This window comes from Ornithorhynchus anatinus, chromosome 4, assembly GCF_004115215.2.
Source record: "Ornithorhynchus anatinus isolate Pmale09 chromosome 4, mOrnAna1.pri.v4, whole genome shotgun sequence".
NCBI classification, from domain to species: domain Eukaryota; kingdom Metazoa; phylum Chordata; class Mammalia; order Monotremata; family Ornithorhynchidae; genus Ornithorhynchus; species Ornithorhynchus anatinus.
The window spans coordinates 81,154,009-81,442,366 of NC_041731.1; the positions used below are offsets into that span (position 1 = coordinate 81,154,009).

General features: G+C 43.4%; 1 protein-coding gene, 1 long non-coding RNA gene, 5 other non-coding genes and 1 pseudogene across 8 annotated transcripts; 5 read left to right on the forward strand and 3 right to left on the reverse strand.

Annotated features, from left to right (window-relative positions):
• Window positions 1-19,580: 19,580 nt before the first annotated feature.
• Window positions 19,581-19,718, reverse strand: LOC114811872. The gene has a single exon (XR_003759568.1). It is a non-coding gene; the product is annotated as a small nucleolar RNA SNORA7 (small nucleolar RNA).
• A 17,496-nt stretch (window positions 19,719-37,214) lies between these two features.
• Window positions 37,215-200,292, forward strand: NR5A2 (nuclear receptor subfamily 5 group A member 2). 2 transcript variants are annotated; one of them, XM_007663920.4, is made up of 8 exons: window positions 37,215-37,469; window positions 50,391-50,528; window positions 54,690-54,808; window positions 56,299-56,440; window positions 59,894-60,540; window positions 112,414-112,533; window positions 126,579-126,726; window positions 197,019-200,292. In XM_007663920.4, exons 1-8 carry the CDS (start codon window positions 37,406-37,408, stop codon window positions 197,264-197,266), a joined length of 1,626 nt encoding a protein of 541 aa, XP_007662110.2. In that variant the 5' UTR covers window positions 37,215-37,405; the 3' UTR covers window positions 197,267-200,292. The 2 variants fall into 2 exon arrangements, with proteins under 2 accessions (XP_007662110.2, XP_028919452.1); XM_029063619.1 differs by lacking the exon at window positions 37,215-37,469 and adding an exon at window positions 49,794-49,867.
• On the forward strand, window positions 136,356-136,493 carry LOC114811500. Its single transcript, XR_003759198.1, has one exon. It is a non-coding gene; the product is annotated as a small nucleolar RNA SNORA7 (small nucleolar RNA).
• Window positions 157,522-157,659, forward strand: LOC114811797. The gene has a single exon (XR_003759493.1). It is a non-coding gene; the product is annotated as a small nucleolar RNA SNORA7 (small nucleolar RNA).
• Window positions 196,141-213,610, reverse strand: LOC120638344. The gene is made up of 4 exons (XR_005659958.1): window positions 213,504-213,610; window positions 209,333-209,449; window positions 199,357-199,426; window positions 196,141-198,143 (listed from the first exon to the last, which is right to left on the reverse strand). It is a non-coding gene; the product is annotated as an uncharacterized LOC120638344 (long non-coding RNA).
• Window positions 213,611-251,673: 38,063 nt separating this feature from the next.
• LOC114811365 lies at window positions 251,674-251,786 on the reverse strand (annotated as a pseudogene).
• Window positions 251,787-254,513: 2,727 nt separating this feature from the next.
• On the forward strand, window positions 254,514-254,651 carry LOC114811412. Its single transcript, XR_003759116.1, has one exon. It is a non-coding gene; the product is annotated as a small nucleolar RNA SNORA7 (small nucleolar RNA).
• Window positions 254,652-287,790: 33,139 nt separating this feature from the next.
• Window positions 287,791-287,928, forward strand: LOC114811614. The gene has a single exon (XR_003759310.1). It is a non-coding gene; the product is annotated as a small nucleolar RNA SNORA7 (small nucleolar RNA).
• Window positions 287,929-288,358: the final 430 nt, after the last annotated feature.

Below are 288,358 nucleotides of genomic sequence, written 5' to 3' on the forward strand. Positions count from 1 at the left end.
TCTTGTATCCATCCCAGTGCTCAGTACAGTGCTTGGCTCACAGTAAGTGCTAAACAAATACCACCATTATTATTATCATTAATGATAATAATAATGGTGGTATTTGTTTAGCACTTACTAGGTGCCAAGCACTGTTCTAAGCACAGGGGGAGATACAGGGTAATCAGGTTATCCCATGTGGGGCTCACACACTTTTAATCCCCATTTTACAGATGAGGGAACTGAGGCACAGAGAAGTTAAGTGACTTGCCCACAGTCAGCTGACAAGTGGCAGAGCTGGGAATCAAACTCATGACCTCTGACTCCGAAGCCCAGGCTCTTTCCACTGAGCCAGGCTGCTTCTCGTAGAAGCACATCATCACATCTCCTCCAAGAGGCCTTCCCCGATTAACAACTCATTTCCCTACCTCCTTCTCCCTTCTGCATCATCTATATACTTGGACCTGTACCCTTTGGGCACTTTATAGTCACCTCACCCACATCCACCCAGCTCTTCCATATATATCTGTAAATTATTTATTTACAGTAACATCTGTCTCCTTCTCCAGAAGGTAAACTCTTTATAGGCAAGGACCGTAAATACCAACTCTGTTCTATTGCACTCTCCCAAGCACTGGGTTCTGTGCTCTGCACACAGTAAGCACTCAATAAATGCCATTGATTGATGGATTGATTTGTCTTTTTCTCACTCTTCAGTGCTTAATCATCATCTCTCTGCCTTTACACTCTGCTCTAGGTGGCTTTGTCTTCTCTCTCCCTTCTGAGTCTCTCTCTCCCATCTGTGTCTCTCTTTCCTTCCCTAGGAAGCTCACCACAGAGCCCCACCTCCCTCTCCCAATTCCCACCCCAAGTTCACATTCGAAGGGGAAAACTGTTTCCCACGCTTAAGCGAAGGGTACATTTGGGCCATCAGCAAAACAGAACCCAGAGTAGTTGCAAAAACATTCCATCTGGGGTCCATCTACTCCATGCTAGTTCTCATGAGGAGCACATGGCCTAGTGGAGAGATCACGGGCTAGGGAATAAGAGCATGTGGGTTCTAATCCCAGCTCTGCCACATGTCTGCTGTATGACCTTGTGCAAGTCACTTAACTTTTCTGTACCACAGTTACCGCATCTGTAAAATAGGGATTAAAACTATGAGTCCCATAATGGGATAGGGACTGTGTCCAACCTGATTACCTTGTATTTACTCCAGCACTACGAACGGTGCTTGGCACAGCGTAAGCATTTAACAATAAATATCACAACTATCATCATCATTATTATTATTATTATTTGCCAGTTTTCCTCACAAAGGAGGCTGAACACAAGCTCTGTTTGACCAGCACTGCATCACTTGAATAAGTGGAAAGTCCAGCAACCAATGGGAAAGGGAACTGGAAGAATGTAATTTCCCAGAGTGTCAATCTGTGGCGAAGATGCCCCTCTGATGTTCATTTCCTAAGCCTCTCTTTTCTGTGAGCAGAAATGTGCCCATTCAGCATCCTGCAAAATACAGTCCTACCTCCAAGATAGTGGGAAAGTGGAAATGTCCTCTGCACCAGTGCCAATGCAGCTGCTGGAACAAAAGTCAGATTTCGGGGTGAGGTCAGGCATCCTGGTCCCGTTCGACTCATATTTGCTCGGGGAGCTAAAAGGCAAGTCTGCCACAGGAAGAGGAGGTGAGGCAGGATCTGAAAATTTTTCTGTTTGAAACAGCAAACAGGATGAGGGAGGTAGGACGATGAGGGTAACAAAATAACAAGACAATGAATTCATTAATTAAATGCTTTATTATAATGAAAATAATTATAATGATAATAATAATGATGACGATAATGATGATATTTGTAAAGCGCTATGTGCCAGGTACTGGTCTAAGAGCTGGGTTGGAGACAAAGTAATAAGGTTGGACACGGTCCCTGTCCCACATGGAGCTCACAGTCTTAATCCTCATTTTACAAAATGAGGTAACTGAGGCACAGAAAAGTTAAATGACTTTTCCACAGCAGACAAGTGGCAGAGCCAGGATTAGAGCCTAGGTCCTTCTGCCTCCCAGGCCCATGTTCTATCCACTTTTTCTCACCGGTGTTAATTAGGATCATTTTAATCACTGGTGAACATGAACAGAACTACTGTTTTGTTTTTAGGTCTTAATTATGCAGAAAGGATGGGATGGAGATAAGGGCAGGCACAGGAAACCATGGCTCAGGAGTCATAAGTGTGGCTCAGTGGAAAGAGCACGGGCTTTGGAGTCAGGGCTCAGGAGTTCGAATCCCAGCTCTGCCACTTGTCGGCTGTGTGACTGTGGGCAAGTCACTTAACTTCTCTGGGCCTCAGTTCCCTCATCTGTAAAATGGGGATTAAGATTGTGAGCCCCACGTGGGACAACCTGATTCCCCTATGTCTACCCCAGCGCTTAGAACAGTGCTCGGCACATAGTAAGCGCTTAACAAATACCAACATTATTATTATTATTATTATTATAGCTGGTCTTCGTGGAACCAAATGTGACTCTCATATTGGCAGGGGAAGCCAGAGGGGAGGGAAGAGAGTCCTCAACATCAACACCTAGTGCCTCGAGCAGGGGTGGGTCCCAGGGGGAACACCTCGCAAAACATAGTGCTAAAAATAATGGTACCTGTTAAGGTCGCAATCTAAACTGGGGAGATTTACAGATTTTACAGATTCCCCACTTTACAGATGAGGAAACTGAGGTGTAGAGAAGTAAAAATGACTTGCCCAACGTCACACAGCATTCACACAGCCAGAGCCAGGATTAGAACTGTGTTTAGCCTTTAGGCCTTGGCGTGGGACTGCCACTACAACATACCCACTAGCCCCGGCAGGTGATGTGGAGTCACTGGCCTCCATCGGGTCCATCTCTGTCAGAGGCAGAACAATAATAATAATATTGTTGGTATTTGTTAAGCACTTACTAGGTGGAGAGCACTTTTCTAAGCACTGGGGTAGATACAGGGTAATCAGATCGTTCCACGTGAGGCTCATAGTCTTAATCCCCATTTTACAGATGAGGGAACTGAAGCACAGGGAGGTTAAGTGACTTGCCCACAGCCACACGGCTGACAGGTGGCAGAGGCGGGATTCGAACCCATGATCTCTGACTCCCAAGCCCGTGCTCTTTCCACTGAGCCACACTGCTTCCCTAAGGGAGAGAAAGAGAGAAGAGAGGCTGTAGGATACTGTGGCCTTCCGCTGAACAGGGATGGCCCTCAGAAGGCCCAGCCCTAATCCCCCATTTTAGGGTGCATGGAGGGCTAGCAGAGATCTGTCACCCGTCGCCGGGGACAGGTTCTTTCGGAATCGGCTGGGGAGAGAGAGAGAGAGAGAGGCTGGAAATGGAAAACCTGAGTTTTGTATAGAATTTATTCCGCGGGGCGGATTGAATTAATTATTTAGACGCGACAGTCGGCCTTCCCTTTTGGGGGAAATATGGTGTTAAAGCTTCCCCTTTGGGAGGAATTTGGTGTTAAAGCTTCCCTGATGGGAGGATTACACTAGTGTGTTACTCGAGTGTGGGCGGACACCAGGGCCCGCCCAGGAAGAGCTCATTAATGGTTTACTCACAACGTGGTGAGGCGGCTAGTTCCCACCATGTGCGCACCCACTTGGGAGGAATCCACTTAAACGTTCAATCTATTTATGCGCCGACCCCATTTAGGCCTTAGATTTACTTATGCGTTACACACTCGTGCGTTAAACTCACTTGCGCGTTACACTCGCTTGTACGCTTCCCACTTACGCACTAAACTCACATGTGCATTATACTCACTTACACATTGCCCGCTTATACACTAAGCTCACATATGCGTTACACTCATACATTACCCACTTAGGTATTTAACCCAGTTATGTGTTACACTCACCCGTCCCGCGACCCCGTCTCTGTGCGTTGTTCCTGGTGGCAGAATGGCGTCCGGTGCTCGGGACAGGGAGAGACACGTGGGTGGCCGTTGCTACCGCTGTGATCTTCCCAGAGAGACCCGAGCACCAGAGGCAACAGGTATTTATTACCTTTGGTTTGGGTGGTCCCCCTTCCTTCCTGTTCAATCTCCACCCCCTTCCCTTCCATACCTTATTGGGTGGGCACGGAGGTGAGGGACACCTATCTTCCTGTCCTGCCTCCTCTGGCCAGAGAGGTTACATCACTGATGGCATTTTGACCTTTGGGTAGCCAGTGCCCAGGTCCACCTTGGCACAAGATCCCGGGGCAGAATTGGACCCACCTCTCAGATCGCCCACCCTTTGCCATTCACACGAGGGTTTCCTCATGCCAGGCTGCCTGGGGAAGGAGCGCCGACCCTTCTCGGCGGAGACGAGGAGCCCTCCCCACCCTGGAGGGCTTGACAGTGCTTCAGAGCGGGGAGGGAAGAGGAAAACGGGGGACTGGGGATAGGAACTGGACCAGGTCTTGGACAACCATTATGGAGCCCAGAAACCACCCACCCCATCACCACAACTGAGCAGCATTGTCAGAACTTGCCATTGGCCATGGGGCAGGACGGGATGCAGTCCCGCCCCAGGCTGGGAAGAAGGAGAATACCAACCCCTGAGATCTCGCTATAGCCCCTCAAGCAATTAATTGCATTTATTGAGTGCTTACAGTGAGCAAAGCATCATGCTAAGCACTAGGGAGCGGACAATATAACAGTCAGTAGACATGTTCCATGTGCCACCTTAAATCTCCCCTCACCTTCTGAGTTGACTCTGCTGTCTTCCCATTCCTCTTAACGGGACCCCAACAGCTAAGATGTTGTATTGTACTTTCCCAAGAGCTTAGTACAGTGCTATGCACCCTTCCCCTCCCCTCAGCATTGTGCTCATTTGATTATGTTTTTATTACCCTATTTATTTTGTTAAAGAGGTGTACATCCCCTTGATTCTATTTATCATAATTAAGTAATCTTGTTTTTGTCCATCTCCCCCGATTAGACTGTAAGCCCATCAGTGGGCAGTGATTTTCTCTATCTGATGCCGAATTGTACATTCCAAGAGTTTAGTATAGTGCTCTGCACATAGTAAGCGCTCAATAAATACTATTGAATGAATGAATGAGTATGCACTCAATAAATACGATTAGAATGCAAGAAAGAGTGGAGCACTGGGAACTTGGGCACCCAGCTTCCCCTGCCCACAGCTCTCCAGCAGGCCAGGATGTAACCTGTTAGAGAAGCAGCGTGGCGCAGTGGAAAGAGCACGGGCTTTGGAGTCAGGGCTCATGAGTTTGAATCCCAGATCTGCCACCTGTCAGCTGTGTGACTGTGGGCAAGTCACTTAACTTCTCTGGGCCTCAGTTCCCTCATCTGTAAAATGGGGATTAAGACTGTGAGCCCCACGTGGGACAACCTGCTTCCCCTGTGTCTACCCCAGCGCTTAGAACAGTGCTCGGCACATAGTAAGCGCTTAACAAATACCAACATTATTATTATTATTATGTAACCATGCCACTCCTAGAGAAGCAGCGTGGCTCAGTGGAAAGAGCGTGGGCTTTGGAGTCAGGGCTCATGAGTTCGAATCCCAGCTCTGCCACTTGTCGGCTGTGTGACTGTGGGCAAGTCACTTAACTTCTCTGTGCCTCAGTTCCCTCATCTGTAAAATGGGGATGAAGACTGTGAGCCCCACGTGGGACAACCTGATTCCCCTATGTCTACCCCAGCGCTTAGAACAGTGCTCGGCACATAGTAAGCGCTTAACAAATACCAACATTATTATTAACCAGGAGCAACATGGCAAGGTGGATAAAGCACAGACCTCGGAGTCAGAAGGTCGTAGGTTCTAATCCTGGCTATGCCACCTGTCTGCTATGTGGCCTCGGGCCAGTCACTTCACTTCTCTGTGCTCCAGTTATCTCATCTGTGAAATGGGGATTGAGACTGTGACCCCCAAGTGGGACAGGGATTGTGTCCAACCCAATTCGCTTGGATCCCCTCCCAGCACCCAGTACAGTGTAAGCACATAGTAAGCACTTTACAAATACCACAGTTATTATTATTATTATACTCAATTCATTCAGTTGTATTTATTGAGTGCTTACTGTATGCAGAGCACTGTTCTAAGTGCTTGGGAAGTACAACTCAGCAACAAATAAAGACAATCCCTGCCCACAATGGGCTCACAGTCTAGAAGGGGGGGAGACAGATATCAGAACAACAGGCATCAGTAGCATCATTATAAATAAAAATAATTATAGATATATACACATCATTAATAAAAATAAATAGAATTACAATTATAAATATGTGCATTTATTCACAAGTGCTGTGAGGCGGGGAGGGAGGGTAGAGCAAAGGGAGTGAGTAGGGGCGATGGGGAGGAGAGGGGGAGCAGAGGAAAAGGGGGGCTTAATCTGGGAAGGCCTCCTGGAGGAGGTGAACTTTCAGTAGGGCTTTGAAGGAGGGAAATGTGCTAGTTTGGTGGATTTGAGGAGGGAGGGCATTCCAGGCCAGCGGTGGGCCAGGAGTCAATGGTGGGACAGGTGAGAACGAGGTACAGTGAGAAGATTAGCACCAGAGGAGCAGAGTGTGAGGGCTGGGCTGTAGAAGGAGAGAAGGGAGGTGAGGTAAAAAGGGGCAAGATGATGTAGAGCTTTGAAGCCAACAGTGAGGAGCTTTTGCTTGATAAGGAGGTTGACAGACAACCACTGGAGATTTTGAAGTGGGGGGTGACATGCCCAGAATGTTTCTGTACAAAGATAATCTGGGCAGCAGAGTGAAGTATAGACTGAAGCAGGGAGAGACAAGAGGTTGGAAGATCAGAAAGGTGCTGCTGTCTTGAATCTCTGGGGCAAGCAGAAGGGCAGTAAGAGGCGGGGAACAGAGGGAAGAAAGGAGTGTGGAGGGAAGAGACTAACTTCTTCCAGGGCCAGTCTTATCATGCTTGCCCCTCTGTTCCCCTCCCTTTCCTTCCTTCCACTCCATTTTCCTCCTCTCCCATTCTATTCTCTTCCTTCTGCTCCTCTTTCTTCCTGCCTCTTCCCTTCCCTCCCCTCCTTAGCTGACAGCAAGCAGTAACCGTTGCTATGAAGCATCTGCGTGGCTCAGTGACTTCATCACATTACACTGTGCAGAACACGATATAATGTCTTATTGGGGCCCCATAAAACTGAGAATCCCTGGATTCTTGGGATTGGCAGTTAATCTGGCCGAGCCACTGAAGAGCAGGTGTTAGACTCCCAGTTAAGAATTGAGAAGCAGCATAGCCTAGTGGGTAGAGTAAGAGACAGCCCCTGCCGTTTGACGGGCTTACAGTCTAATCGGGGGAGACAGACAAGAACAATGGCAATAAATAGCATCAAGGGGATGTACATCTCATTAACTGACTGTACAAGGTACAAATCCAAGTGAAAGAGCAATGCCAAAGGGAGTGGTAGAGGAGGAAATGAGGGCTTAGTTGGGGAAGGCCTCTTGGAGGAGATCTGATTTTAATAAGGCTTTAAAGATGGCAAGGCTATGAAGGGGACGTATTTATATACCACCACTAATATGTACTATACTATGCATACATATCCCGACTCTGCCCCTTGTCAGCTGTGTGACTGTGGGCAAGTCACTTCACTTCTCTGTGCCTCAGTTCCCTCATCTGTAAAATGGGGGTGAAGATTGTGAGCCTCACGTGGGACAACCCCATTCCCCTGTATCTCCCCCAGCGCTTAGAACAGTGCTCTGCACGTAGTAAGCGCTTAACAGATACCAACAGTATTATTATTATTATATACTACTTCCACTGCATGTATATGTATGCACTCTATGTAAAAATTCAAAGACATCACTGTAATAATAATAATGTTGGTATTTGTTAAGCGCTTACTATGTGCCGAGCACTGTTCTAAGCGCTGGGGTAGACACAAGGGAATCAGGTTGTCCCACGTGGGGCTCACAGTCTTAATCCCCATTTTACAGATGAGGGAACTGAGGCCCAGAGAAGTTAAGTGACTTGCCCAAAGTCACACAGCTGGCAAGTGGCAGAGCGGGGGTTCGAACCCATGACGTCTCACTCCAAAGCCCGTGCTCTTTCCAGTGAGCCACGCACTGTCTATGAAGTTCACCTATGCCTGCATGTACAGCTAACAAAATCACTGTGGTATACATAGTCCCAGCCTCAGTGTGCCCACTCAGAGCTGGTGTTGTGCTGATACTGTTTTCTCCTTTGCTTCCTTGTTTCTCTTTCCACAAGAAGCTTTTGGTCAAGGATAGCTGAATACTCCCTTTTTTATGATCCTGAGCCATGGAGGTCTGTCCTCAGCAACTGACTCCCAGTTTTCAACTGGGATCGATCAATCAGTCGATCAATCAGTGGTGTTTATTGAACAGTTGCTGTGTGCAGAGTAAAAATAATAATAATGAAACTTGTACAGTGCTTACTATGTGTGAAGCACTGTTCTAAACGCTGGGGTAGATACAAGTTAATCAGGTTGGACATAGTCCCTGTCCCACAGTGTTCATCCCCATTTTACAGATGAGGTAACTGAGGCCCAGAGAAGTGAATTGACTTGCCCCAGGAGACAACTGTCACAGAGCAGACAAGTGGTGGAGCCGGAATTAAAATCCAGGTTCTTTCTGACTCGAAGCCCGGCCTCTATATACTAAGCAACAGTACTGTGCTAAGCACTAGGGAGACTATATCAGAATTCGTAGATGATTTCCCTGACCACAGTGAGTTTACAGTCTAGAGGGGTAGACGGACAGAATTAAATTACAGGTATGTATCTAAATGCTATGGGGCTGAGGGTGGTGTGAAAAACAAGTGCTTAAAAGGTACGATTAAAAATGCATTGGTGACACAGAAGGGAGAGGGAGTAGAGGAAATGAATAGAATTCTAATCCTGGCTCTGTCACTTGTCTGCTGTGTGACCCTGGTCAAGTCACTTCACTTCTCTACCTCAGTGACCTCATCTGCAAAATGGGGATTAAGACCATGTGCTCTATTTGGTACAGGGACTGTGTCCAACTCAATTACCTTGTGTCTACCCCAGTGCTTAGAACAGTGCCTGGCACATACTAAGCACTCAAAAAATTCCACAACTATTATTATTAATATTATTAGAGGAAGATCTCCTGGAGGAAGTGTGATTTTAACAAAGCTTTGAAGATGGGGAGAGTGGTCAGTGGACAGTAGAAGTGCATTTGCCATTTTAAATAAAAATGCAATCCCATTTGGGCAGATTAGGCCTGGAATAGACCTCCTGGGTCACCCTACCTGACTAGATAAGTGAGAACCCATCCTATTTTAGAAGGTCTCCATGGAAGGGGACTGGCTCATCTTGGTAGTGATTCATCCATTTAAAAAATGTTCTTTTTTAAAGAAAGAGACTGTCCTGCCTCTGCTCTCCCCATACAAAGAATACAGGGTGAAGGAATTTTTCTATGTATTTAGGCAAATGAACAAGCTCAGGTGTTCAGATATTCCTCCACACACTTATATGTAGGAAAGGACTAATTGAGACCTGGAAAATTATTGGATTCTTGGCTCCCCCCTTTTGTGATGTACCTATTTGTACATTCCAAGCGCTTAGTACAGTGCTCTGCACATAGTAAGTGCTCAATAAATACTATTGAATGAGTGAATAAATGAATGAATGAATGATCATTTGTTATATAGAAAGGGGAGGGAGTTCCAAGCCAGAGGGAGGACATGGGCAAAGCATCAGCAGAAAAATAAACGAGATTGAGATAAGGGGATGCAGCATTCCTATCATAATTCATTCATTCATTGGAAAGTACAATTCTATCAACAGATAAAGACGATCCCTCCCCGACAACGGGCTCACAGTCTAGAAAGGGGAGACGGGCAACTTCTGGCTCCAATTGTAAGCTCATCCTTCCGTCCTCCAGTTTCATGGGACATCATGATGGGGCCACATGGCCTGGAGATGAAGTTCTCTCCTAGGAGGGCTGCCCCTGCCTCACCTGCCTCCTGGTCTGTGTGTTCCTGCCCATTCATTCAATTCCCTGGGGAAGGCTGATAATATCCTGGTACCTGGAGTTCACACTGAGTCTCAGGCACACTGAAGGTATCCAACAATTGGATTATTCATTCATTCATTCAATCGTATTTATTGAGTGCTTACTGTGTGCAGAGCACTGTACAGAATAGAAAGCTATGGCTCACTCTCTCAATCATCTTAATAATAGTTAACAAGTATAACAATACTTAACAAGTGCCTAACAAATACTCTTGGTTGATTGAATTTGCTCATCTCTAGACTGTAAACTTCTTGTACGCAGAGAATGTGTCTGTTTATTGTTACACTGTACCTTCCCAAGTGCTTGGTACAGTGATCTGCACACAGTAAGAGCTCAGTAAATGGGATTGACTGACTGACATTCTCAAATACTTCTCAAAACGGTCTCCAGGTTGGTAGGACTTGCTATGCCTCCCTCCCTTCACAGGAGCGAAGATTTCTCTCATATTCATAGGACAGTTCTGGATCCAAAGAAGCAGAGTGGCTTAGTGGATAGACCATGGGCCTGGGAGTCAGAAGGACCTGGGTTCTAATCCTGACTCAGCCACGTATCTGTTGTGTGACCTTGGGCAAGTCATATCCCTTCTCTGGGCCTCAATCACCTCATCTGTAAAATAGAGATTAATACTGTGAGCCCCATGTGGGACAGGGAATGTGTTCAGCTTGATTAACTTGTATCTACCCCAGGGTTTAGAACAGTGCTTGGCACATAGTAAGTGCTTAAGTACTATTATTATTATTAAACCTCAGCTTCCGACCTCTTTACTAGAGCTGCCCTGCTTGGCCCCTGTGATTGGTATTTTGTATATTTTTAAATTGTACTTATTAAGCTGGGTGACTCAAAGAAGGTGTTCTAACCTAAAAGAAAGTCTGTATGTTGCTCTTAGAACTGAGAACAGTGAACATCAATTAAAGCTTGCTCTTGGGATGAATGTGTTAAGGGTAAACTGGGAAGCAAAATCATTTAGGGCCAGGTCGGGAGGGGGGTTGGAGCTTTGGGAAGGTCTATGGGGGTGCAGCAGAGAATAACAGGGGATCAATGAGTGATAAAGGTAACACTCATTGCTTTTTGAGGCTTAAATGCCCTATAGTTTTGTTTTTGTGTGCTGTTTTGAAGAGATGATTTTGGTATTTGGTTTTAAAACTCCACTTAAAATCACTTCAGAGAAGATACCAGAGGTGAGAAGCAGAGGCCAGAGAAAGCTTCCTACAGATCTAGTGGGTTTAACTGGACCCATTGGAGAAACAGGGCTTCTCTCACACACTGCTCCACCAAACTGTTAGGTCCTTGAGAGCAGGGATAGTTCTTTCCCAGCGATTTAGTGCAGTGCTCTCCCAAGAGGTTTAGCACTCAATAAAAGCCATTGATTGATTGACTAACTGACTGAAACCAAAGGGAGGTCAGGAAGAGGAACTGGACCTTTACTATAATAATGGAATGCCCTCCCTCCTCACATCCACCAAACTCTCTTCCTTTCTTCAAAGCCCTACTGAAAGCTCACCTCCTCCAGGAGGCCTTCCCAGACTGAGCCCTCCTTTTCCCTCTGCTCCTCCTCCCATCCCCATTGCCCTTACTCCCTCCCTCTGCTCTCCCCCCTTCCCCTCCCCACAGCACTTGTGCCTGTTTGTATATATTATTTTTACTCTATTTTGTTAATGATGTGTGTATATCTATGATTCTATTTATCCTGATGGTATTGACGCCTTCTTGTTTTGTTTTGTTGTCTGTCTCCCCCGTTTAGACTGTGAGCCAGTTGTTGGGCAGGGATTGTCTCTATCTGTTGCCGAATTGTACATTGCAAGTGCTTAGTACAGTGCTCTGCACAGAGTAAGCATTCAATAAATACGATAGAATGAATGAATGAATGAACATCTCTCTCATCTGTTTTATTTTTTTAGATCTTGAACAAATAAATTAAAAAAAACAAAAAACACACTCACAGAACTCTTCGCCTTGATAATCTGTTGAGATTAAACCAGAATAGAGGGTTATGCAAATCATCACTAAACTTTAAATTTTACTTGAAAGTTTGATATATGGCACGAACTAACTCACTCTGCAAAGGCTACAAGAAGCACTCCCCTAAGAAAATAAATTGTCTTTAGTCAGTGATGCAGTTGAGTTGCTTAAACCCCTTAATGAAGCTTTTTAATATTAATATGGCACTTCCCATATAAATGTTTTTCAAAGAGCAAAAGGATCTTGTCAAAGCTAAGGAGAAGGTCTGTGTCTGCTGCCTTTCTCCAGTTAAAAGTTGGCTCTTGTTTTGAAAGAGAAGAATACAACAAAGTCCTTCCGTTTCAGTCCCTGGTAAAATTGAGCCTAATCAATTTCAAGCTGCAGTGCTTTCAACATCATGTCCGGGCTGGGGAATTTTAACTCCCTTGAGCCGAGGTGTCCGTGCATTCACAGAAGGCTTCCACACTTGTGCAGAGGGAGAGAGGGAGCCTCAAGGTAGCTTTTAGGCAGTGAAAGGGTAAAATTTCCCTTTTTGGCATATGATGATGGTGTATGGACTTTGGGCAATTAGCAGGTGTTTGTTTTTAACTCTGATAAAAATTGAAATCTAAAACTTTCGAGAACTGTTGGTTTCATGTTAGCCTTTCTGTTTATGACTCCCTCGATTACATTTTTTATGGTATTTGTTAAGCGCTCGCTATGTGCCAGGGACTGTATTAAGTGCTGATAGACACTAATCAGGATGGACACAGTCCCAGTCCCACGTGGAGCTCACAGTGGTAATCCTCATTTTACAGATGAGGGTACTGAGGCACAGAGAAGTTAAATGACTGGCCCAATGTCGCACGACCTCAGCAGACAAGTGGTGGAGCTGAGATTACATCTCCGAAATAAACGTTTCTTTGGCGGTGTTATTCCCGTACCCTATTTGCGAATAACTCAAGGGGTTAAACAGACTTTGGACACCCCTGCTCTCTGCTGGCACATATAGGGAGACTCGTGTGGGCCAAGTGTTGGATTCCAGCATCAATCAAAAACCACCAGTAGCCAAACATCAGTGCTGCGGGTGAAGGCTCTCAGCTGGAGTGAAAAGAATGATGAAAGTCACCCGAGAGATTGACCCCAAGTGCCATTTCCCCAAGGAAACTCCAGACTCTTCATAGAGAGGAAAATCCCCCTCCAATATTTGGGAGTTATGTAAAAAACCCTGACCCACTCAGATATCCCATTCTAAATCCATGTTGATTCAACTGACAGTGGATTCCATTTTTAAGGTTTCTTTTTCCTGATGCATCTATCACCAGCCCCGTCCACTTCCAGATTATAAGAAGCTTGTAGGCCAGAGACTATGTCTTATTATCAACTCAGGTATTTTTCCCTAGTGCCTAACATAATGCTTTGTGAACAGTAGAGGTATAGTAATAATAATGATATATCTAAATTAAATATTCAGTAAACACTTTGAATTAAATAACCAAAGCACAACTTCTTTTAATTTTCATTTTGGGGTCTTGGAAATTTAACCTTAATTTTTTAAAAAAACTACTTTGGGGAAGAATTTGGATTAAATCACACAGAACCCTAAAATATCAAGCTCTATGTCTTGTCAAAATTCAGACCTGCCACTGATTTTTCCTGTGATTTTTAGCCATATAATTATTGAGCACCTCTGTTTTCCCACCCTAAAGTGGAAATGCCAATGCTGCATTATTACAGTACTATTTTATCTCAAAGAGATGAGATTGATTGGAACTAGTAAATCTTAGAAATACCAAACTGTAGCACTGTAGCACATATTTATTTAAATTTGACTGGAAGATTCCTTATTCCTGTATGGCACCCTAGCAAAATGCTTGATTGAACAGTCTGGGAAGATTGTGGAACAAAATGTTTTACTACAATCTTTCATCTGGGAAAAAAAAAACAACTGTGTGAGTATTTCCTAGACAGACCAACCCAAAGAAGTGAGAATGTTTCCCATTTTTGAGGCCCTCCAGAGAATGGGATTCCACGCTTTTTTTTTTCCTCTTGAATATATCAACTTCTCAGAAAACAACTTAAATCAAGTAAAGGCAGCATGGTCTAGTGACAAATCAATTAAAAGTGATGCACCCTAATGGATAGAGCATGGGCCTGGGAGTCAGAAGGAACTTTCTAATCCCAGCTCTGCCACTTTACTGCTGTGTGACCTTGGTCAAATCACTTAACTTCTCTGTGCCTCACTTATCTCATCTGTAAAGTGGGGATTGACTGTGAGCCCCATGTGGGATACGGACCATATCCAACCTGATTAACTTGTACCTACCCCAGTGCCTGGAACATAGTAAACACTTAACAAATACCATATTAAAAAAGAGGGTACAGGACTGGATTTTAATACCAGCTCTACCTCTGGCCTGCTGTGTAACCTTCAGCAAGTCACTTAAACCTCTCTGAACCTCAGTTTCCTTATCTGTAAATGGGCTCCCTCTCAGGGTTGCGAACAGAGTTTCCATAGTAACTCTACTAGTTACCAGTACTCTCCTAGTCTCGACTATGGGAGGGAGAGTCAATAATAATAATAATGATAATATTGGTATTTGTTAAGCGCTTACTACGTGCAGAGCACTGTTCTAAGCGCTGGGATAGACACAGGGGAATCAGGTTGTCCCACGTGGGGCTCACAGTCTTAATCCCCATTTTACAGATGAGGGAAATGAGGCACAGAGAAGTTAAGTGACTCGCCCACAGTCACACAGCTGACAAGTGGCAGAGCTGGAATTCGAACTCATGACCCCTGACTCCAAAGCCCGTGCTCTTTCCACTGAGCCAAGCTGGGGGTTACGCAGAGTCCATTCCTAGCTTGGGCAGTGGCTAGCAAGTGGAAGGCAACCTGCCACAAGTCAAAACTCACTTGTCCTGGGCAGCAGCGGTATGGGAGGGAGCCAAGGGTGGAGACTCATGTTTACACCTCAGTAGGAGGCAATGCTAAACCATCTCTGTATTTTTACCAAGAAAACTATGGATACACTACCAGAACGATTGCAGATGGAGGTGGGGTGTTTTGGGAGAGATGTGTCCATGGCATCGCTATGGGTTGGAGACAACTCAACCTCACAAGATAAGACCTTTTCCCTTCACCTCCCCTCAGCCAAGCCCCCTTTTCCCCACCTTTCCCTCTGCTCCTCCCCCTCTCCCTTCCCCTCCCCTCAGCATTATGCTCGACCGCTCATTTGAATATATTTTTATTACCCTATTCATTTTGTTAATGAGATGTACATCCCCTTGATTCTATTTATTGCTATTGTTTTTGTCTGTCTCCCCTGATTAGACTATAAGCCCGTCAGTGGGCAGGGACTGACTCTATCTGTTGCCGATTTGTACATTCCAAGCGCTTAGTACAGTGCTCTGCGCATAGTAAGCACTCAATAAATACGATCGAATGAACTTCATTTCCCTATCTTTCAAAGTGTGAGCCCTGTATAGAACAGGGTATTGTCCCTAATCTGAGTATCCTGTACCTACCCTCAACACTTAGCTCAGTGCTTTAGAAAATAATAGGAACTTAAAAATACCATGTTCATTATTATATTATCAATCACTGAGCACTTACTGTGCACAGAACACTGTACTAAGTACTTGAGATAGTGCAGTATTCCAAAACTGATAGACAAGTTCCCTGTCCACAAGGAACTTACAGTAAAGAGGAGGAGACAGATATTAAAATAAATTACAGATATGTACATTTGTGCTGTAGGGCTGAGGATGGGGTGAATATTAGGACTCTCTCTAAAGGAAAAATATCTACATAAGTACTGTGGGGTTGGGAGTGGGGCAAATATCAAGCGATTATCGGTATAGATCTAAGTAATAGATCTAAGATAATAATAGATCTAAGTAATGCAGAGGGAGGCAAATATGGGAAATGGGAAAAGAAGCGGCAGAGCCTAATGGAAAGAACAAGGGCCTGGTAGTCAGAGGACCTGGGTTTTAATCCCAGCTCTACTATATACCTGCTGTGTGACTTGGGCAAGTCACTTTACTGTGCCTCAGTTTCCTCATCCACAAAATGTGGATTCAATAGCTGTCCTCAATCAATAGTATTTATTGGGTGCTTGCCATGTGCAGAGCACTGTACTAAATGCTTAGTGTCTGGAGATGCATTTGGAGGTGGGCAGGAGAATCAAGAATCATCCCGGTATGGATTCTGCTAACAGCACAGGTCATTCGGCTCTCCCCACACTCTCTTTCCAGATTCCCTCAATTTCACCCAAAAGGGTCACTCAAGGAGAAGGAGGAGAGGGTAGGTAGCACGCCCCAAAGCCAACGGATAACAGAGGGTCACTTGGACCTGAAGGAGGAGATCCATTCTTTCGTGCTGAAAATTAAATGCTCAAGAGATTTTCCTTCATCTCCCTTGCTGGATCTAAAATAGAAAAGACAAGATAGGGTAAAAAGTAAGATGTGGCTATCTTCTCTATGTGGTTAAAGTCAAACACTCTAAGATTATGATTACAGCTTGGATTTAGAGTGCCTTTCTTCGCCCAAACTCAACGTGCTTTCTCATCGTGAGCTATGAGGCAGGGAGGGGCAGGTATCTTATCCCCGTTTGAATGAATAAGAATTGGAGTACAGAGAGTTTAAGAGCTTTACCCACTTGGTCACACAGTAATAAGTAGCCAGTCCTAACCAGAAGCTGGGTTTCCTGACTCTTGCTCAGAGCTCCCGAAACAACCAAGCTGATAAGCTCTCATTCCCCAACTCTTCTTCAGACCAGTGTACAATTTTTAAGGTTTTTTTCATTTGAGAAAAGGGAAGTTCTCATTAGGAATTCTGTGACAGAAGTTAGACTGTCAAGGGAGAGAGAGATCTCAACCTAGAAGGTTAAAAAAATTACAGACATAAGCAACAGGATGTTTGAGTTATAGTCCATGTCTGATGCTGATTCACTGGAAAACCTTTCAGGGTCATAATGGTCTGAATCCTAGGTATCTACCATGGGTGAAAGAGCAGTAGAAGTTATTCATGTGCATGGCCAGACAGTTGTATTAAAGTTGATTCCTGAGTATAGATAATAAGCCTGGAAAGAAGGGCATTGCATATTACTGTCTTGATGGTTTTGAAATTATTATTTATCACTGTCTGCCTTTAGTCCAGCATGGCCTACTGGAAAGAAATCACAATGGGAGTCAGAAGACCAAAATTCTAGTCCTAATTCAGCTATTGGTCAACTGTATGACTTTGGACAACTCACTTTACCACTCTGGGCCTCAGTTTCTTCATTTCTAAACTGGAGTTAATACCCTGTCAGCAGGGTCTAGTTGAAAGAGCATGGGCCTGGGAGGCAGAGAACTAGGATTCTAACCCCAGTTCTGCCATCTACATGCTGTGTGACCTTGAACAAGTCTCTTCTCTATTCCTTAGTTTCCTCAGCTGTAAAATGCAATGCTTGTTTATCCTCATACTTAGGCTGTGAATCCCATGTGGGACAGAGACTGTGTCTGACCTGATCAATCAAGCAATCAATCAGTCAATGCATTTATCGAGCACTTTCTGTGTGCACAACATGTATGAAGCGCTTGAAAGAATACAATATAACTTGCTTACAGTCTAGAGGGATTATCTTGGATCTACCCCCAAGATTTAGAACAGTGCTTGTCACACAGTCATCTTATAATAAATACTACAGTCATTATCGTTATTATTATTACTATTGTTATTGTTACTGTTATTATCAGGGACTGTGTGCAGCCTGATAATCTCACATCTACCTTAATGCTAAGCATACACAAAATAAGTAATATACTTGAAAATGTACTTTAAAAAATATTTTGAAAATAATTAAATGAGAAGCAACAATGCCTAGTAGAAAGGAGCACCAGACTCTGAGTTCCAATCCCGGCTCTGCCGAGTGCTTGCTAGGTGACCCTGGGCAAGTCACTTCACTTCTCTGTACCTCCCTTTCCCTTTTTCCCTTCTACTTAGACTGTGAGTGCCATGTGGGACAGGGACCGTGTCCAACCTGATTAACTTCTATCTACCCCCATGCTTGCACATAGTAAGCATCTAAGTACCATAATTATCATTATTATTACTTAATCAATCCCACTATGCTCAGGGAACCTGTGAAGTAGATTGGTAGTCCAATCCCCATTTTACAGATGTAAAATCAAGGATCAGAATGGCTGTCCCTGGCTCTCTAGGTTACACATCACATAGAAGGCTCTGAATCGGAATGCACCATCTCCAAGTGCATATCTGTTCTTGGCTGTTCTCTCCCTTCATGCCTGCAACCTCTGAAAGAGAGATTTCAGCCTAACTATACTTGCTGCAAAGTTGAGAAGCCTTTATCATCTAAATATGATGGCGAAGTATCTCCAGACGTGAACTCTATGATGGATTTTCTATAGTTGAGGGTGATCAGAAGCAGCTGATGACACATTTGGAAAGTTGTTACTTCCGATCAGTTTCCCTCACGGCAGGCAGAAGCTGTTAGCACAATCGGCATTTGTACTTTAGGACTTTTTAATGACTTTAGGACTGACTCAGATCATTACGGTGATTTCCAATGCTTCAAACAGATCTCAAAACAATGACATTAGAGCATGTGGCTTAACGGGCAGTTCAAAGTACCCTGGGCCCCCAAGACCAGCCAGTGCTCAACATTGTTGTGAGTGAAGTCAAATAAGATAAAACCAGGGGCATCCGATTTATTACCCAGTTGCTCAGGACCCCATTCTTTGAGTTTAGGGGTTAAAAATCTTCCCAGGCTGTCCAGTTTCTCCTGCAGGCCTCTGCTTCACACCCTCCCCTCCTGAAACTCACCCGAGCACTCACAAGAGCACTCACAAGTCAGCATTAGTTGGCTTGGGGCCTTCAGGACTCGTGAGGATTCTCTCCCTCTCATGAATCCATCACCTTCAGAGTACAGCTAACCCAGGCCCCAAATGGACAGCCCTAGCCAAATGATTCTAGTCACTGACCAATTGAATCAAATGTGATCTGGATGCCCTGGCGACCAGTCCAGATGCCCAAGTATGCCAAACAATTTTAGAGCTGGCCTGGAAAGCCCTACCTCCTCATTTCAGACAGAATATTGCTCTCCCCCAATTCAAAACCTTATTGAAGATATATCTCCTCCAAGAAGTCTTCCCTGACTAAGCCTTCCTCTCCTCTTCTCCCACTCCCTTATGCGCCACTCTCACTTGCTCCTTCATTCATCCTCCCTCCCAACCACAGAGCGCATATATATATATCTGTATTTTATTTATTGATTCATCTATTTATTTATTTTAATATCTTTCTCCCCCTCAAGACTGTATGCTTGTTGTGGGCAGGAATGTATCTGTTTGTTGTTATATTGTCCTCCCTCAAGCATTTAGTACAGTGATTTGCACAAAGTGCTCAATAAATACTATTATACTATACTATAAATACTATGAAGGGGTCTTGTCTTAAGCTGTCGAATCATCTCCTACCCATAGCGGCACCTTGGACACATCTCTCCCAGAATGCCCCACCTCCATCTGCAATCATTCTGGTAGTGTATCCGTAGAGATTTCTTGGTAAAAATACGGAATTGGTTTGCCATTGCCTCCTTCTGTGCAATAAAGCTGAGTCTCGGCCCTCGACTCTCTCCCATTCCTATCTCTAGCGGCCCAGCACAGGGACATCTTGACTTGTAGCAGATTGCCTTCCCCTCGCTAGCCATTGGCCAAGCTAGGAATGGAATGGGTAAGCCCCTGCTTGACTCTCTCTCTCGAAGTCGAGACTGGTAGAGTACTGGAAACTCTCCAGGTGCAGCACTGAGAGGGTGAAATGCTTGGGTGGATACAAGCAAGTTGGGTTGGACAAGACTCTAAGGAGGAAATTAATGACTTATTTTTTCCTCTGAACATATAGGTTGGAAGTGTACATGGAGCTGCTAATGCCAATTTTATAACTTCTTAGAGTAAATCTCCAAGTCATGAGACTACAAACATTCTATGGAGAATTAGGGAGGAGTGTCTTAAAGTAAATAGAATCCTTTTTGCCCACTCCTCTTTCTAGCTATATTAGGAAGGTCACTGCTAATCTAGGTTTCTTGGTGAATTAAATTTATTAAATCACTATTCCAATAAATAAACAGAAGTAATTGTCCTTACTCCAAGACCTCAAAGCGCTTACTGCCTAGGAGCAAGGTGTAGTGGATTCAGCACAGGCCTGAGAGTCAGAAGGTCATGGGTTCTGATCCCTACCCCACCACATGTCTGCTGTGTGACTTTAGGTAAATCACTTCACTTCTCTGTGCCCCAGTTATCTCATCTGTAAAACTGGAATTGAGACTGGGACTATGTCCAACCCAATTTTCTTGTATCCATCCCAGAATTTAGTACAGTGCCTGGCACATAGTAAGCACTTAACAAATACCATTATTATTATTATTGGTCTTTGAGTTGGCCAAATTCAGGGAAGCAGATGTTGATTGTATTCAAAACTGACAGGGAAACAGGCTGACAGCCCCAACTACCTGTGGCTTTTGCCAGTCACCTGACTCCCCTCAAGGGCCTCTCAGCATTGGTATAATGACATTGACTAAAATTGCACTGAATGTTTGGATTTGTCTTATGCCATCGAGTCGTCTCTGACCCATAGCAACACCATGACACATCTCTCCCAGGACGCCCACCTCCATCTGCAGTTGTTCTGGTAGAGTAGCCATAGAGTTTTCTTGGTAAAAATATGGAAGTGGCTTATCATTGCCTCCTTCTGCACAGTAAACTTGAGTCTCCACCCAAACTTCAATTCTCTCCCCTTCCTCTGCTGCCCAGCACAGAGATGTCTTGACTTGTAGCAGATTGTCTTCCACTCGCTAGCCACTGGCCAAGCAAGGAATGGAATGGGTAGAGAAGCAGTGTGGCTCAGTGGCAAGGGCCCGGGTTTGGGAGTCAGAGGTCATGGGTTCAAATCCCGGTTCAGCCGCTTTCCAGCTGTGTGACTTTGGGCAAGTTACTTCACTTCTCTGTGCCTCAGTTACCTCATCTGTAAAATGGGGATGAAGACTAAGCCCGCCGTGGGACAACCTGATTACCTTGTATCCCCCCCAGAGCTTAGAACAGTGCTTTGCACATAGTAAGTGCTTAACAAATGCCATAATTATCATTATTATGCCTCTGCTGGACTCTCCCTCCCATAGTCGAGACAAGTAGAGTACTGGAAACGCTCCAGGTGTGACCCTGAGGTACAATGAAAAGAAAAAAACTAGTTCCCTGCAAGCAAGGAACTTAAACTCAATGCAGGATGATGGCATAAAAAGCTTTACAAATAATCAGAAAAAATAATTGAATGTATAGGTGAATGTATATGGTCAAAGGCTGAGGATGAGACTACCTAAGTCTATAAGTAGTAGAGGTGTCTGATAATACTGTACAGCTCAAAGGATTGGAAATTAACCAGGGAAAGCTCTTTGGAGGGATTTTATGAAGACTGTGAAGGAGGGGAGAGCTGTGTTCTGTTGGATTTGTGTGAGAGGGACTTCTAGCCCTGAGGAACAGAAAATTGGGGAACTTGGGAGCAAAGTACAATTAGAAGATTTGGTAGGCCTATGCCTCCCAGGCCTAGGAGGTTTTTTTGTTTGCTTTTTTAATGGTATTTGTTAAGGACTTACTATATGCAGGGCACTCTGCTAAGTGCTGGGGTAGATATAAGCTAATCAGGTTTGGCACAGCCCATATTCTACATGGACTTTACAGTTTTAATCCCCATTTTACAAATGAGGTAAATGAGGCACAGACAACTAAAGTGACTTGCCCACACTTGTGGGCAGACATGCAGCTGAACCAATATTAGAACCCTCTGACTCCCAGGCCTGTGCTCTTTCCAGTAGATCCAGTAGATCACGCTGCTCAATGTTGAGAAGGAGCATTCCTATCTCTAGCCAGAGATGAGTTTGAGGCTAGAACTTTAGTAATGCCTACTAGATTATAAGCTCATTTTGGGCAGGGAACATATCCGCTAACTCTGTTGTAGTTTACTCTCCCAAGCACTTTGTACAGTGTACTGCACATAGTAATTACTCAATAAATAATAATAATAATAATAATAATAGAAGTATTTAAGCCTTAGTGTGTGCCAGATACTGTTCTAAGCACTGGGACAGATATTAGCAAACTGTGTTGAACACAGTCCCTGTCCCATGTGGGGCTCACGGTCTCAATTCCCATTTTTCAGATGAGATAACTGAACCACAGAGAAGTGAAGTGAGTTGCCCAAGGTCACATAACAGACAAGTGGCAGAGCTAGGATTAGAACTCATCACCTCCTGACTCCCAGGCCGGGGCACTATCCACTGCACCTTGCTGCTTCTATCATTGATTGATTGATTGTGGAAAGAGCCTGGGCTGAGTCAAAGGGCCTGAGTTCAAATCCCAGCTCCACCTTTGTATACTGCGTGACTTTGGGCAAGTCACTTAACTTTTCTATGCTTCAATTTCCTCATCTCTAAGATGAGGATTCAATATCTGTTTCCCTCCTATGGAGACTGTGAGCCCAGTGTGAGACAGGGAGTGTATCAGACCTGATTAACTTGAATCTATACCAGTGCTTAGTTCAATGCTTGGCACACAGTAACCATTCAAAACACACTGTTTTTGTTATCATTATTATTCTCCATTGATTTCAATGCCATGAACCACCAAACAATACCATTTTAGGTGCTTAACAATGGCAATTTGGGAGAGAGAGAGAGAGGCAGACCTCTTTCCCCTCAGCACCAGAGACTCTCACTCCCAATCCTAGGCTGGGGTCCAGTGCAGCTAAAATCGCCAACACGGGCCAACCCCAGGATCTCAACCCCACCCAAGGCTATATCAAATCCTGACTCCTCCCAAACCAACTCCCAGTTACCCACTGATATAGGTCTGCTCTCCCCAGGTGCGGAACTGAAAGCCAAAAGGAGAGAAGGTCTTAGAAGGGAAGCTGGAGGAACCAGTCTCCAACCATCAGTCAGTCGTATTTATAATAATGTTGGTATTTGTTAAGCACTGGTTAACACTATGTGCAGAGCACTGTTCTAAGCATTGGGTAGATACAGGGTAATCAGGTTGTCCCACGTGAGGCTTACAGTTAATCCCCATTTTACAGAGGTCACTGAGGCACAGAGGAGTGAAGTGACTTGCCCACAGTCACACAGCTGACAAGTGGCAGGGCCAGGATTCGAATCCATGACCTCTGACTCCCGAGCCTGGGCTCTTTCCACTGAGCCATGCTGCTCCTCTAATTTATTGAGCACTTACTGTGTGCAGCTCCCTCCCCACCCTCTCAGGGTTGCACCTGGAGTTTCCAGTACTCTACTAGTCTCACCTATGGGAGGGAGAGTCGAGCAGAGCCATACCCATACCATTCCTAGCTTGGGCGGTGGCTAGAAAGTGGAAGGCAATCTGCTACAAGTCAAAACTCACCTGTGCTGGGCAGCAGCAGCAAGGGAGCGTGTCGAGGGCGGAGGCTCGAGTTTACTGTGTGGAAGAAGGCAATGGTAAAGCACTTCCGTATTTTGACCTAGAAAACTCTATGGATACGCTACCAGAACGATTGCAGATGGAGGTGGGACATTGTGGGAGATATATGTCCATGAGGTCACTATAGGTCGGAGGCAACTCAACAGCATAGACAGAACTGTATGCAAAGCACTATACTATGCGCTTGGGAGAGTACGATGGAAAAATATAACAGACACATTCCCTGCCCACAGTGAGCTTACAGTCTAGAAGGGGAGACAGATATTAATATAAATAAATAAAATTACAGATATGTATATAAGTGCTGTAGGGCTCGGGGGAATGAATAAAGGGAGCGAGTCAGGGTGACAGAGAAGGGAGTGGGAGAAGAGGAAAGGAGAGCTTAGGAAAGGAGGACCCTCTTGGAGAAGATGTGCCTTCAATAAAGCTTTGAAGAGGGGGAGAGTAATTGGCTATCAGATATGAGGAGGGAGGGCATTCCAGGTCAGAGGCAGGACGTGGGCTAGATGCCAGCAGTGAGATAGAGGAAACTGGGGTACAGTGAAAATGTTAGCATCAGAGGAGTGAAGTGTGTGGGTTGGGTTGCAGTAGGATAGTAGCAAGATGAGGTAGGAAGGGGCAAAGTGATTGACCCTGCTTCCTTGGTCATCTCGTTCTTTCAACCAGAGAGGGAGAGAGAGAGAGAGAGAGGGGCCCACACACTCATGAACACACAGACATCCCCATTCCATCCACTGTCTCTGAGGGGTGTGTGGCACTGCCAGAGAGGAGATCTCTAAGTTGCCCCATCTCTAGACTGTAAACTCGTTACCCCTCTAGACTGTAAGCTCATTGTAGGCAAGGAATGTGTATACCAAGCATTTTACGCTGTACTTTCCCAAGCCCTTAGTACTGTGCTCTGCCCAAGGTGAGCAGTCAATATATACAATTGATTGATTGATTAACTAGCTGTTCAGTCATGGGAGAGCAATGGAGAACAGTGAGGAGGGTGTCAGAAAGGGGACAATGGATTAAAAAGAGAATTGGGATTACTACCCATCAGGTACCTCCCCTCCCCAGTGAATTCCTGTTTGCAGATAGGCCAGAAACCCAGAAGAAAATGGACCCAAGAACAGGAAATCAAATGTTCTGCTGGTTGTACAACTTCGGTTTACAGCTGAAGCGGTCTCATAAATAGTGCAGTGGCAGGTGTAGTTACTCCAATTTATAGCTGGAGATGCTGACTGACTTATCCAGGGCCAGTTGTTGGCTGGAAAAACTTGCTGTGGGCAGGGAGCGTCACTGTTTATTGTTGTGTTGTACTTTCCCAAATGCTTAGTACAGTGCTCTGCATAAAGTAATAATAATCATAATAATTATTCTTATGGTATTTAAGCACTTACTATGTGCTGAGCACTGTTCTAAGCACTGGGGTATCTGTGGGGCTCACATTTTTTAATCCCCATTTTTCAGATGAAGTAACTGAGGCACAGAGAAGTTAAGTGACTTGCCCAAGGTCACACAGCAGATAAGTGGTGGGGTTGGGTTTAGAACCCACATCCTCTGGCTCCCAAGCCCGGAATCTTTCTACTTAGCCACGCTGTAAGCACTCAATAAATACAACTGAATGAATGAAAAGATTTGCAATACTGTAGGAGTACTCTCCACAGTTCTACAACAGATTAGGTCATTTCGCATTAATCAGGCGAAATCCTTCAATATGATACGATGAACAAGCAGTTTATAGCAGTTCCCGATGGTCTTCATAGTTTTAATTAGTAGGTCGCCCAGTCTTCCGACCTGGGGGAAGCACCAGGGAAGAGGGAGGCAGGACTTTCTGCGAAGCTGTGCAGAAGGAAGGGACTCAGGCTGACCGTGGACACACAGATCATGGAAGATGTGTGTTCAGGGGAGTGGACTGTTCACTAGGGATAAGCAATGAAATGAAATGAAAACGGTTTGTCCGGGTCCTTGGGAGGGACTGTACCCAGCCGGGCTGTTTCACTCATTCATTCAGTCATTCAATCATATTTATTAGGTGCTTGGAGTAGAGGCAAAAAAATTGAGAATGAGGATCAATGAGGAGGCTTGCTTGCTAACCTCCTCATTGATCCTCATTCTCAATTTTTTTACCTCTACCCCAATTTTCATGCATTTTTCATTCCTGAAATGCCCCCCACCATATCACAAGCTGCGCTGCATCTCTCTCCTCTTCAAAGATTTTCTTAAAAAGGCACCACCTCCAAGAGTCCTTTCCTGATTAAAACAATACGATTGAATGAATGAAGCTTCTCATCTTCCTCATCATGCCATCCCTCCAGCCATTTCAGCATCATATCCATTTTTCATTTACCTGCTCATTTGTGCCTGTCATTTATATCAGTCAATAGTATTTAATGAGTGCTTACTCTGTGCAGAATACTACACTAAGCGCTTGGGAGATTACCACTGAGTTAGTAGACATGATCCTTGCCCTTATAATCTAGTGATTAGACAGACAGACAGATAGACACTAAATTTCAGGTAGGGGGAAGTAACAGAGTTTAATGATATGTACATAAGTGGTGAGTACATAAGTGCTTAGGTGACATGGGAATTTCTGGAGTAACAGTATAGGAGGAAAGAGGGTGAGAGGTGAGAGAGAAATTAGGGAAACTCTCTTGGAAGAGATGTGATTTCAAGAGGTCTTTGAAAATGGGGGGAACTGGGATCTGCCAGAAGTGAAGGGGGAAGGAAGGAGGGAAAGCATGAGCAAAGCTGGCCATGGAAGAGAAGAGAATGAGGCAGGACAGATTTCATCAACAAAGGAAAATTCACCATTTTTTATAGTATTTGCTAAGCACTTATTATGTGCCAGGCACTGTACTAAGGAGTGGGGTAGATGCAAGGTAAGGAGCTTGGACACAGTCCCTGTCCCACATAGGGCTCAGTCTTATTCCTCATTTAACAGATGAGGTAACATAGGCACAGAGAAGTTAAGTGACTTGTCCAAGGCCACGCAGCAAACAAGTGGAGGGACCAGGACTAGAACCCAGGTCTCTCAGCCCCAGACCTGTGTTCTTTCCACTAAGCCATGCTGCTTCTCAAGCTCCTCAAAGGCAGGGATCACTCCAGTACCTTTACTCACAATGAGCCTCTCCATCTTTCATTGCTACATACTTCCCAAAAGTCCACAGATACAGTGATTTGTCTCAGGTGTGTTTCACCGTGTCTTCATCATTTGTCTTCCGCTAGGCCAACTGCAAGTCACATCAAGTCAGTTCAAGGTACAACAGCACCATGCAGCAGATAATTGTGACGTTTCCCTGATAATCGTGACGTTTCCCAGTTCTTATCCTGTCCTGCAGTAAAAATCACTTCTGTGCCAATAGACCGGCTGGGTTCCAGGACTCTATTAGTGTTAACCCTGTCTTACCATTTGACACTGAGTAAAGTTTGAGGAAGGGACTGAGAAAATTAGGCACGAAAACAGTCACAACTGGGCCAGATCCAGATTTCCCAGCCACAGAGAAGACTGCCTTTCTTCATCTCTTATCCTCCCGTTTCCCCAAAAATCCCAACATGTCAAAGGGCTCAAGCAGCATGACACAGATAAGCTGCATGGTGCAGTGGATAGATCATGGGCCTGGAAATCAGAAAGTTCCAATTCTGGCTCTGCCACTTGTCTACTGTGTGACCTTGAGCATGTTGCTTCACTTCTCTGGGCCTCAGTTATCACATCTGTAAAATGGGGATTGAGACTGTGATCCCCATGCGGGACAGGGACCGTGTCCAACCCGATTTGCTTGTATACAGCCCAGCGCTTAGTACAGTGCCTGGAACATTGCAAGTTCTTAACAAATACCACAGGAAGCCACCTGAAGACCCTACTGTTGGAGAGGTTGTGCCCCCTCCCCCCATCTTCTGGGCAGGAGTTCAAACCACTGGAAAGTTGGGGGGAAATTCTCACCAAGATGATTTTCTGGGAGCAGTGAGATAGCCAAAAATTGTTATGATCGGTTATCTTTTGCTTGTTAATAAACTTCAGTTGTTGAATTTACCTGTGTTTTCTTGCTCTGATTCGTGTTGTTTCCCTGGATGCCTTTCCTACCCCCACACTCTTCTTTTAGACTGTGAATTCCCCGTGAGCCGGGTGCCAGGCAAGAATTACTGTCCATAAACCTCTCCCCTGAGCTCAGTACAGTGCTACGCAAACTGTAAACACAGAATCCAGAATATTGACTTTTGCTTCTATAGGTGTAGTTTTGATTTTTCTACATTTTGCCTAACAGCTCATAGCAGACTGCTGCAGTCTGATATGTAGCTTTGATCTTCCCCAAGTTAACCATAGTCTATAGTGCTAGATGGATCCTCAAAGCATTATAGATTGATATTCTGGAGGAAGAGATATTTCAATCCGTTTGACTATAATTATAGGTTTCCGTACCACTGATGTGTCATCTGGGTTTTAACCATCTCATTTTCCCCATGGCGGTCGGTTCTTTCTAGACATAGGCTGTGCCTAGCTAAACTCCGAAAACCCATCGAAACCCAGCTAAACTCTGGAGATAGTTAAGGATTCACTGGTGATAGTGAGTGGAGGTCTAGAAGGTCTTAGAAGCATGAAATCTAGAAAATGCTTGATTTCCTGGATAAGCAGAAAATAATTCAAAATATAAATTTAGCAATCAAAAGAGAGGATACAAACTACTTAAGTATGAATTAAGAATTATAGATTAAGAATCATTTCAATATAATTCAGATTTTTTATTAACTGAAAAACCTGTCTTAAGAAAGCAAATGTTTCTTTCGAGAACTCAAATATCCATCTAGAACTTTGAGGATGGTAAGGCTGACTGACTTACGTCTTCTCCCAAAGATGAAATTCTGCTGGCTGACATGTGTCACTTGCCTTACATTTGTGGGGGAAAACATTTTATTTTTCCATTAGATGCCCCAAAGTCATCAAAATGTCTAAATGGGAATTCATGTGACCAATCTGATATTATTCCTTCATTAATACACCCAGGATTTTTCTGCGACGTTCATATGAGGAGAAGATCAATATTAATTGTTCAATCATTAGCCTCCATTGACTAACACGCCATATCTTTGACACAGTAATGAGTTGGGGACAATACTAATCATGACTAGTTGTCTTCATATGACATTCATTTTAAGAGCTACAGAATGTAAAACACACAGAAAAGATTTGAAAATGAACTCACTAATGAAAAAATTAAATTCTTCAGTCTCTTTCCCAGATTCAGGGCCTGCCCTTCCAAGAGACCAAACACTCACTATTACCAGAATGGGAGACTTTCCAAAAACTACCAAGTACTGCAAGGTTCTGATAAGTCTCTAAAAATAGTGTCTCTCATTCAGAATTCAGAATGAAGAACTGCAAATTCAGGTCCAGCAAGAGCACAAAGTTATCAAAACCACCTGAAACAATTTACTGTCAGGATGGACTTGCCCCATGACATTTGCCTTGAGCTGAAATCAGAAAGTTAGGGTGGCCTGAAACTCCAAACTCATTTTATGTTCCTTTAAATTTTTCAACTCTGCCTCTCCTAAATGCCTGACTCTCTTCTCTAGTTCCTGCCTTGGTTTGGATGTTTTTTTATTGTTATCAGTGCTTTAAAATCCATATTTTCTAGACACTATTCTCAATCCTTATACAATACCTGTAATTAGTCTATGGTTCCTCCTCTAGACTATAAGCTCTTTGTGAGCAGGGAACGTTTCTACAACTCTGTTAGTAGAGTTGGTGCTTAGTACAGTGCTCTGCAGACTGTAAGCACTCAATAAATACAACTGATTGTTTTTAAAATAGTTCTGTGGGATGTTGGGTCCCTCTCCCCTTTATCTGTTCTATTTGCCACTGCCTGGAAATTGAAAAAGCTCTATTCCAACTTCTAAATCTACTGTCCTACTGTCTCTTCAGCTTTCTGCTCAATGGCAAGTCAATTCAAAAAAAAACAAACAACCCTAAGCCTCAATTTGAAAGAATATCTGTTATCCCAGTAGAGTTCTAGAAGATGGCGGAGAAGTAGGAGCGGGAAGACTGTTCAGATGTAGCCTTCTGATCTGTGAGAACCATGTATTCTGAATCAGGTAACTGTTCTAGTTTTCAATTCTTCAGGCAAAGATGGATTTCTGTCTCTGAAAAACATTTCTGCAGCTGTACTGATAATTTCTTAAAATAATTCTCAAATGTTTGGCTGGCTTGTTTGCTCAACTGACCTTGTGTTTGCAGGTGGAAGTTGCCTTATTGATTTATAAGGCTTTCAGAAGGAGCAAAGGCATGTATTGTATATTCAAGCTCATTTACAGTAAGAGATGAAATACGTTACTTGTGTAACCGTGATTACCTATCATGACAAATTTAAGGAATTCAACACAATCCAAATGAAAGTACAACCTCAAAGTTATGAGTGGCAAAAGATAGATAGATGGAGGAACTGTTTAATATTGGTGTCATAAAAACATTAATATTTACCAGGCTATGATAGTGTTTTGAAAAAGTCATTTATCTTTCCAGCCAGGTGCTTTATTTCTCACAGTTATTAAAAAAAGAATGACCAGGACTCTCAACTCCAAAACTTCTCTCAGAAACCTGTCACATCATTGTTATTTTAACACAGAAGAAAAGTCACCTGAAAAATAAGAACTCTGCCTAACCAAAACAAAATGCTTCCCCAGAATGATCTGACAAAGCATAGAAGCCTTCCTTAAGTTTTCCAATCTCTAATGAAGTCTAGTGGTTTGTAAATGTGAGAGTAAATGTGTACCTTGCCCTCCAGATGAATGGCTTGGTACACGTCTTGATCATATACTTTCTTCAAATGATAAATTTTACAATATTCATTCTGGTTTATCTGGTTTGTTAGAGGCTGAAATATGTTTTCTGAATCTGCCAGGAAATAGCTAGTGAAGACCAACCAAAAAATCATATCCATAGGATATCGCTAACTAATGTTGGACAACAAAAGTTTATTGAACAGCTGAATTCAGAAAGCTTTTCAGCAACTGTAGCTCTTTTACCGAACTTTAACATTAATAGGGTACATACACATCTGTTGCACGTGTTTGAGATGTTAGCAAAGGACATTAGTCTGCTTCCAAGCAATTACATATTTCTTAGGAATAAGTAAGAAAATCATATTTTATCTTTACAAAACTATATTCTTTGGCCTCCACCTCCTCCAGTTCTCTCCTCAACCCCCTCCGATTGGTTTCCACCTCCTTTACATCATGGAAACTGCTCTCTCTAAGACCACCAGTGACCTCCTTCTTACCAAATCCAACAGCCTCTCCACCACCCTAAGTCTCTTCAACCTCTCAGCCACCTTTAACACTGTGGACCATACCCTATCCCTTGAAACATTATCCAACCTCGGCTTCACTGAGTCTGTCCTCTTCTCAGCTCTCCTCTCTCTCCTGTCACTCCTTCTCAGTGTTCTTTGCTGACTTTCATTCATTCAGTAATATTTATTGAGTATTTACTGGGTGCAGAGCACTGTACTAAAGCACTTGGGAGAGTACAACATAACAAAAAACAGACACATTTCCTGCCCACAATGAGCTTGCAGTCTAGAGGACGAGCTCACATCTCCTCTTCCTCCTACCTTCTGACTGTGAGAGTCCCTCAAGGCTCAGTTCAGGGTCTCCTTCTATTCTCCATCTACATGGAAATCTACTCCATTCCCTTGGAGAATTCATCTACTCTTATGACTTCAACTACTATCACTACATAGATTATTCCCAAATTTATCACTCCAACCCTGACGTCTCTAGTCCTCTGCAGTCTTGGATTTCCTCCTTCCTTCAGGACATCTCTACCTGGATGTCTCACCAACTCTTCAAACTAAACAGAACACCTCATCTTCACCCATAAGCCCTGTCCTCCTCCTGTCTTTCCCATCACTGTAAACAACACCACTATCCTTCCTATCTTACCAGCCTGGAACCTTGGCACTGCCCTAGACTCATCTCCCTCATTCAACCCACATATTCAAATTTGCCACCGAGTCCTGTCATGACATCGCTGAAGTTGCTAAAATACACCCTTTGCTCTCCATCTAAACTGCTACTATGCTGATCCTGTAAGACCATCAATGGGCAGGGATTGTCTCTATCTGTTGCCGAATTGTACATTCCAAGTGCTTAGTACAGTGCTCTGCCCATAGTAAGTGCTCAATAAATACTATTGAATGAATGAATCCAAGCATTTGTCATGGTCCCAACTTGACCACTGCATGAGAAGAAGTGTGGCCTAGGAGCTGTGTGACTATGGGCAAGTCACTTAACTTCTCTGTGCCTCAGTTTCCTCATCTGAAAAATGGGGATGAAGACTGTGAGCCTCACATGGAACAACCTGATTACCCTGTATCTACCCCAGCGCTTAGAACAGTGCTCTGCACGTAGTAAGCGCTTAACAAATACCAACATTATTAACACACGCCTGGGAGTCAGAAAGACCTGGGTTCTAACCCCAGCTCCTCCAATTGCTTGCTCTGTGACCTGGGGCAAGTCACTTTCTCTGTGCCTCAGTTTCCTCCTCTATAAAATGGGGATAGCTGTTCTCCCTCTTACTTAGACTGTGAGCCCCATGCAGAACAGGTATTGTGTCCAACCTAATTAACTTGTACCTACCTCAGCGCTTAGAACCGCATTTAGCACATAGTAAGTAATTAACAAATGCCATTAAAAAATCACCTTCTATCACTCTGTGCCCAAATCACATTTCTAAAAAATGTTCAGTCTACAACTCCCCAGTCATGAAGAAACTTGAGTTGTTGCCCGTCCACCTCCACATCAAATAGAAACTCATTACCAGAAAGTACACAGTCGCAGCCTCTTTCCTTACCTCACTGATTTCCTACTACAGCGCAGCCCTCACCCTTTGCTACTCCAACACCAACATATTCACTGTACCTCGATATCATATATGTCACCAATAACCCCTTCCTCATGCTCCCTCTCTGATCTGGAGCTCCCTCTCCCTCCAAATCCAACAGACCATGACTCTCCCCACGTTCAAAACCTTATTAAATTCACATGTCCTCCAAAAAGCTTTCCCTGATTAAGCCCTCTTTTCCCCTACTCTCTCCTTTCTGGGTTGCCTAAGCACTTAGATCTGTACCCCTTAAACGCTTGATATTCACCTCATTCTCTGCCCCACAACACATATGTACAGATCCATAAGGTATTTATATTAATGTCTGTCTCTCACTCTAGCCTATAAACTCCTTGTGGGCGGGGAATGTGTCTACCACCTCTATTGATTTGTACTCTCCCAAGCTCCTTGTACAGCGTTCTGCACACAGTAAATGCTCAATAAATACTACTGATGGATTTATTTAAAATGACATATTTTACAAGGGGATATGTGTTGGATTGGATTCTAGAAACGATACTGCTATAGTGGAAATTCTTTTTTCTGGATCGATTTCATGAATTTCCACTATAGCAGTATAGTGGAAATTCATGAAATCGATCCAGAAAAAATGGTCAAGGTGTTGGTGACTTGTTCAAGAAAACAAATATGAAGCCTAGAGCTTTTAATGTGATATTTTATTTTGCTCTGGTAGAGACAGTAATTGCTCAACAGCACTGTGGAGGTTTTCAGAGCACCTGTTACTTGTATCACATGTGAAAGTTATTCTCTTCCCTTCACAAAAATCTGCTGTTTTCTCACAAAGACAAATGTTAAGTGCTTATTTCTACTAAACTAGTCTGACAGATAAGGTTCAAAAAAGTGGAGTAACTCATTAATAAAATGGTTTTTTTTCTCTCCCAACAGTAACTTGTCAAGAGAGTTACTAATAAGTATTATCCAGAATAGTGATGTTGCTTTTCTCCAGCTTTGATATTTTAAATATAATCAGGAGCAGATGACAGCATAAAATACAATATTTATTGTATGATTTCTAAACTCTGTATTAAAAGGAAGAGAATATAAGCAATTCTCTTTATAATGTTATTAAATTATATGACCTCTTTTTCAGGAACTCTATAGATCAGAGCACCGTACTAGGCACTTGGGTAGTACGGAATAAAGTGAAACATTCCATTTCCAAAAGGAGCTTGCACTCTGACATGGGAGACAGGTATAAAAATGTTTGCAATTAAAGTAGTCAAAATAAATCACTGAATGGATAACCAAATAAACATTTCACAACAGTGCCGAGGATGGGTACAAATACATGTACTGGAGATAGAGGACGGAGTGATTTGAACCATTTACTGCATAAATAAAATGAGCATCCTCATTTGAAACAAAAAATCTTGGAATTTTATCAACTAACCGATTTCCCTAGCACAAGAAATCTTTCCATAAACATTTTGCAGGAGGCAGCACAGAGTCAGGGCCTTGAATATGGTGAGATGAGGAAAAGTTCCTGCCAACAGAATAAAAAGGCAAATAAACTCCTATATTTGTCTTGTTCCTGTGTCACATAGGTCTGGCACAGAAATGGATACTGCTTCAGAGAAGAAGAAAGTGTTAATTATCAAGAGAATTTTAAAGTTCTTACTAATATTCAAATATAACTAACAAAATCACCCTTTTCCTTCAAATTTCCTCTCTTTATTTTGGTAAATTTTGCTCCTCCCATCTTATTCTCATTTTTATCAGTATCAGTCTGGCTCAACATTTTTTTTTTGTTCTTGTAGATTTTAAATTGGTCAAGAAATAATTTATAGTCTTTCTCTTGCACAGTTACTCAAGAGTTTAAAAATTATATTTAAACCAAACCTCAAAGGCCAGATGGTGTTAACTTGCAGTGATAGAACCAGGAAAAGAGGAGATGGAAAGATAAAGAGGGAAATGATTATAGATGAATCCCTTAATCAATCAATCTATGCTATTGATTTAGTGTTCACTGTGTGCAGAGCACTGTACTGTGTACTTGAAAGAGTACCATACAGTGATAATAATATTGATGGTGTTTGATAAGTGCTTACTATGTGCCAAGCACTGTTCTGAGCAGATATGAGGTTATCAGTTTGGATGCAGTCCCTGTCCCATGAGGGGCTCAGAGTCTTAATCCCCATTTTACAGATGAGGTAACTGAAGCACAGAGAAGTTAAGTGATTTGCCCAAGGTCACACAACAGACAAGGAGTGGAGTCAGGATTAAAACCCAGTTCCTTCTGACTCCCAGGCCTGTGCTGTACCACTTAATAGAGCTGGTAGATGTGATCCCTCCCTCTAGGAGATTATGGTCTAGTGGAGGAGATGGACATTAGAGCAAATTTCAGATGGAGAATTGGTAGAGTTTAAAGATATGTTTCTAGGTGTTGTGGGGCTGAGAGTGGAGTGAGCATCAAAATGCTAAAGGGGTGCAGACACAGTTTCATGGGTAATGTAGGAAGGAGGCAAATAGAGCAGGGTAGGGGTTAGTCAGGGAAGGCTCCTTGGAGGAGTTACGATTTTAGTATGTCTTTGAAGAGGGGGAGAGTGGTAATCTGTCAGATATGATGGTCAAGGAAGGTCCAGGCCAGAGAGAAGATGTGAGTAAAGGGCTAGGCAGCAGGACAGGTGAAATTGAGGTATTATTAATAAGTGCCTTAACTGATTTCCTAGAAAGAGACTAAGAAATTTCATGATGGTCAGATGGTGGGAGCAGGGTAGAAAATTCCCGGAAACCTCTGTCTTGGAGCTGCTAGAATCAGAAGGTGAGAAGTCTAGTCCCAGTTGGTCTCTGATTTGCTATAGGTTACCCACCCTTCCTGCCCATCACCGTTAACTAATATATCTGAAAACTGGAGATCAACCCTTACCTGTCTTGGTTCTCATTCGGGTTGCCTTCACGTATAGATTCTAAGGTGAGAGAAGCACTTGTAAGAGAAGGGAGGAGGGTGGGAGGAAGCATTTCCTTGCCTGGAACTCCCTCCCCACCACGATCTCTAGACCACAGCTGTCTCCAAAGCCTTCCTAAAATACAACCTCTCCAGGAGTTGTTTCCCAATTTTTTTTTCTTCTCCCAAAGTTATATCCTCCTCAGTTATAACCACCTCAGTGTTCTCCCCTCTGTTAACCTCCCAGAGCACTTCTGAACATAACTGATTTACATTCTCTTCTATTTAACACTTATTTACCTACCTCGCCATCTTTTCTCCTCCCTCCTATTTGTAAATGTTTCTATTTCTCCCATTAGATTGTAACCTCCTTAAGGGTAGGAACTACGCTTTTGACATTTATTGTACGCTCCCACGTGCTTAGCCACAGTGTCCTGCTTCCAGTAGGCTCTCAGTCAATACTGTTGATTGAATGATTGAGTGTTTACAATTTGAAATCTGGGTTAAAGCTGGTGGTCTCCTAAACAGGTTTCTCTGTACCATATTTAAAAAGAAGTTCTAAAAGTATTGGTCAAACTAAACTAAAATTTTAAGCTAGAGAGCTTAGATGATTTAAAAGGTACAACTCCCTTGAAGAAGTTTTTCATGCTAAAACCTTGGAAAATGTTAGCCAGATTTTTAGAAATATCCAAATGTTAAAGATGGCTGATCTCCCCGATTCCAAAGGGTAAATGGCCTATCAGATCACCAGTCCAAAAGACAAGTTCTGCACAGAACAATTTACTATTTTATTTGTATCTTTCATTGGAAAAAAAACACCCCAAAAAACCTAGGGAATTAACCATACTATAAACTGAGAAATGATGTGTCTGCTGCTTTCTCTAATAATGATAGTCCTATTTGGCGTGAAGCAGCTACGGCCTTAGAGGGAAGAGCACGGGCTTGGAAGCGAAGGGACCTGGATTCTAATCACCGCTTTTCCATGTGTCTTTGGTGTGACTTGGACAATTCACTTAAATTCCCTATGCCTCAGTCTCATCTGTAAAATGGGGGTGGAATATCTGTTCACCCTCCTATTTAGACTGTGAGCCCCATGTGGGACAAGGAACTGTGTCTCCAACTTGATTCACTTGTATCTACTGCAGCGCTTAGGACAGTGCCCGGCACTTAAGAAAATAACAAGATGATAGTTACTCTTTTAAGGATGAGATTTTATGTTTAAAAAAATACGTTGATATTGAGCAAGTGACTAACATCTTCTCCCCCCAAACAGCCTCGCCAGATGGCCCAGTCCCTACAGAGAATCCTGCTCATTAGGACCTGGTCAACAGGGGTTGCCAAAGATTTTCTCCAGAGGAAGCAACCTAGGAAAACAACTTTGACTGTGAAAGGTTATACACATGTATTCTTTCTCAGGTTATCAATACTTAACCTTTCTTTAAAGATCTTACTTTACTGGGGGAAAAAAAATAGATGGCCCTTAACCAATTGAGCATCATCCAAACAAGTTAAGATTAGTCTCTTGTCTAATGAATAGGTGCAATAAAGAGGTTTGGTCTGACTAAAAAAAAGTCATAGCCCTCAGCTAGCCCATGCTGCTCATTGTGACAGTTGTGTGAATCACTCATCACTTGAGGGGTGAATGTCAGCTATGTTTATCATTTGCAGGTGCTTAAGCAGCCATGCACCTCTTTCCCCTTAATGTGCAGTGGTGATGACATTAAGAGGGCATGTCACAAGCCTAAATTTATAAGCTCCACTTGGGTTGGATGTTTCTCCACTGGGTACAATCTTCTGACCCCATAGTTTTACAACTTTCCGCTCTCTGTGCTGCATAGCACCTCTCCACTTCTGAGTTAATCATTTCTCTGCCATTATCTGCAAAGAGTTCTTATCTCTTTTGCTGTCACTTTATAACAGGGTCTTCTTATCAACCTGCACAGTGCCACGTGATCACCCCAAACCTATCACAAGTTTCAATTCTTCTGATTAGAGACCATCATGAAACTGGATACATGGTTTACAACAGGTCACTAATGCTGGAAAAAGTACAGAGTCCAGTGAAAGACTTGCTTGTTACTTTCTGAATTCTTGGATATTTTTTTTTTTGCTTTTCGCTAACTTTCACTGAAGGTTACTGTAGTCTGTGCGCCAAGGCCAGAAAATTTGACAGGCTGCACCTTTTGTTATACTCAATGGTATATGCCTTAATTCCAAGGGTAATCTATAATTGTATTTAAGAATGTCTTCTAGTTCTGATTCTAACGACGTACAGGAATCTATAAAACATGGATTTACAACTATGGGTAAGTAAGAATTTCTCTACTTGTTCTGAGATTGCTACTTTTAAGTGTATGATTTTGATTGTCCCCGGCTTGTTCACATTGCAAATCATAGCTTTTCATTTTGTTTTTAATGAGCAGAAATCTCAGTTTGCATATTAGTCCGTATGCATTATTCAGAGTTTAAAAAGGCAAAATGTTGAATATTTCCATATTTTAGAATTATGACACTAATATCCAGAGCAGATGTGGCTTTTCTTTTACCACTGAACTGTTAGAAGACATACGCTATGACACATTATTTCGGCTTTTGTAATGATTTTATTCATGAGATTATGACATCTCAGTAAATAAAAATGGGTTTGACCTAGATCAATAATTGGGGCCTAGAGCTTCAGGCAATTAAAAAATCCATAAATTTATTTTGAATGATGCCATATTTGTGAATTTTCCAAGTTCTGTTCCAGACCGTTTTTCAACTCTCCTATTTGTTATGCATCCAGTTCGCTGTGGACAGGAAACATGTCTATCAACTCTGCTTTATTTCATTTTCCCAGGCATTCAGTACAGTGCTCTAAACACAGTAAAGCACTCAATAAAATACTGTTGATAGATTGATTGAGTGATACAAATGGCAAATATGCTGGTACAAACAGTTTTGAACATAGAAACTGTCTCAATTATGACATTTTCAAGCGGGAACGAATTTGGTCAACACAGCCATAAACCTGGAAAAAGGCAATTCTCTTTCCTTCTTCTGTCATTGAGTATTTGCTCTAGCACGATTGTAGATCCACCTTCTGTGCGGTGTGTGCTCCATACTTGAGATCCCCCTCACTTTGGAGTCACCTGTTAAGGGTTGTCATAAGTTGTGAATTTAATTTGTAACGAAAAGTGCTCTCTCTGTTTTTTCTGAAGATGGAAACAGGCTGGGTACACTGACTTCAAAGACATTTTGGCGAGTCAAACTCCTAAAGCATATCAATACAAAAATATTCTGTAGTCAAGGAAAAGGAAAAGAGAGAGAGCATGCATAGGGCCACTAAGAACCCCTTACAGATAAAGCAGAGATTCTGAAAGTAAAAAAAGCACGGAGATAATTCGCAGCTTGAGCAGAATTCTCCCTTTAGAAGGGCAAACCCCTGCCCCCGGGGTGGAATTTCTCCCCCTGGGCACCACGCCGGACATTTGCTACCCACTGGAGCCGAGATTGCCCTGGAGATAAAGTCTAGAAAGATGCCAGCGTGGTGCAAAGCAGGCTTGGTGCACTTTGTGATTTTTTTAGTAGGGGGGCGTGCAATTTTCTCACATTCGTTCATCACATCCGAAGCCAGGGACCGGCTGACCGCGGCTCGCCTTCTCGCAACTCAATAGAATGACAAAAATATGCGGTTGCGTGCGTGTCTCGTGTGTGTGTAAGAGAATGTGAGTAGGCAGGGATCCTCATGTGAGGGGGTCAGGAATGGGATCAGTAATCCCCTTTGGGAGGAGGTTGAAAGGGGGGGGGAGGGGATGGAGAAGAAAGGGAGGGGCAATTTAAAGATCGATTTGCCCAGCAGTCTTTGAAACGATGGAGAAAACATCACTGCCCCCTCCTCAACCCACGGCAAAGTTCCCTTCCAGTGAATTCCAGAGTCGTCCTCTCCAATCTTGGGCCGGGGGCTGGGTGGGAAAGGGAGGCCCATGGCCACGGGAGAGTCCGGATTGGGGCTGGGTTGGGGGATTTAACCGGGGGTGGGGTGGGGTGGGGGGCAACTCCCTGGGGGATCATGCCAGGGCCACTTGGGGATCCGGACGGACTGGGCTCTTGGGGCCGAGTGATCTTTATGTTCTGGGGGGAAGTTGGATGGGTGGGGGGCTGGCTTCGGGACTGGAAGGGGAGAGGGCGGAGTGAAGCGCTTCCTTTTGGTCTGGACACAGCCTCGGAGACAATTTCGCTCTTGCAGGCCGGTCCTGAGCCTGGTCCAAATCCGTGCAGACTTGCTCCAGAGCAGCCTTTGTCCCCAGGCTGGGCCTCGGCCAGCGCTGTCCCCTGCCTCTCCAGAGAAGCATCATGGTGTAGGGTCTGGGAGTCAGAAGGACATGAGTTCTAATCCAGACTCCGCCACTTGTCTGCTCTGTGGCCTTGGGCAAGTCACTTCACTTCTCTGGACATCAGTTACCTCATCTGTAAACTAGAGATTAAGACTGTGAGCCACATGGGGGACGGGGACTGTGTTCAACTTGATTACCTTGTATCTACCCCAGCGCTTGGAACAGTGCTTGGCACCTAGCTTTTAACAAATACCATAACAATAATAATAATGATAATGAGGCGGGTGGCGGGACGTCCCAGACGGTGGGGGTGAGGGGACGTGGGGGGGTCCACTGCCAATTATCCGACCCCTAGAACTTACCGCCTCTCCTCCCTCCACCTCTCCCACACCCCCTCCCTTTCCAAGCCATTGTCCCCAGCTTCAACTAGGAGATGAATCCGAGAGTCTCCGGCCAACGCCAACTCAAATCAATCGTATTTATTGAGCGCTGACTCTGTGCAGAACACTGTACTAGGCCCTGGGGAGCGTACAATATAGCAGAACTGGTAGGCACTTTCCCTGCCCACAACGAGTTTACGGTCTGGAGGGCTCGGATTGGGCCCGAGGCCATCCTGCCCTTCCTGGGAAGCGGGTGCCAAGCGATCCCAAAGCGAACCAGCCTGGGCCCGCTAGGACAAACCAAGTCCGGAGAGAAAAATGGGCGGGAGGTGGAGGCTGCTGCGTGGGGGTCAAGGCTGAAACATCACCTTGTCCGTAAGCCCCGTGGCTCTGGCTAGTTCCCGGGAGAAAGTTTTGGCTTCAAAATCCCCTGATCCCTACGCAGCCGGCCTGGCTCGGGGCTAAAACTCCCCATTCCATTCACGAGCAAAAAGAAGCACTGTCTGGGCGCCCGTGTGATCCAGGTGTGAGATGGATGTGTCCAGAGAGAGAGGGGCCCGTGTGCACGTGTAAGTGTGCAGGGATAGGAGTGTCCAGGGAAGGAACACCGTGTGAGCATGCACGTGTACAGGGTGCAAGAAGGAACGTATCCAGAGAGCTGGGCCCGTGTGCACAGCGCTGAGCTAGAACCGAGGTTCCCGTTCGCGCTCCAGGATGCAAGGGTCACCTTCGGTGCAACGTTTCGGTCACCCTTGCATCCCCGGCTCCTGGGCTCATGCCACCCGAAGCCCGAGGATCCCTGAAGCGTCTGCGCCCCCCGAAAGACCCAGCTCCCGAACGGACCCTCTAGTATGCCAACCAGCTACGCGTAAAGCTGCGCAAACCTGTCCTCCTCCCCTTTCCTCGTTCCCGTAAGCAGGCCCGAGGGGACATATCCTCCTCCCATCTCCCCGACCCGTATACGAGTCGGACGGGAATAGCAGCCTCCTGCGGGCAGCAGGGAAACCCTCTGCCGGAGGCTGAGGCAGGGAGAAGGGAGCGGAGATGGGATGTGGGTGAAGGCAGAGAAGAGGTTGGGGCGAGACTGGTACACAGAACTCCAGAGGAAGAAATGCATCGCAGTAAGAACGGCTCCCTCCTGTCCCCGGCCTCCGTGTTATATGGTTTGATTCCAGCTTGGATCCAGCCTTGATCACAGGCGGAGCTGCTGAGGGAGATGGCCAGAAGGAGACCTCCCTCCTCCTCCCCCTTCTCTTCCTCCTCCTCCTCCTCCTCCATCCTTCACTCCCCTTTTCCCTCCATCCCCTCCTCTGATCCAGAAACAGCATGGCCTAATGGATAGAGCTCGTGCCTGGGAGTCAGAAGGTCATGGATTCTAATCCCGGCTCCGCCACTTGTCTGCTCTGTGCCCTTGGGCAAGCCACTTCACTTCTCTGTGCCTCAGTTCCCTCATCTGTAAAATGGGGATTAAGATTGTGAGCCCCACGTGGGACAACCTGATTACCTTGTATCTACCCCCAACGTTTAGAACAGTGCTTGGCACATAGTAAGCGCTTAACAAATACCATTATTATTATTATTACAACCCCGATTTCGCTTCCCTCCGATACCTTCAATAATAGATTGCTTGCTTCAATAATTGATTGCGCGCATCACAGGGTGCAGCACCCGGGGCGGGGATCCAGTGCCGCCTGGCAGTGAGAATGGCCTGAGAGGGTAGGGAGGACCCAGGAAACCCGAACGAGGGGTGGGGATCCTCTCCCTGAACTGCAATTCCACAATGTTGGTTCTTTCTCTCGCTCCCCCATAGGCGTTTTGAGCGTTTTCTGGGCACTCCAAAGGAGGGAGTCGGGGTCCCTTCCATGACTGGGAGCCGTGGGAGAGCAGAGTCTCCTATGGGAATCTCCCCAGGTGAGCCCTGAAGTTGTAGAGTGTGACGCTTCGGTGGCTGGAGATAGAAAGAAGTAGAGGAGGAGGGGGAGAGAGGCTGGGAGAAGAAAGAAGATGAAACAGAAGAAGTGGAGGAAGAGGAGGACAACAGAAAAAAAAGAAGTAGAAGAGAAGCAGCATGGCCTAATGGATAGAGTACAGGTCTGGGAGTCAAAAGGACCTGGGTGGTGATCCTGCTCTGCTGCTTATCTGCTGTGTGACCTTGGACAAGACACTTCACTATTCTGTGCCTTAATTACCTCATCTGTAAAATGGATTAAGGCTTTGGGAAACGGGACTGTGTGCAACCTGATTAGCTTTCATCTACCCCAGGGCTTAGTACAATGCCTGGCTCGTAGTAAATGCTCAACAAATTACCATTTTAAAAAAAAAGGAAGAAAAGAAGGAGGAGGAAGAGGACGACGACAGAAAACAATTAAAATGAAAGGGGAAAAGGCAAAACGAGAGAGGGGAGAGACTAGGAAAGTGATGACTTGCATATGACGGCAAAGGAGTCAATAAAGACGAGCTGTGGTTTAAGGAAAGAGAACGAAAAGTTTTGGAAAAGAAATGGAGTGTGGTTGCTGGAGGAGATGGAGGAGAAGGAAGAAGGGGACCAGACTTACTAGTTAAAACCAAAAAAAACCTCAAGAGCATTTTTTTTAAGCACCCAGTGTCTGCAGTCCCGAACGAGCAGATCCAAGCAAGTTCCCGCTTCTCGGGGAAACATCGACATTCCCAGCCAACTAAGTGCTGCTCGCAGCCTACGGGTCTGTAACGCAGGAGAAATTGCCACGGTTCCCGATGGAAAGGGCAGCGCAGGCCGGGGGGAAATCAAGGCTGGCCGGGAACCCGGTGGGCTGATTCCAGCCTGCTTGAAGTTGGCGGAGCGCAACTGTGAGCCTTCCCTCATCAAAGGCCAAAGCCAAATGTTTCTGACCTCATAGCCCGCTCGAGCTTGCCGAAAGATCCAAAGTCCTAACTCGAGTAACAACTCCGGAAACTGCCCAAGTTCAGTCGCGGGGGTAAACTGCGGGTGTGTCGAATCTCCAACCCCCTGCCCAGGTTAACCAGACTTAGATCACCCCGCATCATTGCTTTGTTGAACAAAGATGGGTTAAAAAAAAAAAAAACAACCAAAAAACAACGCAATCTGGACATTGATGCAGGACGATCTAGGTCTGGAAGGGAAGGTGACTTTCCAACGCTTGACTCCTGGGTGCCTGGTTTTGCCCAATATCTACTCCCGGGGCAACATTCTCCAACGGTTGGACAGACTGGGCCAACACGGAGGGTCGAGTCTCACCCACCAGGGCTGTGGGAGACGGAATTTGGCTTCACCGGGCAAGTGCCAGCCTGCCCCCTAAGTCCTCTGAACCTCGGTACATTCTGCAAGGACGCCATTTGGGACGGGGACTGCGCAAAGAAGAACTGGGGGCAGTGGGCCCATCGCCCTGGAAACTGGATTGGCTCTAGACAAGCCAGAGCGAGGGCGGCGATTATCGGAAAAGTTCATCAATATAGACCCTCTAGTCAGTTTGGCTCATTCGGGATCAAATTACCCTAGTTTTTCCCCAGTGAAAAGTTTGGACTTTCCCCCGCCCCACTTTTTAATTTATTGATTTAATCCTCCACTTTGTGTGGACTAGAGGTCCCAGCTCTTGGCGGGTCTCTAGCAATCACAAAAGGTGTCAAAAACACTCATTCGGTCAATCAATCGTATTTACTGAGCGCTTACTGTGTGCAGAACATTGCTCTAGGCGCTTGGGAGAGTACAATATAATAGAGTTGGTAGGCACTCACTGCTTCCCAAACTCATTTACTCAATCAGTCGTTCACTCACGCACTCGTGTTTACTCACATTCACGCGCGCATTCTTTTCCTCACTTATTCACTCGCTCGTTCGTTCTTCCTTTCATTCGTTCGTTCGTTCGTTTATTCGTTCGTTCTTTCGTTGGTTCCATCCCCGCCCTCTTGCCAAGTGTGATTTTCCTGGATTTAAGAGTCACTTTTGAGAAGATATTTAGGGCGTCGATCCGGGCGGCGCCAATTTCCGAGCCCTTCCTCGTTCACCAGGCGAAGTGGAGCGTTTCGGAGCCCACGGGAATGGGAGCTCTGCAAAGCTGCCGATGAAAGTTAGTTTAGGAAACGGAATCCGGGGCTTATAGTAGTTCTTCCTAAGCAGACGCCGTTTAAACCAAGTTTCCCCAGTTCGTAGGGAAGGTCGCTCAGGGGGTGGGGCAGGGAGGAGAAGGAGGGGTACGGGAGGAAGAGGAGAGGCAGAGGAGGGGAGGAGAAGCACTTTTGGGTTTGGACTCTGCGCTGTGCCCTGTGCTAAGAGCCACGAGCTGGCAGACTCTTGGGTCGCTCGCGGCATGAGCTCAGGCCCCTGGAACCGGGGTGAAGCCCCCGATACCCACCAGAGAAAACTCTCTGGAAAGGCTTGGCATCGCTCCTCCTTCTGACCCGCACCCCCCTTTCCTCCCCCAGCGAGGTCTGGTGGTTAAAACACGGGTCCGGGGTTCTAATCCAGATCCTCCACTTGTCTGCTTTGTGTCCTGGTGTGAGTCACTTCCCTGAAGCAGCGTGGCTTAGTGGAAAGACCACGGGCTTGGGAGTCAGAGGACGTGGGTTCTAATCCCCGCTCTGCCACTTGTCCGCTATGTGACCTTAGGCAATCCACTTAACTTCTCTGGGACTCGGTTCCCTCATCTGGAAAATGGGGAGTAAGACTGGGGGCCCCAAGTGGACCACCTGATTACCTTGTATCTGCCCCAGCGCTTACAAGAGTGCTTAGCACATAGTAATCCCTTAACAAATACCATTATTATTATTATTCTCTGTGCCTTGCTTACCTCAACTGCAAAATGGAGATTAAGACTGTGGGACAAGGACGGTGTCGAACCTGATTAGCTTGTATCTACTTCCATGCTTAGTACGTAGTACTAAGCATATAGTGAGCGCTTAACAAATGCCATTAAAAAAAACAAACTAATCTCCAGCTACTCAGGCCCCAAGATACCCGACCCTCCCTATCCAGGGCTGTCAATCCTTGGAATCTAAGGCACAGGGACCAGAAGAAAGGAGATACACACATACACAGAGATAGACACACGGGAAAAGACAAAAACACACGGAGACAGAAACTGGGACACAGAGGAAAAGGCACCTACACAGACACATATATACACATACACACATACATACAAGCATACCACACACGGACATGGTGTGAATGGAAGTTCTTAGTTTATCCACCGAACGCGCTGGCTGGATCAAATATTCTAGGACTGTGCTTCTGGCGCTAATCAAGGCTGCGGGAGCTTCCTCGAGCCATCATCCTGCATAATTGCAAATGTCAATCAAGGCTTTCAAAAAAAAATGTCAGAACCAAGGCGGGAGAACTCAGGAGATATTTAGAGGGGAGGGCGGAGGGGCGAGGGGGAGGAAAAGGGAGAGAGGGGGAAGAGAGAGAGAGTTCGTGAGAAGTTAGTAAAGAAGCCTGAGCGAAAAGGATGGGCTGGAGAGAGGACGGTGGAGCCTCCTAGGACCCCGAAGAGGACGAAAGTTGGGGGTGGGGGGGCACACAGGAGATGGGAGGGGGCAACTGGTGTTCAATTACCAGTAGTTATAAACCTTTAGACTGAGCTCGCTGTGGGCAGGGGTTGCTTCTCTTTATTGCCATACTGTACTTTCCCCAGCGCTTAGTACAGTGCTCTGCACACTGTAAATACGATTGAATGAATGAATGAACCCCTCTCCCCTCCCCCTGCATCCGTCGTATGTGTGTGTGTCTGCATGTGTACGCGCCCCCCAGACCCAAGGGGGAAAGGGAGGAGCCACCTGGCTGTCTCTGTCCCTGTATGTTTGCGGACCCAGCTGGGTGCCCCTTGGCCAGAGTCCTGTCCGCCCGCCCGAACGCCTGCTCAGTGTGGACTCGTTCATTCAATCGTGTATTTTGAGCGCTTACTGTGTGCAAAGCACTGTATTAAGCACTTGGGAAAGTACACTGTGCCCGCGCACTCTCTGGCCCCTTAGGAAGCCGCAGGGCTCCATCCTATCCCAGACCAAACCCCGCATCCCTTCCTTCCCGAAGGTCCCTCCACCGGCGGGTTTCGGGATCCTAACATTAGCCCTATTAATAATGTTGGTATTTGTTAAGCGCTTACTATGTGCCGAGCACTGTTCTAAGCGCTGGGGGAGATACAGGGTAATCAGGTTGTCCCACGTGGGGCTCACAGTCTTCATCCCCATTTTACAGATGAGGTCACTGAGGCACCGAGAAGTGAAGTGGCTTGCCCAAAGTCACACAGCTGACAGGTGGCGGAGCCGGGATTAGAACCCATGACCTCTGACTCCTAAGCCCGGGCTCTTTCCACTAAGCCACGCTGCTTCTTCTAGCCCTATTGTCCAGTCTACGTGATCTCCGAGTCCCAAGGTGAAGATGGATCCCTTCGGGCCGGGCACTGACCTGGGGCCTCGCTGCCCATGATGGGAAGGGGAGGTTTGGGGGAGAGGGAGGTCGGGGGAGCTCGGGTAGATACACTATAATCAGGTTGGAACAGTCCCTGTTCCACAAAAGGTTCCTAGTCTCAAGTCCCATTTTACAGATGAAGTAACTGAGGCACAGAGAAGTTAAATGACTTGCCCAGAGAGTGGAGTCCGGATTAGAACCCAAATCCTCCAACTCCCAGGCCGGTGCTCTATTCGGTAGGCCAAGATGCTTCTCTGCTCTCTAGTGAGCTCCGTGTGGGACAGGAACTGTGATCTATCCATCATCTTGCTTCCTTCCTTCCCTCTGCTAAACGCAGGGCTTTGACGCATAAAAAGAATTTCATAAATACCATCCCAATCGGCTGTGCTGAGGATGTCGACCGGGGAGTGGAAGAGCGGAAGAGGCCATTATAGGGCTTGCAGAGTCTGAGGATCTCCTTCATGTACTTGTTATGTACAGAGCTGCAGCGCTTAGAACAGTGCTCCAGCTCTTAGAACAGTGCTCCAGCTCTTAGAACAGTGCTCGACACGTAGTAATCGCTTAAGAAATGCCATCATTATCATTACCATAACTGGCACTCTTCTGGGCCCTTGGAAGAGTACAGTAGAATTAGTAAACACCATCCATGCCCTCAGGGATTTTACCAACTGGGAGGGATTTTAGATCTCTGTGCCTACACTGAGGTGGGGACCGGGGCCTTTTCGTTCGGGAAATTCCAGAGGTCCTCCAGTCTCGCGTCCGACACCCGTGCGGGTCTAAGAGCAGCGTCCAGCCCGTTGGCCAAGCCCAGCTCTGCCCCCGGGACCCTCCGACCCCTGGGGCGGGATGAGGAAAGAAGAAGCCGGTGGATGGTCTGGGGGAGGGTTACAGGACCAGCTCGAAACTAGCAGGGCCGGCCTTCCCTGCGGGATCCGGAGCCTCTCTCGCCCTCCCCGGTTTGGCCGAAGGGAATCAGCGCCCTCCCGGCCCGCACCCCCGGGATCAGAGTGGGAATCCCACGGACACTGGTCTCGCCCATCAGCTGAGAACAGGAAGGGTCCCCTGACCGTTCGTAATGTTGGTAATTTGTTAAGCGCTTACTATGTACAGACAGTGCTCTAAGCGCTGGGGTAGATACAGGGTCATCAGGTTGTCCCACGTGAGGCTCACAGTTAATCCCTATTTTCCAGATGAGGTAACTGAGGCCCAGAGAAGTGAAGTGGCTTGCCCACAGTCACACAGCTGACAAGTGGCAGAGTCGGGAGTCGAACCCATGACCTCTGACTCCATAGCCCAGGCTCTTTCCACCGAGCCACGCTGCTGACCGTTAGGCGGCTGGACAGTCAGTGCATCCACGTTGAACCGAACGAATCCAGAGAAGGGATCCTGAGATCTGGGAAGCAGCGTGCCTTTAGTGGAAAGCGCCCGGGCTTGGGAGTCAGAGGTCGTGGGTTCTAATCCCGCTCCGCCACTTGTCGGCTGCGGGACTTTGGGCAAGTCACTTCACTTCTCTGTGTCTCAGTTCCCTCCTCTGTTTAAAATGGGGATTAAGTCTGTGAGCCTCAGGTGAGACAACCTGATTACCTCGTTTCTACCCCACCCCCGCCCTTAGAACAGTGTTTGGCACATAGTAAGCGCTAAAATACCTTTATTGTTATTATCTCTCCTTCGGGGCTGCAGTTCGGTGGGATCCCAGTCCCGTGGGTGCCAACGGATGGTCCGGGCGGGGACGGGCAGGGATAGGTTTGAATTACCAGCGTGGATTAGTGGAAAGAGCCCGGGTTTGGGAGGCAGAGGTGGTGCGTTCTAATCCCGGCTCCGCCACTTGTCTACTGTGTGACTTTGGGCAAATCACTTCGCTTCTCTGTGCCTCAGTTACCTCATCTGTAAAATGGGGGTGAAGACTGTGAGCCCCACGTGGGACAACCTGATTCCCTTGTATCTACCCCAGTGCTTAGAATGATGCTTGTAATCGCATAGTAAGCGCTTAACAGATACCATCATCATTAGTATTATTATTACCCACGGGTCCAAGAGTCCTCATCCACGGGAAGGGTTTCCCAACATCCCAGAAAAAACTGGTTCGGAGACTATGGGGTCCTGGGTCTTGGAAAAAGCGAATTGGACTGAGTGGGACAGAGGAAGCGTGGAAAAGGTTGGTCTCTCCCCCATTTCGTGCCATTGACGCCCGGATTAGCGCTCCCTCTTGGGACGCGCAGGAAGCGCTTAGTACAGTGCTCTACACCCGGTAAGCGCTCGATAAATACGATTGAATGAATGAATTAATAGGGGGTTTTAAGTTGGGCCATTTCGTGCGCTCTACGGGCTTGCACGGGACGGCTCGGTCCCGCGGGGCCAGCGCTGGCCGCTCTGGAGGTGTTGTCCTTTCCGAGCGCGGCTCTGCTGACGGAGGCTGCCGCGGAGGAACAGATGGCTCAACTTTTAAAAATGCGGGATCGCATGCAGGCTCTGCCCCGCCGGGAGCTAGAAGCCCCAGAATTGGCTCTGAAGGTCGTGGGAGGGATCTCGGAGCCCTTCGGAAGGGGCCGTTCACGAGGGCAGCACCAGCTAAGGACCGGAGAAAGCAGGGATGCAGGGGGAAGCAATCTCAGATCATGCACATCCCTCCCTCTCCCCATCCCTCAGTCCTGATTCTCCCCCCGTGTGCCCTCCCTACCCTTCGGAGGCTGGCCAAGGGGCTGCCCGGGGGTCGCCGCTTGGGCCACCTTCCCGCATCCTGGCTCGACGGGGGCCTTGGGCACGGAGGGCTTTGCCCTAGAGAGGGGCCGCCTGAAGAGGAGAGGGTGAGGGGACTCTCGTGGGGTCTTATGCCAAGTGCCAAGACCTTTAGAGACGCCACTGGGAGCAATTTCCTTCTTTTATTCCTCTTTCTCTACAAGGGCCTTCGCCCGTTCCCCCCATCCCCCTTCGCCCTCAGAATAGAAGAAAACCTTGATTGGACTTGGGGTGGGGAGTCGGCTTCGCGGGTTCTGGAAGGCTCTGGGGAATTCATTCATTCATTCAATCGTATTTATTGAGCGCTTACTAAGTGCACAGCACTGGACTAAGCGTTTGGAATGGACAATTCGGCAAGATAGAGACAACCCCTGCCCAACAACGGGCTCACAGCCTAAACACGGGCTCACGCTGAACTGCCAAGGGGACGGGCTTGTGTGTGTGTGTGTGTGTGTGTGTGTGTCTGTGGGGGGGGGGGTGTGAGGGTGGGTATGGGGGGGAGTGGGGGGGAGTGTACACGTGCGTACGCGTGTGTGTGCCCGCGCGCGCGCCGCCTTCCCATTGGTTGCAGAAACATTCGTCCCCTCGTGCCCGTAACTTCAAGTATCTGAAATCACTCCCTTCTTCCCGGGCCGCGTCCCTCTTCCCAGCACCCACAGCCCGCCCGGGAGAGGGGCGGGGAGCGGTGAGGGGCGGGGGAGGGGGGGCGGGAAGGGGCGGGATGGAGGGAGCCGGCCGGTCCTAGTCCATCCTTGAACCAGAAGGACTGGAGAAAACGAGGCAGCGGCCCCGCAGCGGCTGCACGGCGCTGCGAAGCCGGGCAGGGGGATGCCCATGGCCCGGGACGCCCCACTGCTGCCGCCGCTGCGGTGAGCCGACCACCCCGGGCCGGTCCTTGCCCCCCGGGCCGGTCCTTCCCCGCAGGGCCGGTCCTTCCCCCCCGGGGCTGGTCCGTCCCCCTGGGCCGGTCCTTTCCCCCCGGGTTGGTCCTTCCCCCCCGGGCCGGTCCTTCCCCCTGGGTCGGTCCTTCCCCCCCGGGCCGGTCCTTCCCCCTGGGCCCGTCCTTCCCCTCCGGGCCGGTCCTTCCCCCCGGGCCGGTCCTTCCCCCCGGACCAGTCCTTCCCCCCTTCCGAGCCGGTCCTTCCCCCCCCCCCCTCCCCCCGGGGCAGGTCCTTCCCCCCCTCCCCAATTGCCGACCTCGGCCACCCGGGGCGGGACAGGGCAGCAGCCGGCGGCTGGAGGCGGGCGAGGGGAGGGCTTGGAGAAGGAGAAAGAGGAGGAGGGGGTGGAGGTGGTGGAGATGGTGAAGGAGGAGGTGGGCGGAGATGGGAGGGCGCCCTCCGTCGCCCTTTCTTGCCTCCGCGTGAGTTGACTCTGTGCTGCCGTGTTCAGGTGCTGGGCTCCCGGACGGACACGGACCCCCGACCCCGGCCCGCGGCCGTCCGGTCATGCTGCCTAAAGTGGAGACAGAAGCGCTGGGTCTCGCCCGATCGCATGGGGACCAGGGGCCGATGCCGGAAAACATGCAAGGTAAGGTCCCCTGGCAAGACGAGGGCGGGAGGGCGGTGGGCAAAGGCAGGGCAGGGGCCGGACACCAGCACGGTGCGGGTAGCTCGGTCACCACTTAGGCAGGGCGGGCCGGGCACAGGCAGGACAGCCGGCGCCATGTAGGCAGGGAGGGCTGGGCACCGGCTGGGCACCGGCTGGGCACCGGCTGGGCACGGGCTCCGTGGCTGGGCTGTCCGGCTCAGGTCCGGTCCCGGACGGCCTGGGGGAGCCGCCCACCGCGACCATCCACGGCTCCGGGAGAAACTTAAGTTCCGGACGACTTTGCTGGCTTAGAACAGTGCTTGGCACACAGTGAGCGCTTAGCAAATGCCATCATCATTATTATTATCATCATTCCCGCGCTGCTGGCCTCGGCCGGGGGTTCGACCTGGGAAAGGAGTATGTGGACCCAACGAGGCAATGACCCCGGGGAGTGGGGGGGGGGGGGGTGGAGAAGCAGGAAGGACCCCATGGGATTAAAGTGCCCCACGACGCCCCCCGGACCCAGGAGGAAAGCAGGGGGGGGGGGGGGCGAACGGGGCACGAAAAATGCCGCCCTCAACTCCGCGGAGCGTAAAAGGGTCGATGGGACCCTCCCCTTGTCCCGTCTCGGGGGGGTGGGGAGGGAGGGAGGGAGAGGAGAAACACTAGCTTGATGCACATACTTCAATCAGAGTATTGGGAATAGGCAAGTCCCATCTGTTTCCCCAGCTCTTGATTGCTAACGAGAAAACAAATAAATTCCGCTGGCGGCGCGGCCTCGCGCTCAGAAATAGCAGTCCGGATCTGGCTTGCATTAAAGCCCCGAGGAAGTTGATCACAGTTGCTTGGGCAAGGACCGGTGGTCCGTTGGCAGAGAGGGCGGGAGGGCGAGTGGTGCAGGGGGAGGACGGGGTTAAGAAAGCCCCCCCCCCCATCCCCCCGGGAGGTGCCGTGCGCTGGCCTCGGATCTCGGGATCGATCAGTCAATCGCATTTCTGGAGCGCCAACTGTGTTCAGATCACTGCACTAAGCGCTTGGGAGAGAACGGCGTGACAGAGTTGGTAGACAAGTTCCCTGCCCCCGAACGAATAACGCTCTAGTGATGTTACCTGCCCGGGCCGCGCGTCCCGAACGCACATCTGCACGGGGCTCGGCGCGGTTTGGGGTGGGGGCCAATCCAGCCGCCGGGCCTGCTTTGGGGAGGGTTTCCCGGATTCCCTCCAGGCGGAGGAAAGGGGCTCGGGAAAATCCCTGAAGTCAAACTGCTGCCTTTTAGAGAGAGAGAGAGAAAGAAGAGGAGAGGAGAGACAGGACAGGACAGGACAAGAGAGGAGAGAATAGGAGAGGACAGGACAGGACAAGACAGGAGAGAAGAGGACAGGACAGGACAGGAAAGGAGAGGACGGGACAGGAGAGAAGAGGAGAGGTGAAGAGAGGAGAGGAGAGTGAGCTCGGACCAGAAGGAGCCTATTCGCAGGGCGCTGGCGGGGCCAGAGTTTAGGAAACCGGCCGGATCCGGGCGTCCAGGGCGCACAAGAAACTCTCTGCCCGGCGTCCTGGCGCACGTGCTTCCAGGGGATCCCGCAGGGAGAACCGTCCTGGGAATGCGTCCGGGAAGGAAGAGGGAGAGAATGGTCATTCCGGGTAATGAAGATTGCAGAGGGAAGCGGAATCTTCCCGTCCCAAACCTTAATCATCTCGCCCCGGGATGGGGGAGGGAAGGCTGCGAGGCGCTTGGCCAAAGAAGTTGGGGGGAGGTCCCGTCCGGAGCTGGCTGACCATCTGCGTCCCCCAAGACTTTCCCGCCCCCCGCCGCAGGCGTCCAGCCCACCTAACCTGCATCTCGGAGAGCCGAAAGGGCCGGGACAGAAGCGGGGGGGCTCGGATCTCCAGGGTCCCTTTCCGTGCTCTCCGAGAAAACTCCTCTACCAACTTCTTCGCAGTTTGCTCCCCCGGGGGGGGCGATCCTAAATCCGATCTCGAGTGCGAACCGGCCCGCCCCGTCCCATTCCTTCCGGGCTGTCTCAGGAGTCCATCTGGGATCCGGAACCGGGATCCGGAACCGGGATCCGGAACCGGGATCCGGAACCGGGAGGGTCCGCCTTCGCCTCTCTCGGTCCTAGAGGCTGCCCTGGCTTCCCTGCCGTTCGTCGGGCCGTCACCTCCCACTTCTCTGGGTCTGGAGGTCCAGGGAAAAGTATTCTTCCCTGTCCTTTTTCGGCCTCGATCCTTGCCGCGGAAATAAACCGCGGAGCTTCGGCAAGGGTGAGCCCCCCCTCCCCAAAATAGTGTGCGTCCCGAAGCAGCTTTGGACTCCCGGCGCCTGGGGAAGGGGAGAAAGGGGTGCGGACACCAGGTATTTTCCCTCCGTCTCTAATCCGAGAGAAATCCCTTCTGCGGAATTAAATTCCCTGGAAGTTCTGGCTCCTGGCTCTCTCCGCCCCTGGTCCCGTCTCCCGGCCGTGTCCTACCGCCTTTCTCTCCTAAGCGCTCAGTACGGTGCTCTGTGCCCAACAAGCGCTCGATCAATACAGCTGATTGATTAATTGATTTCTACTCTGTGGACCTTCCAAGCGAGACCCGCATTCCGGGCTCGGACGAAAGTCCCCTGCCCCAGGACCGTCCCCTGGGTCGGGCCACAGCCGGCGGTCCACGGGTCTGTGGGATTTGCTCCAAAGATTTGGGGCTTCAGAGCTGGCGTTTTCAGTTTTCGAGGCAAATCTCTCCGTAGCCCCTTTTTCCCCCAGCCCATCCGCTTCCTCCTGCCCCATCCACCCATTTTCCCCCAGCCCATCCCCTTCCTCCTGCCCCATCCACCCATTTTCCCCCAGCCCATCCCCTTCCTCCTGCCCCATCCACCCATTTTTCCCCAACCCATCCCCTTCCTCCCGCCCCATCCAACCATCTACGTTCCTCAAACCAGCAGCGGGCTCTGCCAAGGTGGAGGGGCGGAAAGCTGGGCGAGGGGCAGCTTGGCACGGCGCAGGGGCAGCGAGAAGGAGAGGGCAGCGAGAAGGAGAGGTGCCACGCAAATATTCTCGCAGAAGCAGGGCGCGCACCCATCGGGCCCTCCGCTCCCAGCGCCCTGCCTTGCCCGGCCTGGGGAAGTTTGTCTGGAAGCCTGGTGTGGATCAGGGGGCAGGGGGCTGTTGGAGCAATATTTGTCGGGTCTCCCAACGCAGCTGCCTTGGCCGTTTACCATTTTTCAGGCTCTGCCCGTCTCTGGGAAGTTCCCTTTCCTGCCCAGAGAGCGCGCCTGGCACCACCGGGCTTGGCCAAGGCGAAACCCACCCAACCCCTTTCTCCCACTTTGGCCTTCGCCCCCCACCCCTTTCCTGTGCAAAACGGTGGTGGGGTGAGGGGTGGGGGTGGCAGGAAGGGTTTGGGGAAGCAGGACGGGCTCTATAGAGGCGCAACTTGAAGATTTCCAGGAATCTAGGTGGAGGACCCGAGCCCGGTGGCGCAGAGGGCACTCGTTGGGTTTGGGGGCCAGGATCCAAAAAGGATAAAATCTGAAATGTCCAGTCCCGGCCCGAGGCTTCAAACCCCGCCGAGCGCCTCCTTTCTGGAAGAAGGGTGGACGAATGCAACCTTAGGTGAATGGGTAGCGATGCGCGTCGCAGTGCTTGGCACAGAGTAAGCGCTTAAACAGAACGCCACCGTTATTATTGGAACGGCCATCTCACCGGAGCGGGCTGACGCCACTCCTTGGCTTGGGCAGGGAGACAAACTTGGGGCTCTGGCTTTTCCAAGGCTTTTGCAATAAGGGGGAAAATCTACTTTCATTGACTTCTCTTTCTGAGCCCAATTTCGGTTGCCGGGCAAAGCGACGCGAGCGTGCGTGCGGCAGGAGCTGTTTAAAGTTGCAAAAGAACGTACAAAAGGCACCTTACCTGGTATCCACCCCAGCGCTTAGAACAGTGCTTGGCACATCGTAAGCGCTCAACAAAAACCATAATAATTATCACTATTAATAATAAATGAGCCGGAGAGCGCGTTCCCCGAGTCGCGGCTCTACTTTCCACGCGTAAAAAACATTTCTTCTCTGCAGCAACTGGGTGAAAGTTGGCTTTTGGTTTCTCTTGGATGATTCGACTGAAATGATTCCTGCGGCAGGCACTGCTTGCTTAATGAGTTTTTTTTTTTTTTTGTCTTTTTCAGTGTCTCAGTTTAAAATGGTGAATTATTCTTACGATGAAGATCTCGAAGAACTCTGTCCAGTCTGTGGAGATAAAGTGTCCGGGTACCATTATGGGCTTCTCACCTGTGAGAGTTGCAAGGTTTGGTGCAAGCTGCTAACTAGAATGAAAACTCTTTTTCAAAAGAAAGAATTTCCCCATGGCCTCCTTCTGATCGAATTTGTTGCCGTTTTCAGATACGCTTAAAAGACTGACTAATCGCTTGGAGAGAGTTCTTTGAAAAGTGCCTCATTTTCCTAAAACGATCCAAAGATTAATGGTGTTTTGTAGTGCTTCTTAACTACTTTCCATTGCTTCTAATAAATAATATTGCATTATAAAGTGACGCGGTTGCAGAACTGCCATTTCAAACAGCTCTAAATATTTATTTCAGTCGATTTAGGAACTTTTAGAAGACGTGGCAAAATATTTGGTTCCATAAATTTCGATTTCCAAGCAATTAGTATTGCTACTCATTGGGATGAAATGTGACTTGTTGCTTATTACTTGATTGTTATTTAGCTTTTAAACAATATTTAGATATTTCCATTTTACAGCATTGAAAATGAATATATGGTAAATGATATATACAGTGATATAAGATGCATTTTATGACAGATGCACTTTACTCTGGCTGCAAGGAAATTTTATAATAATATATGAAAAATTGACTTTTAAAACATTATGAATGAAGTGATAGCCATTTTATATTAATACTGAAAGTGGAAAAAAGTCTATTCAACTACTTAATCAGTCACAATTAAAATACTTTATTCTCTATACAAATTAAAGTTCAATTTCTCTAGAGAACTAGCAGACTAGACTATCAAATAATACTTTGATAAGCCTATGAATTGGCCATGAAATTTCAAATATTATGTTGTGGGGTTTTTTTCTCTGAAGGGAAACTAAAGATAAACAAAGACTTTACTTGTCTAAACTCCCTTTTTCTTTGGAAAATGTTTGCCATGTTCCCTCTTTCCCTAAAAAGTTCCTCCATTTAATTATATTTCAGTAAAATTGTGAGCAGACACCCTCCATACACACACACACACACACGCACACACATTTCCCCTCCCCACCCCACCCCCCCAAGTTGTTCCCTGAATCTCCCAACTCACCACTTTCCAACATTGGCTTGTGTAAAAGATCTGAGATGTCATGCCATTCCATTTTCCATCCCATTTTGTAGCAGTATTTCACTTATTCCATATCAAATTACTTAACCAATAGTGAAAACCTCTATGAGTGCCTAATATGTAGCACTCATTAAAGAGAACAAAAGAACTGACTTTGAAAAAACACTGCTGAACGTAGAAAATTTCATTCTCAACAATTAGGGGATGCAGTGGGACCTCGCCAAGCCTCTCCAAAATTTGACACAAATCTCCAGAAGTACAATCCCTGTGCCAGAAAACCGCAGTTACGGCCTGGCATTTTTTTAGAAGTCCATCCTGCTGAAACCACAGAGCCACAGAACTGCTCGGCTGGAGTAATGAAATGATTTGACAATACTTTCTTTAAAAGAAAACAAAGAGTTGAAACGTAATGTTAGAGCTATTATCCATCTTACTGTTTTCTCTGTCTCACAGGGCTTTTTTAAACGAACAGTCCAGAATAACAAAAGATATACATGCATAGAGAATCAAAACTGTCAGATTGACAAAACCCAGAGAAAGCGTTGCCCTTACTGCCGATTTCAAAAATGTCTAAGTGTTGGAATGAAGTTAGAAGGTAAGCATCTTCTGCATACTATTAACTATTTGAATTTCTGAAAGGATTTCAGTTTTAACCAAAAGTTCATGGAAAGATTTTCATTTTAACCTAGTGGGCTTAATGGCAGGCACAGTTTTTTTCTGGTTCAGTTATGTTCCCGGAGCTTGTCATAAGTTCAAGTATAAACCAGTGGTGGGGAAAAAAATAAAGCAAAGCCTTAAAATTTGTCAGAAACAATTTGGGTGAGAGAAGGAGAGAACAGATTGATTTAAAAACCCCAAAAAGAACAGAGGAGAACAGAATACAAGACATAGCCTTAAGAGCAGAGTAATTGAGGACAGACTGAAAATAAAAAGTAAATGTGGAATAAAATCAAATATTCTGTTAGCTCAGTGATCAAGAGGATGAACTGGTGCAGTGTTATTTGGGGAACTCACTTGCAAATGTGATATTTTCATTCATTTGGTTATATTTATTGCCTTAAAGCACTGGACTAAAGAGCCTTCAAATGGGGAAAAGAAAAATTTTATTATGTTTTATTTTTACTAAAGTGAAAAGACATATTTTCCAAATGTCTGAAAATGAAGCCGAGTTCGTGTGACTACCTCCAGTGGATTGTTTATTTGCTTTTTAAATCCTTTTGGAATTATGGGAGAGCAGCTACAGGAAAATTGCTGTTTTGAAATAATATGCTATTCAATTAGTAAAGTTAATTTGGCAAGAAAAGCAGAATACTTTAACATAATCCATCCTAAACTTTACAAGAAGTGTAATACCTGTGATTAAATGTGCAAACCAGCAGGCTCCAAAGTTAATATATTATGGGCCGGCTGTAAATAATTAGAAGCCCATGGACAATTATCCTAGGTTGTTGTTTTTTAACCTCTGACCTACTAGCCTTCCATGACTTAAATATATTTTAAATAAGCTATTAATTATCGGTTCATTTGTGCCTAACCAGTGAAAAGATATAGTGCCGGGACACGAAGAATAGTATTAAGCAACGTTCAAGCCCAATACCAAAGGAATTAATGGCTTTTTTTTTGGACAAATGAAACACAGGCAAATTAGCTTATTGCTTTGTGTGAATACACATGCTCAGGTCTGAATTAAATGGTCAAACAAATCCAGTGTGGGTGCTATACTGTGCCTTCCAGATGCAAAGAGCAAATTCATTTGGTAGCCACAGGGAATGCCCAGGCAGCACTGATGTTAAAATAAGATCAAAAAAGGTGCCCGATCACTAATGATTCTGATTTCTTGAACATGGATCCTTTCGCTATGTTCTGCTGGAAAAAAAAAAACCACTAAAGCCCTTCTATCAAGCATGGTGGCCAGCTCAGGGCTTTATGCAATAATTCACTCAACCCCTAGCTCCCACTCTTACCCCCGACTTCATGCGAAATAGAAATAAGAGATTCAGTGAGAATTTGGTCCAAAAACACTATAACAAGCACGTTGTGTTTTTAATATTGCACTTTTGGAAAGCATAAAAGGAATTTACAGTAATGTCAGGTTGTCATCAATGCAAATTGCCTTCCTTTATCTAAAAAAATTGAAAGCACAAATGCTTTCATAATTGAAAATGCCTAACATGACATTTATATGAGCATTCCCCTAATAATAATATATAGACTTGGACATTAGTTCATAAATTACCATGGAGATGGAAAAAAACATAAATTGTTAAGGCCTTTAATGATAGTGTACAGTATTCTGTGTACTTAACTCGATACATATTTAATGATACACTAATCCCTGAGATAAAAGCTCGGGAACTTCACCTCCAGCAAGACTGGCAGTGTCACGGTGTCCCTGGGCTCCCTGAGATTTTTTTTTTTTTGGCTAATTGTCATGAGCCAATGCCATGGGCTTGGTGAGAATGACTGACTAGCCTATTAGGACAATGCCAAAGGGACAAAGTCTGCTGTAGCAGAGACCATTGAAATGACTCCCAAGGCAGCTTTTGACCTGGATTTGTTTCCATTATCTCCCAAGCATGGGGCAGTAGAAGCAGTCAGTTTCAGTAGGTTTTGATCCAGATAACCATTTTTTCTAGGAAATGGTGAGCAGATAATCATCCATAGGCACTCTTCAAATACAGTTGTTTTTTTTCAACAACTAGTGTATCCCTAATTTTTTTTTTTTTTTTAGCAAAATAACCCTGAACTATGTATAGGTGACAGTCCTTCTCGAGAGAAGGTTCAGAATTCTGCTCAGGAACCTGTCTTGAAATAGTTTTTTATTCTCCTCACTTGGGGTTCCTACAGAATAACTCAAGGGGCCTATGTGGCACCACAGGCACAGAACTACTGTTTCTTAAGTACGAGAGTAGGGAAACACAATAGGGATTATCTACATTAGGTGTGGATGCACTACAGCTCACCAAAAGGCTACTAGATTCTCATTATATAATGACAATTATAATAAGAATTATTATTATTATTATTACTAGGTTCTCACAAGTCTGGAATATTTTTCCATTTCCACAGCATGCTTATAGAAAGGAATTCATAAATGAAATAAAAAAGAGGTCTTTTGAAATCTTGGAGCTGTTATAAAGAAGTCCAGTCAGTGATATTTATTGTACTCTTGGAGGAGCTCGGAGGAGTAAAATATAACAGTGATTGGAGGAGTAAAGTATAAAAGAGGTGGTAGACATATTCCCTGCCCACAAAGAGCTTACAGTCTGGATGTAGGGACAGATATTAACATAAATAAATAAAGGACAAGTGCTGTGGGGCTAAGCGAGAGGTGAATGAAGGGTGCAAATTTTAGTTCGAGGGCAAGGCAGAAGGGAGTGGGAGGAAAAGGAAATGACGGCTTAGTTGGGGAAGGCATCTTGGAGGAGATAATAATAATAATGATAATAACAATGATTGTTGTATTTTTTAAGCACTTATTATGTGCCAGGCACTGTACTCAGCATAGCATAGATAAATTGTAGATACAAGATAATCGGGTTGGACACAGTTCCTGTCCCACACAGGGCTCAGAATCTTAATTCCCATTTTGCAGATGAGGTAACTGAGGCAGAGAGAAGTTAAATGACTTGCCCAAGGTCACACAGCACACAAGTGGTGGAGCCGCTATTAGAACTCATATCCTCTGACTCCCATGAGATGTGCTTTTAATAATGTTTTGAAGATAGGGAGAGTGATTGTCTGTTGGATATGAAGAGGGAGGGCAGTCCAGACCAGACGCAGGATGTGGGTAAGCGTTGGCTGGTTCATTCACTGTAGTAATATCTGTCTCCCTCTCTAGATTGTAAGCTCCTTGTGGGCAGAAAATGCATCTACCAATTCTGTTGTATTGTAGTCTCCCAAGTTACAGTGCTCTGCTCATAGCAAGCACTAAATAAATACTATTGATTGATTGATTCTCATATTTCCCAACTGCATTTTGAAGTGATGAATGATATTGGTTTAGACTCTGTTTACACTCAAACATCTTTGATTTCCCCCCAAATAGCTGTAAGGGCTGACCGAATGCGTGGGGGAAGAAATAAGTTCGGACCAATGTACAAGAGAGACAGGGCTCTGAAACAACAGAAGAAAGCTCTGATCCGAGCAAATGGACTCAAACTGGAAGCCATGACGCAAGTGATCCAAGCGATGCCCACCGACCTGACAATATCTTCTGCAATTCAGAATATCCACTCTGCCTCCAAAGGCCTACCTCTGAACCATACTGCCTTGCCTCCTACGGACTATGACAGAAGTCCCTTTGTCACCTCTCCTATTAGTATGACAATGCCACCTCATGGCAGCCTGCAAGGTTACCAAGCCTATGGACATTTTCCAAGCCGAGCCATCAAGTCTGAGTACCCTGACCCTTACACTAGCTCTCCAGAGTCAATAATGGGCTACTCATACATGGATAGTTACCAGACCAGTTCTCCCGCAAGTATCCCTCATCTGATACTGGAACTCTTGAAGTGTGAGCCTGATGAGCCTCAGGTCCAGGCAAAAATCATGGCATATTTGCAGCAAGAACAAGCCAACAGAAGCAAACACGAAAAGCTCAACACCTTCGGGCTTATGTGTAAAATGGCCGACCAAACCCTCTTCTCCATTGTTGAGTGGGCCAGGAGTAGCATCTTTTTCAGAGAACTGAAGGTAGGACACAAGTGATTTTTATGACCTTCTCACCAAAGAAACCACACTATCTGGCATGGTATTAGAGAGTTTGATTCGTCGATAGAAAAAGTTCTTTTATTTCTTCCAGATCTTACTGAGCTTAAAACCAACTTTTGATTGATTTACTCTATTTAACCAGATGTGGGGATTGTTGGAACCCTGAGGGATCCAGTTTATCTTTTAGCCCTGGGGAATGAGTGCTCTCTTGGTCTCTTTCTAAGCCTCTTTTTAGTCTCTAGATGAAAGTCTGAAGGAAATTGGGTTTTGGAGTCTAAAGAATGCCAAGTCCACCGCTGTTTATTGGTGTTCCAGGACACATTTGGCCCTGGTTTGCCTTGAAGATTGGTTGCGATTTCTTCTGAAGGAATGTGACAGGATTTCATTTTCACTGGTTGGGATGAAGGGAAGTGGTGAGCATAAATCTATATGATTTTAGTATCTTATCTTACTGGCAGATATTTAGGAGCATTAAAAATGATGAGTAGCTTAGGGTATTAACCCGGTCGGTGAAGTCTAACCTTTCTCTCCCTGCATCTTTTAATTGTACAGAGGCCTAAACACAAGACGGATGTGTGTGGGAAGAATAGAACTGTAAAAAGGCTGGGGGAGGGAGGGGGTGCTTCACTTTGGCCTATTTCTACTTTCCTGTTACTTTGCATAGGCCATTAAAAGCTAAAGACAAACATAATCATCTCCAAAAAGTCCCTCTGCAAGGGCTGTTTCCATCATTTCTATCTCGTGGCACTCGGGGACCCTTGAAATCTCTTCAGAAACCAAGTAATGGAAATTAACGCTTCAAGCACATTTCAAATTCAAATGGTTACTAAGCATTAGCATTATCTCTAGGACCTGAGATCCTGAGATCAAGAGGGAAGTACTGTTTAAAGCCTATTCATGGAAATGATGCTTGTCACATCACTACTAATATTAAATGAATATTGTGAGCTCTTTATGGTGACTAGATAACCCCAACAAGCCAGACCACAGTGCCCTGACAATGTCCTGAGGCCACTGGAGGTCAGCTCTTAACCTCTTGTTCTCTTCTCAAGATGCTTGAAGGAGAGGAGGAAGGAAATTTCTGAAGGAACCATGAATTACAATTCCTTCAGATTGGAATTTGCAACTGAAAATGCCAGTTCAAATTTGGAGAAATTTTTTTTCAGGGTTTTTTTTAAATGAAATTGACTTTGTCATGACTTAGGACAAGTCAGTCGATCAACCATCTACTGCTAATTCCTTAAGCACTTAGTACAGTGCTTTGCATGCGGTGAGCGCTCAATAAATACCACTGAATGAACTGATTATAATCAATTATTGACCATTTACAGAGCACTGTAATAAGCACTTGGGAGAGTAGGCTATAACAGAGTTGGTAGATATGTTCCCTGCCCACAACAAAGTCATTGGAGAGCAGCTTGGAAAGGTATTTGTTTAAATGCAATCCTCTTTTGGGTTTTGATTAAAACTCCCTATAACCCTTCAGCCAGTGGAGGAATGTGATACACTAGGGTATCAATCAGTTAATCGGGCAATTATATTTACTGAGCACTTACCAAGGGGAGAGCACTGTATTAAGTGCTTGGGAGAGTACAACATAACAGAGTTGGTAGACATGTTCCCTGACCACAAGAAGCTTACAGTCTAGAGGGGTAAGGACCTTTTTTTCCCACCAATGGCTATAATAAAGACTTTCACAGGTTTCTTTAGGCACCATGGGCTACACTCTTATCCAGTTGACCAAGGCCCCACTTCTCGGCCCTGGCAGTAAGTGTACTGTGAACCAATGACTGGCTGGATTTGTAAACAACCTAAACCAGAAAGATATTGGATGATTTCATTTTAAACATATGTTAAGTTTTCTTATCTCACAGGATGTTGCTAGGAGAACTCTCCTTCTGGACAAGGGTGCTAACAAGCCCAAGATTGGAGAATTGTAGGATAACAAGGTAGTGTTAAGTAAACAGTCCTCCCACTCCCCACCTCAACAACGATGAGGTTTACAGTTTATTTACTGGGTCCCTGCAGGAAGGTTGGGCTGGTGAAAAGTTTCAAATGGGTGAAGCTTTTGTGCTTATTTATAAGACTGAAGTAGGTGTTTCAACAGGCAAAGGACCTTTTTTTATTGTTTTGCAACAGTCAGACATGGAATCATTAACTGGGACTCTGGCAAGGGGAGAGGCTCTGAAATGGATGAAGATGAGATCAGTGCTCTGGAGACGGAAATCTCATATTCCAGTTTTAACATGGTTCTTCTCCTCAAATCCATCTACTTTCCAAGCAGGCTGCACAGAGTTCTCTGGTTTGTTAGATGCTCTCCTTTGGCCTCCTCTGGCAATGGACTATAGGACTTTTCACTATACGACTTTTCACTGCAGAATACAAGCCCGGCCACCTAAACTAAAGAAATTCTCCAGTCTCAACAGCGAGAGCAGAAGTCCATCACTGGTCTTTATTCCCCTACACTGTAAACTTGCTGTGGGCAGGGAATGTTTCTGTTATATTGTTGTGTTATACTCTCCCAAGTGCTTAGCACACAGTAAAAGCTCAATAAAGACATTGACTTATTGATTGATCTAATGATTATTGTGTACAGAGCACTGGGCCCAGTCCTTGGGAGAGTATAATGTAAATTGAGAGTAGACCCGACACCTGCTCTCAAGAAGTTTATAATTTAATGGCAGCAGCAGCAGCAGCAGCAACAACAGCATTTTATTTGTTATTACCAAATAGCAGTGGCATTAATAATCACAATACTTTACATAAAGGCCCTGTTCTTCCATGTGCAAAATCACACACAAATACCTTCCATGATGATGATGATGACCAAGTCTCCTGTCAAAATGACAGATGGGCCTGGGTCTCGAGACTGTCAGACAGAGAATCTGCAGGGAGGAATTGATTATGGTGCAGTTGGTTTGCAGAGTCACTCACATTCTCTCATCTCTGTTGGTTGGGTTCCTGTTGGGGCATACAAATAATTACAGACTGGTCAGGTCAGCTCCAAATAGCAAGGGAGAGAGGAAGCCTCCTTTAGTAGTAGTAATAGTATTTATTAAGCACTTACCGAGTTCAGAGCCCTGTACTAAGCACTGGAAAAGAATACACAGTTGAGAATTAGATAAAGGGGCAAGCGGAGACTGGAGACACATAAGGAATGGTGAAATAATAAACTGCTAAAACAAAACACAAGGCAGATACACGACATAAAACACCGGAGGGGGGGCGGGTGGAAGAAATGTGAAAGCCACCTTGATGGAGTCCGAAGCGCTATAGGAGTTAACGGGGACCAGGGAGAGGAAAGCAATGGCTCTGGAGTAAAGAGTGGGGTCAGGAGCTTCTGGGGAGAAGCACTTAGGTCCAGGGGTTTGGGTGGATTTGGGCAGATTTCCAAATGCAGTCACTTATGACACTGTCTGGCCAGCATAATGCACCTAGTGTTATATGCCCTCTAGATTGTAAGCTCGTTGTGGGAAGGAAATGTGTCTGTTTATAGTTATACTGTAGTGTACTCTACCAAGTGCTTAGTACAGTGCTCTGCACACAGTAAAGGCTCAATAAATATGATTGAATGAATGAGTGAATATGCGTAAGGTGGCATGCTTCACTTCTCCTCAGGCCAGATAGTGTCTGAAGCCTGTCTTGCTGGCAAAGGCTCAACTGGGCATTATCATTCAGGCTCCATTAGCCCTGAGGAGACATTTTAGATGGGTAAACAACCAGGATCAACGACTCCATCTCTGCTCTACTGGGGTTGTGAGGTTGTAGGCTTGCGTGAGCCTGGCCCGGCTTGCCCAGCTTAGTAATGGCTGGCCTAACTTGACTGCCTTAGCAGCGGCTTCCCCAGGGGAGGTGAGCTGAGGGAGGGAACACAACTATCTGTGGGCTTTACATTTTAAAGTTCTTCTTGAGGATTTTCTCTGTGAACCCACCATTGCTGAGAAGCAACTTTAGAGTCACAAAACCCGACGGAAAGTCCAGGGCCTTACTTCCCCTCGGGATTCGCCGCCACCCAGAGGACACTGGATTACAGGAGTGTCCCAGGTCTGCTTTGGCACAAGGAGTGGGGTGATGGGAGAAGCATGGTTCACCTCCAGCTGTGACCCCTCCCACCCAAAACACCCATCTCTTAGGAGCGTGATGTACCCAGAGCCTTCGAGAATTATGAGTGATGATGGAGGCACTTCTCCTTTGGTAATCATTCATTCATTTGAAAAGCAGAATACAGCAATAAAGAGAGAAAATCCCTGCCCATAACGAGTGGTGAATATCAGATTCTTCCTTGTAAACTTACCTTTGTTGGACACAGCATTTGTCAACTATTTCTCACTGTCCAATATGTCTTCAAATGTGGAAAAAAAATCAACCTCATTTTTCTGGGCAATTAATCTAAGCTGGGGAGATCTTCAAATGAAACTCACTGCCCAGAGAGGTTTCTATGGAAAGAGCACGGGCTTTGGAGTCAGAGATCATGAGTTCGAATCCCAGCTCTGCCACTTGTCGGCTGTGTGACTGTGGACAAGTCACTTAACTTCTCTGGGCCTCAGTTCGCTCATCTATAAAATGGGGATTAAGACTGTGAGCCCCACGTGGGACAACCTGATTCCCCTGTGTCTACCCCAGCGCTTAGAACAGTGCTCTGCACATAGTAAACGCTTAACAAATACCAACATTATTATTATTATTCTGGGAGTAGAAATGGATCTTAAATAAAATTGAAAACTAGCTGGTCTTTGGAAAACATAGTAGTGAAACACATTCTTTTGCAGTGAGTTAAGCCTGCAGTTCTCTCTGTAGGGTATGGGGGTTTCATTTCTTTGCCCAACGGTCAAGAGTTGTATTTGCTTGTTAAATTATGGCATTTATTGAGTGCTTACTAGGTGGATACGAAATTATCAGATCAGACCCTGCCCCTGTCCCACAGGAGGCTTAGAGTCTAAGGAGTAGGGAGAGAAGGTGTCTTACCCTATTTTACAGATCTGGAAACTGAGTCACAGCATGGTGAAGTGACTTGCCCCAGGCTACACAGCAGGTCAGAGCTGAGATTAAACCCCAGGTTTCTTGATTCCCATTCCTATACTCTTTCCACCAGTCCATATTGCCTCCCTAAAAGCCTACTCCCTCTCATTTAGCTGGTGGTGAGTGGATTTCTCAGTCATTTATTCCTGCCAAGAATAGACAGACATGTATCCTAATGGATTCCCCTGGTTAAAGCTTTTTGTCTCCATCTTCTACAATCTCTTTCCTTGGAAAAAATCTTCTGAATGTTTTTTGTCACCTTTGTCCTTGTCGTAGATCTGAATCCATTCCTGGAATTCACTCTCACTTAGACTGAGCCCCAAATGTGAGAGAAACTCTGGCCAACCTAATTATCTCACACCTACCCTGGTGCTTCATATTGTGTGGGATAGCACCTAACACCATTAAAAAATAAAGAAATAACGTGTGACAGAGAGTAAGTGTAATTTTCGTTAAGGACTTATCAAGTAGATAATTTGTCTTTTGACTTAACCATACGCAGATCAAGCCTGACCATGTCTACCATCTCTACTGTACTCTTCCAAGTGCTCAGCACAGTGCTCTACGCACAGTAAGCACTCAATAAATGCCATCGGTTGATTACTATTTGTTCACATTAGAAGGCCTGTTTATCAATACTTTAGGAGTTGCATCTGTAGTTCTTCTTCAAAACATGTCCAAGAACATTCACCTCACTCCAGCTACCTGAGTCCAGTCCAGAAGTCCTGACATTAGCACTTGATTGAAAGGCAGCATCTTAATCCTTTCCAGTTCCTCATCTTTTCCCCCAGTCCCATTGTCTCCATAGTGGTCCTTAGCCTAGACCCCAGCAACCAGGCCAGCGAGCAGTGAGCTGAAGGAAGCACCAGAGGATTTCCAGCACCCCAAGCAGCAGCTGTCAGTTGGGGAGTCTCCTGGCCAAACAGGAAGCATGCATTTGGATGTGCCCCTTCATTAAAAATAAACCAACCCTAGACACGTGGCCCCAGTGTGGACACGTGGCCTGCTAGACTGTAAACTCACTGTGGGCAGGGAAATGTGTCTACCAACTCCGCTGCGTTGTATTCTCCCAAGTGCTTAGTACAGTGTTCTGTATGCATAGTAGGCACTTAAATATAATTGGTGGATTGATCTGATTTAAAAAAGTCCTGGCCACAGACCTTCCTCTTGTTGCCTGCTAGTGACACAGTTTTGGTCAGGACTCTTAAACACATGATTCTATTCATTCAATTATATTTATTAGTATAACAATAAATGGACACATTCCCCGCCCATAACGAGCTCACAGTCTAGAGGGGGAGAATCACATAATATTCTAATATTATTGTTATAGAGGCCCTTCTCAAGTATTAACATGTATTCTTGAATAGATACTTGGTAGTGATCAAGGGCTCCATTTCCTTTTGTTAAGAATTTCAAAAACAAATCTGATCTTCCTGAACCAAACAATATATTTATACTTTATACTTATATTTTAGACTGCAGTCCTTATTTGGCAACTGAAAACCCATACCTAAACTGTGGGTCTGAAGCCTTTTCTCATCTCTTGTACTGTGCTTGGCTACTGATCTCTCTTTAAAGGTCTTTAAATATCATTGATTGATCGGACTTCAAAAGTATATGAATTATACTTTGTTTCATCCCTATATTTCAAGAATCGGAGTCTAGAAAAGTGGTCATTCCCACTTTGTGAATAATGTCTATGATAGCTATCATGGATGGCCTGCAGCACTGAAAATACTGCCTCCAACAATTGCTTTTCCAAAAAAGACAATTATCAATTTTCAAGATAGCACATTTTTAGACCAGTATTATAGTTTCTCTACACCCTGAAGGTCAGTTGCTTTAGTTGCCAAGGGCAAATATCACCGATTGCTCGGTGTGAGCATATCCTCCATGAGAATCCAGGGTATCTGGTAAGAACAGTAGCAATTTTGTTCCTAACACCATGCTGCGTTTGCTTTCTGTTTCTATTAATCTTCTCATTATCACATAGAATCACAGAGAGAGAGTGCACTGGTGGTGTGGGCAGAGACACTGGACGAAGCTTTTGATTGTTTTTGGCTAGAGTAGAATGACTTTAAAAGTATTATATATAAAACTTATAAAACATATAATCTCCGTGTTTTCTTTGGATTTCACGAACTCAAGTTAGCTGGGTGGGGTGAGTGAGGAGGAGGGCATGCAGTGAGATGCTGGTTAGATGATCAAATTATCCATTCAGAGGAAAGGTTAGCCTGTCACTGTTCCCAACTAAAAAGAAAATTCAAAAAAGAAAAACATGCTGGAATCCCTCCATCCGAAGATGGTGGCAAACTCCTCCGTGACTTCACTAAGCTATACAGAGGATGTTTAGAGGGGCTTGTTCAAACACTTGAGAAAGGAGTAGTGTGATAGGATCTCCTGACTGCAGGGATCACTCAATGGTCCTATTGGATGGAATACTTGAGCTGTCAACTTTCCAGGAATGATTGGTTCGTCCTGCTAAGAGGGAAATTAAGGAAAGGAGCGGGCAGTGCTGTGGCTAGTTCTACCTCTGAAAATGGGCCATTCATTCATTCATTCATTCATTCATTCATTCAATTAAGTTTATTGAGCCCTTACTGTGTGCAGAGCACTGTACTAAATGCTTGGGAGTGAAAAATAAAACAATAAACAGGCACCCAGCAGGCACTTGGGGGATGGAATTCCACTCTTCCAGGGCCTAGCTAGTGTACACCTCCACATGTACAAATAAGAAAAAAGAATTGTGGTATTAAGTACTGTTATCAAGATAAACAGATCCAACAGAGTCCCTGTCCCACAGAGGGCTGAGAACAAGTATCGAATCCCCATTTTACAGATGAGCAAAATGAAGCACAGAGAAGATAAGTGATCTGCCAAAGTCGTACAGCACAGCCAGGATTAGGCCCCAGTTCCTCTGATTCCCAGGCTCCAGGCTTTTTCCTCTAGACCATGCTGTTTCTCTGAGGTAGGAGAGGAATTGGGCTGGATGTGCTGGCTGAGCGGATAAATTACGGTCAGTTCAGGGGCACCAAGGAGAAAGCTGTTAATCCTGGTTCTGCCACTTACCTGCTGTATTACCTTGAGTAAGTCACTTAACTCCTCTTGGCCTCGGTTACCTCATCTGTAAAATGGGGATTAAGACTGTGAGCTCCAGGTGGCAGAGAGACTGCATCCAACCCAATTATCCTGTATCTACCTCAGCGCTTAGAACAGTGTCTGGCACAGAGTAAGAATTTAGTAAATACCACGGTTATCATTATTACATTTGACCAAAGTCCAATCCATTTCCCACTTCCCACTCTACGCCATTCCCCTGCAGTAAGTAAGGACACTGCCAGTTAGTGACCAGCAGTTTTGCCCTGAGCAGAATTAGATGTGCCGCAGGGCCACAGTTGCCTGTGGTTGGAAAGAGGGAGCTTGTGTCATCTGCATGTTCGGGACTGCTCAGCTACTGCCCTTCTACATGCAAAGGGGAAACCGAGCCACACAATGTTAAATGAGAACGCAGCAGGCATGCAGGGACAGAAACTTTCAGTGTCTGCTTCCTGATGCATATGCTCTGAGGGGTTTAACGCAATATTCAAAGCCACCAAAGGCAAGGCAAAATCTCTGACTCATCCAAGTAACATCCCCCTACACACACACACACACGCAGGACCTTGCCTGCTGCTCCTCACAGTCAAAACAGGCTGTTCTTTAGGCCATATAAACTGCGAGCCCATCAATGGGCAGGGATTGTCTCTATCTGTTGCCAAATTGTACATTCCAAGCGCTTAGTATAGTGCTCTGCACATGGTAAGCACTCAATAACTACTATTGAATGAATAAAGAATGGCTTATTCTTCAGCACCTGGGAATATAGATCATGCTGGTCTTTGAGGGCTTAAATTCATTTGCAGAGTGGCTGCCCGAAGACTGGACATTCAAGCAAATCTTTCAAATAATAGGTATTAATCCTTGAAGGACTAACAACACCTCCACTCAAGAAATATATATTTATTTTAAATATTACATATATATATATTTATATATTTGTATTTATATAATAAAGAGATATATTTACTATATCACCTACCATAGCAGTTTTGTTTATAACCATCTCAGTTTCCCACTGAGTACTTAAAGGCCAGTCCTCTACTCTTCACTTTGTCAGCCAAAGTGGGCCAGACCATGTCTACACTAAACCTTTTCGAGAAAATGGGGTTGCCACATCCAGTGTGTGCGGGGAACGTAGCAACCTGCTGAGATGCATGGAGAAGGAATTACTGGGGTATTGGGGAGCAAAATCTCACAATAGACACTCCTGGATTTAACTGCAATATTTCCAAATTCAGCCCCGCGTGGTTTATTTTTCAAGCACGATAAGCCCCTGCTTTTCCTAAATTAAATTTTCTCTTCTTGAATTAATTGAAAATGCCATTTTGTTCACCTACATTACCAAGGCCATTTCAGGGTGTGTATTCCAAAAGAGAAGGTTTTCAGATTTCCAGGAGAAAGTGAGACTCTGCTGTCTCTTACTCTTAGATTGTGCCTTTTAGCTCTCTTAAGTAAATTATTTTCATAGAGTATTTCTATGAAAATCACTTGGGTTTCTTGAGTATTTGCAATGAGGTATCAGTGAGGATCAAATTATGAACAAATACCTCTTTCTTAATTCTCGAGAATTGTTCTTCTCAAGGCTGATTTATGCTGAAACAGTTCTTAAGCAGCTGAAAGCAAAATTGAACCTTTTCCATTCAGCAATATTAACAGGCTTTTCTTTTCCCTTGATTTAAAAGAAGAGTTGTAAACAGTTGTCTTTAGTCCTAGCAGTGTTTTCTAATCCTTTGTTCACTTGTATACATTCTTAAGACCCTCTGATTACAATCCATTCTACCTATGAAAACCTGGGATTTATAATTGAAATATTTGGTCCATTTTCATGTATATTACATAGGAATTTGGAATAAAAGTACATGAGGCATAAGGGAGACAACTCTTCATTGATAAAGGCAGCACGTCAATAAAGTCAACGAATCTTCGATCTAAAGTTGCTGGTTCATGCATATTTCAGAATTTCCATTTTTTTCCCTATTTTTAAACAACACAAACTATTGGCTTGCCCCCTTGGGGAGGAAAGTTAAATATTCTAAGATTTTTGAATATTCCCTGAAACAGGTTTGTTTTGCACAGTTGTAATGACTCATGAATTGGTCTGGACACACAATTATTTGCCAGAAAAATCATTGCTCTCGCTTACACAAAGGGGATTTTTGTTCCAAATTCTTTGCTCAAGCAGATATTGTTGCTGCTGGCATGCTCTTTTATCTGCATTTGGTGAGTTTGTGTCCTGCGGGGAGGTGCACATTCTTTGAAAATTTGGTCCAATTTGGTCCTCTGTCTTGCTCTATTTTGACTATTGTATCCTCCTCCTCCAAAATCATGGTTGTTTTCGCCCCTTTCCCAGCACACTTCTCACCAGAGTGGATGATCTCTGATCCAAAGACCAGGCTAGAAAGAGAGGTTACTTGCTACTTAATTCAAAAACTTACTAAATATTAAATTCCTTTTTGTAAAATAATGAGGTAGATTAGTGTTTGTGGGAAAATATTACCAACAGAACTCTTCAGAAAGTTTTCCTTTGGGTGATGAAAAGCTGTTACATTATTTTGACTAGCTAATCAAATGTAATTGGGTAGCTTGAAGGGCCCTACATTTTCCTTGTGCTGTTATCAAAGCAGGAAATGTAACTAACAGAGCTGATGAAAGGAATCTTTCTCAGTGTTCTTTCAATTAGAGATCTTACGGAGTGAATAACAGAGCAGCGTTTCTGTTAAAAACATCGAGGCTTAAGATTTCCCTTAATGTTGGGTCATATTAGCTGGTTAACACACTATTTTATATTTTAATTGATTTATGCTTCTGTTTGAGGAAAAAAAAAGTTTCCAGTCTGTTTCTTCAATACCATGTCTAACCAAGAAAATCTGTACAGTACTAGGAAAAAGCTTTATGTTTATATAGAGTTGCTTCCCTGAAACTACAGCTGTATTGGGGCTTTGCAATGAAAAAACAGCAGGCAGGCCTCTTCCATTTCAAAAAAGCCCTGTTAGTTCAAGTGCCATTAGTACTTTGTGCATGCTAAATAGTGCTAGTCCTCGAGAGATCTTAAAATTAATTTAATTTGACCCAGGTGGATTCCTTTACATTTGTGTTAAGAACCAATGTTATGTTATTATTTCTTTATAACTAGAGGCACAGTTTGTTCTAAAGGTGATTGTGAAAGAATCATTTGAGTTTTCAGTGTTTCAAAAGAATCAGAAAATAATTACTCTGTATTTTACAAGGAAATGTTATTGCTCCCGTAGAGGGTTAACTTTGTTCTCATTCTGCTCTTAGGCTCTTTTTGCTCTCACAGGTCATTCAGTCCTGGGAATGACACCATGCTCTGGTTCTACACTCTATCATTTGCAGCACGGTCACATTTTGACATAGCCCGCCAAATTCTTCGATAGCTTCGTTAATGATGCCATTTTTCTATAGGCCTTGGTTCCAAACTCCCAACCTTCAAAGGCAAATGCATTCTAGTCAACTTCGTGTTCCTCGAGTCCAGGTGTGTGAGAACCGGTGTCCTTTTTCTCTTTCATAGCAAGTTGCAACGAGGTTGATATTTGAATCTATGGATTTTGATTTCCTCTCCTACGTCCCCCGCTCAAGTTCTCCATGAGTGGTGATGGGCAGCTATTTTAGGACTTTGTCCCTCTTCACATTAAATCCTAATGCCTTGAGGTTTTTAAAACACCTGCATTTTAATGTTACCCATCCTACTCCCAGAGGTAACTTTCCCAAACTGCCTGGAGCAGGTATCTTGTACTATTCTTACGGTATTAATCGAGGTGTGCACTGCAGTGTCTGTCCTCAATAGCGGAAATCCAGAATCTATTTCAGACGTGTGAGCCCACAACTTCCTTTGATGTTGAGTACCTTGTGGTTCTTAGTGGTGTTGGTCGAGTGCCTGCTGGGCACAGGAACCGTTCTGCCACAGAGTGGGATTCTGCTGGAAGGATAAGAGAAGGTCCCTGCCTTTGTGACATGAACAAATTCCTGCCACAGCTTGCGGTTCTCTAGGCCATAAGCTCACTTTGGGCCAGGAACAGATCTACCAACTCTATTGTACTGTACTCTCCCAAGACCTTAATGCAGTGCTGTATATGCAGTAAGCGCTCAATAAATATAATTGACTGATTGATTATCCTGGCTCTGCTAAGTGTCTGCTGTGTGACCTTGGGCAAGTCACTTCATTTCTCTGAGCTTCAGTTACCTCATCTATAAAATGGGGATTAAGAGTGTGAGCCCTGTGTGGGACAGGGACTGTGTCCAACCTGAATAACTTGCATCTACCCCAGCACTTAGAACAGTGTTTGGCACATATTAAGTGTTTAACAAGTACTATCATTATTATTATTGATTGAGCATCCCTATGGGATGCAAGGTTTGGGGCATCTGACCTGGTGGGGGGATTCTAGTGCTGGATTAAAGTTGGAGAGGTGGGGAGGAGCATGAGACCAAATGCCTCAAGCCCTCCTTCCGATCAGGCATTTGCCATCTTCTCCCTCAACTTCTTTGATAATAATAATGATAATAATTCTCTTCATTGCCCATCTGAACCTTTTCCCCATTATCCAAGATGAGGTGACTCCAAGCATGGCCTAGTGTAAAGAGCTTGGGCCTGAGACACAGAGAACCTGGGTTCTAATCCCAGCTCTGCCATTTGCTGTGTGAACTTGGAAAATTCACTTACCTTGCTGTACTTCAGTTTCCTCATATGTAAATAACTCTTCTTCCTTCCCCTTAGACTCTGAGCCCCATATGGGAAAGGGACTGTTTCCCATCTGCATATACTATATAATGATAATAATAATGATAATAATAATAATATTTGCCCAAAGATGAGAAAAAGTGGAGGATTTCTCCCCAATTCTACATGCCAGGCCCTATTTAGGGATCAAAAATGACAGTATTTAGCTTGTGTAACAACAAAGTTGGCTGGAATGCAGTATGTTACACTTTTTGACTCCCGGATCCTTTTTGAGAATAGAGTCACCCTGTAACATTCCTTCTTAACAAGGTCCATCAGAGTATTGCTTCCCCTCAGTTTATCATTGCATCACTTTGCCATAGGAGTTAAAAGAACCTTACCCATCATGCTGGCCACTACCTGGAACTATATTCTTCTTAGCATTTGCAAACATCTGTTGCCAGAATATATTTCCAATGTCTTTCCAGACCTGTAAACTTTTTATATGCTTTCCTACCCAGGCCTATTAATGTAAGCGATAAATGTTGCTCAACCCTTTTTGAGGCAAGTCTGGGAGCTTGTCCTTATCGAATCTTTCTTCACTGACTTGGAAGACGACTCAAGATCAAACCCAACACATTTCTAGTTTTCCTAATTCAGGGTTTCATCATTCCCCAGAAATGAACCTGGGACACCAACCCACGGAGCTTCTCAGTTAGGGTTTCCTCTCTGAAATCTGTTGTTTAATGAAGATAGGGTTCAGGAAAAGAGCCTCTTGCCACCACTTGTCTGCTGTGTGACCTTAATTAACTTCTCTGGGCCTCAGTTCCCTCATCTATAAAATGGGGATTAAGACTGTGAGAGCCCCATGTGGAACATGGGCTGTGTCCACCCTCATTAGTAGAGTGTCTGGCTCATAGTAAGCACTTAGCAAATTTCATTAAAAAAAGACAGAATAAATGTGCCCCAGCAATATCAGCAGCAGCAGCAGTAGCACTCCCCACAGTGTTTTCTTAAAGTACTTCCTATTACTAAGATAATGACATTCATTAAATGCTCACTCTGCCCCAAACACTGTATTTAACATTAGGGTAGATACAGGATCATCAGGGTACACTTAGTCCCTGTCCCACAAGAGGTTCACAGTCTAAATAGAAGAGGAAATTGGTATTTAATCCCTCTTTGGTAGATGAGGAAACTCAGGCACAAGGAAGATAAGTGACTTGGCAAGTTAAGTGACCTGCCCAAAGTCACACAGAAGGCAAATGGCAGAGCCAGAATTATTATCATTAATAATAATCATATTTAGTACCCAGGTTCCTGACTCCTAGGCTCTTTCCAGGAGGTCACACTCCTTCTTCACCTAGCCTTTTCTTCCTTTTGAATCAAGTATTTGGGCTCATCTCCATGTTCTTACTGTAGCCTAAAGTCTTTAGCGTGCTTTTCAATTATTATGAATGTCCTCCCCCTCCATATAAGCCAGGCCACAACTCTACCCATCTTCAAAGCCTTAAAGCCACATCTCCTTCAAGTGTCCTTCCCCAGTTAAACCCTCTTTTCACCTAGCCACTCTCCCTTCTGCAATTTCAATGTACTTGGATGCATACCCTTTGGGCACTAGGTATTCATCCACCCTCAGACCTACAGCACTCATTTGCAGTGCTAAGTCCTTAGATTAGTGCTAAGGGCTTACTACAGTGCTCTGCACACAGTAAGCACTCAATAAATACAATTGAATAAATATCCATAAATGATTTATTTATATTAATGTCTGTCTCCTATTCTAGAATGTAAGCTCATCATGGACAAGAAATGTGTCTACAAACTCTGTTACATTGTACTCTCCCAAACATTTAATACAGTGTTCTGCACCTAGTAAGTGCTTAATAAATACCATTGACTGATTAGTAATAAGTAAGGGCATCATCAGATTGGATTTTCATTGCATGAAGAAGGTGAATCTGTACAGTTCAGTAATATGATTCTCTCATAGAATCATAGAGCAATTATAAGAATAATCACAATAATGTTGGTATTTGTTAAGTGCTTACTATGTGCAGAGCACTGTTCTAAGCACTGGGGTAGATACAGGGTAATCAGGCTGTCCCACGTGAGGCTCACAGTTAATCCCCATTTTACAGATGAGGTCACCAAGGCACAGAGAAGTTAAGTGACGTGCCCACAGTCACACAGCTGACAAGTGGCAGATTAACCCAGTCAGTATATACCTCTTTCCTGACCAATAATGTCCTTGCTATCATGCCCCCAAGGGGGATAGGGAGAAGGGGCTCACATGGTAGGTCTCTCCCCAGTTTGTTGGGGCCAGGAAGAGATTGCCAAAGTGTGGCTTCCTAAAGCCAAGATTCAGACCAGCCACACTCCCCAAAACTCCTTAGGACCAATGAGTTCCATCAACCTCCCCCAGTATCCCAATATGGCTGCTGCTAATACCACACTAAGGCTACCCTCCCTGGCCATCCAACCCCTTGTCGTGTGATAGGACCTCTGGACCAAGGGTTTAGGGTAGAGATGGCCCGGCCTAACCCGCTTCAGGAGAGAGAGTGAGAAGCAGCGTGGCTTAGGGGAAAGAGCACACAACTGGGTGTCAGAGGGACCTGGGTTTTATTACCAGCTCCGTCACTTTTCTGCTGTGTGGCATTGGTCAAGTCACATAACTTCTCTTTGCCTCAGTTACCTCAACTGTGAAATGGGGCTCTCTGTGGGCAGAGAATGTGCCTACCAATTCTGTTATATAATACACTCCCAAGCGCTTAATGCTTAGTGCTCTGCACAGAGGAGGCACTCAATAAATATGATTACTTGCTTGCATGCTTGCTTGATTAATAGGGATTAAGACTCTAGGCCCATTGTGGTTCGTGGGCTGTGTCCAATCTGATTCGTTTGTATCTACCTCAGAGCTTAGTACAGCGTCTGGCACATAGTAAGTGCTTAACAAATACCATAAAAATAGGAAGAAATCTGCTCAGGCTGAGGAATGTCTGTTCCCTTGATACTGTAAAACAACAAATCACCCACAGTGAGACCAGCGGCAAGTCCTTGTCCTGGGATCTGCTGGCTCCGTCTCTTTCTCTAGATCCATAGATCACTGGTTTAGGAGTGTCGGTTTTCTTTTTTTTTTTCAGTTGGACTGAGCAGAATCAGAAAAATACATCAGAACTGCTAGATGAGACACTTAGAAATCATATTTCAAAATATTATTTCTCAGAGTTCGCCAGGCCAGGGAACAGGTCGAATGGTTTGGGACCCTATATCCTGGATCATGACTGCTTGTGGGTCAGATCAGAAAGATGATTTAGTAAAGGCCGATCCAGGACTGCTAAGGGTGAAATGACACAGAAACAGGCTTTGGCCCACAGAATCATGGCCTGGAGGAAACCAGACTCCTGATGAGGCTTGGAAAGACAGTCTAAAGACCATGAAAATACCTGCTGCTCCATTCTGTTTCGTCTGGTTTGGGCTTTCTGGATTCTCCACTTCTGAATGAATTGCTTGTATTTTCTTGGTCTACTGGGATAGTAAAAAGTTATAGACTATGACCATATCTAAGCTATATTGAGAAAATCAGTAGATTTGGAGATGATTGGGTTTGGAGAGGCTAGGGACAGTAGAGATGGGGCTGGGGCCAATACACATTTTGGGCAAATTAAAATTTTATCTAATTTTTTAGACCCTTAGGACCACACCATATTATTCTGTACTCTAATGCTGGCTCATTGGGATATTGTGGTTATGATTATGTTCATCTCATCCTGTCCATTCAGACCCCATGGCCATTAAATTTAGTAGAAAATATGCTGAAAATTACCAAAAAAATGTTGTCTAAGATCAAGGAATAAAATTTGTGTAGCTGACAATAGTCTGTTTAGATACCAATGAGAGACTATTATTTTTCGTGCCTTCTTTACATATTCTTTTACAGATAAATTTGGGCAATTTAACCTAGGAACATGCTGAGGGAAAATCAGGTATGGTGTCAGAATTATTTGTAACAGTACAATTCACATTTTCAATGTCACTTAAAATGAGAACAAAATTTAAATATTAAGCTTTGAGTGAATCCAGAAGATCTTTCAGGGGTGTCTTCCCTAATGTTACCATTTTTTCTGTTTCTCCCAAGCCTGCAATGGTGCAAAAGTGATACCAGATTTTGTTTTCTAACCAGGCTACCTAAAGATCATTTCCCAGTAACTCAGCCACACCATGGGGGAGGTGGAAGGTGTCAGGGGAGGGGAAGAGGGAAATGAGAAGTTAGTCTTCTTGGTCTTTTGCGGGGGCCTAACAAAGCAGCAGAGCAGCCACCACTTTGCCCCCTTACCCCCTTCAGCTTAGAAATGATAGATTTCAAATGCAAAACAACTACAACCATCTCCCTAAAACAGCTTCAGAAGTGGAAGAGAATGTCCACAGAACCATATGCACATGTTTTGGGGCCAAAGTCCATGGTGAATTTGAGCTCTGCCCCACTTCATTTCACCAGATTGAGGAAACACAATAGTTTTGCTCTGAAACTGCACAGATGCAACATTTCCCAAAGGTTTCAGGAGGGGATATAGATTTATCTTTAACTTTATTAAAACAAAACATTTGGTACAACCCAATGTAGTGGCACTTATAACAATGGCCAGATCCAAAATGCATTGTGTATTAAATATGAGTAGAGGGCAGACCCAGTGGTTAAATTACCCTGGGTGAGAAACAGTGAATAAATGGCTATATAATTACTCCCACTTTAGCTGAATCTCCTGGCTCAATCAGTTTTAGAAGCAGAGTAATAACAAATATTTTTATTAAAAGAGAGCTTTTGAGATTGAATGCTCTAATTAATTGGACGCTTGTTGGTCGATTGTTTTTTTAAGAAGAGTCTATTTCTAGAAAAAAAAAACAAATTATCTTTCGTCTAGTGGGTTTTGAGGCTGCACAGTAGGTACCGTTACTGGAGGGGAAAAAAAAGGTACAGCTAATATCCAGCAGGCAGAGAGGAGTCGGCCTGCCTAAATTACAGCACTTTTACCCTTCTGAGGGACTGATCCGGTCGAAGCATATAGCGGGAGATTCACTTTTATTTACCATCCTGAAAAAAAAAAGATGATCCATTTTTAAAAGATGCTCTCAAACTACCACTACTTTGGCATCATAATAAAGAGTCTCTGTGCTATGTAATAAAAGACTGTGTAGAATGTAGGATATAAGTTCAAGTTGGCAGGAGGACATTCGTTTTTGTTGTCTTTAATGTGATGCAGAAATTGATTCATCACTGAAATGGCTTTGTCCTGAGAAGAGAATGCATGAAAATGTGCGGGTCCTTCCACGCTCATCAAAAGCAACATACAGCATAGAGGTGGCCAATCTGATCAAAACAGGCTCTCCCGGAGGCTCTAGTCCCCCTCCATGTGGGAATCTCCATTGACTTCAAAGGCAGCCCCCGGGGCTGTGGGACTCCTTAAGGCCATCTGTTTGACAGCAACAAGTGTATTTCTTTTGTGTCTTTGAAGAGTATTCTTCGCATGGATTTCTTCAACTGCATTTATAGCTGTAGCTTGTAGGCGAAGATCACAGAGGACAGTCAAACATAATTCGACCCTTATTCTGCCATCGAGGCAGTGGGCAATATCCTCTTTAACTTCAGCGGTGGCAACACACAAATTGGTAATGGCAAAATTTGTGCTCCTGACTTGGAAGCGATTTAGCTCCAAGGTGAGAATAATTGAAACCCCTGCCTTTGACCACCTAGGCTAAGCTAAAGGTCGATAACATGGACTTGGAAACTGATTTTTGTTTAAAGTTTGGAAAAGAAACAAAATTGGCCGCCCATAAAATCTGTTTTGGGGATTTGGGAAACAAGAACGAAACATCCATTTCGTCTAAATATAGCGTTTTATTTCTAACTGCCTATTTTAAATGCTATCCGTTACTAAATAAAATCTTGGACGAAATACTTTTAATTAAAGAAGTTAGGGTAACAATAAACACAGGAAATATAAACGAATATAATGTTTGGAGAGTCAGGCCTCTTTTCGTGCTATAAATATTACCTAGGCTATGCCACTATTATTAGCAAAGTATGAACAAAAGAAGATGTCCAGAAATAGACTAGGGGGGAAAGCATGTTGGTCACATTTATATTGCAGGGCTTGGGGAATATTTCTAGCAAGCTCCTCCATTTTGGGGTTTAATGGGTTTAAAGGGATACTTCCATACCATCTGTTTGCGAAGGAAATTCTCTCACTGACAGAGTTGCTAAGTAGGCAGGCTGGTGTTTCCTGAGTGACACGGGATGTGATGAAGAGTGCTATCTGGAGTTTGTCTGCTTATCTTCTGCGTGAACTTATTTGTGTCTTTTTCAGGTATTTTTATTAATTCAAATTCAAGAATTGTTATGCACTTCATTGACAGTGCCTTCAAATTTACGCACAACAACACTGCCAATTGGCAATACTGAAACACAAACATAAAACTACATAGCATATTTCCTGTTTTTCAGTTTCTTAGAGAGGTTCCGCTACAAACACTTTCATAAATATTATTCATTTGTTTCCGTGTTCATCTGTTTTCTATTTCTCGATAACTATAATCTTTTTTTTAATGGTATTTGTTAAGCATTTACTGAGTACTAGGTGCTGGGGTAGATACAAGATAATCTGATTGAATTCAGTCCCACCTGATGCTCACAATCTCAATCCCTATTTTACAGATGAGGTAACTGTGGCACAGAAAAGTGAAGTGACTTGCCCAAGATCATACAGCAGACAAGTGGTGGAGCCGGGGTTGGAACCCAGGTCCTCTGCTCCGGGGCCCATGGTCTGTCCACTGGGCCTTGTTGCTTCTCATAGCCACGCCGCTTCTTATGATAATTGATACATTTATCAATTAATCATAATTGATATAATTAAAGAGACTTGATTATGTAATCATAATCAGATGCACACATGGAGAATTAGAATTTTCAATATCAATCAGATTCCAACTACTAAGGAACATACATAAAAAGGGATCTGTTGAATTATTGCCCCAAATATTGATTTTTTTACTGGATGTGCTCACGATCATCAGAACAATTAAGAGAAAACTATAACTTTCTTGTACTTGTCAATATATTAGATCGTGATGACGCTGAATGCAAGATTAATAGATTAGAATTCTGTTGAATCAGTGAAACTTCACATTGAATTCACCTTTTCCTTTTTATGTGAAAATTGGTAAAATTTTGAAATCCAAATAAAGTATTTTTAAAAAGGAAACCACATGATAAGCCCATTATTTGTCTTTTTTCAAACTTAATCATGCCTTACTCTATTTGTTTCAACATTTAAATTTTATTTCTATTTATCTTTCCAGGGATATGTCTTTCTGTAATATGCAAGTCCTGTCTTTAATTCCTAATCTCCACTTGCTCACATCCAGAGTTTCCATGGTCAAAAACAATCACATTTCAATAGCAGAAATTGAAAGAAGGCAGTTCTGGGTTTTCTGGGCCCCACCAGAACACCCATGATTTATTATTATGAGGATAATTGGGCAAAATCAACGGTCAAGATTCCCTGAATAAATAATTTCCCCTTCCACTGAAGTTCTTTGAAACGATTACCGTACAGTTCATCCCACACAGGAAAAAGACTTTCTATACATTAAAGGTCTTTTCTCCAGGCCTGAAGGAAGATGGGTTGTTGACAGCTTGAACTGTTACCCTGATAGTTCAGGTCTGTGTCGACCTCAACCATAGCTTCCTCTGTTTTCTTCCTGCCTCCCTCTCTCTCAGACGTGCCTTGTCTTCCTTTCATACCTCAGGCTCAGCCCGGTCCGAAGTGAATCCTCGACACCAGTCAACTTGCTGGGAGTTAGGAAATGCAGACTTTGAGGTTGCCAGAAAAAGTTGGGTGTAAAAAGCATGGGGAGGTTTACTTGATTATTTTTTTTTTCCCTGACAGTCGCATTTATTCCCTATAATTAGTCTGGAGCCCTTGCGGCACGGTTACTTTGGAGCATGAGTCTTGAAGCTCCTCTAAAATTGTGAGCCCCCTGAAGGACAGCGATTGTGCCTGATGGGATCGTACTGTCCTCGTCCCAGTGCTCAGCACAGTGCTTGGCACACAGTAAGCATTTAACAAATACCACAGTTATGAGGTCTTCCAAAAGACTTATAGGGACAGAAGGCAGATTGTTTCCCTTTCTCTTCAATAATAGGGCTCCACGTGGTTGAACGTGTTAACACAATGCCAATTCCAACATTTCAAAAGATACAGAACTTCCCAGCATGAGGATAAGGGTTTCCGGTGTTCCAATAATAAAACCTCAACGTACCAGTAATTTCCAGTTCCTTTGTGGCTCAGCGGCCTGTGAAGACTAACTAACTCCTAAGTACCCAACCTGCAATATCAGTGTGGGAGTCGGAAACAGATGTTCACAGGACAATGCAATTTGTTGTCACTGTCGATACTATGTGGCACTTTTCCCAACTGAAATTGTTTGCGGATGGAAAAGAATGTAAGGAGTGATTCATGCCCCGAAAGAATTTTTTTCACTGCTAAATGGCTAACCGTCTTTCATTTGTATTAGATAATAGAAGTTGCAAGATTAAATAAACCAATTGAAGGGTTAGCATCTACTCAGCCCTTCTCCTGACTATGCTCTTGCCATTCCCCCCCAGCCCCAACACCACAAAGGCCGTTAGCGGCAGTTCGTTGAAAATGCTAAACATCTTATTTATTGTCTGAGAAATCTCAGAGCAGTCTTCATTTGTCAGGATTATTAATTGTCATTGTCATGCAACGTGATTGGAATTTCCATGGAAAAGAGTGATGACATTTCTTTCTTAGCAATTCTTTTACTAATTTGGGAGGAAGTTAAGGCTATTCCAAATTATCGATTGGAAATAGACCGTTTAGTAAGGTTTGAATTGAAAATTTTATTAAGTATACAAAGGCCCATTTGCATGAGCCATTTTTACTGTCAGAGACAGTGGAGCTAAGTAAATGACATGTAAATTTTTAGAGACATTTAAAATGTTCTAACCAATGTCTATAGATACAGGAAAACTGTGTTTCAAAAAAGCTGGGGTTGAAAACATGATTTTTCCACCTCAAGTACATAATTACTCTTGTTTTCTGTGGTAAAACAGTTAAATTACAATCATAATAGGTTTGAACAGGAGTACATGGCCATTTGTTTCATGAGACTGATGTTTTCAGTCATTAAACAAAATAGGACCTGGGTTTGGTTTCTTAATGAAGGAAAAATAATTTTGAAGATCTAAAGCCAAACAGATCATTTCTTTACAAAGACAAAAGCAAAGACCTTGTAATGTGGGGCTGGGATACCTGATGTAATTGCATTTACACCAGTGCTTAGCACAGTGTTTGGCACACCATAAGTGCTTAACAAATGCCACAATGATCATTACTGTTATTAGTTTTGTGGTAGTTATTTTTGCTTTCCCTGTTGGGGTATCATCCTGCAGATGTTTTCGTATTCCTGAAATGGTTGCAGAACCCAAATTCAGCTTTGTCGGCCTAACTTGTTATATTGTACTATCCAAAAAGCTTAATACAGTGCTCTGCACACAGTAAATATGATCATACTAAATATGACTGACCGGCTGACTGACTGACCCCTTCACTGTGCCCCAGGAGGCTGGGATGGTTAATGCTTCCCTATTCAGAAGGGAGGGTTTGGGATATCTGGGCAATATGTGGGTGTGTAATATTCAAGTTGAAAGGGCTACAGAATGCATCTCTTCAAGCTTCAAGCCTGAAGCAAGCACACTGACTGAACAGAGCCGGGACAGTATGGGACTCGGAAGTGATGGCGTGTGCGTGCATCTGTTCAGCCGGGGTTTCGGGAGCCAAGGTGTTGACAAGAAAGCTGAGTCGCGTGGGATTAGTGTTAGGTCCGTCTTAGAACGGGGTTGGAGTACCCAAGGCACAGACACATCTCTCACTGTGTCAACAGGCTGCCGAGAGCAGACACAGGCTTTTTTAACTGATGAAAAAGGCAGAGTCCAATGGCCATAGCAGACATACCAGCAGGTCCAAGAGAGGCTGCCTTCGGCCTTGTTCTTTCATCCGCACCCAACAGAGAGGCGGCCTTCAATGGACCAAACAGCTGGGAAACTTCTTGAGCAAAAGAATGACTTGAATGATGAAGCCAAAGAGAAATTCATTCTCATTGGGACTGGGATCTTCCTTCAATCCATACAACTGAATTCCAAGCCCCAAAAGCCTCCTCCTTGTTAAACAACTTCCACAGGTAATTCGGTGTTGCCCCGTAGCCCGTAAAGTTCCTTTCGATATTCATTTCAATCCAGTGCAGCCGGTGCACGCGTCTAATTCCAATAAACAGGCTAGGGCTTTTCAAACCACTGCAGAACTGCCATGTAACTAAGATCGGTAATTTGTTCTGTCTTTCAGGGAAACTTCCCAGTTTAATAACTGGAATTTTAAAAATCCTGACACTGCAAAATGTTCCATCTGCTCACGCTTACATTTTTCAAATGTTGTTGATTTCTGTGTATTAAGCTTCGGTCAGATAGATTTATGTTGTCCGTTCCTGACATTCTCAGCGAGTGTAAGACGCTGTAGTGGAAAACCGAAATTCCTGTGCTGATGTTAGGGGAAAGAGTCCAATTCTGAGATAGGAAGCAACCATTTCCACTAGTCAGTTCTTAAGTTCTCTTTTATTAGCTAGGACAAATATTATTGTTCAAAAGAGGAATTTGGGGGCCCCGCGCGATCTGACTATGGAAAGCAGAGTTGGCGAGAGTGCTCGGAATCTCATCTTCGGATCCCAGACGATATTTTTCTCTGTTATGTCACAGAGGTCACCTGGCTCATGTGTGACAAACTGCCTGCATAAGTCACCGTGCCACTGGCAGAGATTTGTAACCACGTTCCTGGTCCATTGCCTTTGAATTATTTCGCAGGCCCTCTGCTTTACATTTACACTCTGGCGGAAGATGAACAGGGAAAGGGAGTAAAATCAAGGGCAGGGTCTCATCCTGAAGGACAAGGGGAAACAGGTGGAAGGTTAATGGCCCTGGAGCGTATCCACAAGCCTCTCAGGCTTGATATATGGGGCTCGGGCCTAAAACGGGCATTGGCTTTCAAAGATATATTATTTCATTTGAGGAGAGACATTCTGGAGTTCCTGCATTTGTCTGCTGATAGATGATCCTCTGTCCACAATTGGTTATGGCGGGTGAGTTTTCCTTGGGCCTGCTCCCGCACATAAAAATGTTGCTGAGCTCTCCAACCTTTCACATGCCTTCAGGGATGGGGGGCCGGGCAAGCCTGTTGCCAGGCGGCTGGATTTTTGTTGCTGCTATTTCCGTCGTTTCTTTTGAACCAGGAGGCAAGTGGGGGATGAAAGACGCTTCTGTTCATTCATACACAACTTGATAAGGGTGCTCTGGGCGCGAGGGGCGGGGGAAGGGGAGGGCCGAGCAGGGGGAGAGCAAAGAGGGAGGAGGAGGAGGCTGTGAGGAGGCAGTTATCCCTACGTATGTCTGGCTGGTGAGTTGAGTTCTGAAAGGCTGAAGTCAGCTCCTGGGATATCGGGGGATGCTGACGTAAAAGGGAAACACCCCTCCTTTTGCCCTTGGTTTCAGGCACGTGGCCGGCTTTTCACATTGCCCCCTAAAGAACTGGAACAAACCTCAGTTCTAGCTGAGCATCTGTTTTTAGAAAGTTGGAGAGGATATTTGGGGAAAAGTGGCCTTAGAGAGGCTCCAGAATGTCCCTTCCACAACTGTAACCCTTAACCTCAAGCTCTTTCCTGGCCAGGATGAATTGCTTGGAGGAAGAGCATTCCTGGTGCACTTATCTCTTAACAATGGAAGAAAACAGGAGGGAGAGTTCCAGTGTGTTTGACCCCTTGTATGTGAGAAGCAGCGTGGCCTACTGGACAGACCACGGGCCTGGGAGTAAGAAGAACCTGGGTTCTAATCCCAGCTCTGCCACTTGTCTGCTGTGTGACCTTGGGCAAACCACTTCACTTCCCTGTGCCTCAGTTTCCACCTCTGTAAAATTGAGATTGTGACCCCCATGTGGGACTGTATCCAACCTGATTTAATTGTATCTACTCCAGCACTTAACACAGTGCCTGGCACATAGTAAGCGCTTAACAAATACCAGTTTTTATTACTGTTATAATTATTTTGTGAGGCTGGGAAAATAGGACTCTCTTGGCCATGTGGCTGTCTCTTCAGGGGTCTCTCTCCTGACTGATGCAGTGGATGATTAGACTTTGCTGCTTCCTTCACACCACTACACCCCGATTACACAGGGGTTCCCCGATCTTAGTAGAGTGTTGTGCACACAGTTCGCACACAGTAGACAAATGGCAGAGCTGGGATTAGAAGCTAGGTCCTCTGACTTTCAGGTCTGTGCTCTTTCCACTAGGCAGTGCTGCTTTGCTAGTTCAGGGTGTGAGGTGTAGGTTCTGAAGTACAGTTGCAATTCTGAGGTACAGCATTAACAGTATTTAATGATGCCTGTTTACTTGTTTTGAGGTCTGCCTCCTTCCTTCTAGACTGTAAGCCCGGAGTGGGCAAGTATTCTCTCTCTTTATTGCCGAATTGTACTTTCCAAGCACTTAGTACAGTGCTCTGCACAGAGTAAGCGCTCAATAAATACGATTGAATGAATGAACAAATAATAAATGGCATCTTGATGAAATGCACAGCACTAGAAAGGACAGAATATAGAAGCGATGTGTTCCCTGCCCACAGAGAGCACAGACTCTAATGGGAGATAAATAATAATTGATTTTGGTATTTGTTACGCACTTGCTATGTTATAAGCGCTGGGATAAATTCAAGCTATATACAAGTATACAAATACTTTCAGGAATCATTAAAATAAATTATACATAATAGAATAAACACATACCAGCCCTACGTCCGGCTCTGCCACTTGTCAGCTGTGTGACTGTGGGCAAGTCACTTAACTTCTCTGTGCCTCAGTTACCTCATCTGTAAAATGGGGATTAACTGTGAGCCTCACGTGGGACAACCTGATAACCCTGTATCTACCCCAGCACTTAGAACAGTGCTCTGCACATAGTAAGCGCTTAACAAATAACAACATTATTATTATTACAACACAGGTATGTATCTTCATGCTCTTACTGTTTTCCTTATCCCATAATTTATTTTAATGTCTGTTTCCCCCTTTAGACCATAAACTCCTTGTGGGCAGGGATCCTGTCTTCCATCACATCTACTACTGTACTGCACTTTCCCAAGCACTTAGTAAAGAGTTTTGCATACAGTAAAGAGTCAAAAAGTACCAATGATTGCTTGATAAATAAGTTCATACATGCTTGAGTTGGCCGGCAGGTCTGTATTGTCTAGTGTGCTGGGAAATACAGTGGGGTTGCAGGCTGTCGGTTTATTAATAATAATAATAATAACAATAGTGGTATTTAGTATTCACTTACTATGTGCCAAGCACTGTTATAAGCAGTGGAGTAGATTCAAGATAATCAGGTTGTCCCACACAAGGCTCACAGTCTTAATCCCCATTTTAAAGATGAGGTAGCTGAGACACAGAGAACTTGAGTGACTTGACCAAGGTCACACAGCAGACAAGTGGCGGAGCCGGGATTAGAACCCTCATCCTCTGAATCCCAAGCCTGCGCTCTTGCCACTAGGCCACAAGGGAGTTTACGGGTTGTAGAGTGCAGGCTCTTAGTTATAGGGCTCTGGTGAACAGGCTTTGAGATTTAGTTTGCAGGACAGAGGGCTCTAGGTTTCAGACTGTAGGGTAGAGACAAACTAGATGGTAATATGGTATTTGTTAAGCGCTTACTATGTGCCAGGCACTGTACTAAGTGTTGGTATGGGTACAAGCAAACCAGGTCAGATACAGTCTCTGTCCCATGAAGGGCTCACAGTCTCAATCCCCATTTTGCAGATGAGGTAACTGAAGCACAGAGAAGTTAAGTGATTTGTCCAAGGTCCCACAACAGACAAGGGGCAGAGCCAGGACTAGGACCCATGAACCTATGCCTCCCAGGACTGATATCTATCCACTGCACTATGTTGCTTCTCATGGTGCAGGCGCAAGGGCATAGCTCTGGGTTCTGAAACTCACACAAATTATTGTTTGGTACTGACACATTTTCTTAGAGTAGATTTGATTCCAAATCAATATTTCCAGTGAACCAATCTGTTCTAGGCAGTCTTCTGCCCTTTGCCCTGTGCAGAATCATCCATAGCATTTTAGCCCAGTGCAATTCACCCACCTTTAAATTCAATATTCACCCAGAAAGTACTGTTCTCAATGTAACTGACAGAGGTCCCTAAACCCTGCTTGCACAAAATCACATCCACTATATATTTAAAATTATTTTTTCGTTCTTTGCTATCCATCTGTCAATCATTTGCATTTATTCAGCAGTTATTGTGTGCAGAGCACTATGCTAAGGTTTGAGAGAGTGCAACATAAAAGAGTTAGTAGACAATTCCATGCCTACAGTGAGGAGTAGTGTTGCCTAATGGATAGAGCACAGTTCTGAGAGTCAGACAAATCTGGATTCTAATCCTGACTCTGCTATTTGTCTGCTGTGTGACCTTGAGCAAACCACTTCACTTCTCTGGGCCTTAGTTACCTCATCTGCAAAATGGGGATTGAGACTGTGAGCCCTATGAGAGACAGGGACTGTGTCCAACCCTATTTGTTCGTATCTACTCCAGGGTTTAGTACAGTGCCTGGCACGTAGTAAGTGCTTAACAAATACCATTAAAATAAGAATGAGCTTACAGTCTAGAGGGTGACACAGACATGAATATAAATAAATAAATTATGATTATGTATGTGAGTGTTGTGGGACAGTGGGAGCAAAGCACTGTACTAAGCGCTTGGAAGAGGACAATATAACAATAAATAGACACATTCCTTGCCCACAATGAGGTTAGCAAAACCTGACCTCAAAATTAAAATGACAATAGGCCCATGTATTCCCAGTTTTGAATTCTGTCAACTTTGGTTTAAAGACGTCCTAGCATTTTCTAAAACTAATCCATCAATCAGTGGTTTTTATTTCACACCTGTGTGTGGAGCACTGTACTGAGCATTTGGGAAAGTACAATATAACAGAGTTGGTAGACATTCCCTGCCTACAACGATTTTACAGTCTAGAAGGGGAATCTAAATTTCATACTCTGTAATCCATTTCTTGTCCATTAATCATGGAAAACATTTCCATGCACATACTATGCATTAAAAAACTTTGGTAACAACTACTCAGCAAAAACGTCAATAAATAGAACTTTAAATATTTTTCCCATTAGTAAAAAGCCCCCAAAAGCTCACTCCATAGACTACAAAGAGATTTTAAGAACAACTCATGTTGTTCTTGAGTTACTTACTTTTTGCCATAAAATAGGCTATCTTGTAAGCAAGTTAATATTTTTATAACATTTCTCAGAAACCACAGACCCAGGACTCTGTACATTATGCAATTAGGGGCCTCTACTACATTACATGTAATCACCAGTTTCTTTGAACCGAAAGGAAATATTCACTCCTTCCCTGACTAAGCTGTCATTTCTTCTTCTCCCACTCCCTTCTGCATTGCACTTGAATTTGCACCCCCCACCCGTAGACTGTAAGCTTGTTGTGGGCAGGAAATGTGTCTGTTTAGTATTGTATGGTACAAACTCTTAGTACAGTGCTTTGCACACAGTAAGTACTCAATAAATATGACAATGAATGAATGAATGAATGAATGAATGAATGAATGAATACCCAGGAAAGTTCTTCCACCCTCTACCTGGACCTCCATAAAGTCCCTCAGTGGTAACTATTAAGTAACCACGCCAGGCACTTTCTCTCATGAGGTCAGTGGTTCCTGTAAACGATGCACAGTGGCGAGGACCTTATTTCCCTGTCCCTTCCAAACCTCACAGGGTTCAGGTTAGATGAGAAATCTGAAGATTTAAGAGGCGTATGTAATACCGACTGGAGTGGGAGGAAGGACATGCTAAAAGGAAAGATTTCAAATGAGAAATTCTCCGGAGAGAGCCGTCTGGGTAGTGCTCGCTGACAGGAGCATCTGCTTTTCCACTTGTTGCTTTGATAATGGATAAAAGGTTGTCGTGGCCTGCGAGCTACCAGCCGGGGGAGGAGAGAACAACCCCCAGAAAGGCCGATCCCAAACTCCTGGGCCTCTTTTACGGTCCTGCAGAATGGAGGGCAGTTGTTTCAGTCTTCTTTTGCTCCTGAGGAGCATGATTTCCATATTCAGAACACCACCTATTGCATTTGAATTCTTTTCATCTCTTTCTGCTCTCTTGAATAGACTCCAGTCTTGTTGGTTATGTCCCTGCCCTTGGTAAAAAGAACTAATAATTCCACATTATTGCTTCAAGTCCAGGATTAGCAAGAATTAGTGACTAATTCTGATATTTGAAGAATACAGAAAATATCTGTCTTCAGATCTGCACCTCCGCAGACACGGTTCACAGAGCAAAGTTTACCTGTAACCAACTGCCAAGTGGCCCATTTCTAATAGACCAGTAGGGTAAATCCAGAAGGATTACAAAGTTGGTGGAATGGACCATTGAAAATAGGATTTCAATATACATCATTGCTTATTGTTATAAAATTAGAATAACAAATGTTCCCAGTGGGATACAAACCTGCTAGTGAATTATCAAAGCCCGGTTTCAGCTTGCATTCTCTCGGCAAGAGAAAGAGGCATCCAAGCGTGCTGTTTGTCACTCTATACTGTTCGTTTTAATGATATATTTAGACCCTCTTCTTACTTTGTATTCTTATGTGTAATTACCCGTGTTAAAAAAAACACTCATTAGTGTTCTGTTCCACTGACTTAATTATGCCCCTTAATTAAATCTTGAAGAACTGGGGGTCACTACGGTGTCAGTGGGATTTGTCACTGTTTGTCAGCAGGTGTCCCGGCCGCATCTATTTCGGGTTTTCCTACAGCTCCAATCCATTTAAGAGCTCGTTCTTGTCTAAATGCACGGGAAAGTTATCGTTTGGGGATTGAGCTTAGTTCACAGGCAGGTCATCTTCTCCCACCCGCTCCAAAGAACCCCAGGTCCTCCAGCAGAGACTATTAGATCCGCGAGCTGTCCATTCAAGAACTAGAGAGGGAAAATGACAATCATGTTCATTTATGAAGGTTTTTAGTTTCATGGATATCGAAACATATACTATAGAATCCTCAGTAGCACAGATCTTTCTGCTTATCATCCTTATATCGGCCTGTTTGAAAAAAAAAAGTTTCCTATGCAAGGTAATTTGCAAATATTATTTATTTGTTATTCAGTTTATACGTGCTGTTTAAAAAAAGAGAAAAAGAAAATGAGGCACGTAGCACCAACCTGAAGCAGCGTTTGCCCAGTAGATCAAAAATGTTCAGCAATTGCTTCATTGTTTAGAATCAAAGAAGCCAGATTAGTATGAGATTAAGGCTTCTGTGTCTTTCCAGTTCAAATTAGCATGTTTTGGATTTGTGATTTTCGTGAGTTACTTAAGGGAGATCAAATTCCCCTGTTTATGTATATAATAGGCACCTAATGTTCATCTGAATAATTGATTAGTCAAGTCAGGGCTTCATAATTAGTTTTTGGCTTTTCAGTACGAGCTCTCAAAACACTTGCTGTCAGTCTACAAAGATTTTTAAATTTATTAAGGTGTTTTATCAAAAGGGATGCAGTAGTTACCTGAAGAACCTTAATAATTTATCTTGAGATAAATCTTCTAGCATGATCCCTACTTGGACTCCTGCAACTTTCTCAATTATTTTAACTGTGAGGCTGATGTTTCCCTTGGTTCCTTAATCAAGAAGTAACTCTTTTGCTATTGTAAATGTCTTTGAATAAATTTGAGGTGATTTTGTTTTGTTGAATTTTCTCCCTTTTATTTTCCCCTTATGACATTTTTCAAATGTTTCTGCTGAGTTCCAGAAAAAAAAAGCAAAACCTCAGGGCAAATGGGAAATTAGGAAGCCAAAAATATCAGATCACTAACAAATAAAATAAAGGTTTCCTCATTTGTAGGACATTGTATTAAGCTTTATAAAACAGAATTCAATATGCATACTTAAATCCAAGTATACAAAGAACAAAATAAAATGCCTTTGGTATTATTTTCTCTTGCTACATATCTGTTTTAGAAATGTGAACGGTAGCCCCTGACACACCCGTGTCTGCATTTAGCAAAACTTTACCCATTATTGCCCCCTCCTTCCCAAAATCTCTCTCCTAAAAGCTTCATTCTGAATTTTCACTGAGTTCTTTTTCTTCTCAAAATTCCCTCTTCATTGCTTTTAAGTGATAACAAGTGTGTTAGTCCAAAATGTGAAATATATGGACCTAAGTACTCTACCAGTTTCAGCTATGGGAGAGAGAGTCAAGCAGAGGCATACCCATTCCATTCCTCGCTTGGGCAGTGGCTAGTGAGTGGAAGACAATCTGCTACAAATCAAAACTCACCTGTGCTGGGCAGCAGCGGCATGGGAGAGAGTCAAGGGTGGAGACTCGAGTTGACTGCGTGGGAGGAGGCAATGGTAAAACACTTCCATCTTTTTAACCAATAAAACACTGTGGATACACTACCGGAACAATCGCAGGTGGAGGTGGGGCGTTCTGGGAGAGATGTGTCCATGGAGTCGCTTTGGGTCAGAGATAAGACAAGTCTCACAGCCACCCTTGAGGTGACTGAAGTGATGTGATTATGTTTATGGTGTGTGTGGATTTTTTGAGAGGTCTGTGATGTGTTCCATTGCTAGATCTATTTGATTGTGATTTATTTTTATTTATGACATTTGATAAGCATTTATTTGTTGCACCGTATGCATACTGGGAAAAGGTAAAAGGAAATTAACTCTGGGGGGCTGAAAATAGGAAGAGACAAGGCAGACATATAGTGAAAGAAGATAATCAATCATTGGTATTTATTAAGTGCTTACAGTGTACTAAGCGATTGGGAGAATACAATATAACAGTCAGTAGACGTGTTGGTAGACAGAGTTGGTAGAAGCAGCATGGCCTAGTGGATAAAGCATGGGCCTGGGTGAAAGAAAGACCTGGGTTCTACTCCCGGCACTGTAATTTGTCTGCTGCGTGACCTTGGGCAAGTCACTTCACTTCTCTGGGCCTCAGTTACCTCATCTGTAAAATAGGGATTAAGAATATGAGCCCCATGTGGCTTTCCCCCTTCTAGACTGTGAGTCCGTTATTGAGTAGGGATTGTCTCTGTTGGCGAATTGTACTTTCCAAGCGCTTAGTACAGTGCTCTGCACACAGTAAACACTCAATAAATAGGATTGAATGAATAAATGAATGAATGAATGACAGGGACTGTGTCCCACCTGGTTAACTTGTATCTACTTCATTGCTTAGAACAGTGCTTGGCACATAGTAAGCGCTTAAACAAGTAACATAATAATAATAATAGTAACTACTATTATTATTATTTTGTTGCTTTTAAGAGAAGAGTCAGTCCTGTTGTGCCCCCTCAGCTTTGAATTCCTGAGGTTTATGTAGTTATTTCCAATCTAGTGGGTATTAGCATAAGAGAGGTATGGAGCCTTTGTAAAGGATTGCATGAGCTATCTGAAACACACTGTATTTTCCTCTTGTGCGGTAATTAAAGGCTTCGAGCAGCACTGAAAGGTTCCCATTACCCCCATTCCTCAGCTCACCGGTTCTCACTTTTCTAAGGGTGTAAGTGCATTCCTCAGTTATGGTTTATGGTTCTCTCAATGCTGCCGCAAGCTTTTGAAAAGAAAAAGGGAACAATAATTATTATGGGGAACAATATATTTTTCTAAAACAAATTTATGTTCAGGGGCTGGGCAGATGAACTGATCACCAGGACGATAGAAATAAGCTAAATTAACAAAACATTTAAAAGCTAGTGAGGTCTCTAAGAATGCTTTTCTAGGTTACAGTTAAATGAGAGCCATTATATGGGCTTTCAGATAAACTCACAAAGCTCTTATCTGTGTAAACCCATAGATCTGCCGTTATTCTTCCTGAATAACAGAAGTTATATCATCCAGTTTCATTAAAAATACATTAATCCTTTTGTAGTAACCTCCCTCTAATTCACTGGTTCAATTATATCCTGAACAATAAACATGTTTTCTGAGTACAAAAACTACAGTATTAGAAAAAGAGGATGAAATGATTTCAAAATATATGCACCAACTAAATTTTCAGATTTTCTAAGAAAGTGACTTTTGATTGGAAATTTTGTAAATTGTAAATTATAAACTGGTTAAAGGATGTTTGAGACTGAATCAAATGTCCCAGTTTAAATGAGAAGCTGGGGGTGTCAATCGAGGCAGGCAGAAGACAGCCCCTCAGTTCTGATTCAAATAATTGGAACCGTGGGATGTTGTAAAGAGGCAGCATTCTCTGCTTTCATGTTTCTTCCCTCCTATAAGCTTCACACTGCAGCTTTTGGCCTCCTTGCCATGCCAGTCAGAAGCTTGGGTCCAACAGGACTGAAATCAGTCAATCACGAGCAACAGCAGCCCGTGTCCAAGCCATAAAGTCTCACTGGTAATCCAGGCCGGCACATCTCTTCAGTCACTGACCCCACCTTATCCCGGCATCGCCCTCCTCCCTTTCACCACTGAGGTGATGAAACGTATTTATTGAGCTTTTACTCTGTGCAGAGCACTATATTAAGTGCTTGGGGATGTAAAATATACAATAAACAGGCATAGTCCCTGCCCACAGCGAGCTTACAGTCTATACAAGCTGCTGCAGTACCTGACCTCCACAAAATGTAAAACATTGGATAGGTTGTGGAGGCTGCTCTAGGGGTTACCGTGGCTCCTTTGGTCGTGGCCTCTGTACTCCGAGCCATCAGCTACAGCACCCTACTCCTTTTTTGTTTTAATTTTGTGTAATAATAATAATAATTATGTTGGCATTTGTTAAGCGCTTACTATGTGCAGAGCACTGTTCTAAGCGCTGGGGTAGATACAGGGTAATCAGGTTGTCCCACGTGAGGCTCACAGTCTTAATGCCCATTTTACAGATGAGGGAACTGAGGCACAGAGAAGTTAAGTGACTTGCCCGCAGTCACTCAGCTGACAAGTGGCAGTGCCGGGATTTCAACCCTTGACCTCTGTCTCCCAAGCCCGTGCTCTTTCCACTGAGCCATAGGCCCTTGTCCTTTAAGTGGATTTAGAGTTTTTAATAATTGGCACAGGTTGTAGAGAAGCAACATGGCTTAGTGGATAGAGCACAGGTGTGGAAATTAGAAGGACCTGGGTTCTAATCCCAGATCTGCCCCATGCCTGCTGCATACTTCACATTGGACAAGTCACTTCACTTCTCTGAACCTCAGTTCCATCATCTGTAAAATGGGGATTAAGAGTGTGAGCCCCATGTGAGACAGGAACAGTATCTAACCTGATTAACTTGTATCTATCCCAGTGCTTAGAACAGTGCTTGGCACATAGTAAGCACTTTACAAGTACCGTAATTATTATTACTATTTAAGTGGCTACCACGTGCCCAGAACTGTCCCAAACACTTGGGTTAATACAGAATAATCCGATTGGACAGTACTTTATCTCTCCATATGTATCTATCACCAATCTCCTCTCCCACCTTTTTCCTTAGACTGCGAGCCCCTTAAGGGTTAGGGACCGTGCTTAAATCCCACCTGTATTCTTTCCCAGGTCTTAGTATGGTGCTCTGTACACAGTAAGCGCTTCAAATTACTAAATAGTATGTATTTAGTGCCTACTGTGTACAGAACACTGTACTAAGCAATGGGGAAAGCACAATTGTATTAGTAGGAAGGAGCCCTGTCTTCAAGGAGTTTGCAGTCTAAGAACAATATCAATAGAGTGGGAAGGAGCTAGCAATCTGCTACCAAGGCAGGAATTAGAGAAGAGGCTATTTCCCAACTGACACTACCTTGCCAACAACCATCAGAGGTGTTTTGAGCAATGCTATTTATTGAATGATTACTCTGGCCATCACTGAATTGTTAGCAGACTAGATATCTCACCTCAGGGACCATACAGTCTAGTTTCCCCAAGTAATCTCAGCTGGATGTGAGCAAGAATGGAGATGGAACCTCTGAAGTCATTCTAGGGGTAGTCCCTTGGAAAGAAGGTCATGCTACCACCTTCTATTCCTCCAGTCAGGTTATAGCATCTCCAGCCAAAGCCAAAATCTTCTAGGACTTTGGTGGCCGAAAACAACTGTGCCTTCGTTTGGGATGTGGAATAGCTGTGAACCAAGGCCTGAAGCCAAATCACTGGTTTTCAAAAGACAGACATAGTAGCAAAAATAATTATTCATTAAAGTGGTTTGGTCTCAGCCTGTCCTAGATCAAAATGAGAGTCAGTCGGCATTTTGTTAACAAGGGTCAAAGTTGTAAGTCCAATGGCAGGGCTGCTCCTTGGTGGGAACCTAATTCATTACTTCTTCCATACTGCTGGGGTAAAGGGGCTCTGGTTTTGCATGCTCTTCTGTCTCCCTTGCCCCTAAAATTCAAACCCAGATTGCCATTACTCTGGAAGCGCCACGGCTGCATAGCCAACATACTCTGTTTTCATTAGTCATCCTTTGGGGTATGTCCGGAGTTCAGATGCTTTATTGAAAGCAGGCAAAGACCAGAGGTCTTCATTCAGAAATGTGGTTTGTGGTAGAGCATAATTTGTACCACAGGGCAAAGGTCACACTGACGAGTCTGTTAATGCAGTCACTCTGGGATAAGATCAATCTCCATACTTCACTGCATTGATCTGCTAGCTCATTGACACTTCCCTCCTTGAATTGATTAGCTCTTGTGTGAAAGGAGATGGATGTGTTCCTGACCCTGAGCACCCTTAACAGGATCGCAGGACCTCCACCCAGAGCAGAAGAAATGGATGTTTTTACTTCTTCATATTAATAATAATAATAATGGTATTTGTTACGCGCTTACTATGTGCAAAGCACTGTTCTAAGCACTGGGGGGTGTACAAGGTGATCAGGCTGTCCCACGTGGGGCTCAAAGTCTTCACCCCATTTTACAGAGGAAGTAACTGAGGCTCAGAGAAGTTAAGTGACTTACCCAAAGACACACAACTGACAAAGTGGCAGAGCTGGGATTAGAACCCATGACCTGTGACTCCCAAGGCCGGGCCTTTGCCACTGAGCCACGCTGCTTCATTTCAGCCCCCCATTGGATGCTGTAGAGAATCTGGCAGGAGGGGATTAGGATCATATCATTATTTACTTATTGTTCAGCACAGGTTATTGAGTCACTGTTACTACTCAGGATGGAGTTTATTTTTCTTCTTCTTGTGTTCAAACCTCAAGCCAACAGTGAAGATAAAATTCTCCTGGACCTATACAGGTCCCTGAGTAGCAGGCCCTATTTAAATGGCTAAAACCCAGAATATTCCCCAGTTAAAAACTACCCTCTCAGCACTCATCAGAAGGGCATCAGGCAGTGACTTAGTTCCTCCCGCTGCGTTATGGCTAAGTGCAATTCCTATGGTTAAATGTTAATTTAATTGCATGAGTACTATAGCTCTGGGAGCACAATTTATAGGAAGTTTATTTGACCTTTATGTACTTTTAACTAAAAAAAAATCCCAGAAAGCACAAATACTTAAAGTGAGTTAAAAATACGTCTTTTTCACTTTTTATAATTTACAAGAGCCTAAATTTATAGTAGGCACAAACACACACACGCACACACTCACCCATACATCTATAAAGTATTAATTTTGTGCTTCAAAAGTAGAGATCCTAGTAAATATAATGAAATTTAGGAATAGATCACACTACCAAAATGACATTTTTATGTCCCACTTGAGCTCTGCAGTTTTCTCAACTGATATTTTAATTTTTCAACCAAATTTTTCCCTAAAAAGCACGTGTCATTCCCATTGTTTTTAGACTGTATATTATATGAGTTCAACTTGATTGACACCCAATTTGCCAAGGAAAATTTGGTCAAATTCTTCATACTCTTGGGTAATTTTAGAGGACCTGTAAAGATTCAGGCATTAGAATGTCAACCCATTATCCCACATCCCCAAGGGGCTAGGGTAGAAGTCAGGTTGACAAGTGAGTGCAAGAGCTCATTAAAAATGGATACACTCTCACAGGGACCTCAAAGATGGACCATCATTGGAAAGAATATACAGGGATAAAATATCTCCTGGTCTGTCTTTATCCATGATGGTATTTTCTATGGAAAGCAACACAGAACCTCAGCGTTATGAGGGTTCCCTTTAGAGCCAACTTCAATCCACTATCATGCCTTTCCGAGAGCTTCCCATCTTCCCCTGCTTCATCCACTCACCTTTCTGGAAGCAGACTTTTACTATTTGCTTCCATCAGAGAATTGATCCTTCAGCAGCATTTTTCCCCATCCTGCTCTTGGCCATGATCCACATGTTGCGAGGCCATCCTGCGTACCTGATTCTAGAGGACGGAACAAGCTGTGGGGAAAAGAAATAGAGGTGCCCCCCCCCCCCACACCTGGTGCAAGCCCATAGAGGAGCTTCCACTTGTTTACAACAATCAATCAATCGTATTTACTGAGCACTTACTGTGTGCAGAGCATGGTACTAAGCACTTAGGAGAGTACTCTATAGACATATAACAGAGTGAGAAGACACATTGTGTGCCCATTACAAGCTGACAAAACCATCTAGAAGGGGAGAGACAGACATCAAAACAAGTAAACAGGCATCAAAAGCATCAATATAAATAGAATTATATATATATATAATTAGTGAAATAAATAGAATAATAAGTATGTACATATATACAGTAATTGAAGTGAAACTCAGATCCAATGACCAATTCTTTTTCTTTATACTATTAGCCTCCTGGGTATGGATTCGACTCGGGGCTCTGCCACTTGTCAGCTGTGTGACTGTGGGCAAGTCACTTAACTTCTCTGTGCCTCAGTTACCTCATCTGTAAAATGGGGATTAACGGTGAGCCTCACGTGGGACAACCTGATTACATTGTATCTACCCCAGTGCTTAGAACAGTGCTCTGCCCATAGTAAGCACTTAACAAATACTAACATTATTAAATTCTAACCATATACATACAGAGAGAGTTGTCCTTTATATTTGAATAAAATACCTCTGACCATGAAACTCGCCCTAGACTGCAAGTGTGGCTGTAAAAGCCATTGCAGGAACCACAGTCCTGGCCATATTGTGTACTCAAAAAGGTGGCCCTTGTTGTGTTGTGCAACACCTGGTGTGTTTTTTTCCTTTTGGCTCTTCTTTCTCTTTCCTTAGGAAGCTTTTGCTTTCTTCTTAACGCATCAATCAATCAAGGGTATCTATAAGTACTTACCTTGTTTAGAATACTTTGCTAAGCATTTGGGAGAGTAAAACAGAGTAGGTAGACACATTTCCTGCTTACAACAAGCTTGCATTCCAACGGGGGAAGACAGACATTAAAATAAATTACGGATATGTACATAATGCATTCATTCATTCAATAGTATTTATTGAGCGTTTCCTATGTGCAGAGCACTGTACTAAGCACTTGGAATGTACAATTCGGCAACAGATAGAGACAGACAAGCGGGGGAGACAGACAGCAAAGCAAAACAGAACAAAAGAAAACAAAATCATCAAGATAAATAGAATCATAGAGATATATACATCATTAACAAAATAAATAAATAATTTATACAGTCTTGTGGAGCTGAGGGTGGGGTGAATAAAGGGTACAAATCTAAGTGCAAGAGCAAGGCAGAATGGAGAGGTAGTAAGGGAAATGAGGGCTTAGTCGGGGAAGGCCTCTTGGAGGAAATGTAAATTAAATGAGACTTTGAAGGTGGGGAGAGTGGCGGCCTGTAGAATCTGAAGGAGGAGGAGTTCCAGACCTGAGCGAGGGTGTGAGTCACGGGTCCACGATGAGATACATGAGATGGAGATACAGTGAGTAGGTTGGTGTTTGAAGTGAGCATGTTAGGAAATCATTGAGGCAAGATTGGATAAGGCAAGATGACTGAATGCTTTAAAGTCAATGGTAAAGAGTATTACCACATAAGAATCTGCAGATAAAGATCTTACATATAGTTAGCATGCATATTCTTGGCAGCACTGTGAGGAGGTATTCTTAAAGAGAAACAGCAATGTTATTCCCGCCCATTTTATCTATACTCTGGTTAATTCTCAGAAATATAACTGCTCCCCTGCTCTTTGAGACCGTCTATTGAATGTCACAGAGCAGTATCATTACCACACAGCAATCTATAAAGGAGTTTCATTTTGAAGTGGCAACATACAAAACTTGAATAACTTTATTGAACATAAAAGTGTTATCAAAACTAACTGAGAATTTGGACAGAGGACTGATCCTTGGAATTAGACCCATCAAAATAAAATGTATCTCTCTTTAATCCTCACGAAACAGAATCGAAACCATCAAGATATGAACTCTGTCAGATTGGGTTTATCCATTGTTCTGAGTTTGATGGTAGTAGAAATGATACTACTGAGTGAAAACCACTTGTACTACCTACTGGGAAGAATGCTACAGAAGCAAAAAACAAGCTCTGACCTCAAGTTGCTTTCAGTCTAATAGGGAAGCAGGAAGATGTAAAGTATTTTTAAAGAGTAGCAGTCTGAGGACAAACAAGGATTTACCTGGCAATAGAGTATGGTAAGAAATGGATAAAAAAAGCAAAATATAGTGATTAATTTATGACACCAATACATACACAGATGTTGAGGATAGGAGTAGTTAAATTTGTTTTTACCTTGAGAGTCAGTAAATTCTCCTTTACGACCAAACACTGTCTCTCCTGTTGTAATTCACCCCCATTTCCTCATGTTCAAGACTCAGTGGCCAAGGAGAAGAGTGGGTCAGTTTTCACCTATATAAACTCCTTTGCATACTTAAAGACTTCTTTTAGAGAAGCAGCATGAACTAGTGGATAGGCACTGGCCTGGGAGTCAGAAGATCATGTGATCTAACCCCAGCTTCACCAGTTTGCTGTGTGATGTTGGGAAAGTCACTTCACTTCTCTAGGTCTCATTTACTTCATCTGTAAAATGGGGATTGATACTTTGAGCCCCATGTGGGACAGGGACTGTGTCCAACCCGATCTGCTTGTATCCACCCCAGCACTTAGTAAACTGTCTGGCACAGAGTAAGTGCTTAACAAATACCACAGTTATTATTATTAACAAACCCTCAGCCTTTTCTTCCTTGGGCAATTCAACACCAGTTTCTCTAAACTTTCCTCTTGGGACCTATTTTCTGACCTTCAAATCATTTTTGCTTCTCATCTGTGGAACTTCTCCAGTCCCTGATTTTTTAAATATTGCTGCTCAAATTGGACAAGGTGAGTCTGAGCAAGGTAGAGTGTTGGGTGTAAAGGATTATCCCGAAATTCTTGCATGGCAAAGTCTTGTTGCTTATGCCAGTACGATGTTGGCTTAACCAATAGCAGCCCTGCATTGTGGACTAAGATTCAGCTTCTGGTCAGTGCCGAACCATAAGTCTTTATCTGATGATCTGTCCCACGTGGGACTGACAGTGTCAATCCCCATTTTACAAATGAGGTAACTGAGGCCCAGAGAAGTGAAGTGACTTACCCAAGGTCATATAACAGACCAGTCACGGAGCAGAGATTAGAGCCCATGACCTTCTGACTCTCAGGCCCGTGCTGTAACCCCTAGGCCATGCTGCTTCCCCAAGGACTTGCACACAAGCTTCCAAGGGAAAAAGAAACAACTGGGCATAACCAGGGTCTCATCTCTGCCCCTTGCCTTATAATAATAATAACTAATAATAATTATGGTACCTGTTAAGCACTTCCTGTGTGCCAAGCACTGTTCTAAGTGCTGAGGTAGATACAAGTTAATCAGGTTAGACAATGTCCCTGTCCTGGGTTTACACTCTAAATCTCCATTTTTTACAGATGAGGTAACTGAGGCACCAAGAATTTAAGTGACTTGTCCGAGGTCACACTGCAGACTAGTGGTTGAGTCAGAATTAGAACCCATGACCTTCTGACTCCCAGGCCTGTGCTTTATCCACTCTGCCATACTGCTTCTGCAAGACACGCCCATTGCCTGATGTAGAGAATGCCAGCTGTCCTTAATTGAGGCCTTAATCATTGAGCAATAGGGCACAAATTTCTTCTCTCAGAGGTTGCTTCTGAGGAAGGAGTGGTGTTGTTGCCATTAAAACTCAATTTTCTGGGCTGAGCCTGGAAAATCTGCCCTGAAAACCTAACCCCATTGCCCTGCTGTCCCCAAATACTAATTACATCTGCAGACATCTTTCTGCCATTCCAAAGGAGCTGAAAGAAAAGGGAACACACTTCAGAGGGTTTTGTCTTAGTTCCTTGTTTAACATCTCTCTCGTCAGAGATATGACAATGTTGTTTTAATCCAGCACGGGAGATTTCTAAATTAAAACACCGGAAACAGGAAGTAGTCATAAGAGAAACAATGTCGGCAATAGGATCACTGAAAAATGTGTCCAAACATAGTCATCCCACTTTAATGTAGTCTTTTCTCATTGATCAAATCTTTGCACGTTTACTCATTATCCCGGCTCTGCCCCTTGTTGGCCTTGTTTGCCTTGGGAAAAAGTCACTTCACTTCTCTGTGCTTCAGTTACCTCATCTATAAAACGAGGATTGAGATTGTGAGCCCCACATGGGACAGGGACTGTGTTCAATCTGATTAGCTTGTATCCACCTCAGCGCTTAATATGGTGTCTGGCACACAAAAAGCGCTTCACAAATACCACAATCATTTATTTATAATTCTGTGATTTTATTTCAGCACCCTGATTCTTTGTACGTCCAGTATTTAAAGTTCAAATGAGCCTAGCATATAATTTTCAAAAATCATTAGGTCGAAAGACATTCTTCTCAGCCATATCCCCCTCCTTCTTACTATACGATCAACTAATGAATGGTATTTATTGAGTGCTTACTGTGTGCAGGGCACTGTACTAAGCACTTGGGAGAGTACAACACAACCATATGATAGACACATTCCCTGCTCATGACATTCAGTCAGTCAATCGTATTTATTGAGCACTTAATATGTGCAGAGCATTAAGTGCTTGGGAGAGTCCAAATAGAACCATCCTGCATTGGCCATTATCATGAGAGGATCCCTAACCTACAGCCAGTGTGGGGTGGTACCTGGGTGAGGCAGCTGCCTCAGGAGATGGAGTTTTAGCGATCAGTAATGCAGTGTGGGTTTTGGTATGGCACTACAGGGGTGAGATATTTAAAAGTACCCAGCATGAGTCAGTAAAGGCTCCTGAGTGAGCAGAAAATACGCCAGGTCTGGAGCAAAGAGGGGATCAGGTAGCAATGCTCTAGGTCCAGAGGTTCAAGTGGACTTCCTTAGGACATCACACTAAAAAAGCCCAAACCTAGGAGTCAGAAAACTTGGGTCCTAATCCCAAATCTTTGACTTGCCTGTTGTGTGATCTTGGGTAGGTCACTTAACTTCCCTGCCTTTCAATAACTTCATCTATAAGTGGGGATTAAATACCTACACTTCCTCCTCCTTACACTATGAATCCCAGGTGGGAGAGGAATGATTAATAATATCATTAACAATTATGGTATTTGTTAAGTGCTTACTATGTTTCAAGCACTTTATTAAGCGTTGGGGTAGAGACAAGATAATCAGGTTGGACACAGTCCAGGTCCCATAGAGGACTCCCAGTCTTAATCCCCATTTTACAGATGAGGTACTTGAGGCACAGAGAAGTGAAGTGACTTGCCAAGATCACAGCAGACAAGTGGCAGAGTCGCGATTAGAACCCAGTTCCCACTGACTCCCAGGCCCATTCTCTATGCACTAGGTCAAGCTGTTTCTCCAATTGGATTGTATCTACACCAGCACAGTGAGTGCTTGGCACACGGAAAAGGCTTAACAAATTTGATATTATTATTATCGTTATTAGCAGTGTTGCCCAGTGGGTAGTTCCCTCATCTGTAAAATAGGGATTGAGACTGTGAGCCCCACAGGGGACGGGGATTGTGTTCAGCCTGATTTGCTTGTGTCCAGCCCAGAATTTAGTACAGTGCCTGGCACATAATAAGTGCTTAACAAATATCATGACATCATAAGACATGAAGGAAAGAAGACATTGAATCTTTCCCCAAACTAAGGGTGGGCCTGAAGTCTGGTCGGCCCTGAGGCAGAGACAATTATCCCTCAACCTGAATGTTAGTTTTCAGTTTTATTATCATGATTATTACTAGTAATAATCATAATTATAACTGCGGCATTTGTAAAGCACTTACATGTGCCAAGCACTGTGCTGACTCTGGGATAGATACAAGATAATCAGGTCAGACAAAGTTTCTGTCCCTGTACAGGGGGTTCACAGTCTACACAGGAGGGAGAAGTACTGAATCCCCCTTTTACTGTTGAGGGAGCTGGGGCACAGAGAGGGTAAGTGACTTGCCCAAGGTCATTTAGTAGGGACCCCTGTTCCATGCATAAAGACCCAGGAAGCTGCAGTGGCCACTTACCTGCTGTGTGACCTTGGACAAGTCACTCATCTTCTCTGTGCCTCAATTTCCTCATCTCTGAAAATGGGGGTAAGACACCCGTTCTCCCTTCCCCTCAGACCATAAGCCCTTTGTGGGACAAGGCCTGGGTCTGATGCTATTGTAGTATATCTACCCGGATGCTTAGCACAGTGGTTGACACATAGCGAGGCCTTAACCAATGCCACAATTAGTAGGTGGCAACTTATGAAAACAAAATCTCATGCCAGTGTGAAATGGCTCAAACCTGGGAAGAGCTGAATGGGTGGTGCCTTCCTCGGGCAGGATTGTGTGACTAACCCAGCCACAGGCACTGATGGCATTTCCACCCCCGCCGTAGAAAAGGTCAGTGGAAAAAAACGAGAAGTGGCTTCCATAACCTGACCTGCTCCACTCAGAAACAATTTCTGTTGGAATCTTTCCGGGGACCAAGAAGAAGGCTGACAGCTTGATTCGCCTCTGTGCCAGAATCAGTTTTGCTGAATTTCAGGGACTTCCCCAGGGTGGTGAGCAAATAATGATGTGATGTTTGTTAAGTGCTTGCTATGTGCCAGACACTGTACTAAGCATTGGGGTGGATATAAGTGATTCCAGTTGGACACGGTCCCTGTCCCGTGTGAGGCTCTAGGTCTCAATCCCCATTTTACAGTTGAGGTAACTGAGGCCCAGAGAAGTGAAGTGGCTTGCTCAAGGTCACACAGGAGACAGGTGGCGGAGCCCGGATTAGAACCTATGACCTTTTGATTCCCAGACCTGTGCTCTATACACTACATCATGCTGTTTCCCTTAAATACCCCAAGGGAGGTGATTCTCCTCCCAAGATGGCCACCACTGTTCCATTGGTAAGTAGAGCAATAGACTAACACATGGGAAACATTCAAGGGAAAGCTCAGCAATGGTAAAATAACAATAACCCGATTCTAAAATTCACTGGCGTCTTTACCACTTTTCTCAAGACAGAATAAGACACTGGAGTTATAAACCTATTGTGGATTACATCCATGCATCATTTCAGAAGGGAGTCTGGCTGGCTGTTAATTCTCTGCTGAGATTCGTTTTTTAGTGCTGCTTTAATCGTGGTTAATGTTAAATCATTTTTCTTGGACTTTGTAACAGTTTATTGTATCTGCAGATAATCATTGAGAGTATTTACAATCGTGGGCTTGGATTTGGGCTTCGTTTTGATGCTCCACCCTGCCACTGAAAGGAACCCTGAAACATTTTCATAATCATAATAGCTTAGCCAGGGATACAAATGCCAGCACATTGAGTGTGCTTTTCTGGTGAAACACAAGAAAGGGATGGGGTCATTCCGCCTGAAAAAAAGAAATAATAATAATAGTATTTGTTAAATGTTTACTATGCGCCAAGAACTGGAATAGGTACATGATTAGCAGATTAGACACATTCCCTGTCCTACGTGGGGCTCACTGTCTAGGAGGGAGAATGGGTATTAAATCCCCATTATGCAAATAAAGAAACTGAGGCATAGAGAAAGGAAGTGACTTGCTGAAGGTCACACAGCAGGCAAGTGGCAGAATGGTGATTAGAATCCAAGTCCCCTGACTTCCAATCCCATGTTCTTTTTCCTGGGCCATGCTCCTTCTCAAAACAGAAAAACAGTTCTCTGGTGGCCTTCTATGTCTTCTGACATTTCCAAAGGGTTGTTATGCTTTGTTTTGTTTTTATAATGGTATTTGTAAGCACTAAATGTGTTGAGTACTTTTCTAAGCTCTGGGTAGATGCAAGTTTAATCAGTAAGACTCAGCCCCTGCCCCCATTTTAAAGTTGAGAAACCTGAGGCATAGAGAAGTTAAGTGACTTGCCCAAGGTCACACAGCAGGCAAGTGTCAGAGCCAGGATTAGAACCCAGGAACTCTGACTCCCAGGCCCATGCTCTTTCCACCAGGCCTCACTGCATCTCAAGAGTTCTTGAGGAAAATTTGTTATTTAAACTTTTCCATTTCAAATTTCAGACCAGGATTTAATTTAATTCAATTTTAATAATGGTATTTGTTAAGTGTTTACTATGTGCAAAGCACTATTCTAAGTGCTGGGGGAGGGGATACAAGGTGATCAGGTTGTCCCACGTGGGGCTCACAGTCTTAATCCCCATTTTACAGATGAGGTAACTGAGGCACAGAGAAGTTAAAGTGACTTGCCCTAACAAGCTGACAAGTGGTGGAGCCAGGATTAGAACCCATGACCTCTGACTCCCAAGCCCGTGCTCTTTCCAATGAGCCACGCTGCTTCTCATTCCAACAGATGTTTAGTAACATCACATTCACCAGGAAGAGGCTATTAAATGACGGGAGAATTTTTTTACAGTGACAACAAGGTGAACTCCTGAAATGAATTCTGATTATTACAAGTTCACAGAAAACAATTCCCACACCAAAGGACATTTCTGCCACTTCTGTTTTAGTCATTAGATTTCTTCTTCAACTGTGCTTACAAATACACACACACACACACACGCATATTTTGATCATTTTTGCAGAATTTAAGAGCTTGGTTCCATTACTTCAGAGAAAATGAAAAGAATGTTCATATCCGCAAAAAGGAGGACTGACATTATGGAACCATAGAATTTCAAAATGTCAATAATTCCCAGGAAAATGTTTACTTAGAGCAACTTATCCTTTTGAAGCTTTGTAGCGGCAAGTGATTCGCAGAGGCTCAAAAATCAAGACTTCTCTGCAAGAGGGAAATTGAAATAAATTTGCAGTTGTCGTAAGTGAAGGCAAAACAATGAGGTATTGATAAGGTAGAAATATGTTTCAGAAAAACACACTCATTTTTCTTCATTTTAATGTTTCCCAGTTTCACTGCTCTTCTGAGAAAGCAAAAGTTTCTAATGATTAACACTCTGTGTTGTGGGAAGTATGTGCTCTATAACAATATGACTCTTGTATTGCTTCAGACTCTCTCATCTATAACATCAATACGAATAGTTCCTTAGATGAGTAACTAGGATTTCTGAGATAAATCCTTCCTTTATCATAACTGATAGTGCAAGATTACATGGGATGAGGTTTCCAATTGTGAGAGAGTCTCAACTACATAATGAAATGATTTACCCACAACTTAAAAAAATCCCATCCCTCATTGTTTCCCGCTCAATATTCAAACTGAGTCAGAGAACTTAGTCCACATCAGTCATTTAGCTTCCATTATTTTCTACCATTTGGTGACCAAATTAGAATAGCTGGAGAACTGCTGAGCTCCTTATCAAGAGATAACAAAGAAGTCAGTCACCACCATCACTAAGATAAATCTAGCCTGTTAAGGATGGATGTTAAAAGCATGACTAAAGAGCATGTTCTCACAACAAGAGCAGAGTCTGTATATCTGTACATCAGTCAATCAATCATATATATTGAGCACTAGCAGAGCAAAGAGTTCTAAGTGCTTGGGAGAGTATAACAGAATTAGCAGGTTCCCATTCAGCAGTGTCCAGGACTCTACGCATCAATCTACTCCATAGTGGGAGGAGGACCACTGACCCCGTGGTGTTGACCTATTAGTTTGGAGAAAGGTGGGAAGCGATCGCAAACCCACTTCATCCTCTGGAGGTGGAAAAAGAGCAGGGTGGGAGGCCAGATATCATTATTTTTTATTATCCCCTGTCCCCAGTTCACTGCCATCAATGCCAGTTAATTTTTTCTCCCTCCACCAGGCTCCAGGGCCAGGCCATGGTGCCTCCTCTCACCTCATCTGGGAAACCCTGGAAGGGCGAGTCAGGGGTTTGCCGTTCTGGCTCCCGGCGGGTTTGAGAGTAATAGCAGGCAGTGCCTCTGAACTGGAGGGTGACTTGGTCAGTCCCCAGCCCCGTGGAGTTCAAGCGACCGCTGCAGCCGCGGAACCACAGTCTTCCACCTCGTTCCTGTGGGGGCTCCAGAGCCAATCAGTCGGTCGTATTTATTGAGAACTTACTGTGTCTGTAGCGTAGCACTGTACTACGCACTTGGGAGAGTTCAATACAACAGAATTAGCAGGCATGTTCCCTCCCCTTAATGAGCTTACAGTCGAGAGGGACCAGAGACAAGAGGTGATTCTCTGGAAGCACACCAGAGCCAGTAAATGTTAGATAAATCATGGTGGCAATGCAATTGAGCACCAGGGAAAACGAAAACTGTGACTTTCTTGCCTCCTTTCTTTTCTGCTCATTATAGATACATTTTCATTTATGAAAGAAGTAAAAGTAGATTAGAACATTAGAAGACGTGAAGGACAGAAACAGGGTGTTGCGGGTCAGCTCAAAAGTCCATTCAGCTTCTTTCATGTAGCAGCAGCAGCAGTCGTAATAGAGAGACTTTAGCTCGTCATTGTATTGTACTCTCCCAAGAGCTTGGTACAGTGCTCTGCACCAGTAAGCGCTCAATTAATATGACTGACTGACTAGAAGTAGTAGTAGTAGTATTGACTGCTGTGTGACCCTGGACAAGTCACTTTACTTCTCTGTGCCTCAGTTACCTCATCTAATAAAAGGGGAATTGAGACTGTGTCCAACTCGATTTGCTTGTGTCCAGCCCAGTGCTTAGTACAGTGCCTGGCACATAGTAAGCGCTTAACAAATACCATCATTATTATTATTATTAGCATTTTTTGAACATTTTAGGGGACAGGGAACTTATCTGGGCTTCTGGCGTACTTTCCCAGACCCTTAGTATATTGCACTGCACTCAATAAATATTGTTATTATTATTCATTCATTCAATTGTATTTCTATTTATTGAGTATTTTCTGTGTGCAAAGCACTGTACTAAGCACTTGGGAAAATACAATATAACAATAAACAGACATATTCCCTGTCTGCAATGAGGTGACAGTCTAGAGGGGGAGACAGACATTAAGAGAAGCAGCGTGGCTCAGTGGAAAGAACCCAGGATTGGGAGTCAGAGGTCATGAGTTCTAATCCTGGGTCCGCCAATTGCCAGCTGTGTGACTTTGGGCAAATCACTTAACTTCTCTGTGTCTCAATTACCTCATCTGTAAAATGGGGATTAAAACTGTGAGCCCCACGTGGGACAGCTCGATCACCTTGTATCCCCCCAGCACTTAGAACAGTGCTTTGCACATAGTAAGCGCTTAACAAATACCACCATTTTATTTTTATTGTTTTAATACAAATAAATTACTACTACAATGCCTAGGAAATATGCTAAGGGATTGAAAACAGGATATTAAGATCAGACCCAGCCCCTTTCCCATACAGAGGTCATGACCCAAGTATGAATCTTTGCAAGAACAGTGATGTTTGGCCTCTCTGACTGCCAACTGTCTGGAAAAAGATGTATCCTATCCTTTTAATCACTATTATGGACCTCTCACCCACAAATGTAACCAAATATCTTTTGAATCAATTGATTTTTTTCTGCCGCATAACTTACTGGGATAATGAATTCCACAAACTTACCATCTGCTATGTGAAGTAATGTTTTTTTTTTTACCACCAGCTGTGAGAAAAAAAGTTTCCTTTTTTCTCTTTTCAAACTTTTGACCTTCTGTGAGTTCCCCCTCATTTGGAATTTGATGTGTAATTCTTTGCTTGCCCTGCTCACCTCCTCTGTGATTTTGCAAATTTCAGTTCAGTCCTCTCTCAATCTGCATCTTTCCATTTTAGTCCATCATCTTAAAGAGGCTGCTTCAACACCTGCCCCGCCCTGCCAATTCTTTTGTTTTTCTTTCCCTGTATTTTTCCACACCATTACTTCCTTCTTAAGATGGCAGAGACCAGAACTGGACCCAGTAGTCCCAGGTTTCACTTAATGAGTTTTCATTCATCAGAAAATGAGACGCACCATGGCCTAAATGGAAAGAGCACGGAACTGGGAGTCAGAGGCCCTAGGTACTAACCCGACTCCTCCACTTATCTGAGCAAGACATTAGACTTCTTGTGCTTCAGTTACCTTGACTGTAAAATGGGAATTAAGACTGTGACCCCCATGTGGGACAGGGACTGTGTCCAACCTGATTATCTTATCCCAGCTCTTAGTACAGTGCGTGACATAGTAAGTGTTTAACAAACACCATTAAAACAAACAAAACACATCTATGTATTACAGACTTTATACTTAGCCTACAGCATCCGCTTCTGAAGACATAGAAGAACTCCTAGTGCATGCACTAGGTGTGCAGATAACAGCAATATGTGGCTAAGGAGACTTCCAGGGGTAGCAGTCCTGGCTGGGTACAAGCCCAACAGTGCCTTTGGTCGGCAGAAAATGTGTAGTAGAGCAGGGGATTTGTCCCATTTTCTTTAATACAAACCCAGCATAAACTGCCGTTGGGGTTCTTCATCCCTTGCGGGCATCTTGTGAGCAAGATGCTTTCGGTTGTCCGAGACCTGAAGTCTCATCTCGGAGGTGCCCCTGGCTTGGTTGCAACTAAACCTCTTAACATTTCAGCTTCCCATTCGCAGAATGGTGATAAAAATTCCCCTGAATTGCCTGGATGTTGCAGGTTTAATGAGGTAGAATTTGTTTCACGCTTGAGCACCCCAGAGAAGGCTAGTTAATAATGTTGGATTTTATTCTGGTTCAAGTCGTGGGAAAAAACGTGAAATAGTCTGAATTTGCCATCTCGTGCTGCTTATGCACCACTAATAGACAATATAATGATCAATTTTGGATAAGGTTGCCATAATGCGTTTGCTGTTATAGTCATAATAAGACCTAGAAATGTTGGGTGAACTAGTTTTAAAAGACAATTTCAGCCCCTGATCTAGAAGCTTTCTGGTATTATGTTTCATGAGCTGTGACACTTAGGTAGTAAAATATTTGGCCATAACAGTCAGTAGTTTAAAGAATTCCTTTGAAAATATGCTTAAGTGAAATGCCTTCCGACTTCTTTTGTGTGTAAAGCTGCCCAATTCCCCCATGGCACAGTCAACCACAAAGTACAAGTGCTGACAATGCATTGTTATGGAGGAGTTAGGGATAGTAGTTTACAATCCCCAGGTGATAATTTGTTTAATTGAGAGATGTTCTGAAATGGATCTCTATGACCACATGCTTCCAAAGTCTGCCTTCCACAGTATCATCAGTAGCAACTCTCTTTAGCGACTACCTATGATGGTTGGAGTACAGTCTACAGCCAACTGTGGGAGAGATATATACCGAATTCCAAATGCGTTCAGAGGAGTAGTATCACATTACTTGGGGAGCGTGCAAAAGATGTTAAAGACAGTCCCTGCCTTCAAAACGTTTAAGATATAATGGGGAAGATAGTTGACCTAAAATTGATAAGCAAGCATAGTGATTGAGAGTGAGAAAATAGATGCAAATGCAAAATTACAAACAACAAAACAGAGGAAAGCTGAGGTAGTTGGTGGGTTGACGGGATCGGGAATGTGGAGAGGTTAATCAGAGAAGGCCTATTGGAGGAGGTGACTTTTTAGAAGACTTTGAGGGAGGGCAGAGACATAGTTTTGGTGATGCTAAATTGGAAAGGTATTTCGGGCTAAGGGAGAAAGCAGGAGCAACAGATTTGAAACATAAAAATTGAGAACAAGAAATAGTTATGAAGTGTCAGAGGGAGAAGAGAAGGGTATAAACTGGGTGTAACAGGACGATGTAAGATGGAGCCAGCTGTTTCACTTTTTACTTTGTTTCATTAAAATCTAGTGAATTACCACCCATCTAAACCCTCCACTACTTTTTCTTCCCTAAGAACATTAATTTTTCACTAAGATGTCTATCTACATCTCAATTTATTAATGCGATATTAGTGTCCAGGTTCTGAATTGAGGCAGATGTGGTTATCAGCCATAAATCCCTAAAATAATTAGCATGTTAAGTACGAACTGTGTTCCAACCACAGGTCAGTGGGTTAAAATGGATTTTTTACATTTTCATTTTTCATTTTTTTAAAAATTCCCCATTGTCAAAATGAATATGTCAATATGTATGTCTCTTTCTTGAAAGAAGTAATTTTCAGACAGGGATCATTTGCATAATAGTATATCTCATATTCCAAGTAAACAATAAATATTAACATATTATATCGCTAATAGCCATTGGAATTATTGTACAGTTTTGTTTCATTACATTCTATTTGGCAAAGACAATCCCTACTAAATTGAGACATATTAGCTTCTTTCCATTTTAGTTCATTATATTTACTTATGCTATACTATTTAGGATCATTATAGTGATAACTGTGATGCACCACCTACTTCATATTTAGGGACACCTTAATCTCTCACTGGACTATTCTAATAGCTCTATTAATGTTTTATATAGATGCATATATTTTATCAATCTAATGTATGCCTCTCTAACCCTCTAATGGATTGCCCTTTTTCTGGCAGATCATTGATTATAAATGCCTTCTGAAGGATTTATATAGGACCTAATGTACCTAAATATGCAATTTATTCAACGAAGAATAATGGTTTACAGAATATTAGGGGATCAATTATAGTATAAGCCCTGAATATTTTCCTCCACTCAAATAAACAACATACAGGATTATGAAAAATGGCTTCTGAAACAATCGCCTCATTTTTCTCTGCTTTGTTTACAGGTTGATGATCAAATGAAGCTACTTCAGAACTGCTGGAGTGAACTCTTAATTCTCGATCACATTTACCGACAAGTGGTACATGGGAAAGAAGGTTCAATCTTTCTGGTTACTGGGCAACAAGTGAGTAGTGACTACAAAAAGTGTTTTTTGGTTTTCTGTATTAAGCATCTTCAGCATGGCAGCCTTTCAAGTAGATCAGCAACAGCACTCTTGGACTGTGAAATAGAGATTGGCGGCAGACAGTAATGCAGTGGGAATGGCTTGTGCTCTCTGTTCCTAGTCGGATGATTATTGCTCCACTTGTGAAAGCAAACAGTCAGGACACTTTGGCTTTCCTGACCGGCCCTTAAGCTGCTTTAACTGACAGAGGAAGAATAGCGCATTATACATCCTGCAGCTCTCTTCTCGGGGGAATTGCCCACCCCAAATTAAAGCCAAGTGGTAGGAATTGTCCCTGAGGGTTGGAACCAACTGACGGTGTCCAGCAGGAACAGGGTGGGTTGGCTGCCCTGGACTCTCTCCCAACATTATCCCCATTCCATCTTCCTGGGTCATTGCTGTTAAGGCCCAGGATCTGGAGTGAAGGCTCGGGGAGGACCTGATGCCCTGAGCATTTTATTTATAATAATAATAACTGTGAGATTTGTTAAGTGTTGGGAAAAAGCATGGCCTGGGAATCAGAGGACTTGAGTTCTAATCCCGGCTGCGCCACTTGTCTGCTGTATAAACTTGGGCGAGTCACTTGACTTCTCTAGGTCTCTACGTCTCTGTAAAATGGGAATTAAAGCTGAACCCCATGTGGGTCCATGGACCGTGTCCAACCTGATTATCCTGTATCTTCCCCAGGACTTAATATAGTGCCTGGTCCATAGTAAGTGGTTAAAAATATAATAATAATAGTAATAAATACCATTACTTACTATTGATAAGCATTGTACTAAGCCCTGAGGAAGATACAAAATAATCAGGTCAAACACTGCCCCTGTCTGAAATGGGGTTTACAGTTGAATAATAATCTTGGTGTTTGTTAAGTGCTTACTAAGTGCAGAGCACTGTTCTAAGCACTGGGGGAGATACAGGGCAATCAGGTTGTCCCACGTGAGGCTCACAGTTAATCCCCATTTTACAGATGAGGGAACTGAGGCACAGAGAAGTGAAGTGACTTGCCCACAGTCAAACAGCTGACAAGTAGCAGAGCCAGGATTCGAACCCATGACCTCTGATTCCCAAGCCCAGGCTCTTTCCACTGCGCATGCTGTAAGAAGGAGGACAGGTATTGAATACCCATTTTATAGATGAGGAAACAGAGGCACAGAGAAGTTAAATGATTTGCCAAGGTCACATAGCAGGCACCTGGCAGAGCCAGGATTAGAACCCAGATCCTGTGACTCCCTCCCCTGTGCCCTTTCCACTAGACCACAGTGCTTTCTGCTACCTCTAAGAGCTACAAATCTCAAATGTGATGGCAGTGGTGACAATCACAATCACAGTCACAGTCCTGACTCTCAACTTAGGCCCTGGGCCATTGCTTCAAGCTTCCCATTTTATAGATGAGGAAACTAAGGCATATAGAAGTTAAGTGACTTGCCCCGCATCACATAGCAGGCAAGTGGCAGAGCCACTAGGACCCCAATTCTCTGACTCCCAGGGCCATGTGCTTCCCACTATCCATCCATTAATCAATGGTATTTATTGAGCACTTACTAAGCACGGAACACTGAATTAAGGGCTCGGGAGAGTAGAGTACACAGAATTAGCAGAAACATTCAGCCACACTGCTTCTCGGTGGCGAGCTGGAAAGGGGGTCGGGCTCCTCCTATGCTTTGGACTTGCTGTGAGGAGAGTTTCCGATGGGCATCTGATGGACAGGAGGACCCTGTGGGAAGACAGGACATCTTTACCTTCACTTATTTTCAGCAACCACTGGTGCCAGACTACAGTCGAGGGCCCCATTCACCCTGGCCTGCCACCATCTCTGGGCACCAGGACCCTCTAAAGATGAAAGATCCAAGCACACTCTATATTTATGAGGACAGGGGCAGCCTCAGAGACACAGAGAGAGACAAACTCTCCCTGACTGGGAAAGAGCAAGACTTCTGGCACTGCAGTCCTGGCGAAGGAAGACGTTACAGGAGGCAATCGAGGCAAAAAGTCTCCCACAGAGGCTTCCCGGCTCTGCCACTTGTCTGCTGTGTGAACTTGGACAAGTCACTTCACTTCTCTATGCCTCATTTACCTCATCTGTAAAAGGAGGACAGAGACTGAGAGCCCCATGTGGGATAGGGTCTGTGTCCAACAGATTTGCTTATCTCCACCCGAGTGCTTAGTACCGTGCCTGACACTTAGTAAGTGCTTAACAAATACTATAATTATTATTAATTATTCTAAACACTTGTGATTTTAGCATCCGAGCGAGATGAAATCTTTGATCAGCTCTCCTTTTATGAAGCCGAACCATTCCCTTGCAGTTCATTCATGAAGAAGTGCTTAGTACAGTACTTTGCACACAGTAAGCTCTCAATAAATAAGATTGACTCAATAAATGAATGAACGAGAGTAAAAAGCAAGGTCGACCCCTGCATCTCTCAAGCCTAATACCGCTTCTGTGGTGGACTTAAATTTAAGAAAACCCATTTTCAATCAACCAATCGATTGATCAATGGTACTGTACTAAGCGCATGGGAGAGGACGATTCAATAGAATTAGCAGACACCTTCCCTACCCATAATGAGCTTACAATCTAGAGGATTTTGTGACAGATCTGGGACTTGCCTTGCTATGAAAGTTGCTTAGAGCCTTGGCCATCTGGAGGATATTCAGCCGCAGGCAGGATGATGGACTGAAGATAAGGGTGGTGGGATTTTCTGGGTGGAAAACCCATTATGAACATTGTCTTGACCATGTCCTATTATTAGTTCCACTATGTCCACTTGCATATATATATATATATATATATATATATATATATATATATATTATATTTGTTAAGTGCTTACCATGTTCTAAGCACTGGGGTAAATACAGGTTGGACATAGTACCTGTCCTACATTGGGCTCACAGTCGAAGTAGAATGGAGAACAGGTACTGAGTCCTCATTTTACAGAATAGAAAACTGAAGCACAAAGAAGTTTAGTGATTTACCCAAGGCCACAAAGCAGACAACAGATAGAGACAGGGTTAGAACTCAGGAACTCTGATTCCCAAGCCTTCTTTCCACTAGACGACACTGCTCCTTTCTGTCCACAGTAACAATCCAATGCCAGGCATCTCATTCCTGCTAGGATGCCATTTGTCATAGCAGGACCGAGGAAGAGTGACTTAGAAGTGAAATTTTTCTGATCAGAATAAGATCACAAACTAATTAAGGCCTGAGTTAACTGAATCACCCCATTCTCCCCATTAAGCCTTAGACCAGATGGCCTAACAAAGAGAATAAGAGGCTGATCCAGTCAATCCTGCTTTTCCACCCAGCTACAAGTCACTTTCTCTCTTTTTAAAGCTTTTGGGCAGACTTCCATAGCCAGCAACCTATTTCTAGTAAACAGGCCCACATCTTAAAGTCTGATCCCTGGCCATAGCACCCTTCAGTGGGAAGTAACACGAAAGAAAAAGACCCAGCACATAAATTAATATGATTTCATTCTGGTCTGAGTTTCAGCAATAAAACAGGTTTATGACTGCCTCTCTCTCAAAACGCTTCCATCCCAGCTCTTTAGAAACCATCGCACATTTCATTTTCAGCGCTGGGGGTTGCCCCTCAACAAAGGTAATTACCATTTCAAGCACATTGCCTGTCTACCTAGATTTCAAATGCAAGGGTAGCACAGGGATAAAGTTCACTCATTATTTAATTGGCAATGGTTGTAAACCCAATTTCCCACCCTTTGCTGAACCACATCATGGGTGGTATTTACTCCAAGATCTCAGGCCCAGAGCACAGCTCTAACAACGTTCTCCGTTCCCAACTGCCCCCAAATCCTCTGTGCAGCGTGGCCTAGTGGAAAGAGCATAGGCCTGGAAGACAGAGGACCTGGGTTCTGATCCTAGTTCTTCCACATGTCTGCTTTGTGACCTTGGGCAAGTCACTTTACTTCTCTGTGCCTCAGTTACTTAAGACCACAGTGGGACATGGACTAGGTCCAATCTGATTAGCTCGTATCTACCCCAGAGCTTAGTATAGTGCCTGGCACAAAGTAAATGCTTACCAAATACCATTAAAAAGTATCTTGTGGGGTAAAGTCCACTCTGAGCACCTTTCTGGGGTGGCTTTAGGATGGCACCGGGTTAATCTTTGCCAGGTTATTCCTTTCAGAGGTGGGTGGAGAGGTGCTCTGGACTGGGAACCTGAACTGATGGGAAGCTCAATTTCTTCTAAGATCCATCACTGACCTGTTATCATGCCCTGGGGAAAGATAGCAATTATATTTAATGATTATCAGGCATTTTTCTGCCTTCTTTGCCAGCTCTCTTGCAGGAAGCAATTTGGATATAAGCAAGCGCACTCAATTTTGCCATAGCACGTAATTTTCACTGGGAATCAGGGGACCTGAGCTGTAATCTCAGCTCCACCACTTTGCCTGCTGTGTGACCTTGGGAAAGTCACTTAACTTCTCTGTGCCTCATTTCCCTCTCTGCAAACTGTTCTCCCTTCCCCTTAGACAGCGAGCCCCTTGCAGGACCCGGACTGTGTCTGACCTGATCATCTTGCATCTACCCCAAAGCTTAGTAAAGAGCTTGGCGCACATAGTAAGCACTTACATTCTGCAATTATTATTAGGTGTCTGGGCAAAAATGTCATTAGGGAGTCTTGATTTGCTTGTGTCCAGCTGAGCGCTTAGTCGTGCCCGGTACCTAGAAGGCACTTATCAAATACCACGATTATTATAAAGCGAGCCATGATGTCAGCAGAAATCATATGTGCCCATGAAAAGGGAGAGTGATACAAAAACAGATTTCCTTCAAGGTCTTTCAAGAACACACACCCCACACTGTAGGAAAACTAGGTGAAATTGTTTAGACTGTAATCCTCAGGGGCCAGGGATGGTGTCTGAGTTATCATCTTTGGGTTTTTCTTCAGAGCCCAGAACAAATCCCCCCCTACACAGTAAGCTCTCAACAAATTCAGTAAGTCATTTTAACCAAGAACCTGCATAACCAGAACCTAGACTTTTAGAGCTTGGAAATAAGATAGCACATCTTCTCCAAGAGGCCTTCCCCGACTAAACTTTCATTTCCTCTTCTCCCACTCCCTTCTGCATCACCATTACTCTTGGATTTGCTCCATTTAACCACCCCAATCTCAGCCCCACAGTACTTTGTGCATAACTATAATTTATTTATTTATATTAATGCCTCTCTCCCCCGCTACACTGTAAACCCAATGTGGGCAGGTTACATACCTTCCAACTCTATTATATTGTACTCTCCCGAGCATTTAGTACAGTGTTCTGAACACCATGAGTGCTCAATAAATACAGTCGATTGAAGTTGATGAACATTTTGTCCATCAATCTCCGGAAGACTGATTTTTGCAATTTGATTTTCTGTTTCTTTGCCTCCATGAGCCTCACTGGACATGGTACTGCTTGGAGACAGCATTAAGGTTCATACTGGTAGTTAAAATATTCTATTGTGCATAAAGTTCTTCAGGGGAAGAAGGGTACATAATCTCAGTTTTCTTTAGGATTTAATCAGGCCATAGCACCATGCCAACACTGAGAAGTAGTTCAGAATCACGTGCATTTCTTCTCGTGTGCATCTTTAGAGTAAGTTGTCGGCATCCAACAGCTTCAGAATGACTGGTGGACCTTAATGCTTGGCACATAATAATAATGTTGGTATTTGTTAAGCACTTACTATGTGCAGAGCACTGTTCTAAGCACTGAGCACTGTTCTAAGGCTGTTCTAAGTGCTGCATAGTAAGTGCTTAATAAATACCACAGTTATTATTCACTGTGGGCAGGGAATGTGTCTGCTTTATTGCTCTACGTCACTCTCCTAAGTGCTTAGTACAGTGCTCTGCACACAGTAAGTGCTCAATAAAGATGATTGATCAATTATGACCTCCCAAAGTTCCTGGGAGGAGACTCTAATCTCCCAGATAATGATCTTGAGCCTTCTTGCTGGTTTGAATTATATTGCTTGGATTTGGAGCATGTCAGACGATAGTCAGCTTGGCATTTGGCTCTATGGCTGCAGCAATCAATAGATAGCTCTCAGGCCTTTTGCTGGATGATAGTGTAATTGGGGGCGGGGCAGAGATGGTGGAAGAGGTTGTTTGAAAGTATGAGCTGATGTTTGGCTCACTCTCAGAGCAGAACTAGATTGTTGTTTTTAGCTCTCCGATTCCGGATGGTCTGATAACATTTTCCATGTTTCAGCATCGTTATCTACCATGTTTTATAAACTCTCATGGTCAGATTTGGGAACCGCTGCAGGTGCCTGTCTAAATCACTATACAATTTTTCTTTGTCTTTGCTGAGATTCAGCAGTATTGTGCCCTGAGACAGTGATGCCAGGGAAATGTCGTGTCTGTACCGTTATTGCCTAAACACCCTACTTAAAGCTCACCTCCTCCAAGAGGCCTTCCCAGACTGAGCTCCCGCTTTCCCTCTGCTCCCTCTACCCCACCCTTCACCTCTCCGCAGCTAAACTCTCTTCTCCCCCCTTTCCCTCTTCTCCTCCCCCTCTCCCGTCCCATCCCCTCAGCACTGTACTCGTCCGCTCAACTGTATATATCTTCATTACCCTATTTATTTTGTTAATGAGATGTACATCACCCTGATTCTATTTATTTTTATTGCCATTGTTCTTGTCTGTCTGTCTCCCCCAATTAGACTGTAAGCCCATCAAAAGGCAAGGACTGTCTCTATCTGTTACCAATTTGTACATTCCAAGCGCTTAGTACAGTGCTCTGCGCATAGTAAGCACTCAATAAATACTATTGAATGAATGAATGAAAATTTGGGAATCTTGAGACTTAGATTCTCGGGTGACAAGTTGGGAAAAGGAGAGAGCCAGGATTTATTGCCGGTTTCGATAAAGTGTTACTGCAATCTCAGCTCCCCACTCACTCCCCAATCTAACTATCCCACTGTCCCACAGCTTTCTGACAGCTTTTGAAATTCCATTTTTACAAAACCTCTTAGTTTCAGTGTTCGATAAGTCCGATTGAGCTGAATAGAGAACCCAAAGTCACCGAGAGAGTTGATTAGGAAAGAAGGAAATAATTTTAGTCAAATCGAAAGCCATGTCATTTTGGTTATATCGAAACATAAGCCAAGGTAAATTGAATATGGAGGACTGAGAACAAGGAGGAGGAGAGAGGAGAAGTCACAACAAATGTTGGGGTTGAGCTAGCAGAGGAAAACAGGGAAAAAGGGCTGTCTAATTTCTTTCCATTTGGCAGTGGTTAGGATAAAAGAAATGAAGTCAATCAATGGTATTTATTGAGCACTAACTTTGTACAGAGCACTGTACTAAACGCTTAGGTACTGCAATAAAGTTGGCAGGTGGGGAGATCAGCTTGGAAGGGTGCAATACATGTATTTGTGGCAAAGAATGACTGTATCCTGCACTGGAAATCATTCTATTACCCAAACTGATTACTTGTCCACCCCGTCATCGACCCCTTGTCCAGGTCTTCCCTCAGGTCTGGAACTCCCTCCCCTTTCAAATTAAAATAATTTAATTTAAATAAAATTAAAAATAATGGCATTTGTTAAGTGTTTATTATGTGCAAAGCACTGTTCTAAGTTCTGGGGAGGATACAAGATGCTCAGGTTGTCCCATGTGGGGGTCACAGTATTCATCCCCATTTTACAGATGAGGTAACTGAGGCACAGAGAAGTGAAGTGACTTGCCCAAAGTCACACAGCTGACAAGCGGCGGAGCCAGGATTTGAACCCATGACCTCGGACTCCCCAGCCTGTGCTCTTTCCACTGAGCAACACTGCTTCTCTAATGCTGCTTCTCTATATGACAATCAATCACTCCCCCCCCCTTTAACCTTCAAAACCTTCCTAAAATCACACCTCCTCCAAGAGGCCTTCCCAGGCTAAGCCCCTTATTCCCTCTCTCCGCCCTCCCTTCAGCATCAAAATGCTCTTGGTTGTATGCCTTAAGCACTGTGATATTCACCTCAGTTCCACAATACTTACATAAGTACTCTACTTATCTCTCCTCTCCCTAATCTACTTTAATGTCTGTCTCTCCCAACGGTCCCATAGACCGTAATATTCTTGTGGGAAGGAACTGCATCTACCAAATCTATTGTATTGTACACTGCCAAGCGATTACTACAGTGCTCAGCAAACTGTAAGTGCTCAATAAATACCACTGATTGATTACAAACCCAGCTCCCATGCATGGTCTGATGCTGTCGGTGCAGCTTCTTCATTCATTCATTCATTCAATTAGTCGTATTTATTGAGCATATACTGTGTGCAGAGCAGTGTATTAAGTGCTTGGGGAGAGTACGGTAATAACAAACAGACATATTCCCTGCCCACAATGAGCTTATAGGGTCAGGCACTAATAATAATGTTGGTGTTTGTTAAGCGCTTACTATATGCCGAGCACTGTTCTAAGCGCTGGGGTAGACATAGGGGAATCAGGTTGTCCCACGTGGGGCTCACAGTCTTAATCCCCATTTTACAGATGAGGGAACTGAGGCACAGAGAAGTTAAGTGACTTGCCCACAGTCACACAGCCGACAAGTGGCAGAGCTGGGATTCGAACTCATGAACTCTGACTCCAAAGCCCATGCTCTTTCCACTGAGCCACGCTGCTTCTCTACAGATGAGAAGATCTCATCTGTAGAGATCTTCTTAGGCACAGATCTCTTAGGCACTGTACTAAGCACTGAGGTAGATACACCGAGAAGCAGCGTGGCTCAGTGGAAAGGGCATGGGCTTGGGAGTTAGAGGCCCTCGGTTCTAATCCCGGCTCCGCCACTTGTCTGCTTTGTGACCTTGGGCAAGTCACTTAACTTCTCTGTGCCTTAGTTCCCTCATCTGCAAAATGGGGAATAAGAGTGTGAGCCCCATGTGGGACAACCTGATTACTTTGTATCTCCCCCAGTGCTTACAACAGTGCTTGGCACATAGTAAGCGCTTAATAAATACCACCATTATTATTATACAAGCTAATCAGGTTGGATACGGTCCCTGTCCCCCGGTGGGGCTCACAGTCTTAATCCCCATTTTACAGATGAGCTAACTGAAGCCCAGAGAAGTGACTCATCCAAAGTCACACAGCTGACAAGTTGCAGACCAGGGATCAGAACTCAGGTCCTCTGACTCCCAGGCTCATGCTCTATCTGGGGGATGCCACAAGAAATCTAGAAACAGGAGTTAAACTACATTTTCACAGCTCTGAGAAACTCTTGATGTGCAGCGTCAGTAGTGGTAATAGTAGAAGTAGTAATCGTTAAATTACTGTGTGCAGAGCACTGTACTAAATGCTAAATATATAAGTGGAAATGAGACACAGACCCTGTCTCTCCAGGGGCTCACAATCTAGGAATAAAGGTAGGGGAGAGGATTGGAAATAGACACAGATGCAATGAAACAATAAAACATGAAAACAGTTTAAGAGACAAGGACAGTAATAATAATAATAATAGTAATAATAATGATGGTATTAGTTAAAAGCTAATACCACGCACTGTTCTAAGAGCTGGGGTAGACACAAGGTAATCAGGTTGTCCCACGTAGGGCTCACAGTCTTCATCCCCCTTTCTACAGATGAGTTAACGGAGGCCCAGAAAAGTTAAGTGGTTTACCCAAGGTCACACTGCAGACAAGTGGTGGAGGTGAGATTAGAACCCAGGTCCTTTAACTCCCAGGCCTGTGCTCTCTCCACTAGGCCACACTCTTTCCCCAGTGAAAATTTCCCAGTGCATTGGAGGAGATATTGCTGTGTCATTCAGTGTGCCACACAATCTTCAGGCCGGAACATTCACTAAATCCAGCAATACTCTTGAAAGAAAATCATTAGAAGTGGAACCTTAAGTCAGACATTTCAAAGTGTGAGTTTGTTTCATTAAATCGTCTCTCCTGTCATGATGTCTTATAGGATTAGGGCTACTTTTTTCAGGATTTTGAGTATTTTCTAATTCATATTTCAATATCGCTAGATGCATATGGATTCTTCCTAAGAATAACAACAGGAAATCTAAAATCTTTGCATCCAAGACCCTGCCCCGTGACCCTCCTCCAAGAAGGCTTCCCTTAGTACAGCAGAGAAGCATAGCTCCTTTTGGCATAGCAACAGGATTTTCCAGGATGTGAAAACGGGCCTTGTAGATCGTAGCAGCCACGGGGAGAATCACAGCAGCAAAAATGGAGAGGCAATAGCCATAAAAAGGGCAGCATCAGCGGGTTCGGAGACCTTAAGGATGAACGGGCAGGAAGGTCAATGACAGCGTGCCCAGTTCTACAGATCTCTTCTCTCAACTCCATAGCTTAACCAACAAGAGGCTGTGAGCCCGTTAGTGGGCAGGGATGGTCTCTGTTGCCGAATTGTACATTCCAAGTGCTTAGTACAGTGCTCTGCACATAGTAAGCACTCAGTAAATACTATTGAATAAATTGAATGAATGAACAAGACACCAAACCAATGGGAGAAGGGCCAGGTCCCATGCCTGGGTATTCTTGTCAGCATCCTGCCTCTCCTTCCACAGGCTTTCATAGACTAGCTTCCCCCTCAGCCCCTGGGCAAGATGGCAAGACCCTCTGCCTTCACCCCAAATTTAGCTCAGGCAGAATCGAGGAGATGAGAAGTAAATGAAATTAAATGAAAACTGAGAGGTTAATGAGAAACCCAATAGAAAGAAAAGCCAGCACTGGGTTTGTTCTGCAGTGTGCAAATGCTAATAAGAGTTCAGTCTGTGTTGCCTCATACCAGAGCTTCAAGGCCATTCCTAGATCAACAAAACACTTGTCTCTTCACTATGGTATCAATGCATCGCTTGTGCCTATGGAATGCCGAAGAAGAGCTTCCAGAAATGGCAGGAAGCAGCATAGCCTGTGGAAAAAGTACAGTCCCTGGCTCCTAAACCCGGCTCCTCCACTCACCTGATTTTGGGCAAGTCTCTTAAGTTTGCTGTGCCTCAGTTACCACTTATGTAAAATCGGAATGCCTGTTCTCCCTTGTACTTAGAGTCTGAGCCCCATGTGGGACAGGAGCTGCGTCAGATCTGATTATCTTTTATCTACTGAGGTACTTAGAAATAATAATAATCATAAAATCTTAATTGAAAGCATCAAAAACAATGAAATCAACTCATCAATCAATTAAAAGTATTTATTGAGTGTTCATTATGTCCAGGGCACTGTATTGAGCGCTTGAGAGAGCACAGTTCAAAAGAATTAGCAGGTATGTTCCTTGCCCATAACAAGCTCATATATATCAAGCCTCAAACACAAACCAGTCATAAGATTTTGCCCAGAAATGACAGTGTGCTGTCAAAATGAGAGATTCAAAGGAAATATAGTACTTTAAAATGCTATCAGTTTGGGTATTTGCATATTAGAGTTAATTAACAATGACTTTAACATCATCCTAAGGGAAAGGTCTACTGGCAACATATTCATTATGTTTGTTACTGTGAATTACTTTGGAACAACAGACCTTTTACAATGTCAAAGTCATCAAAAGTTCACTTCTTAGTGTGAAAGGTGATTTAGTTAAAACTTCTTTCTCCTTTCGTGAATGTGATTTGCACAAACGTGTTTCCTCACTGTCCTTAGATTTAATGTCACAATTATTACGTCTAACCCAGGGCAATAAGTGAATTTTACTGAGTATATAAAATCGAGGTCAGTTTGCCCCTGAAATAACAATACAAATATAATTAGGCTCATAATTAAAGTAAATTTGAGATATGCTTGATGTGCTTATGATTTCAGGGCTAAATTAGTATACCTCCCTCTTCATATTGATGCAATTTAAAAATAATAATCTGCGGTAATGACCATTTAAAAAGCATATAAGATATTCCTAATAAACTAGTAAATGAATAAATGTACTTAATTAATTATCACTGATGGTCTGATAGCCATTTTAATGATGGTCTCCTACAAATTAATCCTAACAAACACAAGGTTTTAAGGGCTTTCAGAAATAATGGGTTAATGTGAACCATTTTATAAAATAAATCACAGGTTTTATCATATAGGCTAATCGGTGAACAGTGTATTTACAGCAGGATACTTCTTGGGCATATATATACACATATAATTACACTTTAATCATTACAATTAAATCATTAGGTAGTGATTATTATTTAAAAATACTCAGTCTTCATCTCCTTAACAGCTGGCAAGTTCTTATTCTGACAAGGCTTATAAGGTGCAATATGTAGCTATATTAACCTTTTGCAAATAAATGATATTAATGTAAGAAACATTATACCAAAGTCTACCCGTTCAAATATTCCACCCCCTCCATTCAACTTCCTTTTCTGATAACCCTTTATCTCTCATCTGTTCATAAAGCATTCCTCCAGTATTTTTTTCATCTCTGATGTCTTCACTGAAGCAGTGGTCTCATGTAACCTTTCAATAGAAGTGAGAGGCCAATCATCCTGTTTCTATAAACAGAGCTCTCCCTGAGTGAGAATTGGGGGTCGGAGCCCTCGACATATTAATTTCAGGACAGAAACCTGTCCTCTTGTTTCATCCTGAACCTTTTACACTTAAAGCTCTCTATAAATAACAATGATCATAATAACATATTATCACTGCCTAATTGTTAGGATTTTCTGAATCATAAACTAAAACAGCCATTCATAGTTTCCAGGCTTAAATTCTGCAGACAGATATCAGTATACAGACAAAGCAAAACGGACAACAGGGTTCTTAATGGAAACGCCTTCCCCGAACTGGCATTAACTGGTGCTTTTTCATGCGCAGTTGACTTTATATAAACTGATTGACACCTTTGGGGGTCGTCTTTCCACTGACTCATAATTTTTCTCACTCTTGTAAAAGGCTCCTGTACACCTAGTATTCTCTAGTTAAACCTGAAAATTCAACTCATCATATTTACACAATAAAAAAAAAATCCATTCTGTCTTGTTTTTAATTGCAAATTCTACTCCAGGGACCAGTTCTCCTGCTTAGGAGGCAGCCCTGTGCCTTCTTCTAGAGAACCAAGTGCAGTCAATTATGGTAATGAAATGTCAATAAATATAAAAATTTAATACAGTCTACTCCTGGTGAGTGGCAGATGAGGACCTGCCTCCCAGACAAATTTGCTGCTGCTGCAAATATTAAATGCACCTGAATGAGTAGTTGGTTGCCTGAGAGCTTTCGAGGAGGAGGAAGAGGAGGAGGAGGAGGGAGAGGAGGAAGAGGAGGAGGAGGAGAAAGGAGGGAGACCCAAATTCATTTATTCATTCAATCGTATTTATTGAGCACATACTGTGTGCAGAGCAGTGTACTAAGCACTTGGAAAGTACAATTCGGCAACAGAGACAATCCCTACCCAACAATGGGCTCATAGTAGAAAGGGGAGATAGATCCAAATCTCTGTTAGGTCTTATCCATTATGGTACAATGCAGCAGAGGGGCTGGGATGATTACTGACATCTACTGAAGCAGCTTTACTTCTGTTTGCCAATTGAGATTCTATAGGTCAAGAAATAACTTAAACTGGCACCCCATGGAAAATTTTATGCTGTCTTCCAATCAAGAGCGACAACTTGTGCGGAATAAAGAAGGTCTTAATAGCAAGGCTATAGTGGCCTTGGGAGAAAGACACGGTTTTGTCCGTACATATCACTTCAATAGGTTTCCACCCCAGTTTTTAAACAAGAACTGATATAGCAAATGACACTGGGTTCCACTTTTTTAATCTCCGCTTCTCATCCAGGTATGTAATATTTTGCCACCTGGGGATGACTCAAGATACATAAGAATTCTGAGATTCAGTGAGGAAAAGAAAATGCTCCAGTGGGAGGCACGGCATTGGACTATTTAAATCTAATCAAGGCCAAAAGTAGTGATATTTTCAAAGATAAACTGATGCCACCATCAGAAACTGATGCTCCCATTTTTGTTCGAATTTACACATTCTGCTTTCCCAGATCTCCTGAACATTGCCTACTGGTCACTGTGCTTGATCTGATCATTGCTTCTCCACGCGATGCTCTCTTGCAGGTGGATTATGCAGTAATCGCCGCCCAGGCTGGGGCCACCTTAAATAGCCTCATGAGCCACGCCCAGGAGCTAGTGGCAAAACTCCGTTCTCTGCAATTCGACCTGCGAGAGTTCGTGTGTCTGAAATTCCTGGTGCTCTTTAGTTTAGGTAAGAAATCCTGTTTCGAATCCAGTGGGCTAGCTGGGCCTGCCTCGGTCGGTTTGGAAAATCATTTGGAAAATCTTGCCTTTAAAATGTGCGATTAATCTGTGATCCAAAATAGACTTTGCTGATTTGATGCCTCAACTGTGGGATAAATATTAATGTCATGATCTTTTTACCTACAGTGAGGATTCTCCCATTGTAGGTTGATCTTCCAAGATAGGCTTGCCACCTTCACCAAAGCACACTTGGGCTAGAGTGGTGTGGTTAATTGTTCTTGGATTTATTTCCGGATAGGTATATTGTTCAGAAGTGGATTATCAATCGATAGGTTTGTCTCTGCAGTTTGCGATCCAAAGCACTCACTGTAAAAGAGCGGTGGGAGAGTTAGACAGAAGGCACTAGTCAGAGGTCTGGAATTCTAATTCTCATCTTGATGCTGATTGTCTGGGGTATTCAGCTACCTAGTAGGATGTGAAAAATAATTAGTAGCCAGATTCCCAAGACTGTGTCCGGATTATGTGGACTAAGGAACTGACAAATGTAAAAGTGAAAGGCATTGTTGCCAAGGACTCGGAGAGGGAAATGAATTGTTTTAAATTCTACATTTTTATTTAAGGGACGACTGATAGGACATAAAGGTGGGCAGGAGAAACTGGTGCAATTAAGGCTCGGTGAACCTGCTTAAGAAAGTAGCAAGGGTCAGAAATAAGAAAGGAGATAGGGGGTGATTTTTATTTTAAGGGGAACAAACTTTTCCGCCTGGCCCTCTAGATTGAAAGCTCCCTATGGCCAGGGGCATGTCTACTAAATCTGTTTTCTTGCACTGTGCCAAGCACTTAGTACAGTGCTCTGCATACAATAAGTGCTCAATAAATTGATCGATTGATCATTGATCAATTGAACGATTTGCATTTTGTTGACTCGATTAGGTCAATGGAAAGAATGCTTTGCCATGAGAAGTTGTCACTGTTGGCAGGCACTGAGAGGGAGGAGACTTACCCTGGAAGAAACAGTCTGTAGACACATTTCCCAACGGATGAGTTTTCTTTAGTTTTCAGGTTTATGAAAGCAGCAAATTCATGTGAAAAGAACTAAACTCTAGTGAAATGTTTTGGCTGAAGACTAAAACAGAGCAGTGACCTGACAAACAGTGGTCTTTCAAATCCCTTGCATTCTTCTTGACTGGATCAGCCAACTGACATCAGAAATAACACAGTCTGAATGTAGTGTTTCTCTTAATCAACAGAAAGAAGTAGAGACTTGCATTATTTTGAAAGTAAGATAAAATGTGCTCGATAGATGTATTTCTGAAAGAGAGGGAGGGATATTATTTGTTCGGACAGATGAAATGCTGAGAAATCCTAAATGTTAGAACAATTGTGCACCATTTGTCTGCCTACCACGAGATTTCTAAGCCTCAGTTTTTGAATTTATATTTTCTTCCCAGACATGAAGCCTTGAAAAAGCAAGAAGCCAATTTAATTGGACAATTGGCTGTTACCTTACAAATGAACCCATTTTACGTCAAGCTTCTTTGACTCCAGTCAAGTTCATGAGTCATTAGGTGGTGATGGAGGAATGTCTGACTGAGTAACCTTACCACCACGTAGACAGAAAATATTTCAAGAGGCTGGCCTCCTTCCAGGCAGTGCAGATTAGCCAAATAACCAAATTGCACTGGGAAATATTGGCATCGGCTTCACTCCCGTGAGCTTTCTTGCTCTCTAGTCCAGCGTTTTAGGTTCTGAACTTTGCTAGTCCCTCAAGGAACCATCAGGGCAAGTCATTCTCCAATCTTCCAAGCACAAACCTCTATCGGAATGGAGGGGCGTTGACTCTACTTCCCCTACAGGGCCAGTTAGTACATCTGTGTCCCTCTGGCACACAGGCTGAGGGGAGGGATAGGGCCAGAATCATTATGCTGCACTGCCCCCGACCCACCAGCTCTCCTACAGAAATAGGAGCAATTGAGGGAGAAATGGAGGCTGGTGAGCAAACAGGAATCCCAAGATGAAACTGCTCAAAATAGCAAGATGGTAAATGGGTTAGTTTATTGGAAACAAGTAAAGCAGCTTATATTGCTTAAGGGTTTTCAGTACGTGTGTTAGCATGTTCTCGGGGCAAGAAACCACAGGGTGGCTTGGAGATCCCCAAGGGAGAGGAGGGAAGGAGAAGAGGCTCTTGCTTCTTCTCCCCATCCCCAACCCCCGCTGCCACACACTCTCTGCTAGAGAATAGGAAATTAGAAGCATTTGAGGCGGGGAGGAGGCACCCAGATCCCTGCCCTCCCAATCAATCGATCGATCTTATTTATTGAGCACTTACTGTGTGCAGAGCACTCTACTAAGCGCTTGGGAGAGTTCACTCTAACAGAGTTGGTAGACATGCTCCCTGCCCACAATGACCTTATACTCTAAAGAGGGAGAGAGTCATTAATATAAATAAATAAAATAAAGATAAGTGCTGTGGATATAGAAAGAGATACAGATCTTATAGAGAAAGACATATGCCTCAGGTTACAGCCATTCTGAGATATATACAACACAGAGATGCATCTCTATTGTTGACACCTCACTCCAGGTTACAGCCACCCAGTACATAAAACCCAGAGATCCATCAGTATTGTTGATATCTTGCCCCAGGTTAAGCCACTCCTCAATAAAATCACCCCAAGATCACACCTTGTTGTTTAATACCTGACCCTGTGGAAAAGTTCAACCACCCTGTTTAGTGGCTCTCTGTCTAAAGTTTGTGATGGATTTTCAGTATGCAGAGTAGACCCTGGAGCTGATTACCTACTTTAACTGTGAGCCCCCATTGGGATAGGGACTCTGTCTGAAGTGATTATTTCATAACCACCCCAGTGTTTAGCACAGTACCTGGCACAAAGGAAGTGCTTAACAAATATCATAATTATAAGGGAATGTCACTGATTATTGTAGTATTGTACTTTTACAAGCACTTAACGCAGTGCTGTATTCACAGTAAGTGCTCCATATATACTATTAAATGAATGAATGAATTATTATCTTTTTTGGGGAGCAGTATTTTTCATTGATTAATAGCACCTCATTTGGAGGAATCACCCAATGAAGATCTCATCAAACTTTGACTAGTCAATGCATCAATACTGCTACTCTTGAAATATGTTAAGCAGGTGAAGAAGAAATTAGGCCTCTCCACCATCAGCTAAATTTTAGAGATTAAGAAATCCTGCATCAGTTTTCAAAGTAGATTAATTTATAAAAGTGATTGAGGAAGAAGACCCTGATGGATAGAGGAGTGCACAGGTGTTCAGAAAATTAGTCTGCTGCAAGGTACTTTAAGAAGACAAAAAGAAAGCTGTTAATCAATCTAATGGAACAAATTCTTCAGTAAAGTTGAAAAACCACTATCACAGTTTGCAGAATGCATTTCTATTTTTGCAGTCCCTTTCTATTTCTGCAGTCTCCTGAAAGAACTCATAATCTTCATTTCAGTTCCTCATTTAATGTGATGATGTTATGCTTTAAATTACCCTAACCAAGATTAATTTTAGCAATGTTAAGTGGGAGAGTTTATAGTACATAAATGAATTTCTTATTATTTTTTCTAGAAGCAGCATGGTCTAGTAGAAAGAACATGGGCCTGGGAAGTAATGTGGCCTAATGGATAGAGCATGGGTCTGGAAGTCAGAGGATATGGGTTTTAATCCAGGCTCTACCACTCGCCTGCTGTGTGACCTTGGGCAAATTATTTCACTTCTCTGTGTCTCAGTTACCTCATCTGTAAAATGGGGATTAGATCCTCATCCTTCTGACTTAGATTATGGGACAGGGAGTGTGTATGACCTGATTATCTTGTATCTACCCTAGCACTTATAATAGTGCCAGGCACATAGTAAGTGCTTAACAATTACCGGCTCTGTATGGGAGAAACTCATCAACAAAGCAAGAGAGTATTCTTACTTACACATATATAAGTGCTGAAGAGCATGCCAGTGACATATTTGTCTTTTCAGCAATTCTTAGATGCATAGCTAGGATCTCACAGGCAGTAACCCATAATTATTATTAGTAGTAGTATTAGTAATAATAATTAGTAATTATTAATTACTACTACTTATTAATAATTACTAATACTACTACCACTAATAATAAATATGGTGTTTGTTAAGTGCTTACTATTTGTCAGGCCCTGTAATAAGTGCTGGGGTGGATAAAAGCAATTCTGGTTGGACACAATCCCTGTCCTATCTGGACTCATGGTCTCAATCCCCATTTTACAGATGAAGTAACTGAGGTATAGATAAATGAAGTGATTTGCCCAGGTCAGAGCAGCAAGCAAGTGGTGGAGCCCGGATTAGAACCCAGGTCCTCTTGATTCCCAGACCCATGCTTTATCCACTAGGCTACGCTGTTTCCTTTGAGGATGAAGGGCTGCTGCATGTACATAGAGACATAGAAACATGCATATATACAAATGTATTTGTATCTAATTTCTTCATGTTAAAATGCTATGATGCTCCTGAAGAAGGTTAATCTCCCTTTAAGCACGTTTAAATTAAAAATGCTTGCATCTAATGGTCCTTCATGGACTAAAATAAACTACTGACTGTGAGATGCCTCCCATGTGTACAGATGTAGATATAGCATATATACATAAATATATATATAATTTATATGTATATAAATAGCATAGTTAGAAGGGGTTAAAAGCAGCAAGGGATTGCCATAACATTTTAACATGTGAAAAAACAGTCTAACGGAGAAAGTCCCTCCACCCATAGGAATAGTAAATTGGAAAAACAATGTGGTTTTCCAGCGGGTGCTGGTACAAAGTTGTTTTTGTGGTGGTTGTTAAGCGTGGCTTAGTGGAAAGAACACAGGCTTGGGAGTCAGAGGTTGAGGGATCTAATTGCTGTGTAACCTTGGGCAAGTCACTTCACTTCTCTGTGCCTCAGTTCCCTCATCTGGAAAAAACCTTGGGCAAGTCACTTCACTTCTCTGTGCCTCAGTTCCCTCATCTGGAAAATGGGGATTAAGACTGTGAGCCCCACATGGGACAACCTGATTACCTTGTATCTACCCCAGCGCTTAGCATAGTGCTTGGCACATAGTAAGCACTTAAATACTATCATCATCATCTTCATCATGTGCCAGGCACTGTTCTAAGTGCTGGGGTAGATTCAAGCTAATCAACTTGGACACAGTCCATTTCCTGATGGTGCTCACAATCCCAATCCCCATTTTACAGACAAGGCAACTGAGGCATAGAGAAGTCAAGTGACTTACACAGAGTCACAGGGCAGATGAGTGGCTTTATAAAAAACCTCATCCAAGTTAGAGGATTCAAACAACTTTGTTGAATGATTAGTGAACCTCTAGGCCTGCAAAGCTTCTCATGGGCACTGGCATGTGGCATGACTGACTCACATGGCCTAATGTCATTCTCCTCCAAGTCATGAAAATACATGACTCTTCCTCCCTGCAGTCCAATGCCTGTGTTCACTTGGCTTGGAAAGCACAACACTTGACTACATTCAACTTATTCATCTTGTCTTGTCTTATGCCGTCGAGTCGTTTCCGACCCATAGCGACACCACGGACACATCCTTCCCAGAACGCCCCACTCTCCATCAGTAATCATTCTGGTAGTGTATCCATAGTTTCTTGGTCTAAATATGAAAGTGGTTTACTATTGCCGCCTTCTGCCCAGTAAACTTGAGTTTCTGCCCTCGGCTCTCTCCCATGCCGCTGCTGCCCAGCATAGGTAAGTTTTGACTTGTAGCAGATTGCCCTCCACTCACTAGCCACTGGCCAAGCTAGGAATGGAACGAGTAAGCTTCTGCTTGACTTTCCCTCCCATAGCCGAGACTGGTAGAGTACTGGAAACTCATTCAGTGGTATTTATTGAGCACTTACTGTGTCCAGAGCACTGTACTAAGTGCTTGGGAAAGTACAATACAACAAGAAACAGACATATTGCCTGCCCACTACTAGTTTACAATGTAGAGTATTGACTACAGTCAGGAGTAGGACTCAGGACTATGAGTCAATGTAGTCCTGAGTCCTCCGCAAAAGAAACTCTCCTGAAAATCTGATGAAGAAGCTAGAAGAGGCAATTCATTACATTTCTTCTAGGCTTGTTGCCAGATAACACTCAATCAAACAAGCAAGCAAGTGATGGCATCTATTGAACACATAGTGTGGGCAATCAATCATTTATTGAGCACTTATTGCATGCAGAACACTGAATTAAGTGCTTGGAAACATCAAACACTCGTTGTCAGGGAATGTGTCTATTATTGCAATGTACTCTCCCAAGTGCTTAGTACAGTGCTCTGCACACAATAAGCACTCAATAAATATGATTGAATGAACAATATAATGGACACATTCCTTGCCCACAAGGAGCTGAAAGTGTACTGTACTCAGTGTCTAGGAGATTACAGGACAGGTAGAAGACATGCTCACTGCCGTCAAGGAGCTTATAATCTAGGGAGTTTAGAAAGACAATTAAAGTAAATTACAGGTAGGGGAAGCAGTGGAGTATAATGTTGTGTCAGTAAGTGCTCTGGGGTTGGGATTGGGCATTTATCAAAGCGCTTAGGGGGTAAGAGATGCAAGTGCTTAGTCGATGCAGAAGGGAGGGAGAATAGGGTGGAGAGATGAGAGGTTAGTCAGGAAAATCTTCCTAGAGGTTACACGATTTTAGTAGGACCTTGAAGAGGGGAAAATTGGTGGCCTGTAGGATATAAAAGAGCAGGAGGGAGGGCATGGGAAATGAAATCGAAGCATGGTGAATAGGCTAGTGTAAAAGCATTGTAACATGAGAACTGGGTTGTACATTGCTTTTCACACAGTAAGCGCTCAATAAATATAACTGAATGAATGAATGAATAAATGGAAGCAAGGATAAGTAGGGGGAGAGAAACGATTGAGTATCTTAAAGCCAGAGGTGAGGAGTTTCTGCTCGATGTAGAGATAGATGGGCAATGACTGGAGATTTTTGAGAAGTGGGAAGATGTGCACAGAATTATTTTTTAGAAGAATGATCTAGGCGGAAGTATGGACTAGAGAGGGGATAGGCTGAAGGCAGGGAGATCAGGGATGAGGCTGATGCAGTAGATGAAATAGGATATGGCAGTTTCTTGGACCGGTATGGTTACAGTGTGGTTAGAGAGGAAGGAGCAGATTCTAAATATGTTAGGAAGGTAGAAGTGACAGGTGACTGGCTGAATATGCGGGTGAAGGAAAGAGATGAGTTAAAGAGAATGCCAAGGTTGTGACTTGTGAGATAGGGATGAGGGGGTGTCAATAGTAGTGGGAAAGTCACTGGGAGGAGAGGGTTTAGATGAGAAGATCAGTTCAGTTTTGGACAGTTCTGCTATCCCTATCATCAGGCTTGTTTTGGGGTCCATGGGCATAAAAAGAGCATGCTAATTTGCATGCTGGTTAGCTTGAGGGGGAGGAGGTTCCCCTGTCAAAAATAATAATAATGATAATAATTTTAATATTTGTTTAGCACTTACTATATGCCAAGCACTGTACTAAGCACTGGGGTGGAGACAAGCAAATCAGGTTGCATACAATCTCTGTCCCTCATGGGGCTCACAGTCTTAATCCCCATTTTACAGATGAGGCAACTGAAGATGCAGAGAAGCAAAGTGACTTGCCCAAGGTCACACAGCAGGCAAGTGGCAGAGCCAGAATTAAGACCTGGGTCTTCTGACTCCCAGGCCCTTGCTCTCCACTACACTATGTTGTTTCTCATACTATGCTATGTTGCTTCTCAGCTAGACACAAGCTATTTAGCTTGGACATAGTCCATGTCCTACATACGGCTCACCGTCTTAAACTGCATTTTATAGATGAGGGAACTGAGGCATAGAGAAGTGAACTGACTTGCTCAAGGTCATTCAGTAGACAGGTGGTGAAGCCGGGATTAAATCCCAGGTCCTTTTGACTCCCAGGCCTGAGCTCTATCAACTAGGCCATGCTGCTTCCCTAATGTCCTAGTCCCTAAGGATGCTAAGTACTGTGATGCCAAAGGGACAAAAGGACTGACATTTGAAATGTTCAATAAAAAAAACCACAATGCCACCCAGACAGGTTCAGATGTGTAATGGTCCAGCCAAATCCAAAGACCTGGTGCTGATCGAGAATCCATAACCCATCACCACCCAGGCAAAGATAGACATAACTTGCAGAGAAACAAATGAAAGTCGTCCCTCTCCACCACCACCCCCCCCAACCCCACAATCTCCATTACAACAGCTGGTAGTAGTGACCCATTGCGGGCAGGGATTATCTCTGTTGCTGCATTGTACTTTCCAAGTGCTTAGTACAGTGCTTTGCACACAGTAAGTGCTCAATAAATACGAATGAATGAATGAATGAATGAATGAATGAATGAATGAATGAATGAATGAATGAATGGTCTAAGGAATAAAGCACAGACCTGGGAGTCAAAAGGACTCTGCCACTTATCTGTTGTGTGACCTTGGGCAAGTCACTCAACTTCTCTGGACCTCAGTTACCTCATCTGTAAAACGGAGGTTAAGATTGTGAGCCCCATGTGGGACAAGGAATGTGTCCAATCTGATTAACTTGGATCTACCCCAGTGCTTAGTATAGTACCTGGCACATAGTAAGCACTTAACAAATACCATAAGAAGAAGCAGACTGGTTGAGGTGTCATGAATTGGAATATCTAAAGCATGAATCCAACACTGCCATCACAGTGCTGTGTTTGAACAAAATATCCAGGATCTCTTAACTGATTGCCGGGAATATGCGTATAGCTTAAGAGCAAGTTAGGCCAGCCAGGAAATTATTTTTGGCCGATGACACTTCTCAGCCTGAGACATAATGCCTTTGGCCATTGGCATTCCCCAACCTAGAGACATAATGACTGGGGATCTTGGACTTGTGCTGTATCCCAGATGACTAGCAAATGCACCATCAGCAGCATATCATCAACCTCACCAGTATCCCAATTTGTTATTAAGTGCACTGCAATGTGCCAAACATCAAAAGCCTTTTGCCCCAAACCCTTTCCATTTCTTTCCTTCCCCATATTTCCTCTGTACCGGGACTGTTTTCAAACCACGACATCAAATTTCAATAGCTGGTGGGTCAAATTCTTAGGAAAAGATAGTGTTGAGTTTGTATTTGCAGAGGTGAGGTGAAGATGATGTGGTTTAGGTTGAGAGGCACTGCGGAATACTTTCATTCTGGGTTTCATTCTACGTGGTGTGCGGTGTTTCTCTTAACTTTCAGAATGCTCTCAGGTCCACCAGAGGGGCTAGGAAAATGAAATAACAATAATAATAATAATAATGATAATGATATTTGTTAAGCACTTACTATGTGCCAGGCACTGTTCTAAACATTAGAGTAGATACAGGACAATCAGGTTGGACATAGTCCCTGTCCCACACAGTCTTAATCCTCATTTTACAGATGAGGGAACTACACGTGGAGTTCGGACTTCCCTACTGGAGAGGCTAAGACAGACAAAGTATCACCTCTTCTTCCCCTTGGAGCAACTAAGAAAAAAATGGGTGCAGAACAACATACAGAGCACCTATGTGCCACTTATGTACATAGCCATAATTTACGTATTTATAGTAATGTCTCTCTCCCCGTCACCTCTCAGGGTTGCACCTGGAGAGTTTCCAGCACTCTACCAGTCTCAACTATGGGAGAGAGAGTCAAGCAGAGGCCTACCCATTCCATTTCTAGCTTAGGCAGTGGCTAGCGAGTGGAAGGCAATCTGCTACAAGTCAAAACTCACTGTGCTGGGCAGTAGCTGTATGGGAGAGTCGAGGGCAGAGACTCAGGTTTACTGCACAGAAGGAGGCAAATGGTAAACTGCTTCTGTATTTTGACCAAGAAAACTCTATGGATCCACTACAAGAACGATTGCAGATGGAGGTGTGGCATTCTGGGAGAGATGTGTCCATGGTGTCGCTATGGGTCGGACTCGACTCGACAGCATAAGACAACAACAACTGTCTCCCCTTCTCATCTGAAAGCTTCATGTAGGAGTGTGTCTACCAACTCTTTTATATTGTAATCTCACAAAGCACTTAGTACAGTGCTCTGCACCTACTAAGTGTTCAGTCAATACAATTGATTGATTGATTGCCAGACAATATACCGACTCTTGCGGTACATATGAAAGAAGGAAGAAGACACTGTCTCTCTCCTTGAGAAATTTAGAGAGACTAGGTAGAAATACAGTGCTTTGCATCCAAGAGAGATTCAGTACAGTTTCTATACTCTCCCAAGTGCTTAGTACAGAGCTTTGCACATAGGAAGCGCTCAATAAATATGATTGAATGAAGGCAGAGTAAATGCCTAGCACAGTGATGCAGATGCAGAAGGAGCTCTATATTATTGAAAGAATTAATTAATTAATGATCTTCCTCATTGTAAGGTTTGTTGAACTCCCAAATGGGGCCCAGAGAGATGATCTGAAATCTTCATCTCTAGACAGAGCTGCAGGTCAGAGAAAGAGTTGTCTGGGGTGGTTTCATTACCACCTCAGTTTTGAGACAAGTTGTCTCCTTCCTCATCCTCTCCATTAGTGACTGGACCCCGAACCCTGAACACAATAGCCAGGGAAAGCCAGAAGAGCACTAGATTATTCTCAATGTTTGAACAGGCAAATGGCCTGATTGAAAGTGGCCTAGGACTCAGAGGATCTGAGGTGATCTCAGAGATCTAGACTCTGCCTCTTGTCTACTGGGTGACTTTTGGCCAGTGCCTCAACTCCCTCATCTGCAAAATGGGAATTCAGTACCTGTCCTCCCTCCTTGACTGTAAACCACATGTGGGAGAGGGACTGTGTCTATATCCGCTCCAGAGCTTAGAACAGTGTTTGACCCATAGTATGTGCTTAACAAATATAATAATAATTATAATAATTATATGAATAATCTACACCAGCTCTTAGTTTTCAGGAAGGCCAAAGGAGCAGGCATGGAGAAGTGGGGAGTGAAAATCCTCTCCCTGTGTAGCCTCAGAAACACCTTCCCAGATTCCCACAGTCCCTCGCAGCATCCTACAGCTCACAGGAAGGAGGGCAATAACTCGTCACCGAAACACTGTCAGGTTAGGAAGTAGGTTGACAGCAAGAGAGCCCCTGGAGGTCTCTGTCAGTGCTATGTTCTACAGCTTTTAAATGTTATAGCTTTAATCACCTGCCAAATGGGCATAGTCATTAGGTCCTATCTCCTTCCCAGGGCTACTGTTGGGATTCATTAATTAATGCTTGAAAGTATTACAGGTCCATCTCTACAGTTAAACCAAGTGGGGAGTTGAGGCAATTATCTGAATAATTCAATGGAGAAAACCAACAAGGAGAAAGTAGTGTTGGACATTTTCTTAGAATGAGGAGAAAGGAAGGTTTGACCTGAACTATAACCAGACTGCATTTATATACAGTTATTAATTATATAAGTTATATGTATTATATAACTATATAAATTAATTAACTTTCCCTAGTTCAGTACGAGCTTCTACATTCCCCTTGGTCTGAATAGGAATGATAGAGGTTTATTTTCTGTACCTGACCTTCAATTTATTTGAGTTTCAAGTTGCCCATAACAAACAATACAATAACAATGACAAAAAACAAAAAAACTGTAGCAAACAATTCAAAGCTTTCAAAAAATACAACCACAGTTACCTTAGAGATTTCGCTCATCAGGGATTTTCCCCTGCAATATCTTAGGATCCCAGAGCATGGGGCTCTAATAGCAAGACTCGGGATCTTGAAAAGAAAAGACATTAAATAATTATCGGTGCTGGCATTGATTTACCATCCTGTGCTCTTGTAATTGATAATTAAGACAAGTAATGAAGTTACCCTTATTTGCCATAAATTTATGACCACACCAACCTAAAAACTACAAAAATGAAAGTGTCCCCTAACTTTCTCATTAATGTAGATGGCATCACCTTCCTCCCTGTCTCACAAACCCATAACAGTGGCATTATCCTCAACTCATTTCTCTCATTCAATTCACGCATTGGATCTGTCACAAAATCCTGCCAGTTCTAGTTTCATAACATCTCTAGAATCCACCTTTTCCTCTCCATCCAAATTGCTACCACTGTGATCCAAGCACTTATCATTATCCACTTTGACTAAAGCATCAGCCTCCCTTTACTGACCTCCCTTGTGTCTCTCTCTCCCCTCTCCAGTCCATACTTCACTCTGCTGCCCAGATATTTTTTTCCAAAAAACTATTCAGCCCATATTTCCCCACTCCTCAAAATCCTCCAATGGTTCCTCGACAACCTCCACATCAAATAGACACCAGCGGCTATAGAGCACTCAATCAGCTCTCCCTTTCCTACCTAACCTAGCTGATTTCCTACAACAAGCCCATTCACTGATTCTGCTCTTCTAACATCAACTGTCTCTCTGTACTCTGTTCTTATCTCTCCCTCTTACCAACCCCCTGCCCGCAACCTTGCTTGGGCCTGGAACTTATATTTATATTTTTAGGTTATTTGTTAAGCGCTTACTATGTGCCAGCCACTTTAACTTAATTAGTCAATCAATCAATCAGTGGTATTTATTGATTGTTTACTGTTGTGCAAGGCACTGTACTAAGCGCTTGGGAGAGTACAGCTGAGTTGGTAGACATGTTCCCTGTCCACAAGGAGCTTACAGTCTAGAAGACTGCAAGCTCCCTCCCCCTTCATATATAACAGTCCAACACTCTCCCACATTCAAACCCTCCCAAAATCACATCTTCTCCAAGAAACTAAGCACTTTTGATACTCACTTCAGCCCCACAGAACTTGTGTAAATATCCTACCTTACTATTTCTCCTATCTGTAATGGATTTTAATGTCTTTCTCCCCTTTAGATCGAAAGCTCATTGTGGAAAAGGATTGTATCCACTATCACTATTGTATTATACTTTCCCAAGCACTTAGTTTAGTGCTTTGCACACCCTAGCTGCTCAAGAAATATCATTGATTGATTGAAAAAGGTTCACTTGAAAACTAGTAACTAAGATAATGTATAAATCAGGCTAAATTTATCTCCCAAATCTCTATCTATGTTTTTGTTGTGGCTGTTGTTGTTAGCTAATTGGTCAAAACAAGGGAAGCACATGGCCTAGTGGAAAGACCATGGGCCTGGGAGTCAGAAGGACCTGGCTTCTAATCTCGGTTCTTCTACTGGTCTGCTGTGTGACTTTGGGGAAATCACTTAACTTCTCTGTGCCTTATTTACCTCATCTGTAAAATAGGGATTGACTGTGAGCCCCATGTGGGACATGGATTGCATTCAACCTGATTAGCGTATATCTATCTCATCATTTAGTACAGTGCCTAGTAAACACTTACTAAAAGCCATAAAAAACAAAAAAATAGCAAAATTGTAAATCATACATCACTCTAAAAGAATATGGGAAGAAATTAAAATTGTAGAGGGTAGAAATCGAACTAGCTAAGCAGATTTGAAGTAAACTAGTGAGTTCTGTCTTCAGATTAAAAGGTAAAGTTTCCCAAGAATTTCAAAGCAGTGGAGAAGCCCAAGGGTAAAAGACATGAACAATAACTACACAGTTAACCTAAGTTTATTGGCTAAAGCAGGTTGATTTTTGTCTTTTAATGAAGTACACTTTCACCTGCAACCGTTCTCTAACAGGGCTTAGTTTCTGGTCCTGACAGCTCTCCTTTCCCAGCCCCAACACTGAATATTGCCCCTTAGCTTTCCCGACTGGATATTTAAACTGAAACCCAGCCATTATTTTCCTTTTACCCAAATCTTCCATTTGTCCCTCTGGCTTTCATTATTAGAGCTCAGCAAGAATGCTTTGTCGAAGCCTCCATCAGGGTCGTTTGTAGAGTGAAATGCCAATAGGAGGAAAGTTAGACATCGTTTGACCCAGGCAAGTCTGGCCACTTGTCTGTCTGTGGAGTTTAATGCTAGAACAGGCAGCAGCTGCCGGGCGCTGCCCTCTTATCACTGTCAGGACACAGACAAATGTACTTCATTTAAAACATGAAGGGTTTATCAATGGGCAAATAATTGCAGAGCAACTATTGATCCCACATCTCACTTAACATGAGACAACTGGGACTTGTAGAAATCGTAAACATTTAATCATTATATATGGCAAACACTGGACTCTGACTTAAACAAAACTAAGAAAACTAGGATTTTTCAAACAGAGGCAGCCATAGCCCATGAGATATGTGGTATTCTCTCTGCTTTGGCATTTTATTGTTCAAAAAAAGCTGTGCCATTTTTCACTAGGTGGAAGTAGTATCAAAGCACTCAGCGAGTTTGTGTATCCTCTATGGTATGGGTGGTTTTGGGGGTTATAGACTGGGGCCTGACAAAATGCACCACTGTGTCTTTCGTATCCTTGAAGGAGAATCACTAAGCATGAAGAGAGGAGTTGAGAACAACCACCAACTCTTCCTTTCCATTTACTTTTTAGTTGGACACTAGTGCAGCCTTAAAATGACAAGGAGAAACACTTTTGGCATTGGAGCATGATTTTTTTTCTAAAACTTTCATCTTTCCAGTGCATTGCTCGTCGTCCTTTTTGACTTATCAGGGAAGTCCATGTCCCATTAAAGGAAATGGTGAGTTGAAGGGCAGGGGACTCTTGGCATCTGAATCACAATCCCAAGCTATGACTAAACTTTGTGCTTGCAGTGCATTGAGCAGTCTGTCCATTTCACAGAAGAAAAAACTGAGGCAGAGAGAGCTCGTGATAGATTGACGTTAATGAGGGAAAGCAGAAATCAGGAGTAACAGTTTGTCTTCTTCTACCGTACTGCTTGACAAGCATTTTTTCTATTTTAAATATTCTGAGTTTAATCTGAAAATTTAAGAACCAACTGGCAAAATGTATTTGTGTGACAAAATATCTTCTGATGGAGCAACCTATATGACTCTGATAGTAGGAGTAACAGTACTTATTAAGCACTTACTATATGCAGAACACTCTACTAAGCTCTGGTAAGAGAATATAAGTGAGAATTAGGCATGGAAACTGCCCCTTGAGGGGCTCACAATCTGAATACTAAGGGTATTTCAAAACCTAATATTTTGGGCGTAACTTGGTCCTCTTGTGCTATCAAAATCAGTTTTACTGACATGTACACTCTGTTAGTCTTCACAGGAGAACCGAACAAGTAAATCCAATGCCACAATAATGTTAATGATCTATTCTGAGCTTGGACCCAACGTATTTACATTCTAGCCTTTGCCTTACTCCTTCCTGACTTCCTATAAATATAGTCTCTTAAAATCGGTGGCCAGTCTCAAATTGAAAATATTTTAGTCCCAACCATTTGAGACTCTCAAATGGGAATAATATAGATTACTTCATCTCACTGCCTTACCCCGAATGCATTAGATAAATTGTACCTACAAGTCAGAGAAGCAAATGAGATATCCTGGGGTTCTTAATACTATTAGCATCCAACCTCGGCTTTTAACTTTCCATATATGATATTCTAATTTAGAAAAATACTTACTGCACACTTGTCAAATGGATGCACATCTCTTAGTACTAATGCCTGTCTAATGTATGCAGCTTGGGATGCTGCTGGCACAGAAGCATTTCCTCAAATGGATGTAATCATTTGAAATTCAGAAAGGATTGATTAGCATTCAGGAGATGGCGTCGTTCAATATTTACACCATAGAGATTTGGCAGAAGCAAATAATGGCACATAAAGTTGATGCTTGTCTTAATTAAATGTGGTATAATAGGTGTTGTTGTGTGTTTTCTTCTAGTGAGCAAAGCAGTTTAACAATGACCAGATATAATTCATTTTGAAGTTCTGAGTTTAAACCTAATCAATATGTATTTACAGCCAGGATAGAAGTGAACACCATTTATTTTCTGGTGGCACAGACATTAATTGCTTTAATGACATTTATTTAAGCATATTTTCAAAAATAATGGGTTAGGCCCAAAATATTTACTTCATTTTACTGATGTTACACTAATAGTGTCTGTTTCCTTAACCTCTGGGGCTGAGAGGAGGAGATTTTCAGGGATAGATTAGCTGTGAGATCTGGGAAGAATGAAAGGGGCATGCAGAGTGCGAACCTCAGGCTTCTGCCGGCAGACTGCACTCAACGGGGAACTGGGCCTGGGTCTCTTGGTCACTCGTTCACTGGTCCTTTATTGGCTCCTCCTTTCTAATAATCACTGTCGTATTTGTTAAGCGCTTACTATGTGCCCTCCATGGTATTAAATGCTGCAGTCTTCATTCATTTGTTCAATCGTATTTATTGAACGCTTACTGTGTGCAGAGCACTGTACTCAGCGCTTGGGGGAGTTTTATATGACATTAAACAGACTCATTCCCTGCCCACAATGAGCTTAAATCTAGAGGGGGAGATACAAGACGATATGGTCAGACACAGTTCCTGTCTGACAATGGACTCCAACCAGGACCTCACAGTATAAGAAGGAGAGAGAACAGGTTTTGAATCTCCATTTTGCACATGAAGAAATTGAGGCACAGAAAAGTTAAGGCAGGAATTTGTATCTTCCCTGGCATGTAGTAGAATGCTTGGCACGTAATAAGTGCTCAATGATTTTTTATTATTATTATTATTATTATTAGCCCAAAGTCACACAGCAGGCATGTGACAGAGGTTGTATTAGAACCCAGCCCTTCTGACTCTCAGACCCATGCTCTTTCCATGAGACCATAATGCTTTCTGAATCAGCAAGCCAGTTCAGTGTCACCACAAATCCCTTTTGGATCTTTATGTTCGAATGAATAACAAACAGGTGAATACTGATGGTTAAAAAGTAGGCTTTGACCACATTTGTTTTTACTGTGAGAGTAAAACAATCTTAATTATAAAATAGTAATGTAATATATTGACAGCACTACAATGATTTACCTCAATAAAGTAATATTCCCCACCCTGACACTCTACAAATATCAACAATTTAAAGAAATCTATTTTACCCAGACTTTGGCTAGAGGAATCTTCTGAAAACACCATCCATTTTTCAGACCTTCCTATATTCAGTGGTTTTCAGTGCCATAGTTACTAAGCCTTCTTGGTGCAAAGTATTCCTTAAGTCAGTTTTTTTTTCCATTATATTCAACTTTGAAGATGAACTTCCAACCGCAGTCACAATTATTGATAAAGTCAGCAAAAGTTCTCATTGGCCTCACTGTGTTTGGAAACATTAAATATTTTTAATTGTTTTCCTGAATTTGATATATGTCCATATGGGATTTTATTATGCTCTACAAGATGTTTATTTCCAGGTAGCAGCACAGGAGAAAATAATAATGATAATACAGGTACTTGTTAAGTACTTACTATGTGCCAAGCACTATTCTAAGCACTGGGGTAGATACTACGTAATGGGTTGTCCCACGTGGGGCTCACAGTCTTAATCCCCATTTTACAGATGAGGGAACTGATGCACAGAGAAGTGAAGTGACTTGCCCAAGGTCACAGCAGACAAGTGGTGGAGCCAGGATTAGAACTCACATCTTCTGACTCCCCAACCCGTGTTCTTGCCACTAAGCCATGCTGCTTCTCTGTGCCAGGCATTTCAAACATTTAACCTATCAGCACAAGACAGGAAAACCTGTCTGTGTGATAATGTATCTAGCACTATAGGTCCTTTGTTAACCTTTTAAATCTCACATGGACTCTTAGGTGAGTTTCACCATTAATGGTGTCTTCCTAGAATATGGAAAACAACTCTACGTATATTTCCAGGTACCAATCCATCTCATCGGTGTGTCCTTGTTTCTTAGTATCATCCGATAATATTTTCTTTAAATTCTTATAAAAATTCATCTTTTCAATGTTACTGGTATCCACTAATAATAATTATATTCTGTACTATAATTATGAGTAAAACACTGTGCTTAGCACGAGGGCAGATATGGGGTTCCAAAAAGGTAGTGAAAGAAGGTATCTTTACCCGGAATTTACAGATGAGGAAACTGAGGAAGGCACAGAGAGGTGAAGTAAATTGCTCAAGATCACACAGCAGGCCCATGACAGAAGATCTAGGACTAGACTCTGGGTCTTCTGACTGCCAGTCCTCCAGCCTGCCTTCTCTTACTTACTACCAGCACTTCAAGCTGAACAAACTTACTAGCTATCACTAGATCTTTTTATGGTATTTATTAAGAAATTACTACTTCCAGGCACTGTATTAAGCACTGAGATAGATTTAAACTAATCAAGGTGGACACAGTCCATGTCCCACATGGGGTTTATAGTACTAATCTCTAAATTACAGATGAGGTAACTGAGGCCCAGAGAAATGAAATGACTTGCCCAAGGTTACACAACATTCGTGGCTTAGTGGCAAGAGCACAGGCTTGGGAAGCAGAGGTCGTGGGTTCTAATCCCACCTCCATAACTTGTCAGCTGTGTGATTTTGGGCAAGTCACTTATCTTCTCTGTGCCTCAGTTACCTCATCTGTAAAATGGGGATTACGACTCTCATGGGGGACAAGCTGATTACCTTATATCTACTCTAGTGCTTAGAACAGTGCTTTGCACATAGTACGCGCTTAGCAAATGCCATTATTATTCTTTTCCATTTAGACTGTGAGCCCATTATTGGGCAGGGATTGTCTCTACCTATTGCCGAATTGTACATTCATTCATTTAATCATATTTATTGAGCGCGTACTGTGTGAAGAGTACCGTACTAAGCACTTGGAAAGTACAATTCAGCAATAAAGAGAGATAATCCCTGACTACAGTGGGTTTACAGTCAAGAGGGGACAACAGACAAGTGGCGGAGCTGGGATTAAAACCCAGGTCCTCCTGACATCGAAACCCGTGCTCTATCCTAGCAGCACTTGTGTATGCATGTCTATTCATCTGTACATTCAGTTATTTATTTTGATTATTCTGGTTGTAAATAATTGTATGTTTTTCGTCCTCCATCATAGTGTCAGCTGCTTGTGGGCTGGGGACTTTTTTTTGTGTTGTGCTCTCCCAAGCATTTAGTACAGTTCATTGTACTTAGTAGATGCCCAATCAGTACTATTCCTTCTACTATTAATCCCATGATCTTTCCACTACATCACACTATCTGTGGAATATGATTTTTAAAACCTGTTGGTTTTAGAGTATCGTGCATTGCAAAGTACAAATGAATTATATTATGACTGGGAAATCCTCAATAATTGATCTCGATGTTTATATTCAAATTGTTTTTTTTTAATATGGGGAAGCAAAGTAATACCCAGAAAATTAGGTTGTTTTTATTAGGTATTATCTGGGCAGGTACAGGAAAAAGGCACACAACAGCACCAAATCCTCTAAATAGTCTTCAGAGGCCTTACCAAAGCACTCACTGTCATCAGCAGATTGAGCTCCGGAAGTTACTAAACAGTCAATCAGTCCATCATATTTATTGAGCACTTACAACTGTACTAAGTGCTTGGGAGAGTACAATGCAACAATGTAAGACATATTCAGCGTGGTGCAGTGGAAAGAGCACGGGCTTTGGAGTCAGGGCTCATGAGTTCGAATCCCAGCTCTGCCACTTGTCAGCTGTGTGACTGTGGGCAAGTCACTTAACTTCTCTGTGCCTCAGTTCCCTCATCTGTAAAATGGGAATTAAGACTGTGAGCCCCACGTGGGACAGCCTGATTCCCCTGTGTTTACCCCAGCGCTTAGAACAGTGCTCTGCACATAGTAAGCGCTTAACAAATACCAACATTATATTCCCTGCCCACAAGGAGCTTACAGCCTAGAGGATTCCTTAAGTTGGTCAAGATTCTGAGCCTACTTCATGGTGGCACTGGCTCTCTGGGTCAGAGCCAAGGCTGCCTTGACTGATCCATCTCCCTATGCAAGTGGAGGAAAGCAGGGATGTGAAGAGGGCCTGGCCCTGTTCAACTTATTCTAGGCAGCCATGCTGGAGGAGGCAATGAGAGACTTGAATTTGGATGTTAGGATAGGTTTCTGCCCCTCTGGTTAACTTTTCCAACTCAAAAGACTTCATCAAAAATCCTAGAAACTGTCATTCATTCAAGAATTAATCAATCAATCGTATATTTTGAGTGCATATTATATGCAGAGCATTGTACTTTCCCAAGCGCTTAGTACGGTGCTCTGCACACAGTAAGCGCTCAATAAATTTGAATGAATGAGTGAAATGAATGATAGCATTTGGGAGAATATAGTACAATTACCATAATTACTGTATGCAGTGGACTGCTCCTCAGAGACTCACGCCCAAGAAGAAGTGGAATTGATTATGGCTGTAAGCTCGTTTTGGGCAGGGAATCTTTCGGTTTATTGGTATATTGCACTCTCCCTAGTGCTTAGTACAGTGCTCTGCCCACAGTAAGCGCTCAATAAATACAAATGGGTGAATGAATGAATGAATCGATTCACCAAATCAGTCAGACATTACAGGCTGACAATAAGTCTAAAGAAAACCACGATCATGAGTCAGCCTACAGCAGGGAAGCCATATATGCCTTTTATAATGGTGACCCCAAGTTAAACACAGTCACAGAATTCTGTTACCAAGGCAGCAAACCAACCCATGATGCAGTGAGAGACAAGGAAGTAAGTAGCAAAGAGACTCAAGAAGGTCAGCACATTCTTTGGGAGACTGTCAGTATGGTGATAGGGTTGGATTCAGGGTCCAGACCAAACCAAAGGTTTACAGAGCACCTCAATCTCACCTGTCTCTCCACCAACCCCTCACCCATGTCCTGTTGCTGACCTGTAACAACCTCCCTCCTCAAATCCAACAGACAATTACTCTCTCCCAACCTATTGAGGGCACATCTCCTCCAAGAGGCCTTCCCAGACTAAGCCTCCCCTTTCCTCATCTCCCACTCTGTTCTGCATTGGCATGACTTGCTCCCTTTGCTTTTCCCCCTCCCAGCCCCACAACACTATGTACATTCTGTAATTTATTTATTTGTATTGATATTTACCTCCCCAACACTCGATTGTGTGCTCGTTGTGGGCAGGGAATGTGTCTATTTATTGTTGTATTGTACTCTCCCAAGAGCACAGTAATAATAATAATAATATTGGTATTTGTTAAGCGCTTACTATGTGGAGAGCACTGTTCTAAGCGCTGGGGTAGACACAGGGGAATCAGGTTGTCCCACGTGGGGCTCACAGTCTTAATCCCCATTTTACAGATGAGGTAACTGTGGCACAGAGAAGTGAAGTGACTTGCCCACAGTCACACAGCTGACAAGTGGCAGAGCTGGGATTCGAACCCATGACCTCTGACTCCAAAGCCCGTGCTCTTTCCACTGAGCCACGCTGTGCTCCGCACACAGTAAGCGCTCAATAAATACAATTGAATGAATGAATAGTGCTGTGAGACCTGGATCACACACAAAGCCTTCACATCTGGCACCTTGAGCAGGTCACCGGTATCATTTACAGGCCACACTCAATATCAAATAGCAAGACAAGATCAAGATCCAGCGTTTAGTACAGTGTCTAATATAGTAGGTGCTTAACAAATACCATAAAAAAAGATACAATGAAGTTCTCGAACAGAGTCATTCTCCTACCTTTGAAGTTGTGTTCATCTTAACGCAGCCAAGCTGTGTGGGACACATAGAGTGAAAGAGTGTCAACTGGATACCGGAACAGCTGTTTGGAAATTTGAAATTTTGAAACGAAAGGCAAGTTGGACACGGGAAGACTTTTAAGGCCAAAGAAAAACAAAACCTTAGACAGAGCTGCATCTCAGATGAAAACTGGAACTCAACTACTGAAAATAGACCATAGTGCACTACTATTAACTGTGAAGATAGACCATAATGCACTACTATTAAGAAAGAAGTGGATTTTTTTGAACAAAAGCTTCATGTGGAACAAGGAGCAAGGAAGCAAAAGAGAAAACAGCACCAGGTGCTCCACTTATTAAACATAACACAAGAAGGCACAGCCTTTTTGTGTGCAAAATGAAGCTGGAACTGTTGTTCCCACAATGCCCTTTTCAGACACACTTGCTCCCACAGGTGAATTTCATTCCCAGTGGTGTCTTCATTGAATAAAGAAGACAACGGTTGAGACTTAGGAGCCCGAATGTTGTAAACAATAAACAAATTGCCGGGGGGTTGAAATCTATTTGGGAGTATTTTTCCGAGTGGGCTGTCCAAAATCTCCCCTTCATGTCCCCTGCTCCCTCTCACTATCCCCAAATCCACTCTCTCATCCTTCTTGGCTATTTTTCAAGAAGAGATTTCCCCAGATGTATCTCTTTCGCTAGCCTCTGACCTCATCCCTTCTCACTTTCTAAAAGCACAAGTACCCACTGACTAATTTCCTTTCACTTCAAGGGTGAGGAAAGTGAGGCTTTGAGCTGCCATAGAATGCACATTTTTGCCAACGTGGAACCCTTTTCTTTCCAACAACAATTTGGGAAGATTAAGAGCTTACCATAATTATTATTACTTTTACAGGTCAGGGCGATGAGGCCAGGCTAACTTTGTTATATGTACAATGGTTTAATACAGTGCTCTTCATTCAGTAAGTGCTCAGAAAATACAGCTGATTGATTGATAACCCATTAAACACACTCTCTCCCAGTTTGTTCTCACTGAGACCAAGTTGTCAGCACCTGTAATGGCTGGTGAGATGGAGAGGTAAGTCAGTCAGTCATATTTATTGAGCATTTATTGTGTTCAGAGCACTGTACTAAGCACTTGAGAGAGAACAACATAACAGTAAACAGACTCAACCCTGCCTGCAACGAACTTACAGTCTATAAGGAGAGACAGATGTTAATATAAATAAATAAATTACAGATATGTACATAAGTGCTGTGGCGCTGGGAGGGGAGATGAATAAAGGGAGCAAGTCAGGGTGATGCAGAGGGAATGGGAGAAAAGGAAAGGAGAGCTTATTCAAGGAAGGGTTCTTGGAGATGTGCCTCCAATAAGTCTTTGAAGGGAGGGAGAGTGATTGTCTGTCAGATAACAGCTGATTTGGTGTTTCTTCCCCAATGGCTGAGACCATGCAGCTCCTGCCACATCTGCCATTTTGGTATCACCTGCTTCTGGCTCCACTATGTCTGTTGGCATTTTCGACCCAGAGTCTATCCTGCATCAATCTCTGCTTTCCTGACCTTGACACAGTCTTGCCTGGCCACTGCTGCTCTCCTGGGAGCTCCCTGCTGTCTTCACTCTCCCCACCACCCCACCCTGACGGGGTCCCTCTGGCCATTGATCAGGTGACGGGATGGGAAATTGAAGCCAACCTAATGTGGGACACTTGGTCATTTTACACTTTCTCAGTTGCAGACCTCAGCCTAAGGGGAAGCAATGGAAAATGCATTCTTATTCTTGACGGTGTCCTGGGCCCAAACAATGATGTGCGGAGAAAGCGCTTTGACAAACTGACCGGTCAGCAGTCCCTGCTGTCTGGAAAGAATTTGTTCTGGAGTCTCTCAGATTGGTTTTCCTGCTTTTCTGAAATCCCAACTGCTCCCCAGTTCACCTAACAGCAAAGAGGAGAAGGACACTGCAATTCCACTTTCAGTGCATCCCTCCTCATACCCAACATTGCGATATAAATTACTTTTAAGCCATACAATGGTTGTTCAATTGATAGAATTTCCTCTATTACTTTTGGATCGCAACTCCTGTTACATCATTTCATTCCCAAGGGAAGGCCCCTCGAGAAAATTTGATGCATTCTTTTTTGCTATCAGATAACATCCATAAAAAAAAATCCCAAATCCCTCAAAAACAAGCTGATGAGTGTTCATTAGAAACGCTGGTGTTTGAAAGTCCAAGAGAAAAATCTCAGGAAGGCTTTATCCCTGACCTTCTGTGGAAGCAAGGCTGGTGGTCTTAACAAATTCCATTGCGACATTATCCTGCTGACTGGTGCAAGTCCTTCTGAAAGAATTCCCAATCAATCAATCAGTCAATGGTATTTATTGAGTTCTTGTTAATAATAATAATAATGTTGGTATTTGTTAAGCGCTTACTATGTGCCAAGCACTGTTCTAAGTGCTGGGGTAGACATAGGGGGATCAGGTTGTCCCACGTGGGGCTCACAGTCTTAATCCCCATTTTACAGATGAGGGAACTGAGGCACAGAGAAGTTAAGTGACTTGCCCACAGTCACACAGCCGACAAGTGTCAGAGCTGGGATTCGAACTCATGAGCCCTGACTCCAAAGCCCATGCTCTTTCCACTGAGCCACGCTGCTTCCCGCAGCATGCAGGACACTGTACGTTGTTGTGTGCAGGACACTGTATTAAAGCAGTTGTAAGACTGCAGTACAATAGAGTATTAGACACAATCCCTGCCCACAAGGAGCTTACAGTCTAGAGAGGGAGAGAGATACTGGAACAAATACAGATAGGAGAAATGGCAGGGTATAAGGATATGTACCTAAATGCTATGGGTTGAATATCAGGTGCTTAAAGGGTGAAGATCCAAGTTCAAGTGTGATGCAGAAAAGAGATTGAGTAGGGGAAATGAGGGCTTAGTCAGGGAAGGCCTGGCGTGCTTCCAGTACTCTTATCAGTCTCGGCTATGGGAGGGAGAGTCAAACAGAGGCATTCCCATTCCATTCATAGCTTGGCCAGTGGCTAGCAAGTGGAAGGCCATCTTCTATAAGTCAAAACTCACCCATGCTGGACAGCAGTGGCAACGGCTGAGAGTCGAGTTTGGAGATTCAAGTTTACTGCTCAGGAGAAGGCAGTGGAAAACCACTTTTGTATTTTTACCAAGAAAACTCTGTGGATACACTACCAGAATGAGTGCAGATTGAGAATGGGGTGTTCTGGGAGAGATGTGTCCAAGGAGTCTGTGGGTCGGAGATGACTCGACAGCATAAGACAAGACAAATGAAAGTGGGGAGAGCAGTGGTCTGTCGTATATGAAGGAGGAAGGTCTTCTAGTCCAGAGGGGAGGATGTAAGCAAGGGGTCAAGGATTATGTAGACATAAATTGGCATTAGAGGAGCAGAGTGTGCAAACAGGACTGTAGTAGATTAGTGCAGCAAAGGTAGGAAGGAGAGAGCTAATTGAGTGTCTCAAAGCCAATAGTGAGGAGTTTCTGTTTGATCCAGAGATGGATGGGCAATCACCTGAAGTTTTTGAAGAGAGGGTGGCACAAACTGAACTTTTCTTTTAGGAAAACGATCCGAGCTGCAAAGCAAAGTACGGATTGGAGTGGGGAGAGACAGGAGACAGGGAGGTCAGAGAGGAGGTTGATACAGTTGTCAAGGCAAGAGATGATAAATGCGCACATCAGGCATGGCAGCAGTTTGGATGGAGAGGAAGGGATAGATTCTAGAGATGTTGTGAGGGTAGAATGAAAGGATTTGGTAACATTGAATAGGTGACTTGAATGAGAGAGATAAGTCGAGTTCAGTAGCCCTGTTTGAGAGACGGGGGGAGGTATTGTCTACAGTGATGGGGAAGTCAAGGCATCACTATCACCCCATGGGATGTTTGGGGTACTACTTATCCACCAGCAAGTTCAGAGGTCCGTGGGAGGGGTAGGATCCAGTCCATCTACCTCCATGTTCAGGCTAACATCTGGCATGCTGACCGGGGAGTTTTCTTAGGAATACCAACTGAGGTTCCGCTGTCCATGGCCTCCAGATTCTTGCATTGCAGAGGGAATTTACCATCACACTGGATCTCATTAGCCTGCATAATTCTCTCTGTCTTAGGTTTCCAGGTTGAATCAGTCATTTAACGGTACTGGTTGCTTACTGTGTTCAGAGCACTCTATTAAGGGCAAGGAAGGATACAGTCCAATAGAGTTGTCCTCAAGGAGTTTACAGTCTAGTAAAGGATTTTACAATATAGTGGATTGGAATATTGGTGAGGGAGAGAAGGAGAATAACTTGTATCCAAAACAAAAATTATGTGGAAAAATATTGAGTCAGTTTAATGAACATGAATATTTTCAAATAATTTAATAAGCACAACGATAAAACCCAGAAAGCTGTGGCTTAGATTAGGGTGTGGTGATAGTGGTGTGTCTAAGTCTATGTGCAAAATATTACTGTGGCTATTGGAAATATGCAAGTAGGCAGTAGACCGGATAACTGGATAATAATCAAATGTGCTGGCATTTTTCCATGGCTTTCTGTGTCATTACAGTGCAAAGTGTATAGTACAGTGCTCTGCACATAGTAAGCACTCAATCAATCAGTCATGTTTATTGAGCACTTATTGAGCACTGGAGTACGCCCTTGGGAGAGTAAAATAGAACAGAGTTGGTAGACATGTTCCACTATTGATTGATTGACTGGTAGGTGATTTGAATCCATTAATACTATAACAGTATCATTTCTACTTATAACCAAAAAGGGTCTCCTCCCCAAGGAAGGAAATTGCAGGCACTAATTTCTGTCACATAAAAGGGAAAATATGAGAGGGTTGGGGAAGCAGCGTGACCTAGTGGCAAGAGCACAGGCCTGGGAGTTAGAGGACATGGTTTCTAAAACCAGATCCACCACCTGTGCTGTGTGACCTTGGGCAAGTTACTTAACTTCTCTGTGCCATATTATCTCACCTGTAAAATGGGGATTAACACCATGAGTCCCACGTAGGACAGGGAGTGTGTCCAACCCAACTTGCCTATATCAACCTCAGTGCTTAGTACAGTGCCTGGAACTTAATAAGCACTTAACAAATACAACAATTATTATTTATTATGAAGATACCTGCATCTAAATGCCTCCATGTGACTTGCTAATCTATTTGGCTTTGTTGGTGGGTGGTCTGGAGAGGTGCTCTACATAAGACAATGTGTCAGAATCCCCTGGGGTGACCTGCCCCATCCAGCTAGGTTGGCTTCATTGGAGAAGAAGTCTCCAGAGTGTCCTGTAGAAAAGCAGTGTTACCTAGTGGAAAGAGCATGGGCCTAAGAATCAATGGACCTGGATTCAAATGTCCACTCTACTCCCTCTACCACCCCCCCTTCACCTCTCCGCAGCTTAACCCTCTTTTCCCCCCATTTCCCTCTGCTCCTCCCCCTCTCCCTTCCCACCCCTCAGCACTGCACTCGTCTGCTCAACTATATATATTTTCATTACCCTATTTATTTTGTTAATGAATTGTACATCGCCTTGATTCTATTTAGTGGCCATTGTTTTTACGAGATGTTCTTCCCCTTGACTCTATTTATTGCCATTGTTCTCGTCTGTCCGTCTCCCCCGATTAGACTGTAAGACCGTCAAATGGCAGGGACTGTCTCTATCTGTTGCCGACTTGTTCATTCCAAGTGCTTAGTACAGTGCTCTGCACATAGTAAGCGCTCAATAAATACTATTGAATGAATGCTTGCTACAACTGTATGACCTCAGGCAAGTCACTTCACTTCTCTTGCTTCAGTTTTCACATCTGTAAAGTAAGGATAAAATTTTCATTGTCATTCATTCAATCATATTTATTGAGCATTTATTATGTGCAAAGCACTGTATTAAGCACTTGGGAGAGTACAGTACAGCAACAAACAGACACATTCCCTGCCCACAATGAGCTCATGGTCTAGAGGGGGAGACAGACTTTAATATACATAATAGAATAAAGCAATTACAGATATATACATATGTGCTATGGGGAAGGGAGGGAGGATGAATGAAGCGAGCAAATCAGGGTGATGCAGTAGGGAGTGGGAAAAGAGGAAAGGAAGGCTGAGTCAAGGAAGGCTTCTTGGAGGAGATGTGCCTTCAATAAAGCCTTGAAGTAGGGTTCTTCCTTCCCCTTATATTGTGAGCTCTTTTTTGGAGCTAGGATTGAGTGTGGTCTAATTATCTTGAATTGACCTCAGGGCTTAGTATAATGCTTGGCACATATAAGTGCTTAAAAAGTACCACAAGGATTGTTAGACACCAATACAGGACCCAAACTGGATCCAGTAGCGTTAATTGTGCTTTCCAACATATTTCAGTGCCAAGAAATGCCTTGATCACTTAGAGAATGTCAGTCAATGTACAAGAAATCCACACTGGCCCAAATCCAGCCCAATAACTGTATGACAAATAGAAACCCAAATAAGGTTGTTATTTCTCCCTCTGGCCCCTCAGATTGTCGGCATTTCTTCAGCCCCGGCTGCTAAAACAGTGCTGCAGGGAATTCTGTATGCTGTCCCAGTTGTGAATGGATGAAGTCTTTCTTTTTTTTCCCTAGAGAATAAAAGAAATTCTTCATCATTTGCAGATGCCAGCAGAGTTTGTTTTTATTAACATAATGGGGCCGCGGTTTTACCAGGATGAGCAAATAGCACTCAGTGTGACCGCTGAGACCATCTGCTGGGTCCTGAACGCTCCACCGGTGATTTCCCAGTCGCTTCCTCATTCATTAAGGCTCCATTTCTATTTCCGTGGCTATCTCTGGCTTTAAAGGAAAAGCGGCTAGTGTATGCCCAGCACACCTGCGTGTTTCCAGGCAAGGCAGACAAAAGATATGAAAGGAGTGTTTGAATGGAAAGTGCAGGACTTAGGGAAAATGAATGTGTGTAAGTAAGCCAAATGGACCGCTGTGATCAATAAAAGCTCACATTCTTGTCCTAATGGCCAGCATCGAAGTGAGTGACTCTTCCCTTTGCTTTCGTATGGTAAACTGCAACCCAAAAATACTGTCTGTTAAATGGAACTTGGCCTCCTCGTTGACAGAAACCCCAGAGTCACTAAGGTTATGTGGGGAATAGTCAGCTTCTTTTGGCTTAACTCTGGGGTGATTTCTTTAACATTTCAGCCAGCGAAATGATTTCTTCATCTAGAGCCTATTTGTATCTTTTGACTAATGACTGAGATTACACCCCCAAATAATTACAATTGTGGTATTTGTTAAGCGTTTACTATGTACTGAACTCAGGGGTAGATACCAGGTAATCAGGCCAGACACAGTCCCTGTCTCACATGGGACTCACAGTTTAAGTAGTGGAAGATCAGGTCTTGAATCCCCATTTTACAGATGAGGAAACTGGCACAGAAAAGAGAAGTGATTGTCTAAAGTCACACATAATAATAATAATGATGGTATTTGTTAAGCATTTACTAAGTGTCAATCACTGTTCTAAGTGCTGGGGTAGATACAAGCTAATCAGGTTGGATGGAGATGAGATAGTGAGGTACAGAGAAGTCAGTGCCCAAGGTCACATAGCAGACAAGTGGCAGAGTTAGGATTAGAACCCAGATCCTTCTGCGTCCCAGGCCCCATGCCAGGACTTAATACAGTTCTTGGAACACAGTTAGCACAATAAGCATCATATTGAGGGAACCAACAGCTCTTTCAAACATGGTATCCATGTAAAGGCTCTGTGACTCTGCTTCTTCAACTAACACTTTTTCCTTATGTCTCTGATTACCAAATGCCCCTCTGACTCTGCTACTCACCAGGAAGGTCCGACGGCTGTTTTGTTTTTTTAATTTCTCAGAAGTCCATAGCAATCCTGTTGCCCTAAAGGGATCTGTACTTCTACCTGGCTTTCAGTTGCCCTATTTAATAATAGTAATAATAATAATAATTGTGGTATTTGTTAAGCACTTACTATGTACCAGACACTGTACTAAGCACTGAGGTGGAGAAAAGCAAATCGAGCTGGACACAGTCCCTGTCCCAGGTGGGCTTACAGTCTCAATCCCCATTTTGCAGATGAGGTAACTGAAGCACAGAGAAGTGAAGTAACTTGCCCGAAGCCAAGCAGCAGACAAGTGGTGGAGCCGGGATTAGAATCCATGACCTTCTGACTCCCAGGACTATGCTCTGTCCACTACACCATGTTTCCTAGGAAGGAAAATATTCTAAAGCAAGTATTTGCAATGTGTCCCTTCTGCCGGAGCAGGTGAATAGAACGTGAACACTATGTAGATTTCACCCAAAGGAACTATTGTGTTCTTTTCTGTTTGCTTGTTTGATGATTCACTCTTGTTTGATCATCCATTGGTGCCTTCAGTGTGGCTTTCCAACCAGGTCACGTTAACCCGTTATGAATCTGGAAACCCTATCTGCGGGATAAGTAGCCATGTTCTTTTACCTTAGTTGATTTTTTACTTAGAATGAATCCGGAATGAAAAATCAAGAGAACCCAAATTTGGAAACCAATACAGAAAAATTCACATTTAAATTTATCATTCTCAGATACCGGGGCCTCCTGAAAACCTGGCTATTTGGTAAATAATCAATCCATCGATCAATCAGTTTTATTTATTGAACTTTTACTGTGTGCAGAGCACTCTACTAAGTGCTTGGAAGAGTACAGTATAACCATATAACAGACACATTCCCTGCCCATTCATTTGTTCATTCATTCAATCGTATTCATTGAGCACTTACTGCTTACTGTGTGCAGAACACTGTACTAAGTGCTTGGAAAGTACAATTCAGCAACAGATAGAGACAAGTCTAAAAGGGGGGAGACAAAAAACAAAACAAAACAAGTAGATAAGCACCAAGTAGATAGCACTTGAAGTAATAGCAATAGTAATAGTGAAGTAATAACCCACATGAGCCTACAGTCTAGAGGGGGAGACAAACATTAATATAAATAAATGATGATGATAATTATATTTGTTAAGTGCTTACTATGTGCCAATCACTGTTCTAAGCACTGGGGGAGATACAAGGTGATCAGGTTGTCCCACATGGGGCTCACAGTCTTTAATCCCCATTTTACAGATGAGGTAACTGAGGTGGCGCAGAGAAGTTAAGTAACTTGTCCAAGGTCACACAGCTGACCAGTGGCGGAACCGGGATTAGAACCCACAACCTCTGACTCCGAAGCCCGTGCTCTTTCCACAGGGCCACGCTGCTTCATAAATGAATTATGGATCTGTACATAGTGCTATCCCCTCTCAGGGTCACACCTAGAGAATTTCCAGAACTCTACCACTCTTGGCTACAGGAGGGAGAGTCAAGCAGAGGCCTATCCATTCCTTTCCTAGCTTGGCCAGTGGCTAGTGAGTGGAAGGCGATCTGCTACAAGTCAAAACTCACCTGTGCTGGACAGCAGCGGCAGGGGAGGGAATCGAGGGTGGAGACTCAAGTTTACTGAGTAGAAGGAGGCAATGGTAAACCATTTCTGTATTTTGACCACGAAAACTCTATGGATCCACTACCAGAGCGATTGCAGATGGAGAGCGGGGCGTTCTGGGACACCTGTGTCCATGGTGTCGCTATGGGTCAGAAACAACTCAAAGGCACAGGACAAGACAAGACATAGTGCTCTGCTGCATTAACTATAAGCAGAAAGGCAATTGCGAGACAAAGTTTAAAACTCTCTTAGTGAAGCAATCGCAAAATGCTGACAAAATGTGGTGTGCTCAATAGTGCTGCCTGGGAGAGATACCGATTGCTTTGCTATCTCAATTCTGGTATCGTTGCGAAGGGTGGGGTTTCTGACTGTATCTGTGGCTGAAGGAAACCCTCCCTTAGGCCTGATTGAGGCCCTTGGCAAGTAAGAGCTGGCCCACAAGCTATAATAATCGTCGTAGTAGTGATAGAGATACTAGTAGAAGTAAGTGGTTATAAATACTATTACTATGAGTATTAGTAGTGGCAGGTAAAGTGGCCTAATGGAAAGAACACAGGCCCAGGAGTCACAGGACCTGAGTTCTAATTCTGACTCTGCCAACTTGCCTGCTGTATGACATTGGGCAAAACGTTCTGGGCATGTCACCCCCTTCTCAAAAATCTCCAGTTGATAGGCAACCACTGGAGATTTTTGGTTGCCTATCAACCTCCGTATCAAGCAAAAACTCCTCACTATTGGCTTCAAAGCTCTCCATCACCTTGCCCCCTCCTAACCTACCTGACTTCTCTCCTCCACAGCCCAGCCTGCACACTCGGCTCCTCTGCCACTAACTCCTCACTGTGACTCATTCTTCCCTGTCCCGCCGTCGACCCTGTCCTACCTCTGTCCTGGAATGGCTTCCCTCTTCATATCTGTCAAACAATCACACTCCCCTCCTTCAAAGCCGTACTGAAGACCTCCAAGAGGCCTTCCCAGACTAAGCCCCCCTTTCCCTCAGCTCCCCCTCCCCTCCCCATGCTCCCTCGCTCTACCCCCCTGCCTCACAGCACTTGTGTATATATGTACATTTCTGTAATGCTATTTATTCATATTAATGACTGTTCATTTGTTTTGATGTGTATATTTCTATAATTCTATTTATTTATATTGATGCTATTGATGCCTGTTTGTTTATTTTGATGTCTGTCTTCCCCCTTCTAGTCTGTAAACTCGTTGTGGGCAGGGATTATCTCTCTTTTTGCTGAGTTGTACTTTCCAACCACTTAGTACAGCGCTCTGCACACAGTAAGCACTCAATAAATATGACTGAATGAATGAATGAACCCACTTCTCCGTGCCTCATTTTCCTCACCTGTAAATTGAAGATTAAATACTTGTTTAAATCCTTCATTCTTAGACTGTGAATCTCACATGGGACAGGGATTCTTTCCAACCTGTTTATGTTGTATCTACCCCATGTTTAATCCAGCCGTTGGCACAAAGGAAGTGCTTAACAAATACAATAATAATTACATCAATATATAACATATTAATTTTCTATATCATATATTATGTATAATATATGATGAACCATTACATATAGCATATAAGCCATTGGACCATTATGTGTAAAATAAGAAGCAGTGTGGCTTCATGGCTTATTGGATAAAGCACAGGCCTGGGTGTCAGAAGGACCTGGGTTCGAATCTTGAATCCACCACATGTCTGCTGGGTGACCTTGGACAAGTCAATTCACTTCTCTGGGCCTCTGTTACCTTATCTGTAAAATGGGGATTAAGAGTGTGAGCCCCATGTGGCCCAGGGATCGTGTCCAACCTGATTAACTTGTACCTACCAGTGCTTAGAAAAGTGCTTGGCACATATTGAGTGCTTAACAAGTACCATTATCATCATTATTATATTATCAATCAATCAATGGTATTCACTGATTACTTACTATGTGCAGAGCATTTTAGTAAGTGCTTGTGATAGTACAATATAGAAAAGTTGGAAGAAACATTTCCTGCCCACATGATTTTTATCATTACTGTTGAGTGGCCACTTGGTATGATATAATTGGGAAGTAGGAAATAAAGAAGTGACACATTTCTTGTTCACGGGGAGTTTACGCTTTAACAAGGAAGATAAATGCAAAAATATTTAAAAATAGAGCAGCTGAGATTAATCATACATGCATTCATTTATTCATTCAACCCTATTTATTGAGCACTTAATGTATGCAGAGCATTGTACTAAATTTATGCTTGGAAAGTACAATTCAGCAATAGAAATAATCCCTGCCCACAATGGGTTTATAGTCTGGTGGTGGGGGGGGGAACTGACATCAAAACAAGTAAACAGGCATCAAAATGAATAGAATTATAGATACACACACACACATATAATTGCCGTGGGGTAGAGGGGAAGAACAAAGGGAGCGAGTCAGAGTGACGCAGAAGAGGGGTGAGCTGATGAAAAGAGAGCTCAGTCATATATATGTATATACATATATATATTATATATATATTTAATATATATGTATACACATATATATATGTATATATATCTAGGCTGAGGCTGAGAGTGGGTATAAATATAGCCATAAGTACTAGACTGGACTCAAGGGATGATATGGCTCAGGCTGCTGGGAAATTAACTGGGGAAACTTGTTGGAGGAAGTGGGATTTTAGGAAGTATTTGAATGTGGGAAGACCTGTGGTCTGTCTGATGGGGGGAAGGGAGTTCCAAGCCCAGGAGAACAGCAGGAAAAAGGGAACGGAGAAGGGTGAGTAGATGAACAAGTCCTTCTGCTCTGACTGCAGGAGCAGAGTAAAGCTCACGAAGAAACTTTTAGACTGTAAGCTCGTTAAGGGCAGAGAATGAATCTACTAATTCTGTTGTACTCTTCTAAGCACTTAGTATGATGTTCTGCACATAATAAGCGCTCAATAAATACAATCGATTGATAGTGAGACCACAGCAATGCTGGGACCACTGCCGAGCAGTACAAAGCTCTTCTCTCTTACGCTCACCTACCCCCTATATTGTAAGCACTTTGTGGGCAACGATGGTGTCTAACAACTGTATGGTACTCTCCATGGTGTTTAGTACAGTGCTCTGCATAGAGTAAGCGCTCAATTCATACCATGTATTGCTGGATTGATTCTCTGAAGACACAGGATCTAACCCTGTCCCTGTCTGTTTGTTCAGCTCATGGCATCTCTCCAGGATCTGGTGCAACCGGAAATGGTTGGAGAGAAAGTGCTTTCTGCCCATTCCCCTTTTCTGACAAAACTCTGGAAATTTTTAAATATTTCTCCCACCAATAATAACTGGGGTCTCCACACATATCCTCCATTCAATGCTTCAATTCAGTCGTATTTATTAAGCGCTTAATGTATATAGAGCACTGTACTAAGCGCTTGGGAAAGTACAATACAACAATAAACAGATATTCCCTGCCCACAGCGAGCTCAAAGTCTGTACTCTATAGCAGGTTCTTGCAAATAACCAATTGACGGCAGCTTATTTTTTCATAAAAATTCATTTATACTATATGTACAATATGTTTTTTCATAAGTGAATTTTTTTCCTATGGTATTTGTTAAGTGCTTACTATGTGCCAGACACTGTTCTAAGAGTTGCAGTGGATACAAAGTGATCAGGTTGGACACAGTCCCTGTCCCACATGGGGCTCACATGCTTAATCCCTCTTTTACAGATGAGGAAACTCAGGCACAGAGAAGTTAAGTGACTTGCCCAAGGTCATATAGCAGACAAGTGGTGGAGCTGGTATTAGAACCCAGAACCTTCTGGCTCCCAGGCCCGTGCGCTATCCACTAAGCCATGCTGTTTCTCTTAGTTTTTTGGGTTTTTTCTCCTTTTGGGCTCTGCAGAAGATGCGAGCAAGATTCCCCCAACTGTAAACCACCCTGCTGAAATGCCAGACTTATTACTTAAAAAGATGAAACATAAGGCCGGATTTTCTAGCCCTGTTACGGGCAGTCAGTCTGGTAAAACGTATTGGACGATTATAGGGCAGGCTTTTCAGAAAAAGCCATGGGTTTCAGGTTAGCCGTAACCATCTATCAATTCCTGAGATTATGCCATGATTTACTGTCAGAGTATCAGGTATTCTCTGATTTTCTGCCTCCTATGAAACATTGTGCTTTCCTTTTCTATTGATGTATCAACTATAATAGTTACAAGCAGCTACAGGAAAATCAATAGTGAGCTTTCATTACTGTGTACATAAAGTAGAGTCCCATGCAGCGAGAGAGAGCCACTTGCAGTTAAATAGTCACCAGCGGCGAGGGGCATGGTAAGTGTGTGTTGTTTCAGTCTAAGTGAAAAACATTAAAATATTGGAATTTGAAAAATTCAGCTACCAAAGGCTATGTTAGACCTTCCAGCATTCCATGCAAAAAGGATTTGGGCTTTTAAAATGCAGGATGCCAAATCAGAAAGAGCTCAGTCCAATTTCCGTGTATGTTTGTCAAAGCCAAACTAGCATTTTCCAGGCGAACATCAATAGACCATCTTTGTATGCTCCCCCTTGTGCAATCATTTAGCTTGGATCAGCTGGACTCGGGAAGTGAGGACCCGTGTTAATGTTCACTGGACTAGTCCAGAAGCAGAAAGCTCCCACAGATTATAGTGAATGGTTCAATGACCTGTAGGTTACAAACCCAGATAAGGGACGACAGCAGAAAAGAACTTGTTCCCTATAAAGTAAAATGACCACGGTCGTAGCCCCCGTAGGAAGGGATTCAAGGATTCTGCAGAAATTTATTTCTCTTCCAAAGCACCCGTTGGGTGCTTTTTAAGCATTAGCTCTATGGTAGCTATTTACCTTGGGGAGAAATTTGGCTATCAGTGTAGGTAAATTAAGAACATCGGCAACCAGAACACAGAAATGACAATCTGAGCTGGACTGGGGGCCTCTGAAATTCTCTAGCATTTCACTCTCAAGTTGAACAGTGGGAAAAGGTGAATTTTCCAGAAAATTTGAACAAGACTTGTGGAATTTCATTTGCCCTGCAGGCAAGTAATCCCTGACTCCACTCACCCCAGGTGGACTAGATGATCTAGAGTGTGCTGGGGTGTGGAGGGGTGTGGTTGTGCATGTGAGTGGTAGCTATGCAAAATATAATTGCTCTCTGTCCATTACTAGTGGTTTCTATATTTCCCTGTTATGGCTAACTCAAAAGCTATAATTTGAAGATCGATACAAATTGCCCTTAGGAAATAAAAGTAATCTTTTAAAGGCCTTTTCAGCAAGAGTTTAAAAACTCTTAGAGAAGCAGCATGGCCTAGTGGATAGAGCATGAGCCTGGGAGTCAGAAGGACCTGGGTTCTAATCCCGGCTCCATCACTTGTCTGCTGTGTGACCTTGAGGAAGTCACTTCACTTCTTACTGCCTCTATTACCTCATCTGTAAAATGGGGACTAAGATTGTGAGCACCATCTGGAACAGAGACTCTGTCCAACCTGATTTTCTTGTATCTACCCCAGAACTTAGAATAGTGCCTGGCACATAATAATAATAATAATGACATTTATTAAGCACTTACTATGTGCAAAGCACTGTTCTAAGCGCTGCGGGGGGATACAAGTTGATCAGATTGTCCCATGTGGAGCTCACAGTCTTCATACCCATTTTACAGATGAGGTAACTGAGGCCCAGAAAAGTTAAGTGACTTGCCCAAGGTCACGGAGCTGACAAGTGGCAGAGCCGGGATTAGAACTCCTGACCTCTGACTCCCAAGCCGTGCTCTTTCCACTGTGCCACGCTGCTTCTCCTTAACAAATACTTTTAAAAAAAAACAAAAAACCTTTTGCTCAAAACTGCTTTTTACTGTTTAAGAAGCTTTAAATGTTGGGATTTAAATACTGCAACAGCAACCAACACCCCAATAAGGACTATTTCATAGAGAAAGCACAAATGGACAGCATAATTTCTTTAAAAAATAATTGAACAAAAGTTCCTTCCCATTTTAACTCCAACTAATAGTAATTGTGGTCTCTGTTAAGCATTTCCAATGTGCCAAGCACATAGTGCTCACAGTCTAAGTCGGAGGAAGATCAAGTCTTGAATCCCCATTTACCAATTGGCAAAGTAAGGCATAGAGAAGTCAAGTGACTCACCCAAGGTCACACAGCAGGCAGGTGGTGAAGTCAATATTAGAACCCAGGTACTCTAACTTCCAGATCCAGAAGCTTTTCACTAGACCACACTGCTTCTAATCTGCCACCTTTAATTCATCTCCATGTCTTTTCCCAAAGAAATTGGAGAGGACTGGGATTTTCCTGGTTATGTCCTGACCCTCTTTAGTTTTTAAAAGTATTTTTTAAGCTCATATTATGTGCCACTAAGCAATAGGATAGATATAAGATAAGCAGGTTGATCACAGTCCCTGTCCCACGTAGGGCTCAAATTCTTAATCCCAGTTTTACAGATGAGGCAATTGAGTCAGAGAAATTAAATGATTTGCCCAAGGTCACTCAGCAGACAAGTGGAGGAGCCAGAATTAGAACGTTGTCCTGTTCAGCCTAAAAGGGATCACATCATGTGTTCCATTCTTAAAAAGATATGGTCTGTTAGATAATCAGAGTTGCTGCCCCTAGTAGACTAGGGACCACTGCCCTCTAGGACAAGACTTGAAACCTTGAAAGGTTAGACTCACTCTGTAATAAGTGCACTTAACAGGGGATTCCATCCTGACTGTAACTCATCAGGTTACGACTCAAGGCTTTATTCACCCCGTGATGTCCAGAGTATCCAGAAGTTGGTAAACACAAATTCAGTGTTGTTCTGGGATCTCTCTTCTTAAACTTGCTCCTCTTTGCCTGAGTAATTCCTTTCAGTAAGGAGACTCACAGGGCATGTTCATTCATTTTGAACCTTATTTCTTTTTCCTGCCCTACAGATAGCTATTTCTTTCAGGTTTCTTCCTGTTCCTCTACAAAGGGCCAAGCCCAGTGCAGTCACTAGGCCCATCTAAGACTTTTCTTTGTGATTTCCTCTTACCTCTGGTTTCCTTCCACATTCTGATTGAAAGGAAGAGAGTCCCTTCCAGCTAAGGTTTCCCTGTGCATCATATCCCTGCATTGCTAGCATGTCCCAGGATGGTCTCCTCTCCCAGGCTACCACTGAAGGCGTCGCCGCCTCCTGTATCCTTTGTGCTCTCTCAGAATCCCCGGGATCCCTGCAGACCAGATTTCTCACAGGAAGGTCCAGGGCAGGATGTTACGCACGAGCTGGGACTTTCCAGCAGGGTGGTTTGATGTTTCAGGGACAGGCGTCACGGGGAAACCCAGGAGGAGAGCAGATTTGCAAGATCCCTGGCTACTGCCCAGAATAAATAAATAATAATAATAACAATAATAATAATAATCATGGTACTGGTTAAGTACTCCATTCATTCAATCACATTTGAGTGCTTTCTGTGTACAAATCACTGTAGTAAGGGCTCAGGAGAGTACGATACAAGACTAAACAGACCTATTCCCTACCCACACTGAGCTCACGGTAATAATAATAGTAATGATGGCATTTGTTAAGCGCTTACTATGTGCAAAGCACTGTTCTAAGAGCTGGGGGGATAGAAGGTGATCAGGTTGTCCCAAGTGGGGCTCATAGTCTTGATCCCCATTTTACAGATGAGGAAACTGAGGCCCAGAGAAGTGAAGTGACTTACCCAAGGTCACACACCAGACAAATGGCAGAGCCCAAATTAGAAACCTTGCCCTTTTGATTCCCAGGCCTGTGCTCCATCCTTTAGGCCATGCTGCCTCTCAGCGGCTTTGGTAGACATGCTCCCTGCCCACGAAGAGCTTGCAGTTTGAATTTACAGTTTATAGGTAACTCGCCTAATCCGGAGAATTGGGAAATGCTCCTGACAGAGGTTAGCTGGGGCACCAGAGTTCTGTTGACTGAAACGGAGCTGACCAAGGGGCATAGCTTCCACTCATCTGGGAACAACCTGTCAGTGCTTCCTTCAACAGAAAGTTTTCTGGGCCTGAACCCTACTCTTAACATATATATGAAAGAGTTGGGGGTGGGAAAATATAGTTTCTACTTCTCCTGCCAAATTCACCACAGTCCTCCCCTCTCTAGACTGTAAGCTTGTTGTAGGCAGGGAATGTGTCTATTTATTTTTATATTGTACTCTCCCAAGAGCTTAGTACAGTGCTCTACACACAGTAAGTTCTCAATAAATATGGTTGACTGACTCAGAGGTGTGCAATGATAGCACTAAGAATTTGAGGGAGAGGAAGGAAGAAAGAAGGGGAGGGCTGTAGGTCCTGAGAGCGTCTGGGTGATGGTCCTCTACCTCAGATTCCCATTTTCATAGAGTGCTTAGAGCCCAAGGTGGCGTTTCTATGCTTCAGAAACCTTTCTCTGGACTCCAGGGATCTGAGCATGAGCAAAGGCTTGAGCGTTTTCAGACATCTGACAGTCAGCGGCACCCCCAAGCCATTCCTGGAAAACCTGTGCCCTGAGAATAGACAGAACTGTAACTCACAAATCCATCAGGTAGTTCTGGATCTGAAGCAGTGAGTGTATCATAGTTAACAAACTAATGGTCCACAGAGCCTTGAATTCCTTGATCTATCTTACTCTTGGTGTGAAAGAAAAGAAAAAAAAAACATTTGCTGCAGTTGCTGATGACACACACATGAATGAAGTCGGTGAAAATTGAGGAGGGGGCGTGACTTTTGATTCCTGAGTCATGATTCCAGCTGCTTGATCACTTACATATTCAGACATACCAAAGACATATTGGCCTATAGATTTCCTGTCTTTCCCAAACAGATACATATCCCCAGACAATTGGATGAATTATTAATTTAAATTATGTCAGAAAGTGATAAGAATTTGGTTCTAATGACCTTGTTGGATAATCCATTTTCAACAATGGATTTTTCTTTTCCTTTTTCCTTCTACTCTTTAGCTCCATGTCTTTCAGGAAAACTAATTGTTGAAAGGAATGATTTTCCTCATGCCAATCCCTGATTTTAACAAGTAGGTTTTAAAGCACCAGGGGAAATGATGTAATACTAAGCAGGGATGATAGCTCTCAAATTGCTCTGATGTTTGAAAAGTTGCCTACACATAGATAAGATCGTGTGTGTGTGTGTGTGTGTGTGTGTTGAGTGTATAGTTTAACGTGCAGCAGTATATGGAACATATACAAATACATGTGGCTAATCCAGTATATGAAGAATTGAGGTTCATTGTCTCGGAGGGGGGGAGGAGAACAGATATTGCATCCCCATTTTACAAATGAAGAAACTAAGGCACAGAGACATTAAATGACTTGTTCAAGGTCACACAGCAGGCAAGAGGCTCTAATTCCCAGGCTTGTGCTCTTTCCACCAAGCTGATTTATAATAATGATGGTGATGATGATGAGTAGGAGGAGGAAGAAGAGGAGGATCGTGAATGATGATGATAATGGAGCCTCCCATTGAGAGCAAGAGTTGATCCTAGTGGAGCGTTTGGTTATATAATAGTTGTTCATACAGTATCATTTTATTAATATTATTATTATTATTAAGTGCCGTCGAGTCCCGTTTCTGATTCATAACGACTCCATGGATATACTTTCTCCAGAATGTCCTGTCCTCTGCCATAATCCACAACCTTTCTTATGGTTCTTCCATTACCATTGTTATGGTTTCTAATGATCTAGCTGCTGGTCTGCCTCTTCCATGTTTTCCCTGGACTTTTCCTAGCATTAGTGTCTTCTACGGAGAATTAGTCCTCCTGATTATGTGTCCAAAATATGCTAATCTAAGTCGAGTCATTCGGCCTTCCAAAACAGCATCATTTACAGTCTCTCATTCCTGCCAGACAAATTCCTGCTAGGTTACCGATTGCAACAAGCAATTAAGAGGGCAAGGGTGCAGTATCTAGCAAAGTGCACACAAAGGCATTTTTACATGCATGATCCATTTTTTCATGATCCATTTTTTTAATGGCATTTGTTAAATGCTTACTATGAGCCAGGCACAGTACAAGCTAATCAGGTTGGACACAGTCCATGGCCCACGTGAAGCTCACATTTACGTTTAAAGTACCACATAATGTCAATGCTGTGTCAGAGCAGGAAAACCCAGCAGGCAGCTGCTTTAGGAGCTGCCGAGATCCTGCACAAGCTGTGCCTGTTTGCCAACTAGCTTTGGGAAATCCTGCTGGGCCTGTCCACTTTGCAGAGCACCCTTCGTAGGCTCATAGAGTATGTGCTGATCCTAAACTCCAAGTGCCTGTGAACTCACTCCAGTCAGAAGTATGTTTTCGATGGGTTTTGTCAGTCCCATTTTCCCACAAGACAGAAGCGCTCCTAGACCAAACCACCCACCTAAGAATTGCTTCCTGTGTCCACAGAATTTTTGGCCCACTGACAGAGTCAGCACTATAAAAGAGAGTCACCCCAAGGCTAAAGAATCTCACTCTCATCATACCATTCCTCCCCTGCTGGGAGAACCCTCAGCCCTCTCCATGCCTTCATCCTTCCTGGCAAGGAAGCTGGATCTCTGTCACCCTGAATGAAGGATTTGCTGCTGGAGATAGATGATTGGATAGGAAACTGTGCTCCTGGGCTACAAGGCTGCTAAGTCAAAACAACTGGTTCAGTCACAGTACTGCTCATCTTGAGATGGAGTTTCCACCTGCTCCTGGGGATGCTGGCTAGAACTGACTTCGCTGTCTGTATCTGCATTGTGGACAGGAAAATTGTGGACTACATTTCTGCCAACATTTCATAGTCCTGTATTAATCCACCACTCCTCTTTCTCCACTTCCTTCTTCCCATTTGGGCCCAAATAGAATTATTTGGGCTAAGGTAAAGCCCCCAGATCTGATGACATTCCTGTGAAAATCTACATGCAAGGAGGGGACTTGACTTTCACCTGTCAGCATGAGCTTTTTCTCAAAGTTCAGAACATAAAGGAAATGCCATAGGATTCCAAGTTACTACTCTTATAACCAGCTTCCAGGAGGAATGGGAGAGAGAGCTGATTGTAGAAACTGCCAGACCATCTTGCTCTTTTCCATTGCCCCCAGATTCTAGCAGGTAGGATGACAATTTGTAACATCGTCCTTCACTGATGTTACCAGCTGGTGACTAAGTAAACCCTGCTTCATCCTATCCTACTCCTACTCCCATCTACTTGCAACCTACCCACCCAACATTTCACACTGTACTTTAAAACCTTCTCCCTCTTCTCCTTTATCCTCTTATCACCCCTACCATAATGTTAATTTTTTCCCCCACTTTCCCACAGTTCCTACGCACCTCCCCACTTCCTGCCCTCAATTAGGCACCCTCCACCTCCTGTGATAGTCCTCCCCACCTCCAACTATTAAGTCTTCATCCCATCCCCATTTATTTTTCATCTTGTTTCACTGCTGTGACTGACCCCTTCCCTGTCTCGAAGCCACCACCTTTAGAACCATGAGAGCCATGGAGTAGGATGGAGGAGGCCAAAGATGTTCCCCTCCCATCCTCCTCCCCTTTCTCAGCCTAATCCATTCCCACCAGCCTTGGTGGTTCCAGAGATGGTAGCTGCAAGTGAAATTAGGTAAAAAATAAATGTAAACATGCTGGTGGTGTGGTGAAGAGGACATGGCAAGGATGGGGAATACAGATTTGGGAGCATAGAGGAGAGGAAACATGCAAGGAAGGCCGAAGGAAGCAAGGAAAAAACCTTTTAAAAGCTACGGGGGGAGGAATGTGTGGGGGAAAGTTTTAAAGAGTGGTGGGAAAGGCAGAGTGGAGAAGGGCAGGAGAGGATGCCGGGGGTGGAGAGGAAACAGGTTGGGGATGGGCTTAACTGGTCATCTCTTATGGATGCCAGGGCAGGAGACAAACAGGTTTACTTCATATAGAAATAAAGTCATCTATGCCATCATGGAAACATCTAGCCTTGAGGAACATAATGCACCATCAACTACCTGAATCCCAGTGTGATGTCGGATCAAAATAAGAACACAGCTCATATAATCTCGGCAGCATGGCGGGAGCATCAGAAGTGTAGAGAGCAACATTATGACTTTGATTCTGGGCTCCTGTGTCCTTTATAAAGCATTGGAACTCATCCACGGGGCAAATTTGGAAATTCATCAGGTCGGTTGAGTCAGAGTTGAAGTTGTCCTTTTGACCCTTTTCACCATCACCATCAGGGCTCAGGGGTGGATCCAGTCCTGTTGCACCTCAGTCTGTCATTCAATCATATTTACATGCAGAGCACTATACTAAGAGCTTGGGACAGTACAATATCACAGTAACCAGACACATTCCCTGCCCACAATGAGTTTAGAAGTCTAGAGGGGGAGACAGGAATTAAGATAAATAAGTAACTTACAGATATGTACATAAATGCTGTGGGGCTGGGAGGGGGGATGAATAAAGGGAGCAAATCAGGCTGACTCGGAAAGTAGAGGGAGAAGAGAAAAGGAGAGCTTAGTAAGGGAGGGCATCATGGAGGAGTTGTGCCTTCAATAAAGCTTGGAACTTAAAATATGTCTAAAACACAACTTCTTATCTTCCCACCCAAACCCTGTCCTCCCCGTGACTTTCCCATCATTGAAGGCGGCATCACCATCCTTTCTGTCTCAAGAGCCTATAACCTTGACATTATTCTTGACTCCCCACTCTCATTTAACCCAAATATTAAATCCACTACTAAACCCTGCTGGTTCAGCCTTCATGACATCACTAAAATCCACCCTTTCCTCTCCATCCAAACTGCTACCACATTAATCCAATCACTCCTAAACCGCCTGGATTACTACATCAGCCTCCTTGCTGACCTTGCAGGCTTCTGTCACTCCAAACTCCAGTCCATACTTCACTCTGCTGTCCAGATCATTATGCTACAAAAATGTTTAGGCCACGGTTCCCCACTCCTCAAGAAACTCTAGTGGTTACCCATCCACCTCCACATCAAACATAAATTCCTCACCATTAAAACAGTCAATCACCTTGCCCCCTCCTACCTCACCTCGTTACTTTCCTACTACAACCCAGCCCACGCACTTCTCTCCACTAATGCTAACCTTCTCCTGTACCTCGATCTCATCCATCTCTCTACCAACCCCTTGTCCACATCCTGCCTCTGGCCAGGAACGCCCTCCCTCCTCATATCCAACAGACAAGTACTCTCCCCACCTCCAATGAACTGCTTGAAGATATGGAATTTGGCGGATTGGCCTTCTGATTTCCTGGGAAACTCTTTGAGCTCAAGAGGATATGAGCATCATCAAATCTCTGAGGCACTTATCCAATCGGCTAGACTGTGAACTCCTCCACTAGAATGCCAACTCCTTGAGGGCAGGGATCATGTCTACCAATACGTTGTCCTCGCCTAAGCTCTGCACACAATAGGTAGACAGTAAATATCGTGATTGATTGAACAGATAAACACCGATGATTGTATTCTTGAGTCACAGTCTCAAAATGATAAACAGTTTGCACACTGGATTCAGCACTAGAGACTGGCCATTGGTCTGACTGAAGAAAACCAGACTTATCTTCTTGCCTACATGCAAAACCAAAGATTTTCATCAACAACAGTAAATCAATCAATGGTATTTACTGAGTGCTTATCATGTGCAAAGGACTATACTAAATGGTTGGCAGAGTTCATACAACACAGTTGGTAGACACATTCCCTGCCCACATGGAGCTTTAGGTCTAGAGGGGAAAAGAGACATTAATATAAATAAATCAATTACAGCATGCAGTCTACTATCAAGGCAGTGCATTTTCCACTGATGCACAGGCAAAGTAAAAAACAGAAACAAAATCACCAGCCTGGCTTTTGGCAAACTGTCCAATAGCATTTAATAACAATAAACAATGAAGCTCTGTATCAAAATGAAGGTCCGTAAAGTTGCTGTGATGCCTAACCATGTCTATGACAGCGAAGCCTGGACCGGGGCAAAAGAAATATCCAGACCTTTAAGTAGTTTCACCATCAGCATCTACAAACCATTCTAAACATCAAAAGGCAGGACAGGATTTCCAGTAATGGCATCCGGGAACGCATCCAACTCACCAGCACTGGGCAATCAACAAAACAACATGGTTGTCGCCCAGTAGAGCAGGTGAAGAAAGTAGGCAACAGCTAGAAACCTGTGCCATCACTGAAAGATGAGCTGAAAGGGGAAAAACATAAACCATTAAGGAAGAAAAATTAATTAGAGACACAATGAAGCATAGCCTCAAACAATGTGACCTAGTAGGATATATTGGGAGATCACTTCTGAGAAGCAGCATGGCCTAGTGGAAAGAGTTCAGTCTTCTATGCCTAGAAGTCAGAGGACCTGGCTTCTAATCCTGGACCTGACACTTGTCTGCTGTTTGACCTTGGATAAGTCACTTCACTTCCCTGTGCCTCAGTTCCCTCATTTGCAAAATGAGGACTCAATACCTGTTCTTCCTCTTACTTAGACTCTGAGTCCCATGTGGGACCTGATGATGTGCCTAGTACAGTGCTGAACAGTGTGGTTTACTGGAAAGAACACGGGCTTGGGAGTCAGGGGACATGGGTTCTAATTCTGACACTTTGCTGTATGACCTTGGGCAAATCACTTAACTTCTCTTTGCCTCAGTTACCTCACCTGTAAAATGGGAATTAAGACTGTGAGCTCCACAAGGGACAACCTGATTACCTTGTCCCTATCCCAGCGCTTAGAACAGTGCTTGGGACATTGTAAGTGCTTAACAAATACCATAATTATTATTATTGTAAGTGCTTAACAAATATTCTGTTATTATCATTATCTTCATTATTATTACTATTATCCCTTCAGCAGGCAGAAATAAAAGAATCTAAAATGAGAGAATTTAACAGAAAAGATTATTTAAAATGATCGACTTTGAAGGAATATTGATTAAGTGGGCCGAAAATCTGAACACCCCATCTGTGGATGTATAATATTTGTAAAACAATTTCAAATTGGTCTTGTTATAACTACTATAACTTGCCTGAGAATTGCCTTTTCTTTGTAAACCATATGTTCAGAGCCTCACGTCTTGTCGACTTCTTCTCTTGCCTAGAGAAACTCTGAATTTTAGCAAGAAACAAACTTAGAAATACCCAAGACAAGTAAGCTGTGCTGGAGAACATTCCTAGCTACCAAGCAAAATAATATTTTAATTGGCCAGGCTAATATTTTATCCAAGTCCATAAAAGTTTGAAATGCAAATACAGCCTTCATCCCAAAGACAGTAAGAATGCCTTTAAGCTAATATTTTTAACAAGAACTGTTGGACAGAGCTCTCTTGTAAATTTGATCATACCTGAGGCGGTTTTCCTCATTCGATTAGCTGGAAATCTGAATTTATCCTCAGGCAAAGCAGACATCTAGTCCAGGCTAAATTCAACAACTGGAGCTTAAATTTGGCTTAATATATCCCCACTTGGATCTGCCTGTTTAATTCTCTTTCATATGATAACGTTGGTTTATTCATAGTCTGGATCAGCCACCTGAACAAACTGAAGCTCATATCTTATTCTAATAAAATAAGAAAACTTTGCAAAACCAACAAAAGTCCTGAATGGAAATCAAATGCAAACTTTAGCTCCACAAAAATGTTTTGTGACGCTAACTAAGAGAATGTGGGGAGAGGGAGAGGGGACATTTATCCCAATGAAGGGAAGCTACTGCTCGTGAAAGTGTATTTCTCATATTCAGCCAAGACAGATGGTCTTTATTAAAGGGTTCAGTACTATTACGCCAAAGGATTTTCAAGGAAGCTGCACTTCCTTGATTCAGACACACTTGAAATGTTACATTCCACCGATTTTCGTCAGACCCTATTGGCGTATGCTCTTGCCGTGATTTCTTTTATAAACAGCGATTTATTGGAAGATTGTTGGGGGAACCAGGAAATGGTTCCTCCCACACCCCTTTGAACAGTTTCCTGACTCCGAATATTCAATCACTCTCCAGCCTGGGAGTGTATTTTCCCCTTTCTTTCTCCCCTCCCTACATTATTCTCTGGTTTGTACTACCGTCTGATATATAGTTGTTGGTGCAACAGATGATCTACTTTAGCTATGAAATGTTGGGCTGACGTTCCCTCCCAATTCCCTAGGAATTCTGGAAAATAAATCATTGATTTTAGAGTCTCACACTGAGAATGGCCAGTGTTGCCGATCAGTTGGTGTACTTGCTCCACTTGGGAACTACTGCATCCAACCTGAATGTAGAAGATGAAGATATTGAAATTATTCTATAGGGTCTCAGTTCTCAGGCTGCCACTAGTTATTATCAGCTCATTTATCATTATTTTCATTATTATCATTTGGTAAGTGCTTACTATGTGCCAAACACTGTACTAAGCGCTGGGGGAGATACAAAATAATCAAGTCAGACACAATCCCTGTCCCACACTGGGCTCATAATCATTTGTTAAATCTTCATTTTCCACTGGCATTTTGGCCTTTAATGCTTAATAGTAGGTCAAAACTGATGATAAAAAACTTCTGATATCTCTGGTCCTTTACCCACCAATACCATGCCAACCCATGGAATGAGCAGCGCCCCCGATTAGACAACCATTGTTGTGCCTGTCACTCTAGGCCCCTTTAGTTGGAAAGTTGTCCCCAAAGCACTGGCTTCCACAGTGAACCTCCTTAATAATGAAATAATAATAATAATAATCACTCATATTTACTGAGCACTTACTGTGTGCAGAGCACTGTAATAAAAATAATAAGTAATAACAATAATTATGGTATTTGTTAAGCACTTACTATGTGCCAGGCACTGTTCTCAGCACTGGGGTAGATACAAGAAAATATTCATTCATTAATTCATTCAATCGTATTTACTGAGCACTTACTGTGTGCAGAGCACTGTACTAAGTGCTTGGGAAAGTACAATTCAGCATTAAGGAGAGACAGTCCCTGGCCACAACGAGCTCACAATCTAAGGTCGGGGAGACAGACACCAATAGAAGTAAACAGACATCAAAATAAATAAATAAAATTACAGATATATACGTAAGTATTGTGGGACAGGCGGGGGGGGGGGGGGGGACAAAGAGAGTGATCCAGGATGACACAGAAGGGAGTGGGAGATGAGGAAAAATGGAGCTTATTTTGGGAAGACCTCTTGGAAATGTGCTTTCAGTAAGGTTTTGAAGGTGGGGAGAGTAATTGCCTGAAGAATTTGAGGAGGGAGGGTGTTCCAGGCGAGAGCAGGACGTGGGTCAGGGTTGGTGGCAAGGCAGTTGAGATCGGGGCACAGTGAGAAGGTTCGCACCAGAGGAGTGAAGTGTGCGGGCTGGGTGATAGAAGGAGAGAAGAAAGGTGAGATAGGAGGGGGCAAGGTGATGGAGAGATTTAAAGCCAATGGTGAGGAGCTTTTGTTTGATACCTAGGTGGATGGGCAACCACTGGAGATTTTTGAGGAGGGGGGTGACATGCCCTGAACATTTCTATAGAAAGATAATCTGGGCAGCGGAGTGAAGTATGGACTGGTCTAGGGAGAGGCAGGAAGTTAGGAGATCAGGAAAGAGGCTGATACAGTAATCTAGGCAAGATAGTATGAGTGATTGTATTAACATGGTGGTGGTTTGGAGGGAGAGGAAAGGGCAGGTTTTAGCAATGTTAAAAGGGTTGGACACAGTCCCTGTCCCACTCTTATCAAATGCCACTCTTTGATAGCGTGGTGGGAGCAGAGGAGGAGCCAGCCAAGAGAAGGAGCAGCTGGAGAAGTAGGAGAGGATGGTGTCAGTGATGCCAAAGTTGGATAATGTTTCCAGGAGAAGGGTGGGGTCCAGGTTGTCAAAGGCAGCTAAGAGGTCGAGTAAGATTAGGAGGAAGGATGAGTCTTAGATTCCTAAGAGTCATAAGTCTTAGATGATTCCTAGAGCGGTGCTCTTCCCACTAGACCAAAGTAGCAGGTTTGGTTAGCTGAGGCGCAGATGACCAGCAGCCCAGGGTACCAGCTGTCACTGGGGTAGATTCCTGCCCCACGCAAGATGCCTGGATACAACAACAACAAAAAAAAACCCAGACTGCACAACCCCAGTGAATCAGCTTTCAGCTGAACAATGCCAGTGAGAATAAGTTGTAAATTCCCCTAAAGGTATGGCTAACAAGTCAGACCACTTTCACATCCCTTTTGAAACATGTCTAAAAATCCCATTTGAAGAGGGCCCTCTGCCTGGCACGATCCTGTCCATAGGTGTGAGGGTTGCTGACAAGACCCACGCAGGAACTGACACTGTTCCCCTTGGCCTTCGGAGTGTAATTGAAGTGATCTTAGGTGAGCAGGTCTGGTGCTTGGTGAGGACACCCTTTCTAGCCCTGTCCTCCATTGGGGTGAAAGTGCTTTTCTCAGAAAAGGCCTCTCAGATACCCAGAGTGCAACTAACACCATTGCTGGGGGAAGATACTGGGGGAAGATACTGTAGGGGGACTGTTTTCCCCTCATTACCCCCACTCCTACTCCCTGGAAGCTAAAGAAGAGTCCCCTTAGACTGTGAGCCCTATGTGGGACAGAGACTATATGCAGCCTGAATATCTTGTCTCTACCCCAGGCCTTAGTGCAGTGTTTGGCACATAGTAGGCACTTAATCAATCTATTGATCAACAGTATTTAATGAGCGCTGACTATGTGGTAATAATTATGGCATTTGTTAAGCACTTATCAATGTGCACTGGGGTTGATACAAGCAAAACGGGTTGGACACAGTCCCTGTTCTGCATAGGTCTCACAGTCTCAATCCCCATTTTACAGATGAGGGAACTAAGGTACAGAGAAGTTAAGTGTCTTGCACAAGTTCACACAATAGACAAGTGGTAGAAATGGGATTAGTACCGAGTAGAACATTATACTAACTACTTAAATATAATAATAATTGTGGTATTTGTTAAGTGCTTACTATGCGCCAGGCACCGTACTAAGCACTGGGTAGATACAAGCTGATTGAGTTGGACACAGACCCTGTCGCATGTAGGGCTCAAAGTCGTAGTCCAAGTTTACAAATGAGGGGACTGAGGCACAGAGAAATGAAGTGACTTGCCTAAGATCACACAGCAGACAAGTGGGTGAGCTGAGATTAGAACCCAGGTCCCTCTGACTCCCAGACACATGCTCTATCCACTAGGCCATGCTGCTTCTCCCAAGTGTGTCACGATGGCACACTTTGGAGAGTACAACCTAATACAGTTAGTAGGCATGTTACCTGTCCACAGGGAGCTGACAGTCTAGCTTAGACTCACAGCTTTCACTTAATAAATACTATCATCATCATTATTACTATTTTGTTATTATTTGCAAATTTTCAAGATCCATTAAGACCTAAGATGAGTACATGACAGCTTTTTTCAAACTGCTGTTGGGCTGCTCTATGTTGTTTTGGTCATGGCAGTTTGAAGTCAAACCAGCATTTAGCAAGGCATTTCTCTTGCTGGGGGAGGGAATTCTCTAGTGGTACTGGGAAGGGAAGGGGACATTGTCGAGGACCAGGAATTGAGCGTGTAGGGCAGCAGCAGCAGAAGTGCTCAAACTGAGCCTGGGGAATGGACTGAGACAGCCTCCCTCCCCCTCTCCCCCTTCCATATCCCCTCTCTCCCTGTGGACTCGTTGTGGGCAAGGAATGTATCTGTTACACTGCTTTTGTACTCACCCAAGCGTTTAATACAGTGCTCTGCATATAGTAAGCGCTCAAGAAATACAATTGACTGACTGACTGACTCGCTGCCTTTGCAACACTGAGCGGGCAAGCAAGTCTCAGCTTTGTTCTTTTGAAGACGGGAGGCTGAGAGGTCATGGAAGTTCAAGGGGACACTAGAATGAAAAATGAGACATGCTGATAAAACAGTAAGGGCTTGTGCATGTTTTCAGGGAGAGGAGAAAATCAAGCAAATTTCCTTTCTGAGTGTTTGCACAAGAAACATCACATTTGTAAGGTTAGTAAATTGACTGTAGGTAAAATAACTGCTTTTGTTCCTATTTTAAAGGTTCAGCTGAAATGAGCTGATTCATATTTGGTGAGACACGTATCTGAGATAAAACAGAGCTAGAGTAAACTAAAAGCACACTAAACATAGGGGAACCCACAAACAAATCTTGTTTCTTCAAGTTAAGCTTATACTGCTTCTACCCTGGATTGGAGAGAATTAAACACATTCAAACGTAGGAAGGTATTTTTTCATTGTGGACATATGACATATGGTCTTTCTTTTCACTTGTCCACAGCAAAACTTCCACTGATTTGAAACAAGAGTGTGTTGGGAGAGATAGTGAGGGGGGTTGAGGATAATATAACTTATACTGAAAATGACTAATGCTTCACAGAAGAAAATTCTACCTTGGGACTGAACTATACTTAAGAGAAAGTGAATCAGGATTTCCTAAAATGGGCTTCCTATTACTGGATCCTGTGTTCAAACCAAACATCTGAATTGTTTCCTGGTGTCAGTAAAGCCTGCTGTGGTGTGGCCTTCTTCCTGAGACCTAGATTCACCTGGAAAATTGTTCACTATTGAGAAAGCATTGAGAAATGTATATTCCAGGGATTGGAATCTGACCTAGGGCCTTGGAAGCTGTGAGCTTAGGGACATCGCAATTCCCATCCGAGTCTGTTTGCCAACAGGAGACACACGACAGAGTTTCTGATTTTATTCCACCTTTGGCCAGTTGACTGTGGGACCCAAAGTGGCATCTGGTCTGCTTTTGATTGAAAAAAGGTAATCTTTTAAAAGAGAAGGAATAAAGAATCTTATCTAGACTGCTGCTGGAAAGGTTCTCACAGTAAATCAATGGACAGGAAACACAAGTTTCTTTGAAATATATAAGTGCCGCTTGAATTTTAGGTTCCAACACTTGCTGCTAACCTATTTCCTGTTTACTTGCTGAGATGCTGTAGAAACCAATGCAGCAAGTCACTCTGCAGTGTTTAATCATTGGTTAAATCAGCTTTCCCTGGTAAAGCAGGCTCCCTTTGAATCACCTCAAAAGGTCATGAATGTGCATTAAGGTGTCAATCAATCAGTCAATCATTGGTATTTATTGAGTGTTTACTGTGGGCGGAGCCACTGTACCAAATATTTGGGGGAGTTCAATACAGTGTGAAGACACTGACCCAGCCCTCTAGTGGGGGAGGCAGACGTTAAAATAAATTGCAAAGAGGGGAAGCCAAGGAGTATAAGGATACGGACATAAGTGTTGTATTTAGTAGTGGGTGGAATGGGGGTAAATATCAGAGTGATCAGGGGGTAGGGACCCAAGTGCATAGGTGATACAGAATGGAGGACGAGTCAAAGCCCTACTGAGAGCTCACCTCCTCCAGGAGGCCTTCCCACACTGAGCCCCTCTTTCCCTCTGCTCCTCCTCCCCTCTCCCCCCACCCTCTGCTCTTCCCCCTTCCCCTCCCCTCAGCACTGTGCATATTTGTATATATTATTTTTTACCCCATTTATTTTGTTAATGAGGTGTATATCTCCATTTATTCTATTTATCTTGATGATGTTGTCTTGTTTTGTTTTATTCTGTTTTGCTTTGCTGTTTCCCCCATTTAGACTGTGAGCCCATTATTGGGCAGGGATTGTCCCTATGTTGCCGAATTGTACATTCCAAGCGCTTAGTAGAGTGCTCTGCACAGAGTAAGCGCTCAATAAATACAAATGAATAGATGGATGGATGGATGGATGGATGGATGGATGGATGGATGGATGGATGGATGGATGAATGAATGAATGAATGGATGAATGGGGTGGGAAAGTAAGACTTTATGCAGGGACAGCTACCTAGAAGAGATATGAACTACCCTTAAGCCTCATTAAAAGCACATCACCTCCAAGAGACCTTCCTTGATAAAACCCTCATTTCCTCTTCTTCCACTCCCTTCTGTGTCACCCTTGCACTTAGATTTGCACCTTTTATTCACCTTTCCCTTAGCCCCACAGCACTTATGAACATACCCATAGTTTATTTCTTTATATCAATGCCTGTCTCCTGCAGACTGTAAGCTCCTTGTGGGAAGGGAACATGTCTGTTTACTTGCATTGATGTCTGTCTCGCCCCTCCTAGACTGTGAGCTTGTTGTGGGCAGGGATTGTCTCTCTTTCTTGCTGCATGTATTTTACCAAGTGCTTAGTACAGTGCTCTGCATACAGTAATTGCTTAATAAATACGAATGAATGAATGAATGAATGAATGAATGAACATCTCTGTTATATAGTATTCTCCCAGGTGCTTAGTAAAGTGTTCTGCATATAGTAAGCACTTAATATACAATTGATTGATCTATTGGTATGATTTTAGAAGGGCTTTGAAGATGGGGAGAGCGGTGGTCTGTTGCTAGACTGTAAGCTCTTTGTGGGGAGGGAATGTATCTATTTATTGTTGTACTCTTCCAAGAGCTGAGTACAGTCCTGTGCATAGAGTAAGTGCTCAATAACTATGAATGAATGAATGAATGAATGAATGAATGAATGAATGAAGAAGCAGTTCTGGCAGGAGGGTGGGTGTAAGACAGGTGTCAACAGAGAGAGAGAGGAGATCCAGGAACAGTAAGTAGATTAGTGTTGAAGGAGTGAAGTGGATGGGCTGGCTTGTAGTGGGAGAGGAGCAAGGAAAGGTAGGAGAACCATTGGCAAAGAGTTTCTCTTTGATACAGGAATGCATGGACAACCATAAGAGGTTTGGGACAAGGGTCTGTTTAGGATCTGAAACTCCAAAATGATGGGTTAACATAAGAATGTGGCCACCATGTTCTTGGATTGGAGATGACAGACCATCATATTAATGCAGACCACAAATTCAAATGGAGTCTCATTTTCCAAACCCAGAACTCGCAGGCACTCGCTGAATCAAACTTGGATCTGTACCCTTGAAGCACTTGCTGTTCACCCCACCCTCAGCCCAATAGCACTTATGTCCGTATCTGTAATTTATTTATTTATATTTATGTCTCTCTCCGCCTTTAGGCTGCAAGTTCCTTGTGGCCAGGGAATGTGTCTACAAACTCTCTTGTACTGTACTCTCCCAAGCATTTAGTATGGTGCTCCACACACAGTAAGCAGTCAATAAATACCGTTGATTGGTTGATTGCCCACAAACACCACTAAGCTTAGTGATGCAGGTGAAAGTGTTTTGCATGGAGTCCTTCTGCTGGATGCTATTCCACAGACCCAAGCAGATGCATGGTGCAGGGGATAGAACACACCCTGAGAGTCAGAAGGTCATGGGTTCAAATCCTGGCTCTGCCACTTATCTGCTGGGTGACCTTGGACAAGTCACTTCAATTTTCTATGCATCTGGTACCTCATCTATAAAATGGAGGTCGAAGCTGTGAGCCCCACACGATACAGGGACTGTGTCCAACCCAATTTGCTTGAATTCACCCCAGTGCTTAGCATAGCACCTAGCACATAGTAAGTGCTTAACAAATACCATTATTAGTATTAAAGCGAATCCTATGCAAGAGGCTCGGCAGTGTTTGGTAGCCCCTGGGTGTCTGAACAGCCTGAAGCAGAATGCTGACTGCCTCTCATAATAAAAATAATAATTATGGCATTTCTTAAGCACTTACAATGTACCAAGCACTGTTCTAAGCACTGGCGTTGATACAGGGTAGTCAGGTTGTTCATTCATTCATTCAATCGTATATATTGAGTGCTTACTGTGTGCAGAGCACTGTACTAAGTGCTTGGAAAGTACAATTCGGCAACAGATAGAGACAATCCCTACCCAACCACAGTCTCTCGTGGGGCTCACAGTCTTAATCCCCATTTTACAGATGAGATAACTGAGGCACAGAGAAGTTAAGTGGCTTGCCCACAGTCACACAGCAGACAAGTGGCAGAGTCAGGATTAGAACGCACATCCTCTGACTCCCAAGCCTGTGCCCTTTCCACTAAACCACACTGCTTCTACATTGGGTATACGGTGTAGACAAAACTGCTTTCTGACCCCACACAAACTGAACCTCGCTGGCATCAGCAGGGGCTTCAAATACAATGTACATAAAGCTATAAACTTTGGACTTTGACTTTACTCAATAAAAAACTGCCCTTAGAATTCTCTTCAGCAGACATTTCTGAGCTTGTTTGATCAGAGTTGTCCCTGGCTTCGGCTGATCACCCATTCGTTGCCGGTCCTGTGCCCCTGGGACCCCATCCTCCCGCCCCCAAACGTCCAACTTGCTTGAAATCAGTCCTGGGCCCAATAGCTCCAGGTCCCGGTGCTTGGGGATGAGGGAACCACTGAAATGGCAGGTGGTTCTGGCCATTAGCCTCCCTGCCTTCCTCCACTGCCCCAGTAATGATTGACTGACTCTTCATTGCTTCCTTTATAGCTTTGTAGAATCACAGCAATCAGCTCTGCTCCCTCCCCTTCACCTCCTATCAGGTGCTGGAATTCTCTGGGTTCACTTGAATCTGAATTCCAGTTTTCCTTTTTCCTGACTTCATCTGCCCTTTGCTATGCCTTTTCTAGAAACCAGAAGCACAAGATACTGTAGTATCAAAAAGCACCTTCCACGAATGAGGCTCCCATAACTTGGAACTTTGGAATATGGTATTAAAATAGGAGGAAGCATTGATTCGCCTTTTATTAGCGGAGGAGTTCTTCAAATGGACCAATGGAATATGGCAACAATGGGGCATCAGCTTCATATCAAATTGAACTCAGTCATATTTATTGAGCACTTACTATGTGCAGAGCACTGTATTAAGCATTTGGGAGAGTACAATAGAACAATATAACAGACAAATTCCCTGCCCTCATGGAGTTTACAGCTTAGAGGGAGAGACAGACATTAATATAAATAAATTACAGATATGTACATAACTGCTGTGGGACTGGGAGAGGAGTTGAATAAAGGGAGCACGCCAGGGTGATGCAGAAGGGAGTGGGAGAAAAGGAAAAGAAGACTTAGTCAGGGAAGACCTCTTGGAAGAGATGTGTCTTCAAGAAGGCTTTGAAGCGGGGGGAGAGTAATTGTCAGGTATGAGAGGGAGGACAATCCAGGTCAGAGTTCTATAGGTCTATAAAGTTGCAGTGGATGTCTATTGCCATCATCAGTGGTATTTACTGAGTGCTTACTGTGTGCAAAACACCGTACTAAGAGCTTGGGAGAGTACACTAAAACAGAGTTGGTAGACCCGTTCCTTGTCCTCGAAGAGCTTATGTCTAATCCAATATATGACTGTATCACCAGGACCTACCCCGAATACCTCTCCAGAGTCACTAGTGTCACCTACAAGCCATAGCCACTATGAATTGGTGATACAAAATTATAAAAACAAGATCCTGGAATGCAGTCAGCTTACAAGCTTTGAAGTTATCTTCATGGCAACACAGCTCTGCTGGACAGGGCAGAATGGGTGACAGCGGGACATCTGGGAGGCTACAGTACAATAAACTCTAGGGGGACTCATTCATGCCAGAAGGGTGGAATCAGCATTTTAGACTCAGTGAAGCATCGTCTCAAACAGTACAAAAGGACAAATGGTAGACAATGGTGGCTGATGGTCCTTATGGCAAGCAATGGTCAGAAGAGAACAGTTGCTCCTCTTAAGCAGAGGTTGAAGCAAATATAGTGTCCAGGAAAACAGCAACAGACCCTGCGAGCCGCAAGCACAAACAGCACCTTAAGGAGTACTTAGTAGGAATGATTGAAAGCACATCTCTCCAAGAGACCTTCCCTGACTTAAACCTTCATTTCCTCTTCTCCCATTCCCTTCTGCTTTGCACTGATTTGTTCCCTTTATTCTCTCCCTCAGCACCATGGCACTTATGTACCTATCTGTAATTCTTTTATGGGCAGGGAATGTGACTGTTTATCGTTATATTGCACTCCCCCCAGGGGCTTAGTACAGTGCTTTGCACACAGTAAATACTCAATAAATATGGTTGAATGAATGAAAAATATCTGTCTCCCCCTCTAGACTGTAAGCTCGTTGTGGGCAGGGAATGTGCCTGCCAACTCTGTTATATTGTACCCTCCCAAGAAGTTCGTACAATGCTCTTTACACAGTGAGTGCTCAATAAGTATGACTGCTTGATTGATGGATTAATGATATTTACCAAGCACCTACTGAGTGAAACATATTGTATTAAGAGCCTAGAAAAGTACCAGACCTCCACCCTGCCCATGAGGGGCTTACAGTCTAATGCAGGAGACAGGCATATCAAAGGTTTATAAATAATGGGAATAATAGGAAGGTTACAGATCAGATGAGAAGAGAGAATATGTAAGGAACTTTCAGCCCCCATATTCACTCTGTCATCCAATCCTATTGGTTTTTCTTCGACCACATTTCTAGAATCTACTCCTTTCTCTCCATTGTAATGGCCACCAAACTGGTCCAGACACTTGTCAACTCGTCATATCTTGGCTTGACTACTGGATCAGCTTCATAACTGACCTCTCCTTCTCTAGGCTCAATCGTCTCCAGTCCATGCTGCCCCGTACAACATCTTTCCGCAAGTGACTCTCTCCCCTCCTGAAAAACCTTTAATGCCCTCTGCATGTTAAACAGAGACCCCTGACCAGTGATTTTAAGGTGCTCTATAAGTTTTCTCCCTCCTACTTATCTACTCTCTTCTACAATTCACCCCAACTTGCCCTCTTTGTTCCTACTAAACTAATTTTCTCACCATTCCTTTGCTCTTGTCTTTTCCTGCAAAGACCCCTTGCTTATACTCTAGTCCCACTGGCCTTGAACTTCCTCTCACTTCTTATTTGACAGACCCTCGCTCTCCCCATCTTTAAGGCAATTTTGAAATCACACCTACTCCAAGAGGCCTATCTTGATTAAACTCTAATCTTCCCTACCTCATACCTCTCGACAGCCACTTCAGGATTTATGTGCCACATAAGCATTATATCACAATTTCCATAGCACTTTATGTATCTTACTTATTACTTATTCCTATCTGTAATTATTTAAGAATCTCCCTTCCTCACTAGATTATAAAGTCCTTAAAGGGATCATCCTTAACAGAATCACGTATACTGATTCTGTGGTATTCTCCTACATGCTTAGTGTAGGGTTCTCTCTGGAAGGTGCTCAATAACAATAGTAATAATAATCATTATCATCATTAATATTACAATTATTTTGACATTTGTTAAGCACTTACTAAGTGGCAAGCAGTGTATCAGATGCTGGGGTAAACGCAAGCTAATCAGGTAGGACACTATCCCTGTCCAACATGGAGCTCACAGTCTGAGGGGGATGGAGAATAGATATTCAATATCCATTTTACAGATGAAGAAACTTTGGCAGAGAGAAGTCAGTGTGATTTGTCCAGATCACACAACAACCAAGTAGAGGAACCAGGATTAGAATCCCTATTCCTTGATTCCCAGGCTTGGGTGCTTTTCAGTAGACCATTCTGTTACTGATCGCTTAGAGCCATGGAAATACGGGGCTTATTAGCTCTAAGGCTTAGGTAGATAATCGAGTCTTCAGATAACTAGGGCTAGGCTTTGTTGTTCCAGTGTTTGTCCAATTTTGTTAGTCTGCACAAGATGTATCATCTTCATCATCATCGCCATCATCATCATCATCTCAGCTAGCCACAGTAAGAATTTCAGTCAGTTCGGGACTCAGATCAGCTAAGCAGACAACTTAGATAAACGACGTTCATTTCCTGTAACAGATCCCCTCCTGTCCACAATCAATCCATCAATCATATTTACTGAGCTTCTACTTGGGCTGTGACAGGGACCATGTCCTACCCGGTTGCCTTGTGCTCAGCACAGTGCCTGGCACATAGTAAGTGCTTAAAATTAATTCAGTTGTATTTATTGAGCGCTGTGTGCAGAGCACTGTACTAAGCGCTTGAGAGTACAATCTTACAGAGTTGGTCAACATGTTCCCTTCCCACAAAGAACTCACTCTCATGGCCTTCCATCTCAGGCCATAGTTTGTCTGTGTTATCTGTATTCAAACCCACCATGTATGTAGAATTGGTCCCTGACCCTTAGGTGAGCAACTGATGGTCCAAGTTCCCCCTGAAAACTTCTATAGGTTATCTGAAATTCTGAGTGTAGGGCCAGGCTCTACTTTTTGTGTTTTGACCATTGCAGAACTCACTCCCTGATCACTACCTCAGTCAGCCGTCAGTCATATTTATGAATACTTACTGTGTGCAGAGCACTGTATAAGAAGCTTGGGAGAGTACTGTATAACCATGTAACAGACGCATTCCCTTCCCACAATGAGTTTGCAGTCTAGAGTGGGAGGCAGACATTAAAATAAATAAATAAATTACAGATAGGTACATGAGTGCAGTGGGACTGGGAGGGCAGATGAATAAAGGGAGCAAATCAGGCCGAGACAGAAGGGAATGGAAGAAAAGGAAAAGAGAGTTTAGTCAGAAAAGGCCTGCTGGAGGATGTGCCTTCAGTAGGCTTTGAAACTGAGGGCACTAATTGCCACAGTGTCCTCATCTGCACAGTGGAGACAAGATATGTGCTCCCCACATGTCTAAGATTGTGAGGCCGATGTGGAACAGGGAGTGTCTGGTCTGAAAATCCTGCATCTACCCCAGAACTTAGCATCTAATAAAAGCTAAATAAATATTACCTTTAATATTATCCTGCTCTGAAAATGCATCATCCATATAGACCACATTTTTTTTTCCTGCTTTCAGGTAATTAGATCCAGTTTTTCTGTTTGGGAAATTTGCAAGGAAATTATTCTCCCCGGCTGAAATTGTGTGTAGTATTTTAGGCTACAGATCAGTTTCCCAGCTGCCATCCAATCTCCTGAAAAAGGGAGTTTATAGAAAGGCTATTTCAATATGAGGAGGGTAGCAACCAGGACCACTGTAGCAAAAAAGAAGTATCTTCATTTTTACAGAAACATAAATTCTGTTTATGAGAGAAAGGCTAGTGCAATGTCTTGTAAAATGCATAATATATTCAAGAAGACCTAAGGGTTTACTCTCCAATGGGATGGAAAAATGTGTGTGCCCCACTGTGAGCTAACAGTAAGGCTGTTTCATGTAAAAAGTTGGTAATTAGTCCCTGAGTGAATAAAGTAGAATAGATGATAAGAGATTGATACTTCATGAGCAACACCAAATGCTTTTTCCAGTCATCAGAAATTAAACCATGTGGGGCAGGAGGCCTACTGCTATTTGCAGTGTCTGGTCCTTAACTTCAGAATCTGCAATTTTGACATGCAGCGATTTGGGCCAAGCAGGCAGAAACCATGAGATGCAGGGTCTCTAAGCTTTTACAAAACTACTCAACACAGCCTTGCTAGACTCTCAGTCTACATAAATCATAATGGTTTATCTCTCCCCTGAAATCAGGTGGAGTGCTGAGCCAGATGGGTATCAAAACATTGCCCTCTCTCTTTTACATCGTGACTTTTGTTGCTGAGAAATCCAGCACCATTCAGTAATCTCTCCAGATTTTCTGCATTTGTTCACTGACCCATTTGAGGCTTTCTGGGGCTGTGGGGAAGTTCTCTAGGTTGCTCATGGCTTCCAAATACTTCAACCTCTCTTATGGGGTTACATTAGGAATGAGGATGGGAGGGAATGAGGAATGATGCGAGACTGCAGGGAGCAAGGAGAGAGACACAGAGAGAGCAGAAAATCTTATTTTCTTGGAATCCCTCTTGCAGTCAAGAAGTTAGAGGGAAGACTGAGAGGACTGGGCTGGAATCCCTGTTGGGAAGGGCAGGTGAGGAGAAGGAAGAGCAAGCAGGGGGATCCCCAAAAGAGTTCCTGAAAGCTGAACTAGAAGGGGATCCATACAGACAGAGCAGGCAAAGCAAGCATGGCCCGGAGAGTGGTCTAGTAGATAGAGCACTGGCCTGGGAGTCAGAAGGATCTAGGTTCTAATCCCGGCTCTGGCACTGGTCTGCTCTGTGACCTTGGGCAAGACCCCTCACTTCTCTTTGCCTCAGCTACCTCATCTGTAAAACAGGGATTAAGACCATGAGGCCCATGTGGGATAGGGACTGTGTCCAACATGATTAGCTTGTACCTCCCCCAGTGCTTAGGACAGTGCTTGACAAATACTAAGTGCTTAACAAACACCAACATTATTATTATTATTATTATTATTATTAGTGAAGCAGAGTGATCCACAACAGAGCAGACTGGGGTCTCGGAAGCACTATTTTGGAGGGCCTGAGGAAGGCAAGTTGGCTGCACAGGCTGTCCATCCCGCTGAGGGATGAGGATGGCCCAATGTCCAGAACCTCAGTGGTTCTGCTCTAGAAGCTAGACCACAAACTCCTCTCAGGTCAGGGTGTTCTCTCACTCAATCAGAGAGACTATGAGACCCTAATCAATCAATCAGTCCATCAGTGGTATTTATAGAGCACTTACTTTGTGCCGAGCACTGTACTAAGTGCATACTGCTGGCTTAGCAGTGCCAGGGTGGCCAGAGCCATTGAAGCAGATGTGGACCAGAGGGAAGGACAGGACCGGTCCCCTGAAGGATCACCTTTGCCACCGGGGGAAAGTCAGGACACAGAGGTCAAAGGTAAGGCCCGGGCACCCACTTGGCCTGGGACAGTTGTGTTGGGGGGGACAAGTTCAATGAGAGCATCCTAAGGACACTCTCGTTAGGAGACCCCATGTCCTAGAACCACTGGGCCCCAATGAAGAGGCCTGGATGGAGTGTGATGGCCTGCTTGGCCCACACTGCACCTGTAGAAAAGAGCCTAACCTTGCTACATCCAGAGATCCCAAAGGCTCCCAGACTCTTTTTGCACCATTAAGAGCTGTCTCACTCTCCCAAGTGCTTAGTACAGTGCTCTGCACAAAGTAAGTGCTCAATAAATATGATTGAATCAATCACTGCTGTCTCCTCCCTGCTGGGTCCTGACTGAAAACTCCTGAGTCACTAGGCCACTTAGTTCTGAGTAGCCAACCACCATTCCCCTCCACTTCCAAATCACCACCACTCAGGGAAATAGCTTCATCTACTACTGTCCTTGTTACTGTATCAAGCTCATTAAAATGGACCTCTGTACCTCAGAAAATGAGGTCAGGGATCCCTGTGGGTCACCAGCCTATCAACGCCTTCCAGAACCAGCTGCTCATATTGCTGGAGACTGAGTGACCAGTAACTTGGACAAGAAAAGTAACTGTGATAAGTAATGTGAAAGCACTTTGGAAAATGAAAGTACTACCCAAATTCAAAGCATTACTATTACATAATTTAACACATACAGTTTAATTTTTACATTGGCCTGAGCAGAGTAATGATTCCTCTTATATTAAACATAGCAACAGGCTCTCCTGGACATTAAATGTGATACACCTTCATTGACATGCATCATGACACCGACATGTATAGAGATACCTGCTCCACACATACAGAGGTATGCACTTAAATCAATCAATCAATCAATCAATTATATTTATTGAGCACTTACTGTGTGGAGAGCACTGAACTAAATGGTTGGGAGAATACACTGTAATAGACTTGGCAGAAATGTTGGCTGCCCACATTGAGCTTACAGTCTAGAGGGGGAGACAGACATTAATATAAATAAATTAATAATAATGTTGGTATTTGTTAAGCACTTACTATGTGCAGAGCACTGTTCTAAGCGCTGGGGTAGGCACAGGGGAATCAGGTTGTCCCACTCGGGGCTCACAGTCTTAATCCCCATTTTACAGATAACTGAGGCACAGAGAAGTTAAGTGACTTGCCCACAGTCACACAGCTGACAAGTGGCAGAGCCGGGATTCGAACCCATGACCTCTGACTCCAAAGCCCGTGCTCTTTCCACTTAGCCACGCTGCTTCTCCTACAAGTGTTGTAGGGCTGAGGGAAGAGTGAATAAAGGGTGCAAATGGAAGTGCTAGGACAATGCAAAAGGGAGTGGGAGAAGAGGAAATGAGGGCTTAGTCAGGGAAGGCCTCTTGGAGGCCTTCCTTAAGACTTTGAAAGGGGAGAACGTGATCGTCTGTTGAATATGAAGAGAGAAGGCATTCCATCCAGAAACAGGACATGGTCAAGTAGACGGCAGTAAGAGATATGAAATCAAGTTTTCAACGAGCTGGTTGGCATTAGAGGAGTGAAATATGTGGGCTAAGTTGTAATAGGAAAGCAGCAACGTAAGATAGTTAGGGGAAACATGATTGAACGCTTTAAAGCCGATGACAATGAGTTTCTGTTTGATGCAGAAGCGATTGGGCAACCACTAAAGATTTTGGTGGAGCGGGGAAACATGGACTGAATGTTTTTGTAGAAAAATGACCCAGGAAGCAGAATGAAGTATGGACTTTTTGTAGAAAAATGACCCAGGAAGCAGAATGAAGTATGGACTGAAGTAGGGAGAGACAAGAGGCAGGTAGGTCAGCAAGGAGGCTGATACAGTAATCAAGGCAGGATAGAATAATAATAATAAATAATAATAATGTTAGTATTTGTTAAGAGCTTACTATGTGCAGAGCACTGTTCTAAGTGCTGGGGGAGATACAGGGTAATCAGATTGTCCCACGTGAGACTCACAGTCTTCATCCCCGTTTTACAGATGCGGTCAATGAGGCCCAGAGAAGTGAAGTGACTTGCCCACAGTCACACAGCTGACAAGTGGTGGAGCCAGGATTCGAACCCATGACCTCTGACTCCCAAGCCCAGGCTCTTTCCACTGAGCCACGCTGCTTCTCCTGTCCAAACCCTGTTCTCCCCGTGACTTTCCCATCACACTTGATAGCACCACCATCCTTCCTATCTCACAGGCCCATAACCTTGGCATCCTTGACTCATTCCTCTCATTCAACCCACATATTCAATCTGTCATTAAATCCCATCAGTTCAACCTTCAGAATGTCGCTAAAAGTTGCCCTTTCCTCTCCATTGAAACTTCTACCACTTATTCTGCTTATTGGGAAGCAGCGTGGCTCAGTGGAAAGAGCCCGGGCACGGGAGTCAGAGGTCATGGGTTCGAATCTCAGCTCCACTACTTGTCAGCTGTGTGACTGTGGGCAAGTCACTTAACTTCTCTGGGCCTCAGTTACCTCATCTGTAAAACGGGAATGAAGACAGTGAGTCTCACGTGGGACAACCTGATTACCCTGTAAATCTAACCCAGCACTTAGAACAATGCTCTGCACATAGTAAGCGCTTAACAAATACCAACATTATAATTATTATGAAAAGATAAAGAGTTCTGTTTCAGACATGTTAAGTTTGCAGTGTCAGTGGGACATCCAAGGAGAGATGCTGTGAAGGCAGAGGGAAATGTGAGACTGCAGAGAAGGAAAGATATCAGGCCCAGAGATGTAGATTTGGGGATCATCTGCATAGCGATGCTAGTTGAAGCCATGGGAGTGACCTTCCAGACTTCAGAAATTGGTGAATGCTACAATTCCATCCCCGGTTTTGACGGACCTCTGCCAAATGACAGACTGAGAAAAGTGATGGTGAAACTCCCTGTGTGAACAACTCCAGTCAAAAAGCCCTTCCTCATCCTTGGTGAACTGAAAGATCTGAGAAGCAGCCTAGCCTAGCGGAAAGGGCAGGGGCCTAGGAGTCAGAGGACTTGGGTTCTAATCCCAAATCCACCACTTGTGTGCTGTGTGACCTTGGGCAAGTCATGACTTCTCAGTACCTCAGTTACCTCATCTTTAAAATGGGAATTACGATTGTGATCTCCATGTGGAACTGTGTGTAACCTAATTATCTTCTATCTACTTCAGTGCTTAGTACAGTGCTTGGCACACAGTAAGTGCTTAACAAATGCCACTTTAAAAAATCTAAATAACTCCCCCTAACTCTCCAGTTCTCTTTATCTTGTTTATCTAAGAGCCCTGGGTTCCCAGTGGTCATGGCTGTGTAGGCCATTTACCCATGCAACAATCATCACTGGCAATGGGCCAACCACAGCTGCAACCTAAGCACTAAATCGAGTTGAAAAATGCATTAGGCAAACATCATTGGCAGACTGTGAGAATTCAGCTCCTGACGACTGTGGTGGAAATTGCCAGATATCTTAGGCTCTACGGAATCTGTGTTTTTAAATAAAAACCAAAAATGAGATCAGGTGTGTGTAATCAAATGCCAGAAAGTACATTCGCTGGCATTTTGAAGGGAGTGTTCATGCAGAGAACCCCAGTCTGAGGTGAAAAGTAAACATTTGCCTAATGGCATTAGGAAAATCGAAAGCCGGATTTAAGATGTGTGTGTTTTTTGGTTCAAGATTAGCATAATTAAGTCCCAAATGCAAAGCAGGTTCTTTCGAGTATGTTTATCAGACAGAGCCTGTTTCAAATGCTACGTCAAAAAAAGCGACTGATCATTCACCCTGTGTTTTCTCCTGGGGAAATCTCATCATCCTTCCTTAGAATCGCCTCAGCCGCCATTAGTTTTTGTCTTTCTTGTGGGAACGTCTTTCATTGGAACAGAAACACAGGGTAACATTTTCCTATTTTAAAGTACCTTTTATTGGACTGTAGGGCTACCTGACACAGACTGTGTCATCTGACAAATTCCCACAGACATTCCAAGGCAGCTGCCCATTCCTGAGGTTAGGAAGACAGGTGAGAGAGTGAAGGGGAGGGGCCAGAGAAAGAAGGGCAAGGGCCAGAGGATGGTTGCAGAAACTATGCCAGATTTTTAAAACCTCTTTTCTGCACTCAGCAACCTGCCCTCGAAATACCCCCTGTCTGGGCAGGAACAGGAGAGCAGGAGAGCTAAACATAAGAGAACTTGGCTTTGGCATCCTCTGGTAGACAAACCCTGGAAAAAGTGCACTCACAATCCCTTTCTTACCCAGAAAAACTAAATGCAGTGTGATTCATTCTCAAATACAAAGGCTTTCATCAGCCCCAAACAACAAAATCTGTCCTGGAAAAATGCACTATTGGATAATGACAGGATGAAAATGTATTTGATGCTTTGCCATAAAATAAGTTAAAAGAATTTTCACTATCAAGAAAGGAACATTTACTTGGAACAAAAGCCGATTATACTGCATGGTAATGAGGCTAATTGAGGAGTAATGTTTAACGCCTGTTGCAACATTTTGATTTTACGTTTTCATTAGCAACTCCCACCTTTCTCAAGGTGCATTTTGGACTGAAAGTAAGTCCCTACAAATTCACCCTGTATGTCTGGTCATAAGAATGGTAAAGGATTGGCATGTGTTTGGAAAAAGTGAGAAGGTGTGCAGTCTTCAGACTGGCATATGATTGCGACTTCAGGGTCTAAGAGAATCCAACAATCAGTAGCATTTATTGACGCTTACTATGTGCAGAGCACTGTACCAAGGAGTTGGGAGAGTACAATGTAACAGATTTGGTAGATACGTTCCCTGCCCACAAGAAGCTTACAATGTCTAGAGGGAGAGACAGACGTTGATATAAATAAATTACTGTGATGTACATATGTGTCATTTGGCTGAGGAATGGATGAATGTAAGGTGCAAATCCAAGTACAAGGGGGATGCAGAAGGGAGTGGGAGAAGTGGAAATGAGGGCTTAGTTGGAGAAGCCTTCTTGGGAGAAATGTGCCTTCAATAAGGCTTTGAATATGGACAGAGTGATAGTCTATGGGTGAGAGGTTGGAAGCATAATAGATGATATCGAGGTGTAATAGGTTGGCATTAAAGGATTGAAGTGTGCAGGTTGGGTTGTAGAAGGAAAGCATTGAGGTTAGGCAGGGAAGGGCAAGGGGATGGAGTGCTTCAAAGCCAATGATAACGAGTTTCAGTTTGATGTGGTGGTGGATGGGCAACCACCACAAGTTCTTGAGGAGTGGGGAAACATGGACTGAATGTTTTTGTAGAAACATAAGCCTAGCAGCGGAGTGAAGCATGGACTGTAATGGGGAAAGACATGAGGCAGGGAGGTCAGCAAGGAGGCTGATGTAGTAATAATAATAATAATGTTGGTATTTGTTAAGCACTTATTATGTGCAGAGCACTGTTCTAAGTGCTGGGGTAGATACAGGGTAATCAGGTTGTCCCACGTGAGGCTCACAGTTAATCCCCATTTTACAGATGAGGTAACTGAGGCACGGAGAAGTTAAGAGACTTGCACAAGGTCACACAGCTGACAAGTGCATAAGCCTAGCAGCGGAGTGAAGCATGGACTGTAATGGGGAAAGACATGAGGCAGGGAGGTCAGCAAGGAGGCTGATGTAGTAATAATAATAATAATGTTGGTATTTGTTAAGCACTTATTATGTGCAGAGCACTGTTCTAAGTGCTGGGGTAGATACAGGGTAATCAGGTTGTCCCACGTGAGGCTCACAGTTAATCCCCATTTTACAGATGAGGTAACTGAGGCACGGAGAAGTTAAGAGACTTGCACAAGGTCACACAGCTGACAAGTGGCAGAGCCGGGATTCAAACCCATGACCTCTGACTCCTAAGCCCAGGCTCTTTCCACTGAGCCACGCTGCATCTAGTAATAAAGGCAGGATAGGAAAAGTGCTTGTATTAATGTGGTAGCAGTTAAGATGGAGAGAAAAAGGTGGAATTTAGCAATGTTGTGAAGGTTGAATCAACAAGATCTGGGTTGAATAATGGGTTGAAAGAGAGAGATGAATTGAGGATAACACCAAGATTATGGATGTGTAAGACAGGGAGGGTGGTGGTGCTGTCTATGGTGACAGGAAAGTCATGGGGAGGGCAAGATTTGGGTTGGTGATGAGGAGTTCTGTTTTGGACATGTTACGTTTGAGGTGTCGGCGGGATGTCCAAGTAGAGATGTCTTGAAAGCAGGAGGAAAAACGAGAGACAGCAGAATAAGAGAGATATCAGGATTGGAGATATAGATACATTCATTCACTCAGCCATATTTATTGAGCGCTTACTGTGAGTAGAGCACTGTACTAAGTGCTTGGAAAGTGCAATTCAGCAATACAGAGAGACAATCCCTGCCCATAACAAGCTAACAATCTAGAAGAGGGTAGGCAGACATCAAAACAGCTAAACAGGCATCAGTAGCATCAATATAAATAAATAGAATTATAGACATATACACATCAAAACAAGTAAACTGGTATTAATGTAAATAAATAGAATTATAGATATGTACATATATAGATATGTACAAGTGCTGTGGGGCAGGGACGGGGGATAGAGCAAAGGAAGTGAGTCGGGACGATAGGAATTTGGGAAGCATCCACATAGAGATGGTAATTGAAAGCCATGAGAGTGAATGAGTTTTCCAAAGGAGTGGGTGTAGATGAAGAAGAGAAGGGGGCCAAGAAGCAAACCTTGAGGGGGTAGGAGGTAGAAGAGGAGCCCTCAAAAGAGGCTGTGAATGAGCAGCCAGAGAGATAGGAGGAGAACCAGGAAAGGACAGTGTCAGTGAAGCCAAGGTTGGATAATGTTTCCAGGAGAGGGGCTGGTTCATGATGTGGAAAGCAGCTGAGAAGTCTAGAAGGATTAGAATGGAGCAGAGAATGTTGTTTTGGCAAGAGGAGATCATTGGTGACCTTTAGGGGCTCATCTAGGGTATGAACCCAGGACCTCTAGTAGAGAAAGGAAATGCTCTTCACCCACTTGCCAAGAAATAATCCAAGGTCTAGGCCTTTTCATGAAATGAAGGACTTGACCACATATTTTTAAGATCTCCAGATGAGGAGTCCAGTACTGAATGGGGCGCATAATGTGGTTGCTGGAATGCCATTAATGCACTTGGGAAAACATATTTGATTTTCTTACACCCTTCTAAATAAATGTGGAATCTGAGTCTCACATTTATTGCCATTGTTCTCGTCTGTCCGTCTCCCCTGATTAGACTGTAAGCCCGTCAAACGGCAGGGACTGTCTATCTGTTGCCGACTTGTTCATTCCAAGCGCTTAGTACAGTGCTGTGCACATAGTAAGCGCTCAGTAAATACTATTGAACATTTCACGTGTTTGTTTCTTTCGATACTCAGTTCCTCACCATTTTTTAATTTGGTGTTGAGGGAAGTGGGAGGGGAGGGAGGAAGAGGACTTGTTAATATAAGGTTATGAACCAAAATGTAAACACGCCAATCATTCAGGACTGACTACCGCAACTGTTTTTCAACCACGTAATGGATGCTATGGATGAACAAACTTAAAAATATAAAGGCATATAGTTAATGATGCCCTCTAGATTGTGAGCTCGTTGTGGGCAGGGAATGTGCCTGATGTTATATTTTACTCTCCCAAGTGCTTAGTACGGTGCTTTGCTTGCAGAAAGCACTCAATAAATATGATTATTAATAATAATAATAATAATTCCAAAAACTGTATGAGGTCAATTCTTCAGGGTCCATTAACTGAGTTTCTAGACTTTAGTTAGACTTTCAACTACAACATCACATTAGTGGCTTTCCTCAGGTCACCTATAGCCTTTCTCTTTCACATTTGTTTTGTGCGGTTGAAACAAAAGAAAACCTGCATTTCTTTTTCTAATACAAATGACTGTGCTGCTCAGGCTTAGCCTCCAATGAACTATACTCATACAAAAGCAAGTATTGCAATTTTTATGAACCACAGAAGCAACTTTTCATGGGAGAGATGGGTTGTGTTCTTATCCCTTTTATTTTGATGCTAAAGAAATCGCAGAAATATCGACTGTCACCAGTTGTAGCCTAGTGAACCACCCAGAACCACCATTCAAATATGACAGAGTTGAACCCAAGGAACAAGAAATCAAAGTGTCAGAATTCAGATCTACAGTCAGGTTAAAGGGCAGTACGCTGTCTTGTATTTTTGCCTAACGGACAAGGCTTTCATTTTCTAAAGATCATTAGTCACTGAGATATATATTTTAGAGAGTTGCTAGTAGCAAAGATTATTTTGGCAGCCACTGGAGTGTACCAGATGGTTCATTAGCATAGGCCAGACAAGTCAAAGGCTTTCAGAATCATTTAGAAAATGTCAAACAGAAACAAGAACCCTGTCACTTTTTATTAGAATTAACTACATCATACCCTGGACACAGATTTCACCTTGGGTCAGAAAAATTAATACAGAATTATATGAATTGTGTAATATACTGGGTTAAGATATGTCTTTCTCTGGGGACTCATTTGCTGGCAATATATTATGGTCTTCTACTTTCAGAATCCTCAACCTTTCCTTCGGTACGATACAAAAAGAGTTGACCTTGGTCAAAATCCATCGGCGTCTAATTGATTTGAAGTGTATGCAAAATTTCAACCAGACGCTCAGCTAAGAGCTCTTTTGTGATCATTTTCCCAGGAAACTTGATGAGGGGGGTTCCTGAATGTTCAGCAACCTGCCAAGGGTGCTTCCGGTGGGAGGGAAAACTCAGCCATTAAGCGAGCATGCCGTGGTTGTAAACAGGATTTAAAATGCCACTGAAATGTTGGGTTTTTTTCATTCTCTTTGTTGTTGTTTTTGTTGTTTTACATCCAGATGTCAAAAACCTTGAGAACTTCCAGCTGGTGGAAGGGGTGCAGGAGCAAGTGAATGCTGCTTTGCTGGATTACATAATGTGCAACTACCCCCAGCAGACAGACAAGTTTGGGCAGTTGCTCCTTCGGCTCCCAGAGATCCGGGCCATCAGCATGCAGGCCGAAGAATACCTCTACTACAAACACCTGAACGGGGATGTGCCCTGTAATAATCTGCTCATCGAAATGCTGCACGCCAAGAGGGCATAAAATCCTGCGTCCTCTCAGCGCTTCTGCTTTCAAAAGAGAAAGAAAGACGGGGAGAGAGGAAGGGAGGGAGGAAGAAGGAAAGTCATACTCTGATTGCTCCAAGCAACGCGGATGAAAAACTTGGTTTTAAGACATTGAAAAGTGGTAGAATAATCCAATACTTAATAGTCAGTAAGTGATGTATCAGGGTATTTGTATTGCAAACTGTGAATCAATCCCCAATGAATCCACATGGGACCTTGCGATGGGATGGAATGTGCTCGTTGCGGGGGGGGAGGGGGGAGGGGCATACCATCGCTGGGGCAGCAAGGAAGGACCGAACAATTCTTGTATATTTAAACTGATCTCCACGATGAAGAAACTTAGGAACAAACTGGTCTGTGATATTAAGCTGGCAGAGAAGGAAATCTGCACGCGCTAGATTCCTTCATTGCTAGAGGGAGTGAAGACAAATTGCAAGGATGCAAGCCACTCCTACGATAGAGTCGGAACTCTCCTTCCAAGAAGCCAACACCTACTCTCCTATGATCACGGCTGGGGTCTCTATGCAGGAATCGGAAAGGAAGACCCAGGTTGGGCCACCTTCTCGAGGTCTGGGTCCGAAGCCTGCCAATTGGTGAAAAGAACAGTCCGTCCTTAAGTTAGTTCGCCATTCTTAATGTGGTCTAGAGTTTGCTTTGTCACATGTTCACATTGTTGAAACCGGGCAGTATCCCCCTTCTGGTCTCCGGGAGCATCATTAAGGGGTGAGGCCTCAAACATCTGGGGCAGCTGCTCCAACGCTTCACCCCAATTTGATCTGATTTCTTGTCCGATGTCTTAGGTACAGCCGTAAGCTGCCATTATTTCGATCGTTCTCTTATTCTTGCTGAAAGGCCTGTGAGGGCAGCAGAAAATTGGTCGTCTAACATCGTGTCTGTGGTACAGTTGAAAATAAAGTTTTTCTGTAAATTCAGATCATCTCATTTCTAAATCCTTCCAGTCAACATTACAGCATGTGAAAGCAGGCAAAGCTGACTGATATCAAAGAGCTTTGTGGCTTCAGTCATCACACATGGTAAAAACCCATGGCAAAGAAGGGGCACTTACCATTTGTCCAGGAAAAGAAAAATAAAGTTCAGTAACTAAAGTCTTTGCAAAGGAAAAAGAAGAGGGATACTGCCACTTCTAAGTAGACCAAAGTCTGCTGCAGAACAAATACTGGAGAACAAACAATTCCAAAAATCCCTTTCCAAACGAAGATATCAGTATTATTATTAACATTATAATGCACAGTTATGAAAGTCTTGCCTTATTTCACTTTCCTAAAAGGTAACTGTGCAGGTGTGGAACAACATCCATTTAGAATAAAGTATTGATGCTTTAAATTCAATTAAAACCTAGTGTTTACATTCTTTAGGTCCTGTGGGGAAAGACTGTGATACGACAAATTGCAAAGCAGTGATTTCCTTAATGTTGCTTTCTGATTGGTAATTATTTTACCAGTACTTAATTACTGTATGTCGTGAGACACTAAAATCAAAAAGGGAATCTCATTTAGACTTTAATTTTTTTTGAGATTATTGGCTGCACAATCACTTGTAGAAACTGTAAAAACTCCTAGTCCCTTAATTTTTTTTTCATAAAGAATGCTGGCTTTTGAATAGTTTATTTATATTGTATATCATAGTTTCAACTGTAGACAATTATGATGCTAATTTATTGTTCCTTGGTTTCACCTTTGTATAAGATATAGCCAGAATGAAGAAGCCAAATATATGTGTTTACTGTAGCATGTTTTCAAGTTAGTGGAACATAGTTCAGGGACATACAAGGGTCTTTATGAATTCAAATCATTCACTTGATTAAATGTCTGTAAATCCTTGATCCTTAATGTAGTTTATTTAAAATCTATTGTAAATGATGTGACTTGTAGCTTCCTCTGTTTCAAGTGAACTTAACAAGGGGCACTCATATCTTAAATTCTTTTCCAAGCATTGTACATTGTATACCAAAGACATCAATTAGTACTTCTGTAGTAGTACAAAAGAGATTATTTTATCGCCTGTATTAACCAGCTCTAATACGCTGTCCGAGTGTAGGGTACAAACCTAGCTAAGCTTAGCTCCTGCCGCTCTTTGTCGTGTGTCCCCAGTGTCACACCAAGCCGCTAGCATTTTCCTGTTCAAAAGAAAGAAAGAAAAAAAAAAGGATTCCATCAGATTGTCCAAACTAGTAGATCAGTAATGGGTGAATATGTCACCTGCTTTGCAGCCCAGCTCCGTGTCTTCTGGGTGGCCCAGGGGAGCAGAGGTGTTACCAAAAGGCAGGAAAGTGGTCAGAAGATGACTGCACGATATGGGTAGAGAAGTCTTTTCTTTTTTGACATTTCAAGCAAACACATTACATTCTGTAAGTTCTGAATATTTTTTAATGGAAAAAAAAATCCAGTGAGCCTCACTGAATATCACAGCTTAAAAAAAAAAATCAAATAGTCATGTCTTGTTAACTCTACATGGAGAGCCATGATCTCAGTAAAGAGGAAATGAGGAAAGAGGGTCTGAAAGACAAACCCTAGTGAACATCTGCATCCACAACGATGTTCTTGCAGGTTCAGAACCAGGATGGAAATTATCTAGTATCTGCGGTTCCAAGAACCCCTCTGGCTTGCCCCAGGTTTGCAAACTCAATTTCTCTAATGTTAATTGTTAACCACTTTGTAACTGGACATTTACTTATTATTGCCTTATCGATTACAGGATGTGTTAGTAAAAGAGTAAAATACAAAGGTTTTGGCTTTGGCTGGTTTATTATAGTTGTTCCATGTTTGTAAACAGACAATCTGTAATGTCTGAATATTTGTATTACAGATGTTCTGCAGCTGCCTTGGATTTGAATCCATGCAACGTTAGAGTGTGCAGTTAGTTACTTGTTGAAGTTCTCTTACTGTATCAGTGAAATACATATTGTCATGTCACTTCTTGCCAGGAGTTTCTCAACACCGATGGATTTTTTTTTCAGTATTTCAATAAATATTGATATCCCCAGTCTGGTTATTTTATGCCGTCCTCATTGTATTGGATTCCACAAGCAAATCGTCAAGTTCCCCAAGCAAAATCAGGGGTGAGGACCTCCCACCCAAGAAGAGACATTTCACCTTCCCCAACATGGTCTTTTGGTTCGGATACCTGGGGATCAACTTGGTTGTCAGAACCGTATCGGGACACCGTATTCACTTATGACTAACCCGGGGTCTGTAGGGTCCTGCTGAAACCCAGGATTGGAATGATGTCAAAGGGTGGGAGTAAATGGGGTTTGAGAAAGCAGTCCGAAGGGAACTTCTCACAGAACCTCACCTTTGGTCCAAAGGATGGAAAGCCCTCCCTCCAAGAATGTGCTCCTTTAGACCACAAAGCAACACAGGGAGATAATAACTCCATATTTTTTAATCAGTGAAAATGAATTTTCATCATTTTCATCATGATTATACTTAATAATACTAGTAATCATATAATAATTAGTATTATTACAGTACTTGTTAAGCACTTACTAAGAGCCAAACACTGTTCTAAGTACTGGAGTAGAAACAAATTGATCAGTTTTTGACACAGTTCTTGTCCCACATAGGGCCCACACTCTTAATCCCATTTACAGATGAGGTAACTGAGGCACAAAGAAGTTAAGTGACTCATTTAAGGTCACCCAACAGAAATGTGGCGGAGCTGGGATTAGAATCCAGGTCCTTCTGACTTCCAGGCCCGTGCTCTATCCACTAAACCACAATACCTGGGTAGTGATCTTCAAAGAAGAGCCATAGAGAGCTTTAATACAATAGAACAGCATATCAACTTTTGTCCCTCCCTCAAGAAGTTGTGCCCTTTGGAGATAGTACAGTGAGGCCCAGAGCAGTGACTTGACCAAGAGCCTTGGAAAAGGCAATAGTAGCATAGGAACTAAAGTATAAACCCAGCTCTGCTGAATTGCTCCACTCCCAAATCTCAGTGGTTAATAGCACAACTTGACTGCATTTACCCACCTTTGTTCTTTTTCTCCCTTACAAAATCAAACACTATTCTTGGTAATGAGAATAAAACTATTTTGAAACAATATGAGAAAATGAATGGTACTACTTCTGTCCAGGCCATCTGAAACAGACAAATGGAAGATGTTGCCTACCTTCATGACATCACTAAAATCTGCCCTTTCCTCTCCATCCAAACTATTTTGTTGATCCAACCACTTATGTCCCACCCTGACTACTGCATCAAGATTCCTTTGTTGACTTCCCGGCTACCTATCTCTGTCCCCGCCAGTCCATACTTCACTCTGCTGCATTCTACAAAAATGCACAGTCCAGTCTCCCTACTACTCATGAACCTCCAGTGGTTGCCTAGCCACCTCTGCATTGAACAGAAAGTTCTTACCATTAACTTTAAAGTAGTCAATCACCTTGCCCCCTCCTATCTTACCTTGATAATTTCCTACTACGATGCAGGCAGCTCACTTCACTCCTCTAACACCAACCTACTCACCATACTTTGATCTTGCCTATCTTGCCGTCCTTACCCACATCCTACCTCTGGCCCGGAAAACTCCCTCCTCCATCTCCCAAAGGCCAGTTTCCCCACCTTCAAAGTCTTATTAAAATCACATCTCCTCCAAGAGGCCTTCCCTGACTAAGCCTTCATTTCCCCTACTCTCTCTCCCTTCTGTGTCACACTCCATTTGGATTTGTACCTTTCAAGCATATACTATTCACTGCACCCTCAGCCCCACAGCATTTATGAATATATCTGTAATTTATTTTAATGTCTCTCTCTCTCCCTCCAGACTGTAAACCCCTGGTGGGTAGGAAACATGTCTACCTACTCTGTTGCATTATAGTCTCCCAAGCACTCAGTACAGTGCTCTGCAAACACCAAGTACTGAGTAAATACCATTGATTAATCAATTGCTTGCCAGAGGCCAGGAGAAGGGAAGAAAAAGCACATATTACATCACTTTAAATAACCCCCCTAGAGATATTAAGTCCAGAGGCAAAATGGCCCAAGATAAACTCCCACACTGACATATATTTTATTGTTCCATTTAGCATCCACAGGATCTCTGAAAAGGTCTGTGTCCTTAACTATGTTTGACAATGGGTTTGAAGCAACCTGTGATGTATATTTTTATTAGAAACATACAGTGAGCTCGTTCAAAGTAACACAGGTTCACATGCTGTAATTCCGAGTGTTTCTGACATTTTCCTGGCAGACTGGAGTCCAATTTTCTTTAACTCTAAACAGGAAACATGTAGTTCTGTCACTCAGTGTAAATGTTCCAGCCAATATTTTACACCCACTCCTTTGGAGAACTCACTCTCTCCCATGGTTTTAACTGCCATCTTCACACAGATGAAGTCTTTCATTTCCTCCTGCCTTCAGGATTTCTCTACCCACTGACAACTCAAAGTCAACATGTCTAAAACAGAGCTCTTCATCAATCTATCAATAAATGGTATTTATTCATGCATTCATTCATTTAATAGTACTTATTGAGCACTTACTATGTGCAGAGCACTGTCCTAAGTGCTTGGAATGTACAAATCTGCAACAGATAGACACAGTCCCTGCCCATTGATGGGCTTACAGTTTATTGAGCACTTACTGTGGCAGAGCACTCTACCAAGAACTTGGGAGAATATAATATAAAAAAGTTGGTTAGACACGTTCCCAGCCCTCAACAAGCTTGTGCAAACCCTGTACTCCCCATGTCTTTCCCATCACTGTAGACAATACCACTATCCTCCCTGTCTCACTGTAACCTTGGCATTAGCCTTGACTCATCTCGCTAATTCTTTTTATTTATAATAATGCTACTGATGCCTGCTTACTTGTTTTGATGTCTGCCTCCTCCCTCCTAAACTGTGAGACCGTTGTGGGTAGGGATTGTCTGTGTTGCTGAATTATACTTCCCAAGAGCTTAGTACAGTGCTCTGCACATGGTAAGCACTCAACAAATACAATTCAATGAATGAATGAACTCACATATTCAATCTGTCACCAAATCCTGTCAGTTCTATCTTCAAAATGTTCTAAATAATTGTGGTTAATAACAATTGTGGTTTTTGTTAAGCACTTACTATCTGTCAAACATTGTACTAAGCACTGGGGTACATACAGGATCATCAGGTCCCATATGGGGCTCACAGTCTAAGTAGGAGGGATCACAGGTATTGAATCCCCATTTTGCAGATGAGGGAGCTGAGGCACAGAAAGGTTAAGCGGCTTGCCCAAGGTCGCTCACCAGGTAAATGGCAAAGCCGGTAACAGAACTCTGGTCCTCTGATTCCCAGACCCATGCTCTTTCCTCTAGGCCATGCTGCTTCTCTAAAATCCACCCTTTCCTCTCCATCCAAACTGCTCCTGCCCTGATCCAAGTACTTATCCTACCCCTTCTCGATTACTGCATCAGACTCCTCGCTGACCTCCCTGCTTCCGACCTCTGTCCACTCCAGTCCATAATTCACTCTGCTGCTCAGACCATTTTTCTAAAATAATGTTCAGTCCGCATTTCCACACCCTTCAAGAACTCAAGAACCTCCAGTGGTTGCCCCTCCACCTCGGTGTCAAAAAAGAACTCCTTATCATTGCTTTTAAACCACTCAATCAGCTCACCCCATCTTACTTCAGTGATTTCTTTCTACAACCCAGCCCACATATCTCACTCCTCTAATGTTAGCTTGCTCACCGTATTTTGATATCTATCTTGTCACCAACTCCTTCCCCACATCCTCTCTCTGGCCTAAAACTCCCCTCCCTACCTATATACACCAGACTTCCACTCTCCCCACCTTCAAAGCAATATTAAAATCACACCTCCTCCAAAGAGGCCTTCTCCTATTTATCCCTCGTTTCCCCAACTCCCTCTCCATTCTGTTTCACCTACACACTTAGATCTGAACCTTTTACACACTTGATATTCACCCCACCCTCAGCCTCATAGAACATATGTACATATCCATAATACATTTGTTTATATTAGTGTCTGTCTTCACCTCTAGACTGTAAGCTCCCTGTGGGCATGGAACGTGTCTGCTGGCTCTGTTGTATAGTACTCTCCTAATCACTAAGTACAGTGCTCTACTCAAAGAAGCCATTTTCTGAGCTGTAGAATTCATCAAGAGAAACTGAGGCAGAGAAAGTCTAGGCAATTAAAATGAAAATACCAGGCAAAGAAGCAACAGGTGTTACTTTTTATACCCAAGGGAAGGACCAGATGAAAACCAGATTCTCCAGTATAAAACAAGACAAATGACAACCAGAGTCACATATGAGCACCCAGTGACAGCATGGCAACATCCATACACAATTCCCTGATCCAGTATCAGGGTGGGAGGTGGAAAGGTATCAGAGTCAAGGGTATTTATCCTTGTTCAAGCATGTGATCCAGGGAGTCGACAGCTTCTGGGGAGGAGATTTTAGAGTGTCGACTCTTTCTGGCAGCCTAGTGGCCTAGCGGAACTCCTTGAGAAGCAGTGTTGCCTAATGAAAAGAGCACAGGCATGAGAGTCAAGAGGCCCTGGATCCTGATCCTAGTGTACCACTTCTCTGCTGTGTGACCTTGGGCAAGTCTCTTAACTTTTCTGTATCTTAGTTCCCTTGCCTGCATAATGGGGATTCAATATCCCCTACTTAGACTGTGAGCCCCAGGTGGGACTTGATTACCTTGTATCCAGCACTTAGTATAGTGCTTGACAGATAGTAAGTGCTTAATGAATACAACAGTTATTATTATTGGCAAAGGAGAAGCGCTTAATAAATACCACTTATAATTAGCATAATGCTAGTGTAGTTACAGGAGCTCAATAAACATGATTATTCCAACGATTCTTAATCTTCACTCCTAAATCCTCTCTTCCATCTAACTTTCTCATCACAGCGGACACCACCGCCATCTTTCCCATCTCTGAAATCCACAGTCTCAGCACTTCCTTGGCTCTTCTCTCTTAGGGACCTGATATTCAGTTTGTAATCCAATTCTGTGGTATTTTTTTCCCCAAGATTTCCAGGATCCACACTTTCCTCTCCATCCAAACCACCACCACCACATTAATCCAGGCCCTTGTCCTATTCCTTCTTTAGCCTCCAGACTTTCCTCCATCTAGGCCATACTTCACTCTGCTGTCCAGATCAATCGTCATTCTGCATATGTCTTCCTGCTTCTCAAATACCACAGATAGTACGGCGTTCCTCTCCGCATCAAGCAGAGAATCCTGACCAGTGGCTGTAAGGCACTCAATCAGCTCTCTCTCCACAACTGCCCCTCAACTGCCACTTTGAATTCCTCTCAAAATAATCTACTCACTGTGTCTTATTTTCATCTCTCCTACTGCTAACCTCTTGCTCACTCTCTTCCCCTGCCTGGAACTTCTTCTTCTTCTTCATAACCTGCAGCTCTCTCCCATCTTCAAACCTATTTCTGAAATCATATGTCCTCCAGGCCTTTGCCAATTAATTGTTAATCATCCCAGTTTATATCTCTCCAAATGCCACTTCAACATTTTTGCATCTCCTAAGCACTGAAATACTCTAACCCTCCTTTCCCATGGCACTTGCAGATAGCACTTCGTGCCATGGGGAAACAGCATGACCTAGAGGAAAAAGCAAGGGTCTGGGACTCAGAGGGCCTGGGTTCTTATCTAGCTCCCCATTTTGCCTGTTGTGTAACCTTACGTAAGTCATTTCACTTTTCTGGGCCTCAGTTTCCTCATCTGCAGAATGGGGATTCAGTATCTGTTCACACCATTTGACTGGGAGCTCCAAATCGTACAGGGATTGTGTCCAGTCTGATTAACTTGTGTCTACACAAATGCTTAGAGCAGTATTTGACATATAATAAGCACTTAAAATATAATAAAAACAGTGCTTTTGTTAATGTTGGTATTTGTTAAGCGCTTACTATGTGCAGAGCACTGTTCTAAGCGCTGGGGTAAACACAGGGGAATCAGGTTGTCCCACGTGGGGCTCACAGTCTTAATCCCCATTTTACAGATGAGGGAACTGAGGCACAGAGAAGTTAAGTGACTTGCCCACAGTCACACAGCTGACAAGTGGCAGAGCTGGGATTCGAACTCATGAGCCCTGACTCCAAAGCCCGTGCTCTTTCCACTGCGCCACGCTGCTTTTGTACATATCTTACATACAACATTACTTAAGCACCAACTCATATACATTTTCCCCTTTTCTAACTTCTTCCTATAAATAGATTCTAGGGTTTCTCTCCCCAACTTAATTATAAACTCCTGGACAGTATCGATTGTGTTTACTAGTTTTATTGAGCTTTCCCACATGCTTAGAACAGTGCTCTGCATCAGTCATCATCATCAGTGGTATCTGTTGAGGGCATATTCTGTGCAGAACACTGTACTGAACCTGAAGAGAGTACAGTGTAACAGAGTTGGTATTGATTGATCGATACAACTATCTGACAGTGCTCTGCACATAGTAAATGCTTTATAAATACCTTTGATTGCTTGATTGGTTGACTGATGAGTGAGGCTTGCCTTGGGCCATACTTACTCAAGTCCAGTTGGCCCCAAGCCAATCCAGGCCAGGCTGAGCATCCTGCTCCTGCCACTGCCCAAGATAAAGACGCAATAAATGATGATGATAATGTCATTATTCCTTCAAGTATTTAGGGTGATTAATTCCCAACTTGGGCTTGTATCATTCACATCTTCTCTCCCACTCTTTTACCTAATGTATGACCATTTAGGTCCACTTGCCTCTTTCATTCAGTGGTATTTATTGAGTACCTACTGTGTGCAGAGCACTGTATTACATGTTTGGGAGAGCACAATAAACAGGCACAATACCAGCCCGCAACATCTGTGTGCCATCTCTATTGCCTAGATCCATTCTTTTCTTGGGTTTAAAATGAAACAAATAACTGGTGATCAGGCAACCCCCTTAAGTTCATATCTCTTTCTTTTGTATTTGTTAAGCACTTACTACACGTCAAATACCATTCTAAGTGCTGGGTAAGATACAAGTTTATCAGGTTGGACAAAGTCTCTGTCCCACATGAAGTTCACAGTCTAAGTACCAGTATTGAAGCCCCATTTTACAGTTGAGGAAACTGAGATAGCGAGAAGTGAAGGGACTTATCAAAGTCATCCAGAAAGCAATTGACAAAGCCAGCATTCTCAGGCTTGTGCTCTTTTCACAAGGCCACACTGCCTTTCATATCAGTCAGAGGTCTTCAAAGCAACGGGAAGTACTTAATTATGTATTACACATTGGGAAATGGTGGGCTTGGCCCATACCAAAACACTGAAAAGAATCTCCTCAGGCTAGAGGATTTTCCTTCTAGAACCAGAACACTGGCAAGAAGGGAGATCCACTAAGACCTAAGTCTGGTGATTTTCATAACTAACTCTGAATGGCACCAAATAATGATAAAAATAACAATTATAATAATATTAGTTGTGGCATTTCTTAATGCTTAGCGCCAAGGGCTGTATCAAGTCCTAGAAAAGATGCAATGTAGCAGATCGCACACTGTTTTTGTCCCACATGAAGCATACAGTCTAATGGGGGAGGGATTAAGAGATGTTTCATTCTCATTTTTAATGGTATTTCTTAAGTATTTACTCTGTGTCAAACACTGTGGTGGATTCAAGTTAAGTTGGACACAGTCCCTGTCCCACATGGGGCTCACAGTGTAAGTAAGAGGGGAATAGGAGAACTGAGCCACAGACAGGTTAAGTGACTTGCCCAAGATCATATAGCAGACAGGTGACAGATCTGGGGTTAGAACCCAGAGCCCCTGAATCTTTTCTGGTGACTTTTCCACTAGGCCATGCTGCTTCCCTTCCTGGCCCAGATATCTGTAAGTGGTTGAAAACAGAATCAGCAAGTTGGGACTTTAAAGCAAACACAGCAGTCTTGGTAGAGGAGCATTGCTGTGGGAATAGGGAGCTGACAAGCAGGAAAAAAAGAATACACAGGACGAGACAGACCAAAGCTACACCTGCAGTTAGGGCAATGTGGGAGAAGTGATGCAAGCAGAGACAGAAGAAAGATGGCACTTGTTTAGTGCTTACTATGTGCAAAGCACTGAACTAAGCACTGGAGTATTTAAGTACTTATTAAGTGCTTGAGAAGCAGCATGGCATAGTGGATACAGCACGGGTCTGGGAGTCGGAAGGTCATGGGTTCTAATCCCTGCTCCACCACTTGTCTGCTGTGTAAGCTTAGGCAAGTCACTTCACTTCTCTGGGCCTCAGTTACCTCATCTGAAAAATGGGGATTGAGATTGTGAACCCCACTTAGGACAAGGACTGAGTCCAACCTGATTTGCTTGTATTCACCCCAACAGTAAGTACAGTGCCTGGCACAAAATAAGCACTTAAATACCATTATTATTATTACTATTATTATTATATGTCAAACACTGTTTTAAGTGCTGGAGTAGATACAAGGTAATCAATTCCTACATGGGTCTCAAAGTATGAGGGAAGACAGGTATTGAATCCCCATTTTGCAGATGAGGGAAGAGGCTCAGAGAAGTTGTGACTTATCCAAGGTCACAAAGCAGACAAGTGGTGGAGCCAGAATTAGAACGCAGGTCCTCTGACTTCCAGGCCCATGCTCTATTCACTAGGCCGTGCTGCTTCCTGAGAGTAACCAGGATGGACACAGTCCCTCTCCCACAAGAGGCTCAGAGTCTGAGTAATGGAAGTGTAGCAAAGAGCAAGGATAATGTTTCCTGCGAAAAGCATTTTGTATTGATCTGGGTGAAAGGAGTTAGAGAGGAATTATGATTCTCATGGAAAGTTAACTTTTCAATGTATTGTCCCATGAATAGGACCTCAGATTCCAAGTCATCTTCAAAAATGAAGGTCAACTAGATAAATGTCCCCTAGGTAGACGAGGGATCAAGCCTGTCATATCCCCGTGGTCATTCTGAACTGCTGTCCTACATTCTCCATTTCCTTCTCTGATTGAGACTTCCCCAGAGATCTTTGGGATTCCTTTCCTTTCTAGGGGCTGTTGGCGCTGAGCCTCAAGAACGAAGAGTTAATTTTAATAAATTTCCTACCTTTTCTGCATTGTGAGGCCAAAGAGGAGGGATTTTCCACGCTCACTTTGATTTTTGCTGTGTCTCGATGCCAATTTCCTGTTTTTCAAGTACTGCGGAAAACCTTCCCAAATAGATCTGAAATGGGACAAAGCTTAGTAACACAGGCAAAGACTTGTGAGAGTATCTAGAACAATGTCCATTGAACTCTGATCTCCCATAAATGGGGGTGCTCTGGGAATTCAGGGGTGCTAAGTGTTCTTTTGCACTCTGAACCCAGATTAACCCAAATAGGAAATGGGCCCAATTTGGAAATATGCAGCACCAGTTTCAAAGTGCATCAATTCTATCTTCCAAGGCCACAATGAAGGCACATCTCCTCCAAGAGGCCTTCCTTGTGAATGAGCCCTCATTTCCTCTTCTCCTACTCCCTTCTGCCTTACCATGGCACTTGCATTTGTTCCCTTTATTCACCCCTCTCTCAGCACCACCACACTTTAAGTACATATCCATAATTTCTTTTATTTATATTAATGACTGTTTCCCCCATATCCTGATTAATAATAATAATAATAATAATGTTGGTATTTGTTAAGCACTTACTATGTGTAGAGCACTGTTCTAAGCGCTGGGGGAGATACAGGGGAATCAGGTTGTCCCATGTGGGGCTCACAGTCTTAATCCCCATTTTACAGATGAGGTAACTGAGGCCCAGAGAAGTGAAGTGACTTGCCCACAGTCACACAGCTGACAAGTGGCAGAGCCGGGATTCGAATCCATGACCTCTGACTCCAAAGCCTGGGCTCTTTCCACTGAGCCACCCCCCTTTCCTCTTCTCCCACTCCCTTTTGCATCACCCTGACTTGCACCCTTTGATCTTCCCCCTTCCCAGTCCCAGAGCACTTATGTATATATCTCTCATTTATTTATATTAATGTCTGTCTCCTCGCTCTAGCCTGTAAGCTCACTGTGGGCAGGGAATGTATCTGTTCATTGTTGTATCGTACTCTCCCAAGTGCTTAGTACAGTGCTCTGGAAACAGTAAATGCTCAATAAATATGATTGAGTGAATATATGAATATTTTAAGAGCTTACCATGTGCCAAGCACTGCGCTAAGTACTGGGGTAAATACAGAAAAATCAGGTTGGATACAATTCCTGACACACATGGGACTCACAATATAAGTGGGAGAGAGAACAGGTGTCAAATACCCAATTTCATAGGTGAGGAAACCAAGACACAGAGAAGAGAACTGAAGTGAAGCCCCAGGTCACACAACAGGCAAGTGGTAAAGCTGGTATTACTGATTCCAACCTGATTAACTTGTTTCTAACTCAGTACTTAGAAGAGTGTTTGGTACATAGTATGCACTTAATAATAATAATTGAGGTACTTATTAGAACCAGGTCTTATGATGCCCAGGATCTTCCCACTAGGGAACACTGCTTTCTTTTTAGGGACTAGGTGGACAAGACCAAAGGAGGACAAGTTGAGAATTGGGTCAAATTATGTTGGTAGCCCAAAGGAGCTCTGGTCCCTAAATGGATGGGTTTATGTGCCAAATCATAGCAACATTCCACCTGTTTTCCCTCCCTCACTCCCAACCCCATCAGGGAAAGTAGAGAGCCACAGGGGCAACCTAGATACCTTATGATTCAGCAGAAGCTACTAGGACCCTAATAAAGATAGGAAGGTCAAGATTTCAGCTTGCAAACCAAATGAAGAACCTAGTCCATTTGGCTCATTTACAACATTTGGTGGATGATTTCCTGGTCTTCAGGATCCATTAATCAACTAATCAGTTGTATTTATTGAGCACTTTGTGTGCAGAGCACTTTAGCAAGTGCTTGAGAGAGTACAATACAACAGAGTTAGGAATCGATCCATTAATCAATCAGTTGTATTTATTGTGTGCTCCCTGTGTGCAAAGTGCTTGGGATAGTACAATATAAGAGAGTTGGTGGACAATTTCTCTACCCTCAAGCAGACTGCAGTTTAGAGGAGGATGCTTTATAACAGAGGAACATAAGATAAAATGATGCAGACTTGGTGTATATTATATTCATCATCGACATGAATATAATATAGAGAAGCAGCATGACATAATGGAAAGAGACTGGGCCTGGGAGTCAGAGGACCTGGGGTCTAAAACTGGCTCCACTACTTGTCTGCTGTGTTAAACAAGTCATTTAACTTCTCTGGGCCTCAGTCACCTCATCTGCAAAATGAGGACTCAGAGAAGCAGCATGGCTTAGTGGAAAGATCACGGGCTTGGGAGTCAGTGGCCATGGATTCTAATCCTGGTCCCACCACTCATCAGCTATATGACTTTGGGCAAGTTATTTAACTTCTCCATGCCTCAGTTACCTCAGCTGTTAAATGGGGACTGAGACTGTGAGCCCCATGTGGGACAACTTGATGACCTTGTATCTACCCTAGCCCTTAGAACAGTGTTTGGCATATACTAAGCACTTAAATGCCATCATCATCGACAGCTCTGTTCCCTTCTACTTGGACTGTGAGCCCCATGTGAGATCTGATTACCTCTCTCTCCCACCACATAGTATATTGTTTAGTGTGTACCAGGTTGTTTAGCATGTAGCAGGCACTTAAAAATATCACTTATTATTTTAATGACATTTGTTAAATGCTTACTGTGTGTCAGGAACTATAATAAGCACTGGGGTAGATACAAGCTAATCAGGTTGGACACAGTTCATGTCCCACATGATGCTCATAATCTTAATCTCCATTTTGCAGATGAGGTCACTAAGGCACAGAGAAGTTAAGTGTCTTACCCAAGGTCCTACAGCAAACAAGTGGTGGAGCCGGGAGTAGAAAGCAAGTCCTTCTGACTTAGCCTCCAAAAGCTTCCAGCTGCCTCTAGGGTCCCATACTGGAAAGAGAGACACCTGGCCCATAATATTCAAGGATTATTGTAACATTTGCTAAATGCTTACTACTTGCCTAGGACTGTACTAAACATTGGCATATATACTAACAATCAACTTTAACAGTTCCTGACCCACATGGGGCTCACAGTCTAGAGATGGAGGAAGAACAAGTATTGAATGTCCATTTTACAGATAAGGAAATAGATACAAAGTTTTCGACTCCCAGCCCCGTACTGTCCACTACGCCATGCTGTTCCTCAAGAAAAAGCTAAGAGTCCCTGCCCTCAAAGAGCTTAATGAGAGAGATAGACAGACACAAATTGCAAAACATTAAAATAGGTATAAGAATAAGGGCACAGATTCAAAAAGCACATCAACGTAATAGTGTATTTTATTAAAGTGGGCATTCAATAAATGCTTCTACTACAGATGATAAAAAGGGAGATATTTAATAAAGGATAAACAAATTAACGGCTATGCACATGATTGCTAAGGTAGCAGATGAGATGACATGGAGAGAGAAAAATAAAAGGGAAGAGGCAGAGAAGGGGAATGAGAGAGAAAGGGATAAAGGTACATATTCTCCTACTGTGTGGGATCTGCCATCTTCGACCACAGTCATCTTAACAGCAGAGTGTACAGTGTACCGAAAGGAATCATGACATAGTGGATAAAGCATAGGCCTAGGATCCAGAAAGACCTGGGTTCTAATCCTAGCTCTGCCTCGTGTCTACTGTGTGACCTTGTACAAGTCACTTTACTCCTCTGTGCCTCAATTACTTCATCTGGAAAATAGGGATTAAGAGTGGGAGCCCCATGTGGGAAAGGGACTGTGACCAAACCAATCTGTTCATCTTCACCATAGCACTTAGAACAGTGCCTGCTGCATAGTAAGTGCTTAACAAATACCACAATTATTGTTTTTATTGCTATTAGCAATAGTAATAGTATTACCCAGTGAACACTTAGACTGTGAATCCCATGTGGGACAGGAACTGTGGCCATTCTGATTGATGTCCATCTGCCTCAGCACTTAAAACAATATTCGATATATAGTAAGTCCTTAACAAATACAATAATAATTGTCACAAGCCCCCTCGGCTTGTTAACCAAGACTTTCCTGGATCGGGGAAATCTCAGTGACACATAGCCAAACCACATCACCAACCACCAATGTTACTGTGAAAGTTTTTACTTAGCTTTTCTGACACACAAGAGAGTGACACATGCACACTCTCACTCATTCCACTCTACCGAGGGTCCAACACCAGTCTACTGGTCAAAAGAGCCTGTTCACCGATGCTTCTTCTCTGCTTCCAAGTGCTGCTCCCTTCAGTGTTTGCTCTCTGCATGCTTCTTTCCTGAATGCTTGCTTCTCCCCTACATGCCTCTGCACCAGGTTCTTCCTCACACTTCAAAATGAGCGCCTTTTATCTGCCTTAGGCATCGCAGCTGTGGCTCTACACGGCAGTCATTGATGGGTCCAGGCCCGTTACTGGGTAGAGGAGGTAGAGAAGACCATGCCTCCCTCCATGCTCCGCCCCCACAGACCAGCAATCACCTCTCTCAGCCCATCAGTGTCTTCACGAGCTTCTTCCTTGTTGTTGTTCATGGGATCACAAACATTCACTAATAAGGCACCTTATCTTGGACCTTTGGAAACCAAAGAAGGGTGGTGAAGTTGGATGGTTCAGTGGTAAACATGGGAAGGGTGAGGGTGTTGTTAGGCAGGAAGGGTCATTGAGATCATATGATGTTAAAACAGAAAAAGGACAGATCTACCAAAAGAATAGGAAACATTGTAACGGCTCCCAGATGGAAAAATCAGCCACTTTGTAAAGACAATGAGGCTGGAAAAAACTAGGTAGAAGGAAAATAAACAAGGATATCCCATCAATGAAAACCAATGCACATGACAAAGGGGGTTAATATGGTGAGAGAACAATACAGAAATTGAAAGAGTTATAAAATAAATAGGTGAATCAATCAATGGTATTTTTGAATGTTTACTATTTGCAGAACATTATGCTAAGCACTTGGTAGAGTAGAATACAAGAGAGTTGTTAAACATGTTCTCCCGCCTACTTTAGACTGTGAGCCCCATGGGGACAGGGACTGTGTCCAACCTAAATGACCTACCCCAACACTTAGAACAATGTTTGACACATAGTAAGTGCTTAACAAGTGCCTTTAAACAAGCAAACAAAAAAACTAAACAGGAGCTTACAATCTAGGGGAGAAGGACAGTGACCGGAAAATAAACTGAAGCTGCCCAGCCAAGCCTGGATGCAATTTTAACCCAAAAAGCTTAGTATCAATCGATTGTACTCTTCGAGTGCTTACTGTGTGCAGAGCACTGTACTAAGGCTTTGGAGAGTCCAATATAACAGAGTTGGAAGACAAGTTTACTGCCCACAACAAGATTAATAATAATAAACCTAGGTGTGGTACACACACGGACACTCCGAAGCCTTCTATATAATCTAATGTCCAGTCAGCAGTCGGCTATATGTCTCAAGCCTCGACCTCTACCTACAGCTGTGAGACTGTGGGCAAGTCACTTAACTTCTCTGTGCCTCAGTTACCTCATCTGTAAAATGGGGATGAAGACTGTAAGCCTCACGTGGGACAACCTGATTACCCTGTATCTACTCCAGCGCTTAGAACAGTGCTCTGCACATAGTAAGTGCTTAACAAATACCAACATTATTATTATTATTATTATTACACCTCACCAGCCTCTACCCAGGTGACACCATGGAGATTCCATCCCATCCTGTCTTCCACCATCCAGGCGGGAAAGACAAAATGAACCACAGCACTCTCTCAAGCACTTAGTAGAGTGTTTTGCACACAGTAAGTGCTCAGTAAATACAATTGAATGAATGAATGAACAGCAGGTGGCATCCACAAAATCCTGGGAGGACTGGTAGGTGCTGTAGCGGTCACTGGTATGGGTGTGTCCTGAAATCTCAGCTACAAGGAACCCTAATTTCTGCTCCTCTAGCCAGAACATCCTACTGACTAGTTTAAAAAATTTGGGGTATTTGTCCATACTATGCTTTAATGTATGATTATGGGAGGGGAATGCATCTGTTATATTGTTATATTATACTCTTCCAAATCTTCCAAGCGCTTAATACATTGCTCTGCACACAGTAAATCCTCAATAAATATTATTGATTGATTGATGTGCCTGCCTCCAATCCCTTTTCCCACTTATACTATTAGACTTGAAAGAGACAGAGACCCTGTCAATTTCTGACCTGTGCATTCTCTCCCAGCACTTGGTTCAGTGCTCAGCACACAGTGGGTTTTTTCAGTGGAATTTGTTAAGGGCTTCTTATGTGTCAAGTGTTCAATAAATATTACTGCTACTACTACTAATACAACAGAATCTACAGGACTGAGGTGCATCTGTCATTTTCAGGGCGATTTTGAGGACTTTTTCATTAAGATTAATTTGGGCACACTGTCTCTTCAGCTGGTCACTTCTTCAGGGATTACATAAATCATCATCAACAGCATCATAATTTCCAACATTTATTAATAATAATAATAATAATAATGTTGGTATTTGTTAAGCACTTACTATGTGCAGAGCACTGTTGTAAGCACTGGGGTAGGTACAGGGTAATCAGGTTGTCCCACATGAGGCTCACAGTCTTCATCCCCATTTTACAGATGAGGTAACTGAGGCACAGAGAAGTTAAGTGACTTGCCCACAGTCACACAGCTGACAAGCGGCTGACAAGCGGTAGAGCCAGGATTCGAACCCATGATCTTTGACTCCCAAGCCCATGCTCTTTCCACTTAGCCACGCTGCTTCTCTATGATGGTATTTGTTAAGTGCTTACTATGTGCAAAGCATACACAATGCACTGTACTGGATACTTTCTATATGAAGAGCCTGTATTAGATGCTTCTGAATATGTAATAGAAATAAAAGACCCAGCCCTCACCCTCAAGAAATGTACAATCTAGTGAGAGTTTACAACCAAAATGAAGAGATTTACATTTTACAGACTTTTACCAGTACTGAAACAAAAACGGGTAAAAAGACCAAGAATAATAAAGTAGCTTCCTCTCAACTCACAGAATAGACACAAGAAACAGCATGGGCTAATGGAAAGAGCAAGGGACTGAAAGTTCATTCATTCATTCAATAGTATTTATTGAGCACTTACTATGTGCAGAGCACTGTACTAAGCGCTTGGAATGTACAAGTCGGCAACAGATAGAGACAGTCCCTGCCCTTTGACGGGCTTACGGTCTAATCAGGGGAGACAGGCAGACAAGAACAGTGGCAATTTAATAGAGTCAAGGGGAAGAACATCTCATAAAAACAATGGCAACTAAATAGAATCAGGGTGATGTACATCTCATTAAACAAAATAAACAAAATAAATAGGGTGATGAAGATATATACAGTCGAGCGGACGAGTACAGTGCTGGGGGGTGGGACGGGAGAGGAGGAGGAAGAGAGGGAAAGGGGGGAGAAGAGGGTTTAGCTGCGGAGAGTAATAATAATAATAATGTTGGTATTTGTTAAGCGCTTACTATGTGCAGAGCACTGTTCTAAGCGCTGGGGTAAACACAGGGGAATCAGGTTGTCCCACGTGGGGCTCACAGTCTTAATCCCCATTTTACAGATGAGGTAACTGAGGCCCAGAGAAGTTAAGTGACTTGCCCACAGTCACACAGCTGACAAGTGGCAGAGCTGGGATTCGAACTCATGAGCCCTGACTCCAAAGCCCGTGCTCTTTCCACTGCGCCACGGGAGAGGTGAAGGCGGGGTAGAGGGAGCAGAGGGAAAAAGTGGGGAGCTCAGTCTGGGAAGGCCTCTTGGAGGAGGTGAGTTTTAAGTAGGGATTTGAAGAGGGGAAGAGAATTAGATTGTCTGAGGTAAGGAGGGAGGGCATTCCAGGACCGCGGCAGGACGTGGCCCAGGGGTCGACGGCAGGATGGGCGAGACCGAGGGACGGTGAGGAGGTGGGTGGCAGAGGAGCGGAGCGTGCGGGGTGGGCAGTAGAAAGAGAGAAGGGAGGAGAGGTAGGAAGGGGCAAGGTGATGAAGCCTTGATGATGATGCCTTGAAGCCTAGAGTTTTTGTTTGGAGCGGAGGTTGATAGGCAACCACTGGAGGTGTTTAAGAAGGGGAATGACATGCCCAGATCGTTTCTGCAAGAAGATGAGCCGGGCAGCAGAGCGAAGAATAGACTGGAGTGGGGCGAGAGAGGAGGGTAGGGAGATCAGAGAGAAGGCTGTCACAGTAGTCTAGCCGGGATATTACGAGAGCCCGTAGCCTTAAGGTAGCCGTTTGGGTGAAGAGGAAAGGGCGGATCTCGGCGATATTGTAAAGGTGAGACCGGCAGGTCTTGGTAATGGATCAGATGTGTGGGGTGAACGAGAGAGACGAGTCAAAGTTGACACCGAGGTTGCGGACCTGAGAGACGGGAAGGATGGTCGTGCCATACACAGTGATAGGGAAGTCTGGGAGAGGACCAGGCTTGGGAGGGAAGATGAGGAGCTCAGTCTTGCTCATGTTGAGTTTTAGGTGTCAAGGATCTGGGTTCTAATCCCAGCTCTGCCACTTGCCTGCTTTGTGATTTTGAATAAGTCACTTAACTTCTCCCTTCCTCAGTTTTCTCATCTGTAAAAAGGGTATTATAAAGCTGTCCACCCTACTCCTTGGACTGCGAGCCCCAGGTGGCTCAGTGTCCGATCTATTTACACTGAATCTATCCCAGTGCTTAGTGTGTGCTCAGTGCATAGTAAGCAGCTAACAGATATCAGGCATAGTGGATAGAGCATGGGCCTGGAATACAGAAGGTAATGGATTCTAATTCTGGCTCTGCCACTTGTCTGCTGTGTGACCTTGGGCAAATCACTTAACTTCTCTGTGCCTCAGTGGCCTCATCTGGAAAATGGGGATTGAGATTGTGAGCCCCATATGGGACAGGGACTGTGTCCAACCCAATTTGCTTGTATCTATCCCAGCGCTTAGTACAGTGCCTGGCACATAGTAAGCACTTAAATATCAATACTATTATTATTACCATAATTGTCATCATCATTATTATTATAATTACTTTCCTCTCTACACACAGCATTAATCTAGGAACACCAATTCCCATCTTCCATTTCCCCATCCCTGGGTTCTAAGGGTGGATTTGAGGTAAGTAACCAGGAGAAAAAAAAAAATCTGATCCCAGTTTTAAGACTGGGATCAAAATGAAATAGTCACTGCGTCATGGAGCTGCAGAGTAGTTGTGGGAAAGTGCAGGTGTACAAAACAGCTGGGAAACTGGGCCTGAAGCTTCATTTTTTTCTGTAACCTTTACTACTTTATATCAAACAATTCTACATACCAAGCAATTTGTCACAACAGCAGTAATTAATGACAAGGGTGAGGTGACTTGATTTTTCTCATTTGATTTGCTCTGATTTGATGTTATCTGAGAATTAGAAATGTCCAGTCACTGAGCAAGGAGTTGGCTTGAAGGAAGTTTTACTGCTGAGCTTTAAGAGGAGTTTAGCACACCACGCAAAAAATGTAGTCTCCAGGATCGCTGAAGTGTGAGCAAATACCCCATTAAGGGAATCGTTTGATGGAGGAGCGAGCCTCATTGGGTTGGTGTTTAAAGTCATAAGAAACTCCTTGTGAAGCCAAGAGATAAAAAGGAGCTTTCTTACCATGATCGGCCTCCCTTTTTAACTCACTGTACTTCGCACGAGTAGTTTATAACAACACACTTAATAAATATCGACCCTGTTAATAGACCTCAAAGGGAAAGGGTGGGTGGACAGCAAACTCAGGCCCAGCACAAAGCATCAGTAGTTTCTGCTAATGTCCAATCTTCTAAACCTTTCTGCGGTAAAAATCCTGTCCCTGCAAGGTATTGAGACTGAATGCTGGGGTCGCCTAAGGGGACCCCGAACTCCAGGGTCCCAAAGGGCAACAGGGCAACGCATCAGATTATGGGGATGACTATCTTTGCGCGGAGACCTTGGAAGCAGAAAGAGCTCATTGTTGTGAAGGTTAAAACCCATTCTGAATCCCTGGGAACATTCTAAGTAATGAATAAATTCTGAGCACTATGGAATTGAATCAACTCACTGGCTAGCAGACTTTGCGCTTGGAGCCTGGCATAATCACACCCAGACTGCCACGCACCTGGATCCTGGTTCGATCACTCCTAAACTGCCCAATACCAGAATCCTAGTTCGATCATGTCTAGACTGCCATCAGTAGTATTTATTGAGCACTTAATGTGTGCAGTACAACAGAATTGGTAGACACTCCCTGCCAATACAGAGTTTACCGTCCAGAAAGGGAGACAGATTTTAAAATAATAAAGTGGATGTCCCACCAACACTTTGAATTTAACATGTCTAAAACAGAACTCCTCATTCCCACCCAAACTCTGTCCTCCGCTTGACTTTCCCATCACTGTACATTTCACTACCATCCTCCTTGTCTCAAAAGCCCGATAAATTGGCATTATTCTCAACTGCTCTCTCTCATTCATCTCACATATTCAATCTGTCACCAAATTCTGTCGGTTTAACCTTCACAACATTGCTAAAATCCACCATTTCCTCTCCATCCAGACTCTTACCTCGTTAATCCAAGCACTTATCCTACCCTGCCAGTGCTACCGCTTCAGCCACCTTGCTGACCTCCCTGCCTCCTGTCTCTCCCCACTTCAGTTCATACTTCACTCTATTGCCCGGTTCATTTTTCTACAAAAAACATTCAGTCCATGTTTTCCCACTCCTTAAGAACGTCCAGTGGTTGCCCATACACCTCTACATCAAACAGAAACTCCTTACCATGGGCTTTAACCACTTGATCACCTTACCCACTCCTACCTTACTTACCTCACTGCTATGCTACTACAACCCATCCCAGACACTTGGCTCCTCTAATGTCAATCTACTCACTGAACCTTGATTTTGTCTATCTCACCACCGGCATCTCGCCCACATCCTGCCCCTGGTCTGGAATGCCCTCTCTCTTCATATCCAGCAGGCAACCACTCTCCCTACCTTGAAAACCTTATTGGAAGCAACAACTCCTTCATGAGGCCTTCCCTAACTAAGCCTTCATTTTATCTTCTCCCAGTGTCTTGTGTCACCCTTATACTTAGATTTGCACCCTTAATTCACCCCACCCCCAGCCCCACAGCACCTTTGCACATATCCATAATTTACTTATTTATATCCATTCCTGTCTCTCCCTCTAGACTGAAAACTCACAGGGAACGAGTATCCCTATTCTATTATATTGTACTGTACCAAACACTTAGTATAGTGCTCCGCATACAGTAAGCACTGAATAAATGCAATTGATTGATTGATTGATTAAAATGAGAAGCAGCATGGCCTAATGGAAAGAGCCAGGGCCTAGCTGTCAGGGGTCTTGGGTTTAATCCAAGCTCTGACACTAATCTGTTAATCTGTGACTTTAGGCAAGTCATTTAACTTCTTTTATTGATGATATGTATAGATCTATAATTCTATTTATTTATGTTGATACTATTGATGCCTGTTTACTTGCTTTGTTTTGTTTTGTTGTCTGTCTCCCCCATTCTAGACTGTGAGCCCATTACTGGGTAGGGATTGTCTCTGTTGCTGAATTGTACTTTCCAAGTGCTTAGTACAGTGCTCTGTACACAGTAAGCGCTCAATAAATTCAACTGAATGAATGAGTGAACGTGCCTCGGTTACTTTATCTTTAAAATGAGGATTAAGACTGTGAGCCCCATGAAAGACAAAGACAGCATCCAACCTAATTATCTGGTATCTAACCCAGTGTTTAGTACAGTCCCTTAACAAATACCATTTCTAAAAAATTCTGAATATGTACATCAGTGCTATGGAACTAAATTTAGGGTGAATATCAAGTGCTTCAAGTGTACAGATCCAAATTGCATAGGTGACGTAGAAGGGATAGGAAGTAGGGGAAGAGAGGGCTTAGCTGGGGAAGGCCTCTTGGAAGAGATGTGATTTTAATAAGGCTTCGAAGATGGGGAGTGAGGTGGTCTGTCATAAATGAAGGGGAGGGAATTGCAGGCCAGAGGGAGGCTGTGAGCAAGGGGTCAACAATAAGATAGTTGAGATTGAGGTACAGCGAGAGGGTTAATAATGTTGGTATTTGTTAAGCGCTTACTATGTGCCGAGCACTGTTCTAAGCGCTGGGGTAGACACAGGGGAATCAGGTTGTCCCACTTGGGGCTCACAATCTTAATCCCCATTTTACAGATGAGGTAACTGAGGCACCGAGAAGCTGTGACTTGCCCAAAGTCACACAGCTAACAAGTGGCCGAGCCGGGATTCAAACCCATGACCTCTGACTCCAAAACCCGTGCTCCTTCCACTGAGCCACGTTGCTTCTCTAGCCACCCGTTCTCTCAAATTTCCCCTTTGTCCATCAAGAGATCTCCCACCTATACTCAAAATTGATTCTACATTGGGGCCTCTGACACCCTCTCTTCACACCTATAAAAACCCAGGCACCCACTCCTCCTTTCCTTATGATCGCCATCTTCAGACATTCACTCTGATGGTTCCATTCCCTCTGTTTTGAAGCACACTCGTGTTTCCCACCAGGCCCCAGAGAAGACAGATCTTGATTCCACTAGAGCAACTAGCTATTACCTCAACTCCCTCCCACCACTCTGTCTGTGACCCCCATGTGGGACAACCTGATTACCTTATCCCTACCCCAGTGCTTGGAACACTGCTTGGCACATAGTAAGCGCTTAACAAATACCATAATTATTGTTAGTCAGGTTGGACACAGTCCCAGTCCCACATAGGGTTCACAGTCTTAATTTCCATTTCACAGAGGAAATAACTGAGGCCCAGAGAAGTGAAGTGTCTTGCCCAATGCCACATAGCAGATATGTGGCAGACCCAGGATTAGAACCCATGAGCTGCTGATTCCCAGGACCATGTTCTATCCACTAAGCCACATTCCTTCTCCAGTAGATGGCTGGCAAGGATAATGCCTATTAACTCCCCTGTACTCTTCCAAATACCTACCTAATACAGTGTTCTGTATACTCAAATACTATTGCTTAGCTGACAAACCCTTGATGAATAAAAGTCAATCCAATTCTAAACAAAAAACAAGGAGAGATAACAGGACAGTTGTAGGGTACATCACATCCATATGGATAATGTGAATCCCAAGTCTTTCAAGGGACCAGCAACATAAAATAAAAAGGGAAAAATCTGTTACTTGAATTTTCCAAAAGCATCATAGTCCTGAACAAGTCATGGAAAGAACTACCAACACAACTGGAAGAACCGCAGTTTCTTTTCAACTCTGCAGTGTGATAATAAAAACAAACTATCATTTTACAGTAGCAAAAACGAAGTTATTTCTGCAATATGATAGATAATGAAAATCTAAATACTGTGCTTAAAAGACCATGCAGGTCCAATACAAAGTCTATATTCTTTACCACATGTATGAATGAGATTTGTCCCCTCAAAAGTCACATTACTAACTACAATAGCTTAAAAGAATAAGTATCAGTAGTACTTATTGAGCCCATATGGTGTACAGAGCCCTGTACTAAGTGCTTGAGAGAGTACAATAAAGTTAGCAGATACGATTCCTGGCTTCAGAGTTCACTATCTAGTAAGAGTGACACACAAAAATAATTTACACACAGGAGGAAAAAGGAAAAGTGGGTTTGTAGATGACTATGTACTTAAAAGTAATAGGGCAGGTAGGACTATTACGTATAAAGGTGAAAATAATAATAGTTAATAATAATTATGGTATTTGTTCAGCACTTACTAGGTGCCAAACACTATTCTAAGAGTTGATACAAGGTAATCAGGTTGTCCCACGTGGGGCTCACAGTCTTAATCCCCATTTTATGGATGGAGTAACTAAATCACTGAGAAGTTAAGTGACTTGCCCAAGGTCACACAGTAGACAAGTGGCAGAGTGGAATTAGAACTCATGTCCTCTGACTCCCAAGCCCATGCTCCTAATACTAGGTCTCACTGCTTCTCTTATGAGTGGACATGGGGGAAGTATTAGCAAAAATTCCGTGTTGGAGGTGAGGGGGACATAAATGGGAAAATCAATCAGAGAAAACCTCTTGGAGATGAGCTTTCCAGAGGTATCTGAAGATGGGAAGTGCTGTGCTCTGATAGACTGAAGCATAAAAAGAGATCCAAGCAGATGGTAGGGATTCAATCAGAAGTCACAGGCAGGAGAATCAAGGAGGAGGAATAAGGCAACAGACGAAATGAAATATGTCAATTGGTGTACAAAGGAAGGAGACAGTGTTTAAGTACAAGAGAAAGTGATGGAGAAGCAGTGTAGTCAGGCCTGGGAGTCAGAGGACCTGGGTTCTAGTTCTCACTTTGCCACTTCCTGCTGTGTGATCTTGGGTAAGTCACTTCACTTCTCTGTGCCTCAGTTCCCTCATCTGCAGAATGAGGATTCAATACCTGCTCTCCCTCCTACTTAGACTATGAGTCCCATGTGGGACCTGATTATCTTCTATCTACCCCAGGATTCAGTACATATTAAATGTTTAACAAAATCACAGCATGATAAAATGCCTTAAAGCCAATGGTCATTTGCTTCTGCTTGATACAGAGAAGAATGGGTCACTGAGGAAGAGTTTTAGAAAATACAAAATGATTCAAGAATCTGAATACTCAGATACTAACTAAAGAGTTCTCTGATGAGAAGCAGCAATATTTTAATGACACTTTGAAAATGTGAAAAATATTGCAATCATACTACATATATGATGACTTGCTTCCCCATGTATTTATATTTGAAAATATGGGGCCAAAAATCTTATTTTGCTCCACTAGTGTTCTCTCTATGTTAATTTATTCACCCTCTAAAAGAGGTTCTATAGCCAAAAAAAAAAAAGTCATGGGCCATCAAAAGATAAGGAAATCTGGCCCTTGCTGCAAGTTTGCCTTTGAAGAAATCTGATATTACTTATTGCAACTGTACTTTTTACTTAATCCATTATGACCTTTATTGCGGTTCTCTTTGATAAAAATCAAACCGTGTGACATGGAGGTCAAAACTTCTGACATCATCACTTTCTCCTCAATCTTCACAATCTGTAAGAAATTAGTTTCACTAATTTCAAATTTGCCAGTGACAGAAAAGCAGGTTATGAATCACCCAATCATCTGTCAGTAGTCCAGTCCATTTTCTGTAATTCCCACTGCCAGTCCTCTCTAGCAGCAAGTGAAGAAGGCTGTAGACCCCACAGATTGCTAACCAAATTCTTAATTGCACAACAAAGTAATATAAAAACCAACACAAAGAAACCATAGTTCTTTTAGAAGAGCCACTGAGTTTTAAAAACTAGAAAAGACACAAAAAGCAAAGATAAATGAAATCACTGCTATTCAGAGCAAAGAAGGGGCACAACAGACATCTCAGAACAAAGATGATAAAACTAAAACGTAGATCAATAGAGCCAGGTGAAAAGGACTGGAAAATGCAGAATGGTATGATGCAGTCAAAAGGAAAAACTGACAGTGAAAATGTGTCTGGTGGAGCAATATACTGAGTGATTAGGGTGTTCATCTAGAGAGTTTCCACTGTTTCTACCATTTCAGCAGCTGAGCAACAAGGGCTTGAGCAACCCACAATCTTGGGTTTGACTTAAGCCTGCTGAGTTGGAATGACCCAAATAAAATAAACTAAGGCTGCTTCTCCATTCCATCTAACAGTGACTTACGAAAAACTACATACTGCTGAGGTGCCCTGAAGGACACATCTCAGACGGATTATAAACCATTTTTCACCCAAAAAACTTCAGACTGACAGTTTTAAAGCAACCAAGGCTCTGTACAAGCCAACACCAACAATTAACCTCTCCACTGTTGAGAGAGCTAAATATCATCAATGAATCCAGCTAAGCAGCACTCCATGCAAGGTTGCATAGAAATATAAGTGAAAAATGGAATTATCTAAGTCTTATGAGAGAATAAGACAGTGTGATTAAGTCTCCCAATATGGCACGAAACATCAGTCCAAAGGCAAGGTAAAAAGCATTGGTTGGGTTCAATTGTGTATATAGCGGCAATGTCTCCAGATTTGGTTCTGGTTCTACTGAGACAGAGGGGAACACTATTCAATTTTTATAGGTGCACTGCTTTCTGAGACATTAGGGTACAGAGCAAATGTTATTTGATTTTAAGCACTCTACTGGCATGAGTGGGTTGAAAGAGATAACATCTAAAAACCAATACAATTTATTGCCTCTCATCGGTTTAATTGGGCCCTGCATACTAATTTTTGCTTCTTCATCTCTTTTTCTTCATTCTTAGGCTTTTTAGTTTCAGCTCCAAAATATATAAACAATAAACTGACATTCATTCAATCGTATTTGTTGAACACTTACTGTGTGAAAGCAGGTGACACACTTCAGTCCTACACACTAAGTAACCTAACCAGATCATGTCATATCATTTCATATCACAGAAATATCTTCAGTGACTAAAATCATTAGGCTTGATATGTTATAATTTATTCAACTTTGGAATACACCTAAGGAATTAATATATTCTCTAGAAAAAGATCAAAAAGGTTGACGGATTGAATACTATAGGTAGTGAAAAATGGTCTTCTATGAGACTACAAAATACCTTGAGAAATTGGTTCCAATGGTTATTTAAGAAGAATATGCTCAAATTGTGGATTTTCTATGACCAACAGGATCTACCTTGCTCACAGAAATACTGTGGTCTTACCTGAGGTATGAAATATTTCATTCAGCAAAACTTCATTAACGATGCATTAGAGGAGCAAACTGAGTGGGCTGAGTTGTAATGGGAAATCAGCAAGACAAGGTAAGGCGAGGAGAGTTGATTAAGAGTTTTGAAGTCAGTGGTAAGAAGTTCCTGAGTGATGCAGAGGTAGATGGGCAACCACTGGAGGTTCTTGAGGAGTAAACATTTTTTTAGGAAAATGATCCGGGCACTAGAGTGAAATCAGGAATGGAGTGGGGAGAGACAGGAGGCAGGGAGGTCAGCAAAGGGGCTAATGCATTATTCAAGCTGGGATATGATACTTGCTTGGATCAACTTGATAACAGTTTGAAAGGATGGATTTTAAAGATATGAAGCAAAGTGGCCTAGAGGAAAGAGCATGGGCCTGGGAGTCAGAAGACCTGGGTTTTAATTCCAGCTCTGTAATTTATGTAATTAATTCCATGTATCTGTTGTGTGACCTTGAGTAATTCATTCAACTTCTCTGTACTTCAGGTTCCTCATCTGTAAAATGGGGATTCAATACCTGTTCTCCCTCCTGCTTAGACTCTGAGCCCCATGTGGGACCTGATTATATAGTATCCACCCAGAACTTAGTACAGTGCTTAGTACATAGTAAACAAATACCACAATTTTTTTAATGGCATTAAGCACTTGCTTTGTGCCAGGTACTATACTAAGCTCTTGGGTAGATACAGGTTAATCAGGTGAGACACAGTCCATGTCCCATGTGGGGCTCGCAGTCTTAATCCCCATTTTACAGATGAGGTAACTGAGGCAGAGAAGTTAACTGATTCACCCATGGTCACACACCAAGTTAGTGGCAGAGCCAGGATTAGAAACCTGGTCCTTCTGACTACCAGGCCTGGGAACAGTGCTTTGCACATAGAAAGAGCTTAACGAATGCCATCATCATCATCATCATTATTATTATTATTAGGCCATGCTCCTCATTATTAGTATCATCATCATCATCATCATCATTATTATTATTAATGAAGGTAAAGCCAACAGGATTTGGTGGCAGACTGTATGTGGGTTGAATGAGAGAGATGTCAAGGTTATGAGTTTGGAAACCAGGAAGGCTAGAGGATACCATCTCTATCTAGCTACTGAAGCTACCTGAAAATCATACCACATCTGAATGGCTTGTTTCAATCTTTTGAAACACATACAAACAGTTTCCAATTGAATTAACTGTGGGATGGATGGTCTTAATGCTGCTGGGCCCCATGCTAGGAAGACAGTGAACCCTCTGCTCCACAGTCCCCAGTCTTGGCCCCGTGGCCGCCACTTGACTCCAAAAGAAGACAAGCTCAGAGGCTACAGTGATGGAGTCAGGCCAGCAGCCCCAGAAGCCGGCACGGAGGGATCAAAGAGAATCACGGAGCAGCAGCCGGAGCCTGACAACTGCTTCTTGTCACCGACCGTGCCAAAACAACAAGCTGCCTGTGACCCCTCGCGGCTCCCACTTGTAATCGTGTCCCTGACATGTTTGCCTGTCAAAGCCAGTCAGACTCCTGGGAAGAGGGTGTTTGCTTTCTCCTTTAAAGCACTCTAGTACCAACACTGTAGGAATAACATGTGGAAAACATCCTGGAGACAGAGAACCCAAGAAGAAAACAGCCCGAACGTTTCCCTGATTTGGAGCTGGTTCTGTGCTTTCAGACATCATGTTAGGTGAAAGAGGCGAAAGGGAACACTTTAATCTTGCCTCTTAGAACTCATAGGTCTGTGGTTTTATTTCCCCTCACAGCTCCCTAGAGGAGGAAAGGCAGGCTCATTGTATTCATGGTACACTTGGAATCCTGGAACCTTCAGGTACCCTGGATCCCCAACCTGAGCCAGTGTTAAGGCCAAGGCTCAAATTCAAATATTGTCAAACACTCATCTTCGGCAAACCACATCCATCCTCTCCAACCTGACTTCTCCCAAATCCACTGACCAGTGAGCCATTTTCTCTCTTCCCAGTAAAGCCCAAGCCCAAGTTTTTTTGGTCTTCTGTTCCCAATTCCTTTACTTTTTTCCACATTTGGCTTCCCCTCTCTGACCCAGGGACTCTAGGGACCCAGACAGAAGGTGAGAGAAGCCATGGTCCTCTGTTCTCCCTTGCTCTCTTCCCATCTTCTTTCCAGGTAATAATAATAATAATGAGGGCATTTGTTAAGCGCTTACTATGTGTCAAGCGTTGTTCTAAGTACCAGGGGTGACACAAGCTAATCAGGTTGGTCACAGTCCATGTCCCATATGGGGATAACAACATTAATGATCACTGAGCACTAAGAGAGGGCCTTTCCTTATCTAGGATTTCCTCTTTTTCCCAGAAACTTTTGCAATAAACAAACTTGGAAACTTACCTGAACCTTACTTTGTCTTTTTTAACAGTGGCACCTTGAAGTAAATGAGAAAAAGGCCCTGAAGCATCCCTTGGTCTTTCTGTGTCTTTCTTTCTTTCTCTCATCCTCCCACTCTCCCTTGTTCCATCTAAATTCTTAGACCAGACATTGGCTCCCAGTGTCTGCTGGCTCCTGGAAAAATACAGGTGAGAAAATGGTTCCCTTTAAGAGCAGTGTCTCTACTCACCTGTAGGTGAGGAGCCAACATTACAATCTTTTTAAAAAACTATTTTTAATTATTCACGCAACTTAATAGACAGAAATGGCCATCCTTCCCGCTTTTTTCCCTTTTTCAATTACTTTTATCTTCATTGTTTGATGCTGTCATCTAAAGTTATTTTTAACAAAGAAATGGCTTAATTCTATTTAATAAAAACTAAAATCCAAAGTACTTAGGAAGAAACTAACAATTGAAGCCAACCTAGAGGGAAAAGCTAGCTTGTGACTATCCCCGCACTTGGAGCAGCGATCGATACCTGGTCAGCGCTTAACAAATACCATCATTATTATTATTTCTTAATTTGCCATGCCTTCCAAGTGAGGATGACCTGAATGACGTTTTCATAAAACCAGTCATTTTAAATGCCAAGCAAGTATTTTGGGTCAAATGTGATTTGTTCACCCAAGTCCTACCTGTTGGCCTACCTCTTCCCCCTCAAATCCCACAGACAATTACCCTGCATCTCTTCAAAGCCTTTTTGAAGGCACATCTCCTCCAAGAGGCCTTCCCAGACTAAGCCTTCCTTTCCTCTTCTCCGACTCCCTTCTGCATCGCCTTGACTTGCTCCCTTTATTCATCTGCCCTCTCAGACTCACATCATTTATGTCCATATCTAAAATGTACTTATTTATGTTAATGTCTGTCTCCCCTCTAGAGTATAAGCTCATTGTGGGCAGGGAATGCGTTTATTGTTGTATTGCACTCTTCCAACCACTTAGTACAGTGTTCTGCACACAATAAGCACTCAAAAAATATGATTGAATTAATTAATCAGTCAACCTTACCACCCGGAGACAGTATGAAAGACAAACCAAATTACTCTCCAACCTTCATTCTCTCTCTTTCACTCTATCTCATTCACATTCAAAGCTGCCCTAAAATCCCACCCCCTCCAATAAGGCTTCTCCCTATTAATTCTTGTCTCCCAAGTCAAATCTGCAAGAGAGTTATCTCTAAAATGTATGTATTTACTTTTACCCTCCTTCCACCCTTAGATATATGTGCATAATCGATCATGTAATCAATTATTCAGTCTATTTATATAAACGTTTTCATATGTTACTCATACTAGAGTGTAAGATCATTTGAACCATTCATTCAATCATTTATTAAGCATTTACTGTGTGCAGAATTCAATTCAATTCAATTCAATCGTATTTATTGAGCACTCACTGTGTGCAGAGCACTGTACTAAGCCCTCGGAATGTACAATTCGGCAACAGAGAGAGACAATCCTTGCCCAACAACGGGGTCAACCGTCTATAAGGGGGAGATACACAGCAAAACAAAACATGTAGACAGACATCAGTACCATCAAAATAGATAAATAGAATCATAGATTAGGGCACTGTGCTAAGCTATTGGAAAAGTACAGTGTAGCAATAAAGAGTGAAAATACCTGTCCACAACGAGCTCACAGCCTAGAGGGAGGAGACAGACATTAATACAAATAAACAGACACCAATATAAATAAATAAAATTACAGATATACACGTAAGTGCTTTGGGGCAGGGAGAGGGCAGAAGAGCAAAGGGAGCAAGTCAGGGTGACGCAGAAGGGAGTGGGAAAAGCGAAAAAGTGGGGCTTAGTCTGGAAAGGCCTCTTGGAGGAGATGTGTCTTCGGTAAGGCTTTGAAGCCGGGGAGAGTAATTGTCCAGCAGATTTGAGGAGGGAGGGCGTTCCAGGCCAGAAGTAGGATGTGGGCCAGGGGTCGGCGGGGAGACAGGTGCAACTGAAGCACAGTGAGAAGGTGAGCACCAAAGGAGCTGAATGTGCAGGCTGGGTTGTAGAAGGAGAGAAGTGAAGTGAGGTAGGAGGGGACAAGGTGATGGAGATGTGTCTCACTTCTTTGTATTTTCCACAGCACATAGCATAGTGCACTGCACAAAGTAGGTGCTCAATTAATACAGTTACTATTACGATCGGCAAATTCTGTGGTGTCTGTGCTGGGAGTAGGGGTGTGTAAGATTCTGGAAGGGCCAAAAAGTCTCAAAGGGCATACCCGATTAACCCCAAAACAGCTACAAAAATTCACCAACATTGTGAAACTTCTGTAGCATAGGGGTTTGCCAAAGGGATCAAAGAAGAGGACATGAACTGCAGGAAGACATTAGCAGCAAAACAAACACACTGGAGCAAGTGCAAAACTCAGTGGCTTTTCATTCATTCATTCATTCAATCTTATTTATTAAGCACTTACTCTGTGCAGAGTACTATTCTAAGTGCTTGGGAAAGTACAAAACAAACAGTGACACTCTCTGCCCACAACAAGCTCACAGTCTAGAGAGGGGAAGACAGACATCAAAACAAATAAATAAAATTACAGATATTTACATAAGTGCTGTGGGTCTGGGAATGGGGAGGAAGAGCAAAGGGAGCATGTCAGGGTGATGCAGAAGGCTGTGGGAGTTGAAAAAAAGTGGGGCTTAATCTGAGAAGGTCTCTTGGAGGAGATGTGCCTTCAGTAAGACTTTGAAGTGCGGGGGAGAGTAATTGTCCGGCAGATTTGAGGAGGGAGGGCGTTCCAGGCCAGAGGCGGGACATGGGCCAGGAGTCGGTGGCAAGACAGCTGAGAACAGAGCACAGTGAGAAAGTTAGTACTAGAAAAGCTAAGTGTGAGGGCTGGGTTGTAGGAGAGAAACCAGGTGAGGCAGGAAGGGACAAGGTGATGAAGTGCTTTAAGGCCATTGGTGAGGAGTTTTTGTTTGATTCAGAGGTGGACAGGCAACCACTGGAGATTTTTGAGGAGGGGGATGAGACAGGAGGGGAGTGGGGAGAGTGGAGAGAGACAGGAGGTTGGGAGGTCAGTAAGGAGGCTAAGGCAGCAACCTAGGCGGGATAGGATGAGTGACTGTATTAATGTGGTAACAGTTCGGATGGAGAGGAAACGGCGAAGGTGGGATCGAGAGGATTTGGTCACAGAATGAATAAATTGCTGCTCAGATTATCTTTCTAAAGAAATGTTCTGGGCTTGTCAACCGCCTCCTCAAAAATCTCCAGTGGTTGCCTATCAACCTCCATATCCAGCAAAAACTCCTCACTATTGGATTCAGAACTTTCCATCACCTTTCCCCCTCCTACCTCACCTCCCTTCTTGCCTTCTCCAACCCAGCCCGTACACTCCACTCCTCTACAGCTCACCTCCTCACTGTGTCACCGCCTGTCTCACCGTCGACCCCAGGCCCACATCCTACTTCTGGCCTGGAATGTCCCCCCCCTTAAATCCACCAAACTAGCACACTTCCTCCCTTCAAGGCCTTACTGAAAGCTTACCTCCTGCAGGAGGCCTTCCCAGATTAAGCCCCCCTTTTCCTCTGCTCCCCTTCCCCTCCCCATCAGCCCCACTTGCTCCCTCTGCTCTTCCCCCCCGTAGAACTTGTGTGTATGTATGTATATACTTATAATTCTATTTAGTTTTTAATGATGGGTATATATCTATAATTCTATTCATTTTTTTGATGCTATTCATGCCTGCTTACTTGTTTTGATGTCTGTCTCCCTCCTTCTTGACTGTGAGCTCGTTATAGGCAGGGATTGTCTCTATTTATTGCTGACTTGTACTTTCCAAGAGCTTAGTACAGTGTTCTGCACACAGTGAGTGCTCAATAAATATGATTGAATGAATGAATGAAAGAATGAGAGGGAGGAAGGTTATGGGAAGGATGGTGGTGCTGTCTACAGTGATGGAAAAGTCAGGGAGAGGACAGGGTTTGGGTGGGAAAAAAAGAAGCTCTGTTTTGGACATGTTAAATTTGAGCTGACAAGTGTCTTGGAGGCAGGAGGAGATGCGAGCCTGGAGAGAGGTCAGGGGAGGCGATGGAGATTTTTGTATCATCTGCATATGATTTCTGTTTAATCTAATCATCTTTTTACATTTTAGAGATTTCTCAGGACTTTATAATGAATCTCATCTGAATTCAAGTTTCTGGTGAACGTAGATCTCTTTTTTTTTTTGGTCCTCTGTTCCCAACTCATCTCAACCATGCAAGTAAGCTATTGAATTCCAGATAATCTTACCAAACTTCTTTTGTTGGTGACACATCTTTGAGGAATAAAATTATATTTTGGTTCCTAGTCCTGTGCCATATTCCAACCCCTCAGGCAGCAGTTTCTGTGTGTTGACGCTACCAATTCTTCATGCTTTGAGTAATTCATCATAAGCCAATGGTGCCTTAACAACGTATCACATTAGTAGATCACCAAAACCATGGCATTGTTATGATACATTATTTTAATTCATCAATGGAGTGCCCCTGGCTAAATGATGTATGCTCAAAAGCATAGCAACAACTGGAAAGATCAAGATAAGCTTTGTATTCTTTAAACTTATTCATGATAAATATGCATTTCTTTTAATTTTCTAAAATAAAATATAAGTCTACTAAGAAGAAGAGGAATTAGGATGCCTGATAAGTTTGAAGATGCCCTGAACGTCTTCTTTGCTCCTCCTAACTGAAATACTTACTGAAACAGTCTGCCAAAATCTTCTAAGAAGATCAACTACCATACTCTTCATTCTTCCGAAATTCACTTTCTCAATGTGCCTCATTCACAAGTCTTCCACTTCACATCTCTGGAGCTCCATCTCCTCTTAAAATCCACCAGACCAGAGCTCTTCACATCTTCAAAGCCTTCTTGAAATCTCACCTTCTCCAGTAAGCTTTCTTCTGATGCATTTTTCTTCTCCCCAGATCATGTCCTCCCAATTACACATCAGCACTTTTACCCCCCCTCAACATTCGTGCATTCACAATCACCCACAGCACTTTTGTACTATCAATTTACACATTCTATTTAAGCACCTATTCATTTATCCATTCTCTTTTTCCTCTTATCTGTAAATTATTTTGTGCCTCTTAGATTGTGATACCCTGGGGTAAGCCTCATGCCTCCTACCTCTATTGTACTCTCTGAGCATTTGGTAGAAAGCTTTGTTCACGGTAAGTGCTTAATAAGCAATATTGATTGATTGATTGATTGACTGAAAGTTTGAATGAAGGTCAAGTTCTCTAACTCTGACAATAAGCTCTTTTGATGAATTCATTCAATCATGTCTAATGAGTGCTGACTGTGTGCAGAGCACTGTATTAAGCGCTTGGGAGAATACAATGTAGCAATAGAGACAATCCCTGCCCATAACGAGCTCATAGTCTAGAGAGGGGGGAGACAGACATCAATACAAGTAAACAGATATCAATATAAATAAATAAAAAATTACAGACGTATACATACCTGCTATGAGGCAGGGGGAGGGGGAAAGAGCAAAGAGAGTAAATCAGGGTGATGCAGAAGGGAGTGGGAGATGAGGAAAAGCAGTATTTAGTCTGGGAAGGCCCCTTGGAGGAGATGGGCCTTCAGTAAGGCTTTGAAGAGGTGGGGGAGTAATTGTCAGGCAGATTTGAGGGAGGGCATTCCAGGCCAGAGGTAGGTCTTGGGTCAGGTGAGATCGAGACACAGTGAGAAGGTTAGCACCAGAGGAACAAAGCATGCGAGCTGGGTTGTAGGAGAGAATTGAGGTGAGGTAGGAGGGGGCAAGGTGATGGAGTGCTTTAAAGCCAATGGAGGGGAGTTTTTGTTTGATACAGAGGTGGATAGGCAACCTTTGCAGATTTTTGAGAAGGGGGGCGGTGATCTGTCCTGAACGTTTCTGTAGAAAGATAAACCAGGCAGTGGAGTGAATTATGGACTGGAGTGAAAAGAGGCAGGAGACTTGGGAGGTCAGAGAGGAGGCTGATGCAGTAATCTAGGTGGGATAGGATGAGTGACTGTACCACCTTGGTGGCAATTTGGATGGAGAGAAAAGGAGGAAAGGAAAGCAGTTTGTATAGAGAGGATTTTTGGCAATGTTGAGAAGGTGAGACCAACAGGATTTGGTGATGGATCAGAAAATGCTCTAATAGATGATCAGTTAACTTATATTGGAAGAGTTACTCCAATAACATATGTATGCCTATCTCCAGCTCCCCTTTCCTCACAAAATTCAGATTCTAGGACTTCATAATGCATGAACTGTGTACTGGGATTTAGAACTGAGTCAATCCTTGATCACAACTCTTCCAATTAGCAGAGATGAGCCTTCATTATCTCAAATAGCATAATTAAATAGGGGGAATTTTGACCTGGAAAATGGAGTTCCTCAATAGGTGCCCTGATTGTAGTTAAGAATATAAACAAACCTTCTGCTTCACAGATCATCATAGCAGTCCTTGACTTTGCCATTCCACTCATTTAGATACAGGAGACTCTCATAAACACATATGCAGGCAATCACATACATATGCACCCCCATTCAGGCAAAAGCAAAATCGTGGTCAAATCACTTTTTTAAAAGCATAGTCACTTTGAATTGACTCAACCAAATTCAATTTTGGGTAAAAATGCATAATTTTCTTAAAATGAATCCTTGTTGTCAGACTGAGATAAACTTGCTCAAAAAGAAAAAGTACCAGAACTTTCCTTTTAGGTCATCCTAATTTTAAATTCCAAATATTCACTTGGTGTGGAAATTTATCATGCCACCATTCCACGCATCCTCCACCCTTCAGGCAGTTACTTGCAAAAGCATATTTCCACAACCAGAATCTCCGCCTAATTCCTAATGTGGCTTTTGAGGCATTGATCTGCTCCTCCTCAAAGCCACTGCCTCACCCCAACAGAGAGGGGAAGTGAACCCCTACTCCCTCCTGATGCCCTGATTTCAGAACTGAATTCTCTCTCATCCCTTCTCTCTTCATCTACACTGGAGGATTGTGTAGGCTCCAGCTGTGAGAAAAAAGATTAGCAAAGAAATAATGAGTCAGCACTCTGCAGTTTCCTGTGCCTGCAGTTTCATGGACCTGATGATCACATTAGCCTCAATCAGTAACAGAAGGAAAAAAAAAACGGGTGGAAAGAAAAGAGGCAATCCAGAGAAAAACAATCCCAAATCAGAATCCATGAGCTAGAAGCAGGTATATAAAATGGGTAAGATGTCGTGCATGTTTTTGAAGATCATACTGATATGAACTAGTTTTTCTGACATCTTTATTATTTTCCAGGTTGCATGTATAAAAGCTAAAAGCTATATGTTGGAATTTTTCATTCATTCCATTGTATATACTGAGCACTTACTATGTGCAAAACACTGAACTGAGTGCTTAGAAGTGTACAATATAACAATAAACAGACATATTCCCTGCCCACAACAACCTTACAGTCTGGAGGGGGAGACAGACATTACTAGCCCTTGAAAAATCCATTCTAAAATGCCCACTTTTTTTTAGGCTGGTACACAATCATATTTTTCCAGGTTCACTGTCATCACATAGCACATCGTTGAATATGTGAAATGCTTTCTAAGAATTTGCCTTTCCTTTGGTGCATGTGTCTCCAAAGTACTGTCATCAATGAGATGAAGCAGGGCTTAGTGGAAAGAGCACCATAGGCTTGGAAGTCAGAGGACCTGCATTCTAATCCCAGCTCTGCCGTGTATCTTCTGCATGATGTTGGACATGTCATTTAATTTCTCTGTGCCTCAGTTACTTCATCTGTAAAATGAGGATTCGATCTACTCCTTTCTACGTAGACTGTGAGCCTCATGTGGGACAGGACTGTGTCCAAACTGATAAACTTGCATCTACAGCATTGCTTAGAACAGTTCTTGGCACATAGTAAGCGCTTAACAGGTACCGTAATTATTGCTATTATCAACACACATCGGCTCCTGAGTGACTGCCTTAAAGACCTTTGATGAACATTCATGGCCTGTTGAGTTGGAAGAGTTTTTTGGAGGTTTGGAAATGGAATGTCACTATCACTTCCAGATCCCACTTGACTATAAGCTCTCTAAAGGCAGAGAACATGTCCACCAACTCTGTTGTACTATACTCTCCCAAGTGCTTAGTACAGTGCTTTGCCCACAGTCAGCGATCAATAAATATCATTGATGATGATGATCCCTTTATGTAGCTTCAAGTAGGCAACCTAGACTAGGGTGACGAGGACCTTTGTCTGATTGTGATGGGGAAAGAGAACAGCTTAAACTCTATCTCAATTGTCCATAAATAATAATTATAATTATGGTATTTGTTAAGTGCTCTGTGTCAAACACTGTTCTAAGTGCTGGGTTAGATATAAATTCATCAGGTTGGACAGCGTCCCTGTCCCACATGGGAGTCAGAATCTAAACAGGAGGGAAATCCAGTATTGAAACTCCATTTTACAGGTGAGAAAACTTAGGTACAGAGAAGTTAAGTGATTTGCCCAAAGTTACGGAGCAAGGAAATGAGAAGAAATGGGATTAGAACTCATGTCCTCTGACTCTCCAGCCCGTGCTCCTTCCATAGGCCATGATGCTTCCACACCATCATGCAGTAGCCTAAGGATGTTGATGAACTTCTCAGGGCACCCAAATTTACAAAGTATTTGCCAGAGTCTTGACCTTTTGATCATAGCAGATGCTTTTGTTAAGGGCAGTGAAAACAATATGGAGATCTGACTGTTGCTTCCAGCACCTTTCTTGGTTTTATCTGATATCTGCTGTTCTGCACTGGGATTCAGGTAGTATATGATTCATTATATTCTTCAATTTTTTATGGTATTTGTGAAGTCCTTATTACGTGTCAAGAACTGTTCTAAGCACTGGGGTAGATACAAGTTAATCAGGTCAGATACGGTCTCTGTCCCACCTGGAGAGAACTTAGTGGGTGAAGAACAGTGTACTAAGTACTTGGGAGAGTACAGTACAAAAGGGTTGTAAAACGTCTTCCAGGCCCACAAGGAGCTTACAGTCTAGAATAAAAGATAGACATCCTCAATCAGTCAATCAATCAACAGTATTAATTGAGTGCTTAGGGTGTACAGAACACTGTAATAATATGTCTAGATGGATTCTGGCTAGACCCTTGCTGACAGTGGAAAGCAGTGAGATTTCCTGGTAGCTTCCCCAGTCTACTCTCATCATCTTCCTAAAGATGGTGATTGGGATTGCATCTTTAAAACCTCATGGCATTCCCTCAAGCACTTTATTTTGAGGGAAAGCTTATGCAGATGTGTGAGAATTAGATCCTCTCCTTGCTTGTAGATTTCAGCAGGAAGTCCATGATTTCATGACTTCTCACCGTGACTCGATCTCGCCTGTTTTGCTACCAACCCCTGGCCCACATCCTGCCTCTGGCCTGGAATGATCTCCCTCCTCAAATCTGCCAGATAATTACTCTCCCCCCTAATTCAAAGCCTTATTGAAAGCCCATGTCCTCCAAGAGGCCTTCCCAGCCTAAGCCCCACTTTTCCTCATCTCCCCCTCCCTTCTGCATCACCCTGACTTGCTCCCTTTGCTCTTCCCCGCCACTTTCAGCCCCATAGCACTTATGAATATATCTGTAATTATATTTAATGTATTGTAGTCTATTTGTATTTGATGTCTGTCTCCCCCCGCTTCTAGACTGTGAGTTTACTTTGGGCAGGGATTGTCACCATTTATTGTTGTATTGTACTTTCCCAAGTGCTTTGCAAACATAAGCGTTCAATAAATATGATTGACTGAATGAATGACTTGTACTAAGGAAACCATTTCTCACAAATCAGAGCAAAGAGCATGTCTTCACATTTTGATGTGCTTCTCCTTGATAGTGTTGCACCCCAGACTGTTCTGTCTATCATGGTGCACCCCACAATCCACTGCTATTTTACATTGTTTCAGGCTGTTCTTCTCATTGTTTTACATTGTTTCTTGTCTATTCCCAGCTGGGGTGCACCTAAAAAGAGTAGCAGCTCAAATATCCTATTATCAACCATGCTTACATGCTCTAGGCAGTTACTTTGAATTGCTCTATGCTAGTGAACTGTCAAACTTAAAGGACTTCCTGGTTGCTAGCTGTAGCCTGCCATCTTATGCTGAGCATGGTCTGTGGGTGATGTTTAAGAAGCTGGTTGTGATTTCTCTAGTAGGTCCAAGTCCCACAACTATTAAAAGTTGAATAGCCCAATGGGTTTATAAGATTTTCTGGAATGGAACTTGATGTCCTTTTGTCACCACATTGTCGGTCAATGTCAAAAACTAAACTGACATTTTTATTCTATTATCTGCTTCTTTGTCTCTCCCTGCCTTGATTATGTACTGCTAAGGTAGCAGAACTTGCTAACGGAATAAAATTCAGTATTGCTGATAAAAGTCTTTGTTTTTGAGTCAGAATTCCAGGTACAGACTGAAATATGATTTCAATTTTCTTCAGAATAGAATAGGCAATATGATACAGTCACATTAGCCTTTAAGGGTAAAGAACATATTTTTGAGGTAACTATCTTTAGCCTGAACAATACAGATAACTGAGGCTAAACTATCCAGATAATTTGCTAACTTTATTTCATAACACTCTGAAGGTACTCAATAAATACTCATTTATAAAAGCAATAGTTAGTAAAAGTTTACTGCAGTAATTCCAATAGCCTGGAAGGCTTCTGAACCTCCAAAATTCCCACTACTCACAGGAGACTCAGACCTTATTGCTGGAATTCTGAGCATGTTTTGGCATGTTCAAGAAATGGCTATTGGGATCATTTTCTGAAGTAATCTGAAAACATATTATGAAAGATCATTCAATACTCTAGGGCTTGTCAGAGACATTGTTTGTGGAAATGCTTCAACTAAACTTGAAAACAAATCCTACTGTGATTCCATGTTCTCCTGCGAGGTCATAGTGTTCAGTTCATACTTTTTATTCACTTTGAAGTCTCTGATTGTAACATGGTAAGGAACTGAAGATATAGATTCGAATGAGAAACAGACTGATAAAAATCAAGTAACACTCACATACTTTAACAGTCTCTCAGTCATGCAACACACTCTCGCACAGTAGACAAAGCACAACCTAGACTAAGACAGCCCCAAGATGAAGGATGTTTGATTCTTTGACCATATGCCCTGTAAGAACTGGGTAAAATCTGAATTCACTTTACTCAGGGCACTAAACAGCTCTGGCAGGTTCTGATTGGCCTTGCTGTTGCTCTGAAGGAGATTTGTTAAGTGGTTACCGATCAGCCATGAAAACAATCAAAGAGATGCCTAGACTCTCAGGAACTAAAATAATTTAGGTTGCAGTCAGCCAATCACATTTATTGAGTGCTTACCAGGTGGAGAGCAACGTAATATACGCTTGACACTGTACTAAGTGTTTAGATCCATGGCCAGTCACTTCCAGGAGGAAATAGGGCCTGGGAAGAAACTGAAGTTTCTGGGTTCTTTTCTAAATTAAAAGGATTTTTGAGGCAGGAAGGGAGATTGCTTTAAGGTCACCTATCAATCAGTCAATCAATCAATTGTACATACTAAGAGCTTGGGAAAGTACAATGTAACAGAGTTAATACTTTCCCTGCTCATAAAAATGTTACAGTCTACAGCCATGCTTCAAATCACCACCCGTCTTCCCCACCTCCCACCATCTCCCTAGTTTCCAGTCCTCTCCCCAAAAATCCCATCCTCCAGCATTTCAGAAAGACACAGCTCCAGAAAGGTCCAGCACCTTATCAGTAGAATAATTAATAATAATAATTATGCTATTTATTAAGAGCTTACTATATGCCAAGCACTGTACTAAGCACTGGGGTAGATACAGGCTAATCAGGTCAAACATGAGGCTCACAAAGTAAGAGGAAGAACAGGTAATGAATCTCCATTTTGCAGATGAGGGAACTGAGACACAGAGAAACGAAGTGACCTGCCCAAGGTCACATAGCAAGTAAATGGTGGATCCAGAATTAGAACTCACCATCTCTGACTACGAAGCCTGTGTTTTTTCCATTAGGCTACACTGAATGTGCGTTGTGGGGTTGGGGGTGCGGGGGTTGGGGGGTTACCACCCAGGGTGGTGGCCAAAAGAGCAACAAGTTTGGGGAAATGATAGGAATTTCCCTAAAGATAACCTTTACATTAGAAACAAAACACATGAAATGAGTCTGCCAGAGCCCAGTAGCACTTGGTACAGTGCTTGGCCCATAAGAAACACATAACAAATAATCAATCACTTACTGTGTGCAAAGCATTGTACTAAGCGCTTGGGAGAGTACAATATAGCAATAAAGCAGACACATTCCCTGCCCGCTATGAGCTTACAGTCTAGAAGGGGAGACAAACAATAACATAAATACATAAATTACGGCTGCTGACACTCAGAGCAAGGGCCTGGGAGTCAGAAGTTCATGGGTTCTAATCCCGGCTCTGGCACTTACATGCTGTGTGACTTTAGGCAAGTCACTTAACTTCCCTGTGCCTCTTTTGCCTCATCTGTAAAATGGGGATTGAGACTGTGAGCCCTACTAGGGACAAGGGACTGTGTTCAACCCAATTTGTTTGTACCCACCCCAGCGTTTAGTAGAGTGCCTGGCACATAGTAAACGCTTAAATACCATAGTTTTTATTATTGTTATCATTATAATTATTATTATTTAGGCCCTGGTGACCATTTGTCATAGAGGGCCTAGAAACACTGGAATGGGGATCAGAGCTAAATCCCAGTGCTCTGCCCTGTTTTCCCTGCCTGGTTAGTTTGTTTGCAGTTTCTACATTCCCCTGAATGGGCTCTGCAGGTCACTACTCCTGTTCTCTAATCCCAGTGATAGCAGGAGCAGCAGGAACAGAAGGTGGGGAAGGCTGGGGAGGGTATGAGATGAGAAAGCAAAAGGTGAATTGGAGCAGGGGCAATGTGTATTTTGTAAACTGAAGAAAATATTAACAGGCAGAGATTTCTTGCAGCTATTTACAAGGTAACTATAGAATCCCAAACAAATCAAAGTCCAACTCTGTTAAATTCTAATTGCTTGTCCTTCCATTTTTTAATACAGTCCTCTAAAAAGTTGGTTACATAAACTAGCATACTATGTAGTTATCAACTATGTTTCTCAAGAAAGTTACATTGTACATCCGCAGGATGAGACCCACTGTTTTTTGGCTATAATTAGCTAATGCCCATTAACCAGTACTTGCACAACTTCCTAGTGCTGTAATTTACTGGCACAGGTAGGTCTGGCCTTTTAACCCTAAATAAATTCCATGAATTCAAACTTCTGGAAAAGCCTTTTGCCTGTACATTCCCCTCTTTTCTAGTTAGCCCATTCTCAAGCACTTATTTTCTTTCTGTCTCTTGACCAAAAAACAACACTGTACAGAAGTGCACCACAACCTCAACTATAGCTATGTTTCTCCATTGCCAAGGGCAGAGCAAAATGGAGGGAACAGAAATCTCTCTTTCCCTCTCTCTCTCTCTCGGACACACACATATGCAGACATGCCCAGTCCTCCCTCATGTTAGAGAGATGATAAACTTTCCTTTCTTTCTCTTTTTCTTTCTTCATTGTTTTTTCCCTTCAAAGTCATTGTGTCTGCCACTGACCTCCTCTGATCAGTCAACCAATTCATCAGTAGTATTTATTGAGCACCTACTGAATGGTAAGCACCACACTAAACACATTCGGGAGAGTAAAGTAGATGCAAGACAGGTACCCTGCCCAAAGCACTTAAGTTTAATAGAGGAGAAAGGCAGGCAAAAATGACTTACACATAGTGGGAGCAGCAAGAGGAACAAGAATATAGCAGGAAGCAGCACAAGCACATAGGAATTAAATCACTGACTGATAATAGCCTGTTGAGTTGGAAGACTTTCTCAGAGAAGCAGAAACATATTTTGACCCTTGGCTCCAGATGAGCCTTCTGGGAGCCTGCTGAGAGTCTGCTGATGTGAGGTGAAATCAGCTCAAAATATTTCCCTAGCCCCAAAGGCAAGTGAATTACGCTGGTAAAAGCCATCTGCAAAGAGTGCAGAAGTTTATATTTTTCCACACTTGGAGAAACGTATTTCCCTTTCCTGTCATTTATCTTGATATCTGTCTCCCCCTATAGACTGTAAACTCCTTATGGGTAGGCATCGCATCTATCAATCAGTCAATCAGATCTATTAAGCATTTACTGAGTGCAGAGCACTGTACTAAGTTCTTGGGAGAATACAATATGCTCCCTGCCCACAGCAAGCTTACAGTCGTGAGGAGGACAGACATTAATATAAATAAATAAATTAATAAATTCATTCATTCATTCAATAGTATTTACTGAGCATTTACTATGTGCAGAGCACTGTACTAAGCGATTGGAATGTACAATTCGGCAACAGATAGAGACAGTCCCTGCCCTTTGACAGGCTTACAGTCTAATCGGGGGAGACAGACAAAAACAATAGCAATAAATAGAATCAAGGGGATGTACATCTCATTAACAAAATAAATAGGGTAATAAAAAATATACAAATGAGCGGACGAGCACAGTGCTGAGGGGAGGGGAGGGAGGGGGGAGGAGCAGAGGGAAAGGGGGGGAAAAGGGGGCTTAGCTGAGGGTAGGTGAACAGCGGGGGGGCGGGGGTAGAGAGGCAGCAGAGGGAGCAGAGGGAAAAGGGGAAGCTCAGTCTGGGAAGGCCTCTTGGTGGAGGTGAACTCTCAGTAGGGCTTTGAAGAAGGGAAGAGAATTAGTTTGGCGAAGGTGAGGAGGGAGGGCATTCCAGGACAACGGGAGGACGTAGCCCAGGGGTCGACGGCGGGATAGGCGAGAATGGGGGACGGTGAGGAGGTGGGCGGCAGAGGAGCGGAGCATGCAGGGTGGGCAGTAGAAAGAGAGAAGAGAGGAGAGGTAGGAGGGGGCAAGGTGATGGAGAGCCTTGTAGTCTAGAGTGAGAAGTTTTTGTTTCGTGCGGAGGTCGATAGGCAACCACTGGAGGTTTTTAAGAAGGGGAGTGACATGCCCAGAGCATTTCTGCAGGAAGATGAGCCGGGCATCGGAATGAAGAATAGAGTGGAGTGGGGAGAGACAGGAGGAAGGGAGATCAGAGAGAAGGCTGACACAATAACCCAGCCGGGATATTATGAGAGCCTGTACCAGTAAGAGAGCTGTTTGGGTGGAGAGGAAAGGGTGGATCTTGGTGATATTACAAAGGTGAGACCGGCAGAACTTGGTGACGGATTGGATGTGTGGGGTGAATGAGAGAGCCGAGTCAAAGATGACACCGAAGTTGCAGACTTGAGAGACAGGAAGGATGGTCGTACCGTCCACAGTGATAGGGAAGTCAGGAAGAGGACAGGGCTTGGGAATAATGGATATGGACTTAAGTGCTTTGGGGCTGAGGAAGGAGTGAATAAAGGATGCAAATCTAAGTGTAAGGGTGAGGATGCAGGGGGAAGTGGGATTCATTCATTCAATTAGAGGACATGAGGGTGTAGGCAGGGAAGCACTCTTGAAGGAGATGTGCTTTTAATAAGACTTTGAAGGTGGGGAGAGTGATCTTCTGTCATATATGAAGAAGGGGTCATTCCAGGCCAGAGGCAGGATGTGGGCAAAAAGTTGGTGGTGAGAGAGAGGTGATCAAGGTACAGTGAGTAGGTTAGCATTAGCGGAGAGAAGTGCATGGGTTGGGTTGTAGTGGGAAATCAAAGAGGTATAGGAGGAGGGAGCAAGGTGATTGAGGGCTTTAAAGCTGGTGCTAAGGAGTTTCTGTTTGGTGCAAAGGTGGATGGGTAACAACTGGAGGTTCTTAAGGCATGGGGAAACATAGACTAAACAATTTTGTAGAAAAATGATCTGGGCATCAGAGTGAAGGTTGAACTGGAGTGGAAAGACAGGGGTCAGGGAGGTCAGCAAGGAATTGATGCAGTAATCAAGGCAGGATAGGAAAAGCGCTTGGATTAGTAAACATAACAATAATGGTATTTGTTAAGCACTTACCTTGTGCCAAGCACTGTTCTAAGCAATGGGGTAGATACGAGGTCATCAGATAGGACACAGTTCCTGGCTTACAGAGGGCTCACAATCTTAATCCACATTTTACAGATGAGTTAACTGTTGTACAGAGAAATTAAGCAACTTGTCCAAGATCACACAACAGACAAGTGGCAGAGCCCATGTCCTCTGACTTCCAAGTCTATGCTCTTGCCACTAGACCATGCTGCATGGATGGAGAGAAAAGGGCAGATTTTAGCTATGCTGTGAGGGTTGAAACAACAGAATTTGGTGCTAAATTGAATATGTGGGTTGAATGAGTGAGATGAGTCCAGGATAATGCCGACTTGTTCATCCCAAGCGCTTAATACAGTGCTCTGCACATAGTAAGCGCTCAATAAATACTATTGAATGAATAATGCCAAGGTTACAGGCTTGCAAGACATGAAGGATGATGTGGCCATCTCCAGTGATGGGAAAGTCACGGGGAGGACAAGATTTGTGTGGAACTATGAGGAGTTCTGTTTTGGACATGCTAGGTTTGAGATGTCAACAGGACAACCTAGAAGAAATGTTCTGAAGGTAGGAGTAAATGTGAGACTGCAAAGAAAGAGAACAATCAGAGCTGGAGATGTAGATTTGGGAATAGAGAGAGTAGTTGAAGCCATGGGAGAGAATAGGTTCCTCAAGGAAATGGGTGTAGATGGAGAAGAGAAGGCCACCCAGAACTGCACCTTGAGGGGCTCCCACAGTTAGAGTGTGGGAGGCACTGGAGGAGCCCTCAAAAGAGAATAAGAATAAGCAGCCAGAGACATAGAAGAACCAGGAGAGGACAGTGTCAGTGAAGGCAAAATTGGATAGTTTCCAGGATTAGGGGGTGGTCCGCAGTGTCAAAATCAACTGAGAGGTTGAGGAGGATTAGGATGGAGTAGAAGTCACTGGATTTGGCAAAAAGGAGATCATTTGTGACCTTTGGGAGGGCAGATTCAGTGGGGCAAAGGGGGTGAAAGCCAGATTGGAGGGGGTCAAAGACAGAACTGAAGGAAAAGAATTTGAGACAGCAGGGGTAGACAACTCACTCGAGGAGTTTGGAGAGGAATGGTGTCACAAGCCTCCAGTTCGTACCAACCAGGACCTTCCTGGTCTGGGGGAGCCTCCATGACAAGTAGTAGACTCAAACCACACCTCTTACCACCAAGGTTACTGGGGAAAGTTTTTTACTTAGTTTTACCAACATGCAAGGGAGTGAAACATACACAAACTCACTCCAGTCCACCAAGGGTCCAATACCAGTTTGCTGGTCAGGGGAACCCGTTCTGCCAATGCTTCTTCTTTCTGCTTCCAGGTGCTACTGCCTTCTGCTGCTTTTGAGTGCTGCTTCTGCTTGAATGCTTGCTCTCTTGCGTGCTTCCTTCTTGCTTCTCCTCTGCATGCTTCTGCTCCAGCTGTTTCAGCGTGGCAGTGTTGCTTCTCCGCATGTTCTCTGCATGCTCTCTGCATGTTCTCTGCATGCTCTCTGCATGCCTCCCTGCGACTCTGATAAACTTCCTTGCGATTCTGAGCAACCACCTTTTATCTGCCTTAGGTGTTGCAGCTTTGGCTCTACGTTGCAGTCTTTGATGGGTCCAGACCCATTACCGGGTAGAACAGGGAGAGAAAGCCACACCTCCCTCCATGCTCTGCCCCCATAGGCCAGCAATCACCTGTCTCAGGTAGAGCCTATCAGTACCTTTGCCAATTTCTTCCTTCTTGTCATTCACAGGATCACAAACATTCACTAACAAGGCAGCTTGGTGTGGGTTCACCACAAATGGCAGAAGGGATATGGGATACTCTATTTGTATTGTACTCTCCCAAGTACTTAGTACAGTACTCGGCACACTCAATAAAAATAGGATTGATTGATGGTAAAGGTGAACTACAAATAGTCCTGAAGTTTGTATTTTTCTACAGTAGGAGAAAAATGACACCTGCGGTCTGTCTATGATTGTTTAATCAATCAATCAATCAATAGTATTTATTGAGTGCTTACTCTGTGCAGAGCACTGTACTAAGGATTTCGAAGAGTACAATATAACAGAGTTGGTCAACATGTTCCCTGCTCACAAGAAGCTTGCGGTCTAGAGGGAGGAGATAATCTATTCAGCCTCTCTAAGTATTAAAAACAAATTTCTCTTTCAGAAGGATTGGTGATAGATGGAGCAGTCAGGGCATTCCTGCCCAGACATGACCCTGCCATGACGAAGCCATCTCAGATTATATTTTAACGGTATTTGTTAAGTGGTGATGAAGATGATGATGATTGTAGTATTTGTTAAGTGCTTACTAGGTGACAGGCACTTTACTAAGTGCTGGTGTAGATACAAGCTATTAAGCTCACAGTCTTAATCCCCATTTTAGAAATGAGGTAACGGAGGACAGAGAAGATAAGCGACTTGCCCAAGGTCACACAGAAGAAGGGTGGCGGAGCTAGGATTAGAACCCAGGACCTTCTGACTCCCAGAAGGCATACTTTTCAAGGCAGCCAAATTTATTCAAATTCCCCGGGTTGGACTTAATGATAATCTCAGTAGAATTTCTTAAAGTCTATGAGAGTTGTGGAGTGGTCTTTGGGCTTCTTCTTGCACCTCCTTCACTCAACGCAACCTTTACACCCACAGAAATGGGTTGGCTAAATCCCCAGAGAAAATGGTACGTCTTTTCCTCTCATCTGGCAGGGAGGAGGCCCTCCCACCCCCCAACACAAACGTTCAACACACTCACTTACAGAGCTCAAAGCTCTACCATAGAGACTTCCTCTGCACATAACCTGGAGCTCTATCTATCAATCAATCAATGGTATTTACTGAGTGCTTGCAGTTTTCAGAGCACTGTATGTTTAAGCACTTGGGAAGGAATGATACAACAGAGGTTGCTGGCAGAAAAGGTAAATGAAATGGGCTGGAGCTCCTGATAGCATGAAAATCTAGCGAAGAGCCCATTGGCATTGGTATAGGCATCTTCCAGCTAGCTGTAGGCTTCCCACAGGGCAATAGCAGTAGCAGAGAAAGATCAGTAAATTTACAATCCCTGCTGACTCACCATTTTCCATCCTTTCTCGGAGGAGCTCCGCACCAGGATTTCAGGTCAATTATTAAAGTAACGGCTGTAGCAGATGCAGTTTTAATTCTTGCTTTACTTACCTTCTCCTGTTCCCACTGCCTAGACCAGTCTACACTGACAATATCCCTGGGGATAAGTGAATCTTCCTTTGAAATTTATGCCAGTAAACCTTTCAATCAATCAATCAACCAACCAATCAATCATATTTACTATTTACTGCGTGCAGAGCACCGTACCAAAAGAGTGAATTCTAAATTATCAATCATTTGCATTTACTGAGTGCAGAACACTGAACTAAGTGCTTGGGAGAGTCTAGAGGGGGAGACAGACATTAATATAAATAAATTACTGATATGTACACAAGTGTTGTGGGGCTAAAGGTGGAGGAGACTAAAAGAAGCCAATAAGGGTGATGTAAAAGGGAGAGGGAGAAAAGGAAATTTATTCATTCATTCAATTGTATTTACTGAAGATAGGTGTTTTATTTTGGACATGTTAAATTTGAGATGATGGCAGGACATCCAGGTAGAGATGTCTTGAAGGCAGGTAAAAATGTGAGACTCTAGAGAGGGAGAGAAATCAGGGCTGGAGATGTAGATTTGGGAATTATCTGCATAAGGATGGCAGGTGAAGCCATGTAAGAGAATGAGTTCTCCAAGGGAGTGGGTGTAGATGAAGAATAGAAGGGGACCCAGAATTGAGCCTTCAGGGACACCCACAGTTAATTTATTCATTCATTCAATTGTATTTTCTGAGCACTTATTGTGTGCAGAGCACTGTACTAAGCTCTTGGAAAGTATACTTCAGCAACAGAGTCAATCCCTACCCGACAATGGGCTCACAGTCTAGAAGGGGGGAGACAGACATCAAAACAAGTAAACCGGCATCAATAGCATCAATATAAATACATAGAATTATAGATATAAACACATCATTAATAAAATAAATAGAATAATAAATATGTACACATATACACAAGTGCTGCGGGGTGGGGAGGGGGGTAGAGCAGAAGGAGGGAGCTGGGGTAATGGGGAGGGGAGGGGGAGCAGAGGAAAAGGGGGACTCAGTCTGGGAAGGCCTCCTGAAGGAGGTAAGCTTTCAGTAGGGCTTTGAAGGAAGAAGTGTGCTCGTTTGGTGGATTTGAGGAGGGAGAGCATTCCAGGTCAGAGGTAGGGAGTGGGCCAGGGGTCAATGGTGGGACAGGCAAGAATGAGGCACAGTGAGAAAGTTAGCACAAGAGGAGTGGAGTGTGTGGGCTGGGATATAGAAGGAGAAAAGGGAGGTGAGGTAGGAGGGGGCAAGGTGATGGAGAGCTCTGAAGTCAATAGTGAGGAGTTTTTGCTTGATAAGGAGGTTGATAGGCAACCACTGCAGATTTTTGAGGAACGGGCTGAAATGCTAAGAGCGTTTCTGTAGAAAGATATTCCAGGCATCATTGTAGACTGAAGTATAGACTGAAGTTAGAGGGTGTGAGGCAGAGGAGGAGCCCACAAAAGAGACTGAGAATTATCAGCTAGTGAGGTAGGTGGAGAACCAGGAGAGGACAGTGTCAGCAAAGCCAAGGTTGGATAATATTTCCAGGAGAAGGGGGTGGTCAACAGTGTTGAAGGCAGCTAAGAAGTCAAAGAGGATTAAGATAGAGTAGAGGCTGTTGGATTTGGCAAGAAGATCATTGGTGACCTTTGAGAGGGTGGTTTCTGTGGAGTGAAGGGGACAGAAGACAGATTGGAAGGGGTCAAGGAGAGAATTGGAGAAGAATTTGAGACAGCAGGTGTAGACATCTCACTCAAGGAGTTTGGAGAGGAATGGTAGGAGGGAGATGGGGCAATAGCTGGAGGTAATAATGGAGTCAAGGGGGGGTATTTTTAGACTAGGGGAGACATGAACATGCTTGAAAGCAGTGGGGAAGAAGCCAGTGGAGAGTGAACAGTTGAAGATCACAGTCAGGGAGGGAATAATAATAATAATAATAATGTTGGTATTTGTTAAGCGCTTACTATGTGCAGAGCACTGTTCTAAGCGATGGGGTAGATACAGGGTCATCAGGTTGTCCCATGTGAGGCTCACAGTCTTCATCCCCATTTTACAGATGAGGGAACTAAAGACCAGAGAAGTGAAGTGACTTGCCCACAGTCACACAGCTGACAAGTGGCAGAGTCAGGATTTGAACCCATGACCCCTGACTCCCAAGCCCGGGCTCTTTCCACTGAGCCACGCTACTTTGGAAGGGAGCAAGTATTTTGACAAGGAGCTAAGGGATGGGGTGGGATGCACATTTGGAGGGGGTGGATTTTTGAGAGAAGGCAGGAGATCTCCTCTTGAGACACTGCTGGGAAGGATGGGAGAGTATGATTGTCTAGTGCCTTAATCTGTAAGCTTGCCTCAGTTCCAATTATATTGTATCTACCCCAATGCTTAGCTCAGTGTTTGGCACATAATAAGTGCTAACAAACACTATCATCATAAAATAATAAGAATCCACTATTGGGCATTATTATTGTATTATCATCATTATTATTATCAATGTCTGATATCTTTCTCTCTGTGTAACCCTCTGTCCTTTCCATCTCTTTCCTTCAGAGTCTCTCCCTGTGGTCTCTCTCTCTATCTCTCACTCTTTGTAGTCTTCAGACTCTTTCTATGGCAACTCTTCTTGGCTCTGTCACATTGGAATGAGTCTTTCTGCTCCTATTAACCATAACAGGTGCCTTCTCTCAGGATAAGCGGATCTAAGGGAAACACTGTTATCAGTAACGAACACTTTGTTTAAGTGATGGAACATGATCTCAGACTGATTGTATGCCTTGAGTGTAACTTGTCATGTCAGGAACTCAAAGGCATGACAGACGAAATCCAAAGATCATAGAGATCACAGCCCAACATAAGGAAATGAAAAATTCTATAGGCTATTATCAGAATTCCCTTTCTTTAGGCTGGCAAGCTCATTGAATAAACTAAGCTTCGGCCTTTTCTGAAATTTCAGTTCAAGGTCTGTATTCTGAAATTGAAGACCTGGAGACAAAATTTTTTTTTCCTCTTCTGAAAATGAAATTAATTAGAAGGAATCCAAAGAAAACAGATATATCGTAAGTTACTGGGATGGGGGGGTAAGTAGGTAGACCGGTGAAAATAATTTAACTGTATCTGCTCAAATTAAACAACTAATAGCCTGCAAAATAACTCAAAGGCAGAATCAACAGAGAAATCTGTCCAACCTGCCCCAGGTAGTGCAAATTACTACATCATTTATTTCTACGGAGGAATGGGATCTAGTCCAGTCAGAAAAAAAGAAAAAAGAAAATTGTCGAGATTTGAAAGGTGCAAATGAACTTTCCACCAATTTGCCAGCTTCCTGCCTAGGGAAGCACCAGAGTTAACTCTGCCTCGCTCCTCTTCCTAGAAATCCTCCAAGCACTTGGCTCCCCTTTCTCAATTATGTCTTCCTCAGGTCTTCACAGAAATTTATCACAAATTTTGCAAAGCTTTTGACCTGTATCATCTTATTAAACTTTTATGAAAAATCAATGGAGTTCAATCACGTTATAGGGCTGTTCCTCACACAGATGTCAGGGGTAAGTGGAGGAGTCCATTTATCTCCAAGTCCAGAAAGGAGATGCTTGGAGAGGGAGAAGGTTCATCTAGCAACTGCATTTGTAAACCAGGAAATGCTTTGTTTTCTAATTACTACATAGAAATAAATTCCACTTTGGGATAATGATCAAGGAAGAAATGTAAATGTTTCTGTCTTTTCTGGCACAACCGAGGGCCTGTCCTGGCAAAAGAACGCTGCATTCTGTTTGCAAACCAGATGGCTGAACGAGCCAAAGCCAGGTCACCCACATGTGGACAAAGACTGTTCTCGCAACCAGAGCCAAGAAGGCAAGGAATCAGCTCAGTGACAGGGGATTGCCAAGTTTGTGAAGGCACTCAGCCTCCGAGTCACACATTTCTTACCTCTTTTTTAAATAGTATTTGTTAAATAATAATAATGGTATTTGTTAAGTGCTTCCTATATGCCAAGTACTGTTCTAAGCATTGGGGTATATGCAAGGTAAACAGGTTGTCCCACATGGGGCTCTCAGTCTTAATCCCTAATTTACAGATGAGGTAACTGAGGCACAGAGAAATTAAGTGACTTGCCCAAGGTCACACAGCAGACAAGTGGCCTAGGTGGGATTAGAAACCACGTGCTCTGACTCCCAAGCCCATACTCTTTCTACTAAGCCATGCTGCTTCTCAAAAGCCTCCAGCACCCGGTATTGCCAGGTGGTCTCCCATCCAGGTACTAACCAGGCCTGCTTAACTTCCAAGATCAGATGAGATCGGGTGCGTTCAGGGTGGTATGGCCGTAGACATAATGATGCTGGTATTTGTTAAGCAATCACTATGTGCAGAGCACTGTTCTAAGCGCTGGAGGAAATACAGGGTAATCAGGTTGTCCCACGTGAGGTTTACAATCTTAATCCCCATTTTACAGATGAAGGAACTGAGGCACAGAGAAGTTAAGTGATGTGCCCACAGTCACATAGCTGACAAGCGGCAGAGCTGGGATTTGAACCCATGACCTCTGAATCCCAAGCCCCCGCTCTTTCCACTGAGGCACGCTGCTTCTCTAATGCTTATTGTGTGCCAGATACTGTACTAAGCACTGGGGTTAGTACAAAATAGGATTGGACACAGTCCCCGTCCCATGTGAGGATCACAGTCTCAATCCCTATTTTACAGATAAGGGAACTGAGGCCCAGAGAAGTGAAGTGACTTGCCCAAGATCACACAGCAGACAAGTAGTGGAGTAGAATTAGAACCCTTGACCTTCTGACTCCCAGGCCCAAGCTCTATCCACTACATCATGCTGCTTCTCCTTCTGAAGGCAACTGCCACTTCCTCTCCTCGAGGTGTGATGTGTGCTTTCCTATTCTCTCCACGTTTCCCCCTAATCAGTTTTGAATTCCCATACCTAACCCCTGTAAACTCTCAGCTCCTTGTAGCAGAGATCGCATCGCCCATCTTTATTATACTGTACTCTCCCAAGTGCTTAGTACAGAGCTCTGCACAGTAAGCACTCAATGAATTCCACTGATTGATTGATTGAATGATTGCTCTTTCAGCCTTTGCCCTCCAAGGAGGAAGTTTTGGGTTGGTGGTTATGGAGGAGACCCTTCCTAATCCAAACCCTGCCCGGTGGTCAGAATAGGCAGCCTACAAGCCCCGCCACTTCTGTTACCCAAGATGATTACCGCTGTCCAGTCCAACCAATGGTGTCATAATGGGTTTGCATGTTTGAATGTTATAAAATATTTGTTGGTGGGAAGGCAGGTGTCTTGTCTATAAATAAAGCAGGCACGCTGCTGCTGTTTAGTTTAGTTTTCAGGAATGAGCAATAAAAAGAAAAGATGGTGGTTTTTAACCAAGGAAAAGGCACAGCTTTTTAATGAGCAAAATGTTAGGCTGAACTGGAAATGAGGTATCCCTCACAGCAATAATAATAATAATGATGATGGTATTTGTTAAACACTTACTATGGGTCAAGCACTGTTCTAAGCACTGAGGTAGATACAAGGTAATCAGGTTGTTTCACGTGGGATTGCTGTCTTAATCTCCATTTAACAGATGAGGTAACTGAGGCATAGAGAAGTGAAGTGACTTGCCCAAGGTCACACAGCAGACAAGAGGCAGAGCCGGGATTAGAACCCACATCCTCTGACTCCCAAACCCATGTTCTTTCCACTAAGCCACACTGCTTCACCACAAGGTACCGTTCCCTCCAGGGAAGCCAATAAATATCCACTAAAAGTTTTAAGAGGGTAAGGTCAGAGAGAAATATTGTTTATGGTAATCAGGAGGAGAGAAGGGTGCCATTTTCTGAAACCTCCAGACAATCCTGAAACTTCACTTAAACCATACTTTCAACTTCTCCACCAAAACCCTTAGCAGAGCTGTTAAAAGAAGGAAACTTGACAGCTTAGAGTTTCATCTCCCTTCGGGCTACTAGCTGGCCAGCAAACTGTAGTTGATGACAGTGCTAATGAGCAATAAAATGGCTAAAGATAGCCATGAAGGGTTTACATGTCATGTGATCTCATTCTTAAAGTTTCTTTCCTGGGCCCAGCTTCTAAACTCCAGGCTGAGACTGTAAAAGATCCCAGCCCTACAGCTCTGAGGAAGCCGATGCCTACCGGTAAGATTGAAATTGAGGTGGGGCAACACAGCCAACGGGAAATTTTAATCCATCAGAATCTCCACCTACTTTGTAGAGAGAACTAAACCAGGTTCTTGGGAGAATAAGTACCCTTTTCTGAGAGCCTATTTCCAGCTACTTCAGTCCCAGCAATCAATGCTGCAAGTGCCTGGGAAAATTCTTAAGAATTTATTTTTTATTTTTATTTTTTACTTTTATCCCTGAACCTCACAGTGCCGAGTCCTCACAGCATTTGGTACTTGCAAAGAATATAGCTCTCTAAAGAGATAGCTTCATTCAATCATATTTATTGAGCATTTACCGTGTGCAGAGCCCTGTACTAAGTGCTTGGGAGCGTACAGTACAACAATAAGCAGACACATCCCCTGCCCACAATGAGCTGGCAGTCTGTAGGGTGGGGGAGATGGACATTAAGTAAATGAATAAATGCCAGATATGTACAAAAGTGCTGTGGGGATGGGAGCGGGGAAGAACAAAGGGAGCAAGCCAGGGTGACACAGAAGGGAGTGGGAGAAGAGGAAGGGGCCGGGGCTAAATCTGGGAAGGCCTTTGCTGTTAGTGAGTCAATTTTTCTCCAGTACACAGCAGATATTCGGCAGGGAATTTAGTAGTTATGGTGGTGGTGGTGGAATTAGTAATAGCAATAGTGGTTGTAGGTAGTGATTATTGAATGTCCCTTAGCTCAGTGCACTGTGCTAGGTGCTTGAGAAGGACAGAATAAAGAACTGATAAACTCCTTGCCCATAAGGAGCTTTCACTCTGATGGTGGAGACAAAAATATTTACAATGAGAGGTCAAAATAAATAATAGCTAAAAATATATGAACAGCAAGGATAAGTATAAATATGTTTATAAGGATTAGAGTTGGCTGATCCTTTTATTCCCCTCTCAGGGTCGCACCTGGAGAGTGTCCAGTACTCTACCAGTCTCGGCTAGGGGTGGGAGAGTCAAGCAGAGGCCTGTCCATTCCATTCCTGACTTGGGCAGTGGCTAGCAAGTGGTAGGCAATCTGCTTCAAGGCAAAACTCACCCATGCTGGGCAGCAGTGTAATGGGAGAGAGTCGAGGATAGGGACTGGAGTTTACTGTGCAGGAGGCAGCAATGGTAAAGCACTTCCAGATTTTGACCAAGAAAACTCTATGGATCCACTACCAGAACGATCGCAGATGGAGAGCGGGCGGTCCTGGGAGAGATGTGTCCGTGGTGTCGCTTTAGGTTGGAAGCGACTCGATGGCATAAGACAAGAAAAGATCCTTTCATAGAGTTAGAGTGTTGGGAAATTAACTGGGGAGGATGTGTTGGAGGAGTTGGATTTAAGAGGCTGTGGGAAGAGCTGTGGTCTGTCAGATTTGGGAAAAGAGGAAGATCCAAGCCAGAGGAACAGAATGAAAAGGGGAAAAGAGGTGGGAGAGATAAGAGTATAGGCATTCCTATGCTTGGCATTACTTCTCTCTATTTCAGAGGGTCTCTGGGCTTTGCTTTGCAAAGGTCACTAATTAGCACTATCAGTAACATCAACGAAAAGTGGAAAAGATCAACCAACCGATAATAAGCCACTCTAAGCAATCCGGTCAGCAATTCTGTAGCAAATGTGTGAAGGTACAGGAGCATCTGTTGCTGCTGAGGCCTCAAATATATCCAGTTCTGAAATTACAGACCTCACCTGTTCTCCTTACCTGCCTGGGTGAAGGGACCTGGCCTAGAGCCTGTGGACGATTAGGTACAGCTCATAATCGCTGCTGCAAAACCAACTCAAGTGCATGTCTTGCTGGCAGTAAGACATACCCCCCTCCTCAGAAGCATCTGTGTTTGAGCAATGCTCACTTGAATGGAAAGAAGCCGGTAAAGGTGCACTAATGCATTTTCACGGACAAAGCCTGCAAGTGATTCTTTTTCAAAGAAACTGAAGATCATAGATGCAGTCTCACCATTGGCCATGCTGTCTTTGAATGAAGGACCACTTTATTAAATACATGGTGAGAAAGGCATTTGGAAAGTTCTATATCCACATTAAATTGTAAACCTAGATCATGAGCCTCTTGTGGGACAGAGACTGTGTCCGACCTGATAAACTTGTATCTATGTCAGCGCTTGGCACATAGAAAGTGCTTAACAGAAACACCATAATTAGCATAAACACCACATCGTTTAAACTGCTAAAGGTCTTTTAGGAGTCTGATTCTCCCCGATCCAGACAATGAGGGGTACGCTTGTGTTTTTTTGGTTTTGTTTTTTTCTTAATGGCATTTGTTAGGCACTTATTATATGCCAGGCACTGTATTAAGTTGGTATTTGTTAAGCGCTTAGTATGTGCAGAGCACTGTTCTAAGCACTGGGGTAGATACAGGGTCATCAGGTTGTCCCACGTGAGGGTCAAAGTCTTCATCCCCATTTTCCATATGAGGGAACTGAGGCCCAGAGAAGTGAAGTGACTTGCCCACAGTCACATAGCTGACAAGTGGTGGAGTCGGGATTCGAACCCATGACCTCTGACTCCCAAACCCGGGCTCTTTCCACTGAGCCACGCTGCTTCTCTATTAAGTGCTGGGGTATACGCAAGCTAACCAGTCCCTCTCCCACATGGGGCTCACAATCTTCATTCCCATTATACAGATGAGGTAACTGAAGCACTGAGATGTTAAATGACACGTCCTAGGTCACACAGCAGACAAGTGGCAGAGCCAGGATTAGAACCTAGGTCCTTCTGACTCCCAGGCCTGTGCTCTGTGTACTAGGTCAGTGTTGCAACAGTTTAGTCTGAAAAGTGCCTTCATTGTGGGTCCTCTCTTTTCCCTTCCAGACTGGGAGTGATGAACAGCTGGTCTGGCTTCAGGAGAGGCCATAGTATTTGGAGTGTCTCATTATCATCATTATGTTAATCATTATTCAGTGCTTTTCTCATAACTCTTACTTATTTCTGCTGCTGTTATTCCTCCTTGCCCCATCCGATGAGCCTGTGCAAACAGAAAGCAGTCCCTACCAACTGTGCTGTGAGTCTTTGTCGGGAATAGAGAAGAAATGAGCAAGACCTTATTAATAATAATGGTGATATTTGTTAAGCGCTTACTATGTACAAAGCACTGTTCTAAGCACTGGGGAGGATATAAGGTGATCAGGTTGTCCCATGTGGGGCTCACAGTTTTAATCCCCATTTTACAGATAAGGTAAATGAGGCACAGAGAAGTTAAATGACTTGCCCAAAGTCACACAGCTGCCAAGTGGCGGAGCCGGGATTAGAACCCACGACCTCTGACTCCCAAACCCGGGCTCTTTCCACTGAACCACGCTGCTTCTGTCTGCCGCAGCAGGGATGGGCTGGCTAATAGACTCACTTGCCCCTTGAGGTCCCCATTCCTCCTGAGGACCAGGCTCTGCTCCAGTGCTTATGTGTCAAAGCAAGTATAAGGGAATTGGGAGGGTTAGGGTGGACATCAGTAGAGGTTGGGGAATATCACACGTAGAGAGAGACAGATCTTGTAATGGTAACCTTCTCATTATACCTCAGTCTCGTCTATCTCGCTGCCGACCTCTCGCCCATGTCCTGCCTCTGGCCTGGAATGCCCTCCCTTCTCAAATCCGACAGACAATTATTCTCCCCTTCTTCAAAGCCTTATGGAAGGCATATCTTCTCCAAGAGGCCTTCCCGCATTCCTTCATTCATTCATTCATTCAATCGTATATATTGAGCACTTACTGTGTGCAGAGCACTGTACTAAGTGTTTAGAAAATACAATTCAGCAATAAAGAGAGACAGTCCCTGCCCACACAGGGCTTACAGTCTAGAAGGGGGGAGACAGACATCAAAACAAGTAAACAGGCATCAATATAAATAGCATTATAGATATATACACATCAAAACAAGTAAGCAGGCATTAATATAAATAAATAGAATTATAGATATGTATATATATATATATATACACAAGTGCTGTGGGGTGGGGAAAGGGGAGTAGAGCACAGGGAGCGAGTTGAGATGATGCAGAAGGGAGGGGGAGCTGAGGAAAGGGGGCGCTTAGTCTGGGAAGGCCTCTTGGAGGATGTGAGCCTTCAGTAGGGCCTTGAACGGGGAAAGGGTGATTGTTTGGTGGATTTGAGGAGGGAGGGCGTTCGGGGCCAGAAGTTGGATGTGGGCCAGGGATCGACGGTGGGACAAGCAAGACAAGCAAGAACAAGGCACAGTGAGAACATTAGAACCAGAGGAGCGGAGCGTGAGGTCTGGGATGTAGAAGGAGAGAAGGGAGGTGAGGTAAGAGGGAGCAAGGTGATGGAGAGCTTTGAAGTCAATAGTGAGAAGCTGACTAAGCCCTCCTTTCTTCTTCTCCCACTCCCTTCTGCGTCATCCTGACTTGCTCCCTTTATTCATCCCACCCCCACTCCCAGCCTCACAACACTTAAGGACCTATCTGTAATTTATTTATATGAATCCCTGTCTCCCTTCTAGATTGTAAGGTCATTGTGGGCAGGGAAGGTGTCCCCCAAGCACTTAGTACAGTGCTGTGCACACAGAAAGTGATCAATAAATTCGATTGGATGTCTGACTGACAGCTAAAAAGAGAATAGACACTTGAGGGGATTGGCGGTGAAGGATGGTGGGTGTGCCACTGTGACTGGGCCGGGGGGGCTGGAGAATGAAGGTGTCATTGAGGTTGGGGGGCAGGGGGGTGGAGTGGTGACTGCCCTTTTCCCCGGTCCATTTAAACTGGGCAAACCTAAGGCAATACTTCAATCAGAGAGAAATCTTCACCACTTTGTGTATTAGTGATAGGTTATAGACATTCAGCCTCCGCTTTGCCCTTCCTGGATACATCAGACGATCAACCCATCAGTTAATAGTATTTATTGAGATTTTATTCTCATTATTCATCTCAACTAATATTTTCAAAAGCTGGGACATTTTTCTAGCACGTTTTTATCTGATGCGTTGGTTTTTTGATTGCATGTTCACTGAGGTCCTGCTGTATATCATTTACAGTAGGGAAGCCTTTTGTCAGATTAATACAATCTTCCCAACTTTAACCTTGCGCTCCTTATAAAACGGCATGCTAGAGGTTGGGAGATTTTCATTTCCGTATGGTAAAGTGAAGATATTCCTATTTGGCACACCATTTAAAATCGGCCACTGAAAACAATCATTGGATGTATTCACTTGGAGAGGTTCTTTTATTGGTGATCATCACTATGAATTTGTATCTTCTGTTAATCACTTTCAATAGCAATTTATTGATGCTTATTATATGCATCCTGACTTTCATCTTTAAAAGGCTTTGTGGACATTAATTACATTGAGAGGCAACTTGGCCTAGTAGAAACAGCACAGGCCTGGAAGTCTGAGAACCTGAATTCTAATCCCAGCTCTGCCACTTGCCTGCTGGGTGCCCTTGGGAAAGTCACTTAATTTCTCTGTGCCTCAACTTTTCTCTCTGTCAAATCAATCGATCGTATTTATTGAATGTTTACTTCGTGCAGAGCACTGGACTAAGCACTTGGGGGAGTACAGTACAACTAGATTTAGCAGACATGTTCCCTGCCCACAACAAGCTTACAGTCTAGACCTTGCTAGATAACTCTAGACCTTACAGTCTAGAATTGACCTTAAAATAAGATTTAAACATCCTTTCTACTTCCCCCTCAGAATGAGAGTCCCATATGGGACAGGGACTGTGTTGGACCTGATTAACTTGTACCTACCCAGTGTTTAGTACAGCAGTTGGCACATAGCACTTGACAAATACCATAATTATCATTTTTATTAAGTGATTGTCCCTAGGCCACTAGGTGACTTAAAGTAAGTAAGTAAGGTGATTCCAGAGACTGTTAGTCCTTAAGTAGTCAAGTGACTTGCCTAAGGTCACAGAGCAGACAAGTGGCAGAGCAGGGATTAGAACCCAGGTCCTTCTGATTCCCAGCCTGCTCTATCCACTAGGCAACACAGCTTCTCTTTTTTTTGTCTTTTACAGAAAAGTCCATTTGCTCACATCAAGACCCTAAAACAGAAATTTTTAAACATCCAAAGAAAGAGCACTTCACTACACCTTTCAACTACCCATAGTATGCAAATTCTAATTAAACATTACATGAAACAGCCAAGAATTCCCTTAATGGGAATAAACCAGAGTCCTGACAAATTTGGTAGAGGGCTAAAGGGGAAGAAAATACAAGAATTTCCCTTCTAGTTATTTTTAAATAAGCAGGACAGGTTTTAATGGCTGATAACCCCGGGTCAGGTATACAATAGATAGGCCCTCCAAGGCGGCAAACTTGGCATTCCTCCTCTCTATTTCAGAGGGTCTCTCTTTGGGCTTTGCTTTGCAAAGGTCACTAATTAGCCCTATCAGTAACAGTTACTACCTTACCATCTTCTGTCTTCAGATAATGATAGCCTTTTGCATGTTCTAAGTAAAACAGGAATTAACAAAATTCCAAGGCTTACTTAAATGATAAATAATGAGCCATTTTAAGGAAGAAATCTCCTGGGGAGGGCGGAAAAACCTGCAGCTGAAGGCAAGCTAGCAGGATGTGTAACTCTGCACAGGCATAAACAGGAAATGGAGCAGCTTGCTTTTGGATTGACAATCTGGCTTGGAACAGCTCATCTGCAGTGGGCATATGATTTCTGACCCTCATCAACTCTCCAGCCAGAATTTTGTTACATATTTCTAGTCTTTCACATCCTGTATTCTCTATATAAAAATACCCAGTCACTCCGAGATATATTCAGAAAATAGAACCTGAAGAGAGAGCCAATCATACCCTTCCTGCACCTAAAACGTAAAGAGATTTGATTTTACATGGTTTCTTTCCAATGCCGGTCCTAGAAGATCATCTATTTAAACTGCTGGGATGGAAACATCCAGCCAGATAAAATGCCCATTATTTCAATCAACCAATCGATCAATTGTATTTATTGCTCGCTTACTGCGTGCAGAGCACTCTACTAAACACTTGATTATTAGGTTTCAAAACATGTACCCCAGAAGTAGAATATTAGCTTTTCAAATGTAAAATTTCTTTGGAGTCTTGTTAAAAAGGTAAGTGTCAGAGACTGGAGATTTAGCAATGCAGTGTCAATTGATCATCAATCAGGTTTTTGCAACTTGAAAATTACAAGGTGTCAAAAGATGTTCCCTGCAAGCTTTTACTACTGCAATTATTAGATTGCAAAGCTGTATCAAAATACGAGCCATTCAGAGTCAACAAAGGAAGGATACTTTCATCAATGTCATAACAAATAAGCCTCCAGCAATTACTCAGTTGGGACATTCAATATTGTGCTGTTCGCTACACTCTCAAACACTCCATCTTGACCTTCATCCAAATGACCGTTGCTTCTGCAGATAATAAGATGCATGTTTTGCTTTCTTTAGAAAATATGTTGAGATTAGAAAATAATAAATAACTGGTAAACCCCTGATCTTCAAAATGTGCCGCTTACAGTCTAAACTGGGACAAGATAATATGGGACAACAGTTTATGATCCTAGAAGGTATAATAATAATAATGTTGGTATTTGTTAAGCGCTTACTATGTGCAGAGCACTGTTCTAAGCGCTGGGGTAGATACAGGGTAATAAGGTTGTCCCACGTGAGGCTCACAGTTAATCCCCATTTTACAGATGAGGCAACTGAGGCACAGAGAAGTTAAGTGACTTGCCCACAGTCACAAAGCTGACAAGTGGCAGAGCCAGGATTCAAACCCATGACCTCTGACTCCCAAGCCCAGGCTCTTTCCACTGAGCCATGCTGCTTCTAATAAGCACTTAGTACAGTACCCTACACATAGTAAGTGCTCAATAAATACAAATGAATGAATAATAAATATTCAAAAATTACCAACCCTGGACTTTATAAAAAACTTAGCTGCATTTATAAATAAATGTAAAAGGCAGGTGTAAAATACAATTTTTGGCCATCACCAGCGTTCTTGCCTTGAGGAAGGTCTTTTCGTTGTTTCATTTTGTTAAGATAAATACCAAATGAAAGTACTTTGGGAGTACTTGGATCTCTTCTTTCATGGTCCGATCATCAAGAATAGTCAGCAGCCATGAGCCAAATGTGTATTGGGGACACTTGTAGGATGCTATTTCCCAAGCATCTTCATCCAGAAGAAGACAGTCCATCGGGCATTTAACGGATGTAGGCTTTTTCAATAGCGCTAGTGAGCGTTTAACGTGCAGACAGTAGGATTGAAATTTGCAGCACGGGATGCCAGAGAGAGGTCAAAGGAAGAAGATAGGAAACATTCATTTGTCACTCATGTATCTTAATCACCGCTAAGACAGGACTTGATACCACGGAGTCTGCAGGGGAAGAAAACAAACCCGTCTCAACATAAACATCCCCATTGAAAAGCCAGTGAGGTTGTTTTGGCTCTGCCTGCAAGGGCAGATAGGCAGGGAGACATTTTCCCGGCTACCCACCGCACACCCCAGTCAGAAAAGGCGGCTATCAGCTGTGTGTGCTGCTGGCAGGGAGACGAGTAAAGGAGAACCAAGGAAACATCACTTAACATATTTGAAATTGCATGACCAGGCTACATTGTTCAATTTCCTAATTTAATGTCCAACGGCACGTAACGGAGAGCTCCGTGAACGTCGCTCGGGCCGCCTAACGCAGAAGTAAGCGGGAGTTTATAAAAGGCTGATGCTATTAGCCGAGGACAGAACTAAGCACCTCAGTAGTGACACAATATAAACTTCACTCCATGAAATACTGGAAGTTGATGTAAACAGCTTTTAATAGCAGTGAACATTTGTTCGCTTTGTTTAGACCATCTGGATGTTCCATTGTGTTCAGTTCAACACTGACTGCCGTCGGGTGACAGTTGATATATGTTAAGTACAAGCAAAGTGCCCCGGCTCACCCTGGGGACCAAGGAGAGAACTTTTCAGCATTCGGTGGAATATTCTGTCAGATCGCAGCCGTGTCGCCTGCATCCTTAATGGCTCTGTGCCAAAGTCCTCCGGCTTTTTTATCAAAGAGGGTTTTGCTTTTACTGTTGGAAAGGTTAGGAAAACTATGCCAAAGTTCTTCCAGGCAGCTTGAAGAACAGCGCCTGACAGGAATGATTTTCAATATGGAGCAAAGAATAAAGAGAACCACTAATCCTGGGAGAATCCAGCTTTGCTAACTTAACATGCAACCTGTCCAACAAACAAGCTGTTAAGTACAACAAAAGGAAACTCCCCCAATAAACAAGAATGTGTTATTGTTCTGAAGAGAAGGGGAAATCGGCATTTAAAAGCACAAACTGTTCCACCTGTGTAAAGTATCATGTTCTGAAGTGCTTGGAGATTTCTGCTTTCAGACCATTTTGAGAAGCTGTATTTACCCAATCGCCCACTACAAAAGGAAGTAGCAAAACAACAGTCAAGAAGTATGAACAAAACCAAATTATGCAAATATTATGAAATGCACAAGTTAAAGTATGGCCTGTTGTAAAGAGTGTGCTCCTGGGGATGCGGAGATCCAAATCTAAGTCTCCCAGTTCCCCCACTGACCTGCTTTTGGGGCTTGGGGCAAATCATTAAGCCATGCTAGACCTCAGTTTCTTCACCTGTAAAATGGGAAAAAGATAGGTATTAGCCTCTTAGTAGCTGCCCTAGGACTTAGTACATGGTGTTTACTAAGTGTCATAATTATTGCTGAATAATTTTGTGAATCTTTTGTGCAGTTTCACAAAGATGTCCCTTTTAAACATAGTCATTGGGTGAAGTCTGTATATACCTTAAAGGACTACACAATAAGTGGTGAGAATCAGATGAGTTCTGAATCAGATGAATAACCAGAAGCTCTCTCAGCCGTATCCCAGGCAATGTTATTATTATCATTATGGTATTTGTTAAGTGCTTATTATGGGTCAAGCACTGTTTTAAGCATTGGGGTAGATACAAGTTAATCAGGTCGGACCCTGTCCCAGTCATACAGGGGGCTCACAGCCTAAGTAGGAGGGAGAACAAGTATTTTATCCCCATTTTACAGTTGAGGAAAGGGGCACAGAGAAGTTAAGGGACTTATCCAAGGTCAAACCGGGATTAGAACCCAGGTCCTCTGACTCCCAGTCCCAAGCTCTTCCCACTAGACCATGTGTGCTCCGAGAATAGTACCCATAGTACTCCTGTAACTATGGTAGCCTAGTGGAAAGACAACAAGGTTAGGAGTCAGGAGACCTGGGTTTTAGTCTCAACTCTCCCAGTAGCCTGCTGGGTGACCTTGTGCAAGTCACTTAACCTCTCTGTGCATCAGTTTCCTCAGCTGTAAAATGGAGATAATGATGTCTGCCTCTTCCCACCTCACATGGATGTTTTGAGGATAAAATGAGATAATTGGTGTGAAAGCACTTTGGAAAAATAAGAACGGTAGACAAACAAAAGGTATTATTATTATTACCCATGTTATGCTGAATTCCTATTGTGCTTGAAGGCCAGCCAACTCTCAGCGATCAGTCCTTTGAAGGACAAAGACAGAACAGATCAGTGAATTCCACAGATAGCCTACCCACCTCACCGTGTCAACTCCGCCCCAACCAAACTTTTCCTCATAGGTTCTAACAAAAAGCAATATTGTCCAAAAGCTTCTTTTCCTTTCATATCTCTAAGCAATGAAATAGTCAAAAAGCAGGCAGTTAATAATCGTGGGGTCTTAAGCACCCCTAAGTGGCCACGCATTGTATTAACTGCTGGGTAGATTGTTCTGTTTTGCTATCTGTCTCCCTCTTTTAGACTGTGAGCCTGTTGTTGGTCAGAGATTGTCTCTATCTGTTGCCGAATTGTACATTCCAAGCGCTTAGTACAGTGCTCTGCACACAGTAAGTGCTCAATAAATACAACTAAATGAATGAATACAAGATAACCAGGTCAGACACATTCCCCATCCCACAAAGAGCTCATAGTTTAAGTTGGAGAGAGAGTAGATAATGAATCCCCATTTTACAGGTGAGGAAACTGAGGCCCAGAGAAGTGACGTGACTTGCCCAAGGTCACATTGCAGGCAAGTAATAGAGCCGGGATTAGAACTCTGGTCCCCTGACTCCGGGGCTGGTGCTTTTTATGCTAGGCCAGGCTGGCATGAGATGTGAAGTTTGTGAAGAATTCCAGACAATGTGCCTTGGAATAACTATTACAGCTAATGGTAAACAAGGATCCAAAAGCTACTGAGAACCAAGTGAAATGATATCCCTCGGATTGAAAAATTTGATGTGTTAGTATCTTGAATATTCTGCAAGATAATTATTTTCCAAAAGTCAAATTCACTTTCTGGAAGCTATTGCACTCTTTTGTATTATAACGATGTCATTATTATTATAGTCTAGGAAATATCATGCCAAATATGACTGTTCCTACCATCCTTCTCTCCTTCATGATTTTTCTTCCCTGGATTGAAAATTTCTTAATGTGTGACTATGTGTATATTACAGCTGAATCTCAAACTATCCACTAGAGCGATTAAGCAGGAACTATTACAAGAAGATCAAAATTGACTCCAACCAAATGACCCTTAATGACTACCTAAGGAAAATCTCACTCTAATGAAATGGAGTCATTCTGAAACAACCTGCTCCCCTTTAGCAACAACTCCTGATAGGAAAGATATTGTTAAAAAGGCACACAGTAAATTCTAAGCATACAAGCCACCACTGAACCAAAATGAAATTCCAACAAAATCATTTCCCTGCCTACCAAGAACCTCACTTTTTAGGTACTTAGAGCCTGAAATTGCTCCCTTTCCATAGAATAATAATAAAATGATAATAATAGCAATAGTATGCATTAAGTACTTCCTTTGTGCCTATGAGTACTAAGTACTGGGGTGGATACTCGCAAATTAGATTGGGCACAGTCCCTGTCCCACATAGGGCTCACAGACCTAATCCCATTTTACAGATGAGGGTAACTGAAGCACAGAAATGTCAAGTGACTTGCCTAGGGTCACAGAGTAGGCAAGCGGCAGAGCCAGGATTAGAACCCAAATCCTTCTAACTCCCAAGCCCCTGCTATATCCAATTAGACCATGTTGCTTCTACAGAATTCATACTGTAAGCAAATATCTTCACAAAAATGGTCATAGGTTCATCCTAATCTCAATTTGGAATTTTCCCATTACCTCTACAGTCCAGATTTGCCCTTGAGGCAGCATTGAAGAAGAATCTGTGTAGTACTGACAGTTTGGGATTTCACTGTCCAAGGATAACAACCCCTTGCATTTCGGGAGTGATTCAAAGATCACTATGTGCCAGACACTGAACTGAACAATGGGGTAGATCAACCAATCTATCACGTTTACTGAGCGCTTACTGCAGGCAAAACACTGTACGAAGTGCTTTGGAGAGCACAATATAACAATATAACAGCTACATTCCCTGGCCACAATGAGCTTACAGTCTAGAGGAGGAAACAGACATTAATATAAATAAATGAATTACAGCTATGTCTATAAACTCTGTGGGGTGGGGGGGGGGGGGGGAGTGAATAAAAGGAGTAAGCAGAAGAGAGTGGAAGAAAAGGAAATGAGGACTTTTACAAGTTAATCAGGTTGCACACCGTCCAATGTGGGACTCACAGTCTTAATCCCCATTTTACAGATGAGGAAACTGAGGCACCACAGAGGAAAGCAATAGTAAATCAATTCTGTATTTTTGCCAGGAAAACCCTTCGGATACACTACAAGAATGTTTGCAGATGGAGATGGGGCATTCTGGGAGAGACATGTCCATGGAGTCACTATGGGTCGGAGACAACTCTAAAGCAAAAGACAAGACAACTGAGGCACAGAGAAGTCAAATGCCTTGCCCAAGATCATACAGCAGGCAAGTGGCAGAGCTGGAATTAAAACCCAAGTCCTTCTGACTTTCAGCCCTTGCTCTATCCACTAGGACACTCTGCTTCTACTGTCCATAACCTGAAGTTCAGGTATTTCCTCTGTTGACTGTGAACTCATTGTGGGCAGGAATGTGTCTGTTTGTTGTTGTACTGTACTCTCCCAAGCGCTTAGTATGATAGTTTGTACACAGTAAGCGCTCAATAAATACAATTGAATGAATGAATGAATTTACTTAAGGCCTCAAGTGAACTGGGGCTAGTGATGAAATGAATTAATCAATCACTGTTGGTATTTACTAAGTGCTTATTTTGAGAACAGCACTGTACTAAGTACTTGGGGAAGTACAGTATGACAGATTTGGTAGATATGATCCCTGCCCAGAGGGAGATTCATTTATTCAATAGCATTTATTGAGCGCTTACTATGTGCAGAGCACTGCACTAAGTGCTTGGAATGTACAATTCGGCCACAGATAGAGGCAATCCCTGCCCATTGACGGGCTTACAGTCTAACCGGGGGAGAACAGTCTAATCGGGGGAGATTACAGCCTAGACTCTGAGCTCCTAGCTTCCAACCATCTTTCAGCCTAAATGAAAGACACAATTATATCAAAAGTTCACGATGTGTTTTTCAAAGCCCTGAAAGGAGGTAATTGCACTTTAAAACTTTTTAGGAGCCTCAAGGGGTGACCGCTGACCTCACAGACAGTCCTATTTCCAGCCAGCGCAACCTCTGTTTGGGACTGACCAGGCACCAGACACCTTTATGTCTCCTATTTTTATTTCCAACACCAGGCACCCCCTCCTCTGACTTTCCCTGCAATTCCCCTCCCTCCCCCATACTCACACTCATACTCATACTCATACACACACTCCAACTTGTGCAGATTTTCCTAAAAAAGTTCCCAATGATTTCTTACATCACGACGAGAGTGGACGTAGTGTTCGTCTATAACTCTCGGGGCAGCAAAGGCAACTCTGGCTCACACGGGTGCGGTCAGCGGAAGCCGGGCTATCCATCTCTTTCCAATCCCAAGAGCCTATGAGGTGCACTTGAACACTAAATGAAACTGTGTCCAGATTTCAGGCGGCTTTAGGAGCTACTGAAATTGCACCTGAGCGCCATATTGCACATGATCATAAGATAGTGCTCATGGGCCACACTGCGATCAAAATGACATGCACTGAAAGTGATGGTCCCAAATTTCTTTTACAGATCAAGAATTTGGGGACTGGGACTACTAAACGCACCGCTGAAAAAGTATTAAACATGAACCTTATTGTCTTTTGAACCACTTTAATTCTTTGTACTCTGAATTTGAAAGTAATCATTTTCTCTTAGCTTAGTGAAGACTAATCAAGGAAAGTTTCTACTCACTAGTAATCTGACGAAGATCATTAGTCTTGATAAATTGAACGCCATGAACTTTTAACACTAGGGAGAATCATTATCATAAGATATTACAGAGATCAAGAACAAATTCAGCAACTAACTAATATCCTCCCAGACTACCCAAATTAATTCACCTTATTAGAGTTTAGCCTTCCAGAGCCAGCAAAATCATTACATCCTCAAAAATAATCATAAAATTCCACAGTTACAAAAAAGAGAAACCTTAGAAAATGTTAAAAATCCAAATTGAGGAGACAGAAAATGTCACTAGAACAAATGCAGTTAATAACCATGGCTCTCTGCACACCCGTCCAAACATTCCCCTATTTGATTTCTTCATTTTCTCCTGAAACAAAACATTATATGCATCTAATATATTTTCAATCTTAGAAATAAAAAATGACCAGTCGTTAAAACGAGACCATAAGTGAGAGGCAAAATTCTAAGCTAGATAGTGGTGGGAAGAACTGATAGCTCAGAGCATCTGTACTATAAAATTTAATGTCACCTATTTTAAAAAAACAAAGATGCTAATTCTGCTGATGAAGATATTGTTTTTCCCCTCTTGTGCCCTATTCATTATGCAAGGCTGCAGAATATGAAGCGTAGATGTGTGATCCGGGCGATCTAATGATCTCCCACACCTGCTCATCTGGTACAATTTTAATTAACACTCCAAGGAGGTTTGTCAAGAGTAATCAAAAACATTGTCGCTTATAAAGCTGTGGCAAGAAATCAATAGTTTTCATCAGAAAAGGTAAGGTCTGGCATAACTGAACCATTTAATTGCTTCATTCCAATAAACAAAAACTGCACATTTTAATGACTTGATTCTGGAGATCAATACCTAGCCGCATATTGCATTAAACAGCAACATGTGGTGGGATATTCGCAGTCATTTCCATTCAGAATGAAGCATTCCTCTTTTTTATTTCATCCAGAATGGCAATAGGCTGCCGAGCCGATGCAGTGCGATGATTTATATCAAATGAGTGACCTCTAGGGCCGTAAGACTCCAACGGGTGACTAGTTCTCAATGGTAAGCTACTGGCACTTGATAAAGTGCCTGAAGCAGAATGAATTTACTTCTCTTTTCCTCAATCATCAACAGGCTCTGCCCTGACCCCCATACTGACTCCTATAACAAGATCTCCTGTCGCTGGCTGAAAAATTTACTGTCATGCCTACTTTTCACTGAGCTCAAGTCAGTCCTTCTGTCACCTTCGGTGAACTGAGTCCGTAAAAGATTTAACTAAACACCGAGTCACGGGTTTAAAAAACTAAACAAATGCAACCCCTGGCAGAAGAAAAGATCGAAAAAGTCAGCCCCCGAAAAGCCCTCCATTTTCGAAAATCCGGCTCTGCACTGGGCTCTTTTCTGTTGAACTCCATTAGGCGGGCCCCTGACCCTTCAGCGGGGGCTGTAGAGAGAGAGAAAAGAATGTGGATCGCAGACAGCGGAGAACCTCGGGATGAGAAGAGGATCACTATTTGCTGGCACTACGAGTCTCGTCACGAGATGTGCCAACCGAACATTTTTATTCATTCGGCCACTCCATAATTGAGTATTTTAAGATATGGAACTTGATCCGAGGCAATCCGGATAATGGTAACGTTCAGCATAGGTAATTACGATCGAGCACATCTGCATTAGGATGAAATGGCACGCCTACACGGGTGCGTAAACTACATCGAAATATCCCAGGTCTTCATGCAGTCGGATTCTAAAGGAACTGCCCCAGAGGGACTGCTTTTGTGATGTTTTCAGTAAATAAAGGTAAAATGGGGAGATATGAAACATACATTGGGTTCTCTCCCTTCAGCTACATTCGGAGTAAGCCTACCCAAATATTCTCAGACTGCAGATTTCATTGAACTAACTAGTTCATACGATCGAGAAATACAAACCCAAATTTCAAGGACCCTTTTAATCAACGATAAGGCAATTAAAAGGTGACATGAGAGCTTATCCCAACATCTTACTAAAGCCTTCCACAAAATGCTCACTCCCTCTTTAATTTTCAATCCTTTTACCGTCCCTGCTTCACAGATCCTGGCTATTGGCTTTTACAGTCTGTCCCTAGGGAGCCAGGAGTTATTATCCCTGTCGATGGAAGAGAAAAGGATGTTATTCCCCTGTCACCCTCCTCGGCTCTTGCAGAACCCCAGCCCTGATCTATAGCCTTCATTGGGGAAAAGCGCCTGACACGCTGTTAGTTCTCAGTCCACTCAGATCCATCTACCTGTGCTCCCAGCATTACTTACTGGAGCCAAAGTGACACTCGTCGTCACAGGAATCAGTTCGAAAAATTCCAGGGATCATAGAGCACCAAGCTTTTCTTCCAAAATAATAATAATATTAGTGGCATCCGTTAAGTTTTTACTGTGTCAAACACTCTACTAAGCGTTGGGGTTGGTACAAGATAATCAGGTCTCACATGGGGCTTAGAAAGGGAGAACAGGTGTTGAATCCTCAATTTGCAGATGAGGGAACTGAGGCACAGAGAAGTTAAGTGACTTACCCAAGGAAGTGAGGATCCAGGATTAGAATCCAGATCCTCTAGCTCCCGTGCCCATGCTCTTTCCACTGGGCCACGCTGCTTCTCACTGGAGGGAAAGAAAAAGCAGGATAGAAGCATTTTTGAATTCAGTTTGCCTGTTGCCAGGGCTTGGGAAAGGGCAGTCCCCTTCACAGCTGCAGAGTCTTCTTCAATCAATCAATCAGTCAGTGGTATTTACTGTGCGTTAACTATGTGCAGAGCTCTATACTAACTGCTTGGGAGAGTACAATATAAAAGAATTAGCAGATGTGTTCTCTGCCCATAACAAGCTTACAATCTAGAGGGGGAGAGGGACACTAATATGAATAAATAAGTAATTTTCATTGTTCTTAGTTCCTCTGGGGGTCATGCTAGCAGTGCTGCTTTTTCTAGCCCTGTGGACCCAGCTCCACGAGTGACGCGTACACAGACTTCTTTCTCGGCACTCGGATGCGTAAGACTGCTGTGGCTGCAGCCAATATTTGGTGACCTCCACCAATTCCTGGAAAACCATTTGTGGTGCAAAGTGCAAAAAATAAAGTATTGCTGATTCCCTTATTCCTGCCTCTAGACTGTAAACTCGTCCTCTAGACTGTAAGCAGGGAATATATCTGTTTATAGTAATATTGTACTCTCTCTCCTAAGTGCTTAGTAGAGTGCTCTGCACACAGTAAGCGCTCAATAAATACGATTGATTGACTGACTGACTGCCGATGGATAACAAGTCAAAGCCGCCGCTGGAAGGTGCTCACCTCAGTTTTGGGAAAATTTTAGTTGGCACCCTAATTTAATTTAGGAAGCTGCGTGACCTAGAGGGGGAAGCAGTGTGGCCTAGTGGATAGAGCATAGGCATAGGAGGCAGCGGGATCTGGGTTCTAATGCCAGCTCCACCACTTGTCTGCTGCTAGACCTTGGGCAAGTCACTTGCTTATCTGTGACTCAGTTTCCTTGTGTAAAATGGGGATTAAGACTTTGATCCCCATGTGGGACAGAGACTATGTCCAACCTGATAAGATTGTATCCACCCTAGCATTTAGTACAATGTCTGGTCTATAGTAAGTGCTTTACAAATACCACAATTATTATTATTGTTTAATTTTTAATTAAATTAATTTAATTCAATTTTTTTCATCTTTAACTCTGATTGAGAAAATAACTAATCAGGGGTATTTATTGACACCTACTGTGTGCAGAGAACTGTACTAAGCACTTGGGAGAGTAGAGTAGTAGACCACATCTCTGTCCTCAAGGAGTTTATAATCTAGCACAATGTTTATGGGCACCTGATCACCCTCACTCTGGTCAGTGGTTTTTTAGGGCTGGTTGACCACATCTGCTCTGCTCTCGGAGAAGTTTAAAATTGGAAGCATTATGGTCTAATATTGAGATCGTCCCTGGGGGGGGTACCTCAGAGTGAGGGTGCATCATGTTGGTAAACAGTGGGGTGACATGGGGACATGAAGAAGGCTGTGATGATGATAATGATGGTATTTGTTAAGCGCTTACTATGTGCCAGGCACTGTATTAAGTGCTGGGGTGGATAGAAGCAAATCGAGTTGGACACAGTCCCTGTCCCATTTGGGGCTCACAATCTCAATCCCCTTTTACAGATGAGGCCCAAGGTCACATAGCAGACAAGTGGTGGTGCCAGGATTAGAATCCATGACCTTCTGACTCCCAGGCCCGTGCTCTTTCCACTAGGCCACGTTGTGATTATTATTATTATTATTGTCGTGTTTGTTAAGTATTTACTATGTGCCAAGCACTGTTCTACCATCTGGGGTAGATATGAGTTAGGTTGGATAGAGAAGCAGCATGGCTCACTGGAAAGAGCACGGGCTTTGGAGTCAGAGGTCATGGGTTCGAACCCCAGCTCTGCCACTTCCCAGCTGTGTGACTTTGGGCAAGTCACTTAACTTCTCGGTGCCTCAGTTCCCTCATCTGTAAAATGGGGATTAAGACTGTGAGCCCCATGTGGGACAACCTGATTCCCCTGTGTCTACCCCAGCGCTTAGAACAGTGCTCGGCACATAGTAAGCGCTTAACAAATACCAACATTATTACCTGTCCCACATGGGGCTCACAGCCTAATTATGAGAGAGCAGTGAATCCCCACTTTTAAGATGAGGAAACTGAGGTACCTAGAAGTTGAGTGGGAAGTAGCAAGGCGTAGTAGATAGAGCAGGGCCTGGAAGTCAGAAGATCATGGGTTCTAATTCCAGCTCCACCACTTGTCTGCTGTGTGACTTTGGGCAAGTCATTTGACTTCTCCGTGATTCAGTGACCTCATCTGTAAAATGTATTATGTAAAATAATAATTGTTATTATTATGTGGGTGGAGGAGGTGTGTAGTTAGGGGTGGGCTACTGGGGGCGAGGTTACCTGGGTATAAGGAGAAGGGTGTCTAAAGGAGAGGTGATGACTCCTCTAATTTAAACCCTTTGAGACCAGGGGTACTAGAAGTACCCCTCTCTGTCTGCACTCTCTGCAGTAAACGCTCAATAAATTCCGTGGATTGATTGACGAGCCTTCTGTCCCAAACAATAACTTAACTAAGCACCTGCCACTTTGGCTGGTTCCACTTTTGTACTCAGAATAAGAGCTGTCACCTTCAGTAAGGATAAAGACTAGGTAATCACGAAGCACAGAACCGACTGCCTTCTGCAGGATTTCGGAGTGCTCTCCTGGAACATTCCAACACTTGAAAGGAGGAAATATGACAGACCGCCTAGCTGAACACTCCCTAAAATCAGACCTGTGAAAAGCAAAGGGTCCCACCTTCCCAGCCTGACACAGCCGGGAGGCTGCCTCGGGTCTGCTGCTGAGGCAGCCTTGTGCAGTTTATCCATGTGACAATCAGATTCCCAATGGCAATCACCTCCTCTGTCAAGAGAAGCCATACTGACACTATATCTTACAATCTTTCCCAGACAATTGGATCAAGAGGAGGAAAAGACAATTGGACCGACAGAAGTCTTTATCTGCAAGATTAAAACTTCAGCCTTCTGCTTGAATATCTCCCTCCTCCCCACCCCTCCTCCCCTACAACCTCAGATAACCTTTTCCTAGATTTGTCCCTGGTAGGTCTGAGGCACGGGGACACTTCCTATTTATCATGAACTAACCTGTCACTACCCACCTGCACTGCAATGGACTCCCATCCTGCCCCTTGTTTTTAGCCAAAAAACACAAGCTAAAGGAAGAAGGGGGCAGAGAGAGAATGTGGAAACAATCTTTCTGAGTGAAATAATATGTGCTTTCCCCATCAGCTCTATTTTTAAAGGAAAAAGGCTCAAGTGCTTTTTGTTCTTCAAGAGAAAAACCAGGGAGCACGGATGGGATTTCTGCTTATTTCCACAATCAATCAATCAATCAATGGTATTTATTGGCCATTTACTGTGTGCAGAGCACTGAACTAAATGCTTGGGAAAGTACAATTCAACAGAGTTGGTAGACACAGTCCTTTCATTTATTCATTCATTCAATAGTATTTATTGAGCACTTACTATGTGCAGAGCACTGTACTAAGCGCTTGGAATGTACAAATCGGCCACAGTTAGAGACAGTCCCTGCCCTTTGACGGGCTTACAGTGTAATTGGGGGAGACAGGAAGACAAGAACAATGGCAATAAATAGAGTCAAGGGGAAGAACATCTCATAAAAACAATGGCAAATAAAAAGAATCAGGGTGATGTACATCTCATTAAACAAAAGAAACAAAATAAATAGGGTGATGAAGATATATACAGTTGAGCGGACGAGTACAGTGCCGAGGGGGTGGGATGGGAGAGGGGGAGGAGAGGGAAATGGGGGAGAAGAGGGTTTAGCTGCGGAGAGGTGAAAGGGGAGGGTAGAGGGAGCAGAGGGAAAAAGGGGGGAGCTCAGTCTGGGAAGGCCTCTTGGAGGAGGTGAGCTTTAATGGAGGAGGTGAGCTCCTTGCCCACAGGAGCTTCTACCTCCTATCAGCTTAATTCCAAGAGACAATAATAGGCCAGGGATCTGGGTTCAGAAGGACCTGGGTCCTAATCCCCAACTCTGCCATTTGTCTGCTGTGTGACCTTGGGCAAGTCACTTAACTTCTCTGTACCTCAGTTCCCTCATCTGTAAAATGGGGACTAAGCCTGTGAGCCCTCTGGATATCAGGGACTGTATCCAACCTGATTAGCTTGTATCTACCCCAGGGCTTAGCAAAGTGCTTGGCGCATAGTAAGGGCTTAGTGTAAAAAAAAAAAAAACAAATTCCACTTTTTTAAGAGGCCTCCCTTCAATCCAAATTTTTCCCAGAAATGAAAGGACTAAATTATAGGGTTGAATTGAAAATGAATCCAGTCTTCGCTATTTCACCCTAAAATGAATTGAATGGGAAAGTAAGCACTGAGTGTAAAGCTCCAGGTGAGCCAGGAACATATGCTCATATCTCTGTTTGACTTTCCTGAGCACTTATTACATAGAATTACAACCAGTAAATTCTCAATAGATGCTATTATTACTATTACTTGCTGAAGGATGAATTTATCAACTATACTTTACTCCTACTCTGTTTTCCTAGGAGAGATGCTGCCTTTACAATTGCCGAGCTCAGGGGTTTTTTTGTCGTTGTTGTTATTTTGTTGGAAAATTTGAAATTTCAAATGGAAAATGCTTCACATTCTATTGTACTCCTAATTCTGGCCTGGAAAGAGATGTGAAAAGTGAAGCAATTTGGGACTGGATTAACTTTTCACCCCTCAATCTAATCTATCAATCTAAATGGAGAGTACATAAAACTGTGCACTAATTGTGTAAAATGAATGCAAGGGGGGGGGGGAGGGGTGTTTGTAGGGTGAGTAGGGGTCTTCCACGAAGCCAAAGCAAACCATTTTCAGCCCCATTTTTGTTGAATCAAATTTTCTAGTAAAGATATTGAAGAGGAATCACCATTAGAGTGTTTTCAGTTTGCATAAATTCCAGGTGTCGAAACAGTGTTATCTAGAAGGAGAGAGGCTTGCAAGTCCAGGGAGCAAGAAGTGAATAAACTCTTGGTTCCATGAGAAGTGCCCAATCCTCTCCTAAACCTTGGAAAATCAACCTGAAATGCATTCCAAATCACCGAAGGCAGTCCCAGCACTGAACACTTCCATCAAACTTATTAACTATGCTCAGTGGAATCTGTTCGTTCCTTCATGGAAATCTAAAATGATAATATCTCAAAAACAGTTGGTGTTTTCAATATCCCAACTGTGGAATTATTATTCATATATAGTCTTCAGGTCCATGCGGCATTTCCCACTGTGACTACTGAGTGCAAATTCAAAATGGACCCTAGCCACTCAATGACTCATTGCCAGCCCCCTCTTCTCTCCCACACCCCTCTCCTCCCCCACGATGAACCATTCTCTGTTGGACTTGTATACTTGGAGAAGAGCCCACAGGGTGTAAACATTCAATCTTATGTGTACTGAAAGTACGCAACCTCACACACACAATGCCTTCTAAATATTCTGGCTTTAGAAATTTATTTCCTAAGTTTCAGAAACGTTTAAGGAGAACTGCGTGTCTTAGGGCAAGTTATTTACCTGCTCTGTGTCTCAGTTCCTCATCTGTAGAATGAAGAATAAATATCTATACTCCTTCCTCTTTAGACTAGTTCTTGAGACCCCTGACTGTAACTTACATCCACCCCCAGTGCTTGCCACACAGTAAGAACTTAATAAATACCACAGTTATTAGTATCCTTATTATATCCTCTGCTTTGGGAGACCTATGTTTAATACTGCTGATAACCTTCATGGTTACCATTAACCAGGTGTTACTTCTTTCCTTTTTCTCTTTTTCCCTGAATCCTAACTGCCAATGGCCATCTTCAAGGGAAGCCTTTCTTAGAGAACCATGAATTTCCTCCAAAGCAATTCTCCAGCTGGCCAGTGTAACTGTCTCTTCTCTTCAGAATATCAAGAGTACTCTGGCCCTGTTTTCACTGAAATTTCCATTCCAATGACTGAAAATCAGGACTTCCAAAGCACATTCGGCCTAGATTTCCACTGAGGTTATATTCTTGAAAAACCATGGAAACAGAGATTTGCAGTTTCAGAAAACATATCAAGAATCTTGGTGGAAAGGGTTAAAGGTCTTAGCTCATAAGACGACTTCCCTGTTGCTTTACGTCCTTAGTTTTTTATTGTTTCTTTTTTAATCCTTTCATTTTCTGTCATTTGTTATTAATAATAATAATTATGGTACATATTAAGTGCTTACTAGGTGCCAAGCACTGTCCTAAGCCCGTAGGCTCACAGGCTAAGTAGGAGGGAGTAAGATTTAATCCCCAGTTTACACATGAGGAACTGAGTCGGAGAGAAGTTATTACTTGTCCAAGGTCACCAAAAGACAAGTGGCTGAGCTGGAACTAGAGCTCAGGTACTCTGACTCCTAGACCCCTGCTCTTTCCACTAGACCACACTGCTTCTATGTAATTGTTTGTCATTCAATCTGTTGCCTATGGGTCTTCCTCCCCAGTTTAGACTGTGAGCTCCGAGTGGAACGGGGACTGTGTCTGAACTGATTACCTTGATTTTACCTAGTCCTTAGCCCTGTGCTTCAGCGCAGGTTCCCAACCCCTGTCCCAACACACCCAACTGCCATTAAAACCTGCTGGACTCTCTTTCATTGAACACTTTGTTTTTATGGAGCCATTTCTTTCTATTTCCTCTTTAACATCACAGTGAGCAGATCTTAAGGGTGAAAAGGAGCAGGTATCACAGGGTGAACAGCATGTTGTTTATGAGACAATATCCAATCATTCACTCATTTAATCGTATTTATTGAGCATTTACTGTGTGCAGAGCACTGTACTAAGCGCTTGGTACAATCCCACAGTGGGAGCCATGGGGTTGAGGAGAAGCCACTGGGTGATTCTAATCATGCTTGAATATCCGGCAGGGCCATATGATGTACAAGTCAGCCTGCCTTCATGAGGGACAAAACCAAGGATCACGATTCCTCAGGTGGGCATAGCTGAAATCGTGCAAACCATCAGGCTGCCATAAGGTGTTTTCCCACTGGGCTCACTTTCTTCTATTAAGGTTTTGGTGTGGGTGATCCAGATGTGAAACAATTCCCTCTGTCAGTGGGAAAGGACAATACAATAATAATAATAATGTTGGTATTTGTTAAGCGCTTACTATGTGCCGAGCACTGTTCTAAGTGCTGGGGTAGACACAGGGGAATCAGGTTCTCCCACGTGGGGCTCACAGTCTTAATCCCCATTTTACAGATGAGGTAACTGAGGCACCGAGAAGTTAAGTGACTTGCCCAAAGTCACACAGCTGACAAGTGGCAGAGCCGGGGTTTGAACCCATGACCTCTGCCTCCAAAACCCGTGCTCTTTCCAGTGAGCCACGCTGCTTCTCAAGGCTAGCAGATGTGATTCCTGCCCAAAGGAATTGTACAAACCACAGGGGTAAGTAGATATTAAAATAAATTACAGATTGGAGAAGTAGGAGAGTGTAAGAATATTTACATAAGTGTGCTTACATAAGTTGTAAGTACAATTTATATATGGTATTCTAAATGCTTAGAAGAGTGCTGTGCACAGAGTAAGCACTGAATAAATACAATTGATTGATTGATTGATTGAATGAATGATTTTTCTGGGAGGAGGGAGATGAAGATTGTGAGCTTCCTGTGGGGTAGGGACTGTGTCCAACCTGATCAGCTTGTATCTATCGCTGCACTTAGAACAGTGTATTCAATCGTACTGAGTGCTTACTGTGTGCAGAACACTGAACCAACGGCTTGGGAGAGTACAATATAACAGTAAACAGATAGATTCTCTGCTCAGTAGTGCTTGACGCATAGTAAGCACTTTAAAAATACCATCAGTATTATTATTATAAAGTGCCTAAGGGTCCAGTGGCAAGTGCATAGTCCAAGCAGGGAGGAGAGCAGGTAGGGAAATATAATAAGCACTTAATAAATGCCACAGTTATTATTATTATTATTACTACTTTAGATCTCTTTTTTAAAACCATCTTTAAATTCACAAATAGCATTCTTCCCACTCAATCTGGAGCAATTCCTGTATAAAGTTAATACACTCACTGAAACACATAAAAGTGATAGACTTTCCTGGTTAAAAACATAATTTGGGGAGAGTTATAATTTTCTAAATTGGGTAAAATTTGGTTGGATTTTCAAAATTATTTCAATTTATGATAACAATAACAATAATAATTACAGTATTAGGTGCTTACCATATGTGTCAAGCACTGTACTAAATGCTGGGATAGATATGATAATCAGGTTTCACTTATTGGGCTCACAGTTTAAGTAGGAGGGAGAACAGGTAATGAATTCCCATTTTGCAGATGAGGGAATTGAAGCACGTAGAAATTAAGTGACTTGCCCAAGGTCACAAAGAAGACAATTGGCAGAGCCGGTTCTAAAACCTATGTCCACTGACTCCCAGGCCTGTGCTCTTTCCATTAGGTTACACTGCTTCTCATGATAATTTCTGATCAATTAACATTTATTCAGTTCTTACCATGTGAACTCACAGCTGACATTATTATCGAATATCAAGAGGATGAAGCCACTATCTTGCCCTCAAAATATTTCTGCTGTGTTCTCCAGACTACTATATCTACTTGGGTGGTGGCTTAAGGAACCAGTGAAGACAGAACTTTCCTTTATGGTTATTTCTTGCTCTAAAAAAGTTCCCAAAATTAAACCAACAGCAAATGATTCAACAGAAACGATCCACTCTGACCCAAATGAGACCCTTGTGTAGTTTTCTCCTCGAAACCCGACATCCCAATTTCTCATATTACCGCAAAATGGAAATTGGAAAATCCATCAACTGGAGCTCCAGCCTCCTGCATTGAAAATTAGGTTTTCTTATATCTGCTTCTGGACATCATCTGTGATTCACTGGTCCCAGCCTTCCCCTCTCATAAAAGATACATTTCATGCAGAACTCACCATTCCTTTGAAAGGTTTACTCCTACTGGGAACATTACATTCTGTCCTTACCCCTTGGTGTAACATCATTGCTCAACAGCTACAAACAACATCAGAATTTCCCCTGGATCCCTAATCAGGTGGTCAAGTAGAAGTCCTCTATCTTATTCTCCAAGTGTTTAGTAAGTGCTCTGCACAGAAGCAGACATGCAATAAATACACTGATGGACTGACTGATCGATTGGAAAGCTTCCGAAAGGAGCAGCTCTGCCACTCTAGCATTATTGCTTTATTCAGCAAACAAGGGCAGAGATCACGGAAAACACTCCTTAGATACTCTGAAAGCCATATCTCCTCATAAAATTCAAATACCATTATCTAAATCCACTTCTGGTCAGCCTTTGTAGTTCAGAAGAAAAACAAGCCATATAACAAGCTGGAATGAAGAGGGCCCATAGTAACCATAGTAACCCTCCATTGGCCCTCCAGCAGAGAAAGATGGGCGGGTCTCCCTGACCTGGCCTGCTCTCCACACACTCCTTGCAGTCATCTTTTCTTTTCATAAAAGCCAAGTATTTTAAGAGGGAGTAGGGACACCAAAGGACTAATAGCCAAGATTCCTGAGTTACCTTGACTGCATCTCCATTCTTAGTCACTGACTTGTTGGGATATTTTTTGAGGCTGTTTGTTAAGCATTACTACGAGCCAGACACGGTACTAAGTACTGGGGTAGATACAAGCTAATGGGGTCGGACCACAGTCCCTGTCCTACATGGTGCTCACAGTCAATCCCCATTTTACAGAAGAGATAACTGAGGCCCAGAGATGTTAGGTGATTTCCCAAAATTACACAGCAGACAGGAGGAGCTGAGTTTAGAACTCAGGTCCTTCTGCTTCTGATTCCAGACCCATGCTACGTGGAAATCTCTATTTCATTCTGCTGTTCCTTCTACTCCCAAGTGGAAATTGGGATATCAGATATGTTCTCCAGTGACACCGTGAAGATTGGAAGATATTATCTTCTGTGTGGCGCTGGAAGTTCTGGGGAGGAAAGGTAAAACACCATGCAATTTTTTTCTCAATGAAACCAGATAAGAGCAGTAAATAAGAAGCTTATGCTTGGGGGAGGCTACCTCTCACGAACAGAGTTCCAAATCAGAACTTCAAATTGGTATCAGTCAATCAATAGTATAGCAATCAATAATACTATTTATTGATACTAGTATGGTGTAGTACTAATTATTAGAAGTTGGTACACATCAGTATATATGTAATTTATTTATCTATTATTACTATACATTAATGTCTGCCCTCTAGACTCATTGTGGCAGGAATGTGTTGTTATATTGTACTCCCAGTGCTTAGGAACAGAAGAACCATTAGAAAGGTTGCACGTTATGGAGAAGGACAGAGTTCAGGAGAAGTATATCCATAGAGTCGTATGAATCAGAAACGACTCGACTGCACTTAATAATAAAAGAGTGCTTAGGAAGTGCTTAGTCAGCATCAATAAATACAAGTGAATGTCGAATGAATGAAGCGATCTGCCATAAAGAGCTTAAGTCTAAAGGGGAAGCAGACATCAAAATATTATGGAAGGGGAAATACAGGATATTTAAATAGGACTGGGGGGTCTGGCAAGAGTATTAAGTATTTAAGGGCTACACAGCAAATGCATAACCGACACAGAGGGAGGGGCAGAAAGGGAAAAGAGGCTTGGTCAGGGAAGGCCTAGAAGACATGTATTTTAGGAGGGCTTGAAGGTGGGGAGAGTGGTGGCTGTGAGAATGTTTCCTTTTTTGAAATGAATATTCCAGATCAATGGTATTTGTTGAATGTTTATTGTGTTGTAGAGTAATGTACTGGGCTTGGAAGAATATAAAGAGTAAGTAGATCATCTTGCTTCAGGAAGCTTAGCTTTCATGGGAAAATCCAAGTTCTTTAGGAATTTCTGAATAAGCTAAGAAGTCTGGGAGAGATTTTCGCCAATCTGCTATAGTGTATCTCTAAGTGCTTAGTACTGTGCTGTACATAGTAGTATATATATATACATTGATGAGATGCAATCTTGTTCACAAGTGTAACTTGACATTATCTTGAATCTATTCAACAAATATTCAAATATCTAAATCTATTAGTTTCCTTAATAACATAAAATCCATTTTTCTCTCTCCAAATGCTACAGGTTAATCCTAAGCATTATCCTATACTTGAATTACTGTATGTCCTTATGACTCCTGCTCATATCTTCATTCGTGCAATGATGAATTTTGACAAAATCGTTCATTCATTCCTCTCAGAACCAGTGGTTGCCAATCCTGATAAATAGATCTTATCAGTGATTTAAAGTATCATTCATTCATTCAATTGTATTTTTGAGCTTATGTGTGCAAGCATGTATAAGTGCTTGGGAGTGTACGATATAAAAAAACGAACATTCTGGCATAAAAAACTCCAAGTCTAGAGGGAGAGAAGATTAATATAATAAATAGATTAATTAATACAAATTACAGGTATATAAATGTGCTTGGGGATGGGAGGGAGGATGAATGAAGGAGAAGTAAGAGTGGCACAGAAAAGAGTGGGGAGAATCATCCACTCGTCACTTGCCCCCACCTATTTCTGCATCACTGCTTTCCTACTACAACTAGCCTCTATCCCGTTCTTATGCCAACCTCTTGGAAGACTGTACTCAGTCTGGTCTATCTCACCACCAACCTCTTACACATCCTGCTCTGTCCTGGAACGCCTCTTCATATACTAAAGACAATTATTCTCCCCACCTTCAAAGCCTTATTGAAGGAACACTCCTTAGGCTTCCCTGACTAAGCTCCTTTCTTTCTCCTCTCCTTTCATCGTCACCCTGATTTGTTCCCTTTATTCACCCTCTTTATTTATTTATATTAAAGTCTGTCTCCCCTCTAGACCATAAGCTCTTTGATGGGCAGGGAATGTGTCTGCTTTATTGCTATATCACATACTCCGAAGCATTCAGTACAGTGCTCTTCACACATAAGCACTCAACAAATACGACTGATCGATTGATGTTACCTGGAATGCAAGGTAGCTGCTTTCAGGTCGTCATATTTCACTCCTTCTATAGACCTTACTGCCACAGTCAGTTCTTTTCCAGATAAAATATTTTCCACTGTAAAAGATCCAGTACACTCAAATACAAAGCATTCTTTGCTACCCTTGACTCCTTCTCACCAGAGAGTCCTACTAACAATGGAGGGGATTTAGGCAAAAATAAAACACTTTACATTTATTGTCACCTCAGTACAACTGTAAATCACAGAGCTATTCTTACAATAGATATTTACCCTGAGGAATTGCAGTTTCCGAGAGAACAATTTAGGTTCCGTCACATTTTTCCATGCCCCCAAAATCAGATCTTCCTTTGTGGCTGTAGTTAAAGTCCTGCATTTCCCTCTCTGCTTCAAGTTTTCATCTACTTCTCCACAGTAGTTCTTGGAGAAGCAGTGTGGCCAACTGGAAACAGTACAGTGCTCTGCAAACAGTAAGCACTCAATAAATATGTTTGAATGAATGGACCTGGGAGTCAGAGGACCTGGGTTCTAATGTCAGCTCTGCTCAAAAAGTCACTTAACTTCTCCGGACCTCAGTTTCCTCAGCTATAAAATGGAGAAAATGATGTCTGCCTCTCCCCAGATCTAGGTAGGATAACGACTGGCTATGACCTGATTATCATATTTACTCCAGTGATTACTACAATGTTTAGCACATAGTAAGCACTTAATTCTTCTCATTATTTTTACTATAAATAACAAGGAAAAGTTCCAGAGAAATGCTGCAGGATGAATAAGGATGGTATTTGTTAAATATTTCCTATGTGTCAAGCACTGTTCTAAGCACTGGGGCGAATACTGGTTAATCAGGTTGGATGCAGTTCCCCTCCCACATGGGGTTATATCCTCTTTTTACCAATGAGGTAACTGAGGCACAGAGAAGTTAGGCGATTTGCCCAAGGTCACACAGCAAACAGCAGAGTCAGGATTAGAACCCAGGTCTTCTGACTTCCAGACTGGTGCATTATCCACTAGGCCAGGCTGCTTCTCGAATCACGTTAACTCCAGGACACAAGACACTGAAGTCTTGGAACGCACAATACTTTAATTGCTCGGAAGTGTCAACTTTAATTGCTCAGAAGTGTCAACATTAAAATTCAGTTTCAGTACTATGGGCTGTTTCACACTCCTGACCCTTGCAGAGCTACAGATATGGCAAAATAACAGGAGTCAACACCATAACCTTCAGACTGTATTCAGCCACTTCATGTAGCATTTAGCCCCAACAAGGACTCTAAAAATTGCTAAACAACTTCAGCTAACCTGAGAAATGTGAAGAGATGCATAGGCATTAAGTGCTTAGTACAGTGCTCTGCACATAGTAAGCGCTCAATAAATACTACTGAATGAATGATCCACTGAATCAATTGATCAGTCACATTTATCCCGCCTCAGCCACTTGTCAGCTGTGTGACTGTGGGCAAGTCACTTAACTTCTCTGTGCCTCAGTTACTTCATCTGTAAAATGGGGATTACGACTGTGAGCCTCACATGGGACAACCTGATTACCCTGTATCTCCCCCAGCGCTTAGAACAGTGCTCTGCACATAGTAAGCGCTTAACAAATGCCAACATTATTATTATTATTTATTGAGCGCTTACCGTGTGCAGAGCACTGTATTAAGCACTTGGGAAAGTACAATGCAACAATAAACGGACACATGCCCTGCTCACAATGAGCTTACAGTCTATTCACTGGGCCATTCTCCGGTGTGCCACTTACCTGCTGTATGACTTTAGGCAAGTCACTTAACTTCTCTGTGCCTTAGCTACCTCATCTTCAAAGTGGGAATTCAATAATTGTTCTTCCTCCTACTTGGATGTGAGACCTGATTATCTTGTATCTACCTAGCACTAAGTACAGTTCCCCGCATAAAGTAAACACTTAAGGAATAGCACAATTATTATCATTAAGGGTATATTAAGATATAACCCCTGCTTTCCAGGATCTTACAGTCAATCAGGAGGGAAATGGGCCCTAAAATAAATTACAGATTGGAGGAAGAAACAGAGCATAATGAGATGAACAATGCTAAGGGAGGATGTGATAAATTCGTCAGTTGCACAGATGTGCTGATTTGGCAGTTGGAATATAGGTGGGAGATTAGAGGTTAATATGGAGATGTGATAGCAGTAGGGCTTTGAAGATGGAGAGAGCTGGGTTCTGTCAAATGTGAAAGAGAAGGAAGATCCAGGCAGGTGGGAGGGGTGTAAACAAGAGATGGGTGGTAGGAGAGATGAGAACAAGGCACAGTGAGCAGGTTAATTTAAGAAAACAAGGGTGCAAGCAGGAATGTAGTGGAAAACGGGGGTGAATAAATAGGCGAAAGAGAACTGATTGAGTGCCTTCAAGCCAGTTGTGAGGAGTTTTTGCCTGATGAGGACAGGAATGGGCAACCACTGTTGGGTTTTGAGGAGTGCTGAGACAGGTGCAGAAGACATTTTAGAAAAAAGATCTAGCAGAGGGAAGAATGGACTGGAGAGGGGTGAGACTGGAGGCAGGAAGTCCAGTGAGGAGGCTGATGCGATAGTCAAAGCAGGAGGTACCTGGACCAGTGTGGTGACCGTTTGGTCGAGGGACTGAGGCTCCGGCCTGGGTAATCGACAGGGAGGGGAGGCAGGGAAAGGGGAGTTGTGGTTGCTTCTCAAGTCTTCTGTTGGTGGGGAATAACAATAATAATAATAATTATGGTATTTGCTAAGCACTTACTATGCCAGGCACTATTCTAAGCCCTGGGGTAGATACAAGATAATTGGGTTGGATGCAGGCCCTGTCCCATACGGGGCTCCCAGTCTTAGTCCCCATTTTACAGATGAGGGAACTGAGGCAGAGAGAAGTGACTTACCCGAGGTCACACAGCAGACAAGTAGCGGAGCTGGTATTAGAACCCATGACCTTCTGACTCCCAGGCCTATAATCTATCCACTACGCCATGCTGCTTTTCTACCTCCCTCCTCATGTCGGACAGATGATTGCGCTCCCCGACTTCAAAACCTTATTGAAGGCACATCTCCTCCAGGAAGCCTCCCGTGACTAAGCATTCCTCTCCTTTTCTCTCACTTCCTTCTGCACTGCTGTTACTTGCTCCTTCATTCATGCTCCCTCCCATCCCCACAGCACATATGTATATATCTGTCTATACTTATTTATCTATTTATTTATATTAATGTCTGTCTCCCTCTCTAGACTGTAGGGTCACTGTGGGCAGGAATGTGTTTGTTGTTATATTGCACTCTTCCAAGCACTTAATATAGTGCTTTGTACACAGTAAGTGCTCAATAAATACATGATTCTCCCAGGTCCTTACCTCCAGCTCTGCTGGTCCAAACCTTCTCAGACTAGGGACTGAGGCTGGGGCTTCCGCTCTCCTTGAATGAATCAGAGAGAGGATAAACCAACCCACCCAGTGCCCCTGGACCTACAGGGGAACCTTTGATCCTTGACACATTAATACCGCCTCCCCACAGCCTCCTGGGAAACAGGCTCAAAAATGGGAGTTGAAACGTGGGGCTTCCTAACGAGAACGTTTCTTTGCACAAACCAGAACCTCAATATAAACTGATTTTTATTTAATGTGTTAAATTGCACCTGGACAAGATCCTGTGCAGACGGGGAGAATTTTTAAAGTCCATAGTAAAGCATCTAGAGGAGCAGCGTGGCTTAGTGGATGGAGCACAGGTCAGGGAGTTGGATAACCTGGGTTCTAATCCCGGCTCTGACAATGGCTTGCTGCGTGACCTTGGGCAAGTCACTTAACTTCTCGGTGCCTCAGTTTCCTCAACTGTAAAATGCAGATTCAATACCTGTTCTCCCTCCTACTTAAGACTGTAAGCCCCACGGGACAAGAACTGTGTCTGACCTCATTGATGGTACCTACCCAGAGTAAGCGCTTAACAAGTACCATAAATCAAACAAGCAAACTGTTTGCAGAGTGTTTTACTGGGAGCACAGGATAGTGCCCAACTCTACCCAATATGCCCAAATCCCCTCTTGGATTGAGCCTGTCTTCCACCCGCCTCAGTCATGCTTCCTTACCAGATCCCTGTTGCAGGATTCCCATCACTGCTACCTCTCACTCCCATCCCATGGAGAAGCAGCATGGCTTAGTGGAAAAAGCACAGGCTTGGAAGTCAGAGGTCGGGGTTCTAATCCCGGCTCCGCCACTTGTTAGCTGTGTGACTTTGGGCAAGTCACTTTATTTCTCTGGGCCTCAGTTACTGTATCTGTAAAATGGGGATTAAGACTGTGAGCCCTACATGGGACAACCTGATAGCCTTGTATCTATCCAGAGATTAGAACAGTGTTTGGCACATAGTAAGCGCTTAATGAATACCATCATCATTATTATTATTATTTCCTTCTCAGACCCAAAGGGAAGCAATGTGGTCTAGTGGTTAGAGCATGGGCCTGGAAGTCCAAAGGACCTGGGTTCTAATTTTGGTCTGATGTGTGACCCTGGGCAAGTCACTTCACTTCTCCGGGCCTCAGGTACCTCATCTGTAAAATGGGGATTGAGACTGGGAGCCCTATGCGGGACAGGGATTGTACCCAGCCTGATCATCTTGCACCTACCCCAGCACTTAGTACAGTGCCTGACACAGTAAATGCTTAATAAACTCCACATTTATTTTATTATTATTATTATTACTAATATTGAAAGGGATCCAATTTACATCACAGAGCTGTTCAGAGCAGACCAAAGTAGAAGGGGTATGATTTGAATGTCGGAGAGATCACCTCTTGAGAAGGATGATGAGTGGATATAAGGATCAGAGGGGAGCTGGGGAAGTGAGAAAGAGTCTTTGGGAAACATATACCTGATGCTTTTGATTCTGTCAGTAAAATAGTAGGCAAAGTCATCATGGGCAAAGAGAGAGGGGATGTGGGGATAAACAGAGGGTTTCAGGAGTCAGAAAGACTTAGGTTCTAATCCGGCTCCGCCCGTGTGTCTGTTGTGTGACCTTGGGGCAAGTCACTTCAACTTCCCTGGGCCTCAGATACCTTCATCTGTAAAACAGGAATTAAGACTGTGAGCCTCATATGGGACATGGGGCTTGTGTCCAACCTGATTATCCTGAACCTAGTGGAAAGAGAGGCCCTGGGGAAAAGCGGGGAAGGGAGGTGCTAGTCAGGGATGGAGGAGATGGAGGAGATGGAGATGTGCCTTTAATAAAGCTTTGAAGAAAAACATAGAACACTTCATGAATTTGCATGTAAGAAATCACCTTCCAGGGCATCATCTCTCCTGCATTTGTTAACCATTTGCTCTGTACCAAGCACTGTACTAAGCACTGGGGTAGATCATCAGGTCCCACATGGGGCTCACAGTCTAAGTAGGAGAGGAGGAGTATTCGATCCCCATTTTACAGATGAGATAACTGAGGCATAACACTCTTGGGATTGCACCTGGAGAGTTTCCAGTACTCTACCAGTTTCAGCTACAGGGGGGAGAGTCAATCAGAGGTTTACCCATTCCATTCCTAGCTTGGGCAGTGTCTAGAGAGTGGAAGAGAATCTGCTACAAGTCAAAACTCACCTGTGCTAGGCAGCAGCGGCATGGGAGAGAGTCAAGGGTGGAGACTCAAGTTGACTGTGCGGAAGGAGGCAGTGGTAAACCACTTCCATATTTTTACCAAGAAAATGCTATGGATCCACTACCAAAACGATGGCAGATGGAGGAGGGGTGTTCTGATAGAGATGTGTCCTTGGAGTCACTGTGGGTCGGAAATGACTCGACAGCCTAAGACCAGGCAACTGAGGCACAGAGAAGTGAAGTGATTTGCCAAAGGTCACACAGCTGACAAGTGGCTGAGCCAGGTCCTTCTGACTCTCAGGCCCGTGCTTTTTCTACTAGTCCACGCTGCTTCCCCTGGTAAAAAATCCTCCCAGGTGTAGGGTGGCAGAACCCATGCAGATTCCACGCAGTTCTCTCAGTCTGTCTTTAGTCTGCACTCCA

What these genes read in the sequence shown, in the direction of transcription:
- NR5A2 (XM_007663920.4), top strand. Translation starts at nt 37,406, where the DNA reads ATGTCTTCTAGTTCTGATTCTAACGACGTACAGGAATCTATAAAACAT. An exon ending in ACATGGATTTACAACTATGG is followed by an intron (nt 37,470 to 50,390) that starts GTAAGTAAGAAT and finishes TGCCGTGTTCAG; the next exon opens with GTGCTGGGCTCCCGGACGGA. An exon ending in TCACCTGTGAGAGTTGCAAG is followed by an intron (nt 54,809 to 56,298) that starts GTTTGGTGCAAG and finishes TCTGTCTCACAG; the next exon opens with GGCTTTTTTAAACGAACAGT.